At 46.1% G+C, this 288,358-nt stretch overlaps 2 protein-coding genes, 1 long non-coding RNA gene and 4 pseudogenes across 10 annotated transcripts; 3 read left to right on the forward strand and 4 right to left on the reverse strand.

The window, feature by feature from the left end:
• Positions 1-11,427: 11,427 nt before the first annotated feature.
• Positions 11,428-185,700, forward strand: Osbp2 (oxysterol binding protein 2). Of its 7 annotated transcripts, none has more exons than XM_085829153.1 (14): positions 11,428-12,088; positions 52,098-52,306; positions 146,257-146,513; positions 156,318-156,510; positions 157,108-157,225; positions 158,764-158,827; positions 159,093-159,239; positions 159,610-159,855; positions 161,742-161,862; positions 162,091-162,194; positions 162,267-162,362; positions 162,445-162,620; positions 168,855-169,081; positions 185,636-185,700. In XM_085829153.1, exons 1-14 carry the CDS (start codon positions 11,454-11,456, stop codon positions 185,683-185,685), a joined length of 2,643 nt encoding a protein of 880 aa, XP_085685279.1. In that variant the 5' UTR covers positions 11,428-11,453; the 3' UTR covers positions 185,686-185,700. The 7 variants fall into 7 exon arrangements, with proteins under 7 accessions (XP_085685279.1, XP_021033498.2, XP_021033497.1 ...); XM_021177839.3 differs by lacking the exon at positions 185,636-185,700 and adding an exon at positions 169,275-174,918; XM_021177838.3 differs by lacking the exon at positions 185,636-185,700 and adding an exon at positions 169,275-174,918 and having other exon boundaries at positions 158,764-158,818.
• On the reverse strand, positions 43,729-55,809 carry LOC115032344 (uncharacterized). Its single transcript, XR_003838025.2, has 3 exons — positions 55,727-55,809; positions 48,005-48,092; positions 43,729-43,931 (listed from the first exon to the last, which is right to left on the reverse strand). It is a non-coding gene; the product is annotated as an uncharacterized LOC115032344 (long non-coding RNA).
• LOC115032702 (small nucleolar RNA SNORA17) lies at positions 87,261-87,379 on the reverse strand (annotated as a pseudogene).
• A 131-nt stretch (positions 185,701-185,831) lies between the features above and the next one.
• Morc2 (MORC family CW-type zinc finger 2) lies at positions 185,832-227,901 on the reverse strand. Of its 2 annotated transcripts, none has more exons than XM_021176584.3 (26): positions 226,528-227,901; positions 218,291-218,344; positions 214,731-214,765; positions 207,663-207,731; positions 207,226-207,316; positions 204,059-204,167; positions 200,265-200,424; positions 200,037-200,148; positions 199,454-199,579; positions 198,730-198,809; positions 197,871-197,953; positions 197,558-197,643; positions 196,404-196,544; positions 196,165-196,319; positions 195,896-196,024; positions 195,309-195,414; positions 194,556-194,688; positions 192,752-192,823; positions 192,292-192,669; positions 191,644-191,775; positions 191,495-191,549; positions 190,854-190,995; positions 190,498-190,722; positions 190,311-190,404; positions 187,989-188,177; positions 185,832-187,270 (listed from the first exon to the last, which is right to left on the reverse strand). In XM_021176584.3, the coding sequence occupies exons 1-26, from the start codon at positions 226,593-226,595 to the stop codon at positions 187,202-187,204; spliced, it is 3,093 nt and encodes a 1,030-aa protein (XP_021032243.1). In that variant the 5' UTR covers positions 226,596-227,901; the 3' UTR covers positions 185,832-187,201. The 2 variants fall into 2 exon arrangements, with proteins under 2 accessions (XP_021032243.1, XP_021032242.1); XM_021176583.3 differs by having other exon boundaries at positions 191,641-191,775.
• Positions 227,902-243,748: 15,847 nt separating this feature from the next.
• Positions 243,749-244,220, forward strand: LOC110306028 (interferon-induced transmembrane protein 2 pseudogene; annotated as a pseudogene).
• A 3,336-nt stretch (positions 244,221-247,556) lies between these two features.
• Positions 247,557-249,785, reverse strand: LOC110306239 (putative E3 ubiquitin-protein ligase IRF2BPL; annotated as a pseudogene).
• Positions 249,786-253,833: 4,048 nt separating this feature from the next.
• LOC110306135 (microtubule-associated protein 1 light chain 3 beta pseudogene) lies at positions 253,834-254,223 on the forward strand (annotated as a pseudogene).
• The last annotated feature ends 34,135 nt before the right edge of the window (positions 254,224-288,358 follow it).

Raw genomic sequence — 288,358 nt, forward strand, 5'->3', positions numbered from 1 at the left:
ATGCACACATATATACATGCACATACACATGACACATATAAACACATGCACACACATGTACACACACACACATACACACACACACATATATATATGCACTCACATGCATACATGCATATACACATGCACACACATGCACATTAGCAGAGACTGGCCAGAGGATGTACCTTTAGGATTGGTAGAGTGTTCAAGGTGCTTGGTGTTGGCATATGACTAGCCTGGCTACCAGTCTGACAGACCTTTTCATAGAGGCAGCCAAGATAGCAAGACTGAATCCTATAGCTGATAATTATAAAGTCAAATTTCCCCATTGCCTGTTATCTTTGCTTGTTCACAAGAAAATGAATCTTAGAAGTTCTTACAAGTATGGGTTTAAGGAACTTCTTTTTTTGTTTTTTGGTTTTTTTTTTTTTTTGGTTTTAAGATTTATTTATTTTATTATATGTAAGCACACTGTAGCTGTCTTCAGACACACCAGAAGAGAGTGTCAGATTTCATTACAGATGGTTGTGAGCCACTATGTGGTTGCTGGGAGTTGAACTCAGGACCTCTGGAAGAGCTCTTAACCACTGAGCCATCTCTCCAGCCCTTAAGGAACTTCTTAACACTAAGAGTGATTTATTTATTTATTTATTTATTTCTTAATTATTTATTTATTTCAGGGAGAGCTGGCACCCTTAGCTTCCTTGCAGATGGGCCTCTAAGGGTTCTAGACTAGCCCCTTGCTCTGAATGCTCTCTGCTTGCTGGTCTACCACCACGTAAGCAGCCTCTGTTCCCACCCTTCCTACTGCAACCTGCTCTGGTCTATGCTACCACGATCAACAAAACTGTCCTGGACTGTGAGCCAAATGAACCTTTCCTCTCTCATTCTGTCCCCTCAGGGTGATTTTCTCTCAGTGACAAAACAATCAGCACATTAGTCACATAGCTTAAGGCATGCCACTGTAGTGTGCGCAACATATACAGAAGTTTAAGTGTATAGCTCTGTAACACAGGGAATCTTCCCCTCCACTCAGACCACTATGTCACCCATTCCAACGCATCTACCTAGAACAGCTCTAAGGTGTTCAAAGTCTTCATAGAGTGTCAGGCAAGCTTTAATATGCACGCCTTTGGGTGTATTGTGTAGGCGACATCACATGCCTCTTGGTATATCATGTAAGGATTATCACAGACTTTCAGGAGCCTATGATCTTCCCACAGATTTCAAGCCATTGACTTTGAGATTTGCACCTTTCAAAGTAGAAATCAAGGCATTTCACAAGGATCTATGCTTGTCTCCCATCTTCCCTGAGACCTTCCTCACGAAAATACAGAAATAAATGTAAACTCTGAGCATGCCACAGCAAGGAGAACTACTGAAGGCTGTGGCTACTAGGCTACGTGTTAGGACAGAAAGCTAAAGGGGCTTGCTTTCTTTCTTTCTTTCTTTCTTTCTTTCTTTCTTTCTTTCTTTCTTTCTTTCTTTCTTTCTTTTGAAGGTAAAGAGTATTTAATCAGGAATAAACACAAATATTCTGAACCATTTATTAAAAAGTTCTATTTTGTCTTCAGAAATTACATCAGAAACTTACATCTGTACATACAGAACTCAAAGTTAATTTGTACTTGAGTTTAAAAAGATAAATTAGAGCCAGGCAGTGGTGGTGCACGCCTTTAACCCCAGCACTCGGGAGGCAGAGGCAGGCAGATTTCTGAGTTCGAGGCCAGCCTGGTCTACAAAGTGAGTTCCAGGACAGCCAGGGCTACACAGAGAAACCCTGTCTCGAAAACAAACAAACAAACAAACAAATCCTAAAAAGATAAATTAAAGGTAAAGAATATTTAGTATAGTCAGAAATAGTTAAACAAATACATCAAACCACTTATTAAGCAGGGTTTCGTGGACGTCTCCTGTCAGGAGTGTCCTCTAGTTTTTCAGAGTGGAGAATAAGAATGGGTGCTGTGCTGAGGTGGGGTGTTGCTGTGTTGCTCAGTGTGATCTAAAATTCTGGGCTCAAATGATCCTCCCACTTCCCCTTCTAAAGTGCTGAGGCTACATTGTGTGTGTCACAACTGGCTCAATTAATTTTAGGACAGTCACCAAGGTGGGAATTTATAAGAATTCCTCAAAAATAGTCATCAGAATGACACATTAATTATCATCCAGGTTTTGAATATTTTTCTACTGTGAGATTTCTTCTTTGTCAGTGAATGCTTTTCTGGGCTAATTTCTTTGACGGGCTGGTGAGCAGTCTGCACACTCAATTCCAGAACCAAAGCTGACAATGGCGAATTTGCTTTCACCTTCCTTTTGGCTTCTTTATGTTTCTTCCAACATTCCAAAAGGAGACTATCTGCTCGGGCTTCCCAAGAATTCCTGCTAATACTACCTCCCACACCACTCCAGAATAAGTTAGGACCACGAAATCTGTCGTCATTCTCAGAGAAAAAGAAAAATCTAATGGTCTCGTTCTCAGGAACCGCTTCTCCAGGGCTGTCTTCCCACGTTTCACTAGTTTGATTCTATAGGTGGAATCCTTTTCATCTTTAGTGGCTGAATCAAAAAAAAAAAAAAAAAAAAAAAAAAAAAAAAAAAGGGAATGTAAAGCCAGTGGTCTGCTCAGGCCCACATGCCAGTGTCGCGGCCTCCTGATTTTCCCGGTCCCCTCTCTAGCACCAGCCTCAGTCCTGGGCGCATCTTCTTCCTTTTCATCTGTGTTGCTCATACTTTGAAATATTTCTTTCAAAATCTGTAGCAATGTTATAATCCATGTCTTGGGATACCTCAGGCAGCTTCTCTTGTTGTTTCTTCTTGTTTTCTTTCATAAATGGCATGGTCATGCTTTGTTGGGTCATAATATACGATATCCTTAAATTTCTTAGCAGCCACTGCTCCTTTGTTTGTAGAGTTGTTCACATTGATGCTCAAAACACTTTGCACAGCATTCAGGGTTTTCTTTTTTTTTTTTTTTCTGCAGCAAGCTCCTCTTCATTCACTTTATTTTCCTTTAGCTCTTTCTGTTTGTCCTCACTGTCACTCTCTAAAAATCTAGAGTCCATGTGGAATCTCTCACCACTTCCAAACCGAGCCTGCAGATCTGTAAGCTTCTGGCCAGCTCTGCCTAAAGGGGGCTTCATTACCTTTGTTAGGGCTCATTTTTTTAGGTTTTGAGATGAATGTTGCTATGCAGCTCTTGTTGGTGTGGTACTATTTAGCTAGCCAAGGCTGCCAAAACTTACAACAATCTTCCTGCCTCAGCCTCCAAAGTGCTAGGGGTACAGGCACAGGCCGCCACACCGGACAGATGGTATTACTTAAGCGAGCCTGTGATCCCATATGTATGATGCTTCCTTATTTATGTTCCGTTACTGTAATAACATTCCAGAGATGCTGTATTTATGGAGAGAGAAGCTCCCTTTGGCTCTGTCTATTATCAGGTCGGACCATGCCTGGTGGCCTGTGTCAAGGCACCATGTCACAGTGATAATGGCTTGGGGAGCAAAGTCACGAACCTTAAAGTGGGAAGAGTTAAGTCGGTGGATTTCCTTTACCCGTTCAAGGGACTTTCCCCAGTGACACACACCTCCCACTGGCTTAGAGATCCCACTGCCTCCTAATAACGCCAAACTAAGGAACCAGCCTAAAATACACAGACCTTTGCTATAGCTTCATAAACAAGTTATAGATTTATTATTTTGTCATATATATCGATGTATGGATATATGTATATATTCACATATATGTAAGTATACATATAAATAACACTCATGTGTATGTTTACATGAATGTATATGTTTCTACATCCATGTGTGTCATATATACACACATCATATATGTTTCTATACATGTATATTTATGATATACATCCACACATATGAAGTGGGAAATTCTGGTTTCTTTGGAAAGTCAGTTATGCCAAATGATGCTTTGCTGGAGCACACAGGGGAAGGGTGTTTTGCTATATATACAGTAAACACGTGAACACATGAACACGTGAACACGTGAAAGGATGCATGGTGTTTAGAAAGAGTAGAAGTCTGACCCCACAGACAGGGGGGCTTGAGCATTGGTTCTCTTTGCTCGGCCTTACTATGCTTCCCTGTGATATGCAGCCGAGGACACACAGGGATTGGCTCACCTGACACTGCATCGCCGAGCTTCCCTTGTGGTGATGTCATAGAGAGAAACTGGCCACAGAATTTCTTGTGGTGTTCCTGCGGCTTCTTCCCACTTCCTCAGACTCAGGTTGGTTAGGGAGCCTCTCCGATTCTTCTGGACTGATCTGCCCTTGCTGATTCGTGCGTGGTATCCGCCAAGCAGACTGGACTGCAGCTGTTGATTCATGTTTGGTGTTTGCTACTGGACTGGACTGAGAACACCGGAGATGGGAATTACCCCAAAGAACTATTTCTAAACAGATACACTTCCCCCTGTATCCTAATAATGACATTTCTTTCCCACTACATCTGGTGGGTGCTAGATTAGAGGGGAGGTTGAATCATTACTAAAGTAGGATGTAAAAAATATATACCTACGCCGGGCGCATGCCTGTAATTCCAGCACTTGTGAGGCAGAAGCAGGTGGATTTCTGAGTTCAAAGCACCTTATAAGTGCCTGGTGCCTGTGGAGGCCAGATGAGGGCATCAGATCCCTTTGGAGTTACAGAAGGTTGTGAGCTGCTGGGAATGGAAACCTGGGTCCTTTTAAGCTTAACCTGTACTCTTAACCACTGAGCCTACTCTCCAGCCCCAGTAAAATCCTTTTCTAAAGAAACTGAATTATGGGTTGAGACAGTTCAGTAGGTAAAGTACCTGACTTAGAAGCACAAAGATCTGAGTTTAATTCCCAGAACTCATGTAAGGAGAGCATGTGATGGCCTGGGCTTGTAATTCTAGCCCCTGGGAGAAGGACACAGGCGGACCCCTGTGGCTTGATTGGCCAGCCAGCCTAGTCTACTTGGCAAGTTCCAGGTCATTTAGAGACTTTGTCCCAAAAAATGGTAGATTTGGAGTTGCATCCAGGGTTGTCCTCCAGCTCCTATACGCAGGTGCACACACGTGCATGAGCACACATGCATACACACACAAAAGGAAAAAGGATGCATGCTGGCACACATCTGTAATATCAGCACTGGGAGCAGGGGAGATGTGACAGAGGCAGGAGAGTCCCCAAAAGCTTGCCAGTCAGCTAGAGCAGCCATAGAAAACCAACAAGGAGACCCAGTCTCAAGCAAGGCTGAAGGCAAAGACTGACCCCGAGCTGTTCTCTGGCCAAGGCATAACTGCTTTTACAGGGTGACTGCCTATATATACATTGTACACACATGCATACACACACATTAAAAAATAATCACTCTCCAGTCAGTCTAACAGAAAAGAGGAGCCCAGGGAGCAGATGAAAGGATGCCTTCGGCCTGGGCAGATGCTTCAGAAAGCAAAACTGTGGCATGCAAACCTGACAGCCAACCAGAGTTCAAGCCCCCAAACCCACAGAAAGGCCAGATGTGGTGCTGTGTATCTGTAACCAAGGTGGATGGCAGAGACTGGAGAGTTGTCGGACACTTGAGGAGCAGCTAGCCTGGAATATGTAGCACAGAAGCAAAACCAGCGAGAGACCCTGGCAGGAAGAAGGAACTGATCCCTGAAAGTTGTCCTCTGGCAGCCCCCCATCCCCGCTCCTGCCTCCCACCACACCACATATGTGTCTGCACTCATTCACACTCCAAACTAAAGAGTAATTAATATTTTAAAGAGAGAAAAGTTGACTTCCCAGGTGTGGACGTAGTGAGCCCGGGATATGAGTAATGTGGTAGTTGTTAAGAACGGCCCCCACATACGTGAATGCTTAGTCACCAGGGAGCTCTTTGATAGGATTAGAAGGATTAGGAGGAGTGGCCTGGTTGGAATAAATGGAGTTATAATTGGGTGCCCACATGCTCTGATGGATCATAGCAGTTTATCTGGGGAAGCCAAGGTGAGGAAGGCCTTTTGTTTGTTTCCCTTGAGGCTAGCTGTCCTTCAATCGAGATCTTCCTGCCTCTGTCTCCCAAGTGCTAGGGATATAGGTGTGTGCTACCATACTTGGTAGAATGGAGAGTATTTAAAGAAAAAATAAAGGAATACATAAGTTTTTTTAAAAAGATAAATAGCAATTATCCATGCCTAGAATAATCAATAAGGATGGTACCAGTTCGAGATAGAATAGGGTGTTGCAGAAATTATTTATGTAAGTTTGCAGTTTTAGATGCACCACATAGTAGCTGATATCAGACTTATGTGTACCTCATAGCCTTTGCTTTTTGGCTTTCTACTTCTACTTTGTTTTGGATCTGGCATCTATAACTCCATTTTGATTCTGATGACATTTACACAACAGACAGACATAATAAGTGTAATAATAATTTCATCATGTATATTTTATTAGTCTGATCAGGCTGCCATAACAAAATACCACAGACTAGCCGGGCGTGGTGGCGCATGCCTTTAATCCCAGCACTCGGGAGGCAGAGGCAGGCAGATTTCTGAGTTCGAGCCCAGCCTGGTCTACAAAGTGAGTTCCAGGACAGCCAGAGCTACACAGAGAAACCCTGTCTCGAAAAACCACACACACAAAAAAAAAAAACCCACAGACTAATGACTTAAAAAACAGAAATTTGGGGACTGGAGAGATGGCTCAGCAGTTAAGAGCATTGATTGCTCTTCCAGAGGTCCTGAGTTCAATTCCCAGCAACCACATTGTGGCTTACAAACATCTGTAAGGGGATCTGATGCCCTCTTCTGGTGTGTCTGAAGACAGCGATAGTGTACTCACATATATAAAATAAATAATTCTTTAAAAAAAAAAAAAACTGGGGAGAGCTGTACCTGGTATCTCGAAAGCAGAAGAGCTGGCCCCACATGGGAGAGTGGGCTCTGTACCTCCCCTGGGCAGTAGGGTAGAGCTGGGCCTTGTTGCAGGGGTTGCTGGTGAGCAGCTGTAAGGGCAGGAGAGGCAGGCTGACCAGCTCAGAAACCTCTCAGGCCCAGAACCAGGGCTGTGATTGGCCCACCCCAACATCTACCCCATCAATGGGCTGCTGGAGTACATGAAGGGGCTAGTCCTACAGACCCAAAACCACAGGATCTCCATGACACAGGGTGGCAACAGGATATCCTAGAGGAGTCCCAGAGAGGTTCCAGTATTGATAGTGTAGCAAAAGCCAGAAGCCTTATACCAGACCAAGCAAAGAACATTTGCAGGCAAAGAATGTGGACAAAAGGGAATACTGAGGAACACATTGTGTCACACTTCACACTTCAGCTTAACAACAAGATTTTTTTTCTTTGTTGGGGGAAGGTTGCTCTCTGTAGGGAGTGTTTATGAGGAGAAGGGAAGATATGCAGGATTGCGGTTCATGATGTGAAGTTCACAAAGAACCAATAAGAATTTTTTAAAAAAGGGAACCAGAAATTATTTTTACAGTTTTGGAGGCTAGGAAGTCCAAAATCAAGGTGCTGACCTAGAGGGTTTCTAGTGAGCACCCACAGGGGCTGCTTTCTCTCAGTCCTTATATTGTGAAGACAGAGCAAGCCCTTTGGTGTCTCTTACTGGTTTTGTTTTGTTTTGTTTTGTTTGTTTTATGGGCATGTGTTCTTTTATTTTCTTTCTTTCTTTTTTTTTTTATTTTGTTTTTCTTTTGTTTTCGAGACAGGGTTTCTCTGTTCTTGGCTGTCCTGGAACTCACTTTGTAGACCAGGCTGGCCTCGAACTCAGAAATCCACCTGCCTCTGCCTCCCAAGTGCTGGGATTAAAGGCATGCGCCACCACTGCCCGGCTGGCATGTGTTCTTTTAATAGGGTCTCACTGTGTTGTTCTGGCTGGCCTGGAACACACAGAGACCTTCTGGCCTCTGCCTTTAGGTGCTGGGATTTAAAGGTGTGTGTGCCACCATGTCTAGTCTTCTAGTGTCTCCTCTTATAAAAACACAAGCTCTATTAAATTAGGGTCCCATCATGCATCCTCATTTCACCTCAATTACATGCTTACTTCAAATACAGTTACACTAAAGAATTTGGGGTTCACACTAGGGAATTCAGAATTTCTTAAACTCTGATCTGTGTTCAGTATCATCCAGCTGTTCCCAAAATATATTTTTATGCTTTGTTTATTTGAGTCAAGATCTGAACAAAATTCACATACTGCATCTGGTTAAAATGTCTTTTTAAAATTGCTAATAGTTTTCCAGCTGCAATAGCAGCTGCTTATAATCCCAGCACTCCAGAGGCTAAGATAGAAGGCTCATGACTTCAAAATCAGCTTGGGCTATGTAGCAAGTCCCAAGCAAGTCTACAGTGAGGCTCTGTCTCAAGGCAGAACAATAACAAAAATTGATAACAATTTATTTCCATAAATTTTTAGATTGTGAATTTATTGAACAAATTGGTTTTTTGGTTGTAGATTTTCCAGTATTTTCTGAGTAAATTCTCTGTGCACCCACGGGCAAGCATTAAAGACTTTTTTCCAGGTATAAGCATATCCCGCTGGGCTTACCTCGCAACACTATAAGCTCCGAGTAAACTCATTCTTCTCTAAGTTTTATTGCAGCATTAGAAAAGAAACTAAGACAAGCTCCTTGGGATAGTGAGCAAATTTCTCTATCTTAAAATATTTAAAACCAACTTATTTATTATTACTGTGTGTATGTGTCGTGTGTGAAGATATGTGTCGTGTTCATGTGTGCCACAGCATGTAAGTAAGGTCAGAGGACAGCTTTCCGGAATCAGCTTTCTCTTTACACTTGACTGCACTCAGGTTGTCAGGTTTGTGGGAAGTGCATTTATCCCCTGAGCTGCCTTGCTAGGCCCTGCACTTCTTTTATACTGAGTCACAGAGATACTTGGTAAAATTCAAGTTTAGTGTTTTGCGGTGTGGAGGGAGGTTATAGAGACAATCATAGATGGAGCTCAGTTGTCAAGGGCACTTCCATAAGCCCCAGGTTCTATTCCCAGTACTCATAACCATCTGTAAGTCCAGTCCTAGGAGTCTGATGCCCTCTTCTGCCCTCTGCACACATGTGGTGCAATACATACAAGCAGATAAAACAGCCATACAGCATAAAAGAAATAAATACATACATAAAATTCAGAAAAATAATCATAGATGGTACTGTTTCGCTCTGGCTCTTAGCAGGCTACACGTACTGTTCTGTGACTCTCCTCTGTTGCTAAGATCGATGAACACATTCAATTCATGTCACCTGGATACGTAATGACATTCTCCATGACCTCGTCTCTTAGTAGCTACAGGTCATATTTACTTGCCCAGATTCATTATTCACAAGGAGCTGCCCAAAGGTGATGATTGGTTCGAGTTCCATTGCTCTCTTTGTAGGTATCAAGGACAACGCCTTGGCTGGTGTGAGATTGTTTTACAACCAAGGTAACTTATCAGTTTTCAGAACAATGACGAAGTGACTCCAAAGTGAGTTGTTTGTTTTTAAATAACTTCAGGAATTTGTGGGCTTAATGTATGGCTTTACAGCCCATCACAATAGTGATTATTCTTACTGATGCTCAAATTGTTTCATTTGGATTATAAGGTCATGTTTAAATTGACTCCTGAGTTCTTTGGATAAAACATGTTAACACAGTAGTCCTGAATGGCTCTTTGCTTCTGACTATGACAAGATCTTCCAGATAAGTTCATCTATTCTTTCCTCCTTTTATTTATTTATTTTAAATGTGCGTGGCTGTTTTGCCTGTCCATAGATGCCCATACACCTCATTTGTGCCTGCAGAGGCCATAAAAGGGCATTGGCTCCCTGGGACTGGAGTTGTAGATGGTGTGAGCTGCAGTGTGAGTTCTGGGACCTGAATCCCAGGTCCTTAGCAAGACTGGCCATCGCTCCTGCTCCGGGTGGCTCTGTCTATCTTGTGCATTTCCTGCTCCAGACTTGGAGTTGACATTTCTTTGGGAAAGATCAGAGATTTTAAAGTTTTTCTCTTTTTGTCCAGAATATTAAGAGTGAAAGCTCTGGGCCAGGTATAATGGCTCACGTCTGTAATCCCAGAACTCTGGTGCTAAGAAACAAACATTTTCAGGTGGAGACCAGCCTGGACTACATATAAAGACTCTGTTTCAACACACACACTTTATTTTTTAAGATTTATTTATTTTATCTTATGTTTATGAGTATACTGTAGCTGTACAGATGGTTGTGAGCCTTCATGTGGTTGCTGGGAATTGAATTCAGGACCTCTGTTCACTCAGGCACAAAGATTTATTTATTGTTATGTGTAAGTACACTCTAGCTGTCTTCAGACACACCAGAGGAGAGGGCATCAGATCTCACTACAGATGGTTGTGAGCCACCATGTGGTTGCTGGGATTTGAACTCAGGACCTTTGGAAGAGCAGTCAGTGCTCTTACCCACTGAGCCATCTCACCATCCCCCCCCCCACACTTTACAAATGAAAATAAATTTTCCTTGTTTCTAGAAGCTTTGGTTTCTCTAGGATAAAGGACATTCCTTGTGGTGGGGTGTGGGCCAGCTGTTCTGTGTCCTGCCCTCCTCTTGACAAAACACTGAGCTGTTAGCTATTTGTCAGACAAGCTGTTCTCCCTGGTTTGGGCTTTGTACACACCGGTTTCTCCTTGAAGGTCTTTCTTGTTTCTCTAACTCTGCAGACCTTGTCTCTTCTGTGACTCTTGCCCAAATTTGGTAGAACTAATGACAGGCCTGTCATCTTAGGTAGCTTGGCAATTTGTTTCAGGAGTCGAAACATCTCGTTAAGAATTTATTAGTTAGCTTCCTTCCCTGAGGGCTGCACACACATCTGACACGTGCATGCACAGTGGCTGCTTCCCAAGCTTGTCAACCTTGCTCTCATCTCCTGCTCTGGTCCCTGACAAAATGTACCACAGAACTCTCTAGTTAATAACTCAATGATGCTCTCGGAGCATCTACTCTGCCAAATGTGCCTCATATGCACCATCTTATTACAGCCTTTGAAGGAGGTATTACCTTCATTGTATAGATGAGCCAACAGAGAAGCTTGTGGAGTGGCTACAGTTCCCACAACTAGGGATAGGGCCTAGGCTGGATTTCCTCAGATCGGACTCCCAGGGTTTGAGATTTGCTGTCCACGACCCACCCATTGCCCAGAGTTGCGTGGCGAGCGCACCGCGTGGCTTTCATTCACTATTGTTCTCCCAGCGCCTGGCACAGGAGGGACAGCAGCCTGAAGCGTGGGGTGCCTTCCACATCGTCTGCCTAACTCTTGGCCCACGGTGTTCCACCTTAGCCAGAGCGGCGGAGGGACCCACGCGCCCCCGATCTCTGTCGCTCACGTGAGGGCCCCACCTATCCCGCCCACTCCTCCACCAACCCCGCCCGGCTCCGCCCCGCCACTCCCTCCGAACAGGCCCCACCCACTCCCGCCCCGCCCCGCCCCCACTCCGCGCTCTGGCGAGCTCGGGTCCACAGCTCTATGGGGAAAGCGGCCGCTCTGAGCCGAGGCGGCGGCTGCGCTGGCCGCTCCCGCGGGCTCTCGTCGCTGTTCACGGTTGTGCCCTGCTTGTCCTGCCACACGGCGGCGCCGGGCATGAACTCATCCGCGTTTGGCTCAGGGCCAGCGCCAAAGCCTCAGCTCCAGCCTGTGCAGGCACCAGAGCGGGAGTTGTTGTCGGAACAGGTGTACCAGCCAATTTCTGAGCCGGCGTCGAGATCCGAACCTGGGTCCCAGACGACGTCTGTGCCAAGGCCTCCAGGGGTTGGGCAGGAATCGGAACTACAGGGCTTGTGGCCGGGGTCAGAGAACGGCACAAGGTCTGTGTCCATCATCAAAGCTTCGCCAGAGCTGCCAATGCCGTCCCCGCTGCAGTCAACAGTAGGGAGTTTGCCCGTCGCCAAACCTGAGTCCAAGCTGGTGCCAAAGACCCAGGCTTTTCTGCGACAAGGACAGGCGAAGATTTCTGTCGGGACTCCGGTGTCAGGGACTGGTATCCAAATGGTCTTACCACCTCCGGACAGCTACAAGGGTTGGCTCCTCAAGTGGACTAACTACCTGAAGGGCTACCAGCGCCGTTGGTTCGTGCTCGGCAATGGCCTGCTGTCCTACTACAGGTACGGAAGTACCGAGGTGGGACATCTGTGGTTGGAGGGAGGTGTGGCCGGCCTCGACTGTAGGGTGGGTGTCACCATAACCCTTCTGAGATGTTTGCATGAACTTCTGTAGAAGTAATGCCTGTCAACTGCCAAGGGAAGATGTGACCCGTGGACATGGCCTCTGGCAAGCTTGAGTTTAAAAGGATGAGTGAGGAGACGGGGTGGAGTAGGTCTTTTGTTCCCCTCCTGTTTTTGGTAGTCATGGAACCAGGGGCTGCGTCCGGTTCACTGTGTTCATGGAGGGAGGCAGCTAGTGAATTCCTCCCTTGGGAAGGTCTGTGGGTCCCACCTCACGTGGTTACTTCATTTGTTTCCTACCTTTGCTGACACCTGCTGGTGGCCAGGCCTTGGGCTGGGACTCGCTGATCCACAGATAGAGCAGACACAGTGTGTACCCTCTGGAACCCCAAGTTGACATTTTGCAGCAGATAATGCTTTCCTGTTACCTTGCTCATTCCAGAAGTAGCTTGGGTTTCAGAGCCGCAGTCTAGCAGAGACAGAGCTGGCACCACCTCCTGCTAAAGCTGGACAGAAGTGGGAACTTCGTTTCCTTTCTCACTAGCTGCTTCCTGGGCATTTAAGCTTTGAGATCTCAGGTCGCTCTAGATGAGAGGTTCTCAAACTAAGTGGGGTTGCTGCAGCAGTGCCCAGGTCTCCTGCTGAATCCCTCCTGAGATAGGCCTAAAGAAAGCGCCCTAGGGATGACTTTTCTAAAAGTTCCCGTGTGAGGACCATGAGGCTGCTCCAGAGTCACTCTTCAAGAAGGCCTTCTTCACTGTTAGATTTTCCTGCCATGTTGTTGGCCAAAGCTTGGGTTTCCTTCACTAATAGAACTTCAGGTTCTGCTGAGCCCTTTGGAGACAAGGCGCCCGGTATGGCTGAGAATATTCGTGCTCCACTGGTTAAATGTGGCCCTTGCACCAAGTTGAGAGTCACGGGCCTCGTTCACTTTCAGGTGGAGGAGAAGCCAAGATGCGTCTGAGTTGCCCTACTCACGTAGTGTCTCGGCTGTGACCCAGAACACACTGTCCTCAGGGTTAGCACACCAAGCAAGCAATAGGAGACCCTTCCCAGATGGCGGTTTTAATCTATATTAACATACACTCCAGCTAGGCAACGCTCTTATCCAGCTATGCAATGACAAGGACTATTTTGTGATTTGCTGAGTTATTTTTCCTTTGGAGGCAAGGGGGCATAGCGTCAGCTGTGGTCATGAACTTTGTTTTCTGTTACATTCATTCATTTCATCCCACTGGCCGCGGTGTGAGGAAGGTTCCCATGTCATTTTATTTCACAAGGGAGTATTTTGAGGCTGGAGAGGAGGAGAAAGCTTTGTCATCTGGTCACCTGCCCAAGGCCTGCGGCTCTTCAACGATCTCACCTCCAAAGAGCTGACTCTTCTGGAAGTTTGAGTACTAAGAAATAACAGTTTTATAAAAAGTGTTCAGGAGCCTGAAGTTGGACGCCTGAGACTGGAGGGCCCGTTCCATGGTCGTACCAGTGTATATGCATTCTGGATTCCAGCCTCCAGGACTGTCTGTGTTTAGTGGAGGTGCTAAGCTGTGGAGGTCAGCATAGGATGTGTGGCCTCGCTTCACACTGGACTCTTGTGTTTGCATTAGAAGAGCCAAGGTTTCTCATAGTCTCACTTCTTCCAATAACTGGAGAGTTGGCCTTTGAAGGATGTGGAGTCTGAGCCACCAAGAAAACATTCTTATCACTTGCTGACAAGATTGTAGAGATAAGCTCTGGTTTGGAAGAGGAAAAGGGAAAGCTTCTCTCTCTCTCTCTCTCTCTCTCTCTCTCTCTCTCTCTCTCTCTCGTGTGTGTGTGTGTGTGTGTGTGTGTGTGTGTGTGTGTAAGACCCACTTCTCTCACTTCTGTTGTTGTGTCATTGAGATGTTTCTAGAGTCCACATGGGCACAGTTATTGTTGCTTGGGTCGGCTACTGGAATGAATGGTTCTGACACTTATCCAGCCTGTGTTCTCAATTTCACATAAAGTCTGTTGGGAAGGGGAAACGGAAGGAGCTTTAGAAGCTTGCCCAAGTGGCACCCTGCTCACTGTGTGTCCAGAGTCAGCAAACGCCCCTTGGAGGAGCTGGGTCAGCCGCTCCTCTGCTCTGCTGTTTAGAGTTTCCAGCTTCCTCCACAGCCTCTCTGCTTTGCTGTCCCCTCTGGTCTGTTGATCTCTTTGAGACAGTCTCCCTGCATAGTCCAGCTGACCTTTAAACTCATGACCTTTGTGCCTCAGTCTCTCCAGTGCTGGAATTACAAGTCTGTGCCACTATCCCTGGCTTCCCATCCACACTTCTGATCTAAATCCCATTTTTCAGTCCAAGCACGACCATCCTGCCACTGAGCTCAAGGCCTGAGCCCCTTCCAGACCTGTGGCTCATGATCCTGTCAGTACCAGGACACTTTCCTAAGTGCTCCACTGTAGCCTGTGTGCCTCTGTGTGTGTGTGGTGTCCCCTTAGCCTCCTTCACAATCCTGCATTTCTGTTTGTATTCAATAGCTACTGTCTCAGTAGTTCCTCACAGGACAAGATGAGGTCACACTGTCTGAGACTATTTTCTTACCTATGACCTCTTTTCCTTAGGGCTGTGAGGGGCAAGGTCCCCTGCCCAGGGGATGTGGCTGAGAAAGAAACAGTGCATCTCTCTTGCAAGTTTCTCTTGGGTGTGGTGGTCCATTCCTTACTCCCAGTGTCTGGGAGGCAGAGGCAGGTAGATCTTTGTGGGTTCAAGGCCAGCCTGATCTATGTAACAAGTTCCAGGCCAGCCAGGGCCACATAATGAGACTGTGTCTCAGCAGAATAAAACAAACAAACAAACAAAGGTCAAACTCTTAACTAGGTAAAGCTGAGTGGTGGGAGAAAATATGGGATCATCTTTTTCCTTCTTTGAATAACATAAACATTTTACTAAGGCACAAGGCCTTTAGAAATGTATCTCCAGACAAGCCGTATAAAATGGTTGTCAGGACTGTGTGTTCCAAGTCAGGAAAGGCATCCCTGGCATCAAACCACACTAGTTGTGAGGTTGTGATTTGCTTTTGTTTTTGTTTTTGTTTGTTTTGTTTTGTTATGTTTTGAGACAGGGTTTCTCTGTATAGCGCTGGATGTCTTGGAACTCACTTTGTAGACCAGGCTGGCCTCGAACTCAGAAATCCACCCACCTCTGCCTCCCGAGTGCTGGGGTTAAAGCCTGGCTGAGGTTGTGTTTTTTAACATGCTTGCTCTGGTTTAGCCAGTTGAGCTTATTCATATAAACAGCTAAACAGAGATGGACCTGGCTGAAGAACATATTCTAAAGAACTAATTAGCTGTTGATTATTTATTTACTGGGCGAAGGGGAAGGCATGCCAGGCCTGACACCCACGTGGAGGTCAGAGGATGACTTTCAGGAGAAAATTCTTTCCTTTCACCTTGTGGTTTCACCCAGTCGACCTCAGGCCACCAGGCTCGGCAGCAGGTACCTTTTCTGACTCAATCATATCTTTGGTCCTGTTTAGCTGCTTTTTAAAAAAATTGTTTTTTTAGATTAACTTAATTTTTATGTTTTACCTGTATGTATGCCCACATAGCACATGCTTGCCTGGTACTCTTAGAGGTCCAAAGAAGGCATTGGATCTCTTGGAACAGGAATTCCAAATGATTGTGAACCACTATGAGGGTACTGGGACTTATACTCGGGCCTTCTGCAATAGCTGTCAGTACAGCTGTGCTCCTAACACTGCTATGAGATCCTCACATGAAAGGAGAGGGGAAACAGCCCATGAATTTAAAACAAACCAACCTCTCTCTAAAAATGTGAAATAGAAATACCCACACTCCTTCCAGATTCCCTGACAACTACCTTTACTCTGAGTGCTTTATACCTGAGTCATGATGCAGAGACAAAAGTATATGCCATTGCGTTTAGACATTTCACAGTAACGCAGACGACGGGATAGCCTTTGCCCGTGCTTTACAGCAGTGACTCAGAACAAGACAGAATTGCTCATGTGCATGTCATCACCAAAGGACTGCAGATGCCTGCTCTTTTACTTCGAACTGTTTCTAAGGCATTATTTATTAAATGCAAACAACAGAGAAGGCAGTCTTGGCAGAACAGAGGTGGCACACACTTGGTCAGACTAACTCACATCCAACTCTTAGTGTGGAGCCTGGTCCATGCTCCTGCTTCTACTGTTTGCCATCGTTAGTCTTCCACAGATCTGCTAATGAATCATGTGGGGTAAGAGCAATGAACAAAGGCTTCAGTGGCAGAATTTGTGTAGATCTTCAGGGTTGGGGATCACCTTTCAAAACATCTAAACATATTCTTCCCAATTTAACCAAATTAGTCTGCTAATCTGCGGCACAGCCATACCTAATGGATACAGCTAAAGTCATGAAGCCAGCACAGCTGCTTGACAAAGATCCAGCAACGCTGCGCCGCATGATGCCATCACCGTTGTCTTTCACTTTTGGTCTTGATTTCCATGTACTGAGTGCTTTGGGAGCTTTTAATATTTGTACAACTTGGGGATATTGGATTGATGGGAAATTTCTTATGAATCATTTACTCCGTCTCCCAGGAGTACTGCTTCTAAGCTTCCCCAGGAACACCCTGAGCGGACTGCCCCTCCTGCCCCTCCCGCCTTTAGGGAGATAGCACTATCTAGCTCTACTTGAAGGTCTTTCTTAAGCCCTGTAGGTTGTAGCTCAAAGATGTCAGAGATCTCCTTGTAAGGCTCTGACTCCAAGATACTGTGCTTACTCAGAACAAGATAATCAGAACAAAGCAAACTTATAAAGTTAACAAGATTTGGTGGGCTATAGAAGTTGGCAGCAGATCAGATTAAAAGTCCCTTCTTACTGTGCACTCAGGCAATTACGCTGCCTTTATGATTGGGGCCCACATTATGGTATCTCCCTTGAAGAAAAGATACAGCAACAAAGTTAGATTGGCTGGAGGTATCTCTGCCCTACACAGGGGTTTATATTTATGGACAAAGAATGGTGTGGATAAATAAAAAAAGAATAAAGCTAGAAAAGTTAGCTTGTACAGGGCCACTGTGGTGCTGTATGACCAAGGAACAAAAAAATACCAAGATTAGACATACAAATTCTACAAAAGTATAAACATTTTCATGCCAAAAATTGAATAATAACTGCAGGAGCTTTGGCCTGAAGATTTTTTTCCTTGGGCCTAATGACAATTAGCAATCAGCCCAGGCTGGCTTGGAGATTTTCTGTCTAGTGCCCTTGAAACCAAATGAGCTACCAGCCTGAGAATGTGCTGTCATGCTTTGGAAAAGTATGCTGCTAGAGTCTTAAAAGTTGGGCTATGGCGTTGATGATGGAAAACGATTATAAAACATAACTCTACTCTGTCACTGATTATCGATGGTAAACTAAACTTATGATCAAGAGGCCGTTGTGTCTAGGGATAAAAATGATAGGATTTCTGTTTTGGGACAACATGAATATATCCCTGCCTACTGAGTTCTGTTTAAGTAAAGAAGCATTCTGACTGTCAGTCAGTCAAGCTACAAGATTTCCCCACCCCCACCCCTCAGACTCCCATACCTGATTCATTCTTCCCTTGCTGAATTATCTCCTCTGTGGACCTGGTCATGGCTGGGGCTGCCCCCCTGCAAACTTGTGGTCACAGAATAGAGTTGAGGTGTCTCCCTTGGGTATTCTGGAAGGAAGAGCTCAACCTCAAAAGTCTCTGCCCCAAAGAGGGAATCTTGGGGACCAGCAATGACAACATGAAAATAGAAATAGGGGTTCTGCACTCTCCAGTCTTGGTTTGAATGTCAGGGTCTGGTTCCAACAGCAAACACTGGCTTTTCCCATGGGCCTGTGAGGCAGCCTGGCCATCCCATCAGCCTGTTTTGTACCTAACAGTCAACAGATGGGCCCAGCGACATTCCTGTTAGCAGGAGTCAAAGGATGCTATTTGTGAATACTGTCACGTGTCAGTGGTGCTTCTGGGAGGTGTGGGTCACTGTGCACAATTTTACTTCTTTCCAACAATGTGGTAAGATATAAGATGGAGGCTGAGGATGCCTAGCACCCCTAATTACGCGTCTCCTCTGATACTGCCCAGGAACACAGCTTCGCACGCCAGTTTGTTGTCGTTGTTCGTTCCTGTTGTAAGCATTTCATTCCTACCTCTTGACTCACAGAGAACATTTAATAAAATGAAATTAGGGAAGAATTCATAAGTGATACAGAATTTTCAAAGGTATTTGTCCCAACAAGTCATAATAGAAAAATAAAATCACCAATATGACCTTTCTCATATTCATAAACTTGAAGTGAGGCAGAATCCTGTGTGTGTGACATTTGTTTCTCAGAGGATGATTTCAGGCAGAAACATTTTTAAAATTTTTTTATTGTCCATTCTGGTCTATCCTCAGAAATGGCTAAGCTAGTTAACAAGAAAGACCTCAAAGCATTAGGCTAGACCAGTGTTTTTCAACCTGTGGGTTGTGATCCCCGGCCCCAGGGGTTGCCTACCAGATGTTTACACTGTGATTCATAACAGTAGCAAAATTACATTTGTGAGGTAGCAACACGTAATTTCATGGTTGGGGTTACACACGAGGAACTGTATGTATTACGTGGTCTCAGCATTAGGAAGGGTGAGAACCACTAGTCTAGATCTTGGAGGGAAAAAGGCAGCATTCAAGTGAGAATACAATTTAAATTCTTGGAGCTGGAGAGTTGGGTCAGCAGTTTAAGAGCACTGATTGCTCTTCCAGAGGTCCTGAGTTCAATTCCTAGCAACCACATGGTGGCTCATAACCATCTGTAATGGGATCTGAGGACCTCTTCTGGTATGTCTGAAGACAGCTACAGTGTACTCATATAAATAAAATAAATAAATCTTAAATTTTTTTTTAAATTTTCTGGCTGAAGACCTTTGCATATTTGATAAGCCAGACACACTTCAGAGTGGGCTCGGGTAACAAAATGGCTCGTCCAAGGCATAGTAGCCCCCCAATGAATCATGCGCTCATTTCTCTCTCTAGTGAGCTCAACTTTCCAGAGCCAACTCCTGTGGAGGTCGGGCCCAAGAAAAAGAGTATCATTTTTGATAATACTTAGCTGATGAAAGAGGAGAGCCAAAAGCCCATCTACAGTAAAGCACCTTTGGGATTGTGGCGCTTACATGTCTGTGGGTTAGGGCATCGAGGCCCCTCCAGGAAGCAGCCCCATCGTGTGGGATTCACCTGGAATCAGTTTGGCATGCTCAGAGTTTCATGCATTAAGAGGCTGAGAAGGAATACACAGCCATGCATGTGTGTGACCGTGACAATGTGAACATGTTTATTTGAAGTGTTTTTGTGTAACAGTTAGCATAAGGCTGCTGCAGAGAGTGAGAAATGGACAGGGAACGTTTCCGAGGTGTGCTGCCCATGCCAACATTTTGAACAAGTTCTGGTGACAGGAACTGTAATTTTCTCCATGAAACCTCCTCTGAACTTTCCTCTTTCCATGAATAGCTAAAAACCTGAGTCATGCTGTTGCCTCCTCCCTCCTCCCTCCTCCCTTCATACCAGATGGAATGAATTTCCAAGCCTGTGTGCCTCTCCCATAGTCCCTGTCTCCACCCTGATGCCACATCATGGCTTTAGTCCGCTTTCTGCTTAACTAGCACCCTGGCTTGCAACCGCTGTCCTGGTCAGTGCCCATGGGCATCTCCAAGACAACACAGGAGGCTCCTTTCTCAGCCCAAGGTCTATGCCATGGGCTGCTCATATTCAAAACTCCTGTCTAGCATGCACCTAAATTCTAGATTCCCATAGGGCTTCAGTGTATACCACATTGTATCAACAGCGTGAGCATCATTGTCAATTAAGTAACAGCAGGGAGCTCCCCTACCCCGCTGTAGCTTTAATTTTTCAAAGCCAACTTTTAATGGTGGTTCTTAAATGCTTTAACCTCCCTTTAGCCCGCCACCCACCAGAGGTAGTGGAAAAGAAATGATATGGGTGGGGGGATTGGAGGTGGGAAGTGGACCTGTTTAGAAAGGTTCTTTGGAGCTAATCCCATCTGTGTTGTCAGGAAATCAGTAGTTCAGTTCACAGGTTATCAGGGGCAGCTCCATCCACTCGCAAATACTTCACAAATATACCAGCAATCTAGTTCAGTAGCGTCAGGTTAGCAAACGGAATCAGCAGCGGTGGTATGACCTATCAGAGACAGTTAGGCCTCAGCCACTGCACAAGTCAGCAGGAAGGACCAGGGCCAACAGGAACGCCAGCTCTTTGCTGTGCCTTTTGCAGCTAAGTGAAGATCGTCTAGACCAAGAAGCATTGCAAAGCTAGCTATGCAAGCCCTTCTTACAGTCGGGAGTCATATTTATACTCCCCCCAAACATCACATGCCTCAGCACATGAGTCTGCCTTAGCAAACTCCACTTGAGTCTGTATCCGCTGACAATCAGCCCAAGTCCACAGAAGTGGCCAGAAGCCACCAGCACACCGCCAGAAGTTTTTTGATGTATTTCTCTGTATGGAGTCCCAACAACACAGTGTAAGGTGGATCGATACATTCGTGTTGTTAACAAAGAATCCTTCATCACATGTTCTTTCACCTGCTTGCTTTGGCAAAACATCCTTTCACCTGTGTCTGCTTCAGGAAAATGTTCCTTCATGAGTCTGCTTTAGTCTTTCACACCTGCGACCACTTTAATGAAATATTCCTTCACATGTTTGCTTTCCAAAGAACCCTTAAGTTTCCATTTTACCCTACCTCCAAATCCAAAGCTCCAATCCAGACTCCAATCCAGGGCTGGTTGTAGAAGCAGGCCCTTGGAAGAGCGAGCAGCCTTGAGCCTGTGTGTGAATCCTTGTCCGCTCAGGTGTGGAAATCCTCCTCCTTACAAACCTCAGTCATGCCAGGCATGGTGAGGGCTAACCCCCACTCTGCTTCAAGGACAGTGAATATCCTTGAGTGTCCTTGAATGTCCTCTCAGCCTTGAGTGATAGGATTTCCTTTTGCTCTTGATCAAATCAAGGCATATGCCAAACTATATCGGTGACTCTTATGTTGCTACGACCAAAAGCAACTTTCAGAAAAAAGCCTTTATTTTGGTTTATGGTTTGAGAGGTAGGATCCAGACCATGTGTGTACATGGGGACAGCACAGCAGCCAGAGTGGGAAGCTAGCCCAGTACACCTTTATCTACACACAGGAAACTGGAGAGAGCAAACTGGAACAGGGGTGTGGCTATAAACTCCCAAGTGACATGCTGCCTTCAGCAAGGCTCCTTGTCCTAAAATTTCCATAACCTACCCAAGCATCATGGCCAACTGGAGGCACAGTGCTCAAATACACAAGCATATGAGGGTGCATTTCTCATCCACCATACCAACTTAGTAGGGTTCACACATGGTCTATCTAGTCCTTAGCTCTCCATCTGCCTCTTCTTAATGGGAAAACAAAACAAAACAAAACAACAACAAACCAGCCAAGGAAGGCTAAGAAGGAGAGAAGGAGAGACAGCGGACTGGGAGGGGAAGATGTAGTTAAGAATGTGAGTGAGGTGCTGGTTGTTTATCTCAAGTGGGAAAACAGCGAGGGAATCAGGCAGGGCTGGAAACTGACAGCCCTGAGCCAAATAGGCAGCTCAATTGCAGGCCCGGAGTGCTGAATGACAGAGCAGGTGTCACCCCAGAGATGTGGCTTCAGGAGTCTGGGGCCTTTTCTTTTGTATGAGAAGCCTCCCCACGCCTCCATTAAACTATTTTTTCCTGTGAATTCTGATCATTGAGCAATGTTTTGCTCCTCCTGCATCCTCATCCTGTGCCATACCTCTGCATATTTCACACCGATTTGACTCCTACCGTTTGACAGCATTCTTGGCCCACTGCCTGAAACCAAATAGGAGCAGATGGCCTTGCAGAGCTGGCAGGGGACACTGCCTGCCAGACTGTGTTGTTCTCTGATGGAGCTGTGGGCACTGCTCTGATATGGGGTGTGGCTTCCCTGAGTTCACCGAGTACACACAGCACTCACTGCCTGGGCAAGCTGTCCCCCTCCAACTCTTCCTGGGTGTGGCCTGCCTCCCATCCCCTCCATAACTGTATGTCTTGTCTTGTCTTTTCTCTTCTTTTTTTTCTTTTTTTTTTTTTTTTTGGTCTTTCAAGACAGGGTTTCTCTGTATATCCCTGGCTGTCCTGGAACTCACTTTGTAGACCAAGCTGGCCTCAAACTCAGAAATCCACCTGCCTCTGCCTCCCGAGTGCTGGGATTCAAGGTGTGTGCCACCACGCCCACCACACCCAGCGGTATGTTTTCTCTTATTCTCCTCGGACTTCACACCAGCCATTGCCTAGGATAGAGGGTGCTCAGTACGTAATGCCAAAATCTTGGCCTGGCAACAATACCAAGGTCATCTGGGTGTTCCTGGGTTGGATCCACCCCGTCCCTTAGTAAGGCTCTGGAGGAGTCATGCTCAGGATGAGTCTGTGTAGTGGCATTTGGCCACGCACACTGTTAGCGAGGCGTGGGCTTCCTCCCCCACACCAGAGCAGAAGTGTGTCTTTACCATGTAGGGTCCTCTGGGATGTCTGGAACTTTGGAGACTCTCAAACATCAGAGAAGTGTTTTTATAGAGAAAACATTTCATGGGCTGGGCTAGTGGTACAACTTAGCTATAGTGTGTGTGTGTGTGTGTGTGTGTGTGTGTGCACTTAGCATGTGTGGTGCCTTAGGCTCAATCTCCCGAGTCAAAAAGCAATCAAGCAAGAAAAAAGTGCTTTGTGATATTCATCTCTTATGTGCTATAAAGACCCAACACTCGGAGGCTGAGGAGATAGGGAGGTGGCTCAGTCAATAAAGTGCTTTTTGATTCCCTAGAATCCCCATTAAAAAAAAAATCTGGGCATAGTGATACAGATTGTAATCCCAGCATTAGATGGGTAGAGACAGGTAGTTCCTTAGGATTTACCAGCTAGATTCCCTAGGCTGCTTGGTGAACTCCAGGTGGACCAATGAGAGAGATCCTTTGCTCACAAAGTAGATGACAGCACCTAAGGTTGGCCCCTTGCCTTTACATGCATCTGCACATATGTTCACCCGTACTAACACAAGTTGTGGGGGAGAAGGAAAGAGAAAAAAAGAACTCAATATTCAGCCTGAACAATTTCAGTAGCCCGAGAGGAGCATTGCAGTGGTCCAGGGGGAGAGTCCTGGGGTTTCTGGGGGAGTGAGGTACATTACCTGAGAGAGGAGAAGTCAGGATGAGGATGAAAAAGAGGGAGGGGTCCAAGATGAAGGAAAGGGTCCTGGCTGGAGGGTGTGTGTATGGGGGCCAGCAGGAATGGAGAAGGGTCTAGGATGTGTGTGCGGTACTGAAGGTCACTTGAACCCAACACCCAACCCTTGACAGAGGGAGGGAGGTTCGGAAGTTCTTTTGGCTGAGTTCTCAGTGAATCATAGAGCATGGAGGGGGAGGGGAGAGGGAGGGGAGGAGGAGGGCATTCACCTCATGATAGGAAGCAGAGAAGGGCCTCCCCCAGTGACCTACATCCTCCACACCTTCCCCCATACCCCAGTGAGGCCACCATGAATGCATCTCCAGCTTCAACTGTGAAGCTGCGTGGTTGACTTGTGTTAAGATGAAGCCCGTGGGGGTGGGATTTCGTTTTGGATGTCTGTTGTAGTTCATGGTTGTAAGAACCTTTAAAAAGCAGAGGAACAGAGGCTCCAAATCTTCCTTCTGTCTTTAGGGGCGGGGCAAAACAAAACAGAACAAAGGAACCAAACTGTTCTGCCTGAGTTTAAGGCTTTGGCTTTTGGAAGAGAACTTCAGTGTAATGTGCAAAAATTTGGACTGAACCAGGCCCGCTGTACCTCCCTCCTTGTAGCACATTAGATTTAATAAAGACCAAACCTGAGCGTCCTGTAATGGCGTCTGTGGTGCTCACACGTGTTACTCCCATTTGATGACAACCCAGAGAGAAAGGTGGTGAAACTTATGGCTGGCACAGGTCCTGGAGCAGCAGCCCTGTAAGTGAGTGTCTGAGCTGAGGTCTCATCCCCACTGTGTGGTGCACACCCCCTGCTCAGAGCCTCACCTTAGTGATGGAGGCAGCGCGCTTCCTCTAAACTCAGAGATCTGCCTCCCTCTGCCTCCTGAGTGCTGGAATTAAATGTCTGCACCATCGCTGCCCAGGGCTACTTTTGCTTAATTTTTAAAATCAGTTGTGTGGTGGTGGTGGTGTGTAGGACTGCAGTCTCCATCAGGTGTGTGGTTTGAAGATGTTTCTCTCCTGCTTTGTGGGTGGTCTTTGCACAATTTTTTTGTGTGCCATCATCCACCTGTCTGCTTCCTTCTGTTGCTTCTGTGTTACATCCTGGAAAAGCCAAGTCTCAAGCCAGCCCTTTCCCCTGCATTTTCTTCTAAGAATTTTATAGTTTTAGATCTTGAATTTAGGTCTTTACTCCATTTTGAGTTGAAAAAAAATGCAAGCCTGTTAGATGCAGGGCCTTAAGCATTTGCTCTCCCCCTGAGCCACACCCAGCTCCTGAGAAAACTTTTGCAGACTATCAGATAAGGCTCCAGACCCACCGTTGGGGAAGCCAAGAGTCCCAGCACTGGCACATCAGAGGGCCTTAGAGCACATACTTGGAGCCTCCTGAAAAGCTCCATGCTGGTTAGAACCACACACCACTGCTCAGGGCTCAGCTGCTCCTTCATCCTCTAGGACAGAGGGGTGGGGTGGGGCATAAATCCAAGGAGACAGATCTCTAAAGTCCGTTCTCAACCCCCCCTTTCTCCCTCCTTCCCTCCCTCCCTCCCCTCCCTCCCTTTGTGTTTGTATGTGTGGGGTGTGTGCTTGTGCCTGTGGAGGCCTGGGGTTGACCTCAAGTGTTTTCCTTGGTCATGCTCTATAGTAAGGCTGGGTCTCTCACTGATCCAAAACCTCACCTATTCAACCTAGCAAGTCAGTTTGCTCCAGGGAACCCCCGAGTCCACTTTGCATCACCACACCCACCCTGCATGTAAGTGGATGCTAGAGAGATCGGAACTCCGGTCCAAACTCCATGCAGCAGGAACCTTACCTCCTGTAAATCTCTCTTCATGATTTATCCCCTCCCCCCAACTTTTTTTTTTGAAGTGCTAGGGACCAAATCCAGGGCTGTGCATTTGATGGGCAAATCCTCTCCCCTCAGCCACATCTTCATTCCCCCAGTGTGAGTGAGCATGTGGGTGGCAGCCCGTGAGAAGGTGGGTGGCATCAGAGGCAGACTCCCAAGCCTTGGAACATTGCTGACAGACATGAGCACTTCGTGTTGCTTAGCATCTCCTTTTCACCTCCTGCCCATCTGTGTTTATGCAACCATGGCTGACCATAAGCCATAAGTCTGTCTGTCCAGCATCATGCCCTGTGTACCTCTTCCTCTACCCCCACACTCCAGTGGCCACGGACTCTGTGCATGCTGACAAAAGACAGAACTGAGCCCTCAGCACCCTGTGCTCCTCGATCGGACAGCTTTATCCCCACAGGCTACCAGGGATAGTTTTAACTCAGCTTTATAGCAGCAGTGGGTTGGTCTTGAGTGCCTGCAGGTGGCCGAGGCAAAGAGGGGACCAGTGAGGTGTATCATTCCGCCATGATGGCAGAGGACGGAGGAAGAGTAGAGGTCACAGCAGCCCTCATTCTGGTCCACATTTCACTCTGACAAATCACAGCTGATGGCCCCATCCTTTGCATCTACTCTGCTCTAGGGGTTGATCCTGCAAAGCCCAGCAGCGGTCACACCCCTAGGAAGAATCATCCGCCCCTAGTAACCCTCAGCTGCCCCAGCTCTTGTTCAGGGTGGACCCTCACGGCCCCGCCCCCACTCAGACCAGACTCATGCACTGACTGGCTTCATCTTGTGTCAATCTTGTGCAGATGACCACAGCTGCTGTGCGTTCATGAGCGCTCTAGCTGCTTCACAGCCAGAGGACAGCCTTTCACTGCATCTCTCCCCACCCTCTGCCTCTTTCATTCTTCCCACCCCCTCTTCTGTGCTGTTACCCCGAGTCCTGGGGTGGGTGTGGTGTAGGTGTCCCATCAGAGTAAGTGCTCAGTAGTCACTTGGGCTCAGTACTGTAACTAGTTATGAGTCTGAACTGGCTGCATTTGGTAACATGAGAGTTTAGTGTAACCGCAGTGGTGCTTGAGCCCCGGGCCTGAGACCTCCTCAATCATGGGCTTTTAAAGCCCAGGTTTGCAGGACGAGGCTCAAATTCTCTCCTCTGAGGGTGCCTCGTGTTCAATGATTAAAGCAACAGGTTACCCCTATAATCATCATGCCAGCTTGTACCTGTGGACACACCTTGCAGCAAGTCAGTACTGTAAAATGCAGGGTCCACTGCTGAGTGTGCCCACTGCTGAGTGTGCCCACTGCTGAGTGTGCCCACTGCTGAGTGTGCCCACTGCTGAGTGTACCCACTGATGAGAGCCCATGGCACCCATACACCTTTTAGTACCATGAAAGCTAGCCAACAGGAAGGAAGTTTCCAGGTTGATTTCTCTATGCCTGCAACCAACATATGTGGTGTCTTTAACGATAGCGGCTTACCGTCTACTAATGGTAAAATCCAAGCTTGGTGGCAGTAGCCCGTGCAGTTTGGGAGGCCTCCTTGGCACATAGCTTGTAGGGAAGGAGATATGCCACACCTGGTACTGAGATTTCCACTTCAGTTTTCATAAAGGTTTATTTATCTTTATTTTATAGCTATCCGTGTTTTCCCCATATGTTTGTATGTGCACAATGAGCATGAGCTGCCCACAGAGGCCAGAAGAGGGTGTCTGGTCCCTTGGGACTAGAATTATGGATGATTGGGTTCTACCATGTGGGTGCTGGGAATTGAGCCTGCGTCCTCTGCAAGAACAAGTGCTCTTGACCTCTGAGCCACCTCTCCAGCCCGAGTTTCACAAGGCTTTTCCAGGATCCATTGCTTTAGTAACCACACCCGTCTCTTCTTCCCCATCCCTTCTAATGCCTCCTGGCTTAGCTCTTTCTATCCCGGGATCCCTGCTCCAGACTCTCACTTCACTTGTACTCTACCATCCCCCTCCCTCGGTTTACCTGCCCCTATGACAGCTTTCTAGCACCCAGGCTTCTGCGTGTGCTCCAAGCCCCCTTGCATCACCAACTACACACTGCACAGAGGTACCATCGGTCCTGGGAAGTTGATGAGCACTGGGGTACAAACATGCTGGGACGAAACCCCAAGCTTCCTGTGTGATAGGCACGTGCTGCACTCCTGCCTGGAAGAGTCATCCCCACTGACACCAACCTCTGAGCACAATAGTGGCTCCTGTGACAGAGAAGTCTTTCGTCTCTAGGACAAGCCAGTGTTCCCTCCACAGCGCTGGGTGTTGAGCTGAGCTGGGGACCTGTCCTGGGATGTTGCTGTCCTATCACAAGGCTGGATTGACCCTGTTGAGAGAGGTTCTTTCAGTGTCTCTGTGAATTATTCAAAATCTAGAAGCTGAAGGCAAAAAGCATTATTTCCTGGTTCCTGTGAGTAAGAAATTCATGAGTGTGTGGACAGTTGGAGTATTTTTCTGGCTTGGACTCTGTCATGAGGCCGATTCGTCCAAAGGCTTGACCGAGGCTGGAGGCCGCACTTCTAAGGGCAGTGACTCACGTGTTTGCAGAAGGCCTCTGGCTCTTTCCCTGTGGTCTCTAAAGGGTTGTTTGAGTGTCCCCTCAACATGGCCACCAGCTTTCCCAGGGGCACGGATACATGAGAGAGCAAGGCAGGAACCATGAGACGCTTACCCAGTGAGTGCAGTATCCTTGTGATCACACACGGAGGTCTGGCTCAGAGAGAAAGGAAGGCTGCAAGCCTCCACAGCCTTCTTTCTTCTCACCAGTGAACAGTCCTGCTTTGCACATTGGAAAAACCAAAGACCCCTCCCCACCCCACTGCAAAGTCCTTGGTAATTGTTTTACCAGTGAAAAAATGCTTCAGAGTGCCAAGGGTGTTGCTAGGAATGAACGCCTGTCGCTCTGTCACCCTCAGTCCTCTTAGCTGCCACAGCTCTGGAAAACAAGATATGGTGAAGGACGAGAAGGCACACTGGAGGCTTCTTTGGGAAGCGGCCACACTGTGCACTGACCTATTGTAGTTTTGGGATCTTGTCAGGGGGCGACCCTTTCCTGTGGCACACTTCCCTATCTTTCCTTCCTTCAGTCTACATGGTGCAGGAAGGTGAAGTTCACAGGTGTGCAGTGCCATGGGAACCCAAGACAGTGGCCTCCCCAGAGGCTTGGTCCCTGCTCTAGATGTAGGGCCCAGCCTGGTCTGAGCAGCACTCAGGGAATGCTCTTCTGACTGGGAGCAGATGATTTCAGTGCACAGCGTGAAGGCCGGCACTCGTGAAGGCCTTTGGTTTTACAGCTGCTCCTGTATTTTGACAGTTTAACTGTCATTCGTGTTTTCATTAAAGCTTCATGGGAGTCACCTTTACATTAGATTACTCCAAGTAATATTAATGTCATTCAGTTAATACTAATGCAGCACTAGAGGCCACTGTGTGTGTGTATGTATGTGTGTGTGTGTGTGTGTGTGTATGTGTGTGTAAATTCCTGAATAGGTTATCCATAAGCTTATGGTGTAACATATACACGTGATTGTTCTCAGTGTGTTAAATTTGGAATTAAGTATTTCTTTGGTTGATCTGAGTTGTGGCATTTCTACCCTCTGGCTAGGTAACTGATTTCCCCCCATTTTCCTTGCTTGGTCTATAGTATTTTCTCTGATTTGTTTTCTTGCGACTCATCTTACAGGAAGGGACACAAGAAAAGCAGAGCTTCAGGGCACCCTGTAGGAGGTGACAACCACTGCCAAGGTTATGTGATAAAAAAAAAAAATCTGTTCAACTATCCTGAAATGTTCCCTGTAGGAGAACCCAGAGTCACAAGCCCACGGCTGCACTCAAAATAGAGCCAGCACCGTGCCCTGGGGACCTTGCTGGTGCCTTGTTTTTCATCCTGAGAGGCTTAGTGAGCAGGCTGGATCCTGAGCCTGGGACTCAGGAGGCCCCGCTTGTCACCAGAGTCACTTGGCACCACTACTCTTTGAGCAAAGAAGATTTTAAATATTATACTTATTTTAATTATGCAGATGTTTTAAAATATAAAAGTAGCATATTATATAATGAATCCCTTGTTCACATCCCCTAACCACCTGTAGGTCTTAGCTGTCTTCTCAAGCTGTGGCTCCCACACCTCCTGTGACTTGAAGCAAACCTCGGACATTTGAACTTTCACTGATAGATGTTTCCATATGTGTCTCTTTATTTATTTTTAATTTTCAATTATGTTTCCTCACCAGTCCTGTATGTGTATGGTATATCATGCATTTTATGTCTAAACATAATAGTAACTTTAAATGTTGTCATATATCCTGTTAATATTAAATTTCATAATTGCTTTATAATTTTTATTTTTTCCCTTTTCCATTTACCTGGGTGTGAGTGTGGTGTGCATGTGTGGCCATATGCGCATTTGCACATCTTTGTGCACACATGTATGTGCATGTGCATATGACAGCTGATGTCAGAAACCAGCCTCAATCACCTTCCTACCTAGTACTTGAGTAGGGTTGAGCCCAGAGCTCACTCTGACATAGCCTCAGTGGCCAGCGTGCTCAGGAGATGCCCTCGTTTGCCTCTGTGAAGCTCTGCACTCCAGGCCTCGATCCTTCACAGCAAGCCGTTTAGTGGCTCAGCCATATCCCCAGCCCCTAATTTTATTATTTTTTTTACAATTTCTAAGTAAGATCCGCACACTTGCATTAATGCTTATCTTCAGATTTGTAGATGATACCTCTTAAAATTGAAAATAGACTTTTAAAAACCATATATTCTGCTCATGATTTCCCCTCCCCAAGCCTCTCCCAGACCCTCTCCTCCTCCCTGAATCTATACACATTCTTTCTCTTTCTCATTAGGATACAAACAGGCACTTAAAAAAAATATAACAATCAGATAAAATTAGATAAAATAAACAAGAACAAACCAGAAAAGTGGAAGGTACTTTTCACAGTTATTTTTATTTTATGTGCATTTATGTCTTGCCTGAACGTATGTCTGTGTGAAGGAGTCAGATCCCCTGGAACTGGGGTTATAGACAGTTGTGAGCTGCCGTGTGTGCTGGGAATTGAACCTGGGTCCTCTGGAAGAACAGCCAGTGCTCTTAACCACTGAGCCATCTCTCCAGCCCCAAGGAAGATACTTTCAATGATGATATAGTTTTAAATTTGGAGGAAAGTTAGAGAAATAATGTGAAGAACTCCCGTGCGTTTCATTCAGATCTCAAAGGGTTAATATGCTGCCTGCCTTATGTCTGTGCTGGATTTACATGCAGTACTGTTTAAGAGTAAGAAACCGTGGGGTTCGTGGGGTTCGTAATCCTTTCCCCTTCCTTCCTCACTTCCTTCCTCACTTCCTCCCTCCCTCCCTCCCTCCCTCCCTCCCTCCCTCCCTCCCTCCCTCCCTCCCTTCCTTCCTTCCTTCCTTCCTTCCTTCCTTCCTTCCTAGACAAGTTCTGACTACGTAGTCCTTGCTGGCTCTGAATTTCCAGTCCTTCTACCTCCGCTTCCTGAGGGCTGAGATCACTGCATCACTGTATGGGGCCCCATGGTTCTTTACTCTTTCCGTGCATATTTTTAAAAGGAGGGCCATTTTCTTCATGCCACATCACAAGGCATGACACAGTGCTCCAACTACCCAACAGGCCACCTTGCATCCACCCTCTGCCCCAGGGTCCCAAGTGCAGAATCCAGTGCAGGGCCATATTCATTTTAAGTAGCTCCATTTTTCCTGTTTCTCTGATCTTCATGATTTTGACATCCCTGATAACGACCCGGCAGTGACTGCAGAGGCCCTGGCTGCGGGGTCTCATGCCGTCTCCGTGTGTTTAGATTTGGGTCCTGCATTTTTTGGCAGGAACACTGCAGAAGACAGCGCTGTGTCCTCCTCAGCACACCCTTTCTTCAGGAGGCACGTGACACTCATTCCCTGTTCTATTATTAGCGTGTAACTTATCACTTGGCCAGGGTGGTGCTTGGCAGGTTTCTCTGCTACAGACTTAATGAGTTTTATGATTTTTAATTGCTAAGTAATTAGTGTTTTTTAAAGGCTTAGGTTTTGTTTTTTGTTTTTGTTTTTAAGTCAAATGTATGCTGTGTGTCTGTGTGGATGTGTACTACAAATATATGGGTGATGCAGGTGTCAGATGCACTGCAGCTGGAGTCACGGGCAGCTGTCAGCCCTGTGGGTGCTGGGAATCAACCTTGTGCCCTCTGGGAGAGCAGCACACACTCTTAACTGCTTATTGGTCAGTGTTCCACAGGCCTCAGGGCCTGGCCGCTTGGGAGGCAAAACACTCGCTTGGGGAGTTTGAGCCTGAGTGCTGGGTTTCAGGGAAGCACCAAGACTCTGAGACTCCTGAGACTCCACTCCAGAGAGGGGAAGGCAAGCGCAGTCTGAGATGTGGGAATACCAGAGCTGATTGGGGGTGGGGAGGTGTTCCTGGTGATTGTTCTTGGCAGCGGTTGTCTGGGAGTGCAGATGGGCCTTCTACTGGAGATTTGGCTGTGGCTCTGCAGGTGAAGGCCTTTTCCAGGTTCCCCAATGGCAGTGGTAGATGAAAGAGACAGTCCATGTTTATCTATATCATTTATTGGCTGTTCATTGTGGAAAATGGGTGCATACCATACCAAACCAACTACTCAGGGTGGACCTGAGATTAAATAACTTTTGCAGGGAGGAATGTCTGGGAAGGGACGCTTACTGGCTAAGCTCTCCAGGCCTCTAGGTACTTCATTAGCATGGAGGGCCTAGGTGACCACAGGCCACGTTTCCTTATGTGGGGAGTGTGGCACGTGTTCCAGGCCAGGAATCTGGTAGGGAGCAGGGGGTCCGCCTAAGTCTCAGGTGTGTGCCCACCGCATCTTTGGGTCTTAACCCGCTCTACCTACCAGGCTGCCTGGCATGCTTTTACTGTCACACAACTGCCAAGCCGTCTCTTCTGCCCAGTAGGTGTTTTCAGAAGCAGACACACTGAGGCTACGTGGACTCCCATCTCTTGACAAGCTTTTCATCATAGGCACTAGGATCCATCAGCTTTGCTTTGATGACTGTCAATATGTGATTTCTCAGTCAGCACCACCTTTCCCCCATTTCTCAGTGTCCTGTATCCTATATTTATTTTTCTATTAGTTTATGTGCATCAGCATGAGCCCGTGGAGTCCAAGTTTGTTATGTATTTTGATGTGCAAATGCCCAGCATTGCTTGAGGGATGTTTACGCTTTTGCATTATTACTATTTTATAGGTATGATATTTGCCTGAATGTGTGCCTGTGTCCCACATATATGCCTGGTGCCTGTGAAAGCCAGCAGAGGCCATCAGACAGTTGTGAGGTGCTAGGAATGGAACCTAGGTCCTCTGGAAGAGTAGTCAGTGCTCTTAACTGCTGAGCCACCTCTCCATCTGCATCAGGGAATTTTTTTGTTACAAATACTGGTAATTTCCTATATCTACTTCTATTATGGGTGCTACCTGATCACTGTTTTCTCAGTTATTAGTGGGGTAAGTGTGTAAACTCAGCTTCCCCTTTCAGCCACTTGGTCCCCTAGTGTTATAGTTTATTCACTATCAATTAAATAAATAAATTGAATCTCCAAGAGAACGCTATACACGGAGTTAGAATTTGATACGGGCTTAGCAGTGATGGGAGAAGCCCGGAGTGAGGGAGCTGCCTGAGTAACTACCTGACAGCTCCACTGCCTCCTGGATGGGGCCTGTGGAAGGGAAATGCCTAGATAGAAGGACTATAGGAAGGCAGAGAGGCTGAAGGGAGCACAGGGCAGAGGAACAGCATACAGGTAAAGGGAACCACCCGTGTACAGGACACACAGCCAGGAAACTGGCAGGCTGCAGTATAGACACAGCAGTCGGAGGGGGGTGGGGTGGGATGAGCTCAAGCAGGACTGAAAACATCTGGAGCAGGGTCTATTGAAAGAGAAGAGGTAAGCTAGGGATGGGGCCACAGATGGTGCCAGTGGCAGAACACTCACCAGGCTTAGAGGTTCAGAAAATGCAGTTCAGAGAGGAGTTGTCTAGGACAGGCAGTGAGGTACATAGGTAGGTGAGGACGCTGTGGGTGCTTCTAGATGAGGTTCCTGTGGGCCGGTGCAGGGGAGGGGTGGCAGCTGGGGCAGGGTGGATGGATCTGAGAGACAGCAAGGGCATGCAAGGAGGACTTGGAGTCAAACCTGTTGTTGAAGCTCAGGGCAGAGGCTCAACCCAGCTTACAACTACAATGATGTGGAAAGGCATTGCAGGTTCATTATTTTGCATGGGCAGACAAAGGACATCCGGTTCACTCACGTTCTACTTGGCAAGACATCTCAGTGAAAACCAGGCAGCTGAAACATTGACCTGCTAGTCTGTGGCAGGCTTCTGACCTGATCCTCCGGCAGTGCTGAGACATCACCAAGCTGTAACGGCCCTCCGGTACCTCAGTGGAACCACAAAGGTGGGTCTGATGATGCGGTGGACTGAGGTGCCCTGGGTCTGTTCCCCTGTGACTGCATACTACCCCAGTATTGGTTCACTCTGCCCCTGTATCATTTCGAAGCTCTTCCCTATGCTCCTCCAGACCAGGTGGGAACAAGACAGGGCTGTGTCTCGTGGAACTTGGGGATTGGCTTGCAAATAGTAGATATAGTCTGTCACTAGATAAAATGAAATATTATTTCTGGACACTATTCTGGTTTTCTCCATCTAAAGTTGCAGTGACCAAGAAAGATATATTATTCAGCTTTCTCATTTCTGCAATAACGTGCCTGACAGTCATAGCTCTGATTTCGGCTCACAGTTTTGGAGGGTTTAGCCCTTGGTAATCTGGTTCCATCTGCTTGGCAGAACATCTGAGCACTGAGAGTGTGGTTGAGGAGAGCAGTGCATCATGAAGTGGGGAGGGGGTGCCAGCACTTGGCTGTTTGCCCTCCTTTAATCCATCTGGGTCTCCAGCCTGTCCACATTCAGAGTCTCACCAGCCTGCAAGATGGCTCTAAATTAAGCTTGTTGAACTATCACATAGCACGATCCTAGCTCTGACTCTGAGGTCAACCAGTTCTACAGGCTAGAAGTAGACGTACCATTTACTGGACTCTCCCCTTTCTGTAAAGCGGGGTTGATTCTAACAGGTACCTTCCCCGTGGGCACACGTGATTGATGATGCTAAGCAATGTCTGCGTAGCTCACTTTGAGGGCACTTCGAGCATCAAGAGTCCCTAGGAATGGAGGTGCTGTGTGGATGTAAGTTGCATTGATAAAATGCTGTGCCCTATTCATTGTATCTGTCACACCCTGGGAAGTAACTTCACATGGTGAGCTTCACAGAAGACTGCTTTGCAAGCCTCCGTTACACTTTTATTAAAGTGTACATTTATTTGGAGTGTCCTTGTAGTTTGGCCTTTAGTTAGCATTTCTCAAGGGAGACTTTAAATGGCAAAAAAAGGAGGCCAGGCAAAATGAACCAGGTCAGGTCTCACAGTGACACTCAACTTTCTGGATTGAGCCTAAGTGGTGGCTTCTGTTTGCTGGCACCATGTGGCAATTACAGAGCTGCATCCAGACAGCTCTGGTGGACTTGGAGAATAAATGGAGGCTATGGGGAGACAAGCCTGTGGATGCCTGTGGGCAAAGCTGATGGTGAAGTTTGTGGCTCTGACTGGTGAGGCCTCCATGGAGCTACCCTGTTGTTCTCTCTACCATACACAGCCTCTGCAAATGGAAAAGGGAAAAGTATTCTTACCTAGCATATACACACGTGTGTGCACGTGCATGTGCATTTGTGTTTGCATGGGTTGGAGTGTGTGTAAGTATGCATGTGTGTTCATATGTGCATGCATGTGTGAGTACATGTGTGCATTTGTGTGTGTGTGAATGTGTGTGTAAGTGTGTGAGAGTGTGTGAGTGTATGTAAGTGTGTATATGAGTGTGTGACTGTATATGTGAGTGTTGTAAGTGTATGTATGTGTGTGAGTATGTGTGTTGTGAGTGTGTGTGTGCGAGTGTGTGTGAGGGTATGTAAGTGTGTGTATGAGTGTGTGACTGTATATGTGAGTGTTGTGAGTGTATGTATGTGTGTGAGTATGTGTGAGTGTGTTGTGAGTGTGTAAGCGAGTGTATAAGTGTGTGAGAGTGTGTGTGAGGGTATGTAAGTGTGTGTATGAGTGTGTGACTGTATATGTGAGTGTTGTAAGTGTATGTATGTGTGAGTGTATTGTGAGTGTGTAAGTGTGTGTGTGTGAGGGTATGTAAGTGTGTGTATGAGTGTGTGACTGTATATGTGAGTGTTGTGAGTGTGTGTATGTATGTGAGTATGTGTGAGTGTGTGAATGTGTAAGTGAGTGTGTAAGTGTGTGAGAGTGTGTGAGGGTATGTAAGTGTGTGTATGAGTGTGTGACTGTATATGTGAGTGTTGTAAGTGTATGTATGTGTGTATGTGTGAGTGTGTAAGTGAGTGTGTAAGTGTGTGAGAGTGTGTGAGGGTATGTAAGTGTGTGTATGAGTGTGTGACTGTATATGTGAGTGTTGTGAGTGTATGTATGTGAGTATGTGTGAGTGTGTGAATGTGTAAGTGAGTGTGTAAGTGTGTGAGAGTGTGTGAGGGTATGTAAGTGTGTGTATGAGTGTGTGTCTGTATATGTGAGTGTTGTAAGTGTATGTATGTGTGTATGTGTGAGTGTGTAAGTGAGTGTGTAAGTGTTTGAGAGTGTGTGAGGGTATGTAAGTGTGTGTATGAGTGTGTGACTGTATATGTGAGTGTTGAGAGTGTATGTATGTGTATATGTGTGAGTGTGTGAGAGTGTGTGAGGGTATGTAAGTGTGTGTACGAGTGTGTGACTGTATATGTGAGTGTTGTGAGTGTGTGTGTGTGTGTGTGTGTGCACATGTCTGCAGAAGTCAGTAGAAGCTTCAGAGGAATGAGTTTTCTCTTCCTGTGGGAGAACCCAGGGACCCCCTCCAGTGGTCAGGTTTGCCTGGTTTACCCACTGAGCTGTTTTACTGGCTCTGGCTTTTAAGTCACTTTTAAATTGGGGTGCTTTCCAGTATGGTGGCTCCTCAAAAAATTTAAAGTGAAATGTCTCTATAGATGATCCAGTGATCCCAGTCTTGGGTATTCATCCAAAAGAATTGAAGGTAGGTTCTCAAAATAATGTTAGCGCTCCCATGTTCAGCATTATTCAGAGCAGCCAAAACACAGGAAATCACCCATATCCATCGGCAAATAAAGGCTTAAAAGGAGGGTATGTATGCATATAATGGAAAATTGTTCAGCCTTACAAAGCAAGGGCCTCCTACCATCTGTGTCAGTCATAGATAAACCTGGAGTGAGATAAGTCAGCCACAGGAAGACACACACTGCATGATTTCACTTGCAAAAGATGAGCCAATCAGAACAAAGATTACATCTGGCTGCTGAGGGCTCGGGACAGACATTAACCAACAGGTTTAAGATTTCAGGCATGGAAGAAGAACGGATGCTGGTCCTCGCTGCACAGACCTGCCTGTTGGTGATGATGCTGTGCATCTAAATATGCATTGAGGATAGATGTCCATGTTAGGTTCTCATGTTAAACACTTGAAGAGCCTGGCTGGAGAGATGGCTCAGAGGTTAAGAGCACTGGCTGCTCTTTCAGAGGTCCTGAGTTCTATTCCTGGCATCCACATGGTGGGTCACAGCCATTCATAACCCCAGTTCCAGAGGATCCAGCATCCTCTTCTGGCCTCTGTAGGCACCAGGAATGCACATAGTACGTAGACATAGCTGTAGGCAACATGTGTGTGCGAACGAACACACACACACACACACACACTTAAAAACAACCTTAAAACCTTGAAGAGAGAGATCTATCTCATACTGGTTTTAGTTACCCCTCCACTCCTTTTATTTTCTTATTGTGGGTTTTTTTGAGACAGGGCTTCAAGTAGCCCAGGCTAGCTTGGAACTACCTGTGACTTTGAGCTCCAACTCCCCCTGCTGGGTTGAAGGCATGTGCTACCATACTTGGGTATTCTCCCTCTCCCTCTCCCCCCTCTCCTCCCTGTCCCCCCCTCCCCCCTCCCCCCTGTCCCCCCCCCCGTCCTCCCTCTCCCTCTCCTTCCCCTACCTCTCCTTCTCCTTCCCCTACCTCTCTCTCCCTCTCCTTCCCCTACCTCTCCCTCCCTCCCCTGCCTCTCTCTGTGTCTCTGTGTCTAGTCCTTTCCCTATATTGGAAAGAGTCATTGTGACTCTGTCCCTCAGCTGGTGGCTTTTGTATCTACTTGAGATTAAGACACCTTTATAATATGTTGATCTGTGCATGCCAGGAGTCCAGGATCCAAAACAAGTAGTACAGGGCTTTTTGAGGCTCTGTACTGTTACTTACATTTCAGCCTAGTGGCAGAACCTGGCAGTATTATCCACAGGGCACTGGTTTCATGTGCAAATTGAACAATGCAAGATTGAGGCTATCACAGGGTATCATGCCAGACAGTGTGCTCTAGGGTTTGGTTCTCTGGGAAAAGCTACTGAAAAGTTGCAGTGGAGACTCCAGCATGATAGAGCCATAGGGTGTTGACCAGGGAAAGCTGCAGACATGGAATGGAGTTGTCTAGAGAGTAGAGTGAGGCTACTACATTGCAGGCAGCAGAAGAGGAAAGGAAAGGCTCCCCATATCTTTTGGAGCCCAGATGATTCTGTCATGAGCTGAAGATGCCAGGCACGATGCTACAGAGTTCTGTGTGTGCCCTGCTGGGTTTCAGTCATGCTTTATTCTGACCACCCTTGCTGTGTCCCCATTCTTCCCTCCTGGAAAGGCACTGTTTATCCTGTGCAAGAACATAACTTGCATTTGATTGTATAAGATGCCCCAGCTTAAGAGTTTGCCCTGAATCGCAGATGAGACTTAGATTTTTAAATAATCTTAGAATTTCTAGGTTGTGAGGACTTTTGAGGTTGGACTGAGTGCATTTTGCATTTTGCATCATGAGATGGCAGTGAGCCCACGCGGAAAACCTGGCAGTATTATCCACAGGGCATCCACTGGTTTCATGTGCAAATTGAACAATGCAAGATTGAGGCTATCACAGGGTATCATGCCAGACAGTGTGCTCTGGGTTTTGTTTTTGTTTTTGTTTTTGTTTTGTTTTAGATTTATTTATTTATTATATGTAAGTACACTGTAGCTGTCTTCAGACATTCCAGAAGAGGGCGCCAGATCTCGTTACAGATGGTTGTGAGCCACCATGTGGTTGCTGGGGTTTGAACTCAGGACCTTCGGAAGAGCAGTCAGTGCTCTTAACTGCTGAGCCATCTCTCCATCCCGAATGCTCTGGTTTTAGAGTGAAGTGCTTGGTTGGCAAGTTGACACAGGATAGAGAGGCGGTGCTTAATATCGTCAGCTGGACATGACTGAGAGTCACCTAGGAGGAAATCCACTGGGCATGCCTGCAAGAGATTGCCATGATTAGGTTGATTGAGGGAGACAGACTCACCCCAGAAGTGGGCAGCACCAGTCAGTGGACTGGGGTCTAGGACTGAATAAGGAGGAGAAGAGCAAGCAGGGCTGGAGAACGACTGTCCTCTGCTTCCTACAGTGGGTGGGTAGGGGAGTGGGGGGGAGGGTATGGGGAACTTTTGGAATAGCATTGGAAATGTAAATGAGAAAAATACCTAATTAAAAAAAAAGAGTTGCCTTGGTCTTGGTGTCTCTTCACATCAATGGAAACCCTAAGACACCATCCGATGCCACCATTGGCAAAAGGCAGGGTCTGCTCTCCTGTTCTCAAGTCCCCAGGACCAGCTTACCCACACCCATGCTTCCAGAGCCAGCTCCACTGTGCAGCCCAGTCGAGGTGCAGGGCCTCTCTCCTGTATTACAGCCATCGAGGGGTCAGGGCTAGCTCTCCCACTGTCCTGACCCAGGGGGGCCAGCTCTCCTGACTACTGCAGGTGGCAAGGGAGGGGTGGGGAGGACATCATCCTCTCAACCATGCCACCTCCATGCCAGACAAGTGGCAGGCCAGTTCAACCAGGATCAGCCCGACTGCGCCCAGGTGAGGTGCAGAGCCTGCTCTTCCAAGTGCTGCAGCAGGTGAGGAGCAGGACCAGTTCACCGGATCTCATGGTCCTGGAGCCAGCTGGTGCAACTGCTTGCAGGTAGTGAGGGGCAATGTGAGGCGGGGGAGGCATCCTCCCGCACCCAGGCAAACCATGTAGCAGGGCCAGCTCTCACCCTCAGAGTTGGCTCATCTGGACCCCTACCACTAGGGGCCGCTCTTCTGCGCTGTCCAGGTGACCGCAGAGCCTTCAAATTTCAGCGGGTAAAGGGCAGGTCTAGCTCTCCAGAGCTTATGACCCTGTGGGCAGCTTTCCCAGCTGCTGGAGGTGGCAAGGGACAGCTGGCAGGGTATGTGTGGGACCTCTGTACCTGTACCACCCACCACATGGTACACAAGTAGCAGGGTCGGCTCTTCCATAATCACATCCTGGGCCCGGTTCACCCACGCCCCCACCACCGGGGCCAGCTCCACTGTGCTGCCTGGGTGAGACACAGGGCCCACCCACTCTCCCGAATGCGGCCACTGGTGAGAGATGGGGCGGCTCTCCAGAGTGCCACATCCTGTGAGATGTGGAGCCAGTTATCACAGCCGCTGGATATGCATGTGTCCCCAGGGACATCCCAGTGTTCTCTGGTGGTAATGTGAGGCATGAACGTCGACAATGACTCCGGTTGCTGCTGAGTAAGCCCACCTCCAAACATGGTCCTCCCAGGCAGCTCGGGCTGGGACCTCACCACGGCCCCAGGTGACAGGGCTGAGCACTCACAGCAGGCTCCTCCTTTCCACCCTGGGTCTCCAGTTCCATCTCTCTTTACAACGCTCAAGCTGCCCCACTTCTCTTTCTCGCCCATCTGTCCACCACATCTTAGCACATAGTGGTGGCTCCTGCTGCAGGCTGGCCATGCGGCTGCCGGGCTCCCGGAGGGTGACATCTTCCATCCATGCTGTAGAGTGTGGTGGCTGGAGGGAAGGCTTATGAGTGACATGGCAGTCAGCAGGCCTCTGTCTTCCTCCTCCCGAGCTGCCTGCCTGGGTTTGATTTTATTTGATTTTATGAGTCCTAGGCATAAGACAGCTTTGGCCACCAAGCCAGGCATCAAGCTAGGATGAAAGAGGACTACCATCTGCTCTGTCTCTGGCTGATATAAGACCACCAACAGGGTGTCTCTTAGCCCATTGCCAGGGGGGTCTGGGTGGTTTTTTTTTAAAGCACTTTTTCTTAAAGCATAACATTTATGCAGTGAGATAGGTAAAGTATAAGGCTTTATTTTATACCCAATGATTTTTTTATAAGGTAGAGGCCCCCTTTATCCTGAATTTATTTACTTTGTTTATTTAGCTTTTAAATTCAATACATCCTTAGGGAGGCCTTGTCTTTTCAACAATACTAGGGATTGAACCTAGGGCCTTGCACATGTTAGACAAAAGCTTTACCACTGAGCCATACCCCTAAATATTTTATTTTAAAAGATTTTCAGATTAAGTCATTATTGAATAAATCTGGCTTTTTTTGGAATTTTTTAAGAAGTGTATGAGTATTTACCTGCATGAGTGTCTGTATCCCATGTGTGTGTCTGGGACCTGAGGAGGCTTAAGAAGGAGGCCGATCCCTTGGACCTGGAGTCACAACACTTGTGAGTCTCCATGTGGGAGCTGGGAACTAAATCAGTGCTCTCTGCAAGATCAGCCAGTGCTCTTTTTTTTTTTTTTTTTTTTTTTTTTGGTTTTTTGAGACAGGGTTTCTCTGTGTACAGCCAGTGCTCTTACCATTGAGCCATCTCTCCAGCTCTTAGATACAATGCTTAACTAGTTAATTAATATTATTAGTATTTATTTTCGGACACTGGCAATCAAGCCAGGGTTTCACAAATGCTTTGCCCTCTTTCTCTTATTTAAACAGTGGTGTGCAGTCTGTAAGCCTACGTCCTCACAAGATAGAGTGTTCTTTGAGGCCGGCCTGTTTTCTAGTGTATTTCCTTTCTAGTGCTTTCAGGGTGACATTACTGAGACACCACTTGGCAGGTAGGTTGAGGAGGGATTAACCAGTGAGTCACAGTCTGCTTCAGCCTGCATAGAGAGAAGAACATAAAGTCAGGATATAATACTGTCTGCATTCAAACTGGCTACCTTTCAATTTTCTTTTCCTTTAAAAAATTATTTACTTATTTTTAAAATGAGAACTCAGTATGTATGTAATCCTACAGACTAGAGGAGGGCAAGGGGTCCCTTTATAGATGGCTGTGAGTCAACATGCGGTTGCTGAAAATTGAACTTATGACATCTGGGAGAACAGCCAGTGCTTTTAACCACTTAGCCATCTTACCAGCCCCAACTTTCTTTTCTGAACGCTTCTCCGTTGGAACCTGCAGTACCAGATCTGTACACCAGAGGGCGCCACATCACAGCCAGCTATAGACATAGTTCGTGTGTCTACTCTTTACAGGGACTTTTCTAGATAATACACAATGAGAAAACATACTATTGAGCAGTCCATAGAGGGAGAGTTTTGTGTCCTGGTCCCTTTTATCTCCTGCTCCACTGTGACATTTTATGTAAGGGACAGCTTGGTGTGGGTTAAGGCATCAACCAAGAGGCACAAAGTCAGCGGCCGATGAAAGCTTAGGTGGCTGAGCCAGTTGCTGGCCCAGTACAGCTCCATCGTGTGCCGCTCAGGTCTGCTTGTACCCTCCCCATAGGCTCAGTTCCACCATACCATGGGGACCTCTGCTTCCCTGAAAGAACTAAGGGCCACCATCTCTTCCTCGGGCAGGATGTACCAACAGTTCATTCAGTGACAAAGGCCACTCCTGTTGGTGGCCAGTTACCTGGAAGAAGAGAGGAAGAGGTTTGAGGAGAAAGCATTTCCACAGTGGTGCAGCCATGCATTCATCCCCACAGGCTTCCTCTACACCCTCTCTGGAACCAAGTTGCTCTATCAGCACTTGAGCCCTGTCCATGATCCAGCCACTGAGTATTTAGAGAGCCCCAAGGAGCTCTCCTGGTTCTAGTGTAGGCATTGTTCTTCCACACCCACCTGGGCACTAGCCTAACTCCTCACAAGAATTTGGATCAATTGTCTTGCAGGACAGTCACTTCCTTGCTGGTCACTGGCACGAGCTGTGGAAAGCAGCTAAGTGGTCACTTGTCTTCTGACCCAGCGGAAGACTTATTGTGCCATGTGATGTCTCGCCTTGAGATTTAAACCTCTAACCTACCTGAGGGCAAGAATCAAGAGATGTGATTATAAACCCTGAGTCTTAGCGATGTGTTTTGTCGCTGTGGTAAAATATCCTGACAGGAGCAACTGAAGAGAGAAAAGGTTTCTTTTGGCTTAGGGTCTGGGGGGAATCTTCATGCCAGGTGAACATGGCAGCAGGGGTAAGGCTGCTGGTCACATGGCATCTGAAGCCAGGAGGCAGAGGGACCCAGCCAGCCTTCTCTTTTTTATTCAGTCTAGGAGCCCAGCCTTCTGACTGGTGCTGCCCACTTTTAGGACAGACCATCCCACTTTAACTTAATCTAGATTACCCCTCATCCACATCGACTCTAGACACTATCGAGTTTATAATCGCTATCACTATCACACCCTGAAGGGGTTTCTATGTGACTCAAGGACTGACAGCCTAGATGGGATTCCTAGGAAGAATCTGGAGGAGTGGCAGAAGCTCTCTGAGGTGGCACAGAAGGTCTGTATCCTTACACATAGGTAAATCACTAAGGGTTGACATTTTGAGTGGGAAATATCACACAGGCCTGTTTGAACGTGAACTTGATGACTCCAGGGTGCCATCATTTTGGGAAGCCATGGGATATCTTGAAGATGGGCCTAACTGGAGGAAGTAGCTCACTGGAGGAAGGACGTGGATGTCTTTATCAGGCCCCCGAGTCTCTTCCCTTACTCTGCTTCCCAGTTACCATGAAGTAAACTCAGACACACTCTTCTCAACTCGGACTGACACTCCCAAAAGTGTTCGCCAAAACGGATCCTTCCTCTTCAAGGTTTTGGGCCAGGAGTTTGGGTACGGCGATGTAGAAATGATTAAAGCAGAAACTGGGGGTAGAGAAGTGGGAGTGGGGCTCTTGTGGGGCTAACTTGAGCTTGTGGTTCTTAGGCCTAAGGTGCTGGCTTGGAGGAGGAATTTGGAAATCTTTAGGGAAGCTAAAGGAAGCTGAGAATTTGGTAAGCAGAGCTTAATGAAGTGCTGTGGGAACTTGGAACACCAAAGCGTCCATAAAACCGTGGGCAGTAATGGCCAAGCAAATGAGCTTTAAATGGCAACAAGAATTCTCCTAGAAATAGGACCCAAGGCAATTTGTGTTTTATTCTTGCAAATAATTTACCTTGCAGCACACCCTGACACTCTGAGTAAGGCTGAATGGACTGGCTAACCTGATGAAGGGAAACATGGAGTCAGGATGGCCTTCAGGCCGTGGCATTATCAGTGGCTCTCAGCCGAGCTTACAGTGAGAATCGGGATCAGAAAGCAGAGTGGAAAGGCTGGGAAACCCCTCAGTCCATCCAGAGGGGGGTGCATTTAATGTTGCAGACAACGAGGGTTTGCTTGTCCAGGAGATTCAATGTCATTGAAAAGAAGCCAAATACTTTGCACCGGAACAATCAGAAAGATGCCTTCAGAGCCTCAACAGTTGGCCAGACCCAACCTACGGCAAGATCAAGAGAATCAAGATTCACTTGCTTTGAGAGATTCAGAACATACTGCATAGAGACACAGAGGTATTTTCCTACGTTAATCAAACCCAGGCACTCGGGTGATGCTGTAGTCCTCAGGGATCTGCTTGAGTCTGTGTCATCCATCCTGGTTATGTAGGCCTCTCTCTTTCTACCTTCTCTCCTTTCTCCCTGCCTCTTTACAATAAAGCTCTAAAACCATAGACTGTCTCTGTTCATCAAGGCCCGCTGGGCTTGGAGGATGGGATAGGCTTTCTCCTAATGAGCTGTTTCTAATCTCCCATCAGAAGGCCTTCCTGTGCTCCAGTCAAGGCCCGGACTAAGGACTCTCGCCTGCATGGGAACCTCTCTCCCTCTGCACTCTCTCCCATAACCCAGGGCTACAGGGTGTCATCCCAGGGCCCCTGGTATCGAGGGCTGCCCCTTGTCCACCCCTCATCGAATGGGGTCAGTGGGGTCAATGGCTTAGATGCCCACCCGGGGGTGAGTGGAAAGTGTCTGGCAGCCCTCCCATGTCCGCCTGCCCAGAACACAGGAGGAACTCTGGCTGGACATGGGCTTTCCTCCATTCTTCCTCCTTCCCCAACACCCCTGTTGTTTCCCACAGTAGGTGATGTCCACTGTAACTTGTCACGCAGTCCTGTCACCTGTTTCTGTCACTGTTTTCTTGGAGTGTATTGGATAATACAAAAGCCTCAACCCAAATCCCTTGTAAGAGGTGCAGAGCTCTGTTGTGGTGAGTGTTGACTGTTGTGATTGGACACCTATGCCATGGGCTGCTTGTCGGGAGGAGCCCACTATAGCTGCCCAGGGCTGGTAAGAAGGACGGCTTTGGGCTGTTTGACACCTCCATGAACCTCCAGTGGGAAGGTGGGGAGTGCCCAAGAGGCTTTTATAGGTTCCAGCAGGCTGGGCGGAGCCTATTCTACCTGCTAGGCTTTTGAGAAGCTCTGGAACATTCCTTGGCATTTCAACCAAGCTTTTTAAAAAATATATTTATTGTTTGTTCACTTGCCATTCAGAGACAGAGTCTCATGTAGTTCAAGATGGTCCAAACTTAGTACGTAATCTAGATGGGGCCCTGAATGGTTGAACCTCCTGCCTCGGTCTCCCAAATGCAAAGATTACGGAGTTCTGTTTCAGCACACCCAGCTTTCAACTATATCCTATAGGTTTTTAAAGGTTACATTTATTTACCCCCCCCCTCTCTCTGTGTGTGTGTGTGTGTGTGTGTGTGTGTGTGTGTGTGTGCGTGTCTTCTATGGGACTTGTGGAGATCAGAGGACAATTTTCAGGAATCAGTTCTCTACTTCCATCATAGAGGTCCCAGGATTGAACTTGGTGGTCTGGTTTAGCAGCAAAAGCCTTTATCAATGAGACATCTTTTTTTTTTTTTTTTTTTTTTGGTTTTTCGAGACAGGGTTTCTCTGTGTAGCCCTGGCTGTCCTGGAAATCACTCTGTAGACCAGGCTAGCCTCGAACTCAGAAGTTCGCCTGCCTCTGCCTTCCAAGTGCTGGGATTAAAGTCACCACGCCCGGCTCATCAATGAGACACCTTAATACCGGGATTTTTAAAGGGAAAAATGAAGCCTTTTATAAGCACGGAGAGCAGGAGTTCCCCCATCCCGTGCTCCCCTTGTGCCCCCCCACCCTCCCGCAATCTGAGGTCTAAGTCTCTTCCTGCAATTTAGGCAGACTGCATTTGAAGCCATTGAAATTCAAAAAAAAAAAAAAAAAACGAATGTAACAAACAGGCTAAGAATAAACCCTGTGGCTGGCACAGAGTGGAGGGAAAGTGAAACACCGACATGGGAGGGAAAGGAGTGCTAAATTCCACAGCCAGAATTTCCGCAGGCTATGGCAATCTGAAAGGCCATTGACCTCAGATCTGTATAGTGGCTACATAGTTCTTCCAAATAGTAAAATAAGAAATAAACTGGAAGATCAAAGACCTTGATTTAAAAAATAACAATTTATTGTGACTAAAGATTCCGTCTGTCTGGGCACTAGGTAACTAGGAGCACTAATCTGTGCCATTTTCATTTTTTCAAAGCATCTTATTTTAAATTTTTTTAAAAGTTATTTTATTAGCATATATTAAATGGGCAGGGGAAGAAATAAAAAGGAGAGAAAGGAAACTGGTCCTCGGTGTGGTGAAGGAGATTTGTTGTGGATAAAAGGGGGGCACATAGAAGACATCTGGGAGAGCCTGGAGTGCCCATGACCCGACTGAGCCATGTGGGGAGGAGAGAGAAGAGAAGGGAACGAGGTGCAGCAGCCAGGGGGCCCAAAGAAGAGGGGTAACCAAAATGGATGGATTATAAAGGGAAGAGCAGCTAAACCCCTTGGGCTGGAGAGTTCAGGGTAGGGGACAAGAGTTCAGGAGGACCCCATTGAACTGAGGGAGAACCTGGCCTCCTGCTCCCCTTGAATATGTTAAACAGGCACCTCAGCCATTTGTCTCTGGTTTGCAACTCAGCATATATTAGTTACAGTGTTTGGATTCTCTATGACAATCTCATTATGTGTGTAGTGTATTCTGATCACATTCATCCTCTGACCTCGCTTATCCCCTCCCACTCCTGTTTACCCCCCCCCGCCCCACCCCCCAAGGCAATCAGACCCCTTCTGCTTTCAGGTCTGTTTTTGTCCTGGTGACTCAGGAGTTTAAATAGTTGCTCACATGGCAGATGAGGGGTTCTCCTCTGGAACTCACCAAACCCAGGACACCAGCACCACGAGAAGGCTACCACCCAAGCTCCAGGCTATGCTTGAATTTCAGTAGTCTGTCCAGTCTTTTCTGGATTGGAAAATCCAGAATTCTACACTGTGTTTAGTGATTCTCGCCCATGTATTAGTCAGGGTTCTCTAGAGGAACAAAACTGAAAATAAACATAAATATATAACACAAAGGAGGGATTTAGGGGAATCGGCTTACACTGTTTCATCTGCATAATCCAGCAATGTCTGTCTGTACTCTGGAGAGACTGAGGCCCCAGTGTCTGCTCAGTCCGTGGATGGGAGACGGGGAGGTGTATGTGTAGGGGTATTTATTCCTCAGTAGGCCTGATCTGGTGCTGAAGACCTGGAGGATTCCTGCAGAGCCACTGGCTTTTCTGGGTTGGTTTGTTTGTTTTTCAGTTCATTTTGGAAGACTGAAGAAACTGGGTTTTGATGTCAGTAAAGGATGGCAGCTGCGGTGACATCAACCAAGTGGATACACTCACAGCAGGTTATAAAGGAGAGCAGACTGCCTTCCCCACATCCATGTTTATATCTAGGCTGCCAAGGGAAGGTTCTGCTCACTCTGGAGGAGCCCCTGCCCTTCAGGAAATAGCCTCACAGAGCCACCCAAAGAGTGTCTCTTACTTGATCCCAAGCAAGTTAACAAGATTTAACAGTCACAGCAGTCAGTCTATAACTGGCTATGCTGCTGTTGACAAGAAGTAGCTCACTTCTCACCCATTTACCCCTCCAGTCCTTGCTGTGTCTTCATGGACTGCTGGGTATACTTATTATATATACAGTAGGTGGGGTTTCTGTGTGTGTGTGTGTGTGTGTGTGTGTACATATATGATAGGTGGGTTGTGATCTGTTCTAGGCCAGTGGACAACTTTCAGTAGAACACTGACTGGCTTGGCACAGCGGCCTGGCTTCTTCCATCTCCCACAGAAACATCTGGAGTGAGTGATCCTCCCTCTTTTCTAGTGTTAAGCCCAGGAGACCTACCGTATAAGAATATAACTCCTTAATGTTCTCTCCATGTTCGCCTTTTTCCTGCTTCTCTGCCTCTCCTGCTCTCTGGCACCATGATCACGGAACTTTTCCAGTTATCGAAAGCCATGTGAATTCTCCTGCTCTTACAAGCTTTGCCTGTGCCTAGAGCATAGTCTATGTCCCTTTTATTTTTTCCAAGTAGCAAGAGTGCTGTTGGTGGTTAGTCACTGTAGCATTTAACACCTAAACAGCCTCGAGCCTAAAATTAAATCTGACTCCAGGCTTGTGACAGACACCACTAGCTCTGCCTTGTCTGTGAATGGAATACCTTTCCTCTGATGCCAGCATCCATGAGCTGGGCCTTGCTTCTGCTCCACATCATTTTCTCAAAGTGCTGTGGTCAAAGCAGATCGGATCTAGAAAGAGAAGGCATTCTTCAGATAAAAGAGGATCATTTGTTGGGTGTTGTGATGGCTGCTGTCTACTTGACAGAATCCAGGATTACCTGGAGACGGGATCTGAAAACCTCTGTGAAATATTATCTGAATTACGTTAAGTGCTGTGGGAAGGAATTACCTTGATTACGGTGGGCAGCATCATTTTCTGGGCTTGCCAATTGTGATTGTTTAAGCAGCGTGCACGCATTTGTTTATTGCTTTCTGCTCTGCTATGGCTGTGCCTGATCAGCTGCTGCTGTGCCTGATCAGCTGGGCTATGCCTTTAACTTTGAGCCAAAACAAGCCTTACACTGTTTTCGTTGGTTGTTTTATCACAGCAACACAGAAGAAACTAACACGGAAGCTGTCCTGGAGGTGGGGCTGTGGCTGTGGCGAACCTGGCCATGTGGCTTTCAGGCATTTGGGACTGTTTTGTAGGAGGAATGGGGAACACTTTGGATCTTTGGTTTAGGAAAGCCACTGAGTGCCACAAGCAGAGGCTGATGGGAAATTCTGGTAGAACTTAGAAGATAAGAGCACAGAGAGAAATGTGGATGGAGCTTTCAAAGAACAAAGATTCTATCTGGATTGGGCTAAGAACCACAAATGTATTTTTGCCAAGAATCTGTTTCTTGATTCTGTCTGTGTCTTAAGCACGTGAGTGGAGGAATTCAACATAATGGGCTAATCTTTGTCAGAAGATATTTCAGGACAGGACAGCATTCATGCTGGTGCTTGTTAAAGACTGGAATCTCGAGAATCCTCCAGTGCTGCACTGGGACAATATGGAAGGGTGAAACTCTCCATCTGGTGTGTCTAAATTAATTTAAATAAAGGCCGTCTAAGCTGACTGGGTTCCCTGATCCTCAGAAGCAATGCCTAGGAAAGTGTTTCCCCAGTGTCAGGACACAGCTGGAACAGCTGCGGTCCAGGGTGGCCAGGCATCCTGAGTTGGTAGGGAGAGCACACGCATCAGGGGCTTCCCTGACATTGCTGGTAATGAAGGCATGGAGGATGCGAGATTGAGGGGGGTCACAGAGAGCAGCAGAGGCCAGGCACTGTGTGGCAGGGTTGGTGTCCATGCCAAAAGACCCTGAGGGTTATGGGACATCTGGCAAGAAAACTGCTGACAGACACTGGAACCCTAGCCACCAACAGGGTCTGAGTGCTGTGGGAAGTCTCTGAAAGCTGGAAGGGTGGAGCTTATAAGCCTTTTGGGGCTTGGTTGATATGAGCTAAACAAAACTTTCTCTCTGATGCAGGCAAACCCTGGGATGAGGGTCCTGGAGGCTAGGTGGATAAGGATTTGGCGGTGACAAGCAGAAACAAGCACAGAGGCAGTTTGAATCTGAGTGTATTTTGCAGCTCTCAGACAAGGGTTTTTATGCATGCATAAAGAAGCAGCTGTAACAACTCTGAAAAGCTGTGTTCAGTGAAGCAGTGAAATAGAATGGATATTGTAATAATCATTTGGCACAGTAAAACACAAAATCATTCAGATATTACAACTTCTTTTTTTTTTTTTTTTTTTTGGTTTTTCGAGACAGGGTTTCTCTGTGTTGCCCTGGCTGTCCTGGCACTCACTTTGTAGACCAGGCTGGCCTCGAACTCAGAAATCCGCCTGCCTCTGCCTCCCGAGTGCTGGGATTAAAGGCGTGCGCCACCACGCCCGGCTTTACAACTTCTAAAAAAGTATATTCAATGAAGCAGCCAGGTAGAATGGATATTATTATAATCATTTAGCACAGTAAGATAGAAAAATCATCTATGGTTAGTGACAAATTTCCAAAAACAAGTTAATGAATTTTTATGATCAGTTACTGTTTAACATATAGTTCCTGTTTTTCTGTAAATCTTCAAAGTATAAATGAAAACTGTTTTAATTATTTTTATTTAAGGCTTTCTTACACATATACAGCCATATAAAATTTTATGGTTGGGAAAGTTTTTATTTATCAATACTCTCTTATACATGACTTATAAAGTGAAATGCTGGTTTTCCTGGAGCTGAGGTCATAGTTAATGACTCCATCGAAAGGGATGGCTTCTTACCCAGTATTCTCACTTAAGATCTGAGCCTAGGCTACCAGGAGCATCTCATAAACAGGAAAAGGAATAGAAAAGATAAAACAGATAAGTTGCCAAGAGAACCACGGCTCAATACTCTTGTTTCGGCCAAGAGTTCCACAACCGGCTCCAGGAGGCCTCCTTCTTTTGAAATCTATCGCCTCAGTCTGAGGAACTTGTCACACAGATCCTCCTGGGGTTGGTGTGGCACTTCTTTCTTGTGTGTCCTTTCTATGGGCTGCTAACAGAAGGTGTGTGTAGTGGCTATTCCTGGTTGTCAACTTGACTATATTTGGAATGAACTACAATCCAGAATTGGCTCACCAGTGACCCTTATCTGGAGGCTTGGAGATCCTTATCTGGATCTTGGTATGGAGATCTTGAGCCATAGTGGCTATGGATTCCAGAAGATTAAATCTCCGAGTTTAAGGAGATTTAATCTGGGCTACACCTTTCATCTGGGATTAAAGGTGTGGTGGAACACACCTTTAATCTGGGCTACACCTTCTGCTGGAGACAATATAAGGACATTGGAAGAAGGGAGTCTAGCTCTTGCTCCTTCGCCTGCTGGCCATGTGAGACTGAGTAACTGCTAGATCCTTGAACTTCCATTCACAGCTGCGACTGAACCATTGTTGGGAATTGGGCTGCCGACTGTAAGTCATCAATAAATTCTTTTACTATATAGAGACTATCCATAAGTTCTGTGACTCTAGAGAACCCTGACTAATACAGTGTGGCCCAGATTAAAGGTGGATCTTCCCACCTCAAATATCCAGATTAAGCATGGTCTTTCTACTTCAAACAAATGATTTAACTAAGAAAAATCTTTCCTGCACCTCGCCTCTTGGGGTTTGGTTAATTCCAGATGTAGTCAAGTTAACATACAGCCAAGAACAGGCAGGAAATTGCCAAGTGAATTCATCCCACCATAGCAGTATTAGATGCTTGTCAACTGTTTTTCCCTTTGCAAAGCCCTTTGTGGAAAGGTCTGGTTTTTTTTTTTTTTTTTTAATGTGTTTTTTTTTAAATTATAGATCTTTTCTTTAAAGATTTATTTATTTATTATGAGTACACTGTAGCTGTCCTCAGACACACCAGAAGAAGGCATCAGATCCCATTACAGATGGTTGTGAGCCACCATGTGGTTGCTGGGAATTGAACTCAGGACCTCTGGAAGAGCAGACAGTGCTCTTAACCACTGAGCCATCTCTTTAGCCCAGATCTGGGGTTCTCATGGGGTTCTGGATTTCCTTCAAGTGTCTAAGAGGGTGAGTGAGGTTAATCCTCTTGTGATGGTCATATCTCAGTTAGACATGGGGTCCAGATGGAAATAATATGTCCTTCAGTCACCCCTGATAGTGTTAGCTCCATGATCTTGTCACTAGTGAAGGGGTTGTCCCTTTGTCATGAGGTAGCATCATGCCAGTCCTGTCATCGCCTTGAGCAATGATGATAGGTAGTATCCTTGCTCTCTGGTTGTCTTGATGGAAGAGAATGACAGTCTCAAGGACAATACCATTCCCAGATTACCTCAAAACAAAGATACCTGGGTCCTCCCTTTGCACTCTGGGTTTCTAATCTCTGCTTTAGTAGCAACATCTTTCTCTTGGCTCCAAGATTTAGTGGAAAGAGCCTGGCATGGAAGCTACAGACCCCATTTGACTGTTGGGCTTCTCTCCACTTTCTAGTGTCCTCAAGGGCTCATACCATAGCAGGCATGGCAGAGTTTAGCCTCCTACCCCTCCCCATGGTGGACAGATGTGGTCCATTGCAGAAAGGTGTTCTCTCCCACTGGTGATCCCAGGGGTCTCCCATCTCTCCAGGAATGAGATGAGGATTTACCTCGAGAGTTTCTTTGGTCTGGAACTATTACGTTCAGGAGCCTGACCTTATACCTTCTCTTGAATCTCACAGAAACCAGGGTGAAATGGCCCACACCTGCCGTGCGACCATCAACCTGGCCTCCACACACTTTGAAACAGAGGACTCTTGTGGAATCCTGCTATGCAACGGGGCAAGGACCTACCACCTCAAGGCCAGCTCAGAGGTGGACCGGCAGCATTGGATCACCGCTCTGGAGCTGGCCAAGGCCAAGGCTATCCGTGTGATGAAAACTCAGTCAGGTAGTGATGCTTCAGCACAGGGTGTGTGTGAGTGGTGTCATGGTAGTCTAGAGGAACTGGGACATTTGGGAACAGCCATGACCAGGAAATCCAAGGTAGTGTGGTCCAATTCAGAAGGCCTCCCGACTTGGTTGGACGCACCATCTGCCGTCAGGAAGCTATTCAGCCAAGGTGTTTGTGGGTGGCAGTCCTGGGGAATGGGGATGCCTGGAGTGCCAGAAGCTGTGTGTGCCTTTTTTTTTTTTTTTTAATCAGGATGGTTATGAGGATTTCAGTATGTGCTTCAGATATTGTGATCCAAACCCAGAAGCAGTGGTGTAGGGTGGGTGTCCAGATGGAGTACTGGGCCTCAGACTGGTTATAATTGTGGGCAGTTAGGAGAGTTTCCCAGAGCTGCTGCCTAGGCCAGGCAGGACACCAATTCTAATGGTCCAAGCAAAGTCTTCATATGATCTGTAAGTCCAGAGTTCCAAAAGCCTATGAATAAAACCCATGTTTGACTCCTGATCCTAGCTACCTACCTTGGTCTCTCACTGGAGGCCATCAGATGTGCTGGAGATGGCCATCTTTATGCACATGCCCAAGTGGGTGCTGGTTTAAAACACAACACTTCACTGCTCTTTTCTGTTTAGCTATCTATCCTAAATGTGTCTCCTGTTAGTACATAAAAGCACTATGGTTTTTCATTGTATGGAGGTACCATAGTTCATTTAGCCTGTTGTCTGTGGATGGGCCACTAGGCTGTTTTCTTAAGATTTATTTATTTTATTGGTATGATTATTTTGTGTATGCCTGGTGTGTGTGTGTGTGTGTGTGTGTGTTTCTCTCAGCATTCAGAAGAAGGTACAAGATGCTCTCAGACAGGAGCTGTGGACAATTGTAAGCCTTCAAACTCAGGTCTTCTGAAAACAGCAAATGCTTTTAACTTCTGGGCCATTGCTCTAGTCAGAGGTTGTTATTTTTCTGTGCCGCACAGTGGTCTAGGGAGCCACCTGCAGGTGTTTTATTTCGAGTATGCACAAGTACAGATTAAGCACAGCAGTGGAGGAGGCTATGGAGCCCTCATCCAGGAGCCACATTAGATTATCAAAGCAGCCGTGGAGAGACAGTGGAAAGAGAGGCTTGGTCTGAGCCTGGGCAGGACCTTGTTTATTCACTGCTAGGAGGCACTTTTGTTACCCAAAATGTCTCCAGGAGAAAAAGGAATCAGCTCCTTATAAGGGTGAAAATGACTTCCCTAGTCTGCAAGGGAATCTGGGAAGTGTAGTCTTTCAACAGGAAACTCTCATGCTGTGCTGACCCTGAGGACCCATGGTCTCTGTGATTGCCTGTGGGAAGCAGCTGTGGTGAAAGATGGGGTTGGGCTCAGTCATGCCGTCAGAGCGAGGGAACCTGAGGCTTACAGAGAAGCACTGTGAATGAATGGCTCCAAGAGCTTCATTTTCTGCAGTATTTACTAGGTTAGCCATTTACAGTTATGTGTTTATTTGTGGGTGTATGTTTGGACATGCCTGTGTGTGTGTGTGTGTGTGTGTGTGTGTGTGTGTGTGTGATGCTTAGGCGCATGAGTTCTACTGTGTGCTTGTGGAGTTCAGAGGAGATTCACTTTGTGGGTTCCTGGGATGGGAGGAACTCAGCTAAAGTGCTATTGGCTGCTGAGCCTATAAAGCCATTCCCATTCAAACCACCACATTCCACTCCCTGGCCCCACAGGCTTGCAGCCACATCATAGTACAAAATGCATTCACTGTAACTTCAAAAGTCTCTGTAGTCTTTAACAGTCGCAACACTGTTTAAAAGTCCAAAGTCCAAAGCCTCTTCTGAGACTTAAGGCAATGTTTTAATTGTAACACCCTGTAATTGTAAAAACAAACAAACCAGCCCAGGCAGGTTATATACCTCCAACACACAGTGCTACAGAGTACACATTAGTGTTCCAGGAGGCGACACAGTGAGGAAATAACCAAAATAGGACCAAACCCAACAGAGCAAACTCCAAATCCCCGTCTCCATGTCTGATGTCAGGGGCTTAGGTGTTCCTTCCAGCTTTGTTGCCTGCAACACACATCTCTTTCTCAGGCTGCTCCCGATCACTTCCACAGCTTCCTGCCATGACCCCTCCACTCTTTCATGCAGGGTCTCTCCTGACACACAGCTGTCCTCAGTGACTTTCCTTAATCACAGCCCCCTTACAAGAGCTAAGAATCACATGGCAAACATGGCTGCATGCTTGAGGTGGAGCCTGTCCCTCTCCTTGAGTTAAAACTAGAAGAAGCTTTTATTTGTTATTGCTTTGGTCATGGTGTCTTTTTAAGAACCAGATAATTCTGGAGGCCTTTTCTTTTTTGTAAGTGGAAGCTTAGTTTGTGGGGTCTTGCCCCCAGGCCCCCTCCCTTCATTCCATTTCAGATCAGGCCTCTCCTTAGTCTCCTTCCCTCTTTCAGCACAAGCCTTGGCTCCAACATTAAGTTTCCTGCTTCTCCTTGTCTCCTCAAACTGTACATTTTCTATTTGTTTTTGCCCTACTTGCCTGTTTTTGTTTTAGATCTGCTTAAGAGTTATCACTAATAGTCGTGCAACAAAATCAGTATTAGGCTGTCTTGAAATTTCTACTGTCAACATAATTAGTCCCAAACTCTCCAACTTAGCCTCAGGAAGATTCTTAAGACAGAGGCAAAAGCAGCTCTTTGTCAAAATATCACAAGAATGGTCTTCATCCCTGTTGCTAATATTATTCCCCTCTGAAACCTCTTGAGCTGGGCCTCCATAGTCCACATAGCTCTCAGCACTACGGTCTTCCAAGTCCCCACTAGGATATCCCATTATGCCCTGCTTACAGTGTTAATTGCCTTCCTTTTCCAAAGTACCAAGGTCTTCCATATTCCTCCAAAAATAGCATGGCCAGTCCTATAACAGCAATACCCCACTCCTTGTACCAACTTCTGTCTTAGTTACTGTTATATCACTGTGATAAGACACCATAACCAAAGCAACCTATAGAAGAAACAGTTTACCAGGAGCCCGTGGTTTCAGGGAGGCATGGCAGCAGGCAGGGGTTGTGCTGGAGTAGTAGCTGAGAGCTTAAATCTGATCCACAGGCATGAGGCAGAGAGGGAGGGAGAGAGGGAACTGAATGACATGAGCTTTTGAAACCTTAAAGCCAACCCCACAGTAACATCTCCTCCAACAAGGCCACACCTCCCAGTCCTTCCCAAACAGCTCTACCAACTGGGGACCAAGCATTTAAACATATGAGCCTATAGGGGCAAGTCTCATTCAGACCACTATAAGGGAAAACTAGAAAGTACTTTGAGATGGATGGAAATGAGAACACAGTATTAAAAAACAAAAACAAAAACATGGTGTACAGAAAGATTAACTGTCAGAAATTTGTAGCTATAAAAACACATAATGACAAACCTGCAGTGAAACAGGAGACTCAACAAACAGGAAGAGAAGACTGCCATCACTGAAACCAGACTGGAAAATGGAGCTGTCTTGTTAGCTTGAAACCTGCCCACTACAACTGCTGATCACAGGAAGAAATCAGGCCACATCTTCTGCTGCTCTGTTTCCTGAAGGCTAATTTTGTGTCAGCATCTTTTCCAAATGAACTTTTGCCTCTTGTTTTATTTCTTACAATCATTACTGCTGACCTTGCAGGAACAAAGAGAAATATGTACAGTTGGATGACCTAGACAAGAGGAGATGGGGAATGTCTAAATGTGCATGTACCACCATGACTAACTACAGGAATCTGAACATTTATAAAGAGTGTTGCATGAGAATCAGATTTTACAGCAAAGAAAACCCAAGACCAGATGGCATCACTGGTCTTAAGAAGAATGTATACCAATCCTATCAAGGGAAAAAAACTCAACAGGAAGAAATGCCTCTTATTTTATGCAACCAGTCATGCTACCAAAGCCACTGAACATGTGACAAGACGGCTTGCCCATCATCCATTATGAACACAGATATAAACAAAATCTAACAGGGTATGCTAAGGAGTTGTGCTTCATGATCAAATAGGATTTATTTCACAAGTCCAAGGAGGTTCAAAATAAGAAAAAACAATCAATGTAATATAGCAGTTTGATTGGAGGAGGGCACACAATCATCTCAAGTAATGCAAGGGAAGGATTTGACAAATAGCCAATACTCTGTCCAATACAATCACTCAGTAAGGGATGGAGAGGTGGCTCAGTGGTTAAGAGCACTGGCTGCTCTTCCAGAGGACCTGGGTTCAATTCACAGCAACCACATGGTGACTCACAACCATCTGCAACTCCTGTTCCATGGAATCTAATACATTTCTCTGGCCTTCATGGGCACCAGGCATGGACATGGTACATATACATGCACACAGGGCAAGGAGAATCTATGCATTTAGTATCCTTGGTGAGCTTGGGCCTGGATCTGAGCTTAGCAGTGGGGCCTGTGTTCTATGGCACCCTCTGTGGATCTGCTAACCTCCTTAGGGGATGCGCTGAGTGTTGTGGTTTCTCTCTGCCTGTCACCACTGGGACAGGTGATCATGAATTCTGGCCCAGCTTGGACTACAATAGTGAAATGTTGCCTCTGAACACCAAAGAAGAAAAATACAGGACAGAAGAGCGGTGATATGCAGATGAGGGCAGAGGGAGCACACCCCCAGCCCCTATGATGCAAAGGGAACCAGGACTGAGAGGAATGAAGCTGGTTTCTGCTCAGCCCATGAAACAAAACAGAGCACACAAGATGTGTGAGTTCCGGGACACAGGGGTTGCAGCCAAGAACTGGGCCATGCCGCAGGCCCCACGGTCCCTTCCAGGGCTTGGTATGGTTATTCTGAGCTAACTTTCCATTTCTTCAGCTTCTCGATTTCCACATTTGGTGAAATGCTGTATCATATAGCACAGGCAGTGCACAAGGGCCAGGCCTTGTCTGATACTGGGTAAGTGCCTTGATCTCCCAGTGCCTCGGTCTCATTTGAGAAGAAAGCAGTTGGTCAGAGTTTCCCCCAAGCCCCACCCAGCCTTAGGGCCCTTGTCTTCAACTGCTTAGTTGCTGAAAGGATTACATGACTGTATACAGGAAAGGCACACTGTGAGTACTACCGTCTTCATTCCTGGGAGCCATGCTGTTGAGGAGTGTCCCCTAGCTCTCAGATGCCCTCCTGCCCACAACTGGTGGCAGAACAGCCCCATGGGAGGGCAGCATATTCCAGTGTGACGGTCCCTTGAACCTGCTGCGTGTTTCCCTGAAGCATAGACCCCAGCCTTAGATGCTCTCTCTTGGGTCATGGCTCCCACAGAGTCTGTCATGTTGGGATATGAAGGGTCTCTCTTGAAAGGTTCCTGTGTCATTCCTAGGAGTGTGGTAACTTTGGAGGTGAGATGATGCTGGAGGCCGCTGGGAGTGTACCTGAGGGATCCTGTCTGCCACGAGTGAACGAAACTCCTCTTTCACAAGCTCTCCTTACTGTGGTGCTCTGCCCAAGTTCATGAGACCAAGAATCCTTAGACCAACTGTGAGAAAAACAACTAATATAGTGGTATCCCAGGTGGCTGCAGGGCCTTTGGCCAGGGCCGTCTTGCTCTCCCTACTTTCTGAGGGAGTGTGTACCAGCTGGAACAGCTGGCTAATGGGAAGAGAGGAGTGGTTTTTCTCTGCTAACTCCATCCCAGCCTCTCCAGTCAGAACCAGCTGTTGGACCAGAACTCTGGCCTGCAGCTGATCCTTCCACGACACCCAGATTGCACACTGTGGAGGCAACTGTCCACTGGGGCACCCGAAATTTACCCATGGGCTTTTCCACTCTGTAATTGTGCCCTGGACTTGCCAGCTGCTCATAGAGACTGAAGAGAGACCCACTTCCAGCTCCGCAGCCATTCTGACTATGTAAGAAGTCCCAGCTCCCCTCCATGCTCCGCTTTCTTACACGTTTACTGTTATCCCAGCAGGGACGAGCAATATATACATAGTGCAGATCCATACTGAGCTACACAGCCTGGTGGAAGTGTGGCTCCCCGGGGATCATGGCAGGGGTTGAAGCAAAGGGCTGTGAATGTGGTCAGGAGCCAGGGACACTAAAGGCAGTCACCAATCTGGCCAGTGCCCCAACCCACGGCACAGTCAAACAGGGTCTGAGGATCACCTGTGGAGAGAATGGGGGACAAGAGACGCAAAGAACGGACAGCAAGTCAGGAGGCCTGATCAAGCTGATGAATGTTTATTGTCCCCACACAGGTTATATACTCATAGAAGCAGGGTATGGGGTAAGGAGCAGGGTGACATAGAATGGCTTTTTTTCTGGGGAAATGCACCTGTTACCAAATGCTAGGTAAAAAGTTCAGCAGGAGAAACAGAACAGAATGTGTTGCTAGGTACCTGTCCACAAGATCTATAGCTATTTGTTAACTGTGCCAGTACTTTCCCACAGAGGCCAAGACGTTGTGCCAGTAGGCACTTATGGCTGACAAGGCAAAAAGCAGTTAACATTTAAACAAGGTTACTTCCAACAGGCCAGAACCTGGGACTCAGACCTTTGGCCAGGAGAATGATGGACAGGACAGCTGGGCAGGTTCAGTGGTGGGAGTGCAGAATCCGCTGTCTCTCCCAGGAGGCTCAGTTGTCTTCAGTGGCCATTCCCTCCTCCACAGTCTCTACCAATTCTCCTGGAATTTTACATCTGATGGTTTGAACACGGATTGAAACATAGCTGTGAGTAATGGCTACCTTCAGGCTGAGCTGATGAAAGACAGATGTGACTATAGCCTTCAGTGGGGACTTGTTATGACCAGGTTTTGGAAGCAGTGAGGCATCTGGTCCTGTGACATCTCATGACTCAATGGTCCTTCCTCCACCTGTATCTGTTCCCTCTGCTCTGCTGGATGGTGGCTCTCAAGGTCCTTGGCCCCCGTGGAAGTAGGGCATGGAGAAAATACTTTTCCTGGTGTGGAGTTTGACTTCAATTGTGCCTAAAGATCAGGCCACAGTTGTTAAACCTCAAGAAATCAGAAGCTCACCGTGCTTGCAAAAGCAAAACTGAATCAATCCTTCTGCTAACTGAACTTTCTCTCAGTGTGTTTGCGAATGCATAAAGGAAATTGATGTTTAGTCAGTCACTGCAGACTTTTGCAAGTGTGACAGGCCCAGAATCTGGGTGCTATTTGCACTAACTTTCCCTCTTGATAGCCCTGTGGCACATGGTAGAAGTTCCTTCTTTGTAAATGAATACAACACACTCATGTGAAGTTGCTGTAAGGTAAAACGCCCCATACACCCTTCAAACGACCTTCATTGCTGTCCTTCTGTGTCCCAAAGCTGCTCTTGATGCAGGGAACTCAGAGGTGAGGAACTCACTGGCTAGGGTGAGATGCACAGCCTGGACTCCAGTGACCCCTGTAAAGGGGAAAAGAATGGAGCTTTGGGTGGAGTGAGAGGTCATAGGAGCAGGGATCCTGTTGTGTGACACTGTTTGGGGAAAAGACATGATCAAATACCTCACTTCAGATAGGGAACCCACGGCAGATCAAAGTATGAGCACTGCTAAAGTCCATCTGGAAGAACCAATGAGTTTTACTGGAGCTGCTTACCAGAGCAGAAATGAATCAAAGACAGCTAGCTGCATTGTCAAAGCCTGCCCCAGCATGGGTGCCTGCTCACAAAAGTTGGAGCCCTGGAACACACTGCCCAGGCTGCAGGCATCTCAACAGGTTGGAGGGTATCTTTTCCAAGTGGCTCAGCTGGTCTGTGCCTCTTCCAGACAGCTTGTCTGGTCTGAGGCTCTAGTAGGCAGCCAGGTTGGTCTGAGAGCACCTCCTGCTGTTCTTACTGCTTAGACAGACCTGGAAAGGGAGGGGCCAAGTATATCTATTCAGTTTCAGGGACATCCTGAAGCCTTTGAGTTGTTCACTTCCTGAGTTAAAGGAGCTTCCCTGCAGGATGGAAGGTTTTGTCTGGGAGGAAATTGCACCTAACAGACCATTAATGGTCCTAATGATCCAGAAGGACCATTGGGAAAAAGCTGGTTGTGGCCTCAGCAGAGGCTCAGGAAGTGTCTCTTCCCCGAGGAAGACAGGGTGTTGAGTGGAGGAGGATGGCTGGGCCCTACAGTTGGATGAGAATGGATGAGACAAGGTGACAGGCCTTCCACAAGCAGAAGGGTTATATCAGGCTGCAGACAGGCAGTCTGCTTGAAACTAAGGCAGCAGTTCTTTTGAAGTCTCATGTATTCCACCTGAGGGAACTCCATCCTATTTACTGTAAAATTAGGGCCTTTTTATAGCATGTGGTTTTAATCTTCCTCACTTATGAAATTATGGTATGTGTCTTAGTTAGGGTTTTACTGCTGTGAACAGACACCATGACCAAGGCAAGTTTTATAAAAAAAACAACATTTAATTGGGGCTGGCTTACAGGTTCAGAGGTTCGGTCCATTATCATCAAGGTGAGAGCATGGCAGTATCCAGGCAGGCCTGGCGCAGGAGGAGCTGAGAGTTCTATGTCTTCATCCAAAGGCTGCTAGTGGAAGACTGACTTCCAGGCAACTAGGGTGAGGATCTTATACCCACACCCACATTGACACACCCATTTCAACCAGGTCACACCTATTCCAACAAGGCCACACCTTCAGATGGTGCCACTCCCTGGTCCAAGGATATACAAACCATCACATTCCACTCCCTGGTCCCCATAGACTTGTTCAAAAACATGAGTCTATGGGGGCCATACTTAAACATAGCATAATGCAAAATGCATTTAGTCCAACTTTCAAAGTCCTCATAGTCTATAGAAGTTGCAACAATGTTAAAAGTCCAAAGTTCAAGGTCTCTTCTGAGATTCATTCAATTTAATTAACTGTAATCCCCAAAGCAAGGCAGGAAACCAGCTGTGCAAACTCCAAACTCTGCATCTCCATGGCTGATGTCAAAGTGGTCTTCAGATCTCCACTCCTTTTTCATCTTTGTTGACTGCAACAAACTGCTTTCTCCCGGGCTGGTTTCACTCCCTGTTAGCAGCTTTCCTCAGCATGTATCCCATGGCTCTGGCATCTTTAACATCTTTGAGTCTCCAAGGCAATTTCAATGTTACAGCTTCTCGTTTTAGTGTCTGGAATTCCATTTGATCTTTTGGACTCCTCCTAAGGGCTGACATCACTTTTCCAGCTCTGCCCTCTGTAGCACTCTAAGCTCAGGTTGATCCACTCCATTAGGCTGCTGTTCTTGGTGATCACTCCATGGTACTGACATCTCCAATACACTGGGGTGTTCCACTCCAACTAGGCTTCACCAATAGCCTCTCATAGGCTCTCTTCAGGGTGCCAAGCCTCAAATCCTTTGCATGACCCCTTCAGTCCTGGGCCATCAACTACAGCTGAGGCTTCACCTTCTCCAATGGCCTTCCCTGGCCTCTCACAGTGCTAAGCCTCAGCTTCTCTCCATGATCCCTTCATTCCTTCACAAGCAGTACCACCTGAGTGACTCTTACACATTACCAAGTCCAGCTGCAGCATGAGGTACAACCTTGGGTGTCTCTGGAACACAGCTTCTTTGTGCTCTCAGAAAACAATTTCCAGAAGATTTCACCTCAGTGATGCTGGTCTCTTCTTAATCACTGCTAATTCCTTAGCTCCAGCTAACCAGCATCAATTTTCCCAGTAGTTCCTTCCATTCTTAACTCTAGAGCCAGAGCCACAAGGCTGAAGCTGCCGAGTTCTGCTGCTTACAGGAACTAGAACATGATCCCCTTGTACTATTACATTATCACTAGCTTTATGTTTTCTAAACCCTTCACTGCCTACGCTTGGCTATCATGGTTCTTGCTCTGTAGATTGACCTTGAATGCAGAGATCAGCATGCCTGTCTCATGGGATTAAAGATGTGTACCACCATGCCTGGATCTAATTAAACTGGATAGAATCTTGCCCCAAGGTCCCACTCCCTTAATCTGTTATTTCCTAGAACACAGGATTTTGCTTCATTTCACTTCCTGGTACTCCTTTAATACTCGAACCATATATTTTATATTTGGCCTTTCTAAGCTTGCTATGCTTGTTCAAATTTCTCTGCATAAGACTTAACCAGAGAACAAAGTCTCTGCTGGGCTTTTTTGAAACTTCCTTTGTCAATGCAATTAATCCAAGTCTCTTCACCTTAGCCTCAGGCAGACTTTTCAGACAAGGGTAAAAAGTAGCCACATTCTTCACCAAAATACCACAAAACCAGTCTTTATGCCACATACTGAAATTCTTCTCCTTTAAATCTCTTGGGCCACGTCAACACAGTTCAAATTACCCAGCAACAAAGTCTTCCCTATTCCTACTAGGATGACCCATTAAGCCCCATTTAAAGCATTCCACTGAGTTCCAAATACAAAGTCCCAAAATCCACATTCTGTCAAATAAAAGCATGGTCAGGCCTATCACAGCAATACCCCACTCCCAGTACCAACTTCTGTCTTAGTTAGGGTTTTACTGCTGTGAACAGACACCATGACCAAGGCAAGTCTTACAAAAAAAAAAAAAACAAAAAAAACATTTAATTGGGGCTGGCTTACAGGTTTAGAGGTTCAGTCCATTATCATCAAGGTGAGAGCATGGCAACATCCAGGCTGTCATGGCGCAGGAGGAGCTGAGAGTTCTATGTCATCATCCAAAGGCTGCTAGTGGAAGACTGACTTCCAGGCAACTAGGGTGAGGATCTTATACCCACACCCACAGTGACACACCCACTCCAACCAGGTTACACCTATTCCAACAAGGCCACACCTTCAGATGGTGCCATTCCCCGGTCCAAGGATATACAAACCATCACAGTATATATTCCACTTGATTTTGTTGGAAGAATAAGAGTTTGGCAATTTTGTTGTGATCCATGTTTACCAAAGCACCCAATGTGTTGAAGTTTGGACTCTGGGAACTGGTGTCTTGTACGTGTGCTGTTGCTGCTGACGGAACTTGTCGCTTATCTTCATGACATACTGCGTGACAGTATGAGGAAGGAGACTTATTCTGGCTCAGAATTTCAGAGGAATTTCTGTTGAACATGGCAGGGAAGGCATCCAGTGAGCTGGCTCAGTCCATGGTGGCACACAGCAGCGCATTTTCACTTGTGGTTATCCGGGAAACAGAGCTAGGCTAGAACCAGGGGCAGGTGGAATCCAAGGCTCTTCCCTGGTGACCTACTTCTGCTAGCCAGGTCCTGCCTTCTAAAAGCTCTGCAGCAAAGTATTCAAAACATGAGCCTCTGGGAACATTTCCGTTCAAACAGGAACAATGACAGACACAGTACAGGACCCAGTAGGGAATGGTCACCCTGTGTTTGTTCCAGGCTCTCCTCCAGAGAGCAACCTTCTCCTTCCCCTCAGTTCTGGGTTTTGGGAGAAGGGACCCAGGGATCTAGGCCTACACACTCTTCTTCCCATGGCCTGATGAATACAGCTAACCCTGTACTTCCCGGCTCTGCCTCCAGCATATCTCTGGGGAGACAGCCACTGCTAGTCTTTAGACTATGTTCATTCTTTTGTTTGTTTGTTTGTTTGTTTTTGGATTTTTCGAGACAGGGTTTCTCTGTATAGCCCTGGCTGTCCTGGAACTCACTTTGTAGACCAGGCTGGCCTCAAACTCAGAAATCCGCCTGCCTCTGCCTCCCAAGTGCTGGGATTAAAAGCGAGCGCCACCACTGCCCGGCTCATTCTTTTTAAACCAATGGTAAAGAGGGCAAATATCTGTTCTCCCAATGTCTTCTGCGAAGCTGTTGTCTTCTCCCAATGTCTTCTGCGGAGCTGTTGTCTTCTCCCGGATGTATCTAAGGGATTTGGAGGTTATGGTATGCTGTGTTTGAGCACACCCTCTATAAGCCTGCCTGTGTTCCTGGTGAGGCAATGCTGGGCTTGCTCACCTGGAGGAAACCCAGGTCCTGCCACTGTCCTGCTCCCTGGCATGACCTTGGTCCACTGCTGGCATTTTCTTTATTCTGTCTCTCACTCACCCTGGGTAAAATGACCATATTTCTCTCCCTCTGTCTTCCTGCAAGGGCCTGACTTCATGGCTACTGTGCCTGTCCTTCCTTTCTTTCTTTCTTTCTTTCTTTCTTTCTTTCTTTCTTTCTTTCTTTCTTTCTTTCTTTCTTTCTTTCTTTCTTTCTTTTTTCCTTTGACAGGGTTTCATGGAATAGTCCAGGCTGGGCCAAAACCTACTATATATGTCACAGGCTAGCTTTGAACTCATGGTTCTCTTGCTTCCACCATGTGAGTGCTGGGATTACAGATGTTTGCCAACCCAGGCTTGTAGCAACAGCCATGTTTTGTTTGGTTTGTTTGGTTTGGTTTGAAATTGAGTTCTCTGCACCTTAAAAAAAAAGTGATGAATACCACCTCTAAGGAAGAAAGGCATCCAACTGTCATCCTCATAGACTGTTCATGGTGCAAGCCGTCCTGTGCCCTGCTACCCTGTCTGAGGACCTGAGTACCCTGCTCTGTGGCAATTCCACAGCTCTATTTCTACCTTCCCCCAAGGACTCTCTGCCTTAGGGAGCCCCGTGTCATGCCCCTGAGGAGTCACAGACCCACCTGTAGCCTGTCATGCCCCTGTGGGGTCACAGACCCACTTGTAACCTGTCATGCTCAGGCTGAGGGCACTCATGGCTGCCACTCATGGCGGCGTCTCTTCTTAGAGCAGCACCTGCCCTCCTCTGAACCTGCCTTTCAGACTCAGCCATTTGCTGGCTACAGCTTCCCGACTGCCTTGTGACACCGTTCCCTTCATCTGCCTTCGGGTTCATGAAGACTTGTGTCCTTTGACCCCTCTGCCTTCTTCCCAAGTTCTGGAATTACGATGCTTGCCACAATGCCTGGCTTGTGCTTACCACAGTTTTATTGATTTTAAATTGAATTCTCTTTGCCTTCTTTGCTGGGTGATGACTGCTCCTAGGCCACCTCACCCCCGTGGCACAAGGCTGTCTAGCCAGTATCCACACATCTTAGTCTCTTGACCCCTCAGCATATACAATTGCCAGACTCCACAGACTGGGATCAGCCCACTAATGACCTATGGAGGTCTATCCTGCTGGATTAGTGCCTATACCTGGGTAGGTAGGTCATGATGTAACATGGAGTGTCCAACCTTCTGACACTGGTCATGATGTTGTCATCTACAAATGCCTCAGGCTGAATTCATAGCTGTTATGAGATGTGTGTGTTCCTCGGGCCACAGGTTGCACCTGCCTGGGCCTAAATATTCCCATTCCCACCCCCAGTTGGCAATGCCAGGCCCCTGGGGTCAGGGAGTAGAGAGAATGCAGGACTATGGGCAGCTAGCAGATGGTGAAGGAAGTCTCAGATGATGTGTCAGAGGACCTCCCCTCTGGCTGGAGGTGGACAAGGCCACATGTCACAAGAGGCCAGAGCTTGTCTGGATCTTGGCAAGGTGGTCTTTTCCTAGTTTCGTATTTTCAAGCTCTCTCTTAGGCCTGTCTTGGAAACAGCATGTGTCAAACAGTGAAACAATTCCTGGTCCCCCGATGAGGCGTGGGCAACCCCAGGACTTGCTTGCTAAGAAGCATTCTCTGATGTGGAAAACCTTATATCATGTCCACAGCTGCCATCTGGTGGCCAGCTGGACTTTGGGAGGGCGTGCTGGACCTGGCAAAGCCATGCTCACCTGCCTGCCTTTTTAAGGTTGGTCCCATAAGGTCGTCAGGATACAGAAGAGCCCAGGCAAAATAAGGAACCCCTGCAGCAAATGGTCAGTTATGCACACTGCCTGAGTTTGATGCGGCTCATCCTTCCATATTGTCACACATCTGTGCCTCTTCTGAATTTACTCTCTGCTTATCAGCCCTTATGTCTGACAGGGTCCTTGGACACTGGGCTGTCCTCACACGCAATGCCTTATCCCTTTGTCAACACATCTTGGCATCTTCAGCCACGCCCCAGACTGAACCATCTGGCATGAGCCCACCTGTGGGCTCTGTGGTTCCAATTTAGTTACTTCAGTGTTAGCAATGGCCCATGGCAGTCACCTTATTGTACCCCTTGATGCTGGTGGACTCCTTGCTTTGCTTTGTTTTGCTTTGCTTTGCTTTGCTTTGCTTTGCTTTGCTTTGCTTTGCTTTGCTTTGCTTTGGCTTTATTTGATACAGGGTCTTCGTGTGTGTAGTCCTGGCTGCCTGGAACCCACTGTGTAGACCAGGCTGGCCTTGAATGCAGAGACCCGCCTGCCTCTGCCTCCTGAGTGCTGGGATTAAAGGTGTGCACCACCACAACTGACCTTGAAATTGCTGTCTCTTTTTTCCCTGTTCCACCTGTCCCTGTGGTTGCTCCCTTGGCTCCTGCTTCAGGGAGGTTCCTGTTTGCTTGCCCAGTTGTCTAACATCCTCACACCTGCTTGGCTGTCTCCTAACAATGGGCAGCCTTGGGTAACCATAGGCCTAGGCTCACATCCCACTGTTTCTACGTTTCCTCACCTGTAAAGCTGAAGGTTGTCTAAAAGAATAAACAAAACTGTGTCACACAGAGCACCAGTGACCCTGTGCTTGCTTTGAAAATTAAGCAGCCACAAGGCCAGAATTTGAGGTAGCATCAAACAGGTGGTAATTTAGGGAATTTTTCCTTCCAGAATCTTGTAGACTGTGGGGGAGACTGTCCAGGTCAGGTCCAGGGAGCAGGAAGTGTGCAGGCTGTGTCAGTGTAGTCAGCAGGGGTACAAAACTTCAGAAAATTTGCCCCATAGTAGGAAGTACTGTGCTCCTCAAAGGTGAGCAAACTTCCATTGTGTTTCTCTCTCTCCCTCCCTTCCTCCTCCCTTCCCCTCCTTCCCTTTCTCCCTCTCTCTCCTTTTCTCCCTCCTTTTCTCCTTCCTTTCCTCCCTCCCTCCCTCCCTCCCTCCCTCCCTCCCCCACCTCCCTCCCTCCCTCCCTCCCTCCCTCCCTCCCTCCCTCCCTCCCTCCCTCCCTCCCTTTCCTCCTCTCCGGTTTGGCAGTAAAGTGATAGGCAGTGTATAAAGCTCTGGAGTTTGCCCAAAAGACTGAAAAGGGATTTTATTGAGCTAGAAAATACCAGTTGAGAGGAAGACAGGGAGGGAGGGAGGGAATAAGAGAGAGAGAGAGAGAGAGAGAGGAGAGAGAGAGGAGGGAGGGGAGAGAGAGAGAGAGAGAGAGAGAGAGGAGAGAGAGGAGGGAGGAGAGAGAGAGAGAGAGAGAGAGAGAGAGAGAGAGAGAGAGAGAGAGAGAGAGAGAGAGAGAGAGAGAGAACAGATGCATATTTGGTAAAATGACCCCAATAAGTCTTTATAGGGCCAAGCATGGTAGTGCATGCCTATAATCCCAGCACTCATGAGGCTGAGGCAGGAGGATGGACAGCCAGGGCAAGCATGGACTACACAGTGAAATCTGTCTCAGAAAAACATTAAATTGCTTATGAACTCTGGGCTCACGTCCAGCTATCTCATGCCTAGGCGACTTCACTAGTAAATTCTATAAAACATTTGTAAAATAAACAATACTACGTACACACATTGTCTTCTAGAAAACATGGAGAGATTCCCAGGCCATTGTATAAAAACGGAGTTGCCTTGATACAAAACCAGACAAATGGTACAGGAGAGCTGCAGTTCAATGTTTGTTGTGAACATGGTTTTTAAAAATCTTCAAAATATTAGCAGTCAGAGTCCAGAAAAATATAAATAGGACAATTCACCATGGTCAAGACAGACTTGTGCCAGGAGTGCAACGTAATGTCAGCGTTTGAAGATGGGTCTAAGTGAGCACTGTGGTGACACAACCCTGTTAGCTCACTCATCAGGACTCAATGCCATGTCTGTTGAGAGCCCAGTAAACTAGGAATCACCTCCATTGCATTAAGGGCAACTTCCAAAAGCCCACCTCACACTGTGGATGCTGGGTGCTTCTTGGAGATGTGCAGAGAAAACTCAAAGCTGTCCACTCTTGCCCAGACTCTCACCTCTCACTGATGATCATAGCTAGCAAAGTAAGCAGGGAAGGGCGGGGAAGGGTGGCAAAGGCACCCGATCAGAATGGGAGAAATAGACTCTGTTTGCAAACTACACAATAGAGCTGTAGGAAAAAAATCCTTAACTGTCAGCAACGTGTCATCCTGTGTTATTTCCTTGCTTGTTTGATTTTTAGGTTGTCAAGTTGGTCATGGGGGCACACACCTATACCACACTTGGGGAAGTGGAGGCAGGAAGATAGAGAATTAGAGACCAGCTTGGGCTCCTTTATTGAGTTACAAACCAGCATGGGACCAAGAGCAAGCCCTAGTTTAACAAGCTTTTCCACGTAGGATGGCTCACATTGTCCCATTTTAGCAAATTGTATTTTTTGTGTGTTGTGTATGTAGAATTCAAACACTAGCTTTCACCAGACATGGTATTGAATTCTGTCAGGTTGACATGGCTGTGTCATTTTTGACATGTAGTGTTAGCACAGTGGTAACTTTCTATCAGCCTGCACTTAATCCTGTCCTGGGCAGTGTGATACCTGGTCTTCTTGGGGTCTCTGCCCTGATCCTCCTGGTCTGCAGGCAAACCACCTGGTGAGCAAATAAGACTATCCCTTAAATTAACACAAGGGGGCGCTAGAGGATGGTTCCTGCACTTGCCTTCTTTCTTTTTTTTTTTTTTTTTTTTTTTGGTTTTTCGAGACAGGGTTTCTCTGTGTAGCCCTGGCTGTCCTGGCACTCACTTTGTAGACCAGGCTGGCCTCGAACTCAGAAATCCGCCTGCCTCTGCCTCCCGAGTGCTGGGATTAAAGGCGTGCGCCACCACGCCCGGCTCTTTGCCTTCTTTCTAAATGGATAGCAACATTGTTCAGTGCATTTGACTCATTTTTAGACTATCTTCAGAGGGGAGGGATGTCTGGGAAACTCTAAGACCCGAGCACAGGGCCAGCCACCTTCTTGTCTGGGGCTTTACTTCTAGGGGGCTAGTCAGGTTCTAGGGTTTTCTTTCTCCTGCCTTATACCCTGTTAGCATTCCTGTCACAGCTCTGAGGTCGCAGCCTATTCTGATGTCATAGTCTAGTGTCAGAATGTTCTCACCAGCCTAGACTCTGCCACTAGAGAGAGCAGGCAGGCAGCTGGGCAGTGCTGGGGCAGGGGTGGCTGGTGGCCCTGGGGGCCTACCCTAAGGAACATCTGCCAGCCTACCAGCCTATCACCCCAAGATGAACATCCTCTAAAAAGGTAAGGCTCGGAAAGCTTTCTTCCTGTCGGGGATGGTGCCAAGGTGGGGAGTGTGGGGTCAGCATGGCTTTGTAAACAGCACTCTTGGAACTTTCAGTCTGTGTCATAAGTGGCTAGCACACATGACACTTCTCCCCTTGTACATGAGGAATGGCTTTCTGAAATGTGGTGTCACCCTCCCGCCATTTATTTTCATTCCGATTTTATGTGTGTGGGTGTTTTGACACCCTGTCTGTGCACTGTGTGTATGCAGTGTCTTCAGAGGCCAGAAGAGGGCACCAGATCGCCTGGGAATGGAGTTATAGGTGGTTATAAGCCACCCTGTGGGTGCTGGAACTAGAACCTGGGGTCTTCTAGAAGAGCAGCCAGTGCTCTTAGCTGATAAACCAGATCTCCAGCCCCTTCAGTTTCTTTTGAGACAAGGACAGGCTGTGCAGCTCATGCTGGCCTGGGACTTACTGTGTGTAATAACCCAGGCTGGCTTCAGATTCGGAATCCTGTCTCAGCCTCCTGAGTGCTGGGAGTTGTGTGTGCCAAGAGGGGGACGGATCTGCAGCTGAGAACTGAAGGTTTCTGGGTTGTAATTAAATCAAGCACAGGACGGGCTGGGGACAGATATAATTCTGGAACACTCTTAGCAGAGAAGACCTTGAGCAGCGTCTCATAGGAAGTTGTCATTGACTTGAAAGCAACAGGTGTGAGGGGGCTGTAGAACCTTGGGGGTGGGATTGTAAAGCCTTTTCTTTAATTGTTGTGGAGAATTAAGACATAAACCGAGGAACCTATGTATACTCATCACACAGACACTACCTGTCCAGAAGTCACAGCCAGTCTTGTCTGGAAGCTTCCCCTGGTTCAGGCATACATCGGCCACTCCATCCCCGACCCCTGGGGATTGTACCTAGTGCCTATGCATACTAGGCAAGCCCCTCCCCCTTTACATTTTGAGACAAGGTTTTGCGATGTTGCCCAGGCTAGCTTTGAACTTCACCCCCAAAGTAGCCAGGATTGCAGGCCTATGGCACTAGGCCCAACTCATCCATGTAGCTTTAAAGGAGAAGGGTTTGGTTTTGTTCTTATCGAAACATGACACCCATATCTATAAAATCTACACTGGAAGGTGGTTTGCTTAAAGGAGCCAAGTTTTTTTTCCTGAGTCCCGCAGTGTGTAAGGGAGGTAGAAGTGGGGGTACAGAGAGCTGAGAAAAGACCCAGTGTTGGCTTCCAGCGGAGGAACTGGCTTCTGGGCAGGCCCGGGGAAGGTAAGAAATCTTGCTGGGAAGATTTCGGATCTTCTCAGAGAAGGGGACCCCAGGCACAGCCTCCTGAGGGCTTGAGAAGGGGGCCCCAGGCACAGTCTCCCGAGGGCTTGAGAAGGGGGCCCCAGGCACAGTCTCCCGAGGGCTTGAGAAGGGGGCCCCAGGCACAGTCTCCCGAGGGCTTGGCCTTGGTGGCTGGGGAGAACTTGGTGGTGCTGTGGCTGAGTGGAAGAGCTGCTGACCCAAAGCAGCACAGAAGGCCTGCCAATATGTAGGGAGGCAAATGGATTGCTTTAGGTACGACCCTCTGACCCACACAGGTAGCTGGGGCTTGCTGAGGGGCCCACATAAATCAGTGCTGCCTGAAAGAGGCTCAGGGCGACCAGAGCTCAGATAGATGCGATGCATGAAAGGTGGAGATGGTCTGTCCTCAGACTTGGCTTTTCCCAGTGTGGGTGGTAGGGAGCAGACATTCTGACCTGGGCTCGAATCTCAGGGCCTCAGTTGAGCCCAGCAGGATAGAAGCAGGCATTTTGGGAAGCAGAAGCCACTGCCTCAGGGAGACCTTCTCACCCTTACAGTGCCGTGAGCATCATTTTCCTGACGGGCCAGCTGCCTTGATTGCTAACAACTTCCTTGAAGCATAAAAGAACTCGGGCCTTTATGATTAACAAGTCAGACGGACCCGTGCATTGTTGTCATTAGCTACCAGACTGTCACACTTGGCCTTAGCCCGAGGTGAGTGACACTTGAGCTGCAGCCCTTCCCTGGTGCCTTGTGCATCCACTTTGTCTATCTGGGCTAGTGATACACTCCCAAAGGTCAGGGCTGCTATCTACACAGCACAAAGCCGGTGCAGAGCCTCATTGCCTGGTGGCATGAACAGGTGTGGTCTAACTAAAAAGTGTAAAATTTGGGACTTTACCCTTGAATTTCTACAAGACTTTAGACAAGGCCCTCAGCTCATTAAGCCTCCGTTGTCTTTCCCACCAGTGGGAAACCAAGGAAAAACATCTACATCTCAAGATGGCTTTGAGGGCAAATAGCAGCAAGAGGGACAATAAGACAGAAACACAAAACAACCAGGCAAGAGAGGGCCACAAGGGGCTGCTGGGAAACTCAGTCATTGCCCACACTGTCATGGGCTCCTCGGCTGACCATAGATTTGAATGAGATATATGTTGGTCCAATGCAGATGTGAGACAGATGATTGGAAATGGCTTCGGAGAGAGAGATGTCTGTACGTGTTTGTGTCCGTGTCCGTGTCCGTGTCCGTGTCCGTGTGTGTGTGTGTGTGTGTGTGTGTTTCTATACAGGGCCCGTTGGTGTTGGGAACTATATCCCAGGCAGTGTGCTTTAAAACCAGAGATGTTATGCAGAGTGTAGGGAGAGTGTCCCCGGAGGATTGTACGGACAGTGATTCTTAATTCCACTTCTATTGCTGGTCTCTCCCGGGTCCCTCTGTGTCTTTGCCCTCTGCAGACTGGCTTCTTTGTTCTGCTACAGCTTTGCTGTATGGGGTGGCCCGGCTGACCCTGGCTATATCCAGCTTCAGATTTATCCACAACAGGTGGCAAAACCTCTCCAAGCAGGTTGCCAGCTTTGATCTGAGGGTCACCTGAGTGTGTCATAAAGGACATAAGCCCTGCCCTATGTCCTAGGTCCCGCGGAACCTTCCTTGACCACCTCCAGCCTACCCAGTAGCTCTTCACTGCCACCCTCAGGGGCCAGAGCATAAGGCGGGCAGCTGCTTCTTGAGCCTGGAGATTGCAAGTGGCTCCTTTCCCAGCTCAGCCAGTCAGAGAATTGTGAGTTCAGATCCAGTTGTAGAAGACAAGCCTAGCGGGCAAATGGGTGCTGTAGCCATAGTGTGGAAAAGCATCCTGGGAAACCACTCCCAGGCTTGATGTGTGTGGCACAGTAGCTGCCCCATTGCACGCATGGCTTATTCAGACACATTGTCAGGGGCAGGGCCTAGAGCTTGGGCTGGATCACCTTAGTGGCTCGGCCTCCTCAGTCTGTCAACTTAGGCAGCATCCTTATCCTTTGGTATTTGGTGGTCTCAGGTGATGGATATTTTTCTAATTTCCTTCCTGTTGTGATGAAATACTCTGGAAGGGTTTATTTGGCCAGTATTTCCACATCACAGTCCATTAGTGAAAGAAGTCAGGGCAGAAACTCAAAGCAGAGGCCATGGAACAATGCTGCTTTCTGTTCATTTATAAGCAAGCTTTCTTATCTAGTCCAGGCCCATCTGCCTAGGGATGGTGCCACCCACAGTGGGCTGGGCCCTTCTCCATGAATTGAAAGTCAAGCCAGTCTCTTCCCACGGACATACCCAGAAGGCCCGTCTGATGTAGGCAGTCTGATTGAAGCTTCTTTTCGCGGATGGTGCTAGGCCATATCAAGTTGACATTTAAGGTTAGCCAGGACAAACATCTGCTCAAAAAATGGTTCTTCAAAAAAATAATAAACATCAGAACCAAGCATTTTCTTGTGTTTGGAATTAGCTTTAGAAATCAAGGCCAAGACTTAGGTAGCAAGTGGTGGGCTGGGTCATTTCGTGGTAAATGCAACCAACTGTGTCCCGTTCACCCATCGTCGTCTTAGTCTCTTCCTGTTGCAATGGAGTGTGGGAACTGATTTGCAAAGACTGAAAGTTTGCTCTGTTTCCTGTGTTGAAGGTTTTAGGGTCAAGATCAGCCACCTGCACCTGCTTAGGGCTTCTTGCTGGCCAGAACTTTCTTCAGAGTCCCAAGGTGACTCAAAGCAAGATAGATACCAGCTCTTCCTTCCCTTCTTCCTTCTCTCTCCTCTTCCTCCTCCTCTTTTGAATCACACAGAACCTTCGCTTTTGTTAATGAAAACTATGATTCACTGCAGTTATGATGATTAGCCTCCGGCATGCAATGCTTACCTAAAACTGCTGTTTTCGACTGACCTAAATCTCTATTGCACTAAAGGCCTATCTGTGAACATCCTGTACTCTGGTACACAGAGTAAATTAACTTCCTGTGGCAGCAAGCTAATGAGAACTGTGTCCACAGCTACAATCTATTCTAACTAGAGGTTAGGCTGCCTTAAGAACATTATTCTAAAAGGAATATTGAAGTAAATAGGTGTTGAGGAGAGAGATAACCTTGAAAGGTGTACTGGATTAGCACATGACTTGTTTGGCACAATACTGATTCCGGGACTGGGTTGTGTGATTGAATGGTGAGACCACACAGGCAGGCGTCTGTAAGCGTGAATTCATTCTGGACATTCAGGGAGACCTTCCTGATTAAAAGTAACAGTAGGAGAAAATGAGGCACTTCTGCCTTGGAATCGAATCTCGTCGGAACACCTCCAGCTAGCCAGACTGAGGTTCCCAGGGACTGGCCCCTTGTGGTGCTGAGCCGTGCATTCACTCCAGTAGAGTGAGCTGGAAGACCCATCCCCAGGTTTCCCGGCGAGCATGTGTTTCCTTTGTCTTCAATAAAACTCTTTGGAAAACTCTTTGCTGAGGTGTGACTGACTGGCAATGTGTGCTTATATTGAAAGGAGGCAGTGTAGTAAGTTTGGCCAACAGATATACCCTGAAAATAATCACCATGGTCCTTTGATAATGTTAACATTTCTCACTCTCCAAATCTCCTCTACCCTTTTAAATTCCTCCCAGGTTCTCCCATCTCCTCAGGTGATCACAAACCTTCTAGCACAATGGTTAGCTTGCACTTTCTAGAAATTATTCCATTTGATTTTGTCATTATATTTATTGTGTCATTGCACGCTTGGTGCACACATAAAAGTCAGAGGACAACTTGTGTGTTCTCTCCTCCTACTGTGTGGACCCTGGGGCTCACACTCCAGTCGTCAGGCTTGGCAGCAAGCGCCATACTCTCTGAGCTGTCTCTCCAGCCCTAGAACTTAATACAAACGGGAGCGCACAGCGTGCATCCTGTAACTGGCTCCTCCCACCCAGCATAGCCACTTTGAGATTTATTTTTGTCTTTATATCTCTAGCTTGCTGCTTCTATTGCTAAGCAGTGTGCCAAGTTAGCCATTGTTTGTTGATGGATGTTGAGTGGGTTTCAGTGTTTGCCCAGGACACAGAAGCTGATGTGAACACATGTGTTCAGTTCACTGTGTCGATTCATACTCTCTTCTTTGGGGTAATGTACCCAGGAGTCAGATGATTGCATCACAGAACAGATGCATGTTTCAGCCTTCTAAGAAATTACTGATCTGCCTCCCAGAGTGGCTGTAGATTTGAAGTATCTATTGGCAGTGCCTGAGACCTGGGGAGGAGTAGGGAGTCACCCATATCACAACTCCTCCAGGAAGTGTTGAATGCAGGCTTTCCCAAAGATCAAAATATGTATTTTGCAATGGTGTGTGTGTGTGTATGTATGTGTATGTGTGTACCACTTCCTATCCTGTTTAAGTTAGAACCACTCTTTTGTCCCTTGCTGCTGTATATTCCAGGCTAATTGACTCATAAGCTTCCTCAGATTCTTGTGTTTCTTGTGCCTTGCCATAGAAACACTGGAATTATAGATGTGTGCTGCTGCACCTGGCTTTTAGGTGGGTTCTGAGTATTCAGTCTCAGGTCCTCGAGCTTGCAAGAAATAGGAGTGGCCCCCATTACCTTGCAATCTCAGTGAGCCACCTCCCCAGTCCTCATTTTGAATGTTTTCCCAGGTGTTACAGTATCTTACAAATCCATCGAGTCAAGTCCGTTTAACCTCAAAGAGTGGGGACTGAGGACATTCATCCTTATGGATTCGTCTGTAGGATTCAGTAAAGGCAGGTCACTACAGACACAGGCCATTGCTTCTAATGGTCCCCTGGGCCATAAAATCTTAGTGGCAAGGAGCCTTAGTTCCACAACATGTTTGTCTTAAGGTTTCCATTGCTGTGAAGAGACACAATGACGGCAGCAACCCTTTTAAAGGAAAACATTTAATGAGGGTTGGCTTACACTTCAGAGGTTTAGTTCATTATCATCATGGTAGAAAACATGGCAGCGTGCAGGCAGAAGTGCTGGAGAAGGAGCGGAGTTCCACATTTTGATCCAAAGGTGGTTAAGAGGAGACTGTCTGCTGCACTGGGTGTAGCTTGAGCATAAGAGATCTCAAAGCCTTTCCCACCCCACACACAGTGACACACTCCAACAAAGTCACACCTACACCAACAAGGTCATACCTTGTAACAGTACCACCCACTATGGGCCAAGCATTCAAAGACATGTGTTGATGGGGGAGCCATTCCTATTCAAACCACCAATGTTCTTAGAAGCACTTTGGCTGGAAAGCACTGACTACCCACTTGAGCTTAGAAGGAAACTAAAACCAGGGACAAAGCCTGGTGCTGCTGCCGTCATTTCTGTGTCCTTTTCTTTGGGTTGATCACTGGCTTAGCCGCACACACAGGCAGTGATCACTCAAAGAAGCCCCATCCAAAAACAGTTGGTTCCCAACCTATCTGATCCCCCTTCTGCCATGAAGGTATGACTTTTATGATCTGACTCTGGCTCGTGCTTTATAATTATAATGCCCTGCTCTAGACTGCCCCTCCCCCAAAGGCATGTTGTCTTCAATCATTGTTTTAAATCCGGCAGTCATCTTGAGCCTGGGAACAGCAGAGCCTTACAGATGGATCACACCCTCCTAAAAATCACCCCAAAAGGATAACTTGGGAATTGGAATGTCCCTTCAACCAATAAGGACGTCTTTGAAACTCTTGTACTCCTGGAACTGAGATGATGCTTAGCCGGGCAGGACGCTGGCCAGGACTCATGTGAAGAGTTCCTGCTCCCAGCCCGATTCTTCATGCATTGGACCGAGAGATCATGTCTGCCCAGAAGACAGGCGCGTGGCCACTGGAGCCCTTCATCTGTGCTTCCCAGCATGGCCATGTTGACTTAGCTTCCTTTTCTCTGCTTTTGAGGCTCCTCTTTAGCTAGCATGTCGTGTCAGGACAGTAGTGGAGTCAAGCCTGCTGGGACTCCTGAGGCCAGGACCCTTGCCCTAGATTTTTGACTGCATTCAGAGAGCACATTTGGTCTAAGATGAATGGCTGGCATGCTGATGAGCCATTTGTTCCCAGATCTCACTGCTCACGTGAGAGTGTCTACATAAGAAGGCAATGTCTGAGCCAGCCAACGGGCCTCCACCTACAATTCTAACACCATCTGTGGCAGGAACATGTTCAGTGCCAGCCCGAGATATTTAGAAAGACCTGTCTCCAAAACACAAACCTAAAACCAGAAATCACATGATCATCTCAAGAGATCCAGGAAAGTCTAACACAGGTCCTGATAAAATCCTTAGAGAAACAAGGAATAGAAGGAACACGATTATGTCACATGTATAGCCAATGTCACTAGTGGAGAAAAATCAAGTGTTTTCCCTAAACTCAAGAATGGGAAAAGAGTGCACATTCAACGTTGAGAGCCAGTGTTTTGAGTCTTAGCTAGAGAGCAATAAGACAAGAGGAAGAAAACAGATGCAAATGAGAAAAGATGACCTAGTCCTGAGCTTAAAGACTCTCAAAAAATCCCACCAAGAATAGCTTTAGGCCTGATAAACACTTTCTGCAAAGCAGCCATATGCAAAAGCAATATACGAAACTCAGTAGCCTTTTTATATAACAAAAATGAATTTGCTGGCCTGGAGCAACGGCTCAGCAGTTAAGTGAAGTGGAAACTTAACGGTTCTTTGGAAAGTCGGTTGGATGGTGTTTGCCAGGGCAAACACGTGAAGGAATGTTTTGCTGAGACACAGGAGAGAGGATGGTGTTCTGCTAATGCAAGCATATGAAAAGACATGTAATGAAGGATACTTTGCTAACGACATACATGCATTGGTCCACCGTACACTGCATAGTTGAGCTGCGTTTGTTGGGACTTCATAGAGAGAAATGCACCAAAGACCTCCTGGTGGCGTGCTGAAGTTTCTACCACATCCACAAACTCAGGCTGATTGGATGCATGTGCTAAGGCAAGGCACATGGAGGACACATGATGTTTGGAGGGTATAAATAGGATCCTACTGAGCTTGGCTTGCTGGTATGTGCAACACTTGTGGGTCTCAAGTTGACACTGATCTTAGCTTTCCCGAGAGAGACACAACCCAGAGCTCCTCCTGGTGTTCCTGCTGACTCCAGCCGACTCCTGCTGACTCCAGCCGGGACTGAGGCCTGGCTGTCTCTGCTAGGTTGTGACACCACTGTTGCTTACCTGACTACCAAACTGGACTGCTGGTGTATCCGTGGGGTGTTACGAGTGGATCGAGCTGCCGCTGCTGACCTGTGAACTGAACTGCCAATTTCCAGACAATAGACAAGAGTTGCTCCAAAGAACCTTTCTAAACATGTCCACATCCCCTATATCCTTTCTTTTCTACTACCTCTGGTGGGTGGTGGGCTACAAGGGAGGTGAAAGTGTTTAGGAAGCATCACTAAAAATAGGATTTGAGCCCTCCCATCCCCAGGGGATAAAGCTCTTTCTTTCTCATGCTTCAGGTCTTTCCCAGAGAATCAACTCCTTTTCCCTCCCAGGGAACAAGTCCAGGCTCCCCAGATGGCCTCCATATTCCCGCTGTATTTCTCGGGGACTCTCAACTGCAATTTGAGAAGACTTCTACTCAAGTTTGTATACCCGAGAAAGACCAAGGGCCCCTTCTCAGAGGGGGACCCCCTCTATCCCCTGCCATGAACCCCCAATCAGCACCTACCCACACTCAGAGTCAGGAGGGTAAGAGCTTAGGGTCTGATGTGTGGGTGCTTTGATCTCTTACAGCTGGGTGCTGGCATACCTCCACCCTCACTCTCCACCCCCAGGGTCCCCATATGGCTCCTGTAGGCTTCTCCTTGTTCTCCCTTCAAGTTCTCAAGAAGAAAGCACAAAGCATCTGAACCTACCAGCATGGAGGCTGCTAAACAGCAACAAGGACCAGCAACAAGGTCTGCTAAACAGACCAGGACCAGAAAAGAACCCGCTAGAAAGACAAGTGAGCCAGCGCTCCTTCCAACAGGCTGCTGGTTCCCAAGGACACAAATCATGACACCCAGGAGAAATGTGAACTCCCTTGGAGGAGGACCCCGGGCTGGTTTTCCAGTGAGCCTTCAGAGAATCCAACCAAACTAGGATCATACACACACACACACATACACAGACATACACACACATACACACACACACACACAGACATACACACATACACAGACACACACACAGACACACATACATACACACACACACACACACAGACACACTCACACACATACACACACACAGACACACACACAGACACACACACACAGACACACACACACACACACAAATCCCCAGGGCCTGGCAGCCCCCAAACTCAGGCAGTTGATTTGTGTGAGGAAAAAGGGTTCTCTCTGAGAGCCCTTTTTTGAGATCTGTGCCCCCTCCCTGTAACCTAACCTTCTGTAGAGGCACACGGCTGCATCTGATGGAGATGGAGACACCTGATGGCCCCAGAGAAGGGAGGAGAGGGTCAGGACCATCTGAAGCCAAGCTTGGTGGGATCCCATGTTCCAGACCTGTGGTGATACACAAAAGACTGTGTCCTGTGCATCTCAAAAAAAAAAAAAAAGGTTTTGAAAAAATTACAGTTACAGTTAAGAGTGCTGGCGATTCTTCCATAGGACCCGGGTTCAATTCCCAGCACCCACATGGCAGTTTACAATTATCTGTAAATCAGTTTCAGATGCTCCAACACCTTTTCTGGCATCTGTGGGTACTGAATGCATGTGGTACACAGACATATATGAAGACAAGATGCACACATAAAAAAAAAACCATAACTTTTTTTAAAAGTGAATTTGCTGAGAAAGAATTGAAGGGAAAGATCCCATTCACAATGGCTTTTAAAAAAATACTGGTAATGAACTTAAACAAGGTGTGAGAGTTGGGGTGAAAACTTTAAAACATTGAAGAAATTAAAGAAGACACTAGAACATGGAAGACTATTCCGTGTCGATGAGTGGGCAGGATTAATGCTGCACAAATGGCTGTTTATCAAAGACAAGCTAGAGATTCAATTTAATTACCGAGCTGGGCGTGGTGGTTCACGCCTTTAATCCCAGCACTTGGGAGGTAGAGACAGGTGGATTGCTGAGTTCGAGGCCAGCCTGGTCTACAGAGTGAGTTCCAGGACAGCCAGGGCTACACAGAGAAACCCTGTCTTGAAAAACAACAACAACAAAAATCAATTTAATTACCATCAAAATTCCAATGACATTTTTCACAGAACTAGAAAAAAAAATCTTAAAATTCACAGAAAGATAAAAGACCCCAAACAGCCAAAGCTGCTACCATATACCTTGGCAGCTACCAGGATAGATCCTCCCATGTTCTTTAAATTTCAAAGCAAATTCTAAACAAAAAGAGCAGGGAGGTAGGTTCGGGGGGGAATCACAAAATCTGACCTCAAATTGTACCACAAAGCCACGGTAGCAGTGACCCCATGGTACTGGAATAAAAACAGACAAGCAGATCATTAGACGTGTGCAGAATCAGACACAAAGTCATAAAGCTGCAGCCCCAAATCACAAGCCTGTCGCTTCTGTCTCCGACCAGCAGAAAAGAGCGATGACACAGTGTTCTTCTCAAAGCAGTTTATTCAGGAACCTTTCAACATGCATGCAGGAATCTCTCTCTCGCCCCCAATCGCAATCCCTTATATAACCCCTCAACCACGCCCCATCAGCCCAGTCTGAGTAATCTCAGTGTATTGGCCTTCGTCAAATGGCCTGATCTTGCGTCATGGTGCGCCTGCGCAGCTCTCACGATGGACGTGGCTTATTTTCAGGTGTATGAGGAAGTCAGGTGCAAGTCATAAGACTTGGCTGCAGTCCCGGCCCCATCTTGGGACTACTGCCACACCCACTCCCCACACAAACCAAGCCAGATTTCTGTCTTTCACCCCGAACCTCCAAATGGAGCAAGTAGATAATGCCTAAAACTTTCAAACTGCTAGCAGAAAGCAGAGAATGCTTCCCAATGTAGATGTGGGCTAAGGGCTTCCTGAAAGGGAAGTCCCAGTCATTGACAGGACAGATTGCAGGGCCCCGAGAATCTCCTTCAAAGCAAAGGAAAGGCTCACAGGGATGAAGACACAGCCATAGCATAAGGTGGGGAACAGGGAACAGGGGCTAACATCTAAAAGGAGTGAAGAACTGAAAAAGTAAATGTCCAAAACAAATCACCCCATCACCGGGTGGAGTAGCGAGCTAGCCAGACCCGACGGGGGTGGGGGTGGGGTGGGGAGAATGGGAGCAGGAGGGCTCAGGGCCACACAAGGGTCACAGCCATCTACAGATGGAAGGAAAGGACCAACTCCACAAACTTATCTTCTGCTTCCCGCCTCCCCCCGCCGTGTCTGTGTGTGCACTCCCTCATAAAACAAAACACACCCCTTCACAAAAAAAATCATTAAAAAAAATTAAAAGCAGAAAGCATATGGCCAGTAAATTCTTGAAAAAGTAATCACCCTCAGGGAAATGCAAATTAAAACTGGTTTGAGATGATATCCTCCCAGGGGAGCACCTGTCCTCCCAGCGGGAGCACCTAACACCTGCCCTCCCAGAGGGAGCGCCTGTCCTCCCAGCGGGAACACCTGTCCTCCCAGGGGAGCACCTGTCCTCCCAGCGGGAACACCTGTCCTCCCAGCGGGAACACCTGTCCTCCCAGGGGAGCACCTGTCCTCCCAGCGGGAGCACCTAACACCTGTCCTCCCAGAGGGAGCGCCTGTCCTCCCAGCGGGAACACCTGTCCTCCCAGGGGAGCACCTGTCCTCCCAGCGGGAGCACCTAACACCTGCCCTCCCAGAGGGAGCGCCTGTCAACTGGGAAACAAATGACAGCTGATGCTGGTGAGGACCTGGGTAAAGAAGAAGCCAGCTGATGCAGCCACCACGGAGATCAGTGTACTGGTTCCTCAGGAAACTGCAGACAGAGCTACCCATGACCTGGCAGCTGCTCTACGCCCAGGGGTAAACCCAAAAGACCCAGAGCTCCTCCCACAGAGACACTTGCACAGCATGCTTCTTACTGCTCTATTCAAAACAATGAAAAACAGAACCAGATGGATGTCCATCAACTCACAAATGGGTAAAGAAGATGTGATACAGATACATAAGGGACTGTTATCCAGGTATGAAGAGGAACGGAATTATATCATTTGAAGGAAAATAAATGGATTGATCTGGAAATCGTATCATGCAAAGTAAGCTTGACTCAGAGTCTATATGTGGATCCAGATTTAAATATATGTATATGGCTAAATATAGCTCTACATGTACATCATGAACTCTGTGTGTGTGTGTGCACTGTGTGTGCATCATGGACACTGTGTGTGTGAACTTTTTATGTATCATGGACATTGTGTGCCTGTGTGAACTGTGTGTACATCATGGCTATTGTATGTATGTGTGTGTGAACTGCATGTGTATCATGGACATTGTGTGTGTGAACTGTGTGTGAGTTGAAGGACACTATTCCTTGGGAGAAGTGAACCAACATATACTCACTCCAGACAGGGAACCAACAGACCAAAGTATAAATACCACAGAAGTCTGTATTGGTAAACCAGTGAGTTTTATTGGGACATACAGGAACATGGGTGAGGGGTTACTTTCAGGAGCAGAAATAACTCAAAAACAGCTGCACTACCAAAGTCCATCCCAGCATGTGTGTTAGCACACAAAGCTGGAAACTTGGAGCGGACTGCACAGCCTGCAGGTAACTCAACAGGTTGGAGGGTTTCCTTACCATGTGGCTCAGCTGATTTAAGCCCCTTCCAGGCAGGTTGGCTGTAATCTCTTCCCGGAAGCTTGCTGGTTTGAGAATGACTCTCAGCAGGCCTTACTGCTTACATATGCTTGAGAACGAGGTTAGTGAATCTAGTTGGTTTCAGGAACTTCCTAAAGCCACTGAGTTGTCTACTTCCTGAGTTTAAGGAGGGCCTTTTTTTACACTTAGAACATCCTGTTGTTTCACCTCCCTGTAAACATCCTATCTTAAAATATCCTTTTATTTTACCTCTCCTTTTATGTTCTGTATTGTAACAAGCTTCCCTCAGAGACAGAAGATCTCTGTGAGGAAACCATTACACAACAGGGAACTGTTTTGAATGAGGTGACCATAAAAGAATAGGGGATACAAAGAAGGGTCATAAGGGAGGAAAAGCGGAGGAAAAGGACAAACAGTACACATTGACGTTAGCATATACATGTGAAATGTGATAGTCAAACCCATTACTTTTCTAATTTTAAAAATAAACTAAATCATAAAAAAAAAGAAAGAAAAAGAAATACAACCTGTGAAGGTTTGTTAGAAATAGAAAACCCACAGCACTTTTAAGTGTGAAATTTGCTTTTGCTCAGCATGGCACTCATTGACCCCAGAAGTGTCCTAGGCCAAGTGCCTATTGTGCAAACCAACCAGGCAGGCGTGGTCCAGAGCCCGGGTCTGAATTGCCGCTGAGTCGCTTGAAACCATGTTACCTGGAAGCTGCCCTCAGTGCATGCGTGTTTGTAGAATGAATTTCCTGACAAGCATCTGAACAAAGACGCTGTGCCTGAATCCACACAGCTCCACGGAAGTCACAGGTGTGTTACCATCACTGTGGAGGAGCTGGGGCTGGCGGTGCAAGTCAGCTACCTGGGGGCTGAGGCAGCAACGTGGCCAGTTCAAGGCCAGTCTGAGCACTGATTAAGACAGTAGGGGGGGGTGGGGGGAGTGCTTTCCTAGTGTGAGGTCTTAGGTTCAGTCCCCACAACTGAATATATAAAATATAAGATACTATAGGTTGAAATTTTTAGGCTTTTGTTCTTAGCACCAAATGGCATTTCTAAAGCCACATTAGGTATGTCTGGTAGTTCACTGCAAATATAATTTTTATTCTGTTGAAATTGTCTCTGAGGCTTACTGCCTCAGCCTGCTAAGCTAGGCCTAGTCCTGGAAGCTTCTAGCCTCCACACAATTTTATCTAGACCTACACTGTTTTCAGCCTCTGAGACTTACTGCTGAATAAACTCACCCTTTTCTAGTTCTTTCTGAGCGCTGGCTGGTTCAGTTTAGCTGTTCTGGCTCAGACCTCTCTAAGCTGACTGATTCAATCTGGCTTTTCCCTGTCAGCTTCTCCTGAATTGCTCTACTTGGCCTCAGACTTAAGCAATCTGTTCTAATTTTCTGGTTCCTTCTCATTCTCTGGCTTGTTCTGTCTTCACCTGTGTCTAACATGTTCTTTCTGCAATATGTCTCTGTAAAACTGTCACAGTAGAACTGCCTGCTCTCTCTCTGCACTGCACCTCAAGTAGCTTCCCTTTCCTCTCTCTTCTTGGAGAGTCGAGCATATCCTATTCTGTCATATCTTTCTCTGATTCATCGCTTTCTCTGCTACTCAATTAGACATCACTCAAACATGAGTGTTTCCTTCTACAAACTAACTTTGCCTCCATTGTTTGGGACTAAAGGTGTGTGCTAAGGGTGTGTGTATTTCAGCCAGAGGGACTAAAGGTGTGTACTAAGGACGTGTCTATATTACAGCCAGAGTAACTGCATTGCTGGATTAGAATCCTTCTACAGTCAACTTAGTGAAAAAGTGACATCCAAATCTCTTGGGAATGATGGAACCATCCAACAAATATGTTTTAATATATTTGGTATCTACAGCTGGTGTTTTAGCAGTTATGAGGCCTGACTTTGTGATGGGCAGGTATACCTGGTTTCCTAGCAGCTCTCTTCTATCTCTAACACTCTTGCCTCCACTGATCTCTGCATTAGTTCCTGCACTGGTACTCCACACTTTAATCACCAGTGTGGGGCGTTTTACTTTTTAACTTTTTATTGGTTCTTTGTGAGTTTCACATCATGACCCCCAACCCCACTCGTCCCTACCTCCCCTTGTACCTGCCCTCCGACCTATCCCACAGCAGAGGAAGCTGTAGTGTGTCACAGTGTGTCCCGCAATTTTGTCCACACTCCTTTGCTTGCAAATGTTCATTGCAATGAGTTGTTGGTCTGATTTGAGGCCTCTGGCTTCTGCTACACCATCAATACTGGATCCTCTCAGAGGCTCCTCTTGGGCATCCTGTTGTCACCCTGTGTCATGGAGATCCTGTAGCTTTGAACCTGTGGGAATGGCCCCTTCATGTGCTCCAGTAGTTCATAGGTGTTGAGATGAGCCAATTCAAAGCCCTGGATATCTGGGCCTCAGAGGCTTCTGAGCTGGTCAGTCTGACAGCTCTCCTGCCCTCTCCTGGCTGGCCCATCCAGTGCCACTATTAGCAAGGGGCAGAGTTAGCTCTCCTAATCTCACTCCCTTGTCTGATGACATCCGTGTCATGTCATCAGAGCCAGCTCTACTGTGCTGCACAGGCAAGGTGCAGGGCCCACTCTCCTTTGTGCTTCAGCAGGAGAGGGCCTGGGCCAGCTCTCCTGCTCTCATACTTTGGGGCTGGCTCACCTGCCACCCCACAATCAGGGCTAGCTCTACCATGCTGTTCAGGTGAGGTGCAGGGCCCACTCTCTCAAGTATTGCAGCTGGTAAGAAACATGGCCAGTTCTCCCACTCTCATGACCCTGGAGGCAAACCCTCCTGCTTGCCTTGATGGCAAGGGACAAGGAAGGGAAGGAGGCCATCTCTCCCTTGCCCACATCTCTCCCTACCACAGCAGACAAGTGGTAGGGCCAGCTCTCCTACTCTAATGACCTCAGGCCAGCATTCCTACCTGCCGTAGTCCTGCTCCAGTGGGGTTCTGGGCTATAGGACTGATGTGTGGAGCTGTCTGACCACACATCAGTCTTTCAAATAGATGGGCCTGAACAGCTTGTGTGCTATCTTTATTAAACAAGTTCCAGAACATTCAAGCATGACCAGTTTCAATTAGTTTCCCTTTAATCTTTTCCCAAGAATCATTAACATTTACTCTTGTTGGTTTCTTTCCCTCTTCCCTAATCCCATGTCATAATTTATTGACCTTTGCCCCATATCTAAGCATCAATTAACCTTTATTTCCTATCTAAGCATGAACGTTATATAGCAATCCAAGTGATTATATTTTTCCAGGCACATCCTACTCATACCATGCCCAGGCCAGCAGCAGACATGTGGTCACGGAAATGAAAGGTATCCAAGCTCTATGGTTAGTCTTTAACAGTATGATGTTTTTATATTTTTATAGCCAGTAGAGAGTGTGATATTCTGCATAGAATAATATTTTTCAGGTGTGGGTCTAACCTGTATGGACTATATACCACTATGTATCACTTTTATGACAACAGCAGTTGTGATCCTATTTATGCATTCTCAGAATGGTAATGATTAATTCTGTGATGGTTTGTCTATGCTTGGCCCAGGGAGTGGCACCATGAGGAGGTGTGGCTTATTGGAGTGGGCGTGGGCTTTATTACCCTCCTCCAGTCTTCTGCTAGCTGCCTTTGGATGAAGATGTAGAACTCTAAGCTCCTCCAGCCCCACATCTGCCTGGACGCTGCCATGCTCCAGCCTTGATGATACTGGACTGACCCCCTGAACCTGTAAGCCAGCCCCAATTAAATGCTGTCCTTATAAGACTTGCCTTGGTCATGGTGTCTGTTCACAGCAGTAAAACCCTAAGACAAATGCCTAACTATTAACTGTTGGAACCGAGTTCCATTTCTTCCTGGCAGTTTCTATATGTACTTCGCCTCCAAGGGGAATGGAAGATTTAGAAATCTGTGTTGGATTTTCTGGCACTGGAGGAAAGTCTGACCTTTTATGTCCTTTATTTCTTCCTTATATGTTCTATAAGCTCTTAATGTCAACTTTTAGAAACCATCTCTGAGTTCTTGGGATACAGTTATCTCTTTTTTAGAACAGTTAAATAAACAAGAATCATTAACCTTAGTGAGTTCTTCCTGCTTATTCAAAATGACTGCACAGGCAGCCAGGAGCAACTAGAGGATCCAGTTCTTGTGGTAGATTGCAAAGAGGCTTAATATCCTTGTATAAACTTTAGAAAAATTATCAAAGACTCGTCCATCCAAGAGGTGTTTGTTTCCAGTAAACTCTACCTCAATCACAACTGACAAAGCAAACCTAAGAATTACCACAAGAATAGAAGGGGCTTGAAGCTCATGCACTCCCTAGAATCAGCCCAGGGGTCTGCAGTAACCTCCACAGGTCGTCCTACTTTAGGTGAGTGGGAAAATCCAAAGGGGCCTTGTCATAGGGGGCTCCATTTGTAAAACACTCATCCCCAGCAGTGATTGGATGGCTTCTGCTACCTACCACTAATGTCTGCTCTACTGTGCTGCCCAGGTGAGGTGCAGGGTCTCTCTCAGGAGCACTGCAGCTGGCAAGGGACAGGGACAACTCTCCTGTTCTCACATCCCCAGGGCCAGCTCTCCTGTGATATCCAGGTGAGGGGTGGGGCCAGTTCTGTTCAATCCTCAGATACTAACTTGTCTCCAGGCAGCACACCAGACCAGGGACATTGGCCTGGCCTTTGGTGGTAACAGACCCCTCCTCCTTCAGGGCCAGGGACCCAGACAGATCTCTCCCCTCTGCCACCTACTGACGCATGCGGGACACAGCGGCCACACCTGCAATGCCTCTAGGGACAGGAGTGTGTGGCACATGGGAACGGCTGGTAGGATAACTCCTCTCACACTGTTCTTCAGTTTCCCACGAATTGGCATCTGCTCTTTCCCGTGCATCTAGAATCCACCCGTTTGACTGAGAGCAGAGCTCTGAGGTACTGTTTGGCTTTGCACTTTTACTGAGCATCAATACTCTGTCTAGAGTCCTGTGAGGTGGGCAGCCAGAATGTCACTCACCTCAGTGCTGTGTGTTCGTTCCCAGTCGGGAAAACTTGCTTTCCTGCTAAATATTATAGAGTTTCACAGATCTGAAGTCAGTCCATGTTTATATCATACAAGTAATAAAACACAATGACCAAGTCAGGCAGTGGTGGCACTCACCTTTAATCCCAGCACTTGGGATGCAGAGGCAGGTGGATTTCTGAGTTTGAGGCTAACCTGGTCTACAGAGTGAGTTCCAGGACATCCAGGGTTACACACACACACCCTGTCTTGAAAAAAAAACAAACAAACAATAAACTGAAAAACTCAAAATCAGCCACCAGCCAACAAAGCAAGCAACCAACTGACCAAACAAACAAAAACTCGTGACCAATAGCAAGTTGCAGAAGAGAAAGTTAATTTCGGTTTATGGTTCCAGAGCAAGGAGGCATGGCAGCAGATGACGGGAGTGGGAAGCTGTGATGTCCTCAACTGTAGGCATGATGCAGACAGCATATTGAAGGTGGGTAAGGCTATGACCTCTCAAAGCCCATTCCCAGTGATGGACTTCCTGAAGCAAGGCAGCACCTCCATCCCCAAACAGTACCACCAACTTCGGATCAAAAGTCCAAATACCTTAGTCTATGGGGGGGGACATTCTCATTCAAACCGCCTTACAACAGGCAAGCATCCACCACCTAGTTACATGCTAGGAATCAGTTAATGTATATAATCAATATTTACTGCACATCATTCTGTGCTAATATAATGAGGAGAGTTGAGAATCAGAGGAAAACAGATCCTATTGGCAGCTTCCATGGACCTCCCCCAAACAGTGAGGTGGTCCACAAGCCATGGGGAACCTCAAATCACACTACTGGTGCCTTGTGCTAATGAAGGTTGCACCAGGATTGGTACTTCAGCTACACCTGAAGTCAGAGAAGCAAGCCTGCTTGGAGGAAGTGGTATGTGATCCTACCCACCACTAAGAAGAGGTGGGTTAGGGCTGGTGTTGGAGAGGAGCCAGCATGGCCACCTGCAGAGTTAGAGACTAACCAGAAGGGGACAGCTTCAGTCTTGGCTTTGTTCAGAGCTAAGCAGGACAGTGGTGGCTGAGGGTCCTGATGATGGATGGCAGCATCAGTGGGTCATGTCACTGGAGAGGGAGTAGAACCAAGCTCTGTGTCTAGTTTGCTCCACATGGTTCTGTGGTATCAGAGCCCAAGTGAGTTCCCAAAGCTCTTAGCCGTGTCACTCTGTTGCCGTGTGAACCCTCCTCATGCTCACCGGCTCAGTTCCTTTATTTGGAGAACTGGATTGTTGCAAAGATGTGTCAGGTGTCAGCAGCACCATGCCTGGCCTACAGTGTCCATAACAACTACAGCGACGATGTCTTTGGTGGGAAGTTTAGTTGCCAGCGAAGCATCCTTCATGCTGTTCAGGAAAGGGCTGGTAGGGAGTGGTGGCATCACTTTACATTTTTTTATTTTGAGGGGGAGAGAGCTCTGTGGTTCAATTCCCAGCACCTGGATGGTAGCTCACTACCATCTACAACTGTCCTCGGGGGTCCAATACCCTATTCTAGCCTCTGCAGGCACTGCGTTCACATGGTACACGAGTTCACGTGAAGCACAGGGGGGCAAATCACCATGCACATAAAAGAAAAGGAAAAATGTTATTGTTTATGTAGAATAGGTTGGGCTCAGACTCCTGAACGTGAGCTATTTCCCCTGCTTCAACCTCCCTGAGAAACTGCCACCACACTGAATGAACCTGGTGCCTGCCTCCTATCTACTGTTTCCGCAGAACCATGTTATCCCTTGGCATTGCTGCTGAATTGTTGGATGCAAGTCTCCCTTTCTTCCCATGGAAGCTTAGCTCCAAGAGAACCGTTCTGCAAATACATCCCAACCACTAGGGGGCGCTGGTGGCAAGTGGATGGCATAACTCTCCTTTCACTGGGGCAAACCAGCCAAGGCCTTTTGTGTACTTTAGTCTGATGATTTTGCTGTGGCTCAGACTTGCAGAGCGGTGGCAATTATATGGGAAATCAGATTATCACAGCAGCTCCGGCGTGATGAGTCTCGAGAGTCAGCAACTGTGTTAATTAATAAGTTGTGTTGGCTTCAGAGCTTCGCCAAGGGGAGATCATTTATTTTTTTAATAGCTTTGGAACTAATCTACATGAGTCATGACAAATGGGCAAAAAAATTGCTGGGCATTAGTCCATATGCAGCATGCCCCAACTAGCATGTTGGCCAAGTGTCTGTGGAAGGATGAGTGGGGACTGTTTGCTTCCAGTGCTGAGCGGTGAGAGCTGCTGACCTTGGCATCCTCTTGGGGATAACTGCCGAACTCAAGAAGCAAAGGGAGATCCCAGAGGGATCACTGGGTCGTCTTAGAAATGGACCCATTGCAGAGAGAGGCTTTGGGAAAATCTACACCCTGACAGGAGAAAGAGAGCCATTCAAGTAGGGCCACACCTGTGTGTATTCAGAATCAGGAACCTGTGGGTGGTCCAGGCAGCCTCCTCCTGCTCACCAGATAGGCACCTTTTCCACCTGTTTCAGGTGCCAGTTGCTAATACAAGTGAGTATCAGCCCCGCCCATTCAGTCCAGAAAGAAAAGACAGCTTGCAGAGCTCATGGGAACCAAAGACCCAAAGAGCCCTGGACAAGCCCAGTACAGCTGGGCAGATCAGCATCAAGCAAGCATTTGCCAATCCTGCTGACTCCGCCATAAGGCCCCAGGGAGGGAGGTGGCTAAGCTGAAAGGGACTTGGGTATAGTCTTCACAGATGTCAGAGCCAGTGGCTTACATTCTGTCCTGAGAGCCTTGGGCAGAATGGATGCTTTCTGCAAAATAGCTGCACAGTCTTGGCTTCTATACCAGAACGAACAGTCCTCATATAGATAGCGGCTCTGTTTTGTGCTGTGCTGTTGAGGATGGGGGAGATGAATCCCACTGGAAACCTGTGCTGTGTGTGCCACTTGGTTGTGCACCGATGTCCAGTAAGTATATGAGGAAAGCAAGGGACTCTGTGTCCATGCAACAAACTGATGGGCTTCAGAAAATGACAGGTGGCCATTGACAATTGGACATTCATACCTACGACCATAGGGGGTAGAATGCACAAATGCTTACTCTTGTGTCTTCTCGAATTTCATCATTGACAGGAATGTCCAGGTGCACAAGAGGCTTTGGCCAGGCAGCCTTACACAATATATGATATTACTGCGACCTTCATTTGAGAGCCAGAGAAGAGCTAGGAGAAGTTTGACAGGTTGGAGCTATAGTGTGTTGTACAAAGATTTGAACGTTGGTCAATTCATGTGAACATTCTTCAAGGTGGTTTTGAGGGAAACAGGCAAAAAGACAAAGCCAGTAGCTTCACACTGGTCTCAAGAATTCCAGCAGACTTTACTGTGGGATTAAATTTGAAATATGTGTATCTATGTTATAGTATGTATGCATACGTGTATATATGTGCCTGCATGTGCATGTGTGTGCACATGTGCATGCATCCCCTGGTACTAGAATTTTAAACGATTGAGAGTCATCATATAGGTTCTGGAAGAACAGCCAGTGCTCTTAACCACTGAGCCATCTCTCCAGCCCTTGATAAGCTTGTCAGATGCTGTACTGCCTGGGGAAGGACCTGAACTTGTAGCCTAGCTGTCAAAGCTGCCTGCAGACCACTCAGATGTCCATACACAAGTCTGCATTCATGCTTTGTGTTGAGTCCTCTCTGGGGATTCATTAGCCATTGCTTTTAGGCATGACATTTCCAACCGACTTGCCCCAGTGCAGAGTCCCACAAATAGAGACTTGTTGAATGGAATGTGAAATGCTCTCCAGCCAATTACCGTTGGCTGGCAATGTGTTTTATGAAGCTGCAAGTTGATTGGTGGCTATGTGGTTTTCGGTTTGTCTTCTTGTGTGCTGGGTAGAAGTTAACAGTCTGAGGACAGAAGCCTGGATGACTTCTGCACCAGAACTCCGAAGGCTGGGTAGAATGTGTGTGAAGTTCACACTGACGAGGCCACGGTGCAAGCCTACTTTGCCCTTTGTGTCACTGTGTTTTATGGCTTATCCAGGCACCTAGCTTCTAACAGACAGAGCCAGTAGGCTATAAATCAGATTTGCCTGATTCCATGTTCTCTGCTCTGTCCTGGTCACTATTGTGACCTGAAAACCAAAGGCTGGAAGGACTCACAGCCACCCTCAGGTGATAGAAACTCTTGGCCACGCAGCCACATAGAGCAGCAGTTCCCAGCCTGTGCATCATAGCCACTTTGGCAAACGTATATCTATATACTGATAACTACAAGATACAGTCAATGCTGTGATGTAAAAAATTTACATCACAATTCATAACAGTAGCAAAATTACAGTTATGGAGTAGCAATGAAAATAAATTTATAGTGAGGGTTCACCATAAAATGAGAGAGCTAACTGTATTAAAAGGTCACAGCATTAGGAAGGTTGAGAACCACTGCTCTAGAGGAATATATTCAACCTTAAAAAGGGAGGAAATTCCATTTGGTGTAGATTTCCTTCTGTCTAATATTTAAAATTATTAATCAAGCATTTTAAACTATTTCATTTTTCCCTCCTATTTTTTACTTTTTAATTAATTTATTTATTTTTAAAGATTTATTTTATTATTTTTTTTCTTAAGATTTATTTATTTTATGTGAGTACACTGTAGCTGTCTTCAGACACACCAGAAGAGGGCATCGGATCCCATTACAGATGGTTGTGAGCCACCATGTGGTTGCTAGGAATTGAACTCAGGGCCTCTGGAAGAGCAGTCGGTGCTCTTAACCACTAAGCCATCTTTCCAGCCCTTTCTCTATTTTTTTAAATATTATTTTTGACTAAGATTACAATATGAATCCTTGATACATTTTAGTGTACCTTAATTATTATTTTCTCTTTCAATTTAAGGCTGCCTCAGCAGGTCCAGTTCCCTGTGTCCTCCTATTGTGACAAGGGTGAATCCCACAAAGCCCAGGTGGCTGTTCCTGTTTAATTTAGGTTTGTTTTGAGTGGTGTTGGGGCTGGGACTAAGGACCATGGAAGCTCTCTATCACTGGGCTATATCCTAGTCCATACTGAGTGCCGTATAAACTCAATACTTACTTACTTATATTTAACTGTATTTGAAACAGTTTAGGTTATCTTTAGCTTTTTCTACATTGCTGTGCTGTTATCTGAGATCATTTTCATTACTCAAGGAGCCCTTAGCATTTCTTGTGATCATGTCTACCGCAGTGAAGTCTGCTTTTCATCTTGTTTTGTATGAAAACATATTCATTTCAATTTTTAAAAATTAAGTTTACTTTATGAATTTGCATGCATCTCTGTGTGCCTTGTTCCTTTGGAAGTCAGTAGAATGCAAAAGATCCCCTGGTTGTCCTGGAACTCACTATACTGACCAGACTAGCTTTGAGTTCAGAGATCTACCTGCCTCTGCCCCCTAAGTGCTGGGATTAAAGCTGTATGACATCATATCTTGCTTTCACTCTTTGTTAATATATATACTTAAGACAGTCATTGGTTTTAAAAAGGTTTTATTGTGGTCAAATATATAAATAAGGGGCTGAAGAGATGGCTCAGTGGGTAAAGTGTTTGTCCCCAGAATGTAAAAGTGATTTTTATTAGCCTGATATAATTGCCATCTCAGAGGTTTACTGCTGAATAAGCTCGTTCTAAACTCTGGTTGGCTGATTCAACTCAACTGTTCTGGCTCAAACTCCTCTCCAAGCTGACTGATTCAATCTGACTTCTCTCATCTTTTCAGTAAATTGCTCTGCAAGGCCTCAAATTAACTCTGGCAATCTGTTTTAATCTTCTGGCTCATTCTCATTCCCTGGCTCATTCTGTCTTCACCTGTGTCTAGCTTGTTCTCTCTGCAACCTGTCTATGTAAAACTGTCCCTGCAAAATCTGCCTCTAAGCTCCATGAACTGAACTGTCACTGATCCCCCTACCTCTGTCTCCTGAGTGCTGGGACTAAAGGCATGCACCACTGTGCCTGCACCTAAGCTTTTCTTTACTGGAAACTTGCTCTCTAACAGTCTGGCCTTGAATTCTAGTCTAGTCTCCTGAGATTAAGGTGTGTGTGTATTCCAGTGGAGCATCCCTTGCCAGAGCAGCTGTGTTGCTGGATTTAAATTCCTCTACATTTGAGCCCACATAAAATCTGAGTGCGAGTGACGGCTCACCTGCAGCCACAGTGCTCTTGGAAGGTAGAGATGGGATCCTCAGAGTAAACTGGCTAGGCTAGCTGAGCCAGGGTTCCAAGTTCAGTGACAACTCTCACTAATATATAAGGTAGAGCCTGAAGAATACACCTGACATGTGGTCTTCACATGCTGTGCCCCCACACAAATGCATGTGCACGGGCATGAACACCATAAATACATACACACACACACAACTTACTAAATGTTTTAAAGCAAAATACACAAATATAAAACTTACCATCTTAGCCATTTTAAAATTTTTATGTATTCTTTGACAATTTCACACATGTATACAGTGTATCTTGGTTGTATCCACCCTCCCTCTAGACTTTCATGTTTTTCTTTGTTATAGCCCATTGAGTCCAATTAGTGCTGTCTGATTGAGCATCAGCAACCTACTCATGGCCACAACCGCCCCCCCAAAGGTCTCCTCCTCCCTCAGCAGCCATTGGCTGCCAATCATCTTAATGATCTTTAAACATACAAGTTCAGTGGCATTAACTACGTTAATATCTTGGGACCCACCATCTCCATCTACCCCCAGAATTTGTTCTATCTTGAGAAACTAAAACTCTATGCTCATTAATTAATGACTCGCTTCCCCTCTTCCCAGTATCCCCTGGCAACCCCCATTCTACTGTCTGCCTGGGTGGATCGAGTTCTTTGGGAACTTCACATGGGGGAATCACATGGTGTCATTTTGTGACTGATTTGTCACGTCCTCAAGCTTCATCAGCTTATAACATGTGCCAGAATTCCCTTCCTTTACAGGCTGAGTAGTATTCCATCCTTAGGCATATGTTTCATCTTGTTCATCCCTGTGAAACTGTCCCTGTAAAAACTGCCTCTGAACTCCACACAATAAACCGCCACTGATCTGCCTGCCTCTGTCTCCTGAGCGCTGGGATTAAAAGCGTGTACCACCATGTCTGGACCTAAACTTTTCTTTACCTGAAACTTGCTCTATACCAATCTGGCCTTGAACTCAGAGACCCGCTTGCCTCTGTCTCCCGGGATTAACGTGTGTACACTGGGTTTCATCAGCATGTCAGCTCTGTGGACCACACTGGTACCCAGGTACTTCCGTAGCCCCAACTTTCAGTTCCTTTGAGTATATTTGTGTAATAGCCGGGTCACAGGGTGACTGATACAGCAGCTCCACTACTTTCGTTCCTGCCAACATAAAAGCTCCAGGCTCTCCAGATTCTCCGCAGCACTGGTCCTCTGGTGTAGCCATGGTAACAGGTGTCTGTGGTACCTGCTGTGGTTCTGATATGTGTTCTGCGTTAGTGAAGTTGAATTCATCTTTTCACATCCTTATCAGCCATTTACATATGTTTGACACATGTCTGTTAAACTTGTGTGCACACTTGAAAGTTCAATTTATTTTGGGATGTGTGTATTTGTGCACATGCATGCAACATACACACACACTGGCTTGCCACAGTACGTGTGTGGAGGTCCAAACAACAAATCTGGGAAGTCAGTTCTCTCCGTCCATTATGTGGGTTCTAGGGACATTAACTGAACCAAGTTTTTCAGGTTTAGAGCAAACGTTTGTACCCACGATGGTTTAGTCAGTATTGCTGTGAAGAGACCCCATGACCACACCAACTCTTATAAAAGAACCTCTAAGCTCACCGTAAATGACACACTTCCTCCAACAAGGCCACACCCCCTGCTTTCTTAATTAGCTTCACTCCCTAAAGACTAAGCCTTCAAACACGTGAGTCTATGGGGACATTTCCATTCACACCACCACATTCCACTCCCTGGCCCCCATAAGCTTGAAACCAAAACTGCATGAAGTCCAACCTCAAAAGCCCCCACAGTCTGTCACAGTCTCAACACTGTTTAAAACTTCAAAGCTTCTTCTGAGACTCAAGGAAATCTTTTAAGTGTAACCCCCTGTAAATATCCAAATATAAAATCAGGTCCCATACTTCCAACATACAGTATGTACATAACAATGTATGTACATAACCAAGTATGTACATAACCATGCTAACAGGAGGGAAGGGAGCACAGTGAGGGAACACTGGACCAAAGCAAGATCAAAAACATCAGGGCCAACTCCAAACTCTGCATCTCCATGTCTTATGTCAAAATGCTCTTCAGATCTCCAACTCCTTTTAGCCTTGTTGGCTGCAATACACTTCTCCCTCTTGGGCTGGTTCCACTCCCTGTTACCAGGTGTACCAAGACTCTGGCATCTCCAAAATCTTCCAGGCTCCAGGGAAATCCAGGTTTCACCTTCACAGCTTTGTGCATTGGCCCCTCTGGGCCTCCATACAGGGACGTGTCTGACTCAGACCTGGCCTCAGCAGCTTTCCTTAGCAGAGGGAGATCCCACAACCCCTTTCTTGTATCCTTGACTCTAAAGGCCAGAAACACGCCTGAAGCTGGCACAGTCTTCTGCTTGCTGGGGCTAGAACTCGGCCCCCTATTCGAATACATTTCATCAGCTTTCTGTTCTTGAAGGGTTCCTTCACTGCTTAAGCTTTTCTTGAATTCCTTTTCTGGAGTTGGAAGCTTAGCTGGGTGGGATCATGCCCTGATGTCACCACACCCTTAATTTCACTAAGCACCAGGCTTTCCTTCAATCTAGCTGAGCACTGGGCTTAGGCCCACTACACTTCCTGGCACTCTTCTCCTCAGTCTGTATGTTCTGTATTTTACCTTGTTCAGCTCGCTCCTTTTCATTATAGACCTGCAGAGGAATAAACACTGATAACTACAAGATACAGTCAATGCTAGGCTGTTTGAAATCTCCTCTGCCAAGGTCATCAGTCCAAACTCTTCCATTTAGCTTCAAGCAGATTTTTTGGACAAGGGTAGAAAGCAGCCACATTCTTCACAAAAAAAAAAAAAAAATATATATATATATATATATATATATATATATATATATATATATATATATCACAAGATTGGTCTCTAGGACGCTTACCTAATTCTTCTGCTTTGAAATTTCTTGACCAGAGTCCCCATAGTTCATATTGACCTTAACACTGTCTTTTATGCTCTAAGATTTTATCTTCTGGCACTAATATGGCCCACTAAGCTCTGCTTAAAGGTTCGAATGCTTTTCTAATTCAAGGTCTCAAAGTCCACATTCTGCCAACATGCATCATGGTCATGCCGGTCACAGTAGGACCCACATGCATCACGGTCATGCCGGTCACAGTAGGACCCACATGCATCATGGTCATGCCGGTCACAGTAGTACCCACATGCATCACGGTCATGCCGGTCACAGTAGTACCCACATGCATCACGGTCATGCCGGTCACAGTAGTACCCACATGCATCACGGTTATGCCGGTCACAGTAGGACCCACATGCATCATGGTCATGCCGGTCACAGTAGTACCCACATGCATCATGGTCATGCCGGTCACAGTGGGACCCACATGCATCACGGTCATGCCGGTCACAGTAGGACCCACATGCATCATGGTCATGCCGGTCACAGTGGGACCCAGCTCCCTGACACCAACTTGGTCTTAGTTACTGTGCCATTGCTGTGAAGAGAGACCATGACCCTGGATCTTACAAAAGAAAGCATTTAATTGGAGGTTGCTTATAGTGTCAGAGGTTTGTCCACACAGGTAGACAAGCGGGAGAGAAGGCAAGAGGAAGAGAGAGCCACTGGACTTGGCAGGGGGATTTTGAAACCTCAAAACCCATCCCCAGTGACACACTTCCTCCAACAAGGCCACACCTCCTAATCTTCTCAAACAGTGCTGTTCCCCGATGACTAAACACTCAAATCTATGAGTCTATAGGGGCCATTCTCATTCAAACCACCACAGGCACTGCCTCCCTATCTGCCTCTATCTCAAACAAACAGGAGCATCTAATTCCCTAGTTAGCACATATCTGTAAGACATAGCATGGCCCCATGGCTAGCTCTCAAGATTTTCTCTATTGCAAACCTCTCCCATAGATACTCTCAACACTCCCAGGCTATTCCAGCTTACAGACTCCCTCTTTCAAAACACCGGAAACTTTGCTATTTGCTCTGCACCCCTGAAGGTAGCCATGGCTGTAGTGACAATTGTGGAGTTTTGGTTTCTTAAAAAAAAAAAAACCACAGGAATATTATAAGAATATGTTTTTGTTTTAATCCCAGGTGTGGGGCTGTGGGCCTGCTTCAGATTGTCCACAGCAGCCGACTATGATTTGCCTCTTGCCTCATGCTCTAGCAGAGGCATGGTTTGCTAGCTGAAGATAGTTTCTGCAATTGGGTGGTTTGGAATTCTGGGAAACACTCAGAAGGTACATAAAGGTTAGTGCCCCAAGAGGCTGGGCAGGCTGTTGGCTGGCTGTTGGTTGTCTTTGGTTGTTGGCTGGCTGTTGGTTGTCTTTGGCTGTTGGCTGGCTGTTGGCTAGCTATTGGTTGTCTTTGGTTGCAGTTTGCTAAGTAGCTGTGTGCAAAGAAGAAACAAGAAGAAATTAGATATCCTGATGACAAAGATCAAGCTCGCCCCAAGGAACTCAATGCTCCTAACTGACAGGAAGTAATCTAAGGATAACACCTTCTCCTTTCCATCCCTCTCTATTCTGTTCTCTCTCTTATCTAGTGTTAGTGTGTTAACAAGGGTGGAAGAGAAGGGTGGAGAAGAGTGGAAGAGTGAGGAACCTACAAAGTGCTAAAGAATAGCTACACTACATCTGGCAGTTCTGTATCTCCCTGAACAACACTTCCTTTGCACAAGTGGAGTGGTGTAGTTCAGTGGTTTCATTGCACCCTTATTTACACACACACACACACACACACACACACACACACACACACACACACCACACACACGTAAGCCAGAAGTCAATCTCAGGCATTGGTCCTCTCTTGACCCCCACCTTGTTTACTGAGACCCATGGCTTGTCTCATAGATAGACTGGCTGCAGGGAACTGCCTGCCCCCACCTTCTTGGTGTTGGGGTTATAAGTGCGAACCCCACGCCCAGTTTCGGATGCTCAGAATTGAATTCAGGTCCCTGCCTGGACAGCCAGCACTCTACTACTCAGTTGCCGTCACTGTCCTTAAAAGCTGAAAGACATGGCAGAAACCAGCCAACCTACACTGAGGTACAGAGAGCCTGGTGACCTATCACGTCACTTGTGACTCTTTTCAAGCTCTGGCTGACAGGTCTGTTCCTAGAGGAGCATCGCATCAGTTACAATGTGATGGTGTCACGAAGGCCTTTTCAATTCTACAGAAAATGCATGTGGCTCACCAGTCTCTCTCTCCTTTTGTCCTCAGTGACCACAGCTGTGGCTTTGAGGTTTAACTCAGGTGCAAGCGGCTTTTACGTCTTGCGGGTTTTCTTTGCTATGGCATTTTGTTTGTAGTTACTCAAAGGAATACCTTCTCGGGGCCTTTTAAGCACCCTGGAGAGGGCCAAGTTCTGTGTGCTTTCTGTAAACTGAGAGGATCTTTTTTTCCCTGCCTACCAAGAAGACAGACCTGCTCCAGACTGGCTTCTCTAGGTTGACTTAACAGGGTATGAGCTGGAAGTGAAGAGAGGGTGGGTGGTGGTGGCCAGAAAAGGAATTAGATGGAGCCCTAAAGCACACCTCATTTCCAGTCCACCCAGGCCCTAGGTCTGCTCATTCTAGAAGTTCTCAGCACAACTCAGTGGTGCTGCAGTGCATGTGGATGGGAGCTTGGCAAGCCTCCACCAAAGCAGCCAATCTGAGCTCCTGTGAAACATCCTAGGGGGATTAGATCGGAAAGAGCGGCTCAGAGAGGAAGGAGGAGGGCTGGGAACAGGAGAAAAGGATGGGCTGGGGTGGGGGCTCCGTGTGTTCACTGCCCACCAGCATCACAGTGTCTAGAGAGAAGGTCAAAGGGCCTCCATCCCCTCCACCCCAGCCCCTGCCAGGAGCTGAAGGAGGAAAAGGGCCTGGCACAGCACTTTTCCAGCCTCTGTGGGTGAGAATCAGGGAAGTCCTAGGTATCAAGCTTTTCCAGATCCAGAAAGTAATGGACTGACCAGACAAGTTTAAAATCTTGCTATATGTCTTGGCTTGTTTCTGTTTCAAATCTTTAATCATTTGGAGCCCAGTATAAATATAGACATGTGACTGAATTTTTTAAACATTGGTCTAGTGTGTGTACACACGTGTTTATTCACGCACACACTTGAACACGTGTGCACACACACATGAATGCACACATGTATGTATGTGAGAGTGAGCCTTTCTGGGCCCTCACTGGTCTCTGATGTAAAGATGCAGGCATGCTGAAAAATGCTGATCCTGCCATAAATTAGACAAAGGGACTAACTACAGGGATCCTTTGTCACAAAATCCTCCTGACATCCCATTCCAAATGAGGTGTCTAAAGAGACTCAGAAGCTATGACCATTTGGCTTCCTATCTTCTGGAGGTTTAGACTGTCTGCAGCAGGAAGCCCCTCTTCTTTCTGAGTCTTGACAGCACATTTCTTTGAAAAAGAAAGAGAAGGAAGGTGAGGTAACTTTCAGAGTTAGTGGCCCTGCCTCTTCTTGTCCTTTTATTATTGTTTGTTTACTCACCCTTCATACAATACACCCAGATCACAGTCTCCCCTCCCTCCGTTCCTTCCCATCCCCTGTCCACCCCCAAGCCCCTCTCAGTGTCATCACCTCTCCCTCATCCACCGCTCCTCCATTTCCCTTCAGAAAAGAGCAGAGCTCTCAGTGACATTAACCTAACATAGCATAGCAAGATACTAGACACAGACCCTCATATCAAGGCTGAGTTGAGACGACCCAGGAAGAAAAGGGTCCCAAGAGCAGGCTCCATCTCTTTTTAAGGCACAACACATTACTTTCTTGTGAAAAAGAAGGCACTCCTGCCTGGCACCAAGTTTCTGGTCCAACACATTTCCCTTCGTGAGTGTTCCAGACCGTACTCATTCTCAGCAGCCTCTGCCTGAATGCTTGAGTGGAATCTCTCATGTGCTTAGATGGGATTTAGGAACCTAGACTTTTAAATTGCTGTGTTCTGTTTTCCCTGTTCCAATGAGGGGCAGGGAAGTTAGCCAGAGATAAAAATAAAAATGCTTCTGTATTTTAATTAATGAGAGAAAAAGTTGTGGTGCTGTAAAAAGAATTAGGCAGGAGTGGCCAATTTAGTTCAGAGAGGGAGAGGGTTTCCTCACCGCGCTGGCGGGGCCTCCGTGGCCACCCACTGTGAATTCTCTAGACTGGTTGGGTTTCCTTAGACTCTCGCAACCCCCACATATCCCAGAAGAGAAAAGAAGCTGAGGGTCAAGTGGCTGCTCTGTTTCGGAAGCCAAGTCAGAAGAGCACCTCCATCTCATCCGGGGACTTCTTGCTAAGAACAAGGAACAGCAGGAGAGATTTTTAACAAAAATGAAAACAACATGGAAGTGGCTATGGGTGATGTCACCAAGCTTTAGCAGTCCCATCTGTTGGTTGATTGACACCAAGGATGGGCTGGTGGGTGGGAAGGACTGAAATTGCAGGTCGGATGGAACCCCAACATCCTCTATTCTAACCTCTAGTTCACAAGACAGATCCAGAACGAATGATAGCGGAGAGGTGAGGGCTTGAGCACCAATCTTCTCTGGGCCCCTCCCATGCTGGATCCACGCGAAGGGCCAGACTCCTCCCTGGTCATGATTGGGCCCAGATAGCGCCCTAGGTGCTAGGTCGGGTTCCCGACCACGCTGATGCGCTTTAAGAGGCTGAGCTGCGTTTTCGCCGCTTTCGCGCGTCCCTCCAAGGGAGCTAGCCTTTGTCCAGCCGGGTGCCTGGAGCCCGGCAGCAGGGACCTGGGGCTCAGGTGGGGCGCAGGCCTCCGGGCGAGGCCGCTCGCGTGCGGGAGGGCTGGCCGCTGTCCGCGGTGCTGAAGCGGTGGGAGCGGCGGGGAGGCGGGCCCCCGGCGCAGCGCATCTCGGACCCCAGCGCCGCCCTCCTCACTGGCTCACTGCAGTGGCAGCCGGCACAGCACCGAGAGGCGCTGAGAGCGCGGGGGCGGGGGGAAGGTGGAGACTGCCTGAGCCCCCGCGGCCCCGGGGCCGGATCCACATCCACTCCGGAGAGCCCCTCCCTGGGGTGAGTCGGCGGGCTGACCGGGCTGGGCAGGAGGGCCCCGGGCGGCCGGCCACTTGGGCTGTTTGCTTTTCCCCAGTCCCAGCTGAGAGTATCCTGGAGGGCTGAGCTCAAAGCTCTGCTCCTGCACTAGCCCCAGTCTTGGGTCGAGGGCCCTTTGCCCTCACGGGAGGGACAAAGGATTTAGGCAGAAGTGGGACAGGAGCAGGCAGTTCTTGTGTGCAGCCAGCAGTTCAACAGTGGGAAGGACGCTACCCAGGCTAATGTCCCAAGGGAGATACCTCCTCTCTGTGTGCTGGGGACTGGCTCTGGGAAGCCCAGGCACTGAATTCAGCCTGGAGAGGCCAGCCATCTTTTAGTAGAGGAAGGCAAGCTTCAGCCTTCAGAGGCTGCAAAAGAGAAGTAAATCCCCTTTCCCTGCCACCTCCTTCTCCTCTCCCTTTCCCTGCCACCTCCTTCTCCTCTCCCTAGACACCTGAGGTTCAGTCATCGGCTTCCAGGGTGAGGATCTTGCACCTGAGAGTTAGGCGGTTCACTCTGGCAGATGTGTTCTGCAGTGGATACTGACCAGGCAGTGTGTGTGTGTGTGTGTGTTCCCGGCACGGAGAGGGGGTTTAAAACTCCAGTGGTGGCTGTCACAGGAAAAGCCCTCTCCATCCTGCCTGTGCCTCTGAGTAAGCAGTCTGAGGTCACTCTGGGAAACTACCCAGCTAGAGGAGCCTTAGGGCCTCCTCAGCCCTTAAAACTGCCCCCCTCCTGCCTTGAGCGATCAGCTGAGGGGGGAGATGTGTTTAAACTTGATGGGCCACCTCTGCCTTCGCTCCTACCAGCAGTCGGTCCCCATCTCCATCACCTGGCAAGGTCAGACAGACCTGGTAACTCAAGGAGTTACCAGGTGGGTGGGCTGCTGGGGGTGGGAGGGGGGATTGCCTAGACAAAGGGCTTTTGGTTTGTTGGGGGAGATAATGGAGTAGAGAGTGGGTGGAGGTAAAGGGGGCACACGCTGAAGCCCTGGCGGTCTCTGTTAAATCCCAAACTGTGAGGTGCCTATTCTGACCCAGCCAGTCTAGATGAGCCCTCTGAGTCTTAGTGGGTTTGCCTGGTGGACCCGGGCTGTGTGTTTTGCTCTGTCCAGCCTAGGCTGTGTGTATCAGAGAGGACTCTGGTGGGCATGTGCCCTGGGTCATCCGGTCCTCAGCAGTGCCGGTGAGAGGAAAGGTGGTGAAGATGCATGAGGTGATGTGCAGGTTTGGGGGGTCAGTGTGAACTGCAGTGGTGCTGCAGTGCCGTGGAAATGCATGCCAAGAATGTAGCATTGCTCGATTAAGCAGACTGCTGGGTACCCAGGTACCATCTGCCTGTCACTGATGCTTTATAGAGAGAAGGTCATGAGGGAGGAGGGACAATATGTGTTCTCCACACAAGTTTTTCTTATCACTTCTTTCTGCTTCAGTTTTCTTTTCCCATGAGCTCGTGTTTTGGCTGAATGAACGAACCCTTTAGAGAATGACTCCTTGGAAGGATGGCTGACTCAGGACTATACTCTGATGTCCTTCCTTGTTGGCATGTTTCATAAAATAAGAAATTCAGAGATATACTGGCAGGCCAGCTAAGCAGAGGGCGTTGTTTTTAGGAAAACAGTGTGCTTGAGTTTTGCCAGTCATTTGTTCCGAAATTTTTACCTTCATAGTGAAAAAGTTTTCCATAGTTAGATCAAGTTGAGGGGTGTGTGTATATTTTTAGCATACTGCATATCTGTAGTGTAATCAGGCTACCTATTTTTACCCGTACTCTGAACAACTTAAAACCTCCTTAATAATTAAAGCAGGCTCATATCTCCTCTGTAACTGAAGGAGGTACCACTTGAGGGTTGCTAAATCCTATAGCTGATACTTAGTGATACCTAATCCTAGACCCAGTTCACATTTTTGTTTTGTAAATAGTTTCGTTGTTGTAGTTATATTGAGGGCAAGTCGCACAGTTGAAGTGTCTGAGGAGCAGGAGCTGAGTCTTCCTGATAGATTCCTCAAGGCAAAAGATAGAGGTGTAATGAATGCCTAGCAATCAAACCAGCATTATTTTGGTGAAAGCAGTTGAGCCTAGGTTGCCTTGCTGTGCCTCCGTGGCACGGCTTATAAAGTGGAGAACACAACGCTGACCTAGAGTGTAACGTCACAGTGCCAGCTTGGCACACAGGTGTTCAGGAGTACTCTTCATGTCTCTTCCCATGGTTTGTCTCCAATTTGTGAGGGCCTTGTGGGATAGCCTGGTCCAAACTTGGAGGAGACATTTCCCTAGGTAGGGAGTGCCTTTGAGTCAGATGTCATCCAGGAATGTTGGCTAGCCAGGCTTGGAGCCTGGATAAAAAGGTAGAGACTACTCCAGGAGGATCAGAGATGTAACACTGAAGGCCAAAAGCAACCTCTATCCAAAGAAACAACTCCCAGGAAGGGCTTCGGACTGCAGCTGGGTCTGCAGCTGGGACTGCAGCTGGGCCTCCTGACCTCATCTCACTGCATCTTCTCCAGCAGTGCCTCTCTTCCCATCTTCCTGATGGCCTGCCTATCCTCGTGGCACTGGGCACCAGGTGTTCTGAAAGCAACTCAGCTGTAAGCTAGCTGGGGGTAGAGAACCATTGCCATCTTAACTATGTCAAGATGTTGGTTGCAGGTATCTAAGGCCCAACTCTCACACGCACCTCTCCAACATGATGAGAGGATCTCACACAAACTCAGGGTCCCAAAGGAGGAAAGGCATGCCACAGTCACACCCTATATCCAGGTATAGAATCCCGTTCTCTCCTCACACTGTGGTGACAAGAGCCCAAGGTGGGCGAAGGCAGAACTAATCACAGTTGTGGGTGCCAGTGTTCAGCATGCTGTCTCCTGCCAAGGATCTTTTCCCCACTCCTTTGAGTCCCTGACCCCCACCCCCACCCCCACTGTGCTGTTCCACAGCACTTCTGTTGTAGCCAGCCTGGGTGATGCTGGTGGCTCTGTGGTAGAAGCTGCCGTAAGACCTGGCACCTGTGTAGAGTCTCTTGCATACATGTCACGGGCCAGACAGCCCCTCTACTGCCTGGGAAGCCCATTTGCAGTGGACATTGAATTTGATTTCAGGGGTGATGAGGTCACCTAAAGGTCATCCAGTTGAGTTCCTACCTCCTTTTATCTAATCCTACCTGCTGCTAGAGCCTGGGGCACTGGGTATTCACATAAGAAGACGTGGTAGACGAATGAATTGTTTACTGAGTGGACCTTGTGTCGCTCCTTTGCGTAAGCAGCCTGCCTGCCTCGGGACCTCTTATGCATACCCAGGAGCCTGTGTTCTTAATTGATTGTTCTAGTCCCTGGGCTACATTTTCAGGTACCAGGCCTCATCTTCTGTGTCTCCAGTCATGATTACCCCTCCCCTTCAACCCTTCCCCCACGAGCCTCATTCCTTCCTCCTCTTTCCACCTGCAGCCAGGCCTTGTCCCTTTTCCTGTCACATTTTCTTTGGGTTACACTCATTCCCTCGGGCTATGCAGTCTCAGCCCTGATTAAGTTCCCTATCGAGGTTGACATTTTTGCATCTGGCCACCTTCCCGCCTGGGATTCCTCAGAGCTGTGCCTTGTGTGTTTCAGGGACAAATTCTGCTCTTGCCACTGCTTTCCTGAAGAGCCTTCCCCTGCTAGCTCCTGGCTCTGGGAAGGCCTTTCTGCAAATCAACTTTGGAGCCCACACTGTACTCTCTATGCCTAGGCAGGGTTTAAGTGCGGCCAATCCTGCCTGCACTCCTCCAGATCCAACCAGCTGTCTTCAGCACACTTTCCTCCCTGCTCTGACCTCATCACTCTTGCTTGGCTGGCTAGTCACAAGAACAAGAGTCTCACCCTGTGTATCAAGTGCAACATTAGGCACCAGTCCTATGGTCTGCATTATGTCCTAATGCCCTGTACTTGTTGTTAGTGTGACCTTATTTGGGAAAAATAGGTCTCTGCAGATGTAATCTTTATGGCAAAGTCATTCAGGTTCCTATTGCAGCTTGACAGAAACACACACATGTGTGCATATGCACACATACACAGGCACAGACTACACGTGCACACACATGAAAACATTGTATAGGGACACACATAGGCACTTACACACATTGTACATGCATGGACACATACATTCACATGCATATGCAAGGAACACTATACAAGAACACACATGAATATGCATCCAGCACATATGCACACACAGGAGGGCAGTCTACAAAGGCACACTCAGGCACATACACACACATATACACAGGCATACACATGCAAACATGGGCATGTACAGTACACACACATACACAAGGACACTATATAAAGACATAGAATGGGAAAAGCAAGCCAGGGATAGAATGATGTCACAAGCCAAGGAATTCCTGAGGCCAGCAGATACGGGAAGAAGAAAGGAGTCTACATCTAGAGCATTTGAGGGGAGCACAGCCCTACTGACACCTCGATTTGGGATCTCTTGCATTCACAGCTATGGGAGAATGAATTTATGTTGTGTCCACTCTCAGGTTTTGGCAGCTCTGGGACAACTCAAGTGAGAGCCAACTTTCCCTCAAGATACTGACCATTTGCAGGGACTCAGAGCCTCCTGTGCCAGTGTATGTTGAGCGCTTTCCTCTATGGCGTCTTTCAGCTTTCCTGCTACTGCTGAAGCCCCTGGAGATAGGGGGAGGTCCACACCCAGTGCTCAAAGCTGGGCAGGACTCAGACAAAAAGAGAAGGGTAGGTCACCTCTGGCCAGGTGAGCAGAGGCAGTGGGGAGCACAGAGATCCACAAGGCATAGCTCCTATAGGCTGAATTATACAAAGGGGTTTGAACTTAACCTTGTTACCATTGGCACCAGGAGCAGTGACAGGGAAGCCTTGGGGAGAAATGGTATTGCCCCTGTGATAACTCAGAAGCTGGACATGAAGGGGAACATGCAAGCTGAGGCCCTGGAAGGGAGCAGGAGGATGCAGCTTATCCAGATGGATTGGGTGATGACTTTGAAGGACTCCAGGATTTTTTGCATTTAGGTATTGAGAGAGAAAGGAGAGCTATTGACCCTCAGGTATGCAGCTGGTGCCTGGGGACAGAACTGTCCGTGAGGGAAAGGTAGTATCTTAGTTACTGTTCTATCGCTGTGAAGAGACACCATCCATGATCATGGGAGCGTTTAACTGGGGGCTTGCTCACAGTTTCAGAGGGTGAGTCCATGATTCCATGGTGGGAAGCATGGCGACAGGCAGAGGGGCATGGCACTAGAGTAGTAGCTAAGAGCTCACATCCTAAACCATAGAAGGTAGAAGGCAGAGAGAGAGAGACTGGGCCTGGTGTGGTCTTTTGAGATCTAGAGCCCACCCGAGTAACACACCTCCTCCAGCAAAGCCACACCTCCTAATCCTTCCCAAACAGTTCCACCAACTCAAGGGCTGAGCCTACAGGGGCGATTCTCATTCAAACCACACCTCAGAGGCCATGAGGAAAAGGAGGAGAGGTGCTGGGCTCTGCTAGGGCAGAGGAGCAGAAGCTGTGCAGGCAGAACTAGAGTTTGGAGGGAGACAGCACTTCCTCTACTGATGGGACAGTAAGATAGAAAGGGGTCTGTGCCATGGACATAGAAATTGCCCCACAGGGTGGAAAGACTATGGACAGTTGACACTGTCTGGTACTGGGGGACAAGGAGGCTGGAGGACAGTGAGTGACAAATGCATCTGGAAGGTAGGACTTCACAAGCACATGTTTGATGTGCTATGAAGGACCTGTGGAGGGTTTCCAGCAAGGCCATCGCACTCAGTGACTGTGCGAGGACGTACCTGTCATGTTTTGCCTTTCCCGATGTCTCCTCTCTTCACCTCTATCAGACCCTCTTGCTGGCTCTGTCACTGTCCTGTCACTTCTCTGACCATATGGCTCAGAGTAGGCCTAGGAGATGAGTGCAGGCGAATGCTCAGATACCCTCATGGGTACCCTTTTCTCATGCCCGGGCCACACTCCCATGCTCACTGGTGTGGCCATGAGCTGCTGCCAGCAGTCTGGAACCTGAGGGTGGGTTGAGGCCTCCAGCCTGGCTGGATGACAGGTACCTGAGCCCTGGTCCCTCCACATCTGGTTGCAGTTGTGTCCCTTCTTTGCAGGGCCCGTCGCCATGGGCGGCTCTGCTCCTCCGATTCTTGGGGATTGTGCCACGCATGCGCCAAATGATCCAGACCCTCTCTGATTGCTGCCTACCAGGTTGGTCTGTGTGCACTGGTGTGGTGGCTTTTCTGATGTGACCCCAGGCCCTGTTCTCAGCCACAGGTTTCAGCATGAACAGGCATTCATGTGGTCTGTTTGTCCCCGTCTCTGTGAGAATTACGTATACTTAGGAAACATAACACTGTGAAATATTTACATGGATTCTAAGATATATGGTGCAAAATTTAGTCATCTCTCATCACCTCTCTCCATCTCACTCTCTTCCCAAGACTGCTGCACAATTTGTTACAGTGGAACATCTGCAAAATGTTCCCAAAGTGAAGGAGAGGTGCCTCTCCCCCACGCCTCCGTTACACCTGTGAGTTTACATTAAACCACTCCTTGCATTTTCTCTGGCCCTAGTGTATTTTGAAGATCCTCGTGTGCCAATTCAACGAGATATACGTCGTCTTAAAGCAATGGTGTAGAACTCTACGGGGTATGGTAACGTGGCTAACTCCCCTCCTGATGGGTGATTAAGACTCTTTACACTCTGGTGCTGTTCCAGAGACTGCTGTGGTGCGTGTGACTTAGCTCCCGAGGGGTGACATTGCTGGGTGACGTGGGTGCTCATGACGAACATCAGTGGGCTCTACCAGATTGCTGGCCAAGCAGAACACAAAGAACCTGGGGAAGTGTGTCAGCTGCTTCCTGAGCAAACAAGGGCCTGCGTTTAGACCCTCAGCACTCACACAAAGGCTGGGCATGTCTCTTATCCAGCTGTTGGGAGTAGGGAGGAGACAGGCAGACCCTCACATGACTGCTACTGGCCAGCTTAGCTGATGGGTGAGCTCCAAGTTCAACAAGAGACTTTGCCTTAAAAAGACAATGGAGGACTGGCAAAATGGCTTAGCAGGTTTGGGTCTCCACCTCTGAGACTGATGGCCTGAGTTCAATCCTTAGGACCCACAAGTTGGAAGGGGAGTACTGACTGCTGCAGAGTATCCTTTGTCCTCCACAGAAGCACTGTGGTACGAGCATGCACGCGCACACTCACACACACAGAAGTGCGCACCCACACATGCGCGCGCGCGCGCACACACACACACATGCACACACACACGCACACGCACATGCACACACCTGTCATCCAACAGTGTGAGCTGTCAGCTCCTTTGGTGTCCTCCTTACTCTGTTACCAAGTAAACATCGAACAAAAAGGCACTTCCTCCGTGTGTTTTGCATTTCTCCTGTTGCCTTTGAGACTGGGTAGGTCTTGATCTGTTTGTTGGCCAATCATGAACATTCTGAAGCTTGCTAATCATCTGTTGCCATGGTACCTGTTGGATAGTTGGAATTTATGCTGCCATGGAGTCACTCATTCTAGTTGGTATGTCTTCTGTTGTATATTTTTCTGGTATTTTCTCCATGTTTGGTTAGTTTTTGTTTTGTTATACTTAGACAAGGTCTTACTATGTAGACCAGGCTGCCCTCAAACTTGTGATTGTGGCATAAGAAATGTCTGAATGCTTATGTCAGAGGATGTATCAATCAGGGGTTGGAGGTCTGAGCCCAGCATCCTGGACATTCCCTGGAAGACCAAGGTTTGAAGCTCTCTTTCCCTACATCCACTTCTCCAGCTGCACAGTTGTGCTGTCTACACTATGCTTCCTCATGCCAGACATCTTGGGCATCCTCGGCATTGAGCTGGACCCTTTAGTCCAGCAAGGCTTGGGGAGGTGGTTGTGAGTGCCTGGCGTCTGGCCTGGGTTGGATCATGTTCCCCGAGGTAGCTCCCACCTAGGCTGGTGCTGACAGCTCCAGGGCTTTGCATAAGGAGCTGTATTAGTCAGCTCAGACTCTCAGAACAGCACCATGGCCTGAACAGTTAAAGCAACAGAAACTTACTCTCTCATGTCTGGACACTAGAGGCCCAAGGTCAGAGTGTCAGCAGGTTTGACTCCTTCTGAGGCCACTTCCCCTTGGCTTGCTTTCTCCCTGTTGAATAGACTCTGGATGTCCATATCCTGATCTGCCTTTCTTAGAAGGTCTGGTATCAGAGGAGGTTCGCCCTGCTCCATGGCTTTATTCTGTTAGAAGCATCCTTTAAAGGCTTTTTAGCTCCAGGTATAGTCCTGTTCTTAGGACTTCTGGTTGGAGTTCAAATTAGGATGCGGGGCCTTTCCGTTTAGCCTCTAACAAGGTGAGCTAGTGAGAGCGAGCACCATTTCTGGCTGAGGATCTGGCAAGCAAGAGTCTGAGCCTAAGTCACCCAGCAGGTGGGTTACAAATCTGAGTCCAGCCCCAACCTCTGGGAGACCTGTCATCCTAAGGTGGGGACCCACAGTCCTCACTCCCTGTTCTCTGGTACTATCCCTTGTCCTTCTACCCATGGTTTAATAAAATAACTCACTGTCCCTGAACAAGGCACCTAATCTTCAAAGACTCTTTCTTCCCAGTTTCCCCCCTCTTGGGAAAGGATTTCAAATACTGTGGTCAATTGAGTGAATGTGATTTTGTCACTGTGGGAAATACCATGCTAAAAGGCAAAAAGTATTTAGAGTATAAAAAAATAGCCAATGATCTTATATCCTCACACTGCCTTTGAATTTTATGTATTTTTTCCTCCCCCTTCACTTATTCCCCATCTTAGGCATCTAATTAAACAAGCGACTCCACGGCCAGTCCTTTACCCTGCCGTTATAGCTAACAGTTCCCACTCTTTATAATCATGCTCATGGCCCTGTAACAGTCCATAGAACCGGTGTCCTCTCAGTGTCTGGGCCATTCTTCAGGGGTTGAGCATTTGACTTTTCCATCTGTGTCATCACTGACAGTGAGGCAGTGAGCATCTCTGTACAGAAAGCCTTCTGAGTCTCTCTGTTCATTTCCTGAGGGAAAACTCCCAGGACTTGGACTGCTGAGTTTAGGGCAACAGTAGCAACACAGCTTCCAATGAGCTATCCCTAGATGAGATGAGGCAACAATGTCTCACACTCCAGAGCAGGAACACATCAGCTTCCCAGGACTCTCAGCCATGACAGGATTAGGTTGTAAATGACTAAATACATTTGTGACAATTTTAATATATTTAAATGAGCTCATCAAAGCTGTTAATTTGTGTTGATTTAATGACCACTTCAGGGGAATAGTCTGTGATAACTGTAATATTTTCAGTTGTATTTGTTGTCACCTTAAGTAAAAAACAAGTCATGATTGAAGTCTAAACAAGTGGACAGTGAAAGGACTATCTAGGGTCCAACAAGAACAAGACTCTGGTTAATAACCAACAGGAGCTGTTGAATGGCGGCTATAAAGAGCCAGTGAGGAACGGGCTGGTGGCACCAATCCCAACTGTGCTTCCTGGTACTCAAGAGAGCTGTCTTCCAGGGCTGACAGCCCCTTGCTGCCCACCAGGCTCAGCCCCCAGAGGACCATCTCTTTTGGTCCCCCAACAGAACAACACATGTGGGGCAGAATTGGCCCAGGCCCTGTCCTTTTTATGAAACAGATGTGAATGGCGCATTCTTTCCCATAATGATTTTGTAACTTTAGCGTAATCAATGACAAAGTTTTCCCCTTCAGCCATTATGTTAATTGCCTAGCAACCCAGTCTCACAAATTGCTTTTGAATGAATTCTTTTTACTTATTTATTAATGACAATGGTAGTCAGCTCCTATGTATGGTTATTCTTAGAACACTGCTTCTTTAAAGCTTCATTCTTAAGATAGCTGCACAGGGCCTGTGGCCATTACCTCTGGGCTAACCCCTCCTCTGTTCCTGTACAGAGGACAAAGGGAGCAGTGGGGCGGGGTGCGTATCAGAAGCACAAACTTGAAGGCAGCACCGTGGAGAGCTGGAGATGGCAGAAGGGGTTTGGTTTGATGGGCTCAGACAGGTGGGGTTCATGGTAGATGACTAAGCCACTTGGAACAACCAATTAATTGATCTCATCTCTGAGTCACCCCTGTGCCCATTCAATCTGTGAATACTTGTTAGGTCACACCAGAAGCTGGGAACAATGAGGGAAGGCCACACACTCTGTCCGCAGGGAGTTCAGTCTGGGCAGGAAACTGGCAGGGAATAAAGTTCCAATAGGGCACACAGGATGGAGGAGAAGAGAGAAGCCTGGATCCCAGGAAACTGGCCCCTGCGCCTGCTGCTCTACCAAGCCTGCTTCTGTGTGCCTTCCACTCCATCACAGACATGTTGTGTGAGTTGCCTTGCTTCCAGCATTTTGGTCTTTAATGTAAGTTTTAACCCATGCAGCCATTGCCTAGGTGAGTCTACATGGCTCTTTGGCATTCATGAAGCTAATAACACAGACAGCCCTCTGCAGCTGGGCTCTTAGGTTGAATCTGTCTTTACTGCCAGTGGTGACAGGCACACAGTGTCTTGCTTTTTTCTCTCCTGCTGAAGCATCGCATCCTCACACTGGGCTGCAGGGTGGAGACATGCCTGTGGCTCTCACTGTACCTACCGCCTGCCACATTGCACCTTAGAGCCCTCACGTTAGTTTCTTTTTTCCTCTTGCCTCTGGCACTGGGATGGACATTGGATAATTGTGCACATGTGCGAACACTCACACACATATGTACAGGTGCACACACTTGTTTGTGCACATGAATTTTAGTGTGTGTGTGTGTGTGTGTGTGTGTGTGTGTGTGCGCATTAGCCTGAGAAAAGAGGAGCCTGGTGTAATCAGAGCCTGGTTAGCAGTGTCCCAGTGGTGAGTGAAGGTGATGCTGGGCCCTTTGACCTTGCTGCTTGGTCACCTGTGACCCTTCAGCTAACCCTCCTAGGCCAGACTCTAACCATTCTGCACGAGCACAATGTGATAATGTTTTGATGTGGCTTACAGTACAAAATAAAAATACGTAGAAAGATGAACATACAAATGTGTATGTTCAAAGGAGTGTGCAGATGTATGCATGCCCATGTGTTCATGTGTGCACACACGTGTGTGTACATATATGCGCTTACGTGTTTGTGTGCATGTGCTCTCCCTAGACTTCGAGATTATTTTCTCCTGCATTATTATGATGATGATTTTATTTACTACTTCACTTCCTTTCTAGATGTGTTTTCTTTGCTGACTCCTCGAGTAATCCAGAGTGGCTGAGCATGTCCTCATACTCCCACAGACAGGCAGGACTGGGTTCTCTTGCCCTGCCCTTCCTGCTCAGGACAGAGGTACAGCTTTTAGTCAGATTCTTTCAACTTCCACGATACTGAGCATGTGGCTAAATATCCTGCCCTGGACTGACTCCTGCACACACAAATTCTATTTAAAAAACAAAACAAAACAAAACAGAAACCAAAAAATGCTGCCCATAAACTGAATAAATAAACCCCCATAAGCTGGGGCTCACTGTAGTCCTGCTACTCGGGGCTTTTGACAGGTGTTCCAGGCCTCTCAAAAGTAGGAAGATTAGGGGCCCGGTAATATGGCTCCATCTAGAAATTGCTGCCATGTGGGTTCATCTTGACTCTGGCGTTGAGCAGCATCTTTTGGGTAGTAGTGTACTTAGTGTGGACTGCGGGCAGCCAGAGTGGAAACTGGAAGATTTTCTGGGTCGCTTTCTAAGAGTCCGTGATCCTGGAGTGGGGTGATGGAGAATTGTGGAGATGTGTTTTCCGGGCACTGCCCTCAGGATGTGCTGGCCCAGTGGTCTTAAAGGCTGATCAGTCAAGAATGTCTCTGAGGTTTCTTAGCTGAGCAACTGGGCCCAGTTAGCTGATGGGAGAGCGGTGGAGGAAGGGTTGGAAGAAAGCTCTAGGGGACCACAAGAAACTCACATTTGGACACTGGGTTTGTGATGCCCGCCAGACTTCCACAGGACGCTTGTATTCATAAAAGGCTGGACAGAGACAGATGTCCCCAGATGCCTGCGGTCCTGTAGCAGAAGTGCCTAAAGGAGCTTAAGTCCCTGGGGCCCCCGCCTGTTGCCTTCCTCCTAGAAAGTGGCCAGGTAGCTGCAAGTGGCCGGACACAGATGCATCAGCTGCCAAGGCGCGGTTAGGTGACCGGTCTCAGGGGAGACCTCAAATTCCTGGAATCACCCACAGTCAGTCTCCGGGCCACCCTATTTCCTACGGGCCACGGCTTTTCAAGGACACCCTTCCTTTGAAGCAGCAGCACGGAGCCTGCTGCTGCAGGGGGCGGCACCTTCGCTCGGATTTTCGCGAGCAGACGTGACGTGGCCGCGTGAAGCCCGCCCCAACCCCCGCGCCCCGGTGCTCGCGGGGTCGCACGGCTGCGGCGGCGCAGGCTCCGGGGGAGGAGGCGGGGAGGCGGCTCGGCTCGCGCGGCGCTGACGGGGTTAAGGGACCTAGCTCAGGGCGGCCCGGTGCTCTGTGCGACGCGACGCCGGGACCCGCGAGCGCTCGCCGCCACCGCCGCCTCCGCCCTGCGGTCCTCCCAGCTGCGCGCCCCGGACCCGGCGCCATGTAACGCCCAGCCGCTCGGAGGCCGCGGGCCGCGGGGATGAAGGGACGCGGCTGCTGGGAGACAGCCTCCGTGCGCTCCTTCTGCAGCTCTGGCTGCCTGAATAAATTTAAGAAGGGTTAGTGCCACCGGCTTTGCGAGACCGGGCTCCCCTCGCACGTACGCACGCACGCCCCGCGCCGGGCTTTGCCGCAGGACCGGTCCACGCGAGCCTCTGATGTCACTTGCTCGTGGCGTGGGGATCGCGGGGAGCCTCGGGGAACCCCTTTTCCCCGCACCCTGCTGGAGTACGCTGCGCAGTGGCTTTGCGCATGGCGAGTTTTGGAAAGGGGGCTGCGACTAGAGATGAGCGGGGGTCTATTCTCTGGGGATGAAAAAGAAAAAGAAATTCAATCCAGCTGTTCATGGACAGGAGAGGGGGTCTGGGAGGGGCGGTCGTGTTTGCCCGCCCCCAACACTTACCCCATTTCTTTCCCAGTCGGCCTGGAGTCTTTACTACCTCAGGGCCTTTAGGCTCCCTGAGTGCTAGCAGAACTGCAGCGCCATCCTTGTGGGCCTTGTCCTAGTTCACCCTCTCCGGAGCGTCCACTTAGGTCTGAGCAAGGGCCAGCCCTGAGAATGTCCCTGTCCTATGGTGATCCTAACTGCCCCGGTGTCCTGGCGGAAGCCTGCTGGCGATCTGACTTCACATTGAGAGGAAACTGCTGCTTTGCAGTCTAGCAGCCCCCTAGTCTCTCTCGCCTGCCATTTTTGATGCTTGAAACCATTTTTGGAGACTGCTGTGAGTGAACTTGCTCTCTACCTTGATGAGAGTTTCTGGTCTAGTGCCACTCACTTGGGAAAATCAGGATTCTTTAACCCTGTTGACCTAACAGACAGAGGCAGTTAACTTCACTCTATATGCCTTGATTAGAAACAGCTCTTTTTATTCTACAAATGCCCCTTGGCCTGGCCTGTAGTAAACCTTAATTAATTTTGCTCCTTGCCTGGCAATGTCAATGCCTTCTGGCTAGCTGTCTGGCTAGCTCCGGTATTCCCCGGAGTTGCAGGACACCAAGCCTCAGCCTGCAGAGTGTGGTCAACTTGTAACATTCTGAACACAGGTGTAGGGTTTTAGAGTTTTAGAGTTTTCAGTTGCAAACACTCAGTATTTCATCCTGAGCTGCTACGATGGTCTGGTCTTGTGAATGCCGTTTTCTGCTCTTAAGGGTTGTTTTTAATCTCCAGTTTTTACTTCGGATATATACTTTGTGCATATGTAAAGTTAAATGATGATTCTGTTATCGATTTGGGTTTATTCAGCGGATGAGTCTTGAAGTGGTCAGTAAGAAAAAGCATCAGTTGTTTCTGTGCCCATAGAACAGTTTTGATTGCTATTACATGAAGATTCAAAGCAAACAGTATGGGGTGAAGTGCCAGCCTGTTCTCTGCTTGGTTGTGATAGAAGGCCACAAATGTATGTGGAAACGAAGGTGTGATCAGGGCAGTGTCTAAGTGGCCTTGGGGCCTGCTTCCCTCTTTATTTCATGTCAAGGTCATACTGGGGGTGTATGTGATGCTTGTAGTGTTTAGAATAAGACCTGGAACAGAGCTTAGAGTGTCACCAGGAGACCCTGTGGCCAATGTCAAGAGCAGGCAGATTTCAGGGTCCAGTCTGGAATCCCTTGGGACCAGCAGAGGTGTGTCCCTGAAGTGCTCTCTGTATGGGAAGGTGAGCTTAGGAAGTCCCAAGTAGAACTTTAGAGACAAGCTGTCACCATTCAGTTTTTAACATTGACTGTGCCTGCTAAAGGGAGAGAGAAATCGGGGAGACTCGGGCTGATAGAGGTCTGGTTAGCATCAGCTACGGGAGGTTGGTGTTTTCCTGGTGCATGGGAAGAACTCCAGCCCCATTCACTCCACAGATGCGGGTCTCCTTGGCTTAGACACCATGAAATGTCCTTAAACACGTTTCTCCTTCTAGATGGGTCCTAGTGAAATAGTGTCGCATACCGCAGCCCATCTTACCAAAGAAGAGGGGGCTAGGTTTGCTGCCTGCTCTGGAGGGCAGTGGCTGTGATCTGGCCTAGGACAGGCTCAGCAACAGAACTTTGTGGCCTGGGGAATCAATTCCCCTGGGCAGCTCCTCTGGAAGTCCCATTTCGTCATTGGGCCAGAAGGAGACCTGGGTTCTTAGGTTCCTGTCTTGACTCTGCTGCTAGGTCCCATGCCCGAGTCATTCCCTATCTCTAAGCTGTCTGCAGCAGCCAACTCCTGACTTCATTAAGAGTGCCATGAAAGAGCTCCAGAAGGGTAGCCTCCAACACAGCTCAGCCCTAAGCTCTGGAGGAGCAGCACTATGGAGTCTGTGGCAGGAAGCCATTGCCTGACTTCCACCTGGCTTCCTCTCCCTTCAGTCCTGGCTTCCCTCTGTTCAAAGGCTGGAGCATTAAACCTACCTTTCCAGGGCCAGGGAGATGGCTCAGCAGGTGAAAATTCTTGTCGCCAAGACTGCCAGCCTGAGTTTAGTCCCTGGAACCCATGGTAGGAGGAGAGAACCAGTTCCCATGAATTGTCCTCTGATGGCCACACACACACACACACACACTCACTCACACACACACACACACACATGCACACACACTCACATGCACACACTCACTCACACACACACACACACTCACTCACACACACACACACTCACACATGCACACACACTCACATGCACACACTCACACACTCACACACACACACACAGTGACACATGTGCATACACACAAGTGTTTACTTGCTTCTTAATTTCTTTACCTAGCAGTGAGGCTGAGATGAGATATTGCGTATTTTGTGTGATCTATCTCTGTGCTTACAGAGCCTCGGGGGCCACAAAGGGTAAAGGGCCATGCAGAGACTCAGGGAAGCTGCACTCAACCTTGGTGTTACCCAGTGAGGTACACCGCTGTACCTGCACACCATACAGCATGTCAGTCACAGGAAACTAGGAGGCTTGCAAAAGAGAGTTCATTGGAAATGCAGCCATAGGAGGGGTGGGAGAGAGAGAGAACAAACCCACATCTGTTTTCTGAGGACAGGGTTCAGACACAAGCGTGAGCTGAGGGGTGCATGTTCATGCAATGATCATGGAGTTAGAGGAGGCAGAGCAGACACAAGGAGCGGGCAGTGGGGAGATGTGAACTCAGGCCTGTTCAGATGCTTGTTAGAACAACACAGCATCGTCAGTGCCCTAGTTCATGTTTGAGGGTGGTGTGATTGAGTTACGCAAACAAATGGGAAGAAAAAAATATCTCGGTGTTTTAAGTAAATTTACAATTTTGTGTTGAGCCATATTCACAGATATCCTGGGCAAAGTTGGTCTGTGGCTGCAGGCTTGACATACCTGATGGAGAGAGTAGGTGTCCCCAGGTTTAGCAGCACAGCTTTCTGCCTATGTGGTGCGTGCATGCATATGTGTGTGTGTGTGTGTGTGTGTGTGTGTGTGTGTGTGTGAGTGTGTGTCTGTATATGAGTGTGTGAGTGTGTGTATGTGAGTATGTGTGTGTATATGTGAGTTTGTATTTGTCTCTGTGTGTGTATTAAGCGTATACATTGTTTTTGGGAATACAGACCTGGAAGGGTATACAGGGAAGACCAGAGCCCAGCATGCTGTGTTCCCAGGGGTCAGGCCAGGCACCTTTGAGCAGGCTGTACTCGTGCTGTGAAGATGGTGCTTCTCATTTGCTCTCCTGTGAACTATCTCCTGTCTTCTGGGCCCGGCTCATATTGGCTGCCCTTGTACAGTATAGAGAACCAAACTGACGAAGGAAGGGCAGAAGGCTGTGTGTCCAACACAGGGAAAGTCTGGGATGATGGTAGCTGGCACAGGCCGTGAGGGTGAATGTCTTTTTTGCACAGGCTTCCAGCAAACTTGGTGATGAGACTCCCTGGAGATGTGTGGTCATAATGTGAGTCCTGGGTACTTGATCATAATGTAAGTCCTGGGTACTTGGCCATAATGTGACTGTCAGGTACTTGGTCACAGTGTGGGTACTTGGTTATAATATGAGTGTTGGGTACTTGGTCATAATGTTAGTGCTGGGTACCCTTGTGCTCTGAAAGCCTGTCAGGTTTTATTGTTTTTGAGATGGGTCTTCGCTGTGTGGCCCAGGCTGGCCTCAAACTCACAGTTGTCCTGCATCTGCCTCCCAGAATTGCAGATGTGTACCACTGTGCCCTGCCTGGTGTTTGGTGTTTTTGTTGTTTTATAACTACATCCCTCCCCTACCTCCATTATCTTTGAGAGCTACATCAGGAACCATTCTCAGAGGAGCCCCTCAGAGCACCAGCGCAAGCTGATGTAGGTAGGGTACAGGGCCCTTCAGAAAGTCTCAAGTTGGGTCTGGTTGGGAACAGCCTTTCAACGGGCTTGCTCTGACATTCATTGTGGGTCACATGAGCTGAGTTCCTGTGAGGTCACAGGTCTGAAGCAGGGGGCTGGCTCTGTTCTAGATGCTCATGTTCTTACCCTGGGTCTCTCTGGGTTCACAGGAACTGGCCTAGCTCAGGAGCTGAGCCTCCAAGGAAGCTATTGTCCTATCCTCTCATTTATTTATTTAGTTGTTTTAGTGCTACTGGGGCAAGTGGCTTTACTAGAGGATGGAAGGGAGGGAAGGAGAAAGAGAGAGCAATTGATAAAGTGAAAAATCACAGAGGACTTCCTGGTGGAAGTAACCTCTCCTGTTATAGGATGCGTACAATGGCACAGATGGGAATAAGGACAGGATAGGGGTCAGGAGGTCAAAGGTCTCAGAGCCTTGTGACAGGCTAGAAGTGGGAGGGAGTGGGTCAGAAAGGACAGGCAGGCAGACTGAGGGTATGACACCAGGCCTTGTGAGGTGACAGCTATTAGTGTCTGGGCATGAAGGCATGGTAAGGAGGGTACAGCCCTGGCATCTCTGGAGATGACCAATGGCTCATGGAAAGGAGACTTCGCTTCAGGGCTGTCCATATTAAAGGTTTTCCCTGTACCCAGTGGTTACTACTGCTCAGTGTAGCCCCATGAAGGGGGACCTATGCAGTCATCTGTGTGGAAGCCTCTGACTGCTCATTAACACTTGGTACCTGCTCATGTGCGGACACTGGTGGATTTTAAGCTCCTGTGTGATTTTTACATGCCACTCAGGAGCAGTGCCTCACTGCCCTTGTTTGCACAGGGGACAAAGATGGTTTGGAGGCAGAAGTCTGACTGGGTAACCTGGGCCACCCCTGGTCCCCATACGGAAGGAAAACGAAGCCACCATAGGGCTTTGAAGGAGAGCTGTTGCACCCTTGGTGTTAGAATTTTGTTGCTGTGACAAAACAAAGAGAATGTGACTTTGTTTAGGCCACATTTGTCAGTACTTGGTTGGCTGATGTTGCTTCTGGGCCCAGAGAGCACAGAATACCATGGTAGAAGGGCTGGGGGCAGGGGTGCTGAACTGTAGGAAGCAGGGCGAGGAGGAGGAGGATCAGCCTCTGTGAAGTTAGGCCCCTGTGCTCTGGCTCCCTCAGGAGTCCCTCAGCCAGTGGCCAGACCCTCCAGTGTGAGCCTTTGGTGGATGTGCTTAGTTTCAAACCATCCGATGCCCCAGTAACACAGCAAGCAAGAGGACTATTGCCATTATCACTTTACAGATGGGGAAACTGAGGCTCAAGGAGGAAAAATGACTGTCCTAAGATCACACAGGCAAAAGTCTGATGGGTGACTGCATCCGAAGGGGTGGTCAAGGAACAGAATGCACTGGGAGGCCCAAGCTGCAAGGCATATCACTCATTTTCTGGGGAGGAACCTCAGCCCCTCCCTGGAGCATGCAGAAGGTGCCTTGAGGGAGAATCCTTGTCACTTGGGAAAGGCTAAATTCGGGGGTGGGGGTGGGGTGGAAGTTAACACTGTTGTGGTGTTTCAGAGGTAGAGGGAAGTGGTAGAGAAGTCAGCACACGCTGCCTTTTGCATATATCAGAAAGTCTTGTTTTTCGGTTATTCTCGCGCGCTGTGGTGGGGCACACTGTCTGTAGCCAGGTGACCAAGGTCCATCCCAGAGGAGTGGAGGGTGGAGGGTCCTACTCACCTCATTTACAGGCCAGCGGGCCTCCTGATCCTTCTGTACCTTCCCACGGAAAGAGCTTAGGCCTGAATAGGGCCCTGTAGCCAGAGTTGGTGTCCAGGGCATACAGGAGGTCATCAAGTGGAGAACCAAGACTATTCAGTGAGGCAAACACACAGGAGCTGAGAAAGGCATGCCAGGAAGCCCATGAGGAGGGCCCTCTGTGGGCAGGCAGCTGAGGGGTGGGGAAGGGTCTGCCTGTGGGGGAGCAGGGGCAAAGTTCTACAGAGGATGCCACCCCTGTGTGTTGTGAGCATGCTTGTGTGGGAGCAGGGGCCAGGTTGGGGAGCAGAGCACTGTAGGAAGAGGGAGAGTTTAGGAGAGGCTGGGAGAGCAGGCATCTCTCGCCCTCACTGCTACACACACAGGCTGAATTTATGCCTGTGGCAGCTCAGAGACTGGGGTGGCAATCAGCCTGCAGTTCTGGCTTCGGAGGGCAGGCTGGGTGATCAAAGTAAAACAGAAAGCACACCAGAGAAGAGTAACACACCATCTTGTATGGCCATGGCCCAGTGTACTCAGTAAATATGAGGTCAACAGAACTATGTCAGGCATCAGGTTTCCCAACCATGCAGCCTAGAGTGTATTTCGGTCAGAGGCCCCTAAGAGTCTAGGGAAGGCAGTACAGATCCTGAGGGCAGCTTCATCCATTGCTAGGAGGCTGCAGTGGGCCTACTTGGAGCCTTGACAGACTCCTCAAGACCCTCACTTCCACTTATTCTAAGATTGTTACATTATTTTGTGGGGGTGGGTACTCTTTTCTTGCAACTATTGGACATGTGTTACAATAAAAATGAACCACACAGTGTCTAGTGTGGTGGTCCCCTCCCCCCTAGAATTATGCAGTACACAATTGTTCAGTCATACAGCCTGAACAGCCCTGTTGACAAAAAGCACTTCTCAGAGTATACAGTGATCTCTGCTAGCTCAAAGCAATAAACAGAGGGCCACTCAGGTGCCAGGCCAAGCCAGGTGACCCCATTAGGGCTCAGGTATAGGCCAGAATTGGAACAGGGCTCATCAGGAAACCAAGTAGAGAAACATCAGGGTAAGCAGTGGACTGAAGAGAACACAGTCTCAACACAAGGTTGAGCTGGAGCTCACGCCCTCCCCCATCTTGGACCTCTTCAAAGAACATCCTACAGGGCCAGCCACTAACTGCCCATGTAGGCATGATTCATTCCCCAGTGCCCAGTTTTCCTGTAAGGGGCCAGTCAGCTCACACCAGCAATGCGTCTGACCACACAGAGGAACAACGTGAATAATGATGGAGCCATGGGCCTCAGGCTGCTAAAGATAAACTTCCTTTTACGTCCTCTCCTCTGACGTTCATGTTGGATAATGACTGCTGACGCACATCTGCAGAAATAGTAGCTGCCCACATCCACTGTCGTGCCAGGACGGAAGGGAGTCATGGACTCAGGTTTGCACCCCACCTGGACAGTACCCTAGGGTTATTGCGGGGTATTCCATGGGAAATGAGGGCAGTTACTCGGTGTGTGGCTCGGCCTGCAGTGTTTAGTTTTACTTAGGAAGTGGCCCTGTTGAGAACCTAGACTGCCCTTCATCCCTGGAGCCATTGTGAGATTGTCCATGTGTTGCAGAGTCCCAAGTCTTCTTTCCAGCCTTCCAACCCACATACTTTGTTCTTGGCCTAGCGGGGCCACTCTTCTGTCCCTGGACAGCTGTGACTTTGAAGGATGCTCTTGAGACAGCAGTTCCAGCTGCTTAAGGTCACAGAGTTTATGGCGCTGTGACAGTTCAGGACACTATCGTTAGGTTCCTGTTTCTGGTTTATACTTTTCCTTCAGACGAACGTCTCTTTTACATCATTTCCCCATGGCAGTGCGACCCAGGCAGCTCCCCACGTGACTGCGGGCTTGATTGTATCAAATGTCTCCAGAATGACTTTCCTTCTGTTCAGCACTTCTCTTCTGCTCAAATCATCAGCACAGCCAAACTGCTGCCTGAGCATCTTTGGCACTTAAGCTTTCTTCACTTGGGTTTCTTTCTGGGACAAGTTCCCGGGAGTGGGACGCCTGCAATACCAGGGTGTGAACACCTCCCTCTGGTGTCGCAGTCCTCTCTTGACAACATCTTCCACCTCTCATGGACCCGTGGAGTCACTGATCAAGCTAGGCTGGCCAGCCAGCAAGCCCAGGGGTCTGCCTGTCTCCACCCTCCCCCTCCAACCTTCCCCTCTAGGACCTGTGCACACTGCCAGACCCAGCCTTCCATGGATGCTGGGATCCAAATGCAGGACCTCACATTTGCACAGCAAGCACTTTAGCCACGGAGCTGTCTCCCTAGCCCCTCATTTTGTTTTTAAGGCAGGGTCTCACTATGGAGCCCTGGGTGGCCTGGAACTCAGGAACCCCCCTGCCCTAGCCTCTGAAGTGCTAGACTCACAGGCGTATGCTGGGTACAGCCTGTACCTCCTTAAGGCCTTGACTTGTGTTTGATTAACAAGAGGACTAGGCAGTCGCTGAGCTGCAAACTTGGTTAGTATGGTTGAGGGCCTGGGTTCCATTCCCAGCATCAGAATAAAACAAAACCAATACTGAGTTGTCTCCACTCCTTGAAACATCCCCATCCCTGGGTGCCCCCTCCTGGCTCAGCAGCTGCCTTTTCTCCTGCCCTTCCTGGAAACCCAAGAGGATGGACCAGATGCAGATCTGGCGAGTATCAGATGGAGTTTTTCTGGACCTCGATGCTAACTCACAGTTCTTAGGAGTTGGGATTCAGAGAAGCGGTTCCTGCATCTCTCACCTCCCAGCAACCCCTGCTGCTTAACTTGTGGTCCCAGTGCAAAATTAAAATACAGGTACCTCACAGAAGTTTTTGTTTCAAGACAGTGACAGCTGATCCAGGCAGGAGCACAAGCCCTGTGAATGGCAGCCCTGTGACTGGCCATTCACATGGGCTTGTGATGAGCCCAGGCAATACCCAGTGTTTTAATTGGAAGTGGCCTGCTGGTCCACCCTCATCCTGTTGTTTAGATTTCACTGGGGTCACTCCTCATGAAGAGCTCAAGGCCAGGCTGCATGAAGTCTTGCTGCTCTGTCCCACAGTAGCCAGCACACACGGACCCTTGTCCTCCAAGGCCCAGTGGCCATTTCTGCACCTGCTATGACCTCATCCTGTGAGCTTGCTGGTGGCCATCCAGCCCTTCTGTTCACCTTTGCCTGCTTTGGCCAAGCAAGGCAAGTGATCAAAAGCTTGCCTGGGACATTCTGGACACTTTTTCCATAAAAGTGGCCCTTTGTCCTCTTCTGTCTCCCCTCCCCCAAATCCTCTGCCCCAACAAGGACAGTTGCTGTGTGTGTGTTACTGGGGATGGCTAGGAGCTGTTGGGTCTTTTCCTCGGTTGTAGACAGCATGCTCCCCCCAGGCAACAGAGACAGTTGAAGATTACTTTCCTAGGGCCTGCGACACAAGGTAGCATTCTGAATGGATGCAGTGGGTTACCACATGGGATCAGAGAGTTTGGGGCTTAGCCCAGCAACAACTAGGGAGCATTCCCGGGGTGTCTCATGCATTGCAGAGCGTGTAATCTTCTTCAGTGGCTTGACTCGCTCTTCCTTTCACAGGACACATGGTCCCATACTTCATCTTTCCCCCACGTTTTCAATGTTTGGATTAGGAAGGCATTGATTGTGAATTTTCACTTAGATTTGGGACAAATTTGGCTCCCTATATGAAAGAACATCAAGTAGCCATAAATCCCAGCATCCTAAATTACTGCTAGTGACCGGGCAGTGGTGGCACACGCCTTTAATCTCAGCACTTGGGAGGCAGAGGCAGGCAGATTTCTGAGTTCGAGGTCAGCTGATCTATACAGAGTGAGTTCCAGGACAGCCAGAGCTACACAGAGAAACCCTGTCTTGAAAAAAACCAAATAAATAAATAAATTACTGCTACTGGCTGAGATTATTTTTGACATTTTTCTTTCCTAATTGCCAAGCTAATACACATTCGTTATAGAAAATTCAGTGGAGGGCTGAGAAGATGGCTCAGCAAGAAAAGTGCTTGCCACACAAGTGTGAGGACTAGAGTTCAATTCCCTAGCACCCATGTGAAGGTGTGATGGCCCACTTGTAATCCCAGTACTTGGGAAGCAGAGGCAAGGGTATTCCCAGGGTAAACTCGGTAGATAAACTGGCCAAGTGGGCCAGCTCCAGTCCAGTGATCAAGGAAGACACATAACAGCATCCTCTGGCCTCCACATATTCATGCAAACACACACACACACACACACACACACACACACATAGACATGCACACAAAAAAGACTTAGCAGTCTAGCACAGAGGTAACCATGAATCACACAGGCTATTCCACATTGACAGCTGCGAGTCCCTTCTGTTGTGGGGCAGGGTCTTACTGTGTGGCCCAGGCTGGCCTGAACCTTGTGGTGATCCTCCTGCCTTTACCTCCCAGGTGATAGGATTGCACTACCACACTCAGCTTTTGCCAATCTCTTGCTCTCTGTCCATGACCCTAGCTGGTTTGAGGTCCTGTCCTCCATTTTGCAGACGGGAGCTGAGATCCTGAGAGTCTGCAAGACACTCCCATAATTAAAGGATTTGCACCCTGCTGCTAGTCTCTCCATGAATCCTCCACAGGATTAAATAGCACTTTAAACTCCTATCAAGAATTGATAGGATGGCAAGATGGTTCAGTGGCTAAAGGTGCTTGCTGCCAAACCCGATGATTTGAGTTCACTCCCCAAAGAGAAATGAGTCCTGCAAGTTGTTAGCTGGCACCCATACACATATGCCACAGACACAGACACAAATGAGTAGATACAATGCATGTTTAGACTTGAAAGAGGCGGCTCACTATTGAGTAGTAATAGCTTTACCTCTAATAGGATTGAAGGGTTTGTCTCAGTTCCGTCTTTATTTTCATCTCTTAGTGTGTTGTGGAGCTATGGCTGCTTTGTCAGGCACTGCTTTTGTCTCCTGGAAACCCTACTGCATGGCTGCAGTTAACTGTAGTCAGGAAAGACCCTTCCATGAGGACTGGCCTTCTCTCATCTGCATTTCTCTCCAAATATTTATCATGAAAATCTTCAAAGACAGAGAAAAGTTGAAGGTCTTGTATTGTCAGCCTCTGTACGCTTACCATTTGTATATTGTAGTCTGCCACTAACATGTCACCATATTAACTTTACCACCTGTCACCCTTTACATGAGTCCCCTGGCCTCTCACCCCTTGCCCCTCATCCCCCGACCCCCTCACCTCCCTCATTCCCTGACCCTCTTACACCTTGCCTCCTTGTCTCCCATCCCCACCCCCACTCCCTCACCCCCTTACTCCCTGACCTTCTTACCCATGCCCCTTACCCCCACCCCCACGCCATCCCTTTACTCCCTTACTCCCTCCCCTCATCATCTTGCTCCCACTCCCCCCACCTCTCACTCCCTATTCCTTTATCCTCCACCCCATGCCCCCTTCCCTTCCATCCCCCACCCCTCACCCACTACCTCTTGCCTCCCACACCCTCCCTCCCTCCCCACCACCCCACCTCCCCCTACCGGTCTTCTTGTTAGTAGTTCTCCTTGTTTCCTTTACTGAGTGTTGGGATGAAAGGGAGAACCCAGCCTCAAGCTAAGCAGGATCTCTACTGAAACAGCTACTTTTTTCTCCCTGTCCCATCTTTTTTTATTTTTATTTTTTGGAGACAGGGTCTCATGAATACCTCAAGCTGACCTCAAACTTCCTATATAGCCAAGAATAGCCTGGAACTACTGACCCCCTGCCTCTGCTTCCTGAGTGCTGGGGTTGCATGCGTGCATCTCCACACCCATGTTTTGTTCTGTTTGCTTTGATTTTTATGCAGTGCCAAGGGATCAAACGCAGGGATTCATGCATGGAAAGGTTTATCAACTGAGCCACATTGAAGCCCTCTTATCTTTAAAAACACTCTTCGAAGTCAACAGCTGCTACTACATGAAAAAAGCCTTCAACCAGAACACTCACATCACCGGCAGCCCTGACCAGTGATCAGTCCTGAGTCTGACAGTGTAGTTCCCATCCCTACCTCAGGAGGAACTTGTCCTGTACCTCCAGGAAGGGGACCCTTGTTCAAAGGACACGTGACTAACGAGCTTCCGGAGTCTGCAGCATCTTCCCCTGCCTGCGCCACTCTCATGTCCACTCTGGCGTGTGGCGATGTCGAAACCATCCTTAGTCTCATGACACAGTGTCTCCTGTGGCATTCCCTTGCTATTTCCTCTGGCTGGCTGGGAGACACAGCTCCTCCTGTGACACTGCTGTCCATCAGGGATTGTCTTTTTTTGTAGGTGTGAGCTTCTCCATCCGATGAACACATGCCTACTTTTTGTCGGTTTGTTATAAATGGTTCTTCCAACTTTTTGTGTTTTATATTATGTATGTAATTTATTTGTCTTTTTACATTATTTAGAGTTTCTGTGGAACTCTGACTACTTTATCATGTGCTAGGTTTGTCTCATGGTAACCTGAACTTCATAGCTGTAGTTATTATAGTCCGGAGATAGGCTTTCTGTGAGGACTGGTAGCCTCTTACTTGCATTTCTCTCTATTTACCATGAAAGTCTTCAAACACTGAGAAAAGTTGAAGTGATTGTATTGTCATCTGTATGTCACCTGTGCTTATTGATAAGTATTTTGATCAGCTGTTTAATCGTGTTACTGAGTTTTAATTGTACTTCATAGGGATTTCCTTATTCAAAGTATGTGATTCCGTGTTTTTATAAACATTACTGGGTGACATAGCCATCATCACAGGCCAACTGTAGACTGGCTCTCGTGAGAAATGCCATATACTCACTAGTAGTCACTCTCTGTCCCTCAGCCCTGAGCAACTACCCGGCTGCCCTTAGCCTCTGTAGATCACATGCTTTGGATATTTCATCTGAGTCAGAGGTTCCTAACCTGTGGGTTGTGACCCCTCTGGGGATCAAAAGACCCTTCCAGAAGAGGTCACAGATCAGATATCCTAATTCATAACAACAAAATCACAGTTATGGCCAGGCAGTGGTGGCGCACGCCTTTAATCCCAGCACTTGGGAGGCAGAGGCAGGCGGATTTCTGAGTTTGAGGCCAACATGGTCTACAGAGTGAGTTCCAGGACATCCAGAGCTATACAGAGAAACCCTGTCTCGAAAAACCAAAAAAAAAAAAAAAAAAAAAAAAATCACAGTTATAAAGTACCAACAAAATAATTCTAGCTGGAGGTCACCACAGCACAAGGAGCTGTATTAAAGCCTTAGGGAAGCTGAGCATACTTAGGTAAACACGTTGATTTTGTTGCAATTGCACTGGAAATACCAAGCGCAGTTCATGTGTGTGGGAAGGGATTGGTAGAAGAATTAGTTTTTCTGGCCATGCCCTAACTTGCCGAGGCTGTAAAGTTAGTTATTTCATTGGTTCTCCTAAGTCCTCATCAAAAAGTGGAGAGAATTCATCATTCAATTATCACTTCCTCGCCCGATGCTCCAGGGTCATCTCCAGGCAAAGGAGGGTACCAAAGGAAGCTGCAGTAAGCGGGCTGAGGCCCGTCGCCAGCATAGGTGGCGCTGTTTATTACTTTTGCCTGCACAGGAAAAACCTTGTCTCTTTCATCAGTTTTAAGGTTTGATTATCTAGTTTGTTCATCCAGCCCTCTCTTTGTCATGATTAATATCCTCCTTATCTTCCCCTTGTTATTGTTGCCCCTTCAATGTTCTTGCAGAGTCTGCCCCTTGCATTTTCATCTAAAGCTCCTTCTTCAGGAAACTGGGATTACACGCGTGCTCCTCCGTTCTTTAAGGAACGATGCAGGAGCTGAACACAATCCCAAGCCTTCCCTGGTTCCTGGCCCTGTGCTCCACCCTCTCTGTGAGGCCCCACTCCTCCTCTCATACCTGAGGGTTAAGAAGGATCACATGGGTAAGGTGACACAAGTACAAGCCACATGTGACAAAGACATGGTTTTCTGTAGAGACACATGACTAACAACAGCTGGCGTAAGCGCACTCCTTCCCATCACTACACCTGGGAGGAGCACGAGAGGGTTCTGAGAACAGTTCTGTGTTTTGAAGAATCTGTGGTCACAAAACTCTTGGGGTTTTTTTGGAGTTTTCTCACAAGCACTCAGAATTCTCACAGGGCTCCATTCTTGGACTGTGTTCTGACCACGAACCACCCAAGTATTCGTAGTAGTGACTGCACAATTTTACGTGATCGCAAACAGTGTCTGGGGGGCCCCCGAGCCTCTGCACCCTTGCTGATGCTTGTGATTTCCTGCTCCAATTTTCAAGCTGTAACCATTGGAGTGCTGTAGCATCTCTTGCAGACTCTCCATTCTCCTAGTGGCTCGTATGTTGAACCCTTTTCTTGTACTTATTGGATTTGGTTATCTTTGGAGAAATCTTCGCTCAAACTCTTTTCCTATTCTTTCTGGTTGGGGCTGTCCTTTTCATGTTATATGGTTATATATACACTGAGGATGGAAGTCCTTTCTGTGACGTTTAAATGTTTGCTTCCATTTCATTTGATGTAATGTCTAAGAGTTTGCCTTGTGTCGCTGTCTAAATCAATCGCAAGCAGTGTCACCTCCGTCTCCTAAGAGCTTTATAGACCAGGTTCTGACAGAATGCTGGTTCGTGCTGAGCTAACTCTGTGTTCTGTGTGAGGTGGGGAGTGGGGTCTTCAGTTTTATCCTAATTCACTCTGCCCCAGAAACATCACCTTGAAGGAGTTTTCTTCTTTTTGCTTGTCTTTAATCAGCTGGCCACAGGAGTCCAGTTCTGATGGTGCTCCTCACATTACTAGCTGATTTATCAGACCTTATGGATATCACTGTATGTTTCTGCGTGGAGATCCCAGATACTTGTATTTCCTCATAAAATATTTTAAAGGTTCACACTGACATCTTTATTGCACCCAGACAAGCTTTTTGCTTTTGTTTTTGGCAGAGGGTATAACATTTATTTTACTAAGGATGTAAAACATAGTTGATTTCTGCCCACCCAGTGCTGTTTATCGACGGCTCCCTTTTCCCCTACAAGCCTGCCGTTTGAGCCTGTTTGGGGATATCATCCTTCTCCCTGCACTCCAAGCTGTCTACAGTAATACAGTACATATCTTGTAAGCCAAGAACCCCCACTCACCAGGGCACTGCTGAATTTATTTCCTGATTTACAAGAGGGGACATTGAGGCAAGACAGGCTCTAGTGAGTCATGCTGTCCCCATGAGATGACAGTGGTAGCTCTGGAAAAGAGGAGGAATGGGGACTTGGTGAGACATGGAGCCTGAAGTATTGCCAGCACCAGACGTGGCAGCAGCCTCTCTCTCTCTCTCCCTCTCCCTCTCCCTCTCCCTCTCCCTCTCCCTCTCCTGAGCAAGCGAGCAAGTGAGGGCAGGAAAGAGTGCGGAAGCGACTGGATGCTTGTGCTCAGCTGGTTCTCTCTTCCTTTTTTATGACCGAGTAATATTCCCATGTGTGGATAGACTACATTTGAATTGGTTTTGCTTTGGAGCCATTGTGAAAAAATATTGCTATGAATGTTCCCATGAGTGTTTTTGAGTGAGTACAGGATTTTTTTCTTTTTTTGGGGGGTGTTTGTGGGCTACTAGGTTATGTAGTATTTACTATGCTGCTTTCTGAAGTGCCTGTGCCTTTAATTTCCTACTAGTGTGAGGGTGCCCGTTTTTACACATCCTTACCAATATTTATTTTCTGAGTTTTTAAACAACTATACCTGCTAGTGAGGTTGCTGAGTGAGAAACAATGCTGACTACCCAGTCTCGGAACCCAGTGTGTGTGTGTGCTCATTTACCTGTTAAACTTTCCCTTCACTTTGTGTCATCTTGAACATACGCTATCCCTATCTGCTAGCATTGGTGCTGTAACAAGCAGTATTATTTAAATGTTCTTTTTCTGGAACTCACTGCTGATGTTAGAGAAATGCCCCCTCCCCCACCCCATGCAATGATCTTAACTCTACAGTGTCTCCTTGGGGCTTTCCAATACTGCACAATGGAGTTGCCTTTGCTCTCTTTTCCTTGAGCCTGGCTGGCTGACACCCGGCGTGGTACTGAGATGGTCAACACAGACGCGCAGTGTTTCACAACTTCAGGTCCTACCGCTTATCATTAAGCCAGGCAAGAACAAGAACTTCTGTAGACGACGCCTTTCTGTCAGTGAGGACGCCTTTCTGTCAGTGAGGACGCCTTTCTGTCAGTGAGGACACCTTTCTGTCAGTGAGGACGCCTTTCTGTCAGTGAGGACGGTCCCCCTTACAGGGTCCTGGTTTTATCCTGAGTCAGGGTCAAATTTCAACAATAATTTTTCAGTGTTTATTGTTTGTTACAATCTTAATTTTTACTGTTGAATCGTGTCCATTTAAAATGTAAAATGTTCAGTTCCTGAGATATCTCTGAGATATCCTGAGGTATAATGAAATTCAGTTCAGGATATTACCCCTTTCTGTGTAATCTTTGTGAATATTTAGTTTTAAAATATTGTACTCCTATCGATGAGAGTTATTCTTAGGCTGCGGGTTTTCTTTTCTTGCAATGTCTTTCTGCTTTTGCTGCGGCTGCGGTGCTGGCCCCACGGGTGTTTCTGAACCACCTCCAGCTCGGATCTGTATCTGGCAAAACTCAGTGCAAAACGTAGGTCTGGGTCTCTTTAAAGAAAAGGCTTTAATTTTAGGTTCAATTGCTCTGTAAAGAGCCTATGTGAATTTTAAAATATAGTTTTCAGTTCATTCCTTCGGGAAGATTTCTGTTTAATGAAGGTGTTGAGCTTACTAGCCATTTTTCATATTTCAATATCTCTCCATAGCAGCCAGATCGACAGCAGCGCTCCGCCTCTCTCCCCTCATTGGGAATTTGCACCGGTTTTACTGTTTAATTGCTGCAGCGGGGGGGATTGCCAGCTCTTTTGATCTCAAAGAACTTCTTAACGTTTTCAGATTAATTTTTTTTCATTGCTATTCTGCCCCTTGCTCATCTCTACTTTCTTCTGCTCCATTCATGTTGAGTATATATTACTGTTGTTTTTGTTTTAGATTTATTTTACTCACTATTTACATTGGAAGTGGGGGAATCTCTGTGTGTGTTTGTGAACGTGGGTTGGGAAGAAGACAACATAGAGACCTAGCTCCTCCGCACCCACACTTATTTTTTTCTACACCTCCTGACAGCTGGGGTAAGGCAGCCCTGAGACCTGCGTGACCGCAAAGCTGTGCCCTTCACCTCATTCTCTCCAACTCGGTCATATGCATTTAAGAGTCCACATCTGCCAACCCTGAGGGTCCTGAGGAGGAAAGACTGGTTCCAAAATTGTCCAGTTAGAGCAAGCCGTATTTGGGGTGAACTTATGACTGGCCAGCCCACTGCCTCATCCCAGACTGGGGTTTGAGAGACCAGTCCCTGCCCACTCCTTGAGGTCCTTTTTAGAGAAGATGTTCTCAGGAGCTGTTACACATTGTTTAGAAAGATCCAGGGAAAGGAAAGGAACAAGGTAAGGATTACCACATGGGAATGGGGTCCCAAGCTTAGTGTTCTGTGGTTTAACATCAGATCTAAGAAACAGGAACTTATTAATACAAGTAGAAATCTTACCTTGCAAGGCCTTAACACAGGACAAACTGGAACTTATTCTTAACCTGCAAGGTGTATTTTTCCTCTCTCACCGGGTCATCTCAGGCGGCTGAGTCTTTGGTCCTTATGAAATCTTGCTCTGCGTCTGCCCAGAATCTGCTTTCTAAAGCCGATGGGGCCACTTGCGCTTTCTTGGGATTCATTTTCGCCTGCATCTCTTTCCAATGCTTTGCTTTAAACCCATCTGTCTCTTTACATCACAGTGTGTCTCATGGAAAGCATATGGCTGGATATTTTATCTGTGTGTTTATATTTACACTGTAGATGGCATAGAATGTATCATGCCCTAAAAATATCCCATCTGATGAAGTCTCTGATCATTCCCACTTGGTGCTGCAGATAGAATGCCTGTCTTTGCTCATTCTAGGGCTCTGAGCCGAGTACCCAGCCCTGTAAGTCTCTGAATTTTAATTGAACTGCTGAGTCCATTTTACTTTAGTGTAAATCTATCCCTTGGTTCAGGTTTTCAGTTAGAGACAGATCCCACAGGGCCCCCAGCTGGGCCTGAGGCTCCTGGGCATCAGTGATCCCCCACCCCCAACCCCTGTCCCCACTCCAAGTAACTGTGGCTGCAGTTGGATCCCACCCCATATGGCAGACATACTTTAAAACTACCAGGTTTTGCTGTTTATTTTAGCCTGCTTATTTTTTATCCTCACCCTCCATCTTCCATGGTCTACTTTTAGTCTTTGATTTTTCTTGTCCTTAGTTTATAAGCTATATGGTCTCTTCTGAGCTATATGGTCTCGTTTGGGCTATATGGTCTCTTCTGGGCTATATGGTCTCTTCTGGGCTATATGGTCTCTTCTGGGCTATATGGTCTCTTCTGGGCTATATGGTCTTTTCTGGGCTATATGGTCTCTTCTGGGTGTTGGTCTGGAGTTGACACCATGTATCTTTTACCTTCTGTAGTTCTTGTCCAAGTAATATTCCATCTCAGTTAAAATGTAGGAGCCTGAAGTGACACCCCTATGCCCTCTGCTCAGTGCTGGGCCCTGGTCTCCTTTCATGGAACATAACTCTACAAGACACTTTTCATGCATTATATAACCAGTTACCTTCAAATAAATTTTAAAAGTGGAAACAACACAGTATTTTAAATATTTCTTACATAGTGTCTTTTTCAGCCTTCTTCATTCCTATTGTCTGGGCCTGAATTTCCATTTGATGTCTCCTTCTTTCAGTCTGAAGATCAACTGCTCCAGCTTCTCTCAGGCTTAGAATATCTTTTTCCTCTCATTTTCCAAGGACATTTTAACAGGCTGTGTATTTCTAGGTTTGTTTTAGCAGGAGAATGGTGTTGTTCCCATGTTGCCTGGCAGGTGTGCCCTGTCTCCTGAACACATTCTTCTTGGGGTCCCTGTAGACCAATCTCAGAAGGAAAGCAGCCCCCAAGATGACCATGGCCTCACAGAGTCCTAGTACTTTTAACAGTCCATTCTCTGTTACTATGCCAAACTTTCTGAGGCTAGGCACATTATAAAAACAAGGAAGTTTATCCTATAATTTTGATGCCTTAAAGCCCAAGGTAGAGCAGTGCCCAGTTGTTTCTGTGAGAGCCTCTTGGTCAGTGACATCACACGAGGGCGTGTGCAAGAGGTCACATGGTGAGACAGGAAGGAAGAGGGATTCAGGGTCAGGCTTGGTCTTTTAATAATGACTCATGCTTGAGCACCAACCAGGGTCTCAAGAGAGCCATATTAACCCCTTCCAAGGTCAGTGCTCCCAGTGACCAATCATGACTCAATGCTGCCACTTGAGCCTTTGCAGGACTGATTTCAAACCATGTTGAAATCATAACAGCATTCTTTAAAAAACAAAAGTGTGTGTGTGTGTGTGTGTCCATGTGCACATACACACGCAATAGTCAAATGACAATTGCAGGGATTATTTCTCTCCACCAAGTGGGATCTGGGGTCCAACTCATTTCTTCAGGTTTGGTAGTGTGCACCTTGGTCTGCTGAGCCATCTCATAGGTCCTGGTGGCAGGATTTTGGACATTATTGGGGGCCAGAAGTGTGGCTCGTCGCACAAGAGTGTGGTAGCCCCAGGTGTGCTTAATGAGTGTCGTGAAAGTGACTCTGTGTAGCCAGTAAGTGAGTGTTGTTATTGCTGCCCAGGTCTCTGAGTGAAAGGCCTGAACTAAGAAAAGGGGACAGAGCTCTTACACCGAGTCTTACACAGGACAGAGCCCCAAGACCCCAAGGCCCTCCAGTCCTAAGTAGCCTTTAATATCCTCAGCCCAGCCCTCTACAGACTGTACAGCCAGCTCTCCACTACTGATTTCATTTAGATCATGGCTAGCCTAGCACTTACAGGTCCTAGCAATAAGGTGACCTATTTAAAGGGACCTTATCAAGGTCACCATTGAGCAAATCCAGGGTAAGTCTTGAGTGGAAATTTGGCCCTCTGCAGACAGCTGTAACACAAAACTGCCTGACTATGGAGTTTCAGATTTTTCTAGATCATGTTTTGATATGCTCGTAGAACACATGGGAGGGAGGTGCATCACTGGTCTGTTCGGGTTTCTTCAGCCTACATGAGAGGTTCCTGAGCTGGTGATGGGAGAATCTCAGCCAGGCACTGGGAACCTGCCATTGCTCAGGATTAGAGGAGAATCTTCTGAGAAACCAGGTCTCCAGAAGTCAGGTTGACAGCCCAGTGACATGGGCCTCTCCTCTCAGGCTCTGCTCTCCCCCTTTTCCCTCCCTATCTTTCCATCTCTAATATCTTTTCCCTCTCGGGGCTTGCATCGGCCCCCAACAAGCTCAGCCTAAAGGCCCCCTGTCTCCAGCAGTGAGGACACACCCAGGACCATGCTGCAGCCAGAAGTGTGAGAGGTGCCCAAGGTTTGCTTTGTGGAACTACACAGCCAAGGCCTGGTCTCTGCAGGGCAGATCATGGAAGAGTCATGGGACTGAGATGTTCCCTTGCTCTTCTGATCCCTCTCTTAGTTAGTGGCCCTAACCTCAGGTCTGCTGAGACACATTCCCAGTCCACTGTCTCGGGGCCACCCCTTCAGCCCTGAGTGTATGCCCAGCTCTGGCACTTGGGAACACTGCTCTTTCTGGACCCTGGGGCACCTGGAGACACAGCCCTTTTCTTTGCCTCTACTTGCCCTCCATTACTGCTCTGTGGAGGCACTGCCCATGGAAGATTCTAGTGTGACCACACCAGTATCAGATGCTTTCCCAGGATAAGCCATCAGGGCAGTGTCTGGGCCAGGAAAATGTAAGGCAGGAGTTTCTGGTGACTGGCTCAGCGGTTGTTTCTGTGTGGCTTGCTGGATCCGTGCTTTAGGTTTGAGTTGCACTTGCTTTGAGCCTGAGAAGGGCATTAGCAGCACATTACGTGAAATGCTCACCTATGCATGTATCGCCCATTCAAGATCCTTGTGGGGTGTGAGTGGTGGTACACACGTTTCATCCCAGCACTCGGGAGACACACAACTTTTTGAGTTGAAGGCCACCCTGGTCTACATAGCAAGTTCTAGGCCAGCCAGGGCCTCATAGAGAGAGCCTGTCTCCAAACAGACAAGCAAAAGTCAAGGCTGATCCCCAACTCTCAGCCTGGTGACCTGCTCCAGGATTGTCCCAAGGAAAGGTCAGTAGTTTCAAAAGACCTATGCTTGGGACCTGCCCAGGCGTGGCACCTCTGCATTATGCTAATAAAGACAAGAAGATGCCCCCCTGCCCTGGACCCCTCCCCCCCCCACACACACACAAAAATCCCTGGTGCTATGGGGAAGGCATAGCCCACAAATGGATGGGATGCAGATCAACTGCTCACAGGAAACCAAGCTGTAGAGGCAGAGCAAAGCTCATGAGACAGTGATAGATAAAAACATGAGCCAATGTGGAATCTGTATAACATGGACCAGGGCAAGCTTCCATCATGGAAACTAGGGAAAAGCTGGCTTTACTGAGATGTCAGGATAACGGGGGAGATCCTGTCCTTTTATTTGGCTTCCCAAAGGGCAGCACAGAGCATGGGCAAGAGGAGGCCCAGGATCAGGATGCCTGGCAGCCCACTAGTTTCCCTCTGCCTTGGTTGCCACTTGTGCAAAACTGGGAGGTGTCCCCAGAGCATGGGGGACAGGTGTCTGGGGCTGGAACCCAGCACTAGGAGATCAAAGCTGGCAGGACCTCAGGGGGCATCCAATTCAGTAGCTCTTGTCTACACTGCAGCATGAAGTCCTTACACATCCCCCAAGTCACCAAACTACCCTGGAACATGAGGCCAGGCCCTGAGGCAGGAGATTCTGACTAGATCAGACAGAGGCCCTCAATGGTGGCTGGTGAGGGAGAGGAGAGTCAGGCCTTGTGGAGACTCACTCTGTCTCCAAACCAGCCAACCTAAGAAGCTGGTGCCTGGCAGGTCCCTGTCCAGTAGGACAGAGGCAGGGGTGGGGGAGGATTTGATTCCTCAGCTCTGCTGCACCCAAACCCAGAAGCTGGGGTCAGAAGCAGAGCATCCTTTCTGCTGGGTCCATACTGAGGCATCCCAGACAGCTTCCAGCACACATCTGGCCTCTTCCTGCTGCTCCTGCCCCAGCTCCCAGTCTTTCCAACATCCTCATCACCTAGGGGTGAGACGCACCAGGTCGGGAGGATGAGGGAGCATAGACATCCTGAAAGGGGCCAGGTCTCCCCAGGGTGGGGTCCGGGATGCATACCCACAGTCCTCCAGGATGTCTTTATGAAACCCCACGGGCCCTCAGCTGACTGGAGGAGGATGTGGGTACCAGGTTGAGTGTGATATCGCAGCAGGTGGCTAAGTGGAGCAAGTGACTATTTTAGGCTCCGCCTCCACACCTCCATACCTTACATCAGGAGGAGAGGCAGCTGCCAGGAGTTGACATCATACTGAAGCCAGCTCCAGGTAATGGCCTTCTGCTGAGGAATGGCACCCTGCCTCTGTGGGCCACCTGACTAGTGCTCATGTGGCCTCTTGAACTTGCCCATGGCTCTAATGCCATGCACACTGGCTCCCGCAGCCAGTGCATGGGTGAAAGGAAACAAGCTTTATTCTTTGTCATTTCTTGTATTGGGGATTGATTTCTAGGGCCTCATGCCTATTGAACAAGCAGTCTATAAATAGGGGCCTAGACTTTGGAGATTTTGTTTGTTTTGAGCCAGGGTCTAAGTTGGCCAGGCAAGCTTTGAACTTTCAATCCTTTTGCCTCAGCCTCTTAAGTAGCTAGGATTATAGGTTTGTCCTTCAGGGTATATGCTCTGTGGTTCCTGCACAGGGAGGGTTCCCTTGAGCATTTCCTAGCTAGAAGAAGAGAGATTCCCTGGCAGCTTTGGTATTAGTGGTCCCCGGCAAGGAAAGGGACTGTACCCTGCCTTATCCTAATGAACACAGCTCATCTTCCTCAGTATGCTTTCCTGGGTCCTCAGTGGAAGAAGGGATGGGATGGGCCCTGGCAAGGCCAGGAAGGAGAGTGCACTGGAGCCCTGACTGGTGTTTCCATCTACCAAAGTTGCACAATTTATTCATTATCTGTCATCATCTGATTTTCTATCAGATTAGATCCTGTCATGTTTTCCAGTGTCTGGGTGGCCAGGCAAGACATTTAGTTTGCCACAGGGTAGCTCATTGTTGCTGTTGCTGTTGCTGTTGCTGTTGCTGTTGCTGTTGCTGTTGCAGGGTGCCCAGCAGAACTAGAACCCCACAGCACACTCAGGAGGGCTAGGCATACCTTTGAGTGTCCGCCCAGTTCCCTGGAGCCCTTAGTGGCTCCCTGTCACATGCTTTCTTCCCTGCTTTCACTGCTTTCTTCCCTGCCACTGTTCTGGGGACACTGGCCAGTATCACCCCTGTGCTGGGCTCCCTACTAGTCTGCCTGCGACTTGAACCCAAGAACCTCTTTGACAGATGATGGCAGAGCCAGAATCCTGCCGAAAAGCAAGCAATGGTGGCGGGAGGGGTTGGGGATGGGGACAGGACATCTTTACATGTCACCTTCCTCAGACTGAGCCACCCTTGCAGCTTTGCTCATTCTTAGTTTAAAAAGCTACCCCCACCCCATAGATACAGGGATTCCCCACTAATACCCGTTTTTTTCAACTATGAAAAAAAGCTCTGCTTCTAAAAATAGCTCACCTGGCACCACAGTTGCCATGGCAACCTGTCTTCCTTAGGAGCATCCTTGGGAAAGAGGGCTCTCACCCTGGTGGTGCATGCAGAGGGGCCTCCTCAGCCAGACTTCTGCCTCTGAAAGAGACTTGGAGAGCCCTCGTGGGGAGCCGGGGCACAGGGAACAGAACTCTCTGCAGTCTGACCTCTGATGCGGAGTAAAACAGACAGAACTGTACCAATACAAGCTGTGTTGGCGAGGGAATGGGGAGTTTAGTGGGTGGGGCCTAGGACCCCAGTCCACACTACATGCTGCTCTGCGCTGTCATGCACTGGGCACTGGGTACTTCTACCTCTTCCCCAGAGGCAGCATTTACATCCCCATGGGAACTCGTCTGTGTAGCACATGTACTAAAACCCCGTGTCGTTTTATGGAGCGTGTGTGACCCTGAGTGAGGATAGTATACAAGCTGTAAGAGATCCTCACCTTTACATCTGAGTTAACTGCAGCCTTGTCATGGAATCTGCAGGTTAACATATGGTATTAGCGAAAGTTTTATTTAGCCGTTAAAAACAAAATTGTCATTTACAGGAACATGGATGGACCTGCAGATCGTTGTGTTAAGAGAAATAAGCCAGATTCGGTTAAATCTTATTTTTGTTTTTTTTTTTTCCTTTCTCATCTGTGAACTCTATGCTAACATCATTATTTATACTTGTGTGTGTGTGTGTGTGTGTGTGTGTGTGTGTGTGTAAAGGAGCCAGGGAGAGAGAGTAATGGGGGTGGAAATGATCAAAGCCCGTGTTGTGCATTATTTTATACTATGGATATACACTTCCTAAAATACCCTTAGTGTCTGGATTGACACACTTAACATAGGCCCTGTGACAGTGGACATGGGACCATCAGGCTCCTCCCTATGCCAGTCCTCCATTTTCTTATAGAGTTACCAGCCAGGGTGGCATCTATGTCTACCTTTTCAGAGAGACCAGAGGATCCATGAGATACCTGGGCCCAGAAAGGAGTCTCAGTGATCAGCTAACCCACCCAGAGATCCCTGCCTGAATCAGTGAGTCCAACCCCCATGGGCTGTCATGGAGGAAGAACGTGGTAGGTGTTAGCCACAGCAATCCCAAGCGGTTGTCTGATGATGGCTTTAGGATGTCGTGGCCTCATTCCTAGAACCTGTGAGTCTGATGCTTTGCATGCCAGGGGGACTAGACAGATGTGGTTAGGTTACAGATCCTGAGATGGAGATCATACTGGTGGGACCCAGCATAACCTCAAAGGTCCTTAAAGAGAGAGCAACGAGAGTCTGAACCACTCGCCTGCCAGCCTTGAGGAAGGCAAATACACTCCCCTCGCCTAAGTAGCCAGGGCGGTGGAGAGGGGGTTACAGCTCTACCCCGACCCTGATTATAGGAAGTTTCAGCTCTCTGAGATGATAACCATTCCATTTTAAGCCACTGCTTTAGTTTCCTGGAGCTGCTGTACCTGATCAATTACCTACCATGCATTGGTGGATTAAGGCAACTGGGATTTATTTTCTAAGTTCTAGAGGTCACAAGTTCAAAATCAAGGTGTTAGTGGGTCCAGACCCCTCTGAAGCCTCACGGGAAGAGTCTGTTCTACACCTTTTTCTCAGTGTGCCCTGTGTTGCTGGTGATGCTTGGTGTCCATTGGCTTGTACCACCACCACCATCTCAGTTTCCTCCTCCTCTTCCTCCTTCTTCATCTTCAAAGATTTTTTATTTTATGTAGGTGAGTACACTGTAACTGTCTTCAGACATACCAGAAGAGAGCATTGATTTCCATTATAGATGGTTGTGAGCCACCATGTGGTTGCTGGAAATCGAACTCAGGACCTCTGGAAGAGCAGTCAGTGCTCTTAACCTCTGAGCTAACTCTCCAGCTCTCGTTTTCTCCACCTCCTCCTCCACCACCTCCTCCTCCTCCTCTATGTCTCTGTGTGTGTGTGTGTGTGTGTGTGTGTGTGTGTGTGTGTGTGTTTGTGCTGGTGCCCCAAGGACTTCATTTTTGCCTCTTATGAGTTTCAAGGCCTCTGTCCATCTGCTTTCCAGTTTGCTTCCCTGGATCCCACTGCTCTGCCCAGTTGCCCTCCATGCTGAGGCCAACTTCCTGCTAAGGCAAAGGCTTAGGTTGGTGAGGGCTGCAGACCCCTGCAGTGTAGATACTCAAGCTCTACCCTCATTTTGGCCAGGTTGGCATTTGGGATAGATAATGAAGTCATGTGGGGTCACTGAGGCAAGAAGAGACACTCTCAGAAGTCCCACTAGAGGAGCCTTACTGTGCAGGGCCACTGATTGGAAGACACTACTTGATCTCGTGAAGACCATGTGCCTCTCCCAGACCAGTTTTGTGGTGATCTTATTAGGATGACTGGAATGTCAGAGCATGGACCCCCAGCTCCCTGACTTGCTCACTGTAGGACCAGTCCACTCTAAACATGTCTCCCCACTTGCTCTCCTAAGACATGAGTTTGCTGGGGACTGGAGATGTAGCTCAGCAGTGCTTGCTTAACATGCGTGGAGCCCTTGGTTCCATCCTTAGCATCTCACAGGCCAGGCGCCATAGTTCATGTTTGTAATCTCACTTCTCAGCAAGTAGAGTTAGAAAGAGCAAGTGTTCACAGTCATCATTAGCTCTTCATTTCTCAGAAGCACCAGTCCTGCAGAGAGCCAGGTGGAGCCCCAAATATGGCAAAGCAGCTGCCTGGGCTCCGTGGAGGAGGTAGGTGGGTAGAGGTACCATAGGCTTTGCAGTGTGCTCCCAGAAGAGAGGGGAAGAAAGGAGAGAGATGTCTTGACCCATCAGATGGTTTAGGTACAGACTGCACATGAAGGAGGAGCCCACGCCCACCCCATCTCCAGGCGGAGAGTGGGTATTTCATGCACTTTGTATTCCTCTGGCTGGCCCCTCACTCCAGCTTCTGCCTGGAAGATAGTCACCCCTGCATCTCTCCAATGTGCACTCTCAGGAGGCCTCTGCTGGGAAGGAAAGAGGGGTACAGCATCTCTGCCTGGCACTCTGCCAGTGCAGATCTGAGAGCCCCCCCCCACATGCTCCCTATGGGCCCTGCCATCAGCAGCTGGGCACAGCATGTGATCAGAGGCCAGGGCTCACCACCTGGGGACTCTGTGTGTCTACACAGAGCAGTGAGTGACCCTTCCTCACTAGCTTCCCAGGGCGCATACTAGATATAAGGATGACCCACCCAGGGTCCCAGGCCCCCCAGAAAACATCTTAGCCACCTGGGCAAAATAAGGGTTTGATGTAGACTGGTAAGTGCCACTTAGACACATGGTATAAGCCAGGCACTCTCTCTAGGCCTCGGGGTACCCATCTCAAAGCAAGTATAAGCCTGGATGGACCAGTCCTTAACCAGACTGGTTCTTGCCTTCTCTGCTTTGCCTTTTTCCATTAGAGTGATCAGGTTGCAGCAGGAATGTCCTTGCTTCCAGGTGCTGCCCCTTTCTACTCAACAATGGGAAAGATGGGAGGAAAGGTAGTGTAGGGGGCTCTGGGGGCTACAGCCTTGGCTGGCTGTACAGGAAAAGAGAGTTCCCAGCTCTACCCTCTGTCACCTCTGCAACAGGGCCATGCTTGTTTCCGTGGTCTTCTCCACTATTAGAAAGCTGTCCCACATCCAAGAATCAGAGCCCATCCCATCTCTCTGCAAGTACTATAGATTGTTCAGAACAGAGATCAAGATGGTTTTTACATCACAGATAATAGAGGTAGCCCAGAAAAGTTGGTGGCTCCAAAGCCAGGAAGCAGGATCTCCTCCCCAACAGAGGGAGTAACTCAAGTGACACAAGCCACTCAAATCCACCTTGGGGCTCATATAGGTGACTAAGAAAGGTTGCAACTGCTCCCCAGCTCAAGCCCATTGTGAGTGTTTTGAGAGGGGTTCTGCACAATCTCTCAGATGACATGGTGGGAGCTGAGCCCAGACCAGCTGCTCCACACAGTGCCACCTTCCCAGCTTGACACTCCTGGCCTGACTCAGAGGTGCCACTTCTCAGCCACCTACTAGTTCATTGTAAAAGATGTGACTGGGGTCAGGCCCTCTCATGCACTGTAAAAGCAAAGCTTTTAACTTGCTGGGAGATGCTCAAGTAGACCTCCTGTTTCCACTGTTTCTTGAAAGGGCTGCCCTTTTCTACAAGGTAGTAGAGAAGGATTGTGATGAGTACTCTTCTCGTGGTAAAAGCCCCATCAGATGAGAGTCACGTAGCCTAAGCACGTCCTAGACCTGCACAGATAGAGACAGACCCACAAAAGCGGAACCAAGAGCAAGAGCTTAAGGTTCCACCCCCATTACACACACACACACACACACACACACACACACACACACACACACACACTGTTAAACGACCCCAGACAGCCCCGCTCCAGAGCTGCTCATTGTGCACAACCCCTAGCCCCGCCCCAGAGCTGCTCATTGGTGCACAATCCCTAGCCCCGCCCCTGCACCTCTCACTAGCACCTGGGAGGACTGCTGTGTGACCCCAAACCCACAAAGGAACATGCCTGTTATTGGCCCTAGGTCTCAGCTGCCGCTGCTCGTCCTGTATTAGTGTAGTCACAACTTTTCTGTTGACCTTGCTGTCTTCAGAAGGCTTGGGGTGAGCTTAGCATGAGCTGTATTGATGAGTCATTGAGGGTTTTTTTTCTTTAGTGATTGGATATTGTTCTTCGCAGGTCCACCTTGAACCCTGAGTTTTATTTCAAGTAGAATGTGGGAACTGCGTATGTGGATTGTAAAAACCTTAGGACCCTCAGGGCACACATACACTTGAGAACCGCAGCCCTGTGACATCACGGTCCTGTCCAAATGCCTCTTCCTGACCTCGGGATACACTCATCCTGGTAGAGGCCATATCAGGGGTGCCACGGGAGACGGAAGCCATGCAGTCATTGTCAAAGCTATGAGCCACTCCCCGGCAGCTAGGGATGTCCCTCAGAAACCGGAAGCTGACTTACTGCCACTATTTTTCCCCAGTTTAAGGACTACTGCATTCGATAGGTTTTACTTGGCAGATGTAATGCAGCTCACCTTCCACACCCACTAACACCACATATAAAAATCGAAACAACCTCTGTTCAAAACACACATGAAAAAAATTAAGTTCATCCTGAACATATTCAAACTTGTGCACATTTTCTAAGTAACAATGTTATTGACACAGCATCTGTAGTATTTGTATTGTATTATGATACACAAGCTATGATAATTGAGACATGAATTGAAGTATACAGAAAGATATGGGCAAGTCTATGCAAATAGTATGTCATTGTATTTCTTTTTTCTTTTTCTTTTTTTTACAAATTCATCTGTGTGCAGGTGCATGTGCATTCATGTGGAGGTGAGAGGGCAACCTCAGGCTCCCCAGGAGCTGTCCACAGTTTTCCTCCCTCTTTCCCTCCCTCCTCTCTCTCTCTCTTTCTAGATAGGGTCTCTGGCTGCCCTTGAACTTGAGCCCACCATGTAAGCTACGTCAAATGGCCAGCAAGCCTCAACTGGATGGACCCTACTGTTTGGAGAGCCTGCCCTGGGGACCAGCCATCAGTTAGGTGTTCTGGTCGATTGCCAAGGAAGGTGCAGGTTCTTCAATGCCAGGAGGACCTCTGCACCAACACTGGCACAGACAGATCCAAATATTCTAGAATTCTCTTGCCTGATGGCCCCAAGAAGTCCTTTAAAAGAACAATGTGTTAAACAATAGGTTTCATTGGGTGATTTCCACTCATGTGCACTGTGGGCTTTGCTAGGATCCAAACATGCCACACTATGCATTCTCTCTCTCTCTCTCTCTCTCTCTCTCTCTCTCTCTCTCTCTCTCTCTCTCTCTCTCTCTCTCTCTCTCTCTCTGCAAACTGCAAGAGGACTTTAATTCAAGAGTGCTCTTGAGCCCACAGTCATACACCACGCAGGGGTAGAGGACCGGGGCGCCCCAAGTAGCTGGGTAGGGGGTATTTAAAGGAAGAAACCACAACTCAAGGTGCACACTATGTGTTCTTATTTCACTCCTGCTAGTCTCTTTCTCTCCCTCTCCTAGTCTTAAACTCCTTTTAAATCTGTACTTGCTCTTGAGATAAAATACGACACTCACCTGAGCCCAGCTCTTGCTTAGCATGAGGACCTCCAGCTCCATCCATTTCTCTGCAAACTTTAACTCACTGTGTACCTCGTCTCAAGCGGGATCTGGGCTGTTCTATATCCTGGCTACTGAGTGGAGCCATAATAAACATGGATGGGTGGCTCTCAGATTCTACCCAGTGTTCTGTCCAGAAAGACCCTGTCAGTTTCAGGGCCTTTGCTGTCCCCAGACCCCCGTTACTGGGTTATGCTGTCCAGTGGCTGAAGCTGAGGCTTGACACCCTGAGTGACCGGGTGCACAGCTGCTAGTGATTCAGAGGAAAGGCCAGGCCAGCTGTCAATCAGAGGTGGAGTCAGTCCCCTGCTCTGCCCACTGAGCACCAAGCCCTGAGACTGCCCGCAGCTTGGCAGCTTGGGAATCGATTCATACGTTCCCTCTTGCAGTAAGCCAGGAAGGTCTGCTGTCTTCCTGTGTTTCCAAGGAGGCCCAGAGCACCTGTCAGTGACTCCTGTGGATCATCCTGGGCTGCCGTTGTTCTGTCTGGTGGGGATGGGACTGGATATTATTAGCCTGAGGCCTCTGTGTAGCAGATGCTTCCCCTCAGTGCCCCCTTGCTCAGGTTTTGTGCAGCCAGCCAGCCTGGCACTGCTGTGAGCCCAGGACACACTCAGGATAGTGACCGAGTTACGTCCACCCACACATACCTTGCCTACTGTGGAAGAAATCTGTTCTCTCAAAATACACATTCCTTTTTGCTTCCTTTTAATTTTGTATCTTGGGTTGCACATTCCCTTCATCTAAGAAAAGTCTGCTGACTCTTTCTTAAACAAGGCTTTGCAGAAAACTTTAGCAGACGGGCACTGAGAAAACCACAGGCTCATGTCAGCCTCTAGGCTATCCCAGGCCAGCACCAAAGCAGCTGCGGGACAGCCTGCTGCCCACAGAGGCACCTGTGGACACAGGTCAGGCTAGCAAGACAGGAAGAAACAAGGACTCCGGTGCCTCTGTGTGCGTTGTGAGAGGGAGCAGGCCATTGCACCCAAGCCCTAGCTGACTGGCACCAAGGAGATGGTGCCCTGGTGTCTTCTCATATCATCTTTTCATCACATCTTTTCGTGAGGGGCCATGTTCTGCATGGGGAGTGGATGGGTAGAGATTATCAGGAGGACAATCCAGGGTATAGGTATGGTGACAAGAGTCACCTTGATTGTGGCATGAGGATCCTCATACAGTCTTTGGAGAGGGAATCGGCTTGGATGGGTCTCAGAGGGTAACAGCAGTAATAGTGACACCTTGAGGAGTGTGTATGTATTCCAAGCATCAGGGATACAGGTGATGGGAAGAGAGGCCCCAAACAGGGGTGTTCAAGGGTTTTCAGGGAGCAAGAGACAGTTGGCATGGCCTAGGGATGGGTATGGAGTTAGCCAGAATTATTGATCAGAGAAGTATTGATTATCCTGGGAGGCCTGCTGTTTCAGTTACCCATGCTCCACCCAGTGTGGCTCACCGTGACCTCAGGCTGTGACCTAGTGAAACTAGTACCTTTGTGCAGGTAGACAGCTGGAGTCTGGTCCCTCCACAGCTCTCTGACATTCCAGTGAGTTCCCATTGTCTCAGCTAGACATGTGCTCACCAGGCTTAGGCGCAGCAGCCTTGGCCAGGAGCATTGCCGGAGACGGTCTAGGACACAGCTCACTATGATGTGGTGTTCTGCCATCTGTAGCCCATACAGCAGAGACTCTGGCTTGGTTGGTTACAGCAATTCTGTTTGTCTCTTCAGATGATTCTGGGGACGACGACGAAGAGCCTGCTGCCCCAGCTGACAACAGTGAACTCCACCACACTCTTAAGACCCTCTCACTGAAGTTAAATGACCTCAGCACATGCAATGACCTCATTGCCAAGCATGGCGCTGCCCTCCAGCGCTCCCTGAACGAGCTGGACAGCCTCAAGATCCCATCAGAGTGCGGGGAGAAACTGAAGGTTGTGAACGAGCGGGCCACCCTCTTCCGCATCACATCAAATGCTATGATCAACGTAAGTTCCCAGCAGCAGTGGCTGGGGATGGGGAAGGATCCCTGTCAGCAACCAGACCCTGAGTGGGTGGGTGCCTGACAGACCAGAGGTTGCTCCCTGTGGCTCCAAGTTGCTTTCCAAAGCCAACACCTTTCCACACCAACCAGCATTCTGTTTCTGTCATCACACAGCCATTAACTTCTGTTTCTATCATCACACAGCCATTAACTTCTGACTTTGTCTGTTTATCACAGAGCTGAGGACAGAACCTAAAACCTCACACATGCTAGGCAAGTGTTCCTCCATTAAGCTGTAATCCTCTACTCAAGGACAAAGGTTTATTTATTCTGTGTGTGTGCGTGTGTATATGTGTATGTGCACACACGTGTTTGTACACACACATGTGTTCTGCAGAAAGCTGGGGCCTCCTCCTCCTGTCTGGCTTACTCTGAGGCTAGGTGGACCTCACTCCTCTCAGAACCTCTCTGAGTCCTTGACATATTGCTATGTCACTGGGAATGGAACCAGGGCCATGCCCATGTTCCCAGCCCCGAATACCTCTGCTACATCCTTCAGTCACCTTTACACTACCACACAGCCTATGATAACTATGGCTGAAGTCCTACCCGGGTCCTCCTGAAAGACTGGGAACTCAGAGATGGAAGTTACCCCCAGCTGCTTGCAGAAGGTACAAACCACTCCTTCCCATGCCCTCAAATGTGGAGGTCTGGCTGCATCTTCACTCCTGCCTCCCCTCACTGCGTCCTGGCTGAAGCTTCCAGCAGCTCACACCTGTTTGGAACTCTCCTTGCAGTGGCCCCTCTAATAGGGGAGAGTCTCCCCACCCTACCCCACCCTGACCCAGTAAGTGTCTGTGTCTTCCACATCCGTTCTGACTATGCCTGTGTTTTAATAGAACAAAAAATGAGAGCAGGTTGGCCCAACAAGCCCTGCCAAGAATCCCCCCTACACACACACACACACACACACACACACACACACACACACGTACATACACACTCCTGAGGTCAAAAGGCAAACAACAGCTTCTTACCCAGGTCAAGCCTGTCCCTTCCCCCAGAAAAAAGATCCTTTTCCTTCCTGAATGGGGCCAGATCATAGGCTTTTCTGCCAGGGGGACAAGTGAGGGAGGACCCTTCAACAGCTCCCAGGAGCCCAGGCTCTGTGGCTAGTGCTGCAGGCTCTTGTGTCCTGTGGGCAGGACGTGTTCTTACCTCCCTCTCAGAATGCCTCTTCCTGTGTTTGATGACACTCCAGTGCCTTTGCTGGTGCTATGACAGTGTAGTCATGTGGTTGCATAGTTAGAGAGGTCCTGCCCAATTGGCACATAACCAAGACCTTAATGAGCCCTCCCCAGGCCTGTGCTGGCAGCAAGAAACAAGTAGGTCCTTCCGGTCCCTGTATCTTGCAGCCAGGCAATCTGTCTAGCAATGCGCTGTCACACATGGAGTAGTGGTGATCCTTCAAGTTGGGTTTGGGTGGGGAGAATCTCTCCTGTCTGAGGGGCCAGAGGAAAGAAAGTTCTGGAAGTCAGTTCAGGTCCAGCCAACCATCCCTCATAAGAGAATGACTCTTGGGTGCCAGTCATGGGTACCTCCATTCCCTCAGAGCAGACGGCACGGGTAGTGGCTGCAGAACAGGCTCTGGCAAGAGAAAAAGGAAGGCCCAGGGCCACAGTGCTTGAGGTGAGTCCAGGTCTTTCTGATTCCAGAGCAGCTACAACCTGCTGCCTCATGGAAGGAAACCAGCCCATACCTCCCATTGGCTGGAAATGGGAAGGCAGGAAAACCTCCCCCATGCGTCCTTTCCTGCATCCTTTCCTGCATCCCCTCCCAGCATCAGACAGCATCTGTGGGCCCACAGCATTGATTGCAGCACTTGGCCCATGGTCCCTGAAAGGGCAGGACCTTGTAGCCCCTTGATCCTGTAAACTCTGTGCCTGGCATAGGGTCCAGTACCTAGGACTTCAGCATGAGAGAAAGAGAGGGAGAAAAGGAGGGAAGGGAGAGAGGGAGGGAGGGGGAGAAAGAGAGAGAGAGAGAGAGAGAGAGAGAGAGAGAGAGAGAGAGAGAGAGAGAGAGAGAGAGAGAGAATTGTGATAGAAAGTGAGAGCAAATGAATTGCTTGGTGCTGGTGTCTGGCAGAATTCCCCAGTGCATAATTTTTCAGTGGATAAAAGCCAACCCAGCAAATCCCACTTGAATGATTGCTTGGGTAGCTGTGAATTAGCCTGGCACTTAGGGGAAAATCACACAGCACTAGTGGATTAACTGGGGGTTGCTGAAGAGCCTTGAACCCCTGTGCACCATGGAGAGGAGCTTCGCCAAGCTCGGCACAGGGACATGTCCTGTTGCCCCCACGCTCCAAGCCTGGGAGCCAGAACCAGGGCACGCCTCAGTGCAGCAGGAGTCTGCCACTTGGTTTAAGGTAAAGGACCGAATCTGAGCATGCTGCAAGCTCACGCGTTGGTGCTGGGTCCTGTAAAGCTGAAGAAAGAAAGCTGCCAGGCTCCTTGGTTTCCCCTGATGCTAAGTTTGAAGAATAAGCCAATTGGGGTTGGGGGCGGGGGAGGGGGAAAGCTGTCACTCTGCTGGCTTGGTGAGAGCAGCAGTCCTCACTTTTCTGCCCAAGACTTTGTCTCCCTCACAATAGCCCTGTGAAGGTCTCACCACAACTTCACTGTCCTCATTGTCATCCATATTATTCAGTTGCCTGGAGCAGTCATTTTTGCCTGTCTTCTTCTCAGACTGAGCAAAATAATTTGACTTACATTTGAACAATTCTTCCTGCTCAGAGAATGGGCTGGCAGTTGAGTCATGGACAGGCACATGCAGACATTTCGTGCATCCTGGGGGTTCGGTGCCAGCAAGAATGCCCAGTGTTACTCTTGAGTTGAAGACAGAGTTGGCTGAGATGCCTCATGAGTGGGAACAAAGGCTACTCAGGCCCAAGCCAGGAGAATGAGGACTCTTACGGCCTGACACATGCTGTCACCCCAATTCCAAAGAGATGCCCCAGAATCTTTCCCCAGAACAGGGCAGACAAAAAAGTGAACAGGGCTGGCTAGAGGGGACACCCCGTGAAGCAGGGGAGCATCCAAATGCAGGCATGGAGAGCAGGGGCAGCACTCACTCTGGACTGTGGGTCCCTGAGTTTACCAAGCATCTCACACGACAAACTGGGCCCCTCCAGAAGAGCTGGCAGGAGGGATGGGGGAACCTGGAAAATCTTGACACAGGACGTTGGGAGAGTCCACAGGGTGGTGGGCCTGGGAGGACGAGCCAGTTAGAGAAGGCTGCAAGGGCAGATATAAGGGGGAGATGAGAGGTGTTAAGGGGAAGACAGATACAAGATGGGATATTAGGCCAGGCACTTAGATGCAGGGAGATGTGTAGATGTATTCTGCACCTTTGAGTACTTCATAGAAACAAAAAAACAAAAAACAAAAACAAAAAAAATCCATGCAGGTCTCAATTTGGGACAATCACAGAAAAAGGGAAAGGGACAGAAGGAGCTACTTGCTGAGACTCCCCAAAGCTTCATTTGGTTCCTGAAGCACAATGGGGCTCCTTGGGCCAGTCCAGCAGGTGATAGGCCATGAGATACAGTGTTGCCCTGGTTCTCCTGGGACCAAGGAGCAGGCCCTTGCTAGCTGGCCAGCATTCTGTCCCTGACAGCTTGCTCACTTAGGGTCTGGGGAGGTGGATTAAAAATAGACTCCAGAATTGTCTGAAATCAGCTGGCAAAGCGGCAGCCAGATGGTGTGCGTTCCTGCCTGCAAGGGGTGAACTATTTTGAATATGGAAAGGCTATTTTGGAGTTTTAATTGAAGCACAGAGCTGCCTCCCCAACACCGAACATGAGTCACAGCCAGGAGAGCCCACCTGTGATGGGGAAGGTCGAGAGCTTGGATGTTACACAGACCATGATGTCCAGACCAGGGTGGCCTAGCCTCACTACCTGAAAGGGACCAGGAAGGAGTGATGACAACATAGTGGCTTCACCACATGGCCTCTGAAGTGACCCTCAGTACTTACAGCTTCAGGGGTCCTCTTCCAAATTAGTAACCTTCAGTTCGGGCAGAGGAAGATGTGCTGTGAGGATGCATTCAGCCAGAGCTTCTTGCATACATAGGCCAGGGAGCTACTTATTCCTCTGCAGGGGGGGTGGGGGGTGGGGGGTCAGGACACTCCTGGTCCCAGTTTGTCTACTTTCAGCTTACTACCTTGAACTCCCAGGCCATTAAAAGGCAGGATATCCCCAGTAATCCAGGGCCACATGAGGATCAGTGTGGTAGCCAGGCAGCTTCATCCCCAGAATTTTGGGGAGAATCTTACCCAGGAGCTGAGACACCCAAGTCCATTGGATGCACAGCAGCAGGTCCCAGCAGGTCCTAGCCTAGCCACAAATGGAAACAGCCTTTTCTCCCAGTGCCCCACCACCCCCTTGTCCACCACCCCCTTATCCACCACCCCTTGTTGGATCTGATTGTATGTGCTGGTAGCTGAAGGCAGAGCCAGCCACACAGAGTTGGCCACCTCCTAACTCCTATTTGAGCCCAGTGGCTATCCATCCCAGCTGCCAGGAGTCCTCTCGTACCTTCCTCATATCATGGAGGAGAGAGCCTGAGCTTTAGAGTAGGCACTGACATCTAGGCCCAGCAGGATTCTCACTACACAGACCCTCCCATGAGCCTGAGATGCTGCCCCAGGCCACACATAGGCCAGGCAGGCCAGGTAGGCTGAAACCCATGGCTGCTGCTCCTGACTGTGTGAGGGAGGAACTGTGAGGTCACTGGAAGGATTAGGATTAGGAGCAGCAAACGCGATTAGAGCTTGTCTGTCCTTTCCTCTGGGTACAGTGAGCAGAGGTTTCCAGGTCATAGTCTGTGTGTCCCATGGACACCTGCTAGAATGGAGGATGGCTCCCCAGAGGGTGGGCAAGGCCCAGACTGTCCATCCTGGAGCCAGGTAGAGCCAGGCCCAGGTGAGAGGTCTGCCATCCTGAAGACTTCACTTTACTTTGGGGCAATTCAATGAGCCCCGTGCCTACCCCACAGGAAGCCCGGTACCCTAGCCTGCATCTCTGCCTCTCAGGGGTACCCATGCTTCCTATCACCCTTTCACAACCCTGGGGAATTGAAACCAGATCCCCATCTTGAGGGACAGGAGACCCAACAGTCATTCATAGGCTGTACAGGCATCCCAGAGTCAAGTCCCTCATCCAACAAGGATGTGAGTTCTCAGAGGAAGAGGGACTAAACAGGATGAAAAGCAAGGCAGTGCCCATGTGGGACCCAGATACTGGCTCTGGCTCCCAGATGGATTCCATCTGCCTTACCTTCAAGGTTTCAGGATACAAGACCCTAGGTATGAACTGGGGACTTTGGGTCATCTCATCTCCTGCTGATGGGTGGGAAGGAACTTTCTGGCCCTAGATATAGCAGAGGCAGAGCTTCACAGGAAATGTGGCCATGTCCAGCCTTGGCAGGGTCAGCCAAGCTTTTCCTACCCTTCCCCCCTTGCTCCCCCACCCCTCCCCATTGCTGGGCCCCAAGCTTAATCCAGCTTAGTGAACACATCCCTGTGTGCACTGGCCAGCTCAGCATTCCAGGGCAGCAAAGCCAGTCTGGCTCCTGTCTCCCCAGGGTGTAGCCAGCATGAGGCCTGGAGAAGGCCAGAGGCAGCCGAGAAGACCCTGGGAGTTGGGGGTGGAAACCAGGTAGGTGTGGGGGGCTGAAAGGGAGTATGGGCATGTGAAGTTCACAAGCAAGCAGGGCAGCCCATGTGTGCAAGGAGCCCCAGCAGCACAATAGTAGCCTGGGTCCTGCCACTGGGCTCCTCGATCCAGGGAGGGACAGAGTCAGCTGGGACACCCTGAGACAGGCACGTACCACCTGTACCCACATATGGTCCAGGTGAGGCACAGCTGTCTGTGGGGTATCCGACTTCCTGTCTCTCTGTCCTTCTGCACCCATGGGTCCTGTGGTGACTTCAGGGTAGACTGAGGTCACATATAACCAGGATATCTCCAAGCAATCTGCTGCCCTGTTGAGCCGGCCCCTTTCCCCAGCCAGGGCTGGGACCTCCGCTTAAAGGTTACTTCCAACATTCTTGTTAGTGAGCAATCCCTAGACTCCATTTCCACCCTTGGAAGATCTACATGGTCTGTGGCATCAAGAGGCTTGGGGACATGGATAAAGATCCAGCATCAAAGCATAAGGTAGCAGCACTGGATCTGTCCCTAGAAGACACACAGATGACATACATGGGGACCCAGACTCCACTCCTGCAAGCATCTCCCTGTGGCTGTGGGTAAGCCCATGCATGTGCATGCGGGAGAAATGGCTACCTCCATGCATGTGAGCATTACCCGCCGATCTCTGAGCTGAGTTAGGCCTGCCAAGCCAGAACCCTATGGGAATAGCAAGTAGCAGCTCACAGCAAGCAGAAAGGCAATGTGGTGAGGCCCAGGAGGACTGGGGAGGAGAGCAGCCCAGGGGATGGGTGGGGAAGATGCTTTCCGCTTTTGTTTCTAGGAAGCCCACACCACAGGGCCTCTGATGCCTGTTTATGGGATTTTTTACCATGACCTTAGGCTTATCATTTGATGTTGTTTGCAATGTGTCTCCTTTATGGGTCTTGTTTTAAATCTCATGAGTTATGAGAAAGAGAACAAATAACTCCTCTGCATGATGCTCATTGACATGACTCCAGAGAGGTGGCAGAGAGCGACTGGACACTGTGGTGTGGGGATCAGCAAGGGCAGAGACAAAAGGCTGCCAGAATTCTCCCACTATGAAGAACCTGGACCATGATGGGGGCATTCTTCAGCTCTCAGCTACAACAGGGCTCAGCACATTCATCCCACATCAAGAAGACCTTGTAAGGGCCTCCTGGTGGGAGGTGGCTCCTGTAGAGGGGACAGATTCCAAATCTCAACCTGCTTATTGACCTGGGCAGTACCTTCTCCAGGGGCCTCAGTGGAGGGACAGCAAGGAAGAATGTGAGGAAGACTCAGCCCATTGGCCCCACTGGAGATGAGAGTGCTTTCCCCCCCCCCCAAACACTGCACACTCTGTTGAGGTTCCCACTCTCATCTCCACCTTCTGTGATGCCAGCCCAACACTGTCAGGGCTTCTCTCCGTGGCCAGCAACCATGGCAGGAACCAGCAGCAACTGGGGCCAAACTTAAGGCTGTGGGGAATGACTGACGGGGATGTGGGTCTCATGGGAACAGCAGCCAAGGTAGACATGGGACTGGCTCTGGCTTAAGGACCTGAGTTCCAGACCTAGCCCTGTAACCTCTTTGCTGTAATGGCCTCAGAACCTCAGCCCTATCACCATGGTATTAATAGGGTGGACATCTCCACCCACTCACATCACAGGGCTCCTAAGAGAGTCTGGAGTGTTCCTGGGTTGCCCAGAAAAAACAATCTACAGCCACTTTGCCACCTCTTGTTACTGGGACAAAATGAGCCAAGAGGCACCTTCTGGTGTAGCCAACTGGCCCAGCTGCTGCGTTGTCTGTTGTCAGGGTTCACATGAGCACAGGCTCTGTGGCCATTGTTCTCCAGTCTCCTGGAGAGGACATGGCTGAGTGGCTTTGTCAAATTCCATCCCTCTAGTGTCTTGACACTTCCCACCCTGCTCGCCTGCTCTCCTTGGGTAGCTCATACTGTGTCTCTAGGTCAGCCTCTACCTCTTAGGTGGGAAGTACCCTGTCCCACACCATATCATAGGTCTTAGCAGGGAGATGGTGAGGGGGATTCTGGAACTTTGCCTGTAAATGGAATGACAAGGCACCCAGCTCTCGAGCAGTACACTGGGTCGCTAACAGAAAGCCAGGAAGGCCACCAAGGCTCAGGCTGTCCCTGTGAAAGATCCGAGACAGCTGAAAACAGAGATGGCTCCTGGTGCCGAGCTATGGGGATTCTGTCCACCTTGGAGGGGCTAGTCATTGGTCCATCCCTGCTGCCCAGAGGAGCCTCTGGGTCATCTCTGATCCTCACCCGTTTCCATGCAATTGAGCCCCAGCTGAGTATTCACTGGGCTGGCATGCACTCTGCAACAGTCACTGGCATTCGGGAACCCAAGGGAAGAGGGTTAGTACAAACAAAACCAAACTCAGTGGCAGCACAGAGGGCAGCCACTGAGATCAGACCTGGCCTTAGCGGAGCTAGGTGATTTCCCCAGGCTGAGTTAGAGGAAAGAGGAGCCCAGAGATTGAGGGCATGAGCATCTGGGGCCTGGGCAGATGCAGCTGGTGTCCTACAAGATCATATCTAGAGAGTGTACCCTCAGTGTTCCATGTCACCATGGTCCCACCTGACAGCCCTTTGAAATGGCACCGCATTGCTCCACATCCCATGAGTAGCATGTGGCATGCATGACACCCAGTGCTCTGGTGGGTTGGTGCAACAAGGTAAGGGACACAATGCTGGGGAGGGGACAGCTGATGGCACTCGAGCATCTGTGGGCCCAAGAGCTATGCCCCTTCTGCTGGGCAAGTCCAGTGGTCCCTACCCAGCCCCGGTCCCTCCAGGGATAGCTGAGGCCAGAGCTTTCCTCTCCCTGTAATGACAGGGATGTGATGAGCCAACCCCACTGCATAAGAACGCAATGTAAAGGAAGTCTGGATGTCACCACTGGCCACTAACTTGAGAAAACTTAAAAGCAATAAGATGGTTAACTTGTCAACTTGACACAACCTAGAATCAGCCAAGGAGACAGTCTCAATGTCTACGCAAGGTTGGCCTGTGGGCATGTCTGTGGGGGACTGTTTTAAGTTAGTTGATATGGGAAGATCCCAGCCCACCATGGGCAGTACCATTCTCTAGGCAAGGATTCCTGAGATGTGTTAGAGAAATGGAGCTGAGCCAAGCGAGCATGTAGCCATGTATGTATTTATTTCTGCTCTTGACTGTGGACATCTGACTAGCTTCTTATAGGTTGCACCACTGTGACTCCTCTGCTCTGATAAATCACAACCTGGAGTCGTAAGCCAGATAAAGCCCCTTCCCCTGGGTTGTTTTTTTGTTTGGCATTTTATCACAGCACAAGAAATGAAGCCTGAACAAAAAGTGTTATAGGAGAGCATGGTGACTCACACCTGCCATACCATATACACTGGAGGCAGACACAAGATGGTTGTGAGTTTTAGATCATCCTGGGCTATGTAGCAAGTTCCAGGCCAGTCTCAGCTACATAGCAACACACCCCCACACTCCCAGACACCCCAAAAGGCAGAGAGGTATGTGATAGATACAATAAAATGGCTTGGTGGAAAAGTTCCACCCTTTGTTCTATGTATATACACTGGAGATGGGACCTATGGCCTCTGTCACTAGGCTGTAGTCTCATCGCTCTTTCTACTTTTTATTCTGACACAGTGTCTCACTAAGTCACCACCCGGCCCTGAACTCACTCTATAGCCTAGGCTGACCTTGAACTTAAATCCTGTTACAGCCTCTTCCGTGTAGATGGAGTTACAGGTCTGCACCACCATGCCCAGCTGTCCTTGTTCTTCTCAAACAAGACTTGTTAGCCTCTGAACTGGGAAGTGTGTGGCTTACCTTCCTTCTTGACCAAAGCCAGGGAATAGTCTGTGAGACTAAGACTACCTTGGATGACTCTGGGGACCTAGCACCCAGTAAGGATGTTCAAGCAGACAGCTGAGGTCCTAGCTGTGATGAACAATGGGGAAAGACAGTACTGTAGTTTGGGCATGCACCAAAAAGGAGCCTGTCTGGGGTGAGCTGACAGGCCACAGTCTAAGGTTTACATTGCCATTGGTCTTTCCCAGGCCTGTAGGGACTTCCTGGAACTAGCTGAGACTCACAGCCGGAAATGGCAGCGGGCTCTAAATTATGAGCAGGAGCAGCGTGTCCACCTGGAGGAGACAATTGAGCAGTTGGCCAAGCAGCACAACAGTCTTGAACGGGCCTTCTGCAACACCCCTGGCGGGCCAGCCAGCTCCAGCAAGAGCTTCAGCGAGGGTGTGTGAGAAAGCAGGGCTGGTGGGCTGGTGGGTGCATCCTAGCGCTGCCCTCGTCCCTGGCTTCCCAGCTCCCTCTACTTCCTTTCTACTGTACCTCTTAGACTCCATAACCTGTTCCTTAAAGTGGCCTCATGTGGGCTTGTCCTGAGAAGTACAGACTCCCTCTGTGATGCCGCATGTCCCATGCCTGTCACTAACTGGCAAGGTCCCCCACCCACCATGTCTAAGTTCAAAGTCCCATACTTTGAAGTTCAGTGAGCCCAGCTGTTCTCTCTGGGCAGGGTCGGCCAGGTGTCAGGTGGCTGCCTAACTAACATAAGGCTAGGGGTCACCACAGGTGCCCTGGGCAGGAAAGCTGGGCCACTGACCAAACATGGACAGATCAGGAGGCTTCTGGAAGGAAATGTCTGAGCAATGATAAGTAGAAAAGAAGATGCCCTATCCTCAAAAAGCAAAGTCAGGGCAGCCATAGTGCAGGGTGACCAGGCTCAGGTGTCTAACATGGGGCAGGCGAGGCTGGCAGGATAGGGAGGCTTTGTCAGGTGGAGGCTTTGTGCGCTATGAGGCTGCAAACTGAGTCTCGCTCTGTGTTCAGGAAGCTTCTTGACTTCCAAAGGAGAGAACAGTGAAGAAGATGAAGATACTGAGTACTTTGACGCCATGGAAGACTCTACATCTTTCATCACTGTAATCACTGAGGCCAAGGAAGACAGGTAGGACGCTCTGAGCAAAGATGGTGCCATAGCCTGGGAGGGTTTCTGGTTCTTAGGCTACACCTGGCCTTTTGTTCATCTGCACACTTGGGTTACTCTTTCCATCTCAGGCAAGATGGTATTGCGTATGGTTTTTCTTTCCTACATATAAATAAAAATGCTTGAATGGTTTGCTCCTGAAGGTTCTGGCTGGATTGCTTCCAGTCTGGAGGGAGAAAGAAGGGGAAAAGCCCAGCAAACCAGCTGCTCAGAACAGCACAGGTTCCCGTGGCTCCCTCCAGCAGCCACATTTGAGAACAGACAAGATGCCCACCCTTGTTTTCTATTGCCAAGCCTGATTCAAAAGCACCCTGCTCATTTGGGCTGTTTCTAGAGTCACAGGTAGTAGTAGTGCAGTAGTGACCAGAGAGGGTGTCAGGCTCTCGGATCCAGAGGAAAGGCCCGCGATGTGGCTTGTCTGAAAAACAGGTGCAGAAGGAGAAGGGGAAGCTGACAGGGAGGGCAGGAGCTATGCTCGGGAGCTCAGGCTGGTAACAAGTGCCAGCCATTCTTTCTTGACCTGAAACCAAGACCTCTGTGGACCAGCATACTCTGTCATTTCCCCATCCCAGTGTCTTCTTGGGAAAGGACTGTCTAACCAGCAGTGTGCATTTAGCTTAGAAACTGTTTTCTAAGAATATTAAATTCAGAAAGAAGAAAAAGAGAAAGAGAAAAAATCTGGGTATGGTGGCACACCCCTTTAATACCAGTACTCAGGAGGCAGAGGCAGATAGATCTCTATGAGTTCAAGCCAGCCTGGCTTACAAAGGGAGTTCCAGACCAGCCTAGGATACATAATGAGTTCCTGTTTTTGTTTTTGTTTTTGTTTTTTAAAGTTACAATATCTCAGTAGCATTTTAAGTCCAGGGCTAGCATAGCCTGGCCGTCTGAACACCCATCCACTCTGGCAATACCCATCCTTATGGCTCTGCAACCAGGGTGACCCTGCTCTCCTCACCTCCAAGGGCTCTGGGCTCCCTACAATCACAGGTGCTGCCTGGCTGAGCCACACTGCCCATCCATAGGTTCCTAGAACCTGAGCCCCCCAGCCTCAGTGCCCCTGTGGTTGTAACGGCCTGTCCCACAAGTGAGGGGTGGCACCTCAGACCATCCCCCCACTCACGTCAGGGCCCGTGTGGGGAACAGATAAAGGTACACTTCATCTGTGGGATAAATGGCCATGGACTCCCCCAAGTCTCTCCCAGACACGATGCTCCCCACTTGCGCTCTCCTTGGTCCTGGGTACAAGAACTCTAGGCAAGGGCTTTGCTGAGCATTGAGTTCCAATGGATGGGACTTCAATGCTGAGAACAACCATGGTGAATTGGGCCTCTCCAGATGGTCACCTGGGTCTCTCCACCCTCACCTCGTGTCCCACAACAGGCATGGATAAGACGCCTTTAGGCTGCCCTGGCACCTCAGCTGCCTGGATCCAGGGTTGGCAGGGCTAGAGACAGTTGTCAGAATTTGTCCATAACTTGACTCTTCATTTTCTGCAGAAAACCCGAGAGTGGACCTGGGACAACCACTGTGGACTGGACCTCAGCAGATAATGTATGTGAGGTGGGAACACACAAGAGCCAAGGGTGGTGGGCACCTCAGCCTCAGGGCTGGGGAGGTATCAGCACAATGAGCCTAGGGCCACCTTTGGGTCCCAGATCTGCCTCCCCTGCAGCCAGCAGGCAAAGGTGGCCTCTGTCTTTCCTACCAAGCAGTTTAACAGCATACGACCTTCTGTCAGTCCTTGGAGGGTCAGGAGCAAGTGCATGGGCCTAGAGGACAGTGGAGCTTGGGGGTCTGCTGATGCACGTGCCTGTTCCTCTGGCAGGTATTAGATGGTGCCTCATTCATGCCCAAGGATTCATGCAAAGTTAAGAGGCGAGTCCGCATCCCTGACAAACCCAACTATAGCCTTAACCTCTGGAGCATCATGAAGAATTGTATTGGCCGTGAGCTTTCCCGGATCCCCATGCCGGTAGGCACCCTCTACAGAACACTTAGACCATGGTTCCAAAAAAGGAGACTCTGCATCCCCCATCTGTAGACCCCTGGACCCACTGTTCCTGGCTTTGAGCCTGACGGTCCATCTCTGGGCATGTGGTAGCCTGATGCCATGCCTTTCATGGAGTTGACATCCTAGTGAGAGAAGAGGACAGTGTATATCATGAGGGTGACACCAAGTGGCATGTCAATGAGGGACATGTGCAGAGGAGAGAAATGGAGGCAGGGGGTGCTGACATGGAACCTCACAGTGGCAGTGCCACCAGCGTAGGGCTGTCCTGTGGTATCTAAGAAAGGCAGGGACATTCTGATGACCACCAACCACCGGCCTGCAATACCCACAGGTGAACTTCAATGAGCCCCTGTCCATGCTCCAGCGACTTACAGAGGACCTGGAGTACCACCACCTGCTGGACAAGGCGGTGAACTGCACCAGCTCAGTGGAGCAGATGTGCCTGGTAGCCGCCTTTTCTGTGTCCTCCTACTCCACCACGGTGCACCGCATCGCCAAGCCCTTCAACCCTATGCTCGGGGAGACCTTCGAGCTGGACCGTATGGAGGACATGGGCCTGCGTTCCCTCTGTGAGCAGGTACGGACAGCTACTCATCCGGCCAGATGCTACTTGTCAGGCTCGAGGTCAGAGCAAGACAAATGGGCTACAGCCTGCGAACCCGACCGAACCTTCAGTTCATGTCTTGCCATGAGGGGTTTCTCTGGGTAGCTCTGAGGGGCAATGGGCCCCTCATGGCAAGGTCAGGTCCAGAGTCTCCTAGACACAGTGAGAGGCATGGGAGGAGAGCCTGGCGAGACAGGTCGGGCTGGTGATGGGAGGGACGGACTAATCCCCCAACCAGGGATTAGTGGAGCCAAAATAGAGGGTAGTTTACAGGGTCACTAGCAAGTGTAGACAGGCTAGAGCATAGGTCACCACTGAGCTAAGTGTCAGGCAGCGGCCTGGGTCATGCATATTGGGAAGGACACATCCCTGGTCAATGCCTCCTCTACCCTTTCCCCATGAAGATAAGTCAGCTCTACACATGGTCACATGGCAGCCTGATGCTGAACCGGGGCACCTTTTGAGTAGAGGGCCCAGTGCTGTAGGGCTGCTCTGAGGGCCCCGGGATCAGCCAGAACCCTGAAAGTCACCTGAGCAGGCTGCAGCTTAGAGATGCTCCAGGGCCGTGTCAGGTGACAGCAGTAACCAACACAAGGTCACAGTGGCTGAGTGTGAAACAGGAACCAGGAAATACACTGACACTTCAGTTGTGGAGCTTGGGGATCCCTGAGTCTTCTCATTCAGTCAGTGGCAAGTGCCCTAGAGGTGCTGGAAGACACAGTGGGGACTGGAAGACACAGAGCTCTTGTTGTTTGGGGTGAGGGTGGGGCGCAGGGTGTTAGGTGCTTCTGGCTGTTTAGGCAGAGTGGTCAGCTGACGGGCTTGGCAGTGCATGGTGGTGGAACACGTGTGGTCAGGCAGACGGGAGAGGGGCAGATGGAAAAAAGACAGTAATCATAGGCAAGCACTGGGCTCACTTAATCCCTGAGGCACCCTGCAAAGTAAAGAATCTGGGGCCAGACAGCCTGGCAGTTGTGGAATTGGGGTGGGGTGGGTCATGAAGAGTTGATGGCGCTGCCAGTCTAGGTAGAAAAAGGGACAGCAGACAGGAATTGTGGGGCAGGGTAGCAGACAAGGGTGTTCTGTGCTGTAAGAGGAAGGCCTGTGGTACTTGGGGCCTATGGTGGGACACTGATAGGACTCCCACTCCAAAGTCAGGCCGGAGTCTTTCCAAAATATGGTTCCACCAGTCTGCCCTTCACCTATTTGGGACTAGCCTGAACTACAACCTACCAGGCACGTGTCATCTTAGTTACTTTTATATTGCTGTGATAAAACACTTTGAAGAGAAGATTTAATGGGGCATACATATAGTTATGGATTAGCACTCCCACCACAGAGAGTCAGGGCTTCTGATGGTGGGGTAAGGGGCAGGGAGCAGCAGGACTGGAACACCAGCCAAGAGCTTACATCTTGATCCACAAGCACGAGCAGAGAAAGAGCTAACTAGGAATGGCATGCACCTTTTGAACTTCAAAGCCTCCCTGAACAGGGCTACACCTCCTAATCCTTCCCAAATAGTTCCAAGCATTCAAACACATGACCCCGAGGGCTCATTCTCCTTCAGATGGCTGCAGGTTAAATGTGGTGGACAAGAAACCCTCAGGCAAGCAGTCCTTCCAGTTCCTGGACACAGACTCGGCTTCCCCACCCCACGGTTTCCTAAGAGCGAGGCAGGGGCTCCTTGCCCATTCCACACCCCCATGGGCTAGGCAAGGTCAGGATCCCTAAGACAAGCAGTAGCCAGACTTATTCCTGGGATACACGGGATGGAGCCATGTATCCTGGAGATTTGGAAGGCTGTCCTTTCCTGGCTGGGTCTGTCTCCCTATGCTCATATCCAGCTGGTCTGGTCCCAGGTAAGCCACCACCCCCCGTCTGCTGCCCACCACGTGTTCTCTAAGCATGGCTGGAGCCTCTGGCAAGAAATCACCATCGCCAGCAAGTTCCGAGGGAAATACATCTCTATCATGCCACTCGGTGAGCTGGGCTCAGGGCTCCCTGGACGGGAGGATGTTTGACCCATCTGAAAGCCAGCTGTAACCCCCAGGAGGAGCTTCATGGCCCACTGCCCACCAGACTCCTAGCCTATACCCCATCCCTCCAAAGCTTTGTAGATATTCCTCTGGTTCTTGACCCTGGGTCTGTGGGTGGTCTGACCAGAGCCCACGTGAGGGAACCATGGCCTCTGACCTGTCTGTCCTCCAGGTGCCATCCACCTAGAATTCCAGGCCAGTGGCAATCACTACGTGTGGAGGAAGAGCACCTCCACCGTGCACAACATCATCGTGGGCAAGCTCTGGATTGACCAGGTCAGGGGGGCCTTGGGGAGGTATGGCCTACGGTCCAGGGACTGACCACTGACCACCACCTGCTCTTACTAGTCAGGGGACATTGAGATTGTGAACCACAAGACCAAGGACCGGTGCCAGCTGAAGTTCGTGCCCTACAGCTACTTCTCCAAAGAGGCAGCCCGAAAGGTAACTAGGGCCACAGCCTGGAACCTCCCCCCCATGGGCCCAGAGCAGACTATGTGCTAATGTGTCCTGCCAATATCTTCAGGTGACTGGAGTGGTGAGTGACAGCCAGGGCAAGGCCCACTATGTGCTGTCAGGTTCGTGGGATGACCAGATGGAATGTTCTAAGATTGTGCACAGCAGCCCCAGCTCTGATGGGAAGCAGAAAACCGTGTACCAGACACTGCCTGCCAAGCTGCTCTGGAGGAAATACCCACTGCCGTGAGTCAGGGTGGGGCTCCCGCAGTTTTGGGGGGAATAGGCACCAAGAGAGAGGCAGAGAAGAGGGCAGGGAAGAGACTGGCAGAGGGTCACCCCTACCCCACCCGGCAGAAAGCATGGAATCTAGCAGAGATCAGGGTCAGGAGGCTGCCATCCCAGTGCAGACAGTGGCCACCCAACAGCTCATGGGTGTGAAGACGGTCATGGCAGCAAACGCTGTGAAGATACTCTGAACAAGTGGCAGGTTAGAGTTCTTCCCTGCAATGCCACAAGTAATAAAATGGAGCAAGACAACGGCTCACAGGAAACCGAGTGAGAAACTCGAAGTGAAGAAAAGAAAAAAATCTACGACAGAAATGACTGAAATTGAGGATCCGCAGCAAGGTTCCATAAACCAAATGTGGTCTCAGGATACAGGTTGGAAGGAAGGTGTTGCGGCCTAAATGCAAACTCCAGGGGTACTTGCAACTCCAGCACTCAGAAGTTAGAGCCAGGAGGGTTACAAGTTTGGGGCCAGCCTGAGCTGCCTAGTGAGATAGCATGAGCTACATAGTGAGACTCTGTGTCAAGAAGCCCAAAAGAGAGAAATATAGTGGGAAGGCCTACTCCTTGGTCAACCCAGTGAGTCACAGAGCACCCCCTGAAAGTGTGTGCAGAATTCACCCTGGACTCCCTGAGCAGGTCCTCAGCTGCATAAGGTCCACAGCAAGGCTGGGAGCTGTATCTAGCTGGCCCATGCTTCTAGCCCAGGGTCACAGAAGGAGACAGACAGATACTGCTGGAGAGAAAATAGCAGAGAGCATTCTACATCTATTTAAGTAGCCAGTTTTTCCAGCTTCTGGTTATGTCAGGTTGACCTGGGACTTGCTATATAGCTCAAGCTTCAAATTTGCAGTCCTCCTGCTTCAACCTCCCAAGAGCTGGGCTTTCAGTCATGTACCACTGTGCCTGGCCCCAAGCAGCTAGATTCTTAGAAAGAGACTACTTGTTGAAATCCTGCACCCCAGCAGCTGTCTTCAGCAATATCCGGAGCCTAAAGTCAGCCAGATAGCATCTTTCAGGTGCTGACAGACTGGCATTACCCATGACTGGAAGAGGAGGGATACAGCCATCCCTCGGTAACCACCAAGCCAACGAGTTTTCCTGGACTCACGGGAGGAAAGAAGCAAATAAAACTGGAAAGGAGGCAGAACAGATTAACAACGAAAGTCAAAAGATGCTCACTGAGGATGGAGGCGTGGGTGAGCGATGGAAACCCCCCACTGAGGATGGAGGCGTGGGTGAGCGATGGAAACCCCCCACTGAGGATGGAGGCGTGGGTGAGCGATGGAAACCCCCCACTGAGGATGGAGGCGTGGCTCAGTGGCAGAGCACCAGTGTGTTCAGCATACACAAGCACTTGTTCAGCTCCAGTACAAGAGATAAGACAAGTTCCCAGAAAGACCTCGGGTCAAGAGAGTCTATAAAATGAATGGTAATGGTAAAGATAAAGAAAATGTTCATTTAGAACTTGCTATAGTCAAAACAGTCGAATGCAGGACGATCATAAGTTCAAGGCCAGCCTGAATTACAAACCTTGTTTCAGAAAAAAGAGAAGGCAGTGTTTCAAGGTATTTTAAATGTCTTCTATTTTATATACAGATGTGTCCTGCATACGTATGTACGCACCATCTGCAAGCAGGTGCCCTGAGAGGCCAGGAAGGGGTCAGATCACCTGGGACTGGGGGTTACAGGTGGTCACGAGCTGCCATGTGGGTGCTGGAATTGAACTCAGTCCTTTGGAAGAGCAGCCAGCGCTCTTGCACATTGAACTATAGCTCCAGCCCCTCAATTTATTTTAAACAATAAGGAACCCAGGACATTTTGAAGGCCGGAGAAAAGACCTAAGTCTGGACTTGGAGATTGCAGTAGAATGGAATAGTGTCCCTTAGAGACTGTCTAGTGCCTACAGAGTGTCCCTTAGAGGTTTATGGGTCTCTGAAACATGACAGAGGCACAGCAGATCCTGTGGAAAGAGAAGACTAAAAGTTTGTGGCAGAATGGTCATTCCACAAGGAAAAAGATCAACTAGTGCTCCCACACACACATACACACACATACACACACACAGTGCCACCCCCACAGTGCTCACACACACACACACAGTGCTCCCCCCACAGTGTTCACACACACACACACACAGTGCTCCCCCCACAGTGCTCACACATACACACACAGTGCTCCCCCCACAGTGCTCACACACACAGTGCTCCCCCCACAGTGCTCACACACACAGTGCTCACACACACACACACACACACACACCTTGCATTATAAGAGAAGTAACTCCAGATGGCCTCTCCCAGTGAGATCAAATCTCCTGACTGCTAAGAAATAATTCACACTCTGAATGTGAAACTACTATCCCTTATGAAAATGTATCTTCACACATACACACACACACACACACACACACATACACACACACACACACACACACAAAGGACAGGATGCTGATGCAGTAAGCCTACCAGAGTACTTTCGTTCATTTTTCTCATTAAAAGATACTTGTCATGAAGATACTCAGGAAGTAGAAGCAGAGCGATAGGAAGTTTATGGCCAGCTGCTACACAGTGAATTGGAGATCAGCCTCAGCTATATAAGACTCTGCCTCAAAAAAACAAGGAAAAAAAGCATGAAAAAAGGGTACATGAACAGAGGGAGCAGGCCCACAGTGCCTGTACCTGGCAAAGGGTCAGAGCATTGTGATGCAGCCTTTAATCCCAGCAGCTCAGGAGATGGGAAGCTGATCTGCTGGCCAGGTAGTGCCAGCTAGAGATGCAGAGTAAGATCCTGACACCATGATGTCTCTGTGAAGGGACAGTTTATTCCTGACACCATGATGTGTCTGTGAAGGGACAGCTTACACAAGGAAGCATTTCACTGGGGGCTTGGTTTACAGTTCTAGGTTAGTCCATTATCATTGTTGCAGGGAACATGGCAGTGTGAAGGTAGGCACTGGAACAATTGCTAGGAGCTATATCCTGATCTTTAGGGAGCGAGGAGAAAAGAGTGGGAGAGGAAGATAGACTCAACCTAGCTTGTGCTTTTGAAACCTCAGCCCACCCCCAGAGACACACTTCCTCCAACAAGTCCACACGTCCTAATCCTTCCCAGACAGTTCCACCAACTGGGACCAAACATTCAAATACAAGCCTACGCATGGGAGCATTCTCATTCAAAACACCATAAGTTTACTGTCTAAAAACAAACAGACGACCAAACAAAAACAAGACCCCAACTAACCTAATAAGTATTTTTTTAAAAGGAGGGGGAGGGAGGGAGGGAAGAAGGAAGGAAGGAAGGAAGGAAGGAAGGAAGGAAGGAAGGAAGGAAGGAAGGAAGGAAGGAAGGAAGGAAGGACGGACCAGGGGCTGGACACCAGGGTGCTTACCTGACCTACATAACAAGAACACAGAGAGGAAAGAGGGCTGAAGTTACAACTTGAGTCAGTGATAAAGTGTGATTAGCATTTAAGAGGTCCTGGGCCTAATCCCTAGCCCCCAAAATAAGTAAGAGTATTTTATCATGAAAATAATTTAAGAGGGGGAGCAGTAGCTCACAGCTATAATACCAGTATCCTGGAGGCAGAGGTGGGCAGGTCAAGCCAACCTGAGCTACAGAATGAGATGCTGTCCCCCCAAAAAACAAACTAGGAGCTAGGAAGGTGTCTCCGAGTGCTCTCTGCTCTTGCAGACGGCCTGAATCCACTTCACAGGACCTATGTCAGTGGCTCACAGCACCAGGGGAGCTGATACCTTCCTCTGGCTCCCTTGGGTATCTGTTCTCACACATGCAGGAACTCACACACAGATATCCACTTTTTAAAAAATAGAAATAATAACAATTTAAAATTAACACATAAATAACTTTGGTTCAACAAACATAGCAAAATTAATCCAATGGGGAAATGCACCAGAGCTGTGGCTAGAATTTCACAGCAGACCGTCTGACTGGTGTGAAAAACCATCACACAGGTTGGTGAACGCAGCTCTGAGGCAGAGTTCTGGCCCAGTGCACACCAAGAGCCACAGCAAAGCAGCTTTTTTAAAAAAAAAGCCTAATACAGGCCAGGTGTGGTGGTACACACCTTTAAACCCAGCACTCCAGAGGCAGAGAGGCAGGAGGATGTTTGTGAGTTCAAGGCTAGCCTGGTCTACCTAGTGAGTTCCAGGACAGTGAGGGCTCTGTAGAGAGACCCTGTGTCCAAAAAAAAAAAAAAAAAAAAAAAAATACTCCTAACTGGGAGCCCAAAGCACCACAGGCACCATTTTGCATTCATTTGATTAGCAAATGAACACCTCTTTTAAGCATTCTCCAAGTGGGCATGTGCAGCGGTAGAGCCGATCTGAAACAAGCCCGACCTCATGTCTTGAAGAACACCCCCACCCCCACCCCACCCTGAATGCTAGTTTCCTGTAGATAGAGAAAAGAATCTGTTTGAAGTCCAAAGAAGGACACAGCAAGCAAAAGGAAACAGATGTCATAGTTAAGCCTGACCTCTGGATCCCTCCCAAATGACACTGAGTGAACAGTGCACGTCACACACAGTCCTGTGTTCTATCACCTTAGGCTGTGCTGAAGATACAGCTGAATACGTGGGTTTCCTTCAGCCGTAAGTCCCATCCCCAAGACAGCATGTTATACACACACAATGCTCCAAGTTTCCCAGCATTCTGGATGAGGGTGCAGCCTGACATGTTAAGTGCTTCAGTGTAGGTACAAAATCAAGAGAAGTTTTAAAATTCCCAACTAATTACAAAACATGTATCTGGAGGAAGAAAGTAAGAAATGGGGCTGAAGAGACGGCTCAGCGAATTAAAAGTAATGGCTGTTCCTTTAGAAGACAAGGATTCCCAGCACCCACACGGCAGCTCACAACTGTAACTCCAGTTCCAGAGGATTCATGGCACCAGCCATGCATATGGGGTGTGTGTGTGTGTGTGTGTGTGCTCGAGTGTGTGTGCGTGCATATACATGCAGGCAAAATACCCATATACATAAAATAATTTTTTAAAAATTCGACTAAAAGGATGTAAGGGTCTGTCCACAGAAACACTAACCAAGCAACTCCCCCCGCCCCTTACACACACACATCCCAGAGCTGGAGGATGTCACAGAACAAACTACAGCAAAATTTAATGACCAAGGTGGGGAGCACCGATGGATGGTGAGGACCGCAGTGGTCACTAGGCACTCTAGGTCCCAATTTGAACAGACCTTGCAACCTAGCAGCACAGCCTCAATGTGCAGCATGGGCTGATAGATAAAAAGAAAGGGACCACTATACAATCAACATGGGACATTTTGATATGCTGCTCTGAATTGTGAGAAGGAAAACAAATAAAAGCAGGGGCTTCAAGTCTGAACAGCAGAAATCACTAGTTAGCCATAGAACACTGCCGCCCAGCTGCAGCAAACCCACGCAGGCCATATGCAACTGGTCCATAGGCTGGACCACTAGACACATTTCAGAGTACTAAAAATGTGTGAGGGGTATCTTTTGACTTCAGAGCAATTATGCTAGAGGAAAAGGAAAAAAAAAACTAAAGAAGAAAACAAAAAACAAAACCCATGGTTATCCAGTCATGAAATATGCTTCAAACTAATCGGTAGGGCAGAGAGAACATTATGAAAGCCAGTCAGCCAGTGGACCTTGAATGATCACTGGACCTTGCTTGGTAAGCGCTGGAACTCGGCTAAAGTCATAAGTGGAGTGATTGACATGCAGCTTTGAAACGCCGATCACATCAGAAAAACATGAAATAAAAACAGTGAGCTAAGTATCTATCTCGAGTCAGAAAACAAAAGAACCAGTTCCAGTCAGTAGGAGGGAATATTGTGCATAATAAAGCAGAAAACCCTAAAGAAGGCCGTATTTTTATTTCCAACCAATAAACACACAGGCAGCTCCAACCTTGGTGTTCAATATAGGCAAGGCGCTGCAGCCAACATGCTATGCCTGGCGCTCAGCAAACCAGAGTAGCAGGGGAAAACCTTATGAGACACAGATGAAAAGGACAAATACCCAGAGAAGTTCTGTGTAGCGAAGCTGCGGGTGGGTGAGAGTGTACCAGGTGATGGAGCGTTCCACCCAGCTGATGGGCTCTCCAGGCTGGGTTCCTGAAGGATGAGCAGGAGCCCGTTAGGGAAGGGGCCACCTGGGTCGCTCACGCCACCGCGTCATCGCCACAGGGAGAATGCGGAGAACATGTACTATTTCTCGGAGCTAGCGCTGACCCTCAACGAGCAGGAGGATGGCGTGGCGCCCACCGACAGCCGCCTGCGGCCAGACCAGCGGCTGATGGAGAGGGGACGCTGGGATGAGGCCAACACCGAGAAGCAACGGCTGGAGGAGAAGCAGCGCCTGTCCAGGCGACGGCGGCTGGAGTCATGCACAGCGGGCTGCGGTGGGGAGGAAGGTGAGCACAGAGCAGAGCATGGCTGGCGGGGACCGGAATGGGGGTATCCCAGGGTAGAGGGGAAAATGAGAAGGGGTAATCTACCCCCGGGGGGGGGCGGGGAGAGGTGAAGAGGGGGGGTGAGCCCCAGAGCATGGCCAGGCAGCAGGCATTCACCCCCCACCCCCACCCCACCACTGTACCTGCCAAGCAGAGAAGGAGTCAGATGGCTATGTGCCGCTCTGGTTCGAGAAGAGGCTGGACCCGCTGACTGGGGAGATGGCCTGCATGTACAAGGGCGGCTACTGGGAGGCCAAGGAGAAGAAGGACTGGCACATGTGCCCCAACATCTTCTGAGCCACTCCTGCGGCAAATACAGGCGCCTGCACTGCCTGCCAGCCTTTTCTTTAATGCACCCAATTTACTACAGAACCCACACAGGCTTTCGAAGGGGTAAGGGCTGACCTGGGTTCTTGCCAGCCCCCAGGTTGTTGGGTCACCTCTGCCCGTTATGATTGACTTGGGCCCCATGGGCACCCTAGTTCCCAGTTACCATAACTCAGGCTGGGCGGGCCATGGGCTGCCCATGTCCTAACCCCAACCCAGGGAGGAAATGTCCCTCCCACCCCACCCCTCCCCCGCTAGGGAGTCTCTTTTGACTTTTTTAAGAAAAAAAAAAAATCTCCATTTCTTTCCAACGATGAGGTTTAGTAAATATTTTTTAGCATATCACTTAAAAGACTCACTTTCCAAGTGTTCATTCTTGCCACATAACTATCCTGGCAAGAGCCCTTTTTTAAAGACTTGAGGAAGCCTTTGAATGGGGAGCACTTTTAACACAGCCAGGCTTTCTATCTGGACTGTCCAAGCTCCAGGGGCGCAACACTGCGGAGGCCTGGGAGGCCTGGTTGGCACCGCAGCACAGTGTGCAGAGCCTGCAGGGGGAGCAGAGGAAGGTAGAAGGCAAACGCGCCCCCCACCCCGTGCCAGGCCCTGGCCATGCTGGGACAGCACCCCAGCCCCAGAGAGACCAAGAAGGGCTGAAAGGCAGGGTCCTTAGGTGCTTCCTGCCCAAGAATCAGGCTCCCAAGTCAGCAATAAGGAACAAACCTTCATTTAGCCTGGGCTGGTGACCCGGGCTCCTGCCGCCTGGCCTCCTGCTGTCCTTAGGCGGCATCAGGATGCCTCTCCTCAGCACTGCTGACATCTTTGTTTGCCTAATTTATATATATAATATACAAATATATATATAACATAACTATTTTGCTTAAATTTCTATGATACATGAAAGTGAAAAATGATGAAGACAGGAGTGCCTGTCTGAGTTTGGCCTCCTGTCGGCCCTGCCCTTACCTTGTAGTCCTCCCAGTGGCTTCTGCCAACCTTAGACATGAAACCTGTCCCTCAGACCCTCAGCCTCCAACCCATCTCACTTCAGTTTGACCTGGAAAGTTCCTTGCAGGGCCTTTCTTTCTACTCCAGGCCTAGTTTTGATTGTTTTGTTTGTTTTTTATTAAAAGAGAGAGAGAGAGAAAAAAAAAAGAGAAAACACCACGTATGAAATGCCTTACAATGCCCACTCTAGAGACGGGGTGGGGAAGGAGAGGGGGAGGGCACCTGGTCTCCCTCAGAGCTGGGCTGTACCTCTTCCCAGCAGGCATGAGCAAGCACCTTCTGACCACAATAAAACCCTTGGTTCTGGAGTTTTCCACAGCCCTGTTGCAGAGTCTCTGTCTGTGGCTGATGACGGTGACAGCCGGGTGGGGGTGGGGGTGGAGCATGGAGGCACAGGGCTTTATTCTGCTCAATACCTAAGCCACAAGAGTGAGTCTGGAGGGGAAGGGAAGACATGATGGGACAGAGGGAACACCAATTACTAACCCAGAGAAAGGACAACTCTGTGACACTACAGCCATGGTCCCAAACTGGGCCCAGATCTGCCCACAAGCTACCCAGAAGCCACCAGCAGTACCTATTGTTCATTCCTAGACATGTCCAGGTAGAGGTGGCATGGCCATGGACCTGGCAGCCCATGGAACTCACCAAAGACTGGTGAGTTCCATGCTGCCTGACAACTGTGGTGTAGGCAACACCTATTGTCCTGTTGCCAGGCAACTCAGATCACTGGCTTCTGAGCCAGGGAGCAGAGAGGCTGGAGGCTTGGCCCGTGGGCTCCACCTTCACTGCCTAGACTTCCAGGTGAGGAGAGTGGCTGCGGTGGGGACTGCAGATACCAGAGCCTTGAAGCCCAGCACCACGGGCTCTGACCTGGCCCCACAAAACACCATCCAGCCTTTTCCACCTACCTGGTAGGTGGCCGCTGTGAGCAGGAGGGGCAGCCCTGGGATGGACCTGACTCAGAAGGGCAAGGGATGGGACAAGCCGTACTAGGCACGGTCCAGAAAGGACAAAGGCCTGCACACTGAAGCCAAGAGGGATCCAGAGTCAGGAATGGAACAGCAGAACTCTAGCTAGCTGTAGCAACACAACGTTCTACAAAGATTGACCTACACTCTGGTTCCCTGTACAAAAGCCCTCTGAGTAGGAAGTGTAAGCAAAAGGCAGGGCTCATATGATAGCTAAACTGATAGGGTCTCAGCAGCAGCAGATTCACTGCCAGTCAAGACCTGAGATCACTGGACCACAGGGATAGTAAAAGCAAATTAAGGGGTCTGGGGGATGGTACTTGCCATGCAGCATAAGGATGGGAGTTTGGATCCCCAGGCAAGTATGGGAGCCACATGCAGTCAGGAGACAGACAGGTGTGGGTGCCTGTGTAGGGCCATCAGGCTGGCTAGCTAGACTAGCTAATTGGCGAGCTTGAGTTCAATTTGCAAAGCCCTCTCGACCAAGTGGACCATGCTTGAAGACGATACTCAGCACCAGTGTGAGGCCTCTAAGGTATGTGCATGCATTCTCACCTACTGCTTGACAAACACGCACCACAGTCCAGTTCTGGCTGGGAGAGATGACCTTAAACTGGCACAGCAGTCAGCACAGAACATACGCTTGTACCATAAGACACAGGAAGTGTGTCAGAAACCCACAGAGTGACAGGGTGACAAGGTATTAGAGAGATGATAGTGTGGTGCAAAGAAGTCCGCATCTGTGGAGGCTCAGTAGCCCAAGGGGAAGGGAGATGGAAGCTGCCCCAGATGCACAGAGTGCCAAGTGCCACTGTGAATGGGGTGCAGGCCCGGCAGCAAAGGCCTCCGCAACAGTGTGGGCACTCGGTAGTGAGGTAAAGGGTGTGGCGGGTGTGAGAGCATTAGGTGGCTCAAAGGAGGGCCACTCAGACCACAGGCTGCTGGTTCAAACAGGCTAGACAGCACTCACGCTCTTCCTCTCCAGCCTCTCCTTTTCATTCCGGCCTCCTGCCCCTTCTCTAGTGTTCTCTCACTGAGCACAGGCTGGCCCAGGCATAGGGATCTCTGCAGCCTCCCAAGACCAGGGTATGCTGTCCATCTTTTTACTGCATAGCTTCGAGCCTCTCTCTGTTCAGTTTCTAGCCACAGCTGCCTCTTCCCCTGCTTTGCCCATATATCTATGCCCTTTACCCTGACCATATGTCTAGCTGTGGAAAATGTCACCAGGACAACTCAGTCCATCTTTAACCATGCAAATGCTCTCTCTGAAAGAATAAAAGCACTCTAAAAATAAATATTTTTTTTAAAAAATGAACCCAGCCAATGACTAAACCCAAGATAATCAAGCTAGGCAGTGGTGGTACACACCTTTAATCCCAGCACTCAGAGGGCAGAGACAGGTGGTTCTCTGTTAAAGGTCAGTCTGGTCTACAGAACAAGTTCCAGGACAGCCAGGGCCACACAGAGAAATCATGTATTGGGTTTGGGGGAAGGACATCCAAGTCCCAGTGCAAACCACAAGTAATAAAAAACAAAACCAAAAGCAAACAAACAAAAACAGGCGACACAACACCCCTAACCCTACAGCAGTGGCCTCCATCAAGAATGACTTGATGAAATCCAGGAAAAAGAACTCCAAAGGATGACTGCATGTTCAAATAAGCCAATAAACTGAGTTCCAGGAGAACACAAATGGCTGGATGAAGTAAAGCCGATGCAAGATCTGACAGAGAGTTCAAGAAACACAAATAATGAAAAACTATAATCTGGAAATGAAAAAAAACAAAAGCAAAGCCCTGCAGAAAGCCTCACTGGCAGGCTAGAAGGTCTGAGCTTGAAGACAAGAGAACTTGGAAAGTCCCAGCACAGACAGGTAAGGTGCATGCAGCACTCTAGAGGGAATATGGACAATGCTTTTCCCCCTAAAGGCATTAAAAACATTTTCAATAAAATCAGAGTAGAAAATTTCCCAAAATTAGGAAAAAAGATAGCAATCCACACAATGAGAGGCATTCAAAACATCCAGCAGGTGACTGGACAAGAGCACCCTCACAGGGTAGGTAACTAAACTAGTCAGTGTACTCGAGAAAGAAGCACATGAAGAGTATGGTAAAGTCATACCTGAACAAATATGTTACCCTAGAGGTATACCGGTGACACAATGAAGGTCCATCTCAGTATACTGATGAGTTTACTAGGCTGACGTACAGAGCGTGTGTGAGCAGTCAGCTGAGGAGGCTTGGATACAGGCAAGCAGCTGAAGCATCACATAGCCCCACCCTATCACAGATGACAACCTCTTAGCAGCTGCATCACTGACTGCTTGGTTCCAGTAACTTTCCTATCCCGGCTCTAGCATCTCCCAAGGTCACGAACTTTGAGAGGAAATAACTGATAACCTAGGTGAGGTTCTTGTTACCCTGACTGCCTCCATCTACTAGGGAGTGTCAGTAGTTCCACTACCATTTCCCATAGCTCTGGGCACTACTTTATTATTCTCTTGTCATGGCTACTGGGGGCCAAGTCCAAGATGGCAGGCAGCATGTTAAACCCAGATAAGAAAATGGCCGTATAACCAGCACTGTGTATAAAGGCAGACCCGTGAGATTTCTTGACACACACTTTAAAAGCAAAGCTTTGTATAGCAGTTTTCTCCAAACTAAAACATTCCCTCCAGGAGGGAGATTAATAACTTCACATCACCTGTCTCGGGAAGCAGGTTTCTTGAAGGCCCCACCAAGCATTTGGCGAGTAAACATCTATTAGGGAGGAGACTGGCAAACCAAGCTGGAGAAAGATTCTTGGACCTGTTGAGCTGCCTGTAATTTATACTGAGAGCTCTGGGGTTGGTGAGTTCACACCTAGACTAGTGAGCTTTTTTAGTAATGTATTAGCTACTGAGTAATCTCTGCTCCTGTAAGTAACTCCTCATCTATATCCAAAGAAAAACTCATTGGTTTACCAAGTCATTCTTTGGTGCAATCAATACTCTGGTCTGCCACGAGTTCCCCTTTTGTAGTGAATAGATTTGTGTGTGTTGCATCTCTCCAGGTAAAGTCTCCACATACCACCAGGAGGGCTTGGAATGAAAGACAACCATCAAACCAGATTACTATACTCAGCAAAGCTATCTGTCTTCATTGGCTCAGCTGGTAAGAGCACTGACTGCTATTCCGAAGGTCCTGAGTTCAAATCCCAACAACCACATGATGGCTCACAACCACCTGTAATGTGATCTGATGCCCTCTTCTGGTGTGTCAGAAGACAGCTACAGTGTATTTATGTATAATAAATCTTTGGGCTGGAGCGAGCAAGGACTGAGAGAGCAGAGTTGACCGGAGAAAGCTGGGCTGACTGGAGTGAGCAGAGGTCCTAAAATTCAATTTCCAACATGAAGGCTCACAACCATCCCTGTTACACATCCCTGTTACAGTATACAGTTACAGTGTACTCATATAACATTTTATATATATATATATATATATATATATATATATATATATAATCTTTCCACAATAAAAACAGGATAAAGGAATTCATGGCCAGTAAGTACAGAAGATACTTGAAGAAATCCTTCAGACTGAAGAGGAAGACAAGTATGTGAGGCCACAAAAAAAAAAAATTAGCAATATTTGAATAAGCAAGAAAGGAAAAGGTAAACAACAAATACTACAGAATTAATAAAAGGACAGGACTTAATACACATCTTTCAATAAAAAACAAGTATTAATGGTCTTAATTCCCCAATCAAGAGACACAGACTAGTGGATTAAAAATCAGGATATAACTATGTGTTGCCTTCAAGAAACATATCTCACCACAAAAGGCAGATGCTATCTTGGTATGAAAGAATGGAAAAGGTATTCCACACAAATAGAACAAGGAAGCAAGCTCTGATGTTTTAGTACCTGACAAGATAGACTTCAAGTTACTGACTACTGACTGAAGGAACAATCCCTCAAGGGACATTGCAATTCTTTTTGTGTGTGTGTGATTAATATACTTATTTTTTATTTATATGAATATACTGTAGCTGTCTTCAGACACACCAGAAGAGGGCATCAGATCCCACTACAGATGGTTGTGAGCCACCATGTGGTTGCTGGGAATTGAACTCAGGACCTCTGGAAGAGCAGTCAGTGTTCTTAACCACTGAGCCATCTCTCCAGTCCTGGGACATTGCAATTCTAAACATAGGTACCAAACACAGGAGCATCTGGCTTCATTAAACAAAGATATCTAGATATAAAGTCACAGATTAACTCCTGCACAACAATAGTGAGTTACTTCAAAAGCCCACTCTCACAACAGGTGATCCCTGCAAAAACCAGAGAAACATCTCAAGTGACATCCCAGATCAAATGGACTTAACATACATCTACAAACCATTCTATCAATACACTTCAAAGTATATGTTCTCAGCAGCCCGTGGAACTTTCTTTAAAATCAGTTCTATTGTTGGAACACAAAGCAAGTCTTACATATAGCAAAAAAACAACCCATTGTATTCTATCTGATCACAGTGCAATAAAACGAGAAACTGTAGGCTATGCACTAACTGGGGGAGTTACACACTATTGAAAAGTGAATTGGTCATTGAAGAAATAAAGAAGGAATGGAAAACATTCCTCTGATGAAAATGAAAAGGCAACATTCCGAAGTGTCTGGGAATGGAAGTCAACGCCTTGGGTGGCACCACTTTTGAACTGTGCTGTTTGTTTTTCTGGGTGTCACTGGGATGGCAGAACTTAATGACTGTCCCCTCTGCAGAGGAACGGGACTCTATCAAGTACAATGACCTGCAGAATTTAGCCAAAAGGCTGGGCCTCTGGGCTAGCTTGGGTGAGGCACATTGTTAAGAGTCTTGAAAGCCCACCTGAATCCAGAATCAGGGAAGGAAAATACAAGCCATTCTCCTGTGATAAGCTTGAGATACAAATTAACAGTAAGGAGCCAGCTGAGAGGGAACCAGCTGGTGATGTCACCAACCCGAGGAGAAAGCCCGAGACAGTCCACAGAATTCCTAACTTCCAGGATCATTCTGAGATAAAAAGAAATGATCCTACAACATTTCAGAATCAAGAAAAGCAGGCAAATCAACACCTCAGAACTACCACAAAGGTTTCTTTTCTGCCAGACCAGAGCCAAGAAGACAGAATTGCAGCTTCCTCTGGAAAATGAAATACATGACACTAAATGTCCAAAGAGGCCTTTTAGAGACAAGATCTCTCTGCATGGGTGGGCTTCCCAGACATGGAAACAATAAAAGGACTGCAGCCACTAACTTAAGTTTCCTAAGACTCCTTTAAAGAACAATGGAGCCCTGGTAGCTGGAAGGTGGCTCAAGGGTTAAAGGCACTGGCTGCTCTTCTAGATGTCCTGAGTTCAATTTCAGCAACCACGTAGTGGCTCACAGCTTCTATAATGTGATCTGATGCCCTCTTCTGGCACACAGGAGTACATACAGACAGAGTTCTCTACATAGAGTAAATACATCTTTTTTTAACAACAGGAAAAAAGAATTCAAAGAAACAACACAATTCACTTACATCACCCTTGGTGGTGATCTAAAGAGAACAATTCTCTGAAGGAATGGGTACGCAGAGTTAGATTCCACTGGAAAACTTACAAACCCTCATCTCTAGACCAGGGAGGAAATGTGAGCAAGAACCAAAGGAGAGGAACAGAAAGGGTCTGGAAGCTCAAAGCAGCCTGGTTATGGTAAAAGCCCTTACTGGGGCTTTTATTCACTCACTGTGGATTCATTTAGTCCCAACTAACCACAGTGAATTTATTCATTCACTGTGGATTCATTTAGTCCCAACTAACTAGTTTTCCTACTGTAAATGTTCTGATATTCTTCCTCTACTTTAGTCAAAAGCTTTTTCCTACCATAACTTTGGTCATGATTTGTGGAGTGCCTGTTCTTCATGTGCTATGGCTCCCAGAATACATTATCACCTTAAAGATCATAACTGAAGTGGTTTTCACCTAATCTTCTCTTCAACTCCATTTCTTTTTTTTTTTTAAGATTTATTTAGTTTATGTATGTGAGTACACTGTAGCTGTACAGATGGTTGTGAGCCTTCGTGTGGTTGTTGGGAATTGAATTTTTTAGGACCTCTGCTCGCTCCGGTCAACCCCACTCACTCCAGTCAACTCTGCTTGCTCAGTCCCAAAGATTTATTTTTTATTATACATAAGTACACTGTAGCTGAGTCCAGATCCACCAGAAGAGGGAGTTAGATCTCATTACGGGTGGTTATGAGCCACCATGTGGCTGCTGGGATTTGAACTCAGGACCTTCGGAAGAGCAGTAAGTGTTCTTACCACTGAGCCATCTCGCCAGCCCATCAACTTTGCTTTTTAAATGAACTGTCCTCCTTTGGATTCCTTTTTTTTTTTTTTTTTTTTTTGGTCTTTTGAGACATGGTTTCTCTGTGTAGCCCCAGCTGCCCTGGAGTTCGATTTGTAGACCAAGCTGGCCTTGAACTCACAGAGATCCTCCTGCTGGAGCACCACAACCAAGGACACAATCTCAGCTTGTCCTTGGGATTCTTCACATCAAGGTCCTGCTAGTTCCTTTTTTTTTTTTTTTTTAATAGATTGGCTTTTTATTAATGACTCTTTATTGCTCCTGTAACAAGAAGAAACCACTCTCCTTTGTTTTTTCTGTATATGAGTTCACTATAGCTGTCTGTCTTCAGACACACCAGAAGAGGGCATCAGATCCCATTCATTATAGATGGATGCGAGCCACCATGTGGTTGCTGTGAATTGAACTCAGGACTTCTGGAAGAAAAGTCAGTGCTCTTAACCACTGTGCCATCTCTCCAGCCCAGTCTTGGTAGTTCTAACAAAGATGACCTTCACCCTTTTCTGAACAAGAGCATTTCCCTCATGGCAGCAAGCCATAGCAGAAGCTTAGCAAGGGAAAGTGAGATAAAGATAACAGGAAAAAAGAGACTGGAGAGGCCACCTCTTTGTTCAGTAGTCGGAAAATCTAATCAACTTATTTAAGTCTTATTGATTTGGTTATGGATCAATATTTTATCAAGGTGGAAAGTGCTTCAGCTTATAAGAGTGTTGTTCAGATCACTTCATGTCATTGCTAACTGTCACTCATAATAATCTTAAAGTAGAATTTTTCCGCTCTCCCTACTTGTTAAGTAAAAGCCACAGGGCAGAAGGTGTGCCTCAGTTGTAGTGCACGCCAGACCCTGAATTTGGCCCCTGGTATCATCACCAGTAACAAAACTGAGAATACAACTGTAAGAGTTACCATCTTTGCCAGACGTATATCTCACGAGTTGTAAGGAGCGATGAGAGCTGCTGGCTTATCTTTGTTCTTTGCTCTGCCATGTGGAGATTCTGAGTTGTGTATAATGCCTACAGTTTTCATAACTGTTTCTGCACTGTGAGGGGAGAACAATTGGGAAGAGGAGCTGGAGAGACTGCCACAGTTAAAAGAACATTCTCCTCTTGCCATGGACCTGACTCAGTTCCCAGCACCCATGTCAGGCAGCTCACAACGGCCTCTAATTGCAGCTCCAGGGAATCTACAAACAGAACATGATCCCTAGCAGAACTCTAACATACTTTTTAAAAAACTGACCAAGTGACTTTGAGATGGCTGCTCCCCAAAAAGGTATAAACGTTTCTCAATGGGGCATGGAAGGGAGAATGAAGAATCAATGGTGGCACATAACTTTAATCTCAGTATTCTGGAGGCAAAGGCGGGCAGATCTCTGAGTTTGAAGCCAGCATGGTCTACAGAGTGAGTTTCAGGACAGCCAGGGCTACACAGAGAAACCCTGTCTCGAAAAAAAAAAACAAAACAACAAAATTGACCTATAGATACACAAGCTACAAATCTTCAGCAGCCGTCATTTCCTCCAGTGCGCAGGTCACCACCTGCCATACTGTGGGTTGTGCTTGTCTCCTACTTGCAGTGTGGCCTAGGAGCTGCAGAAGGGCATCTGTCACACACACTGTAGCACCCCAGTGTCTCTCACAGGATGGTACCCTATAAGTGGTTGCTGTTTTAATATCAAGCCAGAAAGACCAGCCAGAGCAGAGAGAAAATGCAGGCAGCACCTGGGCAGCTGGGCAGCATTGCTTTCATGCCAGCTTCAGATGAGGCCTTAGAGATGAACTGGGGAAGAGCCGCATGCAATGACCCAGGAAACTCCTGATTTCCCCCAAACTGTAGGGCCCACACTGTTGCTCCTGACAGACTGAGATAGGTGTCTAAAAGAATCACCTGTATAGGAAAGAAGAGATGTAGCGAGAAGGGATCTAAAGACAGATAACTTTCAACATACAACCTACAGAATAACAACAAAGAATAACTTCCTTTTTAAAGATTTTTACGTGTATAAACTTTTTTGCTGCATGTGTGCTGGTACATTACATGCATGGACTGCTCATGGAGTTCAGAAGAGGGTGTCTGATCCTCTGAACTGAAGTTACAGATAATTGTGAGCTGCCATGTGGGTGCCAGATACCAAACCTGGGTCTTCCGCAGAACACCCAGTGATCACGTTGGTGAGATGCTCAACCATCCATAACGAGACACAAATAACCTATGGAATAGAGCAAGCTGGGTCGAGAGTGGGAGGGGGGTGGGGGGGGTGGAGATAGTGGCTGGAGCGAGTGGGGGCCGGAGCAAGAGGGAGAAAGGGAAGGGGGGAAAACACCCAGTGACCTTAATTGCTGAGACATCTCTCTAGCCCTGGAATAACCTTTTATTCTATTTATTTGTCTATTTATCTATTTATTTTAACTCCTTTTTATTCTTTTTATTACTAGCATGTATAATGTCAACAAAATCCAACAAAGACAGAGCTAAAATATAACATATTCAGCCCAGTGTTACATGAAAAAGAATTCTTGGGGGGGGGGGGTGAAGAGGCTAGAGAGATGGCTCAGCAGTTAAGAGCACTGGCTGCCCTTCCAGAGGTTTTAAGTTCAATTCCCAGCAACCACATGGTGGCTCACAACCATCTATAATGAGATGTGACGCCCTCTTCTGGTGTGTCTGAAGATAGCAAGTGTATTCACATACATAAAATCTTTTTAAAAAGTAGAGCACTTGCTAGCATGTGTAAGGTCCTCTGTTCAATCCATCACCAGGATTTTTTTCACAAATACAAATAAAACCATATCAAATAGAATGTAGCCACTTTTAAAAGGCATACAGCTAAGTGGTAAATTCGTGGCCAGTTGGGTTTAAGGATATATTCATTAAAAATGCAAAACTAGACATTTTAAAATATTTTGTTAAAATTTTATGTTTATGAATGCTTCTTGAATGTATGTATGTGTACCATATATATGCCCGGTGCCCACAGAGGTCAGAGAGAGCATCAGATCTGCTGGAACCAGAATTTCTGACAACTGTAAGCCCCATATGGGTGCTGGGACTCAAACACAGGTCTTCTGAGAGAGCAGCCAAGCTCTTAGCCACTAAGCCTTCTCTCTAGCCCTGACATTTTAAATCTTAAGCACAATCATAAACTGGAAAAGATACAAGGAATATGTTCACAGACATGGTACTGAGCCAGTGAGCCTAACCAAAAAGGTTTCAATACCTCAAAAGACCTGCTTAGCCTCTCTGCACTGCTGCTGCAGAATTTCCATCAACAATCTCATTCATGCCAGGCAGTGGTGGCACACACCTTTAATCCCAGCACTCGGGAGGCAGAGGCAGGCGGATTTCTGAGTTCTAGGCCAGCCTGGTCTACAGAGTGAGTTCCAGGACAGCCAGGGCTACACAGAGAAACCTCGAAAAACCAAAACAAAACCAATCTTATTCAGCTGTGGGCCCTGTATGCAACACTACTGACCAGCTGGGCAAGATGTGCCCATGGGTGCAATAGTAGCAGGTCTGTTATGGGGATACCAACTGCTCTCTGATCAGACCTGAGGCTCACCCCACAAGAGAATTTATATCTGGTACTGTGAACCAGTCAAAAGCCCTAGTCCTAGAAGTCATAGGCTGTAATGGGGAAGCAATTGCTGTTGTTTTGCTAAATGGATATGATACAACTATCTAGTTGCCTTTAAATTAATTAGCTATGATCAGAGAAGATTCTTTTTGTAGTGGTTACTAATAATTGGTCCCTGAAGCAGAGACTTTAATCAAAGTACTGAGAATGACTGCTGAATGCTCATAAATGGGACATCTGACAGAATTTTAGAGTCAGGAAGGAGGCATACATGAGAGGACATTACATGGCTGTTGCAATAGCTGTAATGACCTGCACACAATCTCCACAAGACTGGAGCTATCAATACCCTCTCCTGGAAACAGGATAGCTTATGGGGGTTCACTGCTCTCTGAAGATTTATAGGAAATTATGGCTGGTGTGGAGAGAGATTTTCTTCAGTGTTATAACCACTGGTAAGGTGCCCACACTCCTGTAAACAACCCTAATGAAACATGCATGCACATGCACACGCACGCACACACACACAATATGAAAGTAGAAGGTCTAGTTGGAAGGCAGCCCAAGCCTGTAATCCTGCAGCAGCAGAGGATCAAGAGGACTCAAGGCCTGCTTTGGACTAATGAATAAAAGGACAGCTTGGAAACTTAGACTGTTTCCAAACAAAAAGGGTTTAAATACAGGGGAGCTGATGACTGGGGTTAGAGCTTGGTGGTAGAGAGCTTGAGCAAGGACCTTAAAAACAAGCTTTCACAACTATCAGTTCATAAAATAAAGATAAATTACATATATTCAAGTATTACTGGCTTTTCTTCATATTAGTAGCCAGTAAGTACTAGACACAGGGAAAGGTACCCCATCGGAATCATGACAAAAGCAGTAACAGGAAATCACTTTAGTCAGAAACCTACTAAAGCTGTGTGAAGAAATTATAAAGGCTTACAGTCAGAAAGCTGTAGATCCCTTGCAAGGAAATTATAAAACCCCACTGGATAATCTAAAACATCTTTTCACCAGATCTTAAAAAGTTTATGTGCATGGTCCAGAGTCCAGAAATGGGCATCAGATCTCCTGGAGTTAGTAACAGGCAAGTGTTGCCACTTGACTTGAGTGTTGGGAACCCAGCTTTGGAAAAGAACTGCTCTTAACCAATGAGTCATCTCCAACCCCCTAAACTACTATGAACACATGGGAAACCATTTGTATCTTTCTGGGAGCTTACTAATATAACAATGTCGGGGCTGGTGAGATGGCTCAGTGGGTAAGAGCACCCGACTGCTCTTCCAAAGGTCCAGAGTTCAAGTCCCAGCAACCACATGGTGGCTCACAACCATCTGTAACGAGATCTGGCGCCCTCTTCTGGAGTGTCTGAAGACAGCTACAGTGTACTTACATATAATAAATAAATAAATCTTTAAAAAAAAATGTCAACAATCTCAAAACATATTTAAATGTAATAGTTTCAAACACAATTATAACCTATTTCCTCCTAGGGGTAAAAAAAAACTTGATGTAATCTTTACTATTTATACTACAATAGTTCCACGAAGGCTGACTTAAATAAAATTATTCATTGCAATAAAATGGATGTTTGTGGAGGCAAGGTTGGGAAGAAAGTGATCTTCCTCAGTAGGTAAGGAAGCCCCCAAACCTAAAATGATTTAGTTTTAGTCAGGTTTGGTGATGCCTGTCTTTAATCCTAGTACCTCTGAAGCAGAGGCGTGAGGATCTGCTAGAGGCCAGCCTGATCAGAGGGAGGTCTAGAACAGCCATGGCTACAGAGAACAAAACCTACAACAAAAAGTTTACCTTTCATACAGTCACTGCAAATGGAGCTAAGAGCAAACCTATTTCTGTTGTGAAACCCAAGAGGTCTCAGGTACTTAGCTCTACACAAAGGCTGGTAAGCCTGCACACAGGCTGGCCCTTCCCATGTCCTCCACCTTGCAGAAACAAGGGCTGCTGGAGAGAAGGGTGTCTGTGTGAAGTGTCACCTGGAGTGATCCTAACAAGTTGAAAAGACTGGGGGCCAGAGCCATGGCTCCTACTGCTTTTGGACAGGACTCAGGCTTCTGTTTTTAGCACCCACGGTTTCAATGCCCTCTTCTGGCTTCTGAGGGCACCACACACTTAAGTGATGCACAGGCATCCGGGAATGCAAAACATTCATACACATAAAAATAAATCTTTGACCTTTGCTGGCCTCTAAGATAACCCCAGGTTTTGATGAATCCCTCAGGCAACCTTCCTGCGTGATGTCATCTGTGCAACTCTGATCACGTGCTGTCTGAGCTGGGGGCAGTGCACTCTTCAGACCACCACCACTGGCCAGTTAGAAGGCCAGTGCCCTCAGGACTGAGCATTAGTTACCTGCCAGGCTCCTCTCCAGTGTCAACGGAAGCACCCCAGTCTCACATGTGAGACATCTGGGAGGGGCATTGAGAGCCTAGAGCCTAAGAAGGGCAGTAGTGGCGCACGCCTTTAATCCTAGCACTTGGGAGGTAGAGGCAGGCGGATTTCTGAGTTCTGGGCTAGCCTGGTCTACAGAGTGAGTTCCAGGACAGCCAGCTCTACACAGAGAAACCCTGTCTCGAAAAACAAGCAAACAAACAAAAAGGCAGGAAGAACGGCAAGTCACAGTAGCAGAGTAGAGGTGGCCACCGCTTTAAAAGAAATGGGGGGTTGCAAGGGACTGAGAATCCTAGTAGCATTCCAGGAAGGTCCCAAAGACCTGAGTTTGTAGTGTTCTTGCCCTCAAGGGCAGATGTTCCCCCACCCCTTCTTCCAGGTATTAGCTGGCAACTGTTGAGGATGAGAGCCCTAAGAAATGGCAAGAGTCTGGCGGAAGCTGAATGGAAGCCCAGCTCTTCCTTTGGGATACTGATGAAGCTGGCTAAAGAGCTAGCCATGATGGCAGCCCTGGGAAAAGCATGCCCCTTATATGGCCACTCAGTAAACACACACCTCTAGCTACTGGCTTTTTAGAAGCACTGAATTTCATGTGGGAACCTGCCCTTGTGGCTTACTAAACTGGAAGATCTGCCATGTAAGCAAGCCCTTTAGAGAAAGAACAGGGGCCAGAGTAGTGGCTTGCCTGCCTTCCAAGCAAGAAACAAGTTTCTGCTGAACCCAGCAGTGGCCCTGGGTGAGCCTAGCACCTGGCAGGTTACTGAAAATAGCAAGATTGAAGTGTAGGCATGGCAACACCTTGCCTTACCATCCCTTTTCACCGTGGAGACAGTCCCTCCAGCAGTGGAGGGAACGGGCAGTCTGAGCCCTGCCTCCTGGGTCAAGCTGGCTCTGCAGCTGCTTGAGAAGTAAGTACCATGTAGCTGTTGAACATGGAGGCCCTGTGGTTTTATCTCCAGTCCAGAACCTTGTTAGAATTCTTAGGATGTTTTGGGCTCACCCTACCCTGTTGGATGATCTTCCCAATAGGGATCAAGTAGCCAGTGCAGGCACAAAACCTGAGTTCTATGTAAACAGCAAATCTGGAATTTTTTCAGGCACATACTACTGATCCCTAAAGGTGCAAACTCTCAGGCAGCCACTGTATCTGAACATCATGCAGACTTGGGAAACAAGCCTGTAAGATAAAAAGCAGTGTCTCTCAGACGAAAAGAGAGAAGTTTCTTTAGCCTGTACTACTTATCTGGTGGTAGCCAGCATTTTACTCCTTAATGGAGTTAGAAATCCTGAGGACTCATTATCTACAAAAAGAACCCTAGTTCTAGACTCAGAACTGCAGACACCTCTCTACCAACAAAACCATAAACCTAGGCCAGCCAAAATGCTCCATTATGTGGGAAGTAAATCCCTTTTACTAATAGTGAAAAGTTAGGATTGGAGATACCTACAGTTAATGAGTTGAAACTGGAAGATGCTGAGAGCAGAATGATAGGCCTTTCTGGAACTTATCCTTTATATAAATGTAATGGATAAAGGCACACACACCACAGCTTTCTTCGCAGGTGTTACAATTGTTAAGTATACTGTTTCATGACAGCACAACCAAGATAATGAAATGCCCTGTGATGGTTCAGAACAAAGTAGACCCATACTGGCCATTCTGAAACAATATGATGTTCTTGGCAAATAATGTAAGGAAACTGGGTGCCCAAGAAAAATATTCTGATCTCCAGGGAAAACTTAGGGATCAGGTAGAAGAGAGCCCTTTTTTTCATGTTCAGCCTTTTGTATTTAAATTCTTACCAAGTCCACTGTTACTTAGCATTTTAAATCCCACCCTTCTCCCTTAGAGCCAGTGGATGTCTTATCATCAAAATGTTCCAGGTCAGCTATTCCATGATGTTCCCAGGAAAGACCCAACACTCAGAAAAGTTGAGGCTGGATTTAGCACATCTGGAAAAGTTAAAGCTAAAACAAACAGTGGAGCTGTAACAGAATGAAGAGAAAAGTCTTGTGATTCACATAAGAATGTACTGAACGCAGGAGTCTCACCAGTAGAAATTTATAGTAACACATTTTGATTACATGTGTAAGTAAAAAAAAAAAAAAAAATCAAAATGAGTATTACCTGCCAATAAAAATGCAGGGCCAAATTCCTTTTAAACAGTGGGTTTATGGACAAAAATGGACCATACCCTGCCTGGATAGGGTCAACAGAAAGTTGGATGGGGGGCAGCCGTGGGGGTAAGTGCACCAACTTAAAACCCATCTATTGGAGAATGTTCCAGAGAAGAACTTCTGAATGCTATCCCCCCAAACAACCTGACGGCAGAAGCAGGCACTTCCAGCCATGTGTGCACAGTTCCCTCACCAGCACTTCCCCATCTTCTGCAGAGACCCCGGGACATAAGGTGGCAGTCTTGCCTTGATGGATACAAATCCCAAGGTGGTTTGGATCAAGAGTACAAAATCAGTCTTGAACAGGAGTGTGAAGAGTTGGGACTGGAACCAGAATTCTTCCGACAGCCATCAGATGAAGCTCGTGCCTTTCTGGCTCTGAGTGGTTGTCTGAAGCACATGGTCTGTCCTCCTCACCTCCAGAGCATGGGAGGTGCAGGGCTCTCTGGAGCCCAGAGAGTACATAGAAAAGCAGCAGCAAAGGCTCTCCAGGAACTAGCACCACTGTGGAAGCCTTCTCCTCCAGAGAGCTTTCACACCTGCACACCCTGAGAATCTTTGGAGTTCAACATTCAGAGTGCTATCCAGCCCAGGGATCTGACCAGTCAGAGCTGTCTATGCTTGAGCTTGGATAGTGTGGTTGACTCAGGAAATGGCTCCTCCAGTAACAAAGTAGGTGGCATATTGGGAAATCTGAGCCTTAAGAAACATCTCCAAGCTGTCTGGATACTGTCACATCCAAGATGACTGACAGCTGCTCAGGCAGCCTACAGACCTTCACAGCCCTGTCTGGACACCAGGAGATCTGTTACAGGGAGAGTCTTTCTGATACTGGGCCTGTTTTGATCACCCCTTGAGGGTCTTGCACAGCTGAGTCCCTGGGGTCATGTATCTTTCATATCCCATTGTTGATGTCCTTGGAGCCTCTCCAACTTCAGGATGGTGCTTTCTTCATCCTATGTTGAGGTGCCAGGAGCTGAATGGTTCAGACTCTGTGCCCTTTCAAGAGTCACACAAAAAAAGTACGGTCTCACAGCAGGCATTAACATCTTCTCTTTTAAAAAATAAATATTTATGTAAACTTAGGGAAGAAGATTCAAAGAATCTCCTTCCCAAAGCACAAATGTCTCACATGACTCAAACCAAGATCAAGTCCACCAACTCACAAATGAAATTCCCCTCCCCAGAAGCTGCTGTGTTGAGGGGCAGGTATGAGAAGGAGTTAACCTCCCGGCTCCTCAGTCCCCTTTGGTGATGAGGTCCTCAATGTAAGCATCCAGCTCATCATCTGTGTTGATGTCTATGTCCTGGAACAGAGTGGGGTGGGAGTCAGATGGGGCAGGAAAACAGCCTGGAGAATGGGCCTGAGCCAGCTGTCAGCTTCTGTTTCTTGCTCCTGCCCTACTTCCAAATTTCCGTTAAATCTGCATACCCAAAAAAGGATGGGAGCTTTCTTATAGGTTTCCTGGTTCTAACCCACACATCTTCAAACTGATTAGTGTCTTATATTAAAAGTTGGACTATGCCACATCAAACCACAAATGTAGAGGTCTCCAACCTCTCCTACTGCCTACAACTTCCTATTACAGCTTCGTGAGCTCCCAGTCTCAGTATAAGTATCTCTACCCTGAGAACCCTAGGCAAGTGGCTTCCCCCAGGATTCCATCTCTCATTATTTAATTCACAGTACTACCCCATTAATAGCTCCAGCTCCTTCCCCAGCTTGTCCCCAGAGATCAATCAGGTTCTCAGTGTCTACTATGCAGCAAAAATATATACCACATCCCTTAGGGGCAATGTCCCACTTCTACTCAAGCACATCTGGGATATCATTTAGATAAGAATTTTGCTTATGTTTTAGGGTTCTCAAAGAAACTCTAATGCCTAGGGGTCTGGGTGGGACAAAGCCCCGGCAGCTCTATCATTTCAAGCCCTCAGCCAGGGCTGGAAACAAAGATTCCTGTGAGTAGCCCAGCCCCTCCCTGAGACCAGTCGGTCCAGTTCCTGAGAGGGCTGCCGGCTCACCTCCTGCACTTTTTGCAGGAGCGCTACAATATTGGTCCTCAACTTCTGTAACTTCTCCTCTGTCTCACGAAGCTTTTTCTCTGATGTGCGTAAGCTCTCCTCTGAGGCTTTTGCCCGTGAATCAGCACGGCTTTGGTAGGAATGGCACAGATTCTGGAGCCCCACTTCATATTGCTTGAAGTATTCTTTCTGTGGAAGGAAACATGAGATGGGGTACAAGGGGAGAGTGGGCAATGAGTTCACTTGGCTTTATTTCACTACAAGGAAAAAGCAGCTTTCTAGAACCAGGGTAAAGAGACCTTAGTGGCAGTCCTTTGGGGATACCATGAGGATAAAGACACATGCACTGAGTCAAGTGCTTAATAAAGTGGAAGGAAGTTTTACCTTTACACATGGAAAGAAAAAAAAAGGGACTGTGGGAGCATTCTTCCAGTTCAAACACACCTTTCTAACTCCAAAATAGGACTGCCATATCTAACAGGGTTAGGACCAAGGTTAGGTTATGGACTGTCTCTGGTACCTACCAATAGCAAATATTCCCAGACTTGTATAGTAAATAGTTGTACTTTTCCTATGAAATAGTTAAAACAACTTGCATAGTATATACCTACTGATAAAGGAACCATCTTCATGAAGGCCCTGCTGCCCTCTGAAGTCTAAACTCTAGCACTCATCTGCTTCTGTGAAGGTTGCATAAACTGCTGGGTTGAGGGGCTTCTAACTGCTGCATTTGTGTCTAGACTACCTTCTTACACCATGATAGCAAGAGAAACTTCATTCTATATAAAAAAAATACCTTGGTTACACAAAATAAATTTTAAGTCAAATGAGTATCTTGAAGGCAATTATATCAAGCTTTTAATTGTGAAAATACTACCATTTACACACCAATAAGGTCAAAAATTAACATTTGAAAATTGGTTTTAGGAATCGCAACTAGAAGATAAAGTTGTGACCTAGTACTGGTTAGCACATTCTTAAAAGATTTATTTATTATTATATCTAAGTACACTGTAGCTGTCTTCAGACACCACAGAAGCATCAAACCACAAATGTAGAGGTCTCCAACCTCTCCTACTGCCTACAACTTCCTATTACAGCTTCGTGAGCTCCCAGTCTCAGTACAAGTATCTCTACCCTGAGAACCCTAGGCAAGAAGCATCAGATCTCACTAGGGATGGTTGTGAGCCACCATGTGGTTGCTGGGATTTGAACTTAAAAGAGCAGTCAGTGCTCTTAACCGCTGAGCCATTTCTCCAGTCCCCTGGTTAGCACTTTTGCAAAAACAAGCTAGATATTATTTTTAGACTTGGACAGTCACAAAACTGACTGTTTTGGGCTGAGTAACAGTGCCTACTGCTGAGGTTCTGCTGTGCCATGGCTTTTGCTTTGAATTTCACGATTTGATGCCAAAGGTAACAAATCAAACTGTAAGAAGATGTCTATTCTCCTAGAACCTCTGGAAAGCCTGGTCTAAACAAGGGTAAAAGCCAAAGCCTGGGCTGGGCTTACTCTGTAACAAGAATGTGGTGGGTCTTGTGCCCCTGTAACAGCAAGGGCAGCAGACACAATCAGCTTATTGCATGTTTATGTAAATAAAGCTATTGCTTGATAGCCTGCCTCTGGCTACTTTCATGCTGTAATTATAGAGCTTCGTAGTTAGCAGACACTAGACAGCCTACAAACCCGTTATTTACTATCTGGCCCTCAGCATAGTTCAGATCAACAATTCCTTCAGCTCCATTTCCTACATAAAAATGAGGTTCAAGATGTATCATTTTCTCCAACCTTTTCCAGCCTATTGTGCTCACAAAGCCTCCTGCCCCACTTCAGAGTCCCCTGCACTTGAAGCCCTAGTGGAGTTGTTTGATTGTTAGGTTAGGTTTTTAAATAAGGGTTTTCCTTCTCTACCCAAGCTGCCAAGACTCTCTGGGCACTGCCTCTCAGCAACATTTCTCTCAGCCTTATGGCCAGCTACCCAGAAGCAGCAACTCCACCTCTAGCAAACGTTAAGATGGTGGACACAGAAAGTCCGCTGAGCTACCCGGGCTCTCATGCTCATCTCTACATGCCACTGATCTCTCTTTACCTCTCTCCAAGTCTCACGTTTTAGGTAGAGTGAGTCTAATCTCATCAATGTTACCGAGGACGGGTCTGAGAAAGAAGTGGGGAGGGGAGGGGTGCACTTGTAAAGGGGTCTCAAGCGGTGAAGCTGTCTGTCTTTTTTGCACATCAGTCCTGTCGACTCCGACCGTGGTGAGACAGTGATACTAAGCATGACAGGCGCTCAGGTGTAAAAGGCAAAAGTAGGGTCAGACTCACCAGAGGAAAAGATATTAGCTCTTCCGAACTCATAACACTCAGCTCCTTCTTGGAGATGGGGAAACTTGGAGGTAAGAAATACCGCAAGCAATTCCTAAGCAGGAAGAGAGGGGTTGGAACTCAGAATAGCATGGAAAGAGTAAAGAATTAGTGTCAGCCTTAAGGAAAAGGATAAAGAAACACAAACCGAAGAATCTGGACCAGGAGATCAATAGTCTCATGGCTGGGACTGGTGGCAGTGGTATCAGGCTCAATGGGAAGACCATCAGAGGTGGAAGGCTCAGGCAATGCCACAGCCTGCTGGGCCACCATAGCTCCCTTCTCCTCTCCACCTTCTTGCTGTGTGTCAGGGCTCTGATGCTCTGGGGAAGGTGGCTTCATCAGTCGTACATCTTCACTGCCTTTCTCCACCCTACGGGGGACACAGAGCTTATCGTATCTGTCCTAGGATCCTAATAGGTTGCTAGGAGGGAACACGGGGGTACCTCCTCTCTTTGCCCTAGCCGACTTCTGCTATTCTGTTCTCCCAGAAGAGGGCATTACCAGCGGTCTCTTGGTGTTGTATCTGTGGGCACATAGTCAAACTTCACTTTCCATCGAACCGCATTCTTGCCCACCTCCACAGCTGTGACTCGGCCTGTGTACCACTCACGGTTCACACGGACCTCTACATGAAGTCCTTTATCTGAGAATCAGACGAGAACTGTATTAGTGCCCTCACCTCAGCCAGGCTGTATCTGTAAAAGGCAGTGTACCGGTGGATCCCTAGGTATCCACCTAGGCCTAGCAATGCTGCCTCTTCCATCTGGCATGGGGCCAAGGCACAGGATGAATGACTTGCCAAGGGCAAACACCAAAGAGTTAGTATTAAAAAGAGTAAAAACATAAAAATAAAAAAGCAAGCCAGGCATGGTGACACATGCCTTTAATCCCAGCACTTGGGACACTGATCCAGAGGATTATAAGCTCAAGGCCAAACTGAACAATATCAATATCTGCTCAAAAACCTCTAGGGCCACAAATCAAACAAACAAACAAACAAAAAAAACTGTGAAGGGAGAGCTGGACCAACTATGGGAGAGAGCCCAAGCCAGGAAGCTGCTAACTTTCAGGAGGAAGCTGCTGACAGTGGAGGTTCTATTCCCATCTCCAGCACAGCATGACAGGGGTCTCCCCAGACTTGCCTTTCTGAGCCTTCCTGAGTTCAGCTGGGTGATCTTCCCCAGCACTGTCTGAGAGCTGCAAGAACAACAGTCTATTAGAAGCTTCTTTAATGGCCCCGGCCCCAGCCCCAGCCCCAGGGAGGCAATCCCTGGGGACTTCATGCGACCACCTCGTTTGCTTCCTTCTTTTCCTCCTTCACAGCAAGTTTGCCCCGCTTGCATCTCTCTCTCCTCTTCTCAGCTTCTTCTTCAGCCTCTTCCTCATCTGAGACGGCAAGACTCCGCTTCCGACCTGAGGCTGCCTGCAGCAGAAGAGTAGAAGCATGAACTGACCACGCTCACTTCCCAAGATGCAGGAAGACTTTATGTAGCTTAAAGGAACTACTCAGAGGAGCTATGTCAATTCCCACTTGGAATTACTCAGTACATACATACGCAACCTCCTGGTCTGACCACAACTGGCTCAGGTTTCTCAGTTTCTTCCCTGCTTAAATTAACCTGCCTGCCAGCCAGCTGAGACCTCCTTGACACACAATGACTACTACCATAGCATACCAAAGCCATATGTCATCAAGTTAACAAACTATGCCCACACCATGAGAAGCCAACTCAAGTTTACAGCAGACCAAGGCTGGCTGTGCTGAGAGAAAATGAAAAGCTCCCTAGGTAAAAAACGTGCTATGTGTGTTAGTTCTGAGCAAGTCTCTTCAGCTATGGAGACTTTCTTCAGGGCATCAGAGAAGCTTTAAGGCTCAGTGATCCTGGATTCCTACAGCACTGCTAATAAGCTGGAGCATGGAGGAGGGAAAGCATCTCACCACGGACTGTTTAACAGGTGGCTCTGTCTTCTTGACCACTGGAGTTTTGATGGCTTTTTGAGCAGGGACCTCCCGAAGGCTCTTGGAACTGGGGATTAAAGATAGTGAGGGTGTGTGCACAGGAGGGGTGGGTCGGGGTACAGTCTTGATGGGAGGGCTTGCAGGCTTTCGAGGTGCCTCAGTTGGCTGGAGGAGCCTAGCTGTACTAGTCTCTCCTCGGGCTGCTGTAGCGGGTGGTTTTGGAAGGCTGATAACAGACGTCTTTCGGAGCTGGGTAGTTGGTCTGGGAGTCTGAATAGAAGGGGGTCTGCTAGGAGCATTCTTGATCACTGCAGGTAAAGGAGGTGACCGAGGACGCTGAGGTCTCCGTACAGGTTCCTAAAAAGAGCCCACAGACAGAACACTGAACCGAGCTTAGACACCAGAAGAGCCCCGCCTCCCTTATGTTCCTGGGCTTTACTTCAGTAGGTCTTGTAGTCACTTCTAAGGGCAATTTCTTCAAGTCAGCTTGTGAGCGGATGGGCGTGGTTTTCTGCAAAAACAAATATAACAATGAAACTGTATATCTTGGTATAATGAAATATCTCTTTGGATCCTCACTATGTGCCTGGGACGGTGATCAGTTCTATTTCTGAAAGCTTTTCATTATCACTAGGAAGGCAATACACAGACACAAAAAACGGGCACCTATGTGATTGATTGATTGATTGATTGATTGATTCATCAACTGAGAGACTGGGGAAAGTCTTTAAATTTTCTAAAAAAAAGAGACCAAAAAGGTGGGAAAGTTCTGGTAAAGTTGTCATAAGGCCAGAAAACTGGATGGGATCAACACACTTAAGACATTTCCAGTTTGTAAGTATAGAGCATTGTACAGACAGAGAAGAAAGAAAAATGCTTTTGTAACAAATATAAAATTGGGGGCTGTAGAGATGGCTCATTGGTTAAGAGTGTAGATTAGTCTTGTAGGGCACCACCAGAGTTCAGGTCCCATCACTAGGAACAAGGATCTGATGCCTTCTGGAATAAACAAGTACCCGCACTCAAATTCCTTATGTATGTGCACATGAGCACACACACAATGATTTTAAAATAATAAAAAAACTGAAATCATGAAACACTGAAAATATTAAGTACACATGAAAATTTGATCAACCTTAAAAATAAAAATTAGCCAGGTGGTGATACAGGCCTTTAATCCCAGCATTTAGGAAGCAGAGACAGGTGAATCTCTATGAGTTAGAGGCCAGCCTAGTCTACAAAGTTTCTAGACAGTCAAGGCTATTACACAGAGAAACCCTGTCTTGAAAGACCAAAAACAAATATTAGAATTATTTTTTGCTTACTTTTCTAAACACTGGTTAAAAAGTGTAAAATAATACAAAATAGTGCATCTTCTGCAAGGCAGCTTAAGAAGATTTTTCTTGTTTGGTTGTTTGTTTATTTGTTTTCTCAAGACAGTTTTTCTGTGTAGCCCTGGCTGTCCTCAAACTCAAAGATCTGCCTGCCTCCCAAGTACTGGGATTAAATGAGTACGCCATCATACTTGGCTTGAGAGAAATCTTTTAAAAAGCCTTAATATTTTGCAAATTCTTTTCCAATCTTACAAATTATCAAGAAATTATTATGTACAAAAAATAGCATGTGTATATTTTAAATACAAATGCTTCCCTATGACTACTAAAAATTATAGAAATGTTTATGTGTAGGTAATTTATGCAAAATTGGAAAGCGCTACTTCTGGTGATCCTAGCTCCTCCAGAGAAACTTAAGTTCTCTGGACTTAAACTGATCTCAGTGAGACACTGTACCAAGAAAAAATACAATAAAAAGCAAGAAAAGGGTCAGGGATATAACTAACTCAGCGGTAGTGTCTGCCTAACACATACAAAGCTCTAGGTTAATTCCTGTTCTTGGTGGGTAGAGATGGGGGCGGGGGGAGGTGAGGCGAAGAGGAGGGATGCAAAGTTATAAAACTACTGAATCAATGGTGAGATTTCTTTTATGATAGGATATTTATTTTCTGGAATGCTTATACATTCTAAATACATTGAGTATATAAATTTTGAAAATATAAGCAAAATGGTTTGTTATCTAAATAATTAATAAGGTATACTGGAAGCATTTGAACTAAGAACTCAGGGCTGAAAAACCTTGGTGGGAACATATGGGGAATGGAAGGGACAGGAAAGGCACCGAAGACTCCTGTCCTGGACAGACTGCTGACACAGGCTGGCCATGCTCACTTTCCCATGACCACATACCTGAAGAGCTTCTAGCTTTTCCTGCTGCTGGCGAATTTTCTCTGTTAGCTGCTTCTGCTTTTCTTCCTGTGTCTTTGGGTCCTTTTTTAATGTCCCCAAAGGAACCTTTTGCTTCTGTTCAGAAGCTTCACAGCTGTAAAGAGAGAGACTGGTAGCAAAACAAGGCTCCAAGAGGACAGAGACTTGCTGTCCTGCAACCACTGCAGAGCTTCCAATGTATAAAAATGGTATGTGTTATAGGACATGTTTACTCTTCCTTCTTAGAAATACACAACCTGCAGCAGCCAGAGACGTGAGGCTATGGAAACAATGGCCTTGAGGAATACCCCAAGAGTGGAGGTGTTGTGGCAGGCATGGTGAACGTCCGAGTTAGCTTTAATTATAGACTTAACGAAAGCCTGGATTTCGAATTGCCTAGATCAGGCTGGCCTGTGGGGGTGGGGGGGACTGCTTTGTTAAATTATATTGGTGTTGGAGGGTCCAGTCCACTATGGATAGATAGTAATATCCCTAGACAGGTGGTCGGGATGTCTCAGAAAGCTGGCTAAGCACGAGCTGAGTTACTCTGCCTCCCAAGTGCTGGGACTAAAGGCGTGTGCCACTACACCAGGCTCTGCCTGACTTTCTACATGATGGACTATGCTTGGGAGTGTAGCTAAATTGCTTCTGTTCCTGATGTCAATCACAGCAAGAGAAAGTAAACTACCACAGGGAGGGAAGAGTGGTCACAACCTCGGTTAAACAAAGGCTCACCGGTCCTGCTCAGGATCAGGGTTCATGGAGCAAACCCAAGTATCAGGGTAATCTTTTTCTACTGAACTCAGCTGGAAGGGGAGAGTCCTCCATTTCAGACACAAATCTGCAAGAAAAAAAATACCCCTCTCAACAGGTCAACCACACTATCAACAATTACTGGAATCCTGGCTCCTCAGAGCTAGGCTCACCAGCAAAGATGTCCTTGAACTTCAACCTCTTTATTATTACAAAACAGTGATTCACCTTATGAACAGTGATTGCAGCAAGGATTAAAAATATCATGGAATCTTAATGTTATCAGTCCTTCCTTCCTCTGGGCTCAGTCAGTTATCCATTCTAAACCCTACATGGTAGCAAACCTACTGAGCCTGGCCCAGCTGTGATATGAAGTGTCTCTAAGGTGTGGCGACTGTCGCCTCACTAAGAGACAGGAGGAACTGTGGGCCTCAAGATTGCTCACAAAGCCACTGCCAAACAGATCCTGTTCCTTGTGGAACCCAAGTTCAAGTCAGAAGGCCAGCTTGAGACTACAGACAAGAATATCATGACAGGAGTCTGGAGAGAGTTCCTGCCACAAAACTCACCACACTGGATAGTGGTTGGAATTTCCATAGCTCTCCGGCGTTTGAAACGCAGCTCACTAGATGGGGGTTGGTTCCAGTTGGCAGAAAGATAGCCAAACTCATCCCAAAACTTGATGATTCCACGCTGGGCTAGAAGGCAAATGCCCACACATTACAATGGAAGCATGTAACAACGTAAAATCCTCTTCCTAAATTCACCCTCTCAAGTCACATAAGCACCTTAAGGCTCATAAAAGAGAGGCTGAGGCCTAGTGGCCTGGTCACATTACCAATGGCTATGTCCTTCCAGTACTGTGCCAAGTGCTCCCCCATTGCTCGAAGCAGATGCCGGTACTCCTTAGCATCAGCAAAGTCCTGCTTGTTATGCGTAGGCTCCAGAACCAAGTAGGGTACATCAACAACCCCAACAACCCCACCACATGCCCTGCAAAGATAAAGAGGTCATAGCACTGTCACCAAAACTCTTCTGCCATTCACCAGGGCTGGAAAACTCTCCTGAAGTACTCACATGCCCCCTTCCAGCTGCGGGCCTACTTTCTCATACATCTTAATCAGGCGGCTACAGTTGTAGATAAACATGCCATCTAAGTCCCGGTGTTCAATATTGACCCCAAAAACAAAATTAAGTTCCTTGGGTTCTTTGAGAGCTCTAATAAAGGAGAGAGAGAAAAAAAAATCAAGCATATTAACTCATAAGCAGAAAAACATAGTGAAAATAGTATGTTAAGTTTAATTTAAGACGTACTAAAGTTTTACATCTCCCTTCAATATGTGATGTTAGATTTGATAAGGATCTGCACTGTCCCATGATCCTCTGTGTATACACAGAATTTAATGTAGGAGTGGATTTAAATATGAATGAGTTACTGTAAAACTGCTGCAAATCTTTGCAGAGAAAGTAGTCTTACATTCCTCAAAATCCTAATTTATAACAATAATACTTCAGTCTGGCTTGTTTTTCAAGGTAAGAGTCTCACTGTGTAGCCTAGGATAGCCTCCAACACAGATCCACCTGTCTCTGCCTCTCAAGTGCAGGGATTAAAGGCATGCACCACTGCACCTGACTTATATAACAGTTTTAAAGGCAAAAAATTAACACAAATACAAAAGATAGTCATGATATGTCAAGAAAATCTTGTGACAAGTTAGAGCGAAGTGAGCTGAAGCTTCCGTGCGTGGTGAGGAAACCACCTGGGATCTAGCGAGGAAGTCACGCCCTCGATCCTGAGACGCTCTATACACAGCGAGGAGGAGGATTTAGATGCAAACAGTACATTCTAAATAAAACAGCCCAAAACCCAATCCATAGCATCATTCTACATTCGTAACCAGTAGGGAGAATGAATTATGAGCATAGAAAAAAATAAAATGCATATTTTCAGAAGAATAAGGGAGTGTCATATTTTTTACTTAAATATGTTATATTTTTCAAGTTTCATACAATGGGCATTCTTTGCAATCTTAGGAGAAAAGAATAAGAAAAGTAAAACAGTGTGAAGGAAGTTTCAAGTGTCAACCTGCCTGCCTTCTGCCTGTCAGCAGAAGCACTGGACCACATCTGTGAAAACGGCAGAGATTGCTTTCTCTAAGTAAATTTGGTGCCGAATGGCAACCTGTCTGTGCAAATGCTACCTAATTTTAAAAGACTGGTCAAGTACTTACCGCTGCTTGGCATCCTTGATCCTTTTCTTGACATCAGCTTCTCTACGAAGGGTGATGGCTGTATTCTGGACCTGCCGCAACATCACCTGCAAATGTACCACCATCAGGTGAATGGAGGAGGTGCTCTCTGTTACATGAAGTAACACGATGTTTTTATACTGATATTAGTTACCCGGAAGCTAAAACATACCTGAAGATTATTTCTTCCTACAGAAAAGTGACCTTGTGGGGGACACTTCATCTTACTAAGTTCAGGACACTGGATTCCAATACCACATATGCCATAAAAGAGAGTTTGAGTCTAAGGACTTACCCTGGAGTCCCGTGTCAGGTCTCCACCCATGCGTACTTCTAAAGTCCGAGCTTTGCTCTCTGCCTCCCGGGCCTTCTCTTCAGCTAAAACAGAAAAGAAATCAAAGGTTCAGAACTCTGTCGTCCTTCCTTGATCCACAGAGCAGTCCCTGCTGCACAAGGAGTGTATGCTAACAAGGAAAAGGCTATCTAGAGAAGCAATGGCCACACGGGCATTCTCTGGGCTTGGACTAAAGAACTGCTTCAGAAAAAAACAAAAACCAAACAACAACAAAGCCTGACATTCAAAACTGTCATGATCAAGATGGTACCTGTCTCTAATTCCAGTAATCCAGTTTGAGGCCAACATGGGACAGAGAATAAGTCTACCTCGAATAAAAATTTTAACCCCAAGGGAAGTATTATTTATCCTCTGACATGCTTTTCAAGCTTTACAAATGGATTATGAAAGTCAATGGGGATCAACCATCAGCATGAGTTGGAGCCTGAAGAATGCTTTAGACAATCACCCTCATCACACAGCCAAGAAAACTACTGTTATTCTGGGAAAAAAAAACCTTTTAATTTCTGCTTCAGGACAAGCAGTATGAAGTATAAGATATATCAACTGGTCAAGCCAAAGAATTGATGTTTGTTAAAATAAAACTAGAGGTGCATTTAATGCCACTCCAGCCATTCATAAAGCCCTAGAAATAGTGGGAGGAGAGACTCAAGTCTAGAGAAAAGTACTTCAAAGGCTAGATACGGGCAGACTTGGAGAGGAAGTGGATTAAGTTAGGAGAACAGCCTTGTCTCCAGGCTTCGGATATAAGCGGTGCCCCCAGCTCCATCCCTCCTCCTAACACAGGGAGCAGCATTACCAATCCGTGCTACATGCTCTGCTTTCTTCACTTCCTGTTCTGCCCGAGTCTTGAAACGACTTGATGTATACTTGTACATCCTGAAGAGTGGAAAAAGCAACCTGAAGGCCAAGCAGCAGTGGGGCAGGCAGCCAACTTGAGCAGCTCAGGAAGCACCCTGCCTCCTCCCATGTGGTGTTGCCCTGGCTCCTTGTGATGTAACAAATCCAAGCTCAATTCCTTAACCAATCTGTCTTTGGTGTTCACCAGGTTAAAGAGAGTAAAGATGATCACCAGTGTTCCAGGAAACAGAAATCCTTTCTCTTCTGCCAGCCAACCCTGGCTCACCCTCCACATTACCAGAGGCTCTAGAGCTCCCAGATACTCTGGGATGCAGGGCCAAAGGCTACTCACCACTGTTCCCAGGAATTGCCAACTAATCTCACAGCAGGAACAAGTCTCAGCAATAAGCCATGGCTTTGCCTTTCCTGTAAAGGGTCTATAGGCTCCTGAACTTGAGACAAGACAGCTCGCTGTGCCACTCTCCATATCTCGGAAGGCACTTCCTTTAACTGGCCTGGTCAACCAACCCAATAGCCTGTCAGTCACATCTGTCCTATCCAGAAAATGTCTCTCTGGTAAACAGTATTAGATAGAGGCTTCCCACTGCACCACCCTAACAATGCCCCAGAGAAATGCAGCCAGGCACCATTTCCCAGTCCAGATCATGGAGCTAGGCCCTTACCTGGGCTTATATAGGCAGCAGGAGAGTCTCTTGGTCTGCACCTTGTGTCCATGGATGAAGATCCTCATCCGGGGATCAATATAGAGTACAGCAGCATAGGCTCGGAAGGAGCGTCGCTCTGGCTTCCTGGAGAAAGCAGGAACTGAGACATCCTGCCGCTCACACCACAGTAAGCCCAAAGCTATGTACAGTCTTCCTCTCTGCAGTTCTTCACCTTTCATTTCACATCCTGGCTTCTCATGCCACTTTGACTCATCACAGGTACTCCCTCCTGCCCTGTCATGTCCCTAGTACAGGTGCCCCAAGAGACACCTCACCTGGCCATTACAGGAACCCCAGTGCAATTTCACCACCCCTAGACCCAGAGACCTCAGTTAGAGAATCACTAATCTTTGCTTTAGCTTGCCTGAGGAATCACTGTCCTGCTTTTAATATGAAGCAGGCAGGAAATCTCAGACTTTCAGCTCTATCAATACTGCTACCAAGAGAAAGCCAGGAAAGGGGCTCTTCTATCTTTCCCTGAAGTCATCTAAGGAAATAAAGACCAGTTCCAGGTCCTACCACCCTTCCCAGCCATACTCACGTGCCCTCTGGGGAGGTTTCTGCCATCTGGATATCTTTTGGATTTGAGATTATGTCTAGTTCCGGCTCTCCATTATCCATGAGCTTGAGATTAAAGATGATCACCAGTGTTCCTGGGGAACAGAAATCCTTTCTCTCTGCCAGCCAACCCTGGCTCACCCTCCAAATTACCAAAGGCTCTATCTAGAGTTTCTGGATTCTCTGGGCTGCAGGACCAAAGCCTACTCACCACTGTTCCCAGGAATCTTCATGAACTGGTTCATCACTTGCTCCTCAGTGTGGAAGGGAGAGTACTTGTAGACAAGCTCTGTCTCAATGGCAAACTTCTCCACATTGTCTGTGATAGGTTCCCGTGTTCGAGCATTCCAGGTGGGCAATGGGACAATCACCTGTTTTGGAGGTTAGCACAGATACGCACTGTGACTGGGGCTTCAGAGCTACCTTCCCCAAAACAAGCAGCTTTCTTGTCCCTTCAGTTGTATAGTCTGGCATCAGGTTTATAGCTTCTGGTCCTTCCCCAAACTTCTGTCACTATGCTGGTTTGTGCCTCCAAAGTCTGTGTGCCTGTCTGGGATGTCATTGGCCATTTCATTAATTTGGTAAAAATTCTACTTTTTACCACTAGGAAAAAATATAATTGCAATCATCCAGTGAATCTAGAGATACAAACGATAATCTACAACTCAGCAATTCTACTTCTGAGTAAATACACCCAAAGGAACTTCTGCATGTACATACCAGCATACACATATAGGAATAACCCAAATATCCACTACAGAGTGACTAAACTGAAATAGTCATTGGTAATCAAACAGAGTAAAGGCACAGCCACAAATATGAATGGATCTCATAAACACAGTATTATCTGAAAGAGATACAAGTGAATTTCTACATTGTCAGTCCATGTGTACAGGTACTAAAGCAAACTAATACACAAACACCAATGACAGATAATGCCGCCAGCCCACAAAAAGAACATGATCGTCCTAAAAGTTACCAGGTGGTGATCTCCCCCAGCAGCACACTAAGGACGACATCGGTCAGGTGTTCCTAAGAACTTCTAACTTTGGTTTATAATTGTGGCGACATGGGAGTGTGCTTTATTGTAACAATTCCTCAACATATATGGAATCTGATTTTATGTCTAATTAGAAAAGAATCCCTTTTCTTCAAAACTCTTTCTTAGCGGCTTCATCGCGTCCTCATCCCTTGCTCCAAGCTGTAGTAGTCTGAGGGTTGGTAAAGGGATTCTCTGTGCAGGAACCCACATGAAGCACGTCATGGGCTCAAGCCAAATGGCCCACACATAAGACAAAGGAGAGATGCAGCATCCTAATGCAGGCCCGCGTGATAACTCATCAGGAGCTCTAACACTGCTGTTTCTGAAAAGCTTCATGCTGAAATCATTCAACCACAAGGCTGGTTTGGACACATTCCTCCTGGACTGAAAATGATCTTATTTTGAAATCTTGGCAGAGTTTGCACTAGAGTACAATCCAAAACAGTGATCTTCTAGCACCAAGTAAGGGAAAAATCTCAATCCAGCGGTTCCACCAAGGGATCAAGTAACACTTGCATTCCATGAACTCGTCTGTACCTTCCCAGGTGAGGACAGCACCACTCTGACCTGTAGGCACTGACTTCCACTATCACTCCCACTTGGCATTTCTCCTTCAGCTTTGATGTCACCAAACTCCCAGTTTTCTTCCTAGACTTTCTCCTGACCCACACCTTTTAATGGTGGTCTGCTTAGGTCTCAAGTCCTTTTCTTGCTCTGTTTTCTTTTTTTTTTAAGATTTATTTATTATTATATCTAAATACACTGTAGCTGTCTTCAGATGCACCAGAAGAGGGCATCAGATCTCATTACGGATGGTTGTGAGCCACCATGTGGTTGCTGGGGTTTGAACTCAGGACCTTCGGAAGAGCAGTCGGGTGCTCTTACCCACTGAGCCATCTCACCAGCCCCTCTGTTTTCTTTTTTAAGTGATGTTATCTGCTACTACTATCAATTCCAGAGCCTAGGACCAGGGATGTAGAGGGAAAGAAAGGAAAGAAGGCAGGCAGGCAGGCAGGTAACCAGACAGACAGACAGACAGACAGCCAAGAGCTAATATTGCCCCCAAACTCCATACACTTCACTTTACATGTCCTACACTAACTTACACCGTCCTCCCTCCATAATACCCCTCTTCCATTCTTCCCCAGCCCCAGATGGCCCACTAGCTCCAACCACCACACCAGAACTTCCAAGTCTCTCTAATCCCTTCCTTTTCCTCCTTCAATAATTATCAAATACTATATCAGAGTCTCACATTCTAAAAAGGTAACTCCATTTCTCTTAGCTCCCAGCTTGCTACCATAAACAGGGCCTCTTGATTGGTCCACCCCAAATCTTTCTAATCCAATCACTGCAAAGTAACCACACGGACTTTCTAAAGAAAATCTGATACTAGGAACTGCTTTATTAAAATCTCATTCACTCAAACAAGGCCCCAAGCATTGGTTCTACCTGGCCTTGTTCTCCAAAGACTATCTTTCTCCCCAACATCAACTTCAGAGGTTAAAGGATGTTTTTACTGACTCACTCCAAGACTTCTTTGACCAGGTGACATTTCTAACAGGTTTGTCTTTTACAACTTCACTGCATGCATCTCTCTCCCTCCAAATATGCAGAATAAGGTAAGAAACCTCATCTAGTAGGTGGAAAAAAAAAATCCACTGATTGGATAACTAAAAATGGTAGGAAAAGGTTCCTATTTTAACATCAATTAGTTTGCCACAAATTTATTCTCAGATTTCAACAAGACAAGTACAAATCCAATCACTGCTAACCAACAGAGAGGAACAAACTGAAATTCTCAACTGGACCATCTACTTAAGTGGCAACTATGAATTTCTACACAGGTCCCTAGCAAGCCTCTTACTCAGACCTGAAAGGACACTGGACAAACTTTCCCTACTCCCATTCTTGACAAAAACAGTGGCATATGTCTTTAATTGCTACATTCAGCAGGCAGAGACAAGTAGAGCTCTGTGAGTTCAAGGCCATCCTGGTATACATAATAAGTTCTAGCCAACCAGAACTACATAGTTAAATCCTGTCTCAAAAGAGAAAACCTGCTCTTTAGTGTGAGTCACCTGACCACAAAGAGAATCAAATCAGGTAGGTTTTTGTTTAGCTCACAGGTTTTTGGTTTTTTTTAATGTATAAGGATGTTTTGTTTGCATGTGTGTCTATGCACCACATGCATGTCTGGTGCCCACAGAGGCCAGAAGGGGGTATTAGATTCTCTAGAACTAAAATTACAGACAGTAGTATGCTGCCATATGGTCCTCTGGAAGAGCAGCGAGTATTCTTAACTCCTGAACCATCTTGCCAGCCCCTATCACTAATATATTCTATAAGTTAAGATTTATTACTAAGCCTATCTTCCAGGACAGTAATAATTACAGGGGCAAGGAAGCATCTGTTAATAACACCAGGTGGAGAGCGCTAATAATGAAGATCATACTGGTGATGTCTTCCATATACTCACCTGCTTTACCGCCTGGTTAGGGTCTGACTCATGGCTTCCTATATAAATTCCATCAACACACTTCCTCAAAAAGAAAATGTGTTCACAACATACTCCATAAAATAATCATCATGGGGAAAGGCACTGATATTCCATTATTACCACCAGCTATAATTTCCAATCAGTTAGGAAAGTTCAAAATACCTGCTCTGCTAACAGTCCATGGAGACACTCTCCACAGAAATGGAGTACCCTGCAGATACGGAAAAGCTTCAAATCCAACTCTTATTTCTTACCACTTCAGTCTCATTCTCAGAAACAGAAGAGCCATTGTGTGAAGTACCTTGAGATTTTACTTCCTCTGACATAAAGGTACCAATGCATCACCCATCTCATCCTGTAATAACAGGCACCTGCTCCAATTCTACAGTTCCACGGACCTCAGAACCAGAGACAAGCCCAGTAAATGTCAAGGAGCAACTCAGGCCACAAGGATAAAACCTACTTCATCAATGCCTTCTTCCTCATGAAAGGTGCGAGACAGGAAGAGGCAGGTCATGGTATCTTCCTTCTTAGTGAAAAGGATAAAATCCTTCCCAATCCGCATTGAGCCCCTGAAAGGGAAACAAAAAACAGATTACAGACTCAGAGCTCATCTGAAAAGGGAGCACACCTTCCAGGCACAACCGCAGCTGATTAGAGAGCTCTCCTCCAGACTTCCAACAGCCCTTGTTCCCTTCCACTCAGCCAGCACTCCTTGCTGTGCCTTCTGAAGGGTCTCTAATCCCTTAGTCTATAATTTATAACCTCCTTGAGCAAAGTTCCCTTCCATACAAGGGTTTCAGGTTACTCACAATCCCTCTAGAACATATTCACCAAGATGCCAAGCCCTGCCTAGGTTAGCTTCCTTCCCAGCTTACTGGCACAACCCCAACAAAGGATCACGCTTGAGCTCTAGGTTCATGGGGTACTCTATGACGTTATCAAATTTCCCTCTGCAGCTGACACTTTGAAGTCATCATCATCTTTTGTGGCCACACACTCTTCCTATCCTGCCCTTCCTTCACTAACACTTTTGTCCCTTCCTGTCCACTCATGAAATGGCAATACTGTCAAGAAGTGTCAAAGACCAGTCTCACAAGTCTTTCAAAACCCAGTATGACTGCAACACTTACCAAATACAAATGCAATTTGATCTTTGAAGATCAAGGCCTACATCCATGTCCAGTAACTATAGCCGTTCTCTGTATCAGAATTGCTTTGCTATTTGAGCTTATTCTACAGCCTTGAGTTTGTCTTCAACAAGGCAAAAGTTTAAGCTTGGAATAGAGCAGAGTGGCGGAACCTTTGCTTAGCATGGGCAAGAGTCTGGATTCAATCCCCACAGTCAATGGAAAACAAAATTCATCTGGCAAAAGTCTAAATGGAATCAGTGGCTTCCTTCCTCTGGGCCATGCTAATCCTTCTACAGAACAGGTTGAGACAGGCTTTTCCAGGCAGCCCAGGGCAGGGCAGAAGTAAGAAGCAGCAGCACAAGGACTATGTACTCAACAATGAGGCTATTTACTTCCCTTTTTCTGAGCAGCTTCTGAGTCTTATGGCTATTCTCTCATTAGTCCTTACAACACCCCTGGGAAAGACAATGGTAGGGAGCCTCATTAATCTCTATATACACTCCAGCCTGGCATGCCAGGCATACAAATGAATGTCACATTCCATTTCCCAGTACTCTCAACAACTCCCAAGACACTCCATAGATACCCTTAGAGCTGTCAATTATCTTTCCTGATGACAGGGCTCATTTTCCTTAAATCTCAGTATACTCCCTCCTTCCCTACAGCTTGTGGACAGCACTGCCCTCACTCAAGTTTGACAAATCTTTCTTCACACTTTTCATTTGTTTGTTTCTGTTTCTGATCCTGATTATAGAGTCTGATTAGCAGAAACCCTAAAACATCATCTTCCTTGATCAATCCTATACTCACCCTAAATCACCTCATCTAACTTCTGAACGTTGAACACTAGATGGCTCCAATTCAATGAGACCTTTACAAGAACCTCCTCAAACCTCCTCAACATGTTGATAACTACATTCTAAGTCTCTTCCCAGTCTTCTAAGCACTTTCTGAGTTATGTTTTACTGGCTCCTGAGGGAATATCACAAGTTAGAACCTCATTTTCTAGGTAGGAAACATCAGAAAGTTAAAGCTGAGTCTGCAAAAGTGATAGATAGGATATCGAGACCTCAGTTTCCTAGGTCTTAGATTACCTTTTCAGAATCCTCTGGGGAAGTTTCCATTGTGATCACAGACTGGGGACTCTCAAAGCAGTAATAACATTTAATCCTTAACTACTTGATAAGTATGATCATTTATAAGAAATCACAACTTTATTTGTATGTGTGTTTTTCTTTTTCTTTTTTTCTTTTTTTTTTTTTTTTTGGTTTTTCGAAACAGGGTTTCTCTGTGTAGCCCTGGCTGTCCTGGAACTCACTCTGTAGACCAGGCTGGCCTCGAACTCAGAAATCCGCCTGCCTCTGCCTCCCAAGTGCTGGGATTAAAGGCGTGCGCCACCACCGCCCGGCGAAATCACAACTTTAATGACTAAATGGCTGGATTAAGATCCGAACCTTTGTCTGACCAAAGTGAATTGGACAGTCACTTCCATTTTCTAATCAGAAAGATCTGGTTCATATCTTCACTCTCACAGAAACACCTGTACACTCTTAGGCAAGTCAATTCACTCCTATACATCTCAATTTTTTTTCATTTGAGAATGTTAATAAAACCCACCTATCATAGGCTAAAATGATTATCATCCATATGAAGTTTAGCACAGTACCTCCTGGTACATGGTTAAGTGCTTATTATTAACATTTGGTTCCTGTCCTGAGAAGAAATCAAAGCCCAGAAACCAAGCCCCTGGACACTTTGGAGGCACTCTCTTCTCCACACCCAAGGCACAATGCACTTGAGGCCCAATCAAGGCTGTTGACAGATCAAACCACAACCCTTCCTCAAATAAAACAACATGTTTCCACAGCAAGATTGGAACATGACTCATAATTCCACTTGCACAAACTCCAATTCCACTAAATCTTATTCCACTGAAAGGTATGTGTAGCTGGAAGTTAAGTATTTCAGAAATAGAAATCCCTTTTCTCAGGGCTTTACTCCAAACCAGAACAACACATTCCAAGCACTAAACAATTGGAAACCAAGGTCTGAGGGATCAATAGATTGAAGGTATTAGATGGATCTCCTCCATCCTTGCAAGATGTCCACATAAGACAGTTAGCTTCAGGACAGAAATCCTGTGTTTCTTGTATTCACTCTGGATCCCCCCTGCCTGGCATAAGCATACTGATAACATTGTGAAGTGATTCCCTTGCCATCTCAGATATGCTCCAGCCCCAGAAGGGAACCACTCACACCCTCAACCACAGGATATAAATATTCAATAAGAGGAAAGAGATAGCTCAAGAGAATAATGTTTTAGATATTCATACTAATCAATATACTGAGCAATTTCAGCTCGACAGTTGGTTAACTACCCCCCAATCACCACTCGTTTCTGACTCTCCTATTGCTTCAAATTAATAGTCCTAGAGGAACAAAAAGGAAGACAGCAAGAATTGTACCCAGCCCTATGCTAGGCTTCCAATATACGTACGATTTTAATCCATTGCCATACTGCCCAATTTGAGTGGACTCAGGAGTTCTTTTGGCTGACTTCCCAAACTGGATCACACTAGCAGCATCACCTCAAATGGTTGACAAGAGGGGAAAAAAAAATAGCATTACTTGGTTAAGAGTCTCAGGGGAAGAAGCCTCAGTAGTTATGGCTCCAGGATGTTGCACAAGCTGATAAATACATTGTCAAGAGAAAGGTAATCTAACTGATTTCAGGTTGACACTCATGTTATCCAAAACCTCCCATGTTAGGACAAGACCCGGCAAACACGCAGTGTAATTAAGCCTGAGATGTTGCAACAGGCTTTTCATTCCCCAGATGGATCTTCTAGCCACAAGAGTGAGGTCACAAAAAAGCAACTTTAATAGTAAATTGTTATGTTCCACAAAAGAAACAACCATCGTATAACCACTTACTTGGATCCATCCCTGCTCCGTCATCCAAAAAGCAAAGCATAAATCCTCCTCGAAGGTCCTCCCGCCTCTCTATAAAAGAAGAGGCCGCCATTACTCAGCTGTTACCACTAATAGGGCCACAGCCTAGGTATAAAGAAAAAGTGACCCAAAGTGAAGCCTGGTAAAAAGAGTTAGGTTAAATCTAGTTTCTTCTAAAAGTACTAAGCTAGTATGAGTTAAACTTTAGGGCCCTTGAGCTTGTTTGGTGCTTTCTAACTCACAACAAAGCTTCCAAGAATGTATTGGAAGGGGCTAGTATTGAACCACACTTAAGATCATTGAATATGCATATTTTTATATATGCATATCTTCTCTCTTTACATCTACCCAATGCCATGGATCTCAAGTCATTTAAGTAGTCTATTATGTACTATACCTCATCAACTTTTCAAACTCAACAGGATATCTTCCTTTGTGATTTAAGTCCGAGGTAACATTCAAATGATGATGCCAGATGGAGTCTGAGTACAATGGTGGCAGCTACCACTACTGTGTTTATATATGATCACTACAGACTAAATGCAGATTGTCTCACATCCTTTCCTAGATACAGGCCCCTGAAAAAACTGATGATTTAAGACACAGGTTCTGGGCTAGACCTGCCAGGTCAGAACTACTGTCTTCTAACAATTAAGATACACAGCAGCTGTGGCAGGACTTCATGGCTAACAGGAAGGAGATATAACAGACAGTGGCCACCAGTAAGTAGATGAATAATTTCCTTAGTAAGTGTCATATGCAGTGCCAAGTGGCAACTCATAGCAGGTCGTAATAATGGATAAAAGACTCTCAAATAAGGAAAAAGACCATACCAAGTTTCAAGGTGCCCTTTAACTCAATGAAGTCTACATAAACAATGGAAATCAGATCATAAAGATAAAATAGAGAAGGGAGTGAAGCAGAAGTAGAAGCAGGGAACCCAAACAAACCACTAACCTCAATCTCCCCAGTAGGGATGCTGTTCATGGGCCACTGCTCAGCACAAGAATAAAAGTTAATAAGAACAAAAGGCTACTAAAAAGGAGGAAGTCTGTAAAATAATCTAAGGTCAAGCCCAAGGCTACTTTGGAGCGCACTCCCTAAAGAAGACTCATGTTGTGCAATTATCTATCCTGACAAATCTGTTCTAAACGGTTTCTTTTGTCCTTGCCTCAGGGTGAAACTAAATGAGTCATGACTACCCTCTGCTAAATAGACAAACTAATGTAAATTAAAATACTATTTTAGATGGAACATAAACCACAGAGATTTTCAAGTATCAATGTTCAGGAGGCTGAACCCTCACTAAAATGGCTCTTCAAAGTTCGAGAAGGCTGTTCCTGTTAGATCCTAGTAGATGAGAATATTCCTCCCTAAGATAGTAAATACCTCTTATCAAAATGTAGATAATCCAAGTGAAATGTGGCAAGTAGGAACAAGAGTTTTTATTGTTGCTGTCTTTAAAGTACTAAAAGTCTTCCAATTTTCCATCTATAAAAAGCAGTGTCACATGAAGACTGGAACTAGGTAAGGTACAGAGCATGATGGCAGCACTGTCTTAGCACATACACAGAGATGTAGATTATGCATACTAATGTATACTATGCTATAAAATTATGTGAAGACTGATTTAGGATTTAAAAACTGGAGCTAAATGTGTCTGAAAAGTCCCAAGACCACTGAAACTCCTTGAATAATTCAAAACGTTACTTTCTAGGCCCTTGGGTTAGGGTAAAACTGCCATATTATTTCAGCAGAGTTAACACTTCAACTGTGGGTTGGAATTCTCCTAGTTCAATTTATCTTAATTTTTTTTTCCTATGGGGAGAGTGAATTTTTTTTTGTAAGTTTCTTCATGCGGCTTATAAGTACTGTCTGACCATAGAGCCTAGGTTGGCCTTGAACTCCCCACATAGCAGAGATGATTGGAATGATCCTCCTGCCTCTACCCTCAGAGGGCTGGGATTAATGGCATGTACCACAATGCCCAGCTTCTTACATTCATGACTGTTCCTTGAGGTCTAGTTATCAGTCTGTAACCATCGGTAGTGTGCTGTTTCTTCAATTGGATATTAGGTTCTTAGAGCAAAGGCTTCAAAGGCTCTGGACTTTTCCCAAAGCAAGTAAGAAGTACACTAAGCACTCGTTTATAATCTAATTTTCCTGGATTTACTTCTAAAATTTACCAGTGAAGGTGGTGGAAGGGAACAAAGATGATCTTTTCTTTATAAGAACTCAAGCTATGAGGATGTGTTCCTTCAATATCACTTGAAGTAGAGGCTCATTTTTCTTAATCCTCTGGATAATAGTTTGACTATTCACTGTTTCTTTGAGAAGTAACTGTCAGCACTCCTACAAGCAAACTCAGCGATAGTTTGGAAAGACAGCACTATGTAGGAGCAGTCATCATCTTACTCTCTTACTATACTACTTTTTTTTTTACTTTCATCTAAGCTAATTAGCATCTCCCTGTCTAAAAACAAAAACAAGAAACAATAACGAACCCAAAGTATTTCCACCACTTTGGCAGCCTTTTTAACAGAAGGATTCCAGCAGGGCGTGGTGGCGCACCCCTTTAATCCCAGCACTTGGGAGGCAGAGGCAGGCGGATTTCTGAGTTCGAGGCCAGCCTGGTCTACAAGGTGAGTTCCAGGATAGCCAGGGCTACACAGAAAAACCCTGTCTCGAAAAAAAATTAAAAAATAAAACAAACAAACAAAAAACAGAAGGCTTTCAGAATTTTGGCAGGATACTAATATGTATTCTTTTCTCCAAATAATTTAGTCTAAGTGCTTCATCTTACCTAGAGAGTCTTCCTAATAATATTACACTAACGGTTCTATGTTTTATTCCCATTTATCAAGTGATTCCATGAAGGTTATCTGATAACTGTATGTTCCACATAAACTCAGACTTCCAAAAGCTAGACATGTTGCTCAAAATATGACCAAAAACCTTTCAGATTTCAAAAAAGTGTCAATAAAATATATCACATTAAACAAATTGGATTTAAGAATGGATTTCAATTCTATTTTTCAAGGTTTTAATATCAAAATGACCCAAATGGGTGTTGCCATAAATACTGAATAGGCAGAAAAAAAAAAAAAAAACTACTTAAAAAGTAAATTAAAGGTCAGTGATAATGACTATAAACTCTTTCATTGTTACCATCACTCTGGAAGCTTAAGATGACCTTAAAATATGACAGCAGAGCCAATGAAGTAGAACACCAGAGGCTGCCACAGTGTCCAGTTTTAAGCTTAACACTTCAAAGAGATGGTCTATGATTTTCATTCCAGGTAATACCAAATGTAATCAAGTTGAATCCAGAAACGGAGAGCAAATTTGTGAGGGATTTTCTGCTTGGTTTAAAGTGGGTGGACCTAGCTCTAGTCTAGACCTAGGAGGTAGAAGGGTACCTGACTATGATCTGAATCTTGCAGCATAAACATACACCTTCAACTTGGGTCATACCTTCTGCCTGGAAGCCTACCAAGGAAGACAGTGCCTTTTGCCCTGACTAATACAAACTTTGGTACCAGAAGTAGTTCTAGAACAACAGTAGTGTATGGATGAATCTTATAAGTATCTGTAACTGGCTTTTCAATTAATCAGGACCTATAATTACCAAAGCCTCTCCAGCTACCCTGTCTCCTAGGAGGTGGAAGAGGACTAAAAGCTCATGGTATGAACTATATTACAAACTTATGGAGATAAATGCATTTGACTATATTGATTTACCAACTGGGAGTAGTAATAGATTTGGTGACCCTATATATATGACAGTTTGGGGGAAGTAAGGAAAATGATAATGCTGGTTGGTTATGCAATTTATCTATGGATTAACTGACAAAAGACAGGGATGAGCACCATAATAAAATCAGCCAACTTCTAGCATCTCAGAATATGGTGAAGGACAAAAAAGAACTTAGTGATAAAAAGATGTACATCAACAGCCTAAAAGTTTCTAAGTATGCCCTAGAAGAGAATCTTCTCTCCAGAAGCCACAGAGTTCAAGTTATGGAAATCAAACTGAAGCCCTCCTTATAGAGTTGGCAAGACAGCGAAAACTCAAGTCCCAGACTCAGAAGGTATCCGCAGTTAAAGGAAGGCACTGATTGGTAGAGAATGGGAGCCTGTAACTTCAGACTGGGATGTGTGGGAGGATCCCAGAGAAGCTGAGAACACTGAATTAGTTCTCTCAGCCTCACTCCTTAATACTGCCTTTTCACCCTTGACTGGGAAAATTAATCCCTTATTGTCTGCTAAACCAGCAGTGACTTTCTCTGAAGGAGAAATGGCTAAAATGTATGGTTGTTCATTGATTCATAGGCTGCAGCAAATGGACTGGCTGGATGATCAGGAACTTGAAAAGAGCATGATTGGAAAAGTTGGTGAGAAAGACATCAGGGGAGAAGTATGAGTAGATCTCTTCAAATGACACAATTATACGAAGATACTTCTGTCCCATGTAAACGCTCATCAAAAGGTGAGTTCTGCGAGAAACTCCATAGTCAAGTAGATAGAATGACCTGTTCTGTGGACAGTCAGCTTCTTTCTCCAGCCATTCCTGTCACTGCTGAATGGGCCCATGAATAAAGTGTCCTTGGTAGCTGGGATGAGGTTATGCATGGGCTTGACAATATGAATCACCATTCAACAAGTGACCTGGCTACAGCCACTGCTGAGTGCCAGATCTGCCAACCACAGAGATCAACACTGAGGCTCAGATATGGCATCATCTCTAGGGTGACTAGAAACAGTGACCTGGTGCCAGGTTGACTATATTGGACCATTTCCTCTGTGAAATAGACAACTTTGTTTCATACTCTGTACTAAAGTAGATATTTATTCTGGTTATGGATTTGCCTTTTCCGCACATAACGGTTCTGTCAAAACTACCATCCATGGACTTAGAGAAAGGCCTTACCCACCATCATGGTATTCCACACAGTATTGCTTCTGCTCTAGGAATCCACTTCAGAGCCAGAGAAGAGCAGCAGTGGGCCCACAACCATGGAACCCACTGGTCTCACCATGTTCCTACAATACTGATGGAATGTCCTTTGGAAGACAGGGTTGCACTGCCAATTAAGTGTCAACAGCCTGGAAGGCTGTGGCAATGTTTCCAGAAGGAGGTATATGCTTTGAATCCGTGTCCAATATATGGTACAGTTTCTCCCACTGCCAGAAACCATGCGTGCCGGAATCAAGGGGTGAAAAGAGAATAATAGTTCCATTCACTATCACCACTAGTGAACCTACTATGAAAAATGTTGTCTCTTATTCTTGCAACTCTAAGTTCTGCTGACATAGAAGTTTTGGTTTCAGAATGGGGAATGTTTCTACCAGGAGACAAAACAAAACATGCCATTGAAGCTCAGACTTCCTCCTGGACACTTTGGGCTTCTAATGCCTTTAAAACAGGCTAAAAAAATAAAATAAAATAACATTGTTATACGGGATAATTGATACAAATTACCATGGGGGAGATTGAATTGCTTCTGCACAATGGAGTTAAGAAGAATTGTGTCTGGAGTGCAGAAGATCTTTTAAGGTGTCACTTGGTGCTACCAGGTCCTGTGATTAAGTCAATGGGAAATAACAACAGCTTAATCCAAGTACAGGTCCTTCAGGAACGAAGATATGGGTCACTCCTCCAAGGGGAGGGGAGGGGGACAAGACCCAGTGAGGTGCTTGACAGGGGTAGAATAGAATGGGTAGTAGAAAAAAGTAGTTATAAATACCAGTTAAGGCCACATGGCCAATTACAGGAATGAAAATTATAACTGGCATAAGTGTTTATATATTTTGCTAAGAATGTATTTGTACAGATATGTATGTTTTCTTTCAATTTCTTTATCATGCAATATAACATCAATTAAGAAATATCAATGATTATGATATTTAAGTTTGAGATACTAAAACAATGTCCCCCAAGGGACATCTCCACCTATTATAAATTTATGACTTTGAGGTTTTACAAGGGATAGTTATATCATTTTAGGTGTAATTATGACCTTGTTAAATATATAATATGCTTATAATTATATGTGGGATAGTTATGATTTAGGCATTATTATGACCTGGTTATTGGTTTCATTTGTAAATTAACCACAACATAAAGAGAGATGATTTTGTGACAAGTTGACAAAGGTGGATTTGTGATGGCAGTTTTTGATTGTCAACTTGACCACATCTGGAATTAACTGGAATTCAGAAATAGAGGTCACACCTGTAGGGGATTTTCTGCTTGGTCTGAAGTGGGTGGATCCACTTCTAGTCTGAACCTTTGAGGTAGAAAGGCACATGAATTTGATCTGGATTTTGAGCAGGAACATACACCTTTAATTTGGGCCATGCCTTCTGCTGGAAGCCTATATAAGGCCATGGAAGACAGAAGCTTTTGTTCTTTACCTGTTTGCTCTCAGCTTGCTAGCACAACTGCTCCCTCACTGCCATTATAACCTACCTCTTTAGGATTCCAGTGTATACTGAAGACTAGCTAAGCCTTGTGGACTGAGAGACTACTAGATTCATGGACTTTTCTTCCACTCACAGCCAGCCATTGTTGGACTGGATTGTTGGATGAGGGGAACCCAATTAGAGTTAGAGTTGCAGCCTCTAAGTCATTCTAAAACACATATTATATTATTCATTCTATTAATTTCTATTACTCTAGAGAACCCTAATACATGGTCTCAACATCTCTATAAACCAATTACAAGCCATTTTTGCTACATCAGCAACTTTTCAGGGAGGGATCTATCAAGAGTAGTGAGGGATTAATTCCAACAATATCTTGCCTTCCAGAAAGATGAGAAATACTGGGTCATTTTACTTCCCACTATTCTGTCCCACTACCCTCATAAATCTCCTAGGCTCTAAGACATATATAATCAGAACTGCCCCATTCCCATCTGTAACATAAAGAAATTGTGCCATCTCCAGGCTGCAGAAACCACTTACTTCTGAAGTACAGTTAAAAAAAAAAATAAGAAGAAGAAGAAGAAGAAAGTTTAGCAAAATAAGGTCTAAAGTCTGGCTTACCAGCATAAATGTCTATTCTGGTAGCATCAGCATCTCTGCAAAATTAAAGGGAGAAAAAAAAACTTTGAGATACAAATGAGAATATGAAGTATTAATCAGCAAAATGCATTGTGCAATACATACTATTTTTGAATTATTCAGCTATAGGAGAGACTGTTTTTGGTTTTTGGGTTTTTTTAAACTTGATCACACAATTTCCCTGACATGTGTATGAACTATTTCCAGCACTCCAAATTATTTAGGATACATGACACACAGTACCTGGACACATTAAGAGTTTCACACATCCTAGTATCTCCTTGTTCAATATGTAGCCAAGAAAGACCCTGAATTTCAGATCTTCCTGCTTCAACCTCCTAAGCACCGAGAATACAAGTGTGCACTATTATACTCAGTTTACACAGTGCTAGAGATAAAACACAGAATTTGTGCATGTTAGTACACATTCTATAACTTGCACTACATGCTCAACCACCCTGGATATATTCTTTAAAGGTTGATTTCACTGTAAAAATTGTTCATTAAGAATATTATATATGTACATGTACATGTGTATGTAACATTCATATATGTGTGAATGTACCTGGGCATGTGAAGTATGCATGTGAAGACCAAAAGTTGATACTGACTGTCCACTTCTCATTGCTCTCCACTTTTCCTTCTTTTTACATGTATTTAACGTGGTGTGTGTTCCTGTGCATGGTCATGGAGCACATGCAGTAAGAGAACAATTTGGAAGAGTGGGTTCTCTCCTTCTACCATGTGTATTCAAAATGGTCATCAGCTTAGCAGCAGACTGAGCCATTTTACTGAACCTTCTACCTTATTTTTACTGAACATGGATCCTGAAGACTCAATTAAACTGGCCAGCCACAAGTATCAAAGAGTTTTCTCCTTTCCTTGTCCTCAAGCATTGGACTTACAAGATGCACTCTTAGGCCAGGCTTTTAAGAGTGTTGGGGACTCAGGTCTCATTCTTGAATGGCAGCCAGGCCCACAGCTCACACAAGTGCACATGCGTGCGCGCACACACACACACACACACACACACACACACACACACCCCAAGATCAAATATTTTTTCCTTCACTCACTTTACTGCAATCATAAAAAGATGCTCCAACATGTATTTTTCCTTCTTCCCAACATTGAAAAGGTATAACCCACCACAGACCTATGAAAAATTAGGTCTCATGACAAACACTTCAATAAACAAATCAGTTCCTGAGCCCACAATCTTATCTTCCTAATCTTAAAAGAAATCTCATTAGATTCCAGCAATCAGTTGAAGTCAGACAAATTTGTCGTAAATCATTTCTTTAAAGGCCTGGAATTATATTAGTATACTTCTAAGTAGTACAGACAAAGAGACAGGCATACTTTCATTGGTTTTAAATGAAAAAAAAAAAAACTTTCACTAAAAATTCACACAGCTCTGGAGACATAGATCAGTGGTAGAGTATATGCTTAGCACATGTAAGGTTTGGGTTCAATCCTAGCACCAAAACCATAGAACAAAAAAGATATACATATCTGCATATATACCTATTCTCAAAGGCATAAATGTGTTTTAACATATGAGGCTGAGAAAGTGAGAACGTAGTTCAGTTGGTATAGTGCTTGGAGGGACAGAATACTGGGCTTTAGCCCTAGTCTGAGATTGGACATAGTGACGCAGGCCTCAGAACTGAGTAATCCCAGTGCTCAGACAGCAGAAACAGGAGAATTCAAAGTTTAAGGCCATCCTAACAACACATGAAATTTGAAGCCAGTCTGGACTAAATAAGATCTATCTCAAAAAACTTATCTGCCGCCGGGTGGTGGTGGCGCACGCCTTTAATCCCAGCACTCGGGAGGCAGAGGCAGGTGGATTTCTGAGTTCGAGGCCAGCCTGGTCTACAAAGTGAGTTCCAGGACAGCCAGGGCTACACAGAGAAACCCTGTCTTGAAAAAAAAAAAAAAAAAAAGAACTTATCTGCCATAGTGAAACAGCAGAGTTCCACTAAATTAATAAGCAGCGATTTCAAACATAATTCCATTCAGTTACATTTTTTAACTGAATGGGAAAACTATAAACTAATCAGAATTAAAACAAAATGGAAATTTTGTAGTTAATGTGTCATCTAGTAATTTCCATAAGCAGTACATTTCCATAAGCAGGTAACAAACATATAGTAACAAAAGCAAAATAAAAAAGTATAATACGGGGCTGGCGAGATGGCTCAGTGGTTAAGAGCGCCGACTGCTCTTCCAAAGGTCCCGAGTTCAAATCCCAGCAACCACATGGTGGTTCACAACTATCCGTAACGAAATCTAATACCCTCTTCTGGAGTATCTGAGGACAGCTGCAGTATACTTACATATAATAAATAAATAAATCTTTTTAAAAAAAAGTATAACACATATCTATAATGCCAACACTCAAGAGACTGAGTCAGAAGGATCTATGCTATCAGTAAGACCTGTCTCAATAAAACAAACAGCAAGCACTAACAGTCTATGTCAGCTGAACAGACATTAGGAATTGTCAGTTCACTCACTAACTGAGGATATTTCAAATTCTACTATCAACCATTACCCTCTTCTTCCTTCAGTAAATTATCCCAGTACTCGGGAGGCAGAGGCAGGCAGATTTCTGAGTTCGAGGCCAGCCTGGTCTACAGAGTGAGTTCCAGGACAGCCAGGACTACACTGAGAAACCCTGTCTGGAAAACCAAAACCAAAACAAAAACAAAAACAAAAAAAATAAAGTCAATAAATAATAAATATATCTGAGTTTTAGTTTACATTCAATAAAACTTAAGATGATATTTTCATAATATAACTATAAATAGAATCTTTGTTTGAACTAGTCTTTGTGAACAGACCCCAACTTTTATTTGGTCTTATACAGTAATATGTATATTCTTTAAACACTAGAAAAAAATATGTGAATGCTGAAACATGATTCCTTCCAAACACTGATGCTAACAATGGAAGATACTAGACCATGCATAGTAGCACACAGCACATGAGAGGAAGAGATCAGAGGAGCTCTGTAAATCAAAGTCACCCTGGTCTATCTACACAGTGAGGTCCTGTCTCAAAATGACCAACAAAAAATTCACAGCGGAAAATGATTAAAGAACATCCACTTGCAATAAAAACATGTACTTGGGAGAAGATGTAAAACTCTGGCCTAGTTTTAAAGGCATTCAGTGGCATAGCGTCTTAGCAGCACAAATTAATGTTATCACCTACGTGTCCCATCAGTGAATCTCCTATCCTAATCCCTAGTTATCACAGTTACCACGCCCTAATACACAAGGGCGAGTGCTTTGGAAGTGGTTAGCTCCCTATTTTTAGGTTAGATCACAAAGAGCAATGAACGCATTTAAGGTAATCAAGAAAAGTGTCAATTACTGTGCTAATAAAAATACTTCTTGCTAACAAGTCTCTTAGGAGTTACAACAAATTTAAAAAAAAAAAAAATGTCTTTCTCTTAAGTCCTCTGAGAGCAAAGGTACTGATAATCCATAAAGTTTCCACTCTAAGCAATTACAGGCTGGAAGACTACATACCTTGCATTATCAACCAGTTCAGCAAGAGCACCAAATAAGAATTCATGAGTGGTTCTGAAACAATAAATTTTAAGAGTCAACAAAAGTATTATGAACTGTACATGAGTCTTAAAGTTATAAAACATTTAAGAGGTTTTAGAAAACAATCTCAAATCCCCATATGCATTACTAAATTCAAACTTCTCCATAACACAAGCCTTTCTAGAGCTAATTCTTCTCAAATCAACTCCTACCATTTATTCTTATTATTTTTAATTAAAAAGTCCACCTTAAAGAATCTTTAAATTAATACATGCACTGTTAAAAGTAGTGATAGTCTTCCTAAGGGGGAAAATGACTATATTTTATCACTTAATTGCTTTAAGCACCTGTCAGTTTCTAAACAGAAGGAATTAGAAATATATAATCCTAGCAGTAAATATCTTGAATTCTGAAAAGATATGATTACTAAACCCAAACTTTCAGACACTTCCAGAAGCTTCCAGGAGATAACCACTGAAGTCTCTATGTAAGACTTGGTTTTACCCAATATCTGAGGAAGTCAAAAATAAGTATTTGTATTTAAAAGCTGCCCAAGAGGATGAGTTTTCTCTTTTCACTGGTACAGATCACACTCAGGCATTTATAAAACACACCGCTAAAAGGTATGATCAATTCTCCCTGTCTTAATTCATGTATTTTCTTTTTTTTTTTAGGATTTATTATTATAAATAAGTACACTGTAGCTGACTTCAGACACACCAGAAGAGGGCGTCAGATCTCATTATGGATGGTTGCGAGCCACCATGTGGTTGCTGGGATTTGAACTCAGGATCTTCAGAAAAGCAGTCAGTGCTCTTAACTGCTGAGCCATCTCACTAGCCCTTCATGTATTTTCTTATAATAGTCTTCATTAAACATAAAGAAGAACAGGTCTACAAAGAACCATCCAGAAAACCAGCTTGACTTTCAAAGGAAATAGAAAAGTAGTAACAGACACAAACCATAATCAATTTTCATAAATTATTCTTGCTTTTTCAGTTTCAGTCAATAGTCAAGATAACATTTTCTTAAAAATATAGCACTAATACATAGCATTTAAGATCTTGGCTCCCTTACTATATTGGTCTAAACAAATTATAAACCACTAGTTTATAAAATCTCCTAACTGAACTATCCAGGAAAACTGATTTATGTTGCTGAGCAGTGGTAGCACATGCCTAATTTAATCCCAGCACTCGGGAGGCAGAGGCAGGCGGATTTATGAGTTGGAGGCCAGCCTGGTCTACAAAGTGAGTTCCAGGACAGCCAGGGCTACACAGAGAAACCCTGTCTCTAAAAACCAAAAAAAAGAAAAGTAAAGAAAAAAAAAACTGGAAAATAAAAAAGAATTTTAATAAGAAATTTTCTCTCATGAGTTCAGTGAATTTATCTATTGTTAATCCAAAGGCAGTAGAACCAAGAGATATGTTGTAGCAAGATACAGACATTTTTTTAAATTACCAATTCACTTATGGAATGAAGTTTAAATTCTTCTGGCTAAAATCCAAATGTTGAGTATTTGACCTGGAAAAAATTAAATTTCTAAAAGAAACCTTGCCTTTAAAAGTCATCTTTTTATTATAAATAAGTGTCTACAAGTTATGGTATCAATGCCCATATTTCCACAAGCCTGTAATCTCCTTGTATCATTCAAGATATAGTAATATGAAGAACTCAAGGTCTGCCTAGACTGTGTATGTAGCAAGATCAACCTAGAAACAGTGGCTGTGGCTCAGTTTCTGAGCACTTGCCTGGGTTAGATCCCTAGTACGGCAAAAAAGACAAAAAAGTCATCTACAGCTAGACATTATAGCACACAACTGTAATTCCATAGGGCCACAGGAGGACAATGACAAGTTTTAGGCAAGCCCAGGCTGTATAGCTAGATCCTATCTTTACAACAAAATTATTAAGAGAGGACTCTAGCTTTGAGCACTAACTATAACCTGTCTTCTCTAAGGTGCAATTGTTGCTAATTGAATTATCCCAATACCTTACCACGATGACTTGAAATATAGTCAGCATTGGCAATTCCTGATAGTCTCTATAGAGACTCAAATTATTTTTAAAAAGAAGACTCAAATATTTGTTCTCAAGTTTTCAGTCATCTATATTCCTGTTTGATGTAAGCCAGAAAATTATATCAAATTAGTTTTCTATACAATCCAAAATGGATATGTAGAAATATAAAATAGCCAATTCTATATTTAACAATTTTCATTTATTTAAACACAAACATGTTTTTCATATCCATCAATGAATCTCAAAAAAAAAAAATAGCTTCTGGAGTATAGTAAGAAGACACATCAGAATATACTACCACTTCCCTTATAAAATAGAGCTCAAATTTTTCTGTCTTAAGAAAAATTATATTTCTGGGCTGCGGAATATAGCTTAGTTGGTAGGGTACTTGACTAACGTGTACAACATAAAACTAGGTATGATGGCAAATGCCCATAACTCAGAAGTAAAGGCAGAACGATAAGGAGGTCAGAATCAGCCTTGGCTACTTACCAAATTCAAGGTCAGCCTGGACCTTGCCTCAAAAAAAAGAAAAAAGAAAACACTTCTGTCCTTTAAATATAAAACTGTAAGTAAGAATTAAGGGGAAAATTATAACACCTTTTTCCACAAGAACAAAAAAATACCATAAGCACTACGTCCAATTGTTTCATATAAAAACAAGACACTTAGAATCCAGTAAATGGCTATTAAAAAGGCAAGCACAAAGCACATCTGTCTAAAATTTCACTGTACTAAAAAAATCCCCAAATTTTGTTGCTACCAGTAACAGCAGTATTTTATACATGTGTAGGTCAGATAAGCTAACTGACATTAAAACACTGCTAAGGAGTATTTTTGTATAGTGATACATATCGTTAAAGGGCCTTGGTGTTCTTGGTAAAGTCAGAAGCAATATTCAGAATCAGGGCTGAAGAGATGGCTCAGCAGGTAAAAGCACTGACTGCTCTTCTGAAGGTCCTGAGTTCAAATCCCAGCACCATATGGTGGCTCACAACCATCCGTAATGAGACCTGACGCCCACTTCTGGTGCGTCTAAAGATAACTATAGTGTACTTATTTATAATAATAAATAAATCTTTGGGCTGGAGCAAGCAGGGCCAACCAGAGCGAGCGGGGTTGACCGGAGCCCAACAATCACATGAAGGCTCACAACCATCTGTACAGCTACAGTGTACTCATATACATAAATAAATAAATCTTTTTAAAAAAACCCACAATACTCAGAATCTCAAATGACAGAAGGAGCCTATAAATGCTGAAGCCATTGTTCCAAATATTTCTTAAAAATCATTAGAACACACAAAAATGCAAGTTTCCTTTTTTTGCCAAATATTTCAAAGGGTACACTGTAGCTAGCATTTTAAGAAGACATAAGTATTTTTTTAAATAAAAATGGTTGTAGACAGCTTTAATCCCAGCACTCAGAAGGCAGAGGCAGGTGGGTCTCTGAGTTTGGCCTAGTTTGCATATGAAGTTCTAGGATAGCTGAGAATACATAGAAAGACCCTGTCTCAAAAAAACAAAAAACAAAAACCACACACACACACAAAAAGCCAGAAACAAAAATAAAAAACAACAACAACAACAAAAACCCCTTCTTTACAGACCTAAGTTTCATTTGTACATTATCCAAAGTCAACTAATTGGTAAAACACAAAGGCTTTGTATAAACTGATACTTTCAATCATGATTTAACACTTGTGACCCAGAAGAAACAGTTTTCCAACTCAGCATTTCCAACAACAAACTCACATTTTGCTTTTTATGTAAAGATAATGATTTCTCAGGTTGATTAGTCAACCTGAATTTAAACCAAAAAGTTATCCACAAGTTCAAAGCCATGAAAATTTTTGCTGAGTTTTGAAATTAGTTGACAATAGTTAATTGCCTTGACTGGTAGAAAATAAAGCTAGTGGCATACACCTTTAATCCCAGCACTAGAGAGACAAAGAAAAGCATGAATCTCTGTGACTTCCATCTAAGACAGCCAGAACTACATAGTGAGACCTTGTCTCAAAAGAAAAGAAAAAAAAGTGAAGGAAGAGGAAGAGGAGGAGGCAGCAGCAGTGGTGGTGGCTGAGAAATTCTGGAATCATTTTATATTCAAATAGTGTGGGTATATACACAAACACAAATATAGGGTCAACCTCTATTTCAGCAGGCTTATAAGTCATATGAAATACAGAAATCTCCGACTTGATTAGGTCCCTGCACATTCATTTCTCACACTGATACAACTACCCAAAAATACCATATGCCAAAGGTTAAGTCACAGAATGTTCCAAGAGTAATAGACATAAAACCTGTCATCTTGGTTCAGTGGTTAAGAGCACTGACTGCTCTTCCAGAAGATCTGAGTTCAATTCCCAGCAACCACATGGTGGTTCAACCATCTGTAATGGGATCCGATGCCCTCTTCTGGTATGTCTGAGGACAACTACAGTGTACTCATATATATAAAATAAATAAAACTATTTTAAAAAAAACCTGTCATTTGAAATTAAACATTATGCTCACCTGACTACATAAAAGTATATCAAGTCAAATGACTTAAGATATGCATCTCATATCAAAGGAACATTACTACCACTATACCAAGGATGCCAGGCACAAAACCTAGCACCAAAGAGGAAGATTCCTTTAATTTGAAAACCCTAACTTGTAAAATCTCGTAAAAGGAAATGTATATCAAAAGAAACTAGATTTTTCAGGCTGTCATGAGAATTTGTAGCCCATTCCATCCTTGATACAGATATAACCAAGAATAACCATTAACAGTAAGTATCATAGGATTTTAAAAAGAAAACAAAAACAAAAACTGAAACCTGTTTACTCTCTCCAACATGTATGTATCTGAATGTATCTGCTTAGGTACTAGAGATGGCTCAGTACTTTAGTATATGTGCTGCCGAAGCAAGCTTGGCTCAGTACTTTAGAATACATACTGCTCTTATAGAGGACTCAGGTTCAGTTCCCAGTTCCTTCAGTTCCCAGTTCCTACATGGTGGCTCACAAACATCCCTAACTCCAGCTCTAGGGGACCCGATGTTCTCTTCTGAACTCTGTAGGTATTAGGCATGAATGTGGTACATATTCATACATACAGATAAAGATCCACATAAAATAAAAAATATTTTAAAAACCTATCTAATGTCTAACACCAATGACAGACTACATAACATAAACAATATAAAGAAAATAATGAATACCATTTGATTTTTATATGGCATAATCTTCAAACACTAACATATTAGCTCATCTTACAAATGAAGAAACAGAGGCTTGCCGGGTGTGGTGGCACACGCCTTTAATCCCAGCACTTGGGAAGCAGAGGTGGGTGGATTTCTGAGTTCAAGGCCAGCCTGGTCTACAAAGTGAGTTCCAGGACAGCCAGGGCTACACAGAGAAACCCCTGTCTCGGAAAAGAAAGAAAGAAAGAAAGAAAGAAAGAAAGAAAGAAAGAAAGAAAGAAAGAAAGAAAGAAAGAAAGAAAGAAAGAAAGAAAGAAAGAAAGAAAAGCTCAAAAAAGCTACCCTGTGGATATGTATGGAAAAGCAGCATTCAAATAAAGAGTTTTGAGGTTTCTAAGCATAGGCTTCTCACAAAACCACAAAAAGTTTTACACTCTAGCTTAGGCTCTGCTTGCAAGTCTACATAAAAAGAAAAATAAATAAAATACTGTTAATTTCACAATTCAAAATATGGTTAATATTGTAACATCTGGAATTGGCATTTTTAAGATTTTAACAGAACAAAGGAGGTACGGTAAGATCAATCTTTCCTTCTCTGGAGTTGATTTGTTGACCCATTCTACTATTCTACTACTACAACATATAAAAAATTTTTAAGTTTTATTCTTCTCTAAGAATGAACTTCCCATCAAGTCATAATGACAAAAACAACAACCAAAAAAAAAAACAACAAAAAAAAAAAACTTAACCATGGCCCACGCCAGAAATCCCAGCACTTAAGAGGTTGAGGGTATGAGGTTCGAAGCCAGCCTGGGCTACAGTTAAGCTTTGACTAAAAGAAAAACATCATTGTGGTGTTGTACAGTTAGTGTTTTTTCTTCAAGTAAAACAAGACACATTCATAGTAGAATTATTTCAAATTTGTGGTCCAGGTAAGAAATTCCAGAGTTTCCAAAATGATATGCTACTCCTATGTTGAAGCAAGCACTAATTTCAATTCAACATGGATAAAATTCACAGAAAATTTTCCAACATCACTTTATTCAAGTAACTCAGTTTACTTCCTTGCTTTGGCAATGTTCATAAACTGTTAATAATGTGTACAATAACAAAGGGAGAAATTATACTCAGAAGCTTAATAAACCAAAATAATAAATCAGGAAGTTAAATTCTCTGCCTTACAGACAGAAAAACAAAACCTTCAAAGTAATGGTCAATAGTAGGTTAAAAATATTAAGCACTGTAGCCAAATGCTTCATACTGTCTTAAATCTGGATACCTTTAATTTGCCTCTCCAGCTGCCTCTCTGTAAGCCTTTAATTTCTTTGAGTCTCAGGTTTCTCAAATGCAAGACAAGAATAATTCTAAACCTATAGATTTGTCTTAGAAATTACTTTATATTTAAAACAGTAAGTAGTGGAAGCAATGAATTGCTGATATTACTGTTATTGCACAAACTCTATTGGAACAAGACAGATTTTGAAGGCCAGTTCAGGGTCATCCAAGTTTCAGTATATTTATAATTCCAAATTTGCTCTGCCAGTTCAAAATTCAAATCTGTCCCCTTTATAGAACACACGCAGCCATGAACATTTAAGTCTCTTCATCTGCTTATTCTTAATATGTAGCTCAAATATAAAGAATATCGAAAGTGTGGCCAAAGGCTGTGCTAGCATCTTTGATCAGTGACCTAGGTTCCAGATTCATAATCTGTATCCAAGGTAATCTCTGTGGTACCATCTCTCTCTGTGATCTACCTCAATTAAAAGAAAGAAAGAAAGAAAGAAAGAAAGAAAGAAAGAAAGAACCTTCCTAAATAATGCAAAATTAAACCTCTTGGCATTAAACAAATCACTGCTCAGAAAAATTTACTATTCAAAAGGTTTTTTTAAAGTATCATGGAATCACAAAAGACTAGAAAATTACTGCACTATTATGAGATACCTAAAGTCTATGGTCTCTACTCTGCAGATGTTTTTTCTAACTGGACCATTTATTCATCTAGGTTTTCATTACCTCCTTATCCAAATACTCTAATACTTACCTTGAACCCAAAAGTAACAGGTGAACTGAAAGATTAGACTCCGACAAGCTAACTTAATGAAGGGCTTGGTAGCATACACCTATAATCCCAGCATTTATGAAGTGAATGGAAAGATTAGATTTTGGCAAGATAACCTAATGAAGGGCTTGGTGGCACACACCTATAATTCTAGCACTTAGGAGGCAGAGGCAGGCAGATCTCTGAGTTCCAGACTAGCCTGGTCTGGGTCAGGCCAGGCTGGGCTAGGTAGAAAGACCCTGTTTCCAAACTAACTAAACAAATACACAAACCCTAAAATATTCCATACCAAATGGTAATGATGTTAACCTCTTCACTTACTCAAGACCATGAACACAGCATCCTTCTGTGATTTCACATACTTTGGGAAAAGACTACCTAAATCAAGGCCTTTAAAGAAACTTCCACTCTTCCTTAGCATATATAAACTACATTGGATTTACAGCCAATTTGCCAAAAAGACAAAACCAATTGTTTGCTGAAAATTAACAAATGCTTTCTTCTTCCAAGTTGGTCATTTTTGTCATCATCATCTTGTGGTTGTTGCTGTTGTTAGAAACACTTGTTATAAACCCAATTGTCTAGGATGTTACTAAAGATGTGCAACAGTTGATACTAGATGATCCAAATTTTGATGATCCAAAGAGCAGTTTTGCTGGATTCCTATTAAACACTTGGATGAAACAACTCAATATGATATAAAGTTTGTATTTTGAAATTTTTGATCCAGTAAGTGAAAATCATTTTCTTCTAGATTACCAACAAATATTTCACTGATTTCAGTTCTTCAATACAGAGCTCAAGACATCCAGTGATACATCTTACTCCAATGACACAAGCCAAAGAATAAAAAAGCAAAATTTTCTGGAGAAAGGATTTCCATATTAACATCAAGGAGGAGTTACTGGTTACCTCAGTGGCACCTACAAGATACTTACGAATTTGTGTGGAGATATTCAAAGGTTAGTTGAGCTCGGTTGAGACTGCTGTAATTGGTGAAGGCCATGACAGCAATGAGTCTTCAGTCTTTGCCCATTAACAGGAAAGTACATATAGTGAAATCGATTTCCCCAGGATTCTGACCAGTAAAGGGTAAATTTGTTCTTCTTAGTGACACATGAAAAAAAATTCCCTAGTATCTATTCAAAATACAGGCAGATATTTAAAACTGCGAGTAATTTAAGTATTTCAATGACTCTGATGTAATACTTTGGAAAGAACTATATTCGAAACCTACTGTCCTTAAGTGCTCTGGGGGTCAAACTTTCTTCACACAACTCCGATGCACATCAAAAGTGAACGGTTCTGAATGGTCTTCAAACTTGGAGGTTTACAGCTTCAACTTCACGTTCAAGTCCTTTTCTGTTCTCCTAAATTCAGGAAACTGACCTACTTCTGACGGTTCACCTACTTCATTACCACCGAAGACTTTGTCACCACCGAAGACTCCAGGCTTCTCAAAAGAGTGCTCTACTGGACAGTGCAGTGGAGTGGAGGCTACTTCTGGCTTCACCGCTTTCCAACAGAAAGGTCCTTGATGCTGACAGACAGATTTCTTTTCCCAAACCCCGCCCAAACACAGCTTGCAACTATGCCACAATCACCACAGGTTGTGGGTGAAATTACTCACAGTGGCCCACAGAAACACCTCACAACCTACCCTCCGGAATCACCTCAGGTGCGCCCTTCCCCCACACCCTTCAGAAGATGGCCTCGGGCCCTCAGGCCTTCCCAGGCCTGGGTCCTGTGGCCACCTCCTCGCTACCGACAGACAGGAGTGAGTCCCAGAGCCTGGGAGAACAGAGGACAGTGGCGAGTGCACCACCAGATCCGATCGGGCGTTGCCTGCAGCTCGCAGATGCCTTTGTCCCTCCCCGTGGAATTGGAACTCAACCACCGCAGCGCGCTCTTGGAACCATGTGCTGCCTCCGCTGCCGCTGCCGCCGCCGCCCGCCCGCGCCGCGACACGACACGACACGCCGCGCCTCAACAACAGACGATGACAGGACGGGCTTCACGAGATTCAGCGTTCAGTACGGCTTTGCGGCCGGTGCTGCCGGCGCCACCGCTACCTCAGCCACCGCTTTGTCTCCGTAAGCGCACGCAGCGCGAATCACCTCGCTCACTCCCGACGGCCCGGCCGCCGAGGCCTCCAGCGCACCTTCGGCCAATCACAGAGCTCGAAGTCTTCCCGCCCCCGCCCTGAGACTCCACCTTCTGATTGGCGAGCGACGTCGGTCCACGTGACCGGATCTTGTTTGGCCGGTCCGCCCCCATCACGTGAGGGCGCGCGCCTCTCTTCCTGCTTTCCTGACCCCTCTCGGCCATTTAAAGGAACAGTACCGGGGGCGGGCCGAGAGACGCAGCCGGGACGGTAGCTGCAGCGCAGAGCAGAGGAGCCATCTTGTCTTGTCGCCGGGGAGTCAGGCCCCTAACTCGAAGAAGCCCTGGCGCGCCCTCCCCCCCTCCCCGGTCTGGTAGGGCGAAGGAGCGGGCGTGCGGTCGATCGAGCGATCGGTTGGCGGCTCTTTCTCCTGCTCTGGCATCCAGCTCTTGGGGCGCAGGCCCGGCCGCCGCGGCGCGCGCCCGGTGGCCGTTGGCGCTCGCGCCGCGTCTTTCTTCTCGTACGCAGAACTCGGGCGGCGGCCTATGCTTTTGCGATCCGACGAGGGGTCGTCCGGGTGGTTGGCGGCGGCGGGCAACTCCGCCCCGCTCCCGGGGAGGCGGCGGGGGAGGCTGGGGTGGCCGGGGCCGGCCTGGAGGCCTGGCGCCACCCTTCGGGGCCTGCTAGGACCCAGTTGGAGGGTCAAGAGGGAGCTGGAGGATGGTTGGTGGTGGGCTTCCTCCTTTGCCTTTTCCTACTTATGCCACCTTAGTGGGGAGCGAGAGCGCTGGCGGCAGCTCCGGGGTGGGGATTCGAGCTCCGGAGTCGGAAGATCTGGGTTTGCTTCCGGGCCTAGCCACTCGCTGGCCGAGTGACCTTAGGCAAGTCACTCTGTAATCTGTCTGCGCCTCAGTTTCCTCCTCTGCCTATCAGTGTGTGTATGGAATTGGAAGCTCTCTTCAAAAGTGTCGGTTTACAGAAAGATGATTATTGTTTTTTTTTTTCCTTTGAGTTTCAAGAAGACGTAACAATTGCTCATTCCCTGAAATTAAATTCGGGAACCTTTCATTGGAGTTGGAGATGGGAAGGTTCCCTGAACTTCTTCTGTACAGAAACACGTGGGAAAGTGTTTTCTAGGGGGATGAGTAGATCCTTCAGTAGCGAGTTTTCAAAGGGGGCTATGACCCAGAAGAGTTTAGAACAGTTTTTGCCACCGGGAGGAAACTGAGGCCTACATGTCATTTGGGACCCTTCACAACCAATATGAAGCCCCCATTTGAGTCCCTGGTATATGTGAGCTGCTTCTTATTGCATAATGGCTGTTTCAGGTACCATCACTTCACTGCTTGGCTTTTAGTCAAAGCCCTTTCCTTTCACCATAGGGTGCCTGAAGGGTGGCTAATGCATATGGTACAATGGCACCCACTAGAAAGCAGCTACAATTAGGAGTGAATGTGTTCATGAGTAACAAGAAGTGTAATCTTTGGCCCAGCGATTGTTTTCTGCTGCTCATACTGGTGCCTGACTACTTTTCTTTTGTTAGCTATTTTTTTTACAACCATGATTGACATCCATTATTTGCTCCTATTTTGTATCCCTGGTTTTCGTGGTTGATAGTGAACAGGCTTATTTTTAAATGGTGCTGCCAAAACCAATTAATAGTGCACATGGATTTTTAGCAAGAGGGCTACTTGGAACAGACTGAACCAGGTGTTGGATTCCTGAAAATGTTTGGGATTATTTTTTTTTTTTTTTGGTGTTTTTTTGTTTTGTTTTGTTTTTTAAATTGAAGGCTAAAGTTTTCGAAAAAACTTTGTTGGACTCTGGCTGGAACACAAAATCAGATATTTGGAATCATTTTGAAGCTTAACTTTTTCCTAGCCAGCCTTGTATTCTAATTGCTTGCAAATGTGAGACTGAATGGCCAAAATGCCGTTTGTTTGTTTGTTTATTGTCAGCTGCTTTTATCAAATTCCAGGCCATTATCCAGCAAACACTATTAAAATGTTTGAACAGTTGGGTTTCAAACATTTTTGTTTTGTGGAGTGGTGCTTATTAAGTGGTACAGCTCTCTAAGCAAGTGAACACAAACATATTTAAGTGTATTTTGTATGATTAGATGTTACCAATTCTGATATTTTATTCAAATGTCTAAAAAAATAAGTTGACTTATTCCCTTTACCAAAGGGCCAGAGACAAATGGTTTCCTTTCAAGAGAAATGACTGTTTTGAAGAAAAACTGTGTTGGTCTTAGCTCTTTTGTAATTAAATCTGGATGTACCTCAAAAGACTCTTTAAGACTGTGGTGTTAAAAGGCTTTCCTCTGGAGAAGGAGAAAATATCAACTGGAACTTAAAAACTTGAAATTCCATGACAAAACACAGATGTCCAGGATTGGAGGTTCATAAAGTACATGCAGTAGTTGGAGTGGATTCCATTTTCAGTGTAGCTGCCACCATGGACTCCAAGCTCCCAGATTTTCAAGAACTGGACCTGTGACCCAGAAGAGCTTGTCAAGATATGACAGGAACTCTGGAGGTGGACGTTTTATATTCAATTTTGGAACTGGTTGATCTTGCCGTGAGTAAAGAGAGACACGACTCACCAAGCACTGCCACCAGCACTGTTACTGGGAACTTGAAGACCCAAGTTTCTGTCCAGAACCTCAGTGCAATCTGACAACACTCCATCCAAAGTGAACTACGGTACTTGCCATTTTCCAAAATGCCTTTTCATTTCTGCGCTTTTGCTGTTCATACTCTTTACACTGGAAATGCACTTCTGTGATTCTTCACCTGGCAGATCTCTGCAATTTCATAAAACTAAGATGCTCTCTAACCCTGTAACTCTCTTAATATTAAAAAGAACATCTTTAGGATAACTTTAATCTCTTATATGCAAAGTCTGGTTCATCACATGCATTTGTTTTTTTGTTTTCCATATAGCAAACACTGAAAGAATCTTGGTTTTATGTATCTTTGCCCAAACATACCATCATTTCTAGTGAAGCCTTTTGAAAATCAGGGACCCTTAATCCTCAGTGTATGTATAATTGCTACATTCTAATTAACATTACTCTAGATATATGAGTTGATTAGATTTCATGTTTTCTTAATCCTAGATTTAAAAACAAAAAACAAAAAGCTAGGAAACCTTATGACCTAAAAAGAAACTGAGAGTCAAATTGTTATAGTTGAGAATGGGGACCAACCAAGGTAATATACTGTCTTGCTCAAAATAGAGTTTGTTAATGTAAAAGTTAGGGCAATGTTTAAAGGACAAGAGCATTAAGATGGCACCAGGAAAGTTAAAGGTAAAATTAGTATATTACCTAGATATCATTTTTTATGTGTGTGTGTGCCAATTGTGAAAACTTTTCCTCCCTACCAACTATAATGTCCAACCTGATAGTTGTAGGGCTAGAAACCTCCATTAAGATATATATACAATGCCTGAGCACACATTAATGCCCCAGTATAGCACTCTTAAGGCATTTTCTATTTGTTGCATCCCTGAGACAGTTAACTTTGCCAGGAAACTTTTTGCATTTGTTCATCCAGCTTTTACTTTTTGGCTAATCCTCTCTTTTAGCGATTTCTCTTACCACCATCTAAGCCAGGCTTGTGAATACCCATCACACAGTAGATATGCTGACAGCAGACTCCCATCCCAGTGTTAGAATCCTCTGTTTATAATTCCATGTGTTTGTTACCTTACCTGTTTTTTCCCTGCCCCTTCTAGTCCCGTGCCTCCTGGTTGCTGAATGTTCACCTGGACCCTCCAATGACCTTCCTTCCTGCTACTCCATCAGCCTACAGACCTGGTACTTGGATTTTTGTCCATGGTGATTCCTACCACCTTACTACTGAAGAAGACACCATTCCAGTGGACCACTGTGACCCAAGAAGCATTCAGCCATCATGATGTGGCCTTTACCTCCACTCCTGTCCTACTCTGCCCAGATTCAGCACAGCCCTTTATAGTGCAGTCAAGAGTCTTCAAGCCAAATAACTGAAGCTATTTTATCACAACAAAGGCCAGGTCTATTCCATAAATGTACAGTTAATTTCTGCAGTTTATTCTTCAGAGACACATAGTAAACTTGGACCAGGGGATTTTGTTTTGTTTATATTGTCAACACTGTCTGAAGAAAGGCATCTCTGAGAACAGCATTGGACCCTACTCCACAATCTCAAATGATTGAAGTTTCATGAACTGCCTAGGATCCTGTCAAGGCCACTGGACTCTTGTTCTTTTCCTACTTCAAAATCTGTAGCTGTCTCTAAATGACAAAGCAGATATTCTGACCCATTGGGATCAAAACCAAGGCATATTGAATTCCTCATAGTATCATCTTCGGGTTACTCAGGAACCAAAACTTTTCACACCAATTTAAGAAATTCTACTGAGGAATCCCTTTACTTAACCATCTCACAAGGCTTCAACCAGATTCCTGAAAAGGCCTCTTGATATATCAAGATAGAACCTACATGGTAATCTCCTCTTTATATAGCACTTTACAGGTTCAAAGCACTTTCATATACACATATGCCGATTACCAACATAGTCAACACCACTTTTTGAAATGAGAGGACAGAAGTTGTTTAAGTACTTCAGCAATTCCTAGGTGACATAGTGGTAGAAGTGAGTCCTTCTGACTCCCAGTCCAGTATTACCCTTGGCATTATCTTAGCCTTCACTCTATCCACAGTATTAAAATCACTGGAGACTGATGCATCTGCTTCCGATTTACATGGTGCCCTTATTAGAGCACAGTGTTTGAAGTGCAATTGTGATAACTACGCTAGACCAGAATCCTTTGATGACCTCCCTAAAGTGTAGGAATAAGTAGTCTCCATGGTGGTTGATGATTTGGTTTTTTAAAAAAATACACAATATGAAACAAAAGTTTTTGGATTTTCTTGTACATTTTCATGGTCTCCCCAAAAAGAAATTAACTACAGATCTGCACTTGTTTCTGTTAATTGCTTTAAGTTTTGTTAATGTTCCTGAACACAGAAAGCTTACCTGTAGTCTTCTGTCCCCAAATTAATAGGTAGAATGAGCCATTTGCTTTTATATATATGTATGTAATTTATCATTTTTGTTATCCAATGACGTGATAAGATATGTAGTATGTGTTTCCGCACAAACAGTGGAGTGTAGTATATTAAGGTCTCAAGATGTGCAGCAAAGCTTCATTTAGCCCAATGTGTTATATACATCATTTAGACATGGATTGATGCAGGGTGTTTTTATTTTGTTTTTCCTACATTCTTTTTAACAGAACGGTAAACTCAGCTGTGTAACCAGTGGTTCTTAATTATTGGCAAATTGGCCTAGAGACCCCATAATAAATTCCTTGTCTTTGAAACACCCTTTCTCATACTTTGTTGTTAACTGATTGAATTAGTGTGTTACATCTGAAGATTACACATTTTGATTATTACCTTTTTGCCAAGGGAAACTCTAAAATATTTGTGGGAATAATAGGGAAGAATAGGGGTGGGGGATGACTTTTGTCATAGTTGAAATAGCAATAACTTCTCACTAAAGAACTTTTAAGGGGATTGATTCTCAGGTATGAAAGGAGAGAAAAGATTTTTTTCATAGAATTAGTGTTATGGCTCACTGAGATCTTACTGCTTAAGTCATCCAACCATGGACCATCTCAAGTAATATTTGCAAAGAAATGGATACATTTCCCAGTGCTATTACAACTTAAAACCAACAATATTGTTCCCTGATAGTCATTTTTAATATTTTTATCCTTTTTGGGGGGATTTCATGCGATGTATTTTGATCAACTTCCCCAGAACTATTCCCTACCCTCTTTTAATTTCATGTCTTTTTTTAATCCCCCAGTTTGTGCTGCTCAGATACTTAATGAGACATCCACTAGAGCATGGTTGACCCTTTTAGTCAATTTTAAACCCAACTTTAATCAAAATTTATAATAAAACTTAAATTCTATCTGTAACATGGTCCACATTAGAGAAAAAATAGAAAAACTTTGTCTACTTTGTCTGCTTTGTCTTAACATTGAGCTTGCTTACCACATTCTGGTTTCCATTACCTATTTTTTGTATTTCAGCATTTTGTGAACAACTTATCACTGATTTTCCAAAGGCTTTATGCTCATGAAGTTCTTTGAAGGAAAGCTGTGTGGAAGTCCAGAGTAAAGTGAAGCTGCTCTGGATGAAGTAATGAAGTGGGAGTTAAGGTCTACAACCTGCCACAACCATCTTCCTTGACCACCATGGTGATGAAGTAATGAAGTGGGAGTTAAGGTCTACAACCTGCCACAACCATCTTCCTTGACCACCATGGTGATGCCTAAAGGGACTTCCTTATATAAAGCTCTTCAGAAAATCCTGCTTGAAACCACTACCCTAGACAACATGTTTGACCTGAATGGCATTCTCTTCAAAACAATTCATATTCAGTTGATGCTCAACATGTTTGAAGATGCTTTATTCAGAGAATGATGATAATACAGCATTGTCTAATGAAGTTTTATTAATAGCATTCCATCCAAGGTGGACTTCCTGGAGTTGGATATAACCAGAGAGCAATTCATATGTATCCTACACTGAAGAACACCATTAACTTTCAGCAACCTATAGCTAGTGGACTTACTAGAAGTACGTGACTTGGAAGTCTATGAGAGCTGGTATTGAAGTTGATGCCTCCTTAAGGCCATCTTAGACCAAGTTGTTCTTTTGACCTCTCCTCATTAACTATGAAGCAGAATTGAAATACAATTTTTCCTAAAGGGACTTGCAACCTGGTTATCATTATCTCAAGTTTCAAGTCATGTTGATGCAACCAGTAGTTATTAAACTGCTCCATGGTTTTTTTGTTATTTAATAAATACTTTTTCCAGGGCTTAAAAAAACGAAACTAAATTTCTCCAACACGTCTATACTTGTCTATTCAAAAGTAACTACTCACCACTATATGGAACAGATGATTCTGAAGACACTCTTTGAGCATCCTTTGTGATACTTGTGACTTAAAATGTGGCTGGAAACTTTCCTTCTACCCAGTGAAATATTTAATGATTAGTCTTCATGCCTGATACCATCAACTGTATATGTGTGATAAGCAAAGTTTGACATAGGCATTTGACTCTAGGCTATGATAGCTTGCTAGTAACTTCAAGTAGCATATTGTCAACCTGTTTGCTGGAAAAGTAGAGTGACTTGGAAAAAAATCTAAATGGCAGCTAAGGATTTTTTCAGTATTCCTGAGTTTCTGTCCTTGGGATATTTCAATGAAATTTTCACCTGTCTCTTCACTTAACAGAGTGACTGACTCCTTACTATGAAGTATTCTTAAGACATTAAGATTATTTTTGTAGAAAGGATAAAATTCCTGACCATCCAAATCATCATAGTGAACAAGACTTCAATTTGTGACCTAAGAAAATCTCATTTCTCTACTTCGTAGTCAATGTAAGGGCCAAATGCTATCAGCTACTCTGAATGCACTGGGTAAACGTTGGAACTGCCTTCTTTATATCATTATTTCTTATCCTCTAATCATGGTTACGTAATTCTCACCACAAATCAGCAAATCAGACTCACATCTGGTTATTCTAGACTGCTCACAGTTAACAAATCAAACTCTGAATGACTTCTGCTTGTATATGCAACTACTATTTGTAAAGAAATTGCAAATTCACTTTTCTATTACCTCTACATTGCTAGCTCTTTCTTTTGTGTTTGTATTAAAAACAAAAATAAGCTACACTGCCAGCTATTCCCTCCTGCCATACTCAGTTAAAATGAAGAATCGGGAATCTAACCAGTGAATGGATAAGTAGAAAAAACTAAAACTTAAGGCAAAAGCCTTAATCTAGGGCCTTTTCTACTATCTTCATGTCTTGGATTTCATCTAAATCAACAGTGCCACCCAACCAGTCTGAGGTCTTGACTTGCTTTTAAGATGATTCTTAGAGATGGGCTATATTACAGAAGGTGAAGACTTGATTACCAAAGAAAGTAGAGCCAACTATGACAAACCTGGCTCTACGATCCTATTGCTTCCAGATGTAGCATAGACTCATAACTAGAACCTCAAGTCTGCATTGAGGATATAGCCTTCTAAGCTGACAGTTCTTGCAACAGGTGAGCAAGAAAATGAAAGCTGTTATACCCAACTGGCCCTTTAAGATCCAAAAATAATGTCTGGACTAAACCCTATGGAGTACCCAGGACAAAAACTAATTTACAGAGCTTCATTATTAATCTGCCTGTTCTTCTAGCTTAATTATTGGTATGACTGGCCCTGCTGAAGTAGTTTGTCTGTTTACCTGTCTTCAGCTCTTAACCTGCCTATTTTGACATGCTACTGCAATTAGACTAACTGGCTTTGAGAAGACTACAATCAGTTTCAGCCTCTCCTTTGCCCAATTTCACCAAAGAATTTTGAATAAGAGGAACCCATACCTCACCCCACCAGAACAGGAAGGACCGTGCTGCATATTCCTTGACCAGCAACTTTAAGTAGAGGAGTAGAGAACAACCCTGCTTGTTTTCTATACCTGAAACACCATTTGATCTAATAGGAGTATAGAAGATTGACAGCAGAGTACACTGCTTGCTTCTTTGGTAACTCAGAAATGAATATGACTGGCCCAGAAATTGTAAGTTCACCTTGACAAGAAACAGCAACACCAGAAGTTTACTGCTGAACTTAATTTGCCACTTACTCGAATAGCCTCGCAGACCTGCTTGCCAAGTAGGAGGCTAGTTTTCCTGCTTCATATCACCATTGTAGTGGGGCTCAATGGTGTCAGTCTTAATACTGACTTGAATGGGGACCTTATGGTGAATCCTAGACTATGAGGCTAATGGAAATTGTCTATTCAAGTGGATTATAGGTTTCCTGAGGACAGAACAGACATCACTCCTGGTGATTTTTAGAACTTGATTACCAAGGAAGAAATACCAGCTGCTAACAGTCAACTTTATGGGCAAAGATTAAGCTCTCTATATCTGGTCTTATCCTGGATGCTAGTTTTTTATTGCCCAGTGACCATTTCCATCTCACGCTTAACTTCCTGATGTTTTTTGGAACCATCTCTTCCAATTTTCAGTCCTGGTGATTTAGACAGTCTTTTCATGCTGGACATTTTGTTGCAACCTCATCAATCACAGCAAAGTCCATCTTGACTCTAGTGATTAGTTCAGGAATGGATGCATGATTCAAGTTTGTCCAATGATAATCAACCCTAGGTGTTTTCTCAGTTGTGGAGAAGTTCTCTTAGATGCTTTAGCTTTGTAGGAGAAAACTCAAACCAACAGGGCCTACCTACTATGTTGAATGATTGTAGGAGAAAACTCAAACCAACCAGGCCTACTACTGTGTTGAATGAGCCGGGCAGAAAATGAAGCCAGTACAGAGGGAAATGGAGCCAAAAGAGGAAGAGACTTGAGTTCTGATGATCACATTTTTGCCCCTGTATCCAACTGTGCCTGAAGCTAATAGTACATCACCTGGACTTTTCAGTTATGTGAACCAATAAATTCCCCTTTTTGTTTAAGTTACTTTGAGTTGGGTTTCTATTACTTGAAATTGAGTCCTGGCTAATAACACTATTTAGCAGCAATGGAACTTGGCATATTCAAGTTATTAAGCTATAAGTCAAGGACACATTAGAATTATTTTCTAAAAGCACAACAGAAATTGAGAATAATACACTACTGAAACATAAAACTTACTGGTACAAAAATTCAAGTGAAAATGATGAATACAATATGGTTCACTGAAAAAAGAAAACCTACATAGTTAACATAAAAAAGACACATTTATTGTGACCAGACATAGAAAAATGTTCACAATGGGTAAAGCAAAACAGTTGATAGAAGTGTATGGTGTGAACTCAAATTTAAGCTGTGTGTTTATCTTTGTAAATGCATAGAAAGGTTTGTTATTGGCTTGAGCAGTAGATTACATAGTATTAAAATTCTGTATGACTACTTTCGACTACATTAATTTTAAACTTTATTTTAAAATAAATAATTTTAAAAATAAATGCCCACTGTTTGACACTGGCAAGTTACTTAAACCAGAGCTTATCTAAAATTTTCTAAAAGTAATATGATTAACCAAAAGAAAACCAGTAGCCATTCATAAAACAGTCCCTAGAAGGCAAAGAGAATGATCTATCTATATAAAACAGGATTTGTTAGACTAAGACACATCTCCAACATAAGTAAAAAAAAGACTCATAATTACTACCCCCATACACAAGATTCCTATAGGTTAACTATACTAACAGTTGTGTGTCTTGTAACAACAGGCATATATCTTTGAGAAATGCTTTGTTAGACACTTTTGTTATGTGAACATAAGAGTATACAACACAAACACCTGGTGTGACTAGGCTGAATCTATCAAGGGACTACAGTAGTATGGGTGGCTCATCAGAACATGGCACATTCGTGGAATTGTTAGTCATTTAGTGCTGTTTTATGCTAGGTGTTTCAGGCCTTCACATTCTGCTTTAAGAGAGGAAATACTGCAAAAGAGCCTTTAAAAGGCATAAAGTAACTTGCCCATGTTACACAGGAGGTGATAGAGCTGTGTCTCCCTCCAGTGGCCTATTCAATCTGTGCATGAGCCAGTGAGCTCTTCTGTATTTCTTTAAACATGAAAATATCCAAAGCAATCAGTGAAACACAAATCAACTACCAAAAGGTACCATTCACATGAATCAGATGGCAAAAGCTTATATCAGCAACCACCTACAGTGCTAACATAAATTAGGACACAATTGTTTTAACATTTTTAGTGGAAGTGTAGATTGTACCAGTCTTTTTAAAAGGTAATTTCAAAAAGAAATTAAAGTTTGAAATGTGTTTTCTCAGTCACTAGCCCTTCTTTGAAGACTCCCTTCAACATATGCTAAAAATAATACATACAGATATGGTATAAGAAGTTAATTGAACATGGAAGTAAGATCTCTTATTCACCTGTTAATAATGTATTTCTTAAGCAAAAAAGTATTAAGGAAAGTTATCCTGACTTCTATAAACACAATATACTGTCTAAATGAAAATGAAAGGGGGCTAAAGAGATGTATTAAGAGTACCATCTGAGCCGGGCGTGGTGGTGCACGCCTTTAATCCCAGCACTCGGGAGGCAGAGGCAGGCGGATTTCTGAGTTCGAGGCCAGCCTGGTCTACAGAGTGAGTTCCAGGACAGCCAGGGCTATACAGAGAAACCCTGTCTCGAAAAACCAAAAAAAAAAAAAAAAAAAAAAGAGTACCATCTGCTCAGTTCAGTTCCCAGCACCCACATGGCAGCTCATAACCATCCCAAGCTCCATGTGATACCTTATTCTGACCTTGCATACCATGTGCATACATACATGGATGCAAACACTCATACACATAGATATTTTTAAAAGATACAAAATCTAAAATATCAATAGTAGTAGCAAAAATTAGAAATAGGCAGTGGTGGCGTACACCTTTAGTCCTAGCACTTGGGAGGCAGAGGCAGATGGATTTCTGAGTTCGAGGCCAGCCTGGTCTACAGAGTGAGTTCCAGGACAGCCAGGGCTACACAGAAAAACCCTGTCTTAAAAAACAAACAAACAAACAAACAAAAAAAACAAAAAAACCCTGCTTAAAGTGTTCAACTGCTTTCCTAATCCAAAGTTCACATTCTGCCAACAGTCATGGTAAGGCCTGTCACAGGCATGTTAAAAGCCAGCCTGGTGCATGGCTAGTTCCAGGAGATTGAAAGATAAAATTAAAAATAAAAGAATCATGGTAGAACACCTACCTCATCATACTTTCAAGACTTGAGTTAGATCCCCAGCTCTAAAAAGAGGAACAGAATAAAGATGAATTTCACAACTACATTTTAAAGATGCTTGCAATCCAGATGGCCGAAGCTCAACCTTTGGATAGGCCTCTACTACAGCAGGGAAAGGGCTGACCATTAGACAACCACATTCTGAAAAAAGACTGGTCATCTCCTTTTATTCAGTGGTTTTTAACTGGGGAGTCTCAACCCCACAGGGTCACATATCAGATAGTCATAGTAGTAGAAAAATTAGCAACAAAATTTTGTGGTTGAGGGTCACCACAACTGGTTGGGGGTCACTGCAACATGGGGAACAGCATTAGGAAGGTTGAGAACCATTGCATCTGTTCCTCAAACACATTTCTCATCCTGTTAGGCAAGTATAATCCCACTAAATTCGGGTTCTCAAAGAGGCAGAACCAACAGGATATTGAAAGAATGGTTCAATCCAGATAAAAAAATTCTTTGTTCTTTCTGTTTACACGCATTGGAAGTAGATCTTCCTCAATCCTCACAGACTAGTCTTGACACACTAGAAAAATATATTGCTTTGCTTAGTTTCTTTGTTCTCCCTAAACCAGTACAAATGACACAAGATTAGAAGTCATACCTATTAGGTTTTTGTAGCCAAAGACATAAGCAATTTTTGAGACTTGCCTTAACAATGTACCCATCTTCTCTTCTTCCACTTGTCAGTTAGAGGCTGAACCTAATGCCTGAATCCTGAGGTGTGTTGCTGCTGGACCATGAGGAAGAAAGACCTTTATATGGATGCTGGTAGAGCCTCAGAGCAGAAGGTTCCTGATGAACATTGGCCTAAACTATTTACCTTTGGACTTCATTTCTAGAATGCATGTTGGTCTTCACATTCTATTTGAGATTTTTTTTTTCTCTTCTTCAGACCTAAATAGTTTGATGGAAACATTTTTAGGAACATCTCATTCCATGTATACTACTGAATCAACCTGCTGTTAGCCAGGCTTATAGACAAGACGGCACTACACCCTAAGTAGATGAACACTTGAATCATGAATCAAGTATTTATCTCCAATTGAAAATTAACAAATTGTTTGGGTTTTTTTGTTGTTATTGTTTATCAGCTAGGTGGCCCTCTTTATTCCAAGAGATCTTTGTATTGGATATCTGTTGCTTTTATCTACCCACTATCCTTCCTCCTTTTGATGAGGATATTTGAATTGTCTTTGTCTTTTCCAATTCTCTTCCACTATCTGGACATAAGCTAACCATCATCTCTGAGTCTGTTTATTCATTTAACAACAACAAAAAAGCAATCTATCCCTTAAACTGCCAGTTAGAAAGCAGGATAGTGAACACACATACAATGACTGGTACATAATAAGCCCTCAACAAATGTCAGCTGTTGGTAAATGTCTTTAAGGTGACATCCTGTAAGGCTCAGGATTGCCAGTAGCTATTTCCTTGTCTTTTGTTTAAGGTTTGTGTGTGAGAGAGACCTGCATATATGTATGTACACCATATTCATGCCTGGTGCTTTCAGATGCCAGAAAAGAGCATCATTCAGGTTTTCTGGAAACTAGAATTATAGATGTGAATCATGTGGGTGCTGGAACCAAACCTGGATGCTCTGCAAGAGCAGCAAGTACTCTTAACCACTGAGCCATCCCTCTAGTCCCTCCTGGCCTTCTGTTTTATTTTTAACCTCAGCCTCAATCATTAAGATCTGTGACATGCACACACTATCATATTCAATATATCTTATAAGGAAAATCAGCCCTAAGAAATGCTGTTATATTGGCCTTTAAGCAAATAGGGTAAGAGGCCTTGATAAAGGGGGCTCAATATTCTGTATCAGAACAGCCTCGCACAGTTCACTTAAACAATGGATCCCCATTTCTCTGAAGGCATCAAATAAACAAAAAGCCACAGGTAGAACCTGCTGCCTTGGCACATACCTGTAATCCCAGTTTCTTAAGAGAGTGAAGCAAGAGTTTTGTGAAGAGCCTGAGACATGGCTCAGAAATTAAGAGCACTGTTTGTTCCTCCAGAGGACCAGGGTTTGGTTCTGATCACTGGCATAGACCCTCTTTTGACCTCTATGGCATCAGACACAGTTGCTCATACACACATGCAAGCAAAACATTTATATGCATATTTTTTTAATTAAAGAGGATTGAGTTCAAAGCAAACCTAGCAACACATTAAGAACCCATCTCCAAGAAAAATTTCTGTACTTGCACAGCAACAAGAATCAAAGTTAAAGCCGGGCGTGGTGGCGCACGCCTTTAATCCCAGCACTCGGGAGGCAGAGGCAGGTGGATTTCTGAGTTCGAGGCCAGCCTGGTCTACAAAGTGAGTTCCAGGACAGCCAGGGCTATACAGAGAAACCCTGTCTCGAAAAACCCAAAAAAAAAAAAAAAAAAAAAAAGAATCAAAGTTAAGTTATAATTCTAGCCAGGCAGTGGTGGCACACACCTTTAATCCCAGCACTTGGGAGGCAGAGACAGGTGGATTTCTGAGTTCGAGGCCAGCCTGGTCTACAGAGTGAGTTCCAGGACAGCCAGGCCTACACAGAGAAAGGTTCTGTCTCTAAAAACAAACAAACAAAAAAAACCAAAAAACAAACAAACAAACAAACAAACAACAAAAAAAATATATATATATATATATATATAATTCTAGACTATTAGACTAGTTTTTATCTCTATCTACAGCTTTATCTCTAGTTGTCAACCTGATCCATCAGGCATTAAATTTTAGACACAATAGATGAAATTAGATCTAACCACTGATCCAGGAAATGGAATAAAGACAGACAACTGAACTCATCAAGTGTTAAATATAAAGAACTTGGGGACCCATACACTCATTCTCTCCATGTGAAGACCACAAGAAATTGACTTCAGTCACAAGTACTTGCTGACGTGGTCAAAAGATGATGATGGTCTTTAGAACTACATCTGAAGAGCACTGAATTAGCATTTTAAATCAGATTACCTTGTGCTACCATAATTATACTGTAGCACATTCTGTATAGACCCTACATTATTCATTTTCCAATGTAATCATTTAAAGTATACTATATGAACATGCTCACATGCACAGGAGACTAATCCAAGCCACGGGGTCGACATGGAGTATTGAAGCAGGCAGCCTGTGGTGAGAGGAAGAGACTGTGCCCACACTCTGGAGAAATCGAGTCACAAGTCACATGGCCTCTCAGTTTTTCCTGGCTCAGAGTGTTCACTCCTACTCCTAACCCCCAGCCACTTTGGGGTTCTCCAATTCATCTAACTACGGGAAACTTAACAATGATACTGAACTATGTGAAAAGGACTCACAAAACCTCAAAGCTGTAATAGCAGACATCTTTGGCTTCTGCTGAAAAGTAAATTGATACCAAGTTGTTCTTAGCTCTTTGCCAAGTGCATTGCTGTGTGCTCATACATGAGGTGCCCAAAAAGGAAACAAGGACTCGGGCTGTGTTTGTATATCTGCCTAGAAATAGAGACCTCTCCCAGTTCTGTCTTTTAAGGCAAAGAGCCCCAATCAAATAGCATTCTATCCTAACAACTTCCCTCCCAAAGCCTCATCTCATCTGTGTGCACCTATTTCATGATAACTGGATACTCTTGCTTCAGTTTCAGAAGCAGAGTGTGATGGACCAACATATAATCCCAGTGACTGAGGAGGCAGAGGCTGAAGGATAATGAGTTTGAGGCCAGCTTGGGCAAGCAACAGAGAGACCCTGTTGCAAAATAAAAGTTATAAGATGAGGAGGATACAAGTCAGAAGAACACTTGCCTAACATAAGTAAGAGCTAACGTATGTGAGAGCCTATGTCTAATGCACAATATACTTCAACAGAGAGAAGATGAGGCAAAAGTCACAATCCACCTGTGCTTCTGCACTGGCTTTCTACCCCATGTCAAAATATATGAGAAAAGCAATACAAAAGAAGAAATGTCTTAGTCCATAGTCCCTTGACCCTGTCACAGAGTCTGAAGCAAAAAGACACCACCAGTGTCTTTCTGCTAAAACCCAATCTCCCAATAGCCCATTTAACTATGAATTCATCAATGGTGTTGCAATCTTCATGAGCAAATCACCTCTCAAAAACACCACTAGCTGGCCATCAAGCTTTCAACATATGAGCTTTGGGGCCCACTTATATCCAAAACATAATGCATGCCTACTTCTCTCATTTCCTTATATTTCTTCCACTTAGAAAATGAGCGAAGCAATAGCAGCAGCCATCCTCCAGACAGGGCGATTGTTCCAGAGTCAGTACCATGAGCCACAATTCTCAAGCCTTCTTGCCCACCAATGCCAGACTTCCTCCAAGCTATGAAACAGAGGAATACGGGGTGACTGAGCTGGGGGAACCCAACAACTCAGCTGTTGTGAGGACCACCGTGACCAACATGCCCAAAATGGCATCGGTGCCTGACCATGTGGTCTGGTCCCTGTTCAATACACTCTTCTTCAACGCCTGCTGCCTGGGCTTCATTGCCTATGCCTACTCTGTGAAGTCTAGGGACAGGAAGATGATGGGCGATGTGATTGGAGCCCAGGCCTATGCCTCCACTGCCAAGTGCATGAATATCAGCTCCCTGATCTTCAGCATCCTTATGGTCATTATCTGCATCATTATTTTCTCTACCACCTCTGTGGTAGTCTTTCAGTTGTTTTCACAAAGAACACCCCATTCTGGATTCTAGCTGCCCTGTGCTCCAAGGTCAACATCTGCCCCACCCAACACCCCGTCCCCCACCCCAGGCTGAAGCCTAGACCCTTTACCCTATGAGTATGCAAATGTTACCTTCACATATCTGTCCACAGTGGATTCAATAAAGTGCACGTGGTGGCAACTCTGGAAATAAAAAAAAGAAAAGAAAAGAAGAAAAGAAAAGAAAAGAAAAGAAAAGAAAAGAAAAGAAAAGAAAAGAAAAGAAAAGAAAAGAAAAGAAAAGAAAAAATCAGCGAAGCATACATGGGCCTCCAACATGGAACAAGAAACCATTTCTATATTTCTATGTGCTAGGTCTAAACAGAGAGGATATTCCAGTGTTGGCTGTGTTCTCAAATCCTGTAGGGCTCACTGTTTTGTACCGATGCACGGTAAAATTTCATGTGAAGAAAAAGCATCCAATATCTGTCAAGACTCAAAAGATAGATGGCTCTGCAGATGAAAACACCTATTTCACAAACTTAAGGCCTGAGATTGATTTCTAGATCCCATATTTAAAAAACAATGTGGTGGCATACATCTGCCCTGGCACTCCTATTATAGAATGGGGGTGGGGGGTGGGCAGAAATAGGAGAATCTCTTGGAAGTTCATTGGCCAGCTAGCCTGGAATATGCAATACAACAAAAACAAGAGAAACCTTGCCTCAACAAGATGGAAGGAGAGACCTGACTCCCAAAAGTTGTCCTCTGACTTCCATACATATGTCTAGCATTCATATATATGCATGCATACACAGACACACACACACACACACACACACACACATATAAATAAGAATAAGAATTTGAAAGCTTTAAATTCAGAAATACACAGCATTACCTCTGGGGTAGATTTTCTTCCACAGCATAGGAAGTTTCTCATGTTCTTGTATTAATACAGGTCATTTAATTCTACTCAGAGTGCACTTACTCACATAGCATCCCTCACACACATCCCAACCCCATTATGACTTTCGAAAACTGAGAGGCCTTGCCATGAGGGTCACCACATGGAGGCTTCTCTGTATATTATTGGACACCATGGCTGCTTTTTCCTTTTGGTATCAATATCTCCCCATCTCTGTCTCCTTGTTTAAAACTCTTCTACATCCCTGAAACACTAAGTTCTTCAGGACTTGGCCTGAATAGGAGGCAACAATATTGACCTCCTAATGAGACCAGAAACAGGGGTTTCCGGTCCCAGAAGATATTTAATTTTTTTTGTTTGTTTAAAAAAAGAAAAAAGACATGTTCTCACTGTGTAGGCAAGGTTGGCTTGAATATAGCACTGTGGACCAGACTGGCCTTGAACTCACAGAGATCTGCCTCTGCTTCCTAAGAGCTAGAAGTAAAAGCATGCATAACCTTGCCTAGCTTATATTTGCTTTTAAAAACTTGCTATGCTATATTAGATAAAGAAATTCTGCCTGGAAAAAGGAGGCACCAATCTAAAGTTCTATAGCTAGGAAATGGCCAAGTTAGATTGCAGAGGTGCTTGATCTAACCTGATATTTCTTACTCACAGTCATCAGATACCATTATTGGAATAACTTTAGAATACATTAAATGGGAGGGATTTGTGGGGGTGGGACTAAAAGGAGAGAAGGAAGGGGGACTGTGATCAGGATGTAAAGTAAATAATAATAAAAAAAGAATACATTATACATTCCCCAGGCCCACACTGGCCGACAGAATGATCAAATATACACAGCATCTGTATACTTTAAATATTCCTAGAAGCTTCTAGAACTTCTGTATGGAATTTCAAGAACCTCATAATATTGAATGTTGCAGACAGGCTCTGTCTCTTCTCCACTGACCTGTCTTCTATTGTTCATATTTGCCATGGCACAGATTATTCACTGAGTGGTGTAAACAACAGAAATTCATTTCTCAAACTTCTGGAGCATGAAAATCCTGTGGTGGTGATGATGATGACAAAGTCACTTTGGTTTCTGGTGAAATATTCTTCCTAGCTTGTGGGTAACTGCCATCTCAGCAATGTCCGGGTGTGACTTTCCTTGATATATGTAAATGAAGAAATTTTTTTCTGACATCTTTTCTTTAAAATGACACTAGTCCTATTGTGTCAGGATGTCACCCCTTCTTCCTCAGTTAATCTTTATTACTTCCTTGAAGTTCCATCTTCAAATACAATCCTTCTGGATTACATCTTCAACATGAATGTTGAAAAACATTCAGTTTATAATACTATTGTTCCATTGAAGTGTTACTTTCACCACTAGTTCTAACCAATGATGTCTGGCAAATATGATCAGATGTCACCCTATGGCTATGTCAGATTATATAAAACTATTGTGATACTATATAATCATAATATATGTTACCATATTCTATTGCATCTTGCTAGCATATTCTAAAGGTTTTCTTTGATGGTTTATTAAAGAAAGTTGTCATGTTAGAAAAGAAATGAGTGACCTCAAGGAGCTCACAGTGCCTTCCAACCAAAGGATATCAAGAAGCTGGAGCTCTTTCATACAGCAACAGGGAAATAAATTCTGCCAATAGCATGACTGAACATGAAAGTAGATTCCCCCCCCCCCATGAATGTAGATCCTTCCCATTTGTCTTAGTCTATTTCTTTTCTTTTTAAAATAAATATGAATTTATTACAAGTTACTAAGCTGCAAGTCACATTACATTGTTCTGTTAACTACAGAAATGTAGAAAGGACAAACAGAGCAAGTTCTCCATGTCTAGCATTTCACTGTACTGTTCAAAAGCATCCGTGCATCAATCAAGCCAAAACAAAAGGTTACGGGAAGATCCAACACATTCAGGTCAGTAGAAACAAATCAAAACATTTCCCCCTTCACAAACTTGTAACGAAAAAAAACACCCATCCCCTCCCAACACCCCCCCTACCATTTTGCAAACAAAACAGAACAGAGCAAAATTAAGTTTAGACTTCAACACTTGAGGCTGTTTAGAAAGAAGATGCTTTTTACCATTTTATAGTATCAATGTTTTTTTGGTTTTTGGTTTTTGGTTTTTTTAGGCAGCAACACTGGCCTTGGCAAAACAAAAACGACAAAATCTCTTTTCTTTTGTGTGTTTTTCCTTTCAGAGTGCATAACATTTACAAAAATACACACCAGCAGCAGTCATTGCTAAGGGCTATTAATTCTGTACCTAGGCAAACATTCTGCCACCAAATAAATGCTAACGAATATGGTGCGAAAGACCCAATCAATAGTATACTGCTTAACACAAACCAGCTTATCCTTCAAATGAAGAAGTTGCATACCTGTTTCAAAATACATACGACGAAAATAATGTCTATACATAAGACTAACTTTTTGCAGTTATTTTCACAATTCTACATCTTGGTGGATAGGGGAGGTGGAGGAAGGGCCCTCTAGATTGAAGAGGAGGTGGTCTAGGGCAAAGGAGGTCGCTGCCCTGCGGTTCAAGGGTCTCTCTCTTTTTTCAACTTTAACATCCCCAGCTAAGATAGTTGCGATTTCGCCCTGCACGAAGGCCCAAAGTACATTAGACCCGACTAGGGGGCATTTCTCTCCGCTGGGGCAATACACCTCACCTGTCGCCCCCTGGGCCTTGATACTCTCTCTAGAACAAGGGAAACAAAATTTGTGGCTAGGAACGGAAGGACACTGAACGAAATGCGTGTCCTCCAAACGTTCGTGGCAAATGGTACAGCAGAGGGGTCCGCTGTTGGCCATTGGGGAATCCGGAATGTTTTGGGGGTGTACTTGGTCCATGCCCGGGTGGGGGCTAGGCAGCGGGGGTGCCACCTGTAAACTCAGGTCCCCATTGCGTGATGCCAGGCGACGCGGCCCCGGCAAGGAGGCGGGAGACACCGGACTGCTGCTGTTTCTCCTAGCAGATGCAGTGGTCGAGTGCACTGAACTGCCGTCCTTGGGCGAATGAGCTGTGCCCAAACTGTTCACTACCGACATGAGGGCAGCCATGGGGGACGGACCGTTCTGAGGGGCTGACTCCGTCGGGGTGGTCTGATTGGAATGAGGTCCCAGAGGTGGAGGGTGCGGAGGCGGTCCCCCTGCTGCGTGTCCGGGCGCCACAAAGTCCCACCGCGGACATCGTGAGCTTCAGCGCCTCGCTCTGGTTTGCCATCCACTGCTGCCTCTGCTGCTCCTCACGAGCTTCAGTGCGCTTTCAGCTGAGTCTGGAGGCTCCGGGGATGCCTTCCTTTTGCGCAGGCTGGACGCTGCACCCCGGCCGTGGTCGCCGCGGGTGTCAAGGCTCCGGTTCCTGGAGGTGCGCTGGGGGCGCTGTTGAAACTCACCAGCGCTGTGGGTAGCATGGGACAGCTGGCATCTAGGTAGGGCTGGGGCAGCATGTCCGCGCTGGGCATGCCCTCCTAGTCTATTTCTTAATGCTATAACAAAATACCCGACACTAGGTAACCTATAAGGAAAAGAAGTAGATTCCTTTCCGTTCTGGAGGCTGTGAAGTCCAAGAGCAGAGTGCCATATTGGGAAAGATTTGTTGTCATAATATGACAGAGGGTGTTAGAGTGTTAGATAGTGGACTGTCTCAGCTCATAAAACCACTAATTCCACCATAGGGTTCTCACCTTTGTAACCTCATATACTTTTAATTATCTTACAAAGACATGATCTCTAAATAGCTTATAGATTAAGTTTCCAGTGTGTGAAGTTTTGGGGAATACATGGAAACTGACTTAGTCACTATTCTATTGCTGTGAAGAGATACTATGACCACACAACTCTTATAAAGGAAAGCATATAATTGGGGCTGGCATACAGTTTCAGAAGTTTTTTATCAATTATCATCACGGAGGGAAGCATGGTGGCATGCAGGTAGACATGGTGCTAGAGAGGAGCTAAGAGTTCTACATGCATATCTACAGGCAGCAGGAAGAGAGAGACATTAGGCCTGGCTTGTACTTTTAAAGCTACAAAGCCCACCTTCAGTGACACACTTCCTCCAACAAGGCCTACTAATTTTTTCTACTTCCTAATTTTTCTCAAGTAGTGCCATTCCCTGATGACTAAGCATTCAAATATCTGAGCTTCTTTGGACCATTTCTTATTCAAACCACCACATTCTACTCTCTAGTCCCCATAAGCTTATACCCATATTACAATGCAAAAAAACATTTAGTCCAACTTCAAAAGTCCCTATAGTCTTCACAATTTCAAGACAACTTCAAAATCCAAAGTTCAAAGTCTCTTCTGAGAGTCAAGGTATTCTCTTCAGTCCCTGTAAAATCAAATAGATCACATACTTTCAACATACAATGGCACAGGATATACATTCTCATTCCAAAAGGGAGGAAACAGAGCATACTGAGGAAATACCAGACCAAAGTAAGATTGAAAAACAGCTGGGGAAACTCTAAATGCTGAATCTCCATGTCTGATGTCAAAGCACTCTTCAGATCTCTAACTCCTTTCAGCTTTGTTAACTGCAACACACACTTTTCTCTCTCTCTTAGGGTTGTTTCCACACTCAGTCTACAGTTCTCCTTGGCAACTATCCCACAGCTCAACCATTTCCAACACCTTTGGGTCTCCATTGAAATCAGACTTCATGTTCACAGTTTCACACAATGGCCTCTCTAGGCCACCATATTGGGACACACCTGACACACACCTGGCCTCAGTGATTTTCCTTAGCCACAGAGAAAGATTTCACTGTTCTCTTTTTGATTCCTTAACTCTAAAGCCAGAACCACATGGCCAAAGCTACCAAGTTTTCCTGCTTGCTGGGGCTAGAACTTGGCCCCCTCATTCTAATACATTTTTATCAGCTTTCTGGTTTTGATGGTCTTCTTCACTGCTTAAGCTTTTCCTTAATTCTTTTTCTAAAATTGGAAGATTAGCTGGGTGGAGTATTGTCCTGAGGTCACCACTTCCTTTATTCTATTTAGCACTGGTCTTTTCTTTAAACATTTTATCTCCTTGCGCACTGGTCCTAGCTCCATTACACTTCCTAGTGCTCATTTTCTCCTCAAACTGTACATTCTGTATTTTTTCCTTCCTCAGCTTGCTCTTTTTCATTATAGATCTTTATCAGGGTAGCCACCAAACCATGTGAATAGTCAATACTAGGCTGTCTTGAAATCTCCTCAACCAATGCCTTTAATCCAAAACTCTTCAATTTAGCCTCAGGAAGATTTTTGTTTTGTTTTGTGTGGCAGTGGTAAAAGGCAGACACATTCTTTGTCAAAATGTCCCTGGAATGATCTCTAGGTCACTAATATTCTTCCTATCTGAAACTTCTTAGACTTTTGTCATAATGTCACTCTAAGCACCGATCTTCCACACTCCTTCTAATGTGTCCCATTAAACTCTGCTTAAAGCCAGGAGTGGTGGTGCACACCTTTAATCCCAGCACTTGGGAGGCAGAGGCAGGCGAATTTCTGAGTTCAAGGCCAGCCTGGTCTACAGAGTGAGTTCCAGGACAGCCAGAGATACACAGAAAAACACTGTCTCAAAAAACAAAACAAAACAAAACAAAACAAAAAACAAACAAAAACAACAACAACAAACCTGCTTAAAGTGTTCAACTGCTTTCCTAATACAAAATCCACATTCTGCCAACAGTCATGGTAAGGCCTGTCAACTTCTGTCTTAATTTCTATTACTCTGAAGAAGCACCATACCATGACAACTCATATAGATATTGTATTAGTCAGGGTTTTACTGCTGTGAACAGACACCATGACCAAGGCAAGTCTTATAAAAAACAACATTTAATTGGGGCTAGCTTACAGGTTCAGAGGTTCAGTCCATTATCATCAAGGTGGGAGCATGGCAGTATCCAGGTAGGCATGGAGCAGGCAGAGCTAAGAGTTCTATGTCTTCATCCAAAGACTGCTAGTGGAAGACTGACTTCCAGGCAACTAGGGTGAGGATCTTATACCCACACCCACAGTGATACACCCATTCCAAACAGGTCACACCTATTCCAACAAGGCCACACCTTCAGATGGTGCCACTCCCTGGTCCAAGGATATGCAAACCATCACATTCCACTCCCTGGTCCCCATAGACTTGTTAAAAAACATGAGTCTATGGGGGCCATACTTAAACATAGCATAATGCAAATGCATTTAGTGCAACTTTCAAAGTCCTCATAGTCTATAGCAGTTGCAACAATGTTAAAAGTCCAAAGTTCAAGGTCTCTTCTGAGATTCATTCAACTTAATTAACTGTAATCCCCAAAGCAAGGCAGGAAACCAGCTGAGCAAACTCCAAACTCTGCATCTCCATGGCTGATGTCAAAGTGGTCTTCAGATCTCCACTCCTTTTTCATCTTTTTTGACTGCAACAAACTGCTTCTTCCTGGGCTGGTTCCACTCCCTGTTAGCAGCTTTCCTCAGCATGTATCCCATGGCTCTGGCATCTTTAACATTTTTGAGTCTCCAAGGCAATTTCAGTGTTACAGCTTCTTCTTTCAGTGTCTGGGATTCCACTTGATCTTTTGGACTCCTCCTAAGAGCTGGCATCACTTTTCCATCTCTGTCCTCTGTAGCACTCTAAGCTCAGGTTGATCCACTCCATTACGGCTGCTGTTCTTGGTGATCATCCCATGGTACTGACATCTTCAATACACTGGGGTGTTCCACTCCAACTAGGCTTCACCAATAGCCTCTCATAGGCTCTCTTCAGGGTGCCAAGCCTCAAATCCTTTGCATGACCCCTTCAATCCTGGGCCATCAACTACAGCTGAGGCTTCACCTTCTCCAATGGGCTTCCCTGGCCTCTCACAGTGCTAAGCCTCAGCTTCTCTCCATGATCCCTTCATTCCTTCACAAGCAGTACCACCTGAGTGACTCTTACACATTACCAAGTCCAGCCACAGCATGAGGTACAACCTTGGGTATCTCTGGAACACAGCTTCTTTGTGCTCCCAGAAAACAATTTCCAGAAGATTTCACCTCAACGATGTTGGTCTCTTCTTAATCACCGCTAATTCCTTAGCTCCAGCTAACCAGCATCAATTTTCCCAGTAGTTCCTTCCATTCTTAACTCTAGAGCCAGAGGCACATGGCTGAAGCTGCCGAGTTCTGCTGGTTACAGGAACTAGAACATGATCCCCTTGTATTATTACATTATCACTAGCTTTATGTTTTCTAAATCCTTCACTGCCTAAGCTTGGCTATCCTGGTTCTTGCTCTGTAGATTGACCTTGAATGTAGAGATCAGCATGCTTGTCTCATGGGATTAAAGGTGTGTACCACCATGCCTGGATCTAATTTAGCTGGGTAGGATCTTGCCCCAAGGTCCCACTCCCTTAATCTTTATCTCCTAGAACACAAGATTTTGCTCCATTTCACTTCCTGGTACTCCTTTAATACTCAAACCATATATTTTATATTTTTCCTTTCTAAGCTTGCTATGCTTGTTCAAACTTTTCTTCATAAGACTTAACCAGAGAACAAAGTCTCTGCTGGGCTTCTTTGAAACTTCTTTTGTCAATGCAATTAATCCAAGTCTCTTTACCTTAGCCTCAGGCAAACTTTTCAGACAAGGGTAAAAAGTAGCCACATTCTTCACCAAAATACCACAAAAACAGTCTTTATGCCACATTCTGAAATTCTTCTCCTTTGAAATCTCTTGGGCCAGGTCAACACAGTTCAAATTACTCCCAGCAACAAAGTCTTCCATATTCCTACTAGGATGACCCATTAAGCCCCATTTAAAGCATTCCACTGCTTTCTAAATCCAAAGTCCCAAAATCCACATTCTTTCAAATAAAAGCATGGTCAGGCCTATCACAGCAATACTCCACTCCTGGTACCAACTTCTGTATTAGTCAAGGTTTTACTGCTGTGAACAGACACCATGACCAAGGCAAGTCTTATAAAAAACAACATTTAATTGGGGCTAGCTTACAGGTTCAGAGGTTCAGTCCATTATCATCAAGGTGGGAGCATGGCAGTATCCAGGTAGGCATGGAGCAGGCAGAGCTAAGAGTTCTATGTCTTCATCCAAAGACTGCTAGTGGAAGACTGACTTCCAGGCAACTAGGGTGAGGATCTTATACCCACACCCACAGTGACACACCCATTCCAAACAGGTTACACCTATTCCAACAAGGCCACACCTTCAGATGGTGCCACTCCCTGGTCCAAGGATATACAAACCATCACAGATATATAATTTAACTGGGGCTTGTTTACAGTTCCAGAGGTTTAGTCCATTATCATCATGGCAGCAAAGAGGCAGACATGGTGCTGGAGAAGTAGCTAAGAGTTCTATGTCCAGATTCACAGGCATCAGGAAGAGAGAGCCACACTGGGCCTGGCATAGGTTTTTGAAACCTCAAACCCCACCCTCAGTGACACATTTACTCCAAAAGGCCAAACCTACTCCATCAAGGCCACACTTAATCAAAAAAGAGCACAGGTACTCTAACAAAACCACTTTTACTCCAGTGAGGCCACACCTCCTCATCCTCCTCAAGTAGTGTCATTTCCTGTTGACTAAGCATTCAAATATTTGAGCCAGTGGGGTGCATTCTTATTCAAACTATCACAAAAAAGAAAACAAAATACTATAGAAATCCAGATGTGGACAAGGGAAGTGATTGTCGCCAGAGCCAGGTCGTCTGACTCAGGGACCCCTGCACGCCATGCCGTCCAAGAAGACCTTCAAGCAGCGCCGGAGCTTTGAACAAAGAGTGGGAAGATGTCCGGCTCATCCGGGAGCAGCACCCCACCAAGATCCCAGTGATTATAGAGCCATACAAGGGGGAGAAGCAGATGCCTGTCCTGGACAAGACCAAGTTCCTGGTACCTGATCACGTGAACATGAGCAAGCTTGTCAAGATAATTAGATGGCGCTTGCAGCTCAATGCTAACCAAGCCTTCTTCCTCCTGGTGAATGGGCACAGCATGGTGAGTGTGTCCACGCCCATCTCCGAAGTGTCCAAGAGTGAGAGAGATGAAGACGGCTTCCTGTACATGGTTTATGCCTCGCAGGAGACATTCGGGACAGCAATGGCTGTGTAAGACTACAACAACGCCTAGTGGTTGTTAAGCCCTTACCAAGGCAAAAAGGGATGTTACCAGCGGACGCTGAACAGCTCACCACCCACAGATGAGAACGTAGGCACCCACATAGGGTATTAGGAACTGTTCATCAGCCAGAAACTGAGCTCCATGCAAGTGCACTCAGCTTGGAAACTCGTCTAAACTAGGCTATTTTGTGTTCAAACTTTAGAAGTTTAAAAATAAAATACTTTTTTGCATCCTAAAAAAAAGAAAAAGAAAAAGAAAAAGAAAATCCAGATGTGAATACATTCTGGCCACCACCTTGATGGACCCTGTGAGGTTCTGAGCAAAAGATTCTGTGAGGGAGGTTTTTTGTTGTTGTTGGTTTTGTTTTTTTGTTTTTTTGAGACAGGGTTTTTCTGTGTAGCCCTGGCTGCCCTGGAACTCACTCTGTAGAGCAGGCTGGCCTCGAACTCAGAAATCTGCCTGCCTCTGCCTCCCAAGTGCTGGGATTAAAGGTGTGAGCCATCACACCCGGCTTTAAGCAGGGTTTAATGGGCCACATTAGAAGGAGTGTGGAAGACAATGGTGCTGAGAGAGATATTATGGTTTAAGCTAATGAATGTGTGATTTGTTCTACAACCCTACAGTCTCCATTTACAGAACTTCATGGATGAGTTCTTTTTCTCTCTAGAAATAACTTGCATGCTTACCAAGTGTGACAAGGGCCATGTGTCAAACTGCCTGCTTTTTTAAAAGGTTTCATTTCTTGCTCATAAAAAGTAATAGATGTCCATTGTAGAAAATCTGGAAACACACCAGAAAGAAAATTAAAATCACTGGGAATAATTTCTTCCTGCCCCCTCATATAACCACAGATAACACATTGGCAAACAGCCTTCCCCAGCTTGGTTCTATGCAGAGAGGCAGGATAAGGTTTCAAAGAGGGAACACTCTGTACGGACTATTTTGTAACCTACTCTTTCCATAATGTCAGCCCACATTTTCTAAAGAATCTAAAGCATTTGGTGGTGGTGCATTTGGTCCTGACATTGTGAGGTATTGCCAGACCTCACTTTTGATGATCTCAGGTTTTCCCACTTTAGGCTTTGGTTGAAGAGACTTACAAGGAGGAGTCTCATGAGAGGGAGAACATGCCCAAGGCTAGATAACCCCATTGGTACCCTAAGATTTCACCCTCTCCAAATTCCTCATAGCATTGTAGTTTAAGTGCTGTTTTTCCAGAGCCACACAGTGTCCTGAAGCTGTTAACTTTGCAGTTACTATCAGAGTTTGGATCTTATAAAGCCACTGCTTTGCTTCACCTTGAATAGCTTCAAGGGAGCTGTTCCAAGGGACGTAAGGTCAAAGGAAACCAGTTCCCCTTTACCTGAGACCTGCCAAGCCATTATTCTTCCTAGCCTACAGAAAAGTAGAAGTTGGCTGATTAATAGCATCATTACAGTACTTTTAGGGTTGAAATGTGAATGGATAATCAGGAAAGGGGGAAGAAAGGAAGCAGGAAGCATTTATTCAATACATTTTCATTAAGCCCAGGTATAACTGCACTAGTTAAGGAAGCTATAGAGAAAGCCAGCCGTGGTTTATACCTATGATTCCAGCACTCTGAGGCTGAGGCACTGTGAGCTATAGGGTGAGATGAGAGAAACAGACAGATATAGACAGAGAGACAGAGGCAGAGAGACAGAGAATGTAAAAATAAAAGAAGAAAGGAAGAGAGAAAAGAGTGAACCAACATACAAGAGTTGTCCTCTGACCTTCATATACAACATAGAATATGCACATGCATGCATGCATATGCAGGCACATGCTAATAAATAAAAATTAAATAAAACTTTTGAAAGGTTTTAAGTTAAACATTTATGAACTGTGTGTATGTTACAGCTGTTTACTGCTACATAAAAGATACCCCCCCCAAAAAAAAACCAGCATAAAGTAACAACCACTTAGTGTACTATGTAAGCTGCTTTATAACCTGTGACAGACGCCTGAGATAAATCACACTAAACACGGGAAAGGTTCTGTTTGGCTCACCATTCTGAAGTTTCAGTCCATAACCAAATGGTTCTGTTGTTTATGTCTGTGGTGGCATAACATACCGTGCGTGGCAGGAGCAGTTGGGAGTAGAGGTCTGTTCACCTCACAAATAGGAATAGGGAAGAGAGAGAGAGAGAGACTAGAGTCCCATTTTTTCACATCAAGGGCATACTCCCCCAGTTAGCTTAAGATCTCCCACAGGCCCCCGTCTCTTAAGGATTCCAACCACTCCCAATATTGCCATGTTAGGTACTAAGCCTAACAAAGCACAAGCCTTTGGATGACAGTCAAGATATAAACTGTAGCATATACTTATGATTCCGTGAGTCAGATGTTGGTTAGGGCACAGCATGGATTAGTCATCTCTGTGCTTAGACAAATAAGACATCAACAAGAGTGCCTAGGATAGCAACGGATGACCTAGGAAGCAACACCAGAGCGATACATCTTCACAGGGACGAACTGTCCAAGCCAAGATAGTTTTCCCACTTCTTTGTCTGGCTGGCACTGCGTCCATATAGTTGGATATTGTTGGCTACAGATGCAGGTTGAGCATGTCTGGTTCTGTCTTACCACATGGCTGGATTGGCCTATCTAGTGACATGGCGGTCTCAAGAAAAGTCAGGCAGTGGAGCTGGAGAGATGGTCAAGGTTTGAGTCTGTGTTGCTCTTGAAAAGGACTTGAGCTTGGCTCCCAGCACCCACAGTGTATAAGATTTCAATCATCTTTAACTACAGCTCTACAAGAGTCAATGCCCTCTTCTGGCCCCCACAACAACTGTACTCAAGTGCAAATATCCCAGCAAAACACACACACACACACACACATACTTTATTTTGTTTTAAAGTTCAAAATTAAAAGTCAGACTTCTACATGGCACTGGCTTTCCTCAAAGCAACCATTTCTAGAAACAGAAAGTGGAAACCATCAGACCTCTTGTCTTAGGGTTTCTATTGCTGCAATGAAGCACCATAACCAAAGCAGAGTGTATTCGGCTTATGCCTCCACAGTATAGTTCATCAAAAGAAGTCAGGACAGGAACTCAAGCAGGACAGGAACCCTAGACCCAGGAGGTAATGCAGAGGTCGTAAAGGGTTGCTGCACACTTGTTTGCTCCTCGTGGCTTGCTCAGCCTGCTTTCTTATAGAACCCAGGACCACCAGCCCAGAGATGACACCGCCTACAATGGGGCTGGACCCTCCCCCATAATTGACTGATTAAGAAGATACCCTACCAGTGTGTCTGCAGCCTGATCTTATGGAGACATCTTAATTGAGGTTCCCTCTTCTCAGATGACTTAGCTTCTGTCAAGTTGACATAAAACTACCTAGTTCAACTGACCCCTTGTCAACACATCAATTTTCAATTAGAACCTTTCCTTTCACATTTATCCTCAAGATGGCATGTTAATTCTTACTATCACATCTAAAACACAAATAACTTAAAAAGTCCCACAGTCTTTTTTTTCTAATTTTTATTAGATATTTTCTTCATTTACATTTCAAATGCTATCCCGAAAGTCCCCTATACCCTCCCTGCCCCCCACAGTCTTTACAAATTCAAACACATTAAAAATTCAGTCTTTGAAAAATGTCCACTCTCTTTTTTGTTTGTTTTGTTTTTTTCAAGTCGGGGTTTCTTTGTGTAGCTTGTCCTGGAGCTAGCTCTGTAGACCAGATTGGCCAGCTGACTCAGAGAGATCCACCTACCTCTGCCTCCTGAGTGCTGGGATTAAAGGTGTGCACCACCACAGCCTAGCAAAATATCCAGTCTCTTTAAAAATCCAAAAGTTCTTTTAAAAGTTCAAAGTCTCCACTGTGGGCTCCTATACAAACCAACATTGAGGTAAATACTTTCCTTACTTCAAGAGGAAAGAACTAATATATAGTCCCAATCTGAACAGAGCAAAACCAAAATTCAACAGTGTTAATAATTCAATGTCTACTATCTGGAATTCACTCATGATCTTCTGTACTCCTCCAAAGGGTCACTTCTCTGGCTCTGCCCTCTGCAGCACACACAGCTCATATTCTAAGCTGGGCAGGCTCCTCTCTACTGCTGCTGCTGTTCTTTGTGGTCATCCGACAGCGAAAGCATCTCCGAAATGCTGAGAGCTTCTGCTACAACTGGGCTGTACTTTCACCAATAACCTCTCATAGGCTTTCTTCCTAGTGCCAAGCCTCAACTTCTCTATGTGACCCCTTTAGTCCTGGGCCCTCAACTGCCACTGAGGCCACACCTTTACCAGTGGCCTCTCCCAGTGCCAAGCCTCAGCTGGTCTCCATGACTCCTTCATGTCTTCAAAACCAATACTCTAGGTGACTCTTACACTACTGAGTTCAGCTGCCAGCATGAGGTACAACCTTGACTGTCTCTTAAACCTTTTGTGTCCTTACAGGAAACTCTTCCCAGAAGATTTCACCTCAGTTATACAGGTATCTTCTTCTTCTTCTTCTTCTTCTTCTTCTTCTTCTTCTTCTTCTTCTTCTTCTTCTTCTTCTTCTTCTTCTTCTTCTTCTTTTTTTTTTTTTGGTTTTTCGAGACAAGGTTTCTCTGTGTAGCCCTGGACAGGTATACAGGTATCTTCTTGCTCACTGCTAATTTCTCACCTCCAGCTGGCCAGCACAGAGCATCTCAGTAAAACAAATGTTTCACTGAAGTAGTTCTGGTACTTTGTTAATCACAGATAATTAATTCTTCAACCCCAGCTGACCAGAAACACAGGCTCTTTAACTAACTCAAAATGAATGGCCCCAGTAGATTCTTTATATTTCCCATTGAACTTCACAGCCAGGCCTCATTTGTATTCTCTCATTTGCATTTCTCTCAAACAGAACATCCCACTGAAGTCTCAGCACTCAATGGCTTTTCTAGTCATAGTTCCAAAGTCCTTTACAATCTTCACTAAAACACATGGTCAGGTCTCTCACAGCAAATACTGCAGTCCTGGTACCAACTTGCCTTAGTTAGGGTTTCTGTTGCGGCAAGAAACATCATGACCAAGCAAGTAGGGGAAGAAAGGGTTTATTCAGCTTATGCTTCCACATCACAGTTCATCACCAAAGGAAGTTAAGGCAGGAACTCAAGCAAAGCAGAAACCTGGAAGCAGAGCTGATGAACAGGCCATGAACAGGTTGCTTACTGGCTTGGTCCCCATGCCTTGCTCAGCCTACTTTTCTTTCTTTTTTGTTTTGTTGTTGTTGTCTTGTTTTGTTTTCTGGTGTTTTTTTTTTTTTTTTTCTAGACAGGGTTTCTCTGTGTAACCCTGGCTGTTCTGGAACTTTCTCTGTAGACCAGGCTGGCCTCAAACTCAGAAATTCTGCCTGCCTCTGCCTCCCAAGTGCTGCAATTAAAGTCACGCGCCACCACTGCCTGGCTACTTTCTTATAGAACTCAGGACCACCAGCCCAGGGATGGCACCATCCACAATGGTCTGGGTCCTCCTACGTCAATCACTGACCAAGCCAGCTCAGTCAGTCAACAGGTTCTCCAGGGCAGGAGTGAGGGTTAAAAAGAAAACAGACAATTAAACAACATTGTAGCATGACCCCAACCAGTTCTGAGGCTGAGGCAGGATTATTTTTCCCAATCTGCTTTTATACCATTTAAATTACATGCAAGTAATAAGGTCAAGCTGTACAATAAACACAAATAATCAAGGAACAAGCAAAGCAATAAAGTCCCACAATCACAGTTTCTAACCAAGATATCTGAGCCTACTTCCCTGTCCTAGCACAAAGTAAGATTCATGCCTGAAGCCTACTTCTTTGCTCTAGCCTAGAATTAGATTCCTGCCTGAGCTTACTTCCTTGTCATGGCCCAATGTCAGATTCCTGCTCTCCACAAATCACTAATCAAGGAAATGCCCTACAGGCTTGCCTACATCCTGATCTTATGGAGGCAATTTCTCAATTGAGGTTCCCTCTTCTCAGATGACTTGGCTTGTGTCAAACTGACATAAAACTAGCCAGTATTCCAAGAGGAACGCAGCCTGGTCCCCAGTCATACACTTTTACCTCTGCTTTGATCTGTTCATTAGAAATAGGTCACTATGTCTATCACATGCTTAAAAGAATGAGGAATTCAGCTTTAGTTCAAAGAGTAGTAGTAATTTGAGAACTTGTTTCCCCAAAAGCATTGTTTTTTTAAAGATTTATTTTATGTATATGAGCACACTGTAGCTGTACAGATGGCTGTGAGCCTTCAGAAGAGCAGCCATTGCTCTTACCCACTGAGCCATCTCCCCAGCACACCCCCCACCCCAAGCATCAGTAAAACAACACAATATAGCTCCTGTGGAACACTAGCTCTCCCCCCATCCTCTCCTTCAAAACCGTGTGATCCCCCCTTTGTCTTCTCCCTGCCCTCCTGCCCATGAAAGAAAATCCATTCATTTCACTCATCTTTTAGACAAATCCCTAGTTTTAACCAGTCTCATAAACTTTTGTACAGACAAAATGAGTCTGAATGAAAATTCCATCTCCAGCCATAGTGCCAAGAGGCAAAAGAAGACATTTGAAGGCAAGCAGGGACAGGGATTCTCTCTGCATCCTCTCTATAAACAGGGTGGGGTAGGGGGAGGATGAGCTCCAAAATAGTGACAAAGGCAGCCAGGAAAAAAAAAGCTACAGGGAATACGAAACATTATAACTAAATCAGGCTGCTGAGCAGTGCCACAGTGCTGTGTGCCTGTAACCGCAGGAATCTGGGAGTTCAAGGCTAACCTGGGCAGGATAGCAAGACCCTTTGTTAAAATGAAGATCCTGACAGTGATACATCAGACTCACAATAAAATCTGTCAGAACTGCAACTGGAAATTAGAAGGGTCCAGGACCCTTCCTTCCTCAAGGAAGTATATAGGATTATACAAATTGTGTAAAGCCAGCCATTCTTTAAAAGTACATATAGATGAAACTTTTTCTACCAGAAAAGAGCTAAGTTGGAAAGTCTGGGGGAGAAAACTCTGACAGAAAGTCAGGATCGTACTGACGGCACATGATGTGAAACAGCCAGTGCAAAGAGCAGAGAGAGCGCTGTGTCCAGATAAAAACAAAAGTCCATAGATAAAGAAGGACAGAGGGAGTGAAGAAGTAAAGTGACAGGCACAGTCTGCCTACGGTACCTGGAGGACTCAGAGCAGAGTCTGATTCTGTGTGTCTGACACCAGGGACCTGACTGCAGCAAGTCCAAGATGACTCCTAAAGAGCCTGCCACAGCCCGGCATGGTGGTGCACGCCTTTAATCCCAGCACTTGGGAGGCAGAGGCAAGCAGATTTCTGAGTTCAAGGCCAGCCTGGTCTACAAATTCGCCTGCCTCTGCCTCCCAAGTTCCAGGACAGCCAGAGAAACCCTGTCTGAAAAAAACCAAAACAAAACAAAAAAACAAAACAACAACAAAAAAAGAGCCTGCCAGGCCTCAGGTCATTGGCAGAAGTGAAGTATGCATGTTCAGAGCTTCCAAGGGTTTTGGTGTTTGAACAAACATGAGACAGTAACTTGTTTCTATTGGACAAAAAAAAAAAATTAAAGGAAGAACATCATTGCTCTAAACTTCATTAAATTTATATTTAAAAAATATAAATTTTGTTTTCTAAGGCTCTTTTTTACCCCCTCCTGTAAGCAATTGGTCAGTTTTGTGAGTTTTTTTTCTTGGGGATCAGCACTTTTCTATTACTCTCTCCTATTACTCTTCTATTACTCTCTCCTATTACTCTCTTCTATTACTCTCTCTCTATTACTGGAGAAAGTGCAGCCAGATGTTAGACTTTGGGGCTTGGTTTGATTTCATCTCGATTCATTCTGTTTTTGTGATGTGGAGCTTGAAACCAGGACCTCACACATCCAGGCCAAGCACTCTGCCTCTGAGCCTGTCAGCCCTCAAACTCTTTCAGTAATAAGCTCTCTCTCCACTGCGGCAGCGCTATGCCATGGCTACTGAAGATGGTTTGCCTTCTCTGGTGTTCTGGGGAGGGCAGTGTTTTCACTCTCAGCCTGTTCTGTTCTCCCTGCCACAAATTGAGGGGTGGGGGGGGCATCCTCAGAAAGGGCCTTGAAGGACATTTTGGGACAAACATACGTAGGTCTGAAATTGTGGGGCAGGGAGGGCTGGCCCTGCTTCCAAATCCAGCTTCTCGGTGAGCGCAAACCTCATGCTTCCTTTACCAGTGCGTGTGCATGGGAGAGGCTCAGGGCACTAGCCCGCTGCTTTTACGCTCATTGTTTTCCTTGTGCGACACTTTTAGGTTCTTTGCTTTGCCTACTTGGTTTATAAGACAGGATTTTGTGTGGCTCAGGCTGGCCTCAAATTTGCTGTGTAACCAGGACTGACTGACCAGCTCATCTTCCTGCCTGTCTCCAGAGTGCTGGGGTTACGCACAGACACCACCAGGCTTAGCCACTGTATTAGTTAGGGTTTTACTGCTGTGAACAGACACTATGACCAAGGCAAGTCTTATTAAAAAAACAACATTTAATTGGGGCTGGCTTACAGGTTCAGAGGTTCAGTCCATTATCATCAACGTGGGAGCATGGCAGTATCCAGGCAGGCATGGCACAGGAGGAGCTGAGAGTTCTATGTCTTCATCCAAAGGCTGCTAGTGGAAGACTGACTTCCAGGCAACTAGGGTGAGGATCTTATACCCACATCCACAGTGACACACCCATTCCAACCAGGTCACACCTATTCCAACAAGGCCACACCTTCAGATGGTGCCACTCCCTGGTCCAAGGATATACAAACCATCACATTCCACTCCCTGGTCCCCATAGACTTGTTCAAACACATGAGTCTATGGGGGCCACACTTAAACATAGCATAATGCAAAATGCATTTAGTCCAACTTTCAAAGTCCTCATAGTCTATAGCAGTCACAACAATGTTAAAAGTCCAAAGTTCAAGGTCTCTTCTGAGATTCATCCAACTTAATTAACTGTAATCTCCAGAGCAAGGCAGGAAACCAGCTGTGCAAACTCCATCTCCATGGCTGATGTCAAAGTGGTCTTCAGATCTCCACTCCTTTATCATCTTTGTTGACTGCAACAAACTGCTTTCTCCTAGGCTGGTTCCACTCCCTAACACCTTTGAGTCTCCAAGGCAATTTCAATGTTACAGCTTCTTGTTTCAGTGTCTGGGATTCCACTTGATCTTTTGGACTCCTCCTAAGAGCTGGCATCACTTTTCCAGCTCTGCCCTCTGTAGCACTCTAAGCTCAGGTTGATCCACTCCACTACGGCTGCTGTTCTTGGTGATCACTCCATGGTACTGACATCTCCAATACACTGGGGTATTCCACACCAACTAGGCTTCACCAATAGCCTCTCATAGGCTCTCTTCAGGGTTCCAAGCCTCAAATCCTTTGCATGACCCCTTCAGTCCTAAGCCATCAACTACAGCTGAGGCTTCACCTTCTCCAATGGCCTTCCCTGGACTCTCACAGTGCTAAGCCTCAGCTTCTCTCCATTATCCCTTCATTCCTTCGCAAGCAGTACCACCTGAGTGACTCTTACACATTACCAAGTCCAGCCGCAGCATGAGGTAAAACCTTGGTTATCTCTGAAACACAGCTTCTTTGTGCTCCCAGCAAACAATTTCCAGAAGATGTCACCTCAGTGATGCTGGCCTCTTCTTAATCACTGCTAATTCCTTAGCTCCAGCTAACCAGCATCAATTTTCCCAGTAGTTCCTTCCATTCTTAACTCTAGAGCCAGAGGCACATGGCTGAAGCTGCCGAGTTCTGCTGGTTACAGGAACTAGAACATGATCCCCTTGTACTATTACATTATCACTAGCTTTATGTTTTCTAAATCCTTCACTGCCTAAGCTTGGCTATCCTGGTTTGTGCTCTGTAGATTGACCTTGAATGCAGAGATCAGCATGCCTGTCTCCTGAGATTAAAGGTGTGTACTACCATGCCTGGATTTAATTTAGCTGGGTAGGATCTTGCCCCAAGGTCCCACTCCCTTAATCTGTTATCTCCTAGAACACAGGAATTTGTTCCATTTCACTTCCTGGTACTCCTTTAATACTCAAACCATATATTTTATATTTTTCCTTTCTAAGCTTGCTATGCTTGTTCAAACTTTTCTTCATAAGACTTAACCAGAGAACAAAGTCTCTGCTGGGCTTTTTTGAAACTTCTTTTGTCAATGCAATTAATCCAAGTCTCTTCACCTTAGCCTCAGGCAAACTTTTCAGACAAGAGCAAAAAGTAGCCACATTCTTCACCAAAATACCACAAAACCAGTCTTTATGCCACATTCTGAAATTCTTCTCCTTTGAAATCTCTTGGGCCAGGTCAACACAGTTCAAATTATTCCCAGCAATAAAGTCTTCCATATTCCTACTAGGATGACCCATTAAGCCCCATTTAAAGCATTCCACTGCTTTCCAAATCCAAAGTCCCAAAATCCACATTCTTTCAAATAAAAGCACGGTCAGGCCTATCACAGCAATACCCCACTCCTGGTACCAACTTCTGTATTAGTTAGGGTTTTACTGCTGTGAACAGACACTATGACCAAGGCAAGTCTTATAAAAAAAAAAAAACAACATTTAATTGGGGCTGGCTTACAGGTTCAGAGGTTCAGTCCATTATCATCAAGGTGGGAGCATGGCAGTATCCAGGCAGGCATGGCACAGGAGGAGCTGAGAGTTCTATGTCTTCATCCAAAGGCTGCTAGTGGAAGACTGACTTCCAGGCAACTAGGGTGAGGATCTTATACCCACATCCACAGTGACACACCCATTCCAACCAGGTCACACCTATTCCAACAAGGCCACACCTTCAGATGGTGCCACTCCCTGGTCCAAGGATATACAAACCATCACAGCCACCATTTCTTTTCTTTTTTCTTTTCTTGTTTGTTTGTTTTTGGAGCCAGGATTTCTCTGTGTAGCTCTGGCTGTCCTGGAACTCACTCTGTAGACCAGGCTAGCCTCGAACTCAGAAATTCGCCTGCTTCTGCCTCCCAAGTGCTGGGATCCAAGGCATGCGCCACCACTGCCCGGCCACCATATCTTTTCTTTAATCCCAGCTCCAAGTAGAAGAAAAACTACAAAGCACCATTTAAAAAAAAAATCAAGATATAGCCTATTCTACTTCCGATTTGTTTGTTTGTTTGAGACGGTATCTCATGCAGACTATGCTAGCCTCAAATTATTATGCAGCCATTTGCTGGGCTCCTGCATCCTGATCCTGGTGATTTGGACTAGAGTGCTGGGATTACAGGCACACATCACTTGGTTGGATGTACTTCATACTGGGAATTGAACCCAGAGCCTCGTGCATGATAGGCATGAGTCATACCACTGAGCTTTAATGCCGGGCCATCTTATATTAAATTGTAACAAAGCAAAGAGTTCTGTTTTTTTTGTTTGTTTGTTTGTTTTTTTTTGGGTTTTTTTTAGACAAATTCAAGGAGATGGAGAGATGGAGCCTAGATTAAGAACACTTGTTGCTCTTCCAGAGGTCCCTAGTTCAATTCCCAGCATCAAAGCCTCTTCAGATCTACAACTCCTTTCAGCTTTGTTGGCTGCAACATACTTGGCCCTTTTGAGCTGGGTCCACACCCAGCCTGCAGCTTCCTTAGCAGGGATCCCACAACTCTGACCTCTCCAACATCTCAGGGTCTCCACTGAATCCAGGCTTCACCTTCACACCATAGCCTGTCTGGGGCTCCAGGCAGTGACAGCTCTGGCACATGTCTGGCATCAGCAGCTTTCCTTAGGTACAGAAGGAGATCCCATAACCCCTTTCTTCTGTTCTTGACTCTAAAGCCAGAATCGGGTGGCAGAAGCTATCCAGTTCTCCTGCTGGCTGGGGTTGGAACATGTCTCCCCCTTGTTCAGTTACATCTTTCACCAGCTTTCTGGTTTCCATCACTGTCTAAGCTTGGCTGGCCTGGAATTGACTCCATAGACTGGACTGGCCTCAAATTCAGAGATCCAGGTGCCTTGCCTTCAAGTGCTGGATTGAAGGCATGCGCCACCACTGCCTGGAACTCAGGTTTTCTTTAATTCTTTTTTACAAGATGGAAGCTTAGCTGGGTGGTGTCTCACCCTAAGGTCACCACCTCCTTTATTCCACTTAAGCATAAGGCTTTGCTTTAATCTGTTTACACTTCCTGGTGCTCCTTTTCTTCTCAAACTGTATACTTTGCATTCTTCCTTGCTCATTCATTATAAGTCTGCATAAGTATCGACACTAATAACCAAGCAATACAGTTGATACTAGGCTATCTGGAACTCTCCTCTGCCAAAGCTGTTAATCCATAATTCTTCAATTTGGCCTCTGGCAGATTTTTTGAAAAATGGCAAAAGATAGCCACATTATTCACCAAAATATCCCAAGATCAATCTCTAGGCTTAAATAATTAATTAATTAATATTAACATTCTTTTCCTCTGAGCCTCTTGAGCCAGGCCCCAGCAGTTCCAATCACTGTCAGCACCACTACCTTTCATGTTCCTACTGGCGTGCCTCATTAACACTCTCCATCCCCAACCCCACCCTGACTAAAGCACTTAACTGGTTTTCTAATCCAAAATCCCTAAATCCACATCCGTCCAAACAAAAGCATAGTCAGGCCGGTTACAGCAATGCCCTGTTCCTGGTACCAAGTTCTGTCTTAGGTTTTTATTGCTGTGAAGAGACTATGACCACAACAACTCTTATTTAAAACAAAAACAAAGCAAAATAATGCATTGGGGCTGGTGTACAGTTCATTGGTTTAGACCATTATGTCATCATAGCAGAAAGCATGAGAGCATTCAGACAGACTCATTGGATCTGTAAGTAGCAGGAAGAAAGTGCCACCAAGTCTGGCTTGGGCATGTGAAACCCCAAAGCCCACCCCTAATGATACTCTTCCTCCCAAAAGACCACACCTACTCCAACAAGGCCACGCCTCCTAATGCCATTTCCTAAGCATTCACATTATGAGTCTATGGAGGCCTTTTTTTTTTTAATTTTTTAAATGTATTTATTTTTTATTAGATATTTTCTTTATATACATTTCAAATGCTATCCCGAAAGTTCCCTATACCCTCCCTCCGCCCTGCTCCCCTATCCACCCACTCCTGCTTCTTGGCCCTGGCATTCCCCTGTACTGGGGCATATAAAGTTTTCAATACCAAGGGGCCTCTCTTCTCAATGATGGCCAACTAGGCCATCCTCTGCTCCATATGCAACTAGAGACACGAGCTCCGGGGTACTGGTTAGTTCGTATTGTTGTTCCACCTATAGGGTTGCAGACCCCTTCAGCTCCTTGGGTGCTTATGGAGGCCATTCTTATTCAAACCAGCAAGCAGCTGGCAGAATAAAGCATGAATTACTGCTGCATACTGACAGAAAACCCAGCAGTAACAGGGTCAGCTCCCCAGGTGGGAGCCACTTTCAACTCAGCTGCCTGGAGCATCTGGCAGCCCCAGACCTGTGCTTAGGTGTCACAGGCTTCCCCTTTCCCAGATCAGAGGGGCTGAGGGGGTCACTGGAGGAGGAAGGCCATTCCTTCACCTCAATCGCCAACCATCTTCCTGCTCTGTGGACTCTCCCCATCCTTGCCTGACTAGGTAGGTCTCCACAAGCTGCTTTTGATCTTCTGATTCCTTTTCTGACCTGGAAGTAAACCAAGCTCCCCCAGACATCTGTTGTATAGTTGGTTCTTCTGACATAAAAACCTTCCTTCTACGGGGGATTCTCATTAAGACATGGGATATTTACAGAAGGCCAAACAGCAAGATGTCTAAAGGGAGATGAAATAGTCCATCTTGTAGGAGAGCTTAAGCTTAAACTCCAGAAGCAAACAACACAAACAGCTTCAGTCCTTAAAGCTGACCAGGTTTGCTAGGTACCTCCCTCTCCTAGCACAATTGCCTGGAAAAAAAGAAGAGACCATCTGAGCAGCCTCAAGGAAACAAAGACAATCTGAGCTGCCTGGGAGAGGCTCAGAACAACTGGTCTACCAGGCTCAGAACAACTGGTCTACCTACAAGGACACTCTCCAAACCTGTAAAGCTGCCTCCAGGTTATACATTGTGCTCCAGGGTTCCAGCTTTTATGAGCTGTCACCCATTGTGATGGTTTGTATATGCTTGGCTCAGGGAATGGCAGGATTAGAAGGTGTGGCCCTGTTGAGTAGGTGTGTCACTGTGGGTGTGGGCTTTAATACCCTCATCCTAGTTGCTTAGAAGCCAGTATTCTGCTAGCAGCCTTCTGATGAAGATGTAGAACTCTGAGCTCCTCCTGCACCATGCCTGCCTGAATGCTGCCATGTTCCCTCCTTGATGATAATGGACTGAACCTCTGAACCTGTAAGCCAGCCCCAATTAAATGTCCTTATAAGAGTTGACTTGGTCATGGTGTCTGTTCACAGCAGTAAATCCCTAAGACATCCATCTTTGGGGGGTTTTGGTGATGCAGCTCTTTGAGTCATTCCTGCTCCTATAAGTAACCATTCATTCATAGTCCTGTACGTAAATAGTCCCCCGTAAACCTCACTAGTTCACGGAGCTGGACTTTGGTGGAATCCACACTTGTCATCAGTTCTCTATCTGAAGTGAATGGGAATAGTGTCACCCATATTTGGCTCCTGTGATGGTTTGTATATTCTCAGACCAGGGAGTGGCACCATCTGGAGGTTGGCATAGGTGTGTCACTGTGGGTGTGGGCTTAAGACCCTCACCCTAGTCCCCTGGGAAGTCAGTCTTCCACTAGCAGCCTTTGGATGAAGACATAAAACTCTCAGCTCTGCCTGTGCCATGCCTGCCTGGATGCTGCCATGCTCCCACCTTGATGATAATGGACTGAACCTCTGAACCTGTAAGCCAGCCCCAATTAAATGTTGTTTTTTTTTTTAATATAAGACTTGCCTTGGTCATGGTGTCTGTTCACAGCAGTAAAACCCTAACTAAGACAGCTCCTAAACAGGGACTAACAGACCCAAAGATGAGTTGTAGAGGTGTGGTTTCACAGTCCTGGTTATTAGTACAGTACACAAGCCTGCCACGGAAAATCATGAAATGGCTACCCTATCCCTAGGCGCTGTGGGATAGTGTGCCTTCCTGCTATGTCAGCATTTGCATGCCCCCCTACAGGAGATGCATACTTAGCCACAAAGGTGGCTAAGTGCTTTACCCAGAGGGAGGCCTGGGTTTGGCGACTGGGAGTGGGGGGTGTTGGCATTTAGTCTAGGCTCTGCCCCACAGTTACCTGGCAACCACCATGTGTGCCTGATTCACTATAAAAGGGGCTGCTTGCTCCCCGAAGTCTTCTCTTCTCTTGCTCCCTTACCCTCTTCCCCATTCCCTTCCACTTGCTCATGGCCAGTCTGTCTCTCTCCCTCTCCCTCTCCCTCTCCCTCTCCCTCTCCCTCTCCCTCTCCCTCTCCCTCTCCCTCTCCCTCTCCCTCTCCCTCTCCCTCTCCCTCTCCCTCTCCCTCTCCCTCTCCCTCTCCCTCTCCCTCTCTCTGTCTCTCTCTGCCTCTATTCCCTCAGCTCCCCCTTCCCATGATCTAAATAAACTATTCCATACTATACTGTAGCTGGTACCTCAGGGGGAAAAGGGGTGCCTCGGTGGGGGGGCCCATGCTGAGGTATCCCTTCCCCCACTATACCACTCCTCCACCAAACATATCCCTGTCTTCTTTTTCTTTTTATAAAACACAATGGGGGGGGGGGGTTCCAGTGAGGCTGTCTTCCTCTGTGTGGTATATGTGGCAAGTAAGTGTGGCCCATGTGAGTCTAGAGGTGCACTTTAAAGGGCTGAAAGTTTAGAACAGAGTTTGCACCTGTGAGAGTTACCTGAAAAAAATGTGGTGGGCGTTGGGGTGTCAACAGGTTGCCAGAGTTTCTGTAGCCACTATTATATATAATAAAAATGTCTTAGGCTGAGAAGACTGTTCAGTGGGAATTTGCTTGTATGAGAGCATGAGATAGAGACAGTGTCTTGCTGTTTCTCATGCTTGGCAGAATACAAGGAAACGTAAAAACCTGCTGATTTGCCCTTCCTGGAGTCTCCAAAACTTAGAACCATGGGAAGTGTTGTATAGTGAAGAACAAAATGAGATTAAAGCCAGGCAGTGTTGGTGCATTTAATCCCAGCATTTGGGAGGCAGAGGCAGGTGGATTTCTGAGTTCCAGGCCAGCCTGGTCTAGTCTATAGAGTGAGTTCCAGGACAGCCAGGGCTACACAGAGAAACCCTGTCTCGAAAAACCAAAAACAGACTCATTGGTTCACCACGCCAGACTACGGTGATATCCTTGTTTTGGTCTGTCATCGGTTCCTTTTCCGAGGCGAGTGGTAGTTTGTTCACATCTCCACAGGAAGTGTCACACAGCTCGCCTAATTTGGATTGGGGTATGTATAACTTAGTTTTTCTTTGTTTTGGTTGAGACTGGGTCTCACTGTGCCGGCCTGAAACCCACAGAGACCCCCTGCTTTTGTCTCTGGAGTGCCAAGATTAAAGGCACTCCATGTACCACCATGCCTAGTTGTAGGCTTTTAGTGATAGTCCCTCTCTCTCCCTTCCTATGAGACTCCGGCTTAGGGAGGACCCCTGAGTGAACCACATGGAGCCGGAATTAATGCAAAAAGCAAGAGGAATTTATTGTTCCAGTGCACTGGGGGTCATCCCAGACCCAAAGGAGAGGTGGCAACCACCAGCAACCATTCGGCAAGTTTTTATGTGGTTTCCAGGGGCAGAATAGAGCATCAGCAACTAGGTACAATATGATTGGCGGAACAGTGCACCCTTTAAACTGATTGGTCTTTAGGGAATGAGGTAACAAGGACTTCCCTTGTCTGACAGTGGGCCACAGTCCGTCCTGCAGAATGTGTCCCCACCCACAGGTCGGTTCCACCCTGTTATCTGAGAAATGTTATCCTCTCCCTTCCAGAGGGGTAAGTTGTCTCATGACCTTTCAGGAAGTTCCTAAACTGACTTTCATTCCCTGTTCCATGCTCCCAACTAACTGCAACTGTGACTGTACAGGTATGTGCATGCGTGTGCATGCCTGTGTATGTGTGTGTTCTGTGTATAAATGGCATGTGATAGAAATGACTCCCCCTGTCCCATCCTCCCTTTTTTAAAAAAAATTAAAATCCCAGTAAGACTGGAGCTCAGCTCCCAGCAACCATGTCAGGAGGCTCACAGCCATCTCTAACTCCAGCTGCAGGGGACCTGATGCTTGTGGCCTCCCCAGCTGAGGCTGAGGACTGTGGCAACTTAGAGACCAGCTTGGGCTTAGAGCGAGTTCCAGAGCATGAGATCCTGGTTCCAACAAAACAAAACTCCCAATAATACCACCATGGAAAAGAATAAAGAAATGCATTTTTTAATTTAAAAAATTAAGACATTATGCCATACATTTATAAAATCAAATGGTATGGAACTGTATGCAGGAAACTATTAAACATACTGACAGGCCTCTATATTAATGTTTCTAGTTATTAATGTTTCTAGTATATTAATGTTTCTATATTAATGTTACCACTAAAAGCAGTAGCTTAAGTAGTGTTAGACTGTGGCTTCTAAAGTTAGTTGATATTGAAAACTTTTATTTTCTTGTCAAAATTACTTTTTTATTGTTAATTATTCTTTTTATTCATTTGTTTGTTTGTTTTTTGTTTTTGAGACAGGGTTTTTCTGTGTAGCCCTGGCTGTCCTGGAACTCACTCTGTAGACCAGGCTGGCCTCGAACTCAGAAATCTGCCTGCCTCTGCCTCCCAAGTGCTGGGATTAAAGGCATGCACCATCACTGCCCAGCAAAAATAGGATTTTTAAAGAACCTCCCTGAGACAGACTTGGTTGAAGCATGCCTGTAATTTGAGTACTCAGAAAGCTGAGGCCATCAGATAGTTTAAAATCACCTGGACTAACAGAGACTTCGACAAACAAAACAAAACACCACCAGGTGTGGTGGCACGCACCCTTGATCCCAGAATTTGGGAAGCAGATACAGGTGAGTGTCCGTGACTCTAAGGCCAGCCTGTTCCACTAATGAGACCTCAAGCCTCAGGATTCAAGCCTGGTGGTGGTGGAACGCTATGAGTTCAAGGCCAGTCAGAGCTATACAGAGAAACCCTGTCCCAGGGGGGGAAAGAGGAGAGAGGGAAGGAGAGAGAACGCCTAAGTATCTCACAAAATAAAATACAAAATGAACAAAAGAGAGCAAACCCCAAAGGCAGCTGGGGTAGGAGGTGAAGGAGAAGGAAGGGAGGAAGGAGTCCCCACTGTGACTTTTCTCCTTGTTCTTGGCCCTAGCTCCAAGACTGATGAACCCTGGGGCAGAGCACATGAACTCTGTTCCGGCTGACACAGCCCTTAGCATGCACCATGATCCTGAACTCGGCAACAGTCTAGAGCGCACAGAGGTGAGCTGCAAAACACCTTGTCCATCTTACAGTGGAAATGGTGTCTCCCAAACTTGAACTGCACAGGAATCTCTTGGGGGATCTTTTAAAATGAAGGTCCTGAGCTCAGTCCAGGGGCACACCCCATTCTCCTAGCCCTTGGGAGGCAGAAGCAGGAGGATCAAGGATTCATAGTCATGCTTAGCTCCAGTGAGCTCAGGGCCAGACTGGAATACAGGAGAGCCATTCTAATTAATTGATTGATTGATTGATAAGGTACAATACCAACAGGACAAGTCTGATGTGAGGCTGGAAACTCTGCATTTCCAACAGCTCCGAGGACAGTGGGCCACCTTTTGAGTAACAAGAGTGTAGACAGGGTAAGGAAAACACTACTGGCTTCCAAGTTCTGGAAGATACATTTTAATTTCCTGGGAGTTAATGAGATGAGGGGCAGGTTCTCTCAGGGAAACAGCCCATGCAAAGACCCAGAAATATGAGATTGGCTGTTGTATCTGAAGCACCAATTTCAGTGAGCAGGAGAGTGGAGAGACTTCCTAAGGGGCATCTGTGATAACGGGATAGAGGAGGTGGAGGCATAGGTGAATCCAGACTACGTGACTGACTAGATGTGGAAGGATAGACATGATGTCATGGCCCTAGGCAAATAAGTAAAGGATCTAGTGCTGGCCTTGGAGAGCTGGCTCCAGGGTTACAAGCATGAACTATTCTTACAAACAACCAGAGTTCGATTCCCAGTGTCCACATGAGGTAGGTCAAAGGTGCATGTCACTGTAGTTCCAGGGCATCTAATGTCCTCTTCTAGTGTCTGTAATAATTTCAAGACAGGATTTCTCTGTGAGGTCATGGCTGTCCTGGAACTCACTCTGTAGACCAGACTGGCCTCGAACTCACAGATCTGCCTGCCTCTGCCTCCCGAGTGCTGGATTAAAGGCTTGTGTCACATGGGCTATTTTCTTATACCACTTAGCAGTATTTGGCCAGAGTTGGCACCACCTGGAGTAGGGTAGGCTCTCCCAGGGTCTCAATCACTAAAAAAATGTCCCTGCAGGCCATTTTACAGAGAGGTATGTCCTTGATTGAGTCCCTCTCTTCCTAGGTGACTCTAGCTTATATCAAGTTTGCAAAAATAGCTATCACATAGTCTCTGAGCCAGAAGATAGCTTCCTGTGACCCTCAGAAAAGAATATGGAAAATCTGTAAGCCAGGCATGGTGGCACACCTATAATCCTAACCCTTTGAGACAGAAGCAGGAGGACCTCAGAAAGGCAGTCTCACAGTGTAGCCTAAGCCTCAGACCATCACAGACAAAAGCCTACAAGCCTGTGCGTGATGCTGCTTATGCACAGATGAAGGTGCACATCAGCAGGAAAAACCAGGCCCCCAGACCTGGCCAAACACCTCGAACTAACACCTGTAGCCAAATGTTCATAGAAGCTTCATCTGCCATTGACAAAGCCCAGGAGCAATCTAGTTGAGTCCAAAGAAGTAAAGAGGGAAGAGCTATACAGAAGAATATTTAGTAATATAAAAAAATAGCTACTTAATCATAAGAAGGAAGAAGCTAAAAATCTCATTGCTAAATAAGAAAAGCCAGTATGAAAAAAAAAAAACCCACAAAATATAGAGATGCTAGAATGTCTAATAGATGCCAGGAGCTCCAGCGGAGGGATGAAGCCTAGCAGACTTTTAGAGCTGTAAGAGTATTCTGTATGCAGCAATGGCAGATAAAATTAATTATTGTACTTATCAAAACTCATACAACGATACGAAGAGTCAACCTTAAAATTAACTCTTTAGAAAAATTTAAAGAAACATTTAGAACTTAGAGGATCCTATGAAGAGATTCGGATTGCAACAAAAGAATTCCTATGAGGGCTGGTGAGATGGCTCAGTGGTTAAGAGCATGACTGTTCTTCCGAAGGTCCTGAGTTCAAATCCCAGCAACCACATGGTGGCTCACAACCATCCGTAATAAGATCTGACGCCCTCTTCTGGAGTGTCTGAAGACAGCTACAGTGTACTCACATATAATAAAATAAAATAAATAAATCTAAAAAAAAAAAAAGAATTCCTATGAATATGTGCAACCACTTCACTGAAGGGGACTGGGCTGAGGGCAGGGCACTGACCAAAGGGGAAACATTTACTGAGTGAATAGCATCTGTAGAGGCTAGAGGACACAGGCAGGCCACTGGAGGTGATGGAGTTGTTTCCTATGTGGGTACAGACACTGCTATGCATGTATAATGGAGTGGAATAATTGTGCAGCATGGGGTGGGAGAGAACATTCTTAGTGTTGGAGTAGAGGTTCTCGGTCATCAAGGTGACAAGGCCAGGATGAATGACGTTAAGGACTAGAGTTGATGAATCAGTATGGACCAGTATGAACACAGGTCAAGCTCAACACAGGTGTGGATGGTTACGCGCAGAAATGCTTTCAGACCCACCTATGTATAGTGGTTACTAAAACATATTTTCATTTGCATGCTGAGATAGATTAAAAAAAAAAAACAGCAGCTGGGTGGTGGTGGCACATGTCTTTAATCCCAGCGCCCACAAGGCAGAGGCAGGTGGATTTCTGAGTCCAAGGCCAACCTGGTCTATAGAGTGAGTTCCAGGCCAACTAGATCTACACAGAGAAACCCTGTCTTAAATAAAACAAACAAAAAACAAGCCAGTAACCATGACACTTTCTAGTGCAATTCCTAGTGGTACCTGCTACTATCCTTCAGAAAGCCATGATTCTCTTTGGAGAAATGGCTGATTCTAAGACTGAAGCAGGCCATAGGTAACGTGAATCTGAAGCATCTTCTAGAGCAAGAAAGTAACAAAATGCTTTTGTAAAAGACAGAGAGAAGTTGGAGAGCTGGCCAGATGTGGTGGTACACATTTTTAACCCCATCACTCCGGAGACAGAGGCAGGCAGATGTATGTGAGTTTGAAGCCAGCCTGGTCTACATAGTGAGTTTCAGGACAAGCCAGTGGTATGAAGAGACCCTGTCTCAAAAGAAACAGGACATGGCTCAGTGGTTAAGAGCATTCCTTGATCTTGTAGGAGACCCAGGTTCAATTCCCAGCATCTGCAAGGCAGTTTGTAACTGCCTATAATTCTGATTCCAGGGGATCTAATGCTGTATTCTGACCTCTGAAGGCACTAGGCACACACATGCTACACAGACATACATGCAAGAAAATACCTATACATAGAAACAAATTTTAAAATTAAATAATAAATGTATGCTTTGTGCTACTTTATTGAGAGAAAGAAGGCTAGAGGGGAAAGGTAGTGTCAACCGATATCTCCAACCAGCAAAACAGCAAAAGCAGCCAATACAACAGCAGGAAACAGCAGCAGCAGCAGGGGAGCAACAGCAGCAGGGGGAGCAGCAGGGGAAGCAGCAGCAGCAGGGGAGCAGCAGCAGCAGGGGGAGCAGCAGCAGCAGCAGCAGGGGAGTAGCAGCAGCAGGGGGAGCAGCAGCAGCAGCAGCAGGGGGAGCAGCAGCAACAGCAGGGGAGCAGCAGCAGGGGGAGCAGCAGCAACAGCAGGGGGAGCAGCAGCAACAGCAGGGGAGCAGCAGTAGCAGGGGAGCAGCAACAGCAGGGGGAGCAGCGGCAACAGCAGGGGAGCAGCAGCAGGGGGAGCAGCAGCAACAGCAGGGGGAGCAGCAGCAACAGCAGGGAAGCAGCAGTAGCAGGGGAGCAGCAACAGCAGGGGGAGCAGCGGCAACAGCAGGGGAGCAGCAGCAACAGCAGGGGGAGCAACAGCAGCAGGGGGAGCAGCAGCAACAGCAGGGGAGCAGCAGCAACAGCAGGGGGAGCAGCGGCAACAGCAGGGGAGCAGCAGCAACAGCAGGGGGAGCAGCGGCAACAGCAGGGGGAGCAGCAGCAACAGCAGGGGAGCAGCAGCAACAGCAGGGGGAGCAGCGGCAACAGCAGGGGAGCAGCAGCAACAGCAGGGGGAGCAGCGGCAACAGCAGGGGGAGCAGCAGCAACAGCAGGGGAGCAGCAGCAACAGCAGGGGAGCAGCAGCAACAGCAGGGGGAGCAACAGCAGCAGGGGGAGCAGCAGCAACAGCAGGGGAGCAGCAGCAACAGCAGGGGGAGCAGCGGCAACAGCAGGGGAGCAGCAGCAACAGCAGGGGGAGCAGCGGCAACAGCAGGGGAGCAGCAGCAACAGCAGGGGAGCAGCAGCAACAGCAGGGGGAGCAGCGGCAACAGCAGGGGAGCAGCAGCAACAGCAGGGGGAGCAACAGCAGCAGGGGGGGCAGCAGCAACAGCAGCAGGGGGAGCAGCAGCAGAGGGAGCAGCAGCCACAACAGGTCTTCATGGGGCTCTCACATTTATACCCTCACCAGAGTTCTCAGAATGCCAAACATAAACTATCTGCAAAACCACAGCCCTCCTAGAGCAGGAAACAGTCCTAGTCAGCGGCTGCGGACAATCTGACGCAACCCTAGATCCCATACCCGGGATTAAGACAAAAACATGCACAGAACATGACTGGGGTTTTAAAGAAACCAAAATTCTCAACACAAATAGATAAATAATGGATATATAATAAGTATAAATAATAAACAGACAAATATATAATATAAATAAATACATTTCAAAATCTTTAAAAACCATTTTAAAATGTATGAGCTTGGTCATGGTGGCACACACCTATAATCCCGCACTTGGGAGGCCAAATCCAAAGGCCTTTTCGGTTACATGGTGTGGCCTCCCTTCCCCCAGCCTGGAACCTGCCTGCTCTAGGGTGGAGCTACCGGCTCATTCGTCCTGCCACGCCCACTGCTGGAACCTGACTCTGCTGCCTGGAGGCACACACGTGTTCGTCCTGCTACTGGACCCTGGATTACTTGGCGGGAAATTGGGTTCCCTCCCCCTTCCTTTATAAACTGAGTGTTTGGAAATATTAAATTGAGCCTCGATCAGAACTTGTTGTCCTGGCTTCATTCTTTTCTTCCGCCCTATCTAGTTTCCTCTCTTTGCAGGGAACTGCCATTCTCAGTTGAACCGTTCGTGTTGTGGACCGCGGGCGGGCCGCAACAGTTGGCGCCAGAACTGGGACCTGAAGAATGGCAGAGAGATGCTAAGAGAAACGATTGCTGTGTGGAGCTCCACAAGAAAGGAAAGAATCTTCGTATCGGAGGAGGAGCATCGGAGCAACGGACAGGTACACATGCTAGCGCTAGCCCAAAAAAATTTCAGTTTTGAAAGTGTTGCGGGGATGCAGTAGGATACGAAGCAAGTTTGAAGCAGTGCTAACCCAACACTGGTTCTACTTGGGGTCAGCAGTTCGTAAATCGGAACTAGATACGGAGACAGGCGGTGTGCCGCAGTTTTTTTTAGAAAGCTGCTTAGGTGGAAGAAAGAAGGGTTCTAAAACATGGATCAGGCAATTGTGTTTAGTTTTCAGGAGTTGCTTAAGGAAAAAGGAGTAAGGCTTGAAGTACAATTAGTAAGAAATTTTTTAGATAAGATAGATAGCTGTTGTCCATGGTTCAAAGAAGAAGAAACGATAGATTGTGGAACCTGGGAAAAAGTTGGTGAGGCCCTGAATATCGTTCAGACAGATAATTTTACCCTAGGTCTCTGGGCGCTTGTAAATGATGCTATGAAAAATGCAACTTCCCCAGGGCTAAATTGCCCTCAGGCGGAGCTTGTGGTATCTCAGGAGGAGTGCCTATCAGAGAAGGCCTCCTCAGGAAAAGATCTTCTTAACTCAAAAATTGATAATTGTGGAAACTCTGATGATGGACTGAATTTTAACAAAAATCACTCAGATAGAGGAATGGCCCATTACCCTAATGAGAATTGGTTCTCTTGCGAATCTCCCGCTCCACCCACAGTCACCACTTCGGGAGGTGCTACGCATAGGGACACACGGCTAATTGAGTTAGAATTTGAAATTAAGCTTCAGAGGCTGACTAATGAGCTTCGGGAACTAAAAAAGATCTCAGAAGCGGAGAAGAGTAACTCTTCTGTACTTCACCAGGTGCCTCTAGAAAGAGTTGTTAGTCAGACTCGTGGGAAAGGACAGAATTCGTCTAATACGCTGGCCTTTCCTGTGGTCGAGGCAGTTGATCAGCAAGATGCTAGGACCAGACATTACCAGATCTTGGATTTCAAGTTGTTAAAAGAGTTAAAGGCAGCTGTTGTGCAATATGGTCCTTCAGCCCCATTCACTCAAGCATTACTGGACACAGTGGCGGAGTCAAACTTAACCCCCTCAGATTGGAAGACTCTGTCCAAGGCTACCCTGTCAGGAGGAGATTTCTTGCTTTGGGATTCTGAATGGCGAGACGCCAGTAAGAAAACTGCTGCTTCTAATGCTCACGCTGGTAACCCAGACTGGGATACCAACATGCTTTTGGGAGAGGGTCCATATGAGGGACAGACAAATCAGATTGATTTTCCTGTTGCAGTGTACGTGCAAGTTGCGACAGCCGCACGCCGTGCTTGGGGAAAGTTGCCAGTTAAAGGAGATGCTAGTGGAAGTTTAGCTAGCATTCGGCAGGGTTCTGATGAACCATATCAGGACTTTGTGGACAGGCTGTTGATCTCCGCTAGTAGAATCCTTGGAAGTCCAGACACAGGTAGTCCCTTTGTTATGCAGCTGGCTTATGAGAATGCTAACGCAGCTTGCCGAGCTGCAATTCAACCGCATAAGGGACAGACAGATTTGGCGGGATATGTCCGTCTTTGCGCAGACATCCGGCCTTCCTGCGAGTTCTCGCAGGGAACCCACGCGCAAGCAATGTTCTCGAGGAAACGAGAAAATAATGCATGCTTTAATTGTGGAAGTTTGGATCATTTTAGAAGTAATTGTCCTAAGAACAAGGGCGCCAAGGGTAGACAAACAGGCCGTACCCCAGGAATTTGTCCCAAGTGTGGGAAAGGCCGCCACTGGGCAAAAGATTGTAAGCATAAACCAAGGGTTTTGAGCCGCCCGGTGCCGGGAAACGAGGAAAGGGGTCAGCCCCAGGCCCCGAATTACTCAAAGAGGACAGCTTATGGGGCCATAAATCTGCTGCCCAGCCAACAAGATCAGTTCTTGAACTTGTCAGGTCAAACCCAGGAAATGCAAGACTGGACCTCTGTTCCACTGTCCACGCAGTATTAACCCCAGAAATGGGAGTCCAAACTCTGCCTACCGGAGTCTTTGGACCACTGCCCACAGAAACCTGTGGCTTTCTCTTGGGACGAAGCAGTTCTATTGTAGAAGGCCTGCAGATTTTTCCAGGTGTTATAAATAATGATTATGAGGGAGAACTTAAAATCATAGCCGCTTGCTCTCGTGGTGTTATAACTATACCTGCTAATCAAAAAATTGCTCAACTTACTTTGATCCCTTTACGCCAGTTACTGTATAGATTCCTTAAAAGTGAGGAAGGACAAAATAATTTTGACTCCTCGGGCGTAAATTGGGTGAAATCCATCACAAATCAGAGACCTAACCTTAAATTGACTCTTGATGGAAAAGGCTTTGAAGGATTAATAGATACCGGGGCCGACGTAACAATTATTAGAGGGCAGGACTGGCCCTCAAACTGGCCCTTAACTGCTTCCTTGACTCATCTTCAAGGAATTGGGTACGCCAGTAACCCAAAACGTAGTTCCAAATTGCTAACCTGGAGAGATGAGGAAGGGAAATCAGGAAAGATTCAGCCGTATGTTATGTCAAATTTGCCTGTGACCCTGTGGGGAAGAGATCTGTTGTCACAGATGGGTGTTGTTCTGTGCAGTTCTAAGGAGATGGTGACTGGACAGACATTCAGGCAGGGACACCTGCCTGCTCGTGAACTAGTAAAAAAAGGACAGGGAATTGAGACCTTTAAGGATCTTAAACCCCACTCTAACATGAGAGGTTTAAAGTATTTTCAATAGCGACCACTATCTTGCCTGCATCCCACGCGGAAAAAATTCAATGGTGTAATGATATTCCGGTGTGGGTAGATCAGTGGTCTTTACCCAAAGAGAAAATAGAGGCCGCTTCTTTGCTAGTGCAGGAGCAGTTAGAAGCAGGACATTTGGTAGAGTCTCACTCTCCCTGGAATACACCCATTTTCATTATCAGAAAGAAGTCTGGAAAATGGAGACTGTTACAAGATTTAAGAAAAGTTAATGAGACCATGGTACTTATGGGAACCTTACAACCAGGGCTCCCCTCCCCAGTGGCCATTCCTAAGGATATTATGAGATTGTTATAGATTTGAAAGATTGTTTCTTTACCATCCCTTTGCATCCAAAGGATTGTGAGAGGTTTGCTTTTAGTGTTCCTTCTGTAAATTTCAAGGAACCCATGAAAAGATATCAATGGACAGTCCTTCCGCAGGGGATGGCTAATAGTCCCACATTATGTCAAAGGTTTGTGGCGAAGGCAATTCAGCCTGTTAGACAACAATGGCCAAATATTTACATCGTTCATTTCACAGACGATGTCTTGATGGCGGGAAAGGACCCCCAAGAATTGCTTTTGTGTTATAAAGGTTTACAAAAAGCCCTAGCTGATAAGGGATTGCAAATTGCTTCTGAAAAGGTACAAACTCAGGATCCTTATAATTATTTGGGTTTTAGACTCACTGATCAAGCTGTTTTTCCCCAAAAGATCGTTATTCGTAGAGATAACTTAAAGACCTTAAATGATTTTCAAAAATTGTTGGGTGATATTAATTGGCTTCGCCCCTATTTAAAGCTTACTACAGGGGAGTTAAAACCTTTATTTGATATTCTTAAAGGGAGTTCTGATCCCACTTCCCCTAGATCCCTAACCTCAGAAGGATTGCTGGCCTTACAACTAGTGGAAAAGTCTATTGAAGAGCAATTCGTTACCTATATAGATTACTCCCTGCCGCTGCACCTGTTAATTTTTAATACAACTCATGTGCCTACGGGACTGCTATGGCAAAAATTTCCTATAATGTGGATACATTCAAGGATTTCTCCCAAACGTAATATCTTGCCATATCACGAAGCAGTGGCTCAGATGATTATCACTGGAAGAAGGCAGGCATTGACTTATTTCGGAAAAGAGCCAGATATCATTGTTCAGCCTTACAGCGTAAGTCAAGACACTTGGCTGAAACAGCATAGTACAGATTGGTTGCTTGCACAAATAGGGTTTAGTGGAATTATAGACAACCACTACCCTCAAGATAGGTTAATAAAATTTTTAAATGTACATGATATGGTATTTCCTAAGATGACTTCTTTACAGCCTTTAAATAATGCTCTATTGATTTTTACTGATGGCTCCTCTAAAGGGCGAGCTGGATATCTTATTAATGATCAACAGGTTACTGTAGAGACTCCTGGTCTCTCGGCTCAGCTAGCCGAATTAACAGCAGTGCTAAAGGTCTTTCAGTCTGTACATGAGGCTTTTAATATTTTTACTGACAGTTTATATGTTGCTCAATCAGTACCCTTATTAGAAACCTGTGGCACGTTTAACTTCAATACGCCATCAGGATCCTTATTTTCAGAATTGCAAAACATCATTCTTGCCCGGAAAAATCCGTTTTATATTGGCCACATACGGTCTCACTCTGGTCTTCCTGGGCCTCTGGCCGAGGGTAATGATCGCATTGACAGGGCTCTAATAGGAGAAGCTTTAGTTTCAAATCCTGTGGCTCTGGCCCAACGTGATCATGAAAGGTTTCACCTCTCTAGCCACACCCTAAGGCTCCGACATAAAATCACTAAGGAGCAAGCAAGAATGATTGTAAAACAATGTCCTAAATGTATTACATTATCCCCAGTGCCACATCTAGGAGTCAATCCTAGAGGCCTTATGCCTAATCATATTTGGCAAATGGATATAACCCATTATGCAGAATTTGGAAAACTAAAATATATACATGTTTGCATTGATACCTGTTCAGGATTTCTCTTTGCTTCCCTGCATACAGGGGAGGCTTCAAAAAACGTAATTGATCATTGCCTACAAGCCTTTAATACCATGGGGTTGCCTAAGCTTATTAAGACAGATAACGGGCCATCTTATTCTAGTAAAAACTTTAGTACATTCTGTAAAGAATTCGGTATCAAACATAAAACTGGAATTCCTTACAACCCCATGGGACAAGGAATAGTTGAACGTGCTCATAGCACCTTAAAAAATTGGCTTTTTAAAACAAAAGAGGGGCATCTATATCCCCCAAGGTCACCAAAGGCTCACCTTGCCTTTACCTTATTTGTCCTAAACTTTTTGCAAACTGACATTAAAGGTCAGTCTGCAGCGGAACGCCACTGGCACCCAGTTACTTCTAATTCTTATGCATTGGTAAAATGGAAGGACCCTCTGACTAATAAATGGAAGGGTCCAGATCCAGTCCTAATTTGGGGAAGAGGGTCGGTTTGTGTTTTTTCACGAGATGAAGATGAAGCACGGTGGCTACCAGAGAGATTAATTCGTCAGGTAAACACAGATTCTGTCTCTCCTCGTAAGTATCACCTTGAGGACTAAAATTCCTCTTGAGCTGGGAGTGGAAGCTCTCAAAAAACACTGTTTCCTCTGAGCCAATTCCCCTACAAAAGGCCGGAGACAAACTTTAGCTTTACAATTTGCATCTAAATAAAGTACCTTGACTTCTCCAAACAGAAAATTTACATTACTACACTCTAACTGTTTAGTATTCTTCCTTCTCTCAAGCAGGTCAATCTACATTCTCCGGTTCTCCGCCCAGCCCCTAAGAGCAAACAGGTGGTTCTGCTAATCTCAGCATGTGGCCTTTCAGTCTAAGATAAGATTTAGATTTACCAGGAGAGCTAGGGAAGTAGAAATTTCATATATATTTACAAAGATTAGTTCTTATTTTGATAGATATAGGCTTAGTCCCTTAACTGGCCTCTGGCTTTTCACCCTTGCTGTTACTGCAAGGTGTCCTTAGTTCCTCAGGCTACTGGGAATAACAGAGATGAAGAGAAAAGACTTTTAGCTCCTATTTTAACCAAAATTAATGGTGTTAATAGTGACATAATTCTTGTCTAGGCCTTGCTAAATCTGAGGTTGACAAGTCTCACATAGAGGCCTCGCAGTAACTCAGAATTGCGATACTGATTCATAATCATATGAATACGGTATGGGTACCGCTTGGCGCAGGAGATCACTGCGGAGGGAAGGTCCAGTTTGACCGTTTCTGAGTTCCCTGTGCGACACACCTGATTTGAAAGAGGTTGGTATCCGACTCCAGCTAAACACTAAAAATACTTACGGCTCTGCCTCCCCTCCCCAAAAGATACCAAGAGCCACAGATGTGAGTTGTTACGATACTCACGGGAGGAATCAGGTTAATGTCCACCCAAGTCAAGGTTAAGGCCCACTCATCTACGGATGAGAAAATCTTTTGATCACCTCTGTTAAGCATTGCCTATTTAAACTTAATTAACAGGGGGGAGAGAGATTGGAGACCTTGCTGTCGTAAGAGCAGGCCCTTCACTGCCTCCCACCCAAAAAATAAAAAAGCCAATTGGCCTTGTACTAGGAGCCAGCCAGTCTTAATCGCTTCTCACTGTTTCCCCTGCCTGTCACCCAAAATTGTGGATAATTATCAGTTCAGTGTTATTCTAAAATTGTTTAGCTAAACTCAGCCAGGGTTCCAACGCCCTACTTAAAAGGCAAACAGGTAGCTACCTATTCAGCACTAATTAGCATTATAAAGTCAGAGCCTACAGCCTTAGCCAGATACAGTTTACCATTAGAATAGTTAAGAAATCCCACGGAAATAGGTTTTTTCTTTAGCCCTAGGAACTTAGGCAGAACTATTGAACATAGATAATCTTTCTGCCACAGGCCACCCCTTTTTTATTTTTATTTTTGTTATCTAATGGGGGGAAATGTGGCCTCCCTTCCCCCAGCCTGGAACCTGCCTGCTCTAGGGTGGAGCTACCGGCTCATTCGTCCTGCCACGCCCACTGCTGGAACCTGACTCTGCTGCCTGGAGGCACACACGTGTTCGTCCTGCTACTGGACCCTGGATTACTTGGCGGGAAATTGGGTTCCCTCCCCCTTCCTTTATAAACTGAGTGTTTGGAAATATTAAATTGAGCCTCGATCAGAACTTGTTGTCCTGGCTTCATTCTTTTCTTCCGCCCTATCTAGTTTCCTCTCTTTGCAGGGAACTGCCATTCTCAGTTGAACCGTTCGTGTTGTGGACCGCGGGCGGGCCGCAACAACATGGCAACTTTGAGGCTAGTCTGAGCTACACAGAAAGACTATCTGAAGTTAAAGAATAATAAAGAGAATTTAAACATTTTATTAAAAATATTACAAGATCCAGCAGAAAAAAAAGCTCCCAATATTAAAAACAGAAACAATTTTAGCAGCAACAACAAAAGAATCAAGCAGCAGCTCTTGAGGTGTAGCTCAGTGGCAGAGCACTTACCCAGCATGCAAGAGGCTACATCTAAGTCCCAGAGCCGAGGAAAAGAAGTGTTGGACTATAAGACAAAGTCCAAAATAAAATTCATTTACGAGTGATGGTTGTAAATGAGTAGAGAACAGACAAACCACTCAGAGGAGAGAGGGATGAGTAGTCTACCCTAAGTTTACGCTCACAAAGACTTCGGAGGTGTAATAGGTTAAGGGTCTTAAGGTACCAAACTGGATCTAGAATAGAGAGTTAATGAGCAGTGTTGTATAGAGAGGCCCAGGGATAACTAGGGCCACAGCAGCTATCTGGAAAGAGTGACAGAGTGCTCCCCCCAACTCCAGAGGGAGCACAGCACCACTGATGCCTTGACTTCAGACTTCTAGCTTCCAAAATTGTCAGAGGATAAATTCTGATGTTTCAGGTCTCTTGCCAGTTTGTTATAGTTGCCCCAGGGAAGGATCACCAAGAGAAGTCTAAAAAAATTTTGAAAATACCTTGATCTCAAGCAAGGGAGCACAGTGCCTCCCTCAGGGGTGTAGTCGGTGCATAGTGGCTTCCTTCCAAAGCATACGTTAGGGAAAATGAAAGAGAACAAGGAGGTTTACACCAGAGCCCCTGGCAAGTACTGCATCAGCCTTAGAGCTGGGATGTGAAGCCCTGCCTCACAGGGAACATGTACTAAGAGCCCAGTCCACAACCGATGGGGTTATTTTGAGAGGTTCTGGGAACTTTAGGAGGCAAAACTGGCTGAGTAAAGTAATCACTGGGTGTGTATTCTTAGGGGCTATATCTTCTCTTGGGTACCTCTCTCTATTCCCTGTCAGCCATGATGTGAGTAGATTCCCACTGCCATGATGGCCTCATCACAGGCCTAGAGTCAAGGATTGTGGACCTTTTTTTTTTTCGAGACAGGGTTTCTCTGTGTAGCCCTGGCAGTCCTGGAACTCACTCTGTAGACCAGGCTGGCCTCGAACTCAGAAATCTGCCTGGCTGGGATTAAAGGCGTGCGCCACCACTGCCCGGCTGATTGTGGACCTTTGAAAGCGTGAATTACACAGATCTACCCCCACTCCTTAGTTGTTTTGCTCAGGTAGGTTATCACAGTGGCAGTAAGTTTAACTGGCATGGCCAGGGGTCAAGGCCAGCCAATGTCAAGAGTCAAAAATCATGGTGCTAGCTGGGAAGCTTGCTCATGAATAGATCATTTACCAGGTGTATGCAGAGCCTTTGGTTCTTACCACAGCACTGAATGCGCTCTCTCTCCCTCTCCTTCTCCCTCTCCCTCTCTCTCTCCCTCTCTCTCTCTCTCTCTCTCTCTCTCTCACACACACACACACACACACACACACACACACACACACACACGCGAGCGAGAAAGAGAGATAGAGAAAATTGTGTGCTTGATACAACATGATAAAAATGGCAATTTTGGGACGACCTTTCCAGTAACTGAAAGGAGCCATGAGGAAAACATCAAAGCGTGAGGCAGTCTACAAAAGATTACACCAGTGTTTCTTGAAACAGTCGTAGTCAGGCCTGGGAAAATGGCTCAGCAGTTTAGAACATGTGCTATTCTTACAGAGGACACAGGCTAGATTCCCAGCACATACATGGTGACCCACAAACCATCTGCTTCTCCAGTTCTAAGGGTCCAGTGCCTCCTGGGCTGTTCAGTGACCACACACGTGCATGGTACACAGATATAAGTGGAGGCACAGCACTCATACATATAAAACAGATCTAAAAATAAAAAGTAAGAAATTATGGTACATTTACACAATGGAGTACTACTCAGCTATTAAAAAGAATGAATTTATGAAATTCCTAGCCAAATGGATGGACCTGGAGGGCATCATCTTGAGTGAAGTAACACAATCACAAAAGAACTCACACAATATGTATTCACTGATAAGTGGATATTAGCCCAAAACTTAGGATACCCAAGATATAAGATACAATTTACTAAACGCATGAAACTCAAGAAGAATGAAGACCAAAGTGTGGACACTGTGCCCCTTCTTAGAATTGGGAACAAAACACCCAGGGAAGGAGTTACAGAGACAAAGTTCGTAGCGGTGATGAAAGGATGGACCATTTAGAGACTTCCGTATCCAGGGATCCATCCCATAATCAGCTTCTAAACGCTGACACCATTGCATACACTAGCAAGATTTTTCTGAAAGGACCCAAATATAGCTGTCTCTTGTGAGATGATGCCGGGGCCTAGCAAACACAGGAGTGGATGTTCACAGTCAGCTATTGGATGTATCACAGGGCTCCCAATGGAGAAGCTAGAGAAAGTACCCAAGGAGCTAAAGGGATCTGCAACCCTATTGTCAGAACAACATGATGTACTAACCAGAACCCCGGAGCTCTTGTCTCTAGCTGCATATGTATCGAAAGATGGCCTAGTCGGCCATCATTGGAAAGAGAGGCCCATTGGACTTGCAAACTTTATATGCCCCAATATAGGGGAATGCCAGGGCCAAAAGAATGGGAATGGGTGGGTAGGGAAGTGGGGGGCGCTATGGGGGACTTTTGGGATAGCATTGGAAATGTAACTGAGGAAAATATGTAATAAAAATATTAAAAATTAAAAAAATAAAATAAAATAAAAAGTACCTGTCAAAGTTGAGCCGTATATGACACATGGTCATGACTTCAGCAGGAGCAGCAGGAATTCGAGGCCACCCTGGGCTAGATGAAACCACACCTCAAAAAAAGCAGACAAACCTCGTCAAAATAACCTAAAGCAAGGAAAGTCAGGGAAACTGTCTTAGCCAAAGAGAAGCACAGGCAAGATGGCAGTTAAATGCAGTGAAGTAGTTTGGTAGGCCCTTGGCATAGGATAGGGATGTTGGGGCAACTCAACTAAGGAAGTCCCAAGAGATCCTGGACTTTGACCAACAATGATGCATCAGTGTTGGGTTCTGTGCTGTTGAGAACCAATGTTGATGCCAACAAAGGGGAGCTGGGTTCAGACCTTGCAGGGCCTGCATCTCAATCTCTGTATAAGCTAAAGGTAGCTCTAGAGGGTAAAACACGCTCTGAAAAATTAAGTAATGCAAAGATGGAGAAACTGAAGATCTTTATCCTCTATCCTAATGTCCCAGTCCTCAAAGGGAACCATTAACACACCCGGTGGATGCCCAAACAGGGAAATATTTCTGAGGCGGATTGTGCTTATGCCTGTGATCGCAGCACTCAGGAAATGTGTCCAGGAGGATCACTACAAGGCCAAGATCATCTGGATCTTCATAAGCTAGTCCTATAAAGCTACCTAGTAAAACTGGGTGGGGAGACAGAGAGACCCTCCCCCCAAAAAAAGAAAAGAAAAAGAAAAAAAGTTGGGCGGTGGTG

This window comes from Mus caroli, unplaced genomic scaffold (genome assembly GCF_978045245.1).
Source record: "Mus caroli unplaced genomic scaffold, Mus_caroli_1 scaffold_13, whole genome shotgun sequence".
NCBI classification, from domain to species: Eukaryota; Metazoa; Chordata; class Mammalia; order Rodentia; family Muridae; genus Mus; species Mus caroli.

What these genes read in the sequence shown, in the direction of transcription:
- Osbp2 (XM_021177839.3), top strand. Translation starts at nt 11,454, where the DNA reads ATGGGGAAAGCGGCCGCTCTGAGCCGAGGCGGCGGCTGCGCTGGCCGC. An exon ending in TTTCCCGGATCCCCATGCCG is followed by an intron (nt 159,240 to 159,609) that starts GTAGGCACCCTC and finishes CAATACCCACAG; the next exon opens with GTGAACTTCAATGAGCCCCT. An exon ending in CATCTCTATCATGCCACTCG is followed by an intron (nt 161,863 to 162,090) that starts GTGAGCTGGGCT and finishes TCTGTCCTCCAG; the next exon opens with GTGCCATCCACCTAGAATTC.
- Morc2 (XM_021176583.3), bottom strand. Translation starts at nt 226,595, where the DNA reads ATGGCCTTCACCAATTACAGCAGTCTCAACCGAGCTCAACTAACCTTT. An exon ending in CCGCAGCTGGAAGGGGGCAT is followed by an intron (nt 196,320 to 196,403) that starts GTGAGTACTTCA and finishes TTATCTTTGCAG; the next exon opens with GGCATGTGGTGGGGTTGTTG. An exon ending in CTGGAAGGACATAGCCATTG is followed by an intron (nt 196,025 to 196,164) that starts GTAATGTGACCA and finishes TTTGCCTTCTAG; the next exon opens with CCCAGCGTGGAATCATCAAG.